This window comes from Crotalus tigris, unplaced genomic scaffold, assembly GCF_016545835.1.
Source record: "Crotalus tigris isolate CLP2741 ecotype Arizona unplaced genomic scaffold, ASM1654583v1 scf7180000018043.2394770, whole genome shotgun sequence".
Taxonomy (NCBI): domain Eukaryota; kingdom Metazoa; phylum Chordata; class Lepidosauria; order Squamata; family Viperidae; genus Crotalus; species Crotalus tigris.
In genome coordinates, this window is record NW_024096792.1 from 1,937,343 (window position 1) to 2,225,700 (window position 288,358).

Sequence of the window (288,358 nt, forward strand, 5' to 3'; positions counted from 1 at the left end):
CTGTACAGTATACCATATCCATACCTGAACAGATGAAAAATCATATTCTATTACAAAACTACTACCAGTAAATTTCTTGTTGAAGAATTCTGTTAAGTCTAGACTCACGTTACCAATTACATTTCAATAATAATAGCAACAACGCTTAGCACTTAGATTTATATACAGCCCTCTCTAAGTGATTTACAGAGTCAGCATATTGCCCCTAATAATCTGGATCCTCATTTTACTGACCTCAGAAGGATGGAAGGCTGAGTCAACCTTGTTACGGTGATTGAAATGTCAAACTGCAGGCAGCTGGCAGGCAGCAGAAGTAGCCTGCAGTACTGCATTCTAACCACTGTGCCACCATGGCTTTTTATATTGATTATTATTATTATAATACTGATAATTGCTTACATAATTATTCTAAACACTATGAGAGAGAGTCAAAAGTGCTGCATAAATACTTATTAGTATTGATTTTAATATAACTGGATCAATTTGTTGTAATTGATAGAAATAGGAATGCAAGCATTGTTCAATTTACTTCTTGTGATCTCTCAATAATGCTATAAATATTTATTGGTTATTTTACAGTGCATTATTGTGAATCAGTAAGCTTTAGAGCTTTATTCATGAACCATTTATTTTCTGTTGACTTCATTACACTTCATTAAAAGAGCTCCATTCCTTTCAATGTACATTGCCTGGAATTCATATTCATTATTTCCACTATTTAATAGGTACAGTATATGGGGAAAGAGAAACAATGAGATGTCAGAGCTGTCAAAACAAGATAAATAATTGTGGCTCATCAGATATTATATGAAATTATATCAGAAGACATGAATTCACTTTAAACAAGCTATCAAGAACAGCATGGTTTCATAGGATGCACAGCAAGAAGCCTATACTTGATCACAGTTCAGCTGCAACCCTGAGCTAATTTATAAAATACTGATTATTCCCCATTTATATACTGAGATGCAGAAAAATTATAAGGAGAAATAGAATATTCCTACCATCACATGTTTAAGATAGTTTAAGCTCCAGTATCTGGAGTGCAAATTTCTGACATGAAGCTCCTAGTTGTATAGAAGATATTTTCCATTAAAGTAGGGGTGTCAAATTCATTTTCATTTAGGGCCACATCCACATTGTGGTCACCCTTGGAGCCTGTGGGGTGTGGTCATGAGGGCATGGCTGGGTGGTCATGGCTGACTGTGTGGGTGTGGCCAGAGTGGGCAAGGCCAACTCAACATTGCTCACATTGGGGGGGCCCTGTGGGGGCCCAGCAGGACTGGGGGGATCCAGGGGTCACTGGTAAAGGGGACAGGACCAGGGTGGGTCCCAGGGCCTGATCCACCAGAAAAGCTTTACTGACTCTCTTGGGCCGCAACCCTGCGGCCTGGTCCTGCTTCTCTGAGGGGATGCCTGGCCATGCTTGCCTCCTCAAGACTGCTGCTGCTATACTCATTCTCTGTGCCTGGGCTAGGCTTCCCTGGCTGGGAGAGGAGCTGAGGAGCGTGGGGCTCCTGCTGGATGGGGCTGCTGCTGCTGGGACTGCTGATATGAAGCAAGGTGAGGCAGATGGCCAGGGCAGAGTGGCCTGGCTGCAGGATCCTGAGGGGTGCAGGTACAGGGTGCATGGGGCAGCTCTGGGGCTGGGCTTGGGCAGAGTGGGAAGGGGAGGGGGATCCCAGCTGCCTCTTGGGTAAGGGGCCTCCCCACCCTTCCTGTTCACCAGGGCAATCCTGGGTGGGGGGATAGGCAGCAGGTTTGCTCGAGGACAACGTTGGATGGCAAGGGCCAAGCACACAGGAGCCATAGCATGGCAGTGACTGTGGTGGCAGGGCTGCCTCACTGCCGTGCCACCATTTGTCTTTGCTTGCCCATGCAGATGGGATGGGGCAGGTGACTGCACAGCTGCCCAGAGCATCTGGCAGGGCAGATCACATGCCTCCCCTCCACCTGCTGCTTGGAGGACCAGCTCAACATTCACAGTTTTCAGACCCACCTGCACTGTGTGAGCTGCAAAATCCCAGCTGTCTCTTGGGGTCAGGGGCTTCCCACCCTTCCTGTTCACAAGGGCTGTTGCAAGTGGGTGGTGGTGGGAAGATTGCTGGAGGAGGAGGTTGGATGGCGGGGGCCAAGCATGCAGGGGCTATGGTGTGGCACCACCCCCGTCACCTCACCCCATCTCACCTCACCCCACGGTGGTAGCCCTGGCAGCAGCCAGAGGCAGAGGCATGGGGGAGGCATGCAATCTGGCCTCCCAGATGTGCCTGTTGGCTGGGTGGCCACTTGCCCTATCCCAGCCGTGGTGGCCGTGGACAAGCAAAGACAGATGGTGGGGCCATGGCAAGGCAGCACAGCCTTTGCTGTCACCGCCATGCTGTATGCCTTGTGTCTGACATGTGTGCATTAAAGGGTAATATTAGATGAGGGCAAAACCAGATGTGAGATACCAGGAAAGATTTAAGTGACATTGTTCCATTTTCCAGTAATTTCTGAAGACCTTACTTCTCGTGAGCAACATACAAATAAATTAACAAGTATAATTCTTGGCATAGTTATATCAAATATCTAGACTACATTATGTATTTATTTTTAAATGCAGAGAGTCTGATCAAAAGGCTATGAAATTCCTTATTTTGAAATTGAGAAAATGGAGATCAGTCCATTCCTCCTTTTTTCTTCCTCTCTTGGTGTCACTCTCTCCTGGTGTTTTTTTCTTCTTCTCCTAACTGAAAATTTTTCTAGATATTAATTTGTGGGGGGCAATCATGTTGAACTTAATAATTTTTTCATTGCTAAAAGAATACATATTATTATCAATTCTTATCTTTACTATATAAAACAGAACATCTGGAAAAAGAGGAAGGAAAAAGGTAACAGGACTATGAAAAATACTTGGAAAAGGTGGTTTGCAACAACAGAAAAATAAATGAATGATTTTTCTACAAGTCCTTAAAGCAGTAATATATTCTCAAGGCTTGCATACTTTCTTTGAAAGACCTTCCTGCTTTTCTCTGGCCATTGCCATTGTCTTTTACCTAAGGCTGAGAGAAAGTGACTGACCTAAAATTATAGAGTTAACATAGAATGTGAGGCAGGACAATCTGGTGTTTTAAACACTAGACCAAACTGACCCTCATATTTTATAAATGATAAATTTGTAAATGTGGTCCCATTTCCTGAAGACCAGGGTTTCATTTCCTAAAATAACATGATTGTCAGAAAAGCTGTGGCTATCTTCATTGTGGTGGTGGATAGACAGATAAATAGACAGGTAGATATTACTTTATATAGCTAATGTTTAACTATGTTGTTGAATAAATGGAACATTAGGATAATATCATATTACTTTTATCTCCAGAATAATAGGATTGTATTCAAACTAGTAACAGTTGAGAAAGATTATAATTCAATAACACTGAAAAACAATAAAAATAAGGACAGACTCCTTATACATATAGGTAATGTATTTCTTGGGTGAAGAGAATATCATCAGATCACTGATGCTACCTGGATTGTTTTTCAGATTCCATCACATCCCTGGATTGTTTTGTTTTGTTTTCAAAATCTCAATTACTGATGACAATTTACTAGGGAAAGTCAAAGTAGAGAAGCTTTCACTGGAAGAGAAAACATATTTTTGTCTGAGAACTGTCCTTAGTTACTAGTTCATCAATCATAGCTAGTAGCAGCACCTAATTTATCAGGCTTTGGTTAGCAGCCTGGACTGGAAAGGGTTAATCCCCCAAACAAGTCTCTGTGGAGTCTGACTTTTTTCAGAGGAGGTTAAGATTAAAATAGAAGAATTTTGTGAATACTTTACTTTCAACTATATGTAGCCAAATTAGGGCAGGGATGTTTGGTTACTCTTTCTTACAGGCTTTCTTTATAAAAGAAATGTAAACTTCCATTTTTATGAAATGGGCAGCCTCTTTCAATTTTTTTGAAGATGGTGACCTGTGATAAAATTTCTTTCATTTGTTAAATAAAAAAAGAGTGATCATTGGGATGATGAGGTTTTCATCTTATGATAGTGAACTGTCAGTTGGATTCAAGCATTATTTCTAAATAATACCCAAACAAAAACAGTAATCTTTTAAAGCTGCCTCTTGATATCATATATAAAAATATTACAGAAATTGCAATGTTCATTGAAAATATTCAGTGAGCATCACCCAATCAAAATTATTTCTTTTTTTGGGGGGGGGAAAACCAGTTTTCTTAAAAAAGTATATTGATGAGATCAGATCACAAAATTATATTGTGAGTTCTTAAATAGTACATTAGAATGAGCTTCTGTGGGGGGTTCATTGTGTGGTAAGAAAAAGACCCTACAATTAGCCAGCATGAAGTTAAGCTGTGTTGAGGAAACTGGCTGCCCCAAGAACCATAAAAACTGTGAAATTATCACAATGAAGTAGTTGCAGCCAGGGAGCCCTCAACATAATTTTATAATTTTGTTCACACAACATAGCTTGCTTGTCAATGTGTGCCATTTATGATATGAGTGTTATTCTCAATTGGTAATATTTGAAATTGTGATGTAAACTGTACTTTAATGTAAACTCAAATCCCCATTTATTTGATTCCTGAGAATTGCACTTCTGTTGCCTTTCTTCCAAGTTCTTGATCATCCATTAAAACTGAAAACAAATTAATATTTCACAGTTTTTAAAAGTACCATCTGTAAGTTGATGGCAATATGTGGCAACTAGCAGCCTCTTCCATCATTTTAAATTCTGTCTTTATAAATAATCTGCAACCAAATGAGTACATTCTATATATGGAAAGAGAAGCATGATGCTCTGCAGTTTTACAATCTTCTATTTCTATAGATTGCTCCAATTGAGCATTTTCATAAAAGACAATAAATATTCATCTCACATTCATAATCCTATATCAAAACAGCCATATTATTTATTAATTGGTTCTGCGGTTTGGGTGGATTGACTCTCTTTTGTTATGTCTTAGTTTCAGACTGGGACATACAGTATTTATGGCAGATTTAGAAGATTTCATTTCTGTTTGTAATATACTAGAATTAATTTCAGAATGCAAAGATGTGCAAGTATAAAAAGATATTATGAATACATTAGGTATTATTTCATAATAATGTAAACTATGATGTGTTCTATTAGCATCTTTTTACTTTTATTATCTGAGCAAATAATGTACTCAGTTTATTTCTTTGCTCCAGGTTTTTGCTAATTAGTTCAGTCACTTATGTATTCAAATACTTGAACCTTTGATATTCAGCAGATGTCAAAATAAAACTACCTGTGGCAACTTTCCATGAAATGTGGGAAGAATCATATGCAATTATCTCTTGTTAATTGTATAATCTCTTTTCTATCTTCTATTTCCTGAATAAATAAGTTGTAAATCTGATGAATGAACTTCAAAGAACTTCATTGGTCATTCCTAAACTGTGTTTTTCTTTGGATAATGAGACACAAACACATTACCCATTACAAAAGGGAGATTTAAATTGACTTTAAGGATTATCCATATGTATTAAACTATATTAGAAAAGCTCCCAAACTATTCCTATTCAGATAAAAATCAATGAAATTATCAATGGTAATTTGTTGAAATGACATAAAAATCATTCAATGATATTATTTTTATAATAAGGTTGTCTTTGAGATATGACTATTTGTTTACCAATCATTCGAAGTTACAACAGTGCTGAAGGAAGATGTAATGGCAATAAGAAAGATCATTGTATTTTGAGGAGTTTAGTGACATATTTTTTTTCTCCTTCATATTAAGAAAATTCTAAAAGCTTACCTACTTAATTTTTTACTCTTGTAAATAAAGGAGAAGGGAGGTGAGGCTTTACATAAAAGCAGGGCTTTTTTTCTCATAGAACGCCCAGAATGGAGTTTCGGTACCTTTTTTGGATGGCTTTTTTATGTTATGCTTTTAAATGTTTGCTTGAGTTAGTAATGGATCTCTGTGTTCACTGGAGTGTACATTGTCTGTAGATCCAAGACAACTTGCTTGGGCATCCGATCAGTGCCCTGACACTTGGCAAAACCGAAAGAATTATAATAAGTTCAAAGTTTGATTAAACTTTCTGATAAGCAGTTTTGAATAATGAAGGAAAAGATTTGGGAAGCTTTGCTTTTAGACCATGTATTTGCATATCTACTAATGGATGTTCCTTAACACTGCAACTATTTTTATCTATAGTGTAGGAATCTAAATTCAGAGAGAACTTTGAACAAGCGTCTGGACAACTCCATGTAATACTTGACTTAATAAATACAGCTGTGTGAAACTCATTTGGGTAATATCTGAATTATAACTAAACTCAAGAAACTGGTTGGCCTGACAGAGCCAAAGGTGGTAATTGTTAGTTTTGTTTATAAAAATATTAAATCACTTTTCTTTATTAAAAACAAAGACAAAATAGTTTTTATGAGCTGCATAGAAGGAAGAACTGTCTTGCTTTACAAGGTTGAAACAGAAAAAAAAATGAAATTTAGAATTTAATTTGAGGATTTAATAATTGTTATTTATAGAACTAGCTTCTAATAATTATAGATAATGTAAAAAGTTGAAATCTTAATTGTATTAGTTTATTAATTTATTTAACACATGGCATACAATGTCAGAGAAATCCACCAATGCTAGATGTAATGCAAGCCTGACAGCCTAAAATTGCTAGTTCATTCTATTCAGCACTGCGTGAACTAGCTTACACCAGCTAACTAGCGATGCTCGGGTTGCAAGCTGTTCCATGCTCCTCCGCTGCTCTTGCCTCCCTCGTGTTGCATTGCCTTACATATGGCAGGTCCAGGCTAGCTTCCGCTCTCCTCATATATAAACACAGCTAGGTTTTTCCCACTAAAGTGGCTCCCATTTATCCACTTGCCAGGTTGCATGCTTTCAAACTGTTGGGTGGGCAGGAGCCTGGGGAACAAGCGGCAGGAACTTGCCTTGTCACGTGGAGCCGGGCTCAATCGCTGGAGTGCAGACTGTTGTGTCCTGGGCCTGATGAGGAAACTCAGCAGGCCCAGAATTATTGCAAATGGTCCCGGACATTCTAAAAGCTGCCTGGGACCAGACGGAGTGGTGCCAGCCTTGTGCGCATGTGCAAGGCACGAAGAAAGGAGAACTCTTATTGGTTCACTCTGTCCGGGTTTCAAGCGCTATAAAAAGGCCTGCGTGCCTTTTGCTTTTTGCTTGGAGTTGGAGTAGGAGAATAAAGCATTGTTAGTTGTCACCATGTGTTTTCATCATTCGCACAGGAATGAAGGATTTAACACAGACGATTTCCGAGAGGCAGTCTAACATCATTAAGCTGCTGCACCACTGCATCCCCATTGTATTAGTATTTTACTGTGTTGGAAAAAATCAGAAGTGAATACTTTTTCTCTCTCCTCTTTTTTTATCTTACATTCCTCCCCCCCTCTTTTAAATCTTTACTTTATGCTATAACAAACCTTAATGAAACTTTTTTTTTAAAAAAAAGGAAGACAGTACTTTGTTCAAAGCACTATATGAATTTTCAATTTTTACTTTCTAAGGCAGTGGTGGCGAACTTATGGCATGCATGCCAGAGTTGGCATCGCCTCCCCCCACAGCCCCCTCCTTATCAGCAGCCCCCTGGAGGAGAGTCGCCCCCAGGCGTGGCCTGCGTGGAGCAGCACAGCCAAGGACATGGCAGCCAGGCAGCAGGGACATGACTCCGCCCTCGCACCCCATCACCTGCAGATGATGCTGTGGGGCATGGGCAGAGGGCGTGGCCACCATGGCATTACTGAGCCATGTGGGCAATCTGCTGCGGTGGGCCATGGAGGCAGCAGGTAGCCCTGAGAGCAGGCAGGGTGGGGCAGCAGGGCAGGGGGGCAGAGCGGTTTTTGGGCATTCTGTCTCTAAAAGGTTCACCATCACTGTTCTAAGGTTATATGCAAACCAGAAATTATTTGGTGACATCTTTCAGATCTTTCAAATGTGATGACATAGATTTTAACTTGGCATAAACTATGGCATAAAAATATATTATATTTGGGGGGGAAGCATATAAAAGTGCATACAAATATTCATAATGATTTCATTTTTCTGAATTTGCAAATGGGATAAAATTAACTCACAGTCAGGAAAACAAGAATTAGTGAAACAAAGGCTGTCATCTATTTCTACCAACTATATAGAATATTTAAATTTATCAGCCATAGTGAGCTGAAATATATCAAGTAGAATTTTTAATAGGTAATCAATGCCTGGGCATTATGATAGAAACCCTGTTGTCAACACTGTGACAATGGATGTCCTCACTCTGACAACAGAGAACCAGCAGCCATTTTTACTTTCACTTTTAATGTGCCTTTCTATTCTTTTAGAGTTCAGAGGTAGAAGGGGGGATGGGGTAAATGTCTGAGGATTTAACTAGCCATAACAATGTAGAAGTGTGGGAACTCAAGAATGTGCTCTGATAAGGTTTTGGTGGGCTGAGGGACCGGAGAGAAAAGCCCGTGTTTTGTGCTAATTGGGGAATATGATTTATGACAGCTTTTATGGGGTGGGAATTGCAATTTGTTACTTTGTATCTGGGAGGAAGGAATCTCATTTTTGGCTTCAACTATGTAAGTGCTACCTAATGAGAAGGAAGGACTCACTGGAGAAGAGCCTAATGCTGGGAAAGATTGAGGGCAATAGAAGAAGGGGACGACAGAGAATGAGGTGGCTGGATGGAGTCACTGAAGCAGTAGGCATGAGCTTAAATGGACTCCAGAAGATGGTAGAGGACAGGAAGGCCTGGAGGAACTGTCCATGGAGTCACGATGGGTCGGACATGACTTTCCAACTAATAACAACAAATGTAAGTGCTGATACTTTATTTCCTAAATAAAAAGTTCTTTAAGGAAGAATTCTTGCCTTGAAGTTCTTTTACTGGTTTCATCTATCGGAACCAGGTCACCTGTGAGCTGTACAATCTATAAGGTTCATTCTTAGGAAAATCAGGACAAAAAATTGGGGAAAAGATGGAAAGAAAAACCTTATGGGTTGGGTATCTTGTATTTAAAAGATCATTTTGTTTCCTTAAGAAACAAACTTGGGAAGGGTTGCTTGATGGTGAGATGTGCAGCATATAAATTTAATTAGTAAATAAATTAAATAAAACTTTCCTAGGCATGCTGTTATTCATTCATTTGGTTCTCATGCATGCTTATAAAATAAATATATTCTCATTATCTTCCCAAGCTGATTTAGTCCTTCTCTTTCACTTTCAAACTCAGTCTTATTTCTCCATGCTAGAATTAATGGCACAAATTCTATGCTTTGGTAATTCTATTTAGACTATAAATGTTTTAATATTATCCAGTGACATATCCTCTTTACTATCTTTCCTTTGAAAGCCACTATTGTAATAAAAATTAGAAATTCTCTATTAATAATTCCTCCATTTACTGACCTATGAGAACTGTTTTTAGTGGATTTTACTGATTTCTATATTAAGGAGATTTTGATCATACATCAAAATAATTTTGCAAATGCTTTCTAAAAACTAATCTTCACCATGATTTATTTACTAAGGAATGTGTTTAGACCAACAGAAACCAGGTGGCAGTTTTCTCACTTAAACACTCATGCATCATGCCTGGAAATTGTCAGTGCCTGTAATGCAGTTTTGATTTGCTGCAATTATTCACTCCTGTAAATTCTGGGTTGTTTAAAGATATTACTAAGTCTTTGGGAGGTAATTAATTTAATTCATTTCAGTGAAACACAGCTAAAATTATCTGAGTTAAGTAAACCTATTTTAAAAAATGTAATTCTTTTCAGAATGAGAGAGAGTGAGAGTGAAAGGAAAGAAAGAAGAGAGAGAGAGAGAGAGAATTCTAACAGAAAATTGTAGAATTTCTTTACACTAGCATTTGTATAAAAATGCCTATTAATAAAATGAGTAAGGAAAGATAGATCTGTCTAAAATGGTTTGGTAGATCTTCAAAATTTATACCACCAAATAAAAAACAGCATAAGAAATTCTACATTCATTGTAGTAAAGCCGAGGTGGCGCAGCAGTTAGAGTGCAGTACTGCAGGCCACTTTAAGCTGACTGTGTTCAGCAGGTCAGCGGTTCAAATCTCACCGGCTCAAGGTTGACTCAGCCTTCCATCCTTCCGGGGTAGGTAAAATGAGGACCCAGATTGTTGGGGGCAATGTAAATATATATATACATTGCTTACTGGTGTACACCGCTTAGAGAGTGCTTGCACTTAAAGCGGTATATAAGTCTCATAAATAAACAAATAAATAAATGTCTCATGATACAGGCTAAAGCAGTGGTTCTCAACCTTCCTAATGTCGCGACCCTTTAATACAGTTCCTCATGTTGTGGTGACCCCACCCCATAAAATTATTTTCGTTGCTACTTCGTAACTGTAATTTTGCTACTGTTATGAATCGTAATGGAAATATCTGATATGCAGGGAACATGGTATTTGTTTCCAAAGTTGAACCATTGTTTTTCCTACACAGATACTCTCTTCAAGTATCATCATATATTTAAATACATACCGTATATTTAATAAGTACATGGACACACTTTTCCAGAATTACTTGAGGACAGTGTCCATACTTTATGGTTCTGGACCAACCACCTCAATGGTGACTCTGGGCCAATCTCTCTCAGAGGGCCTGCCTACCTCACAAGGTTGCTGTGGGAACCAAATAAATACATCGTTTTAATCTCCCAGAGAAAAAAGTGGGATAAAAATGTGATAAACTATACACAATGCCCTTTTTTTCTGCTGTATGCTCTCTCCTCATGCAAGTTATATTACTAATTTACCGCAATGGTTCCAATGATAGCCCCGAGACATCTGTACACACGCTTTTCTTAGTAGCTCCCAAAGATTGCTATCTTGGCCAAAAGTACTACTTCATCCATGAAGAACAATAACAACACAGGGAAGGAACCAAGAAGCTAAACAACAGCACAAAGGAGGCAGTGCCCAGCATTTCACTTTTGAAGAAAATCAACAGTGCATTCAAGAGCACCTGGCAGGAGTCACCAAAAGGCCAATCCGGATTAAGAATCCAGCTTCTTTCTGCACGCAAAGGCTTCACGAACCATTTGGTTTACCAAACACATCGTCCCAGGTCAATACGCTCTGAAAAAAAAACAACAACCCTTCACAGGGAAAGTTTAATGGGCAATTCTTGGAAGATCCCGAATCCCTGGGAGGCAAGGGGGAGAGAGGAGAAGAGAGGGTCTGGAAAGAAGGCTGCAGGTCACCGTGCAGCATCCACCTTTTTTTATATATATAAAACACACACACCCCAATCTTCTAAAACTAAAGTAAGGCTTGAGCCACAAGAACCGCATTTCTTTAGCTCAGCTCCCCACGCTGACTTTTCATCCCAGATGCACGTACCAAGAAAAAGGTAATTTGCTCGGTGAGCAATCAATAATAAAAAATGGAGAAAGGAGGAGGAGAAAGGCTTGGTGCTTCACTTCTGGAGAGACCTGCCATGAGGCCACTTTATAAAACCAGGAGCAAACAAATCCAAAAAGTGCACAAAGCTAAGGCCGGAGAGGGGGCCGGGGGGAAGGGCCACTGAAGCCAAGCCACTGAAGGGCTTTCACTAACAAGGTCTTGGTCAGCAGCAGCAGCAGCAGCGCCTTTTTGGAAGGGTGGCCAGGAATAAAGTAAACTGTTCACTCCTTTTGCTTTCTTCCAAACCTGCGCTTCGGACGCGCTTCCTGGGCAGGTTTACCAGGTAGCAAGCACTTCAGTCTCCGCGGGATTTCCCTCTTAGGAGAGGAGCGCTGAGAAGGGACTGCTCAGGGAGGACAGGAGACACAGCCACGGCCCTGTGGACTCCCCCGTCCCCCCTCCTCCAGCGCCCGGGAATCACTGCTCTTAAGACCATCGGAAATATGTGTCTGCCGATGGTCTTAGGTGCCCCTGTGAAAGGGTCATTCAACCCCAAAGGGGTTGCAACCCACAGGTTGAGAACCGCTGGGCTAAAGAGTAAGTTGTATATTATGTACATAGATATGTACATGGCACATATTGTAATAATAAGCTCTTAGTCTATACATCAGCTAGGGATGTAAGAGAAATCTGTCATAGATTTCTTTTAGAGTGAAATGACATCAATCATAGATGAGCAGACCAAGGTAACATGCCTCATTTAATTCTCCATCTTTTGGTGCATACTTCCTGTCCATTGTATTTTTATTAATGTCCATAAACAATTGACAGATCAGATAAGATGATAGAAGAAGTTCTTCCAGTTTTTTTATATTGGAAAGGTCCCAGGTTCTTTGGGGAAAAAAATCCTTCTTTGAATGACATCATGAAGAAACAGTCCAGGAGGAAAAAATTGTTTGTCTTTACAGAAAAATAGAAGCACCTTGTAGAAGGATGAGAATGTAAACTATGTTTCAGTTTGATTCTGACAAACTCAAGGTTGACTCAACCTTCCATCCTTCTGAGGTCGGTAAAATGAGGACTCAGATTGTTGTGGGCAATCTGAGAGGACCGTGAAGCACTATGAAATGATATATAAGTCTAAGTGCTATGCTATTGCTATTCATCCTATTTATTGGGTAGCAAAACCTCTGAATTTGCTACCAGCTATCAATATATCCATTTGAACAGTATAGTTCTATAGATGCCAAAGCATAAGGGAGATATACTATATAGACCAGTGATGGCAAACCTTTTAGAGACTGAGTTCCCAAACCGCAACCCAAAACCCACTTATGCATCATCGAGTGCCGGCTGGGTGTGGCCCATTGGGTGGGCGTGGCCCATTGGCTGGGTGTGGCTCATTAGCTGGGCATGATTGCAGTGGTAACAGCAGACTGGGTGGGACTAAAATGTTCAATCAATCAATTCCAACTTTGCAAGATTTTTTTTTCCCGCGAGAAGTTGAAATTGACTGATTGAACCTTTTTTTTTTTTTGCACATGGCGGTGGAGGCCTAAAGCGAAAAGGTTTTATAAAACCCAGCTGAAAGCCTAGGACTGGGCGACGGCGCACATGCCCACAGAGAGGGCTCTGAGTGCCACCTCTGGCACTCATGCCAAAGGTTCACCACCACCGATATAGACCAATTTCTCTTATAAAATATCCTGCAATTAAAATACTTACAATATTGGCAACGATAGGAAATAAAAATCAAATAAAACATCCAGTATAAAATGTAATGGTAATTTTTTTATATAAAAGTAAACTATCATTTCACCCATTATAATATAAATAGTAATGATAACAAAATTATCTGAAAAGGAGCATGTAAAATGTGACGTAAAATGCAAAGTAATGTCAAAAAATCTTTACAGATAAAACCAACTTTTTAATCCATTGTAATCTGGTTCTTCAATAAAGCAAACATCATTTTATAATTTTGTCATTTTCTATAATACACCTTTAGTTATAAGTCATATAGCATCACAATCTGGTTTGGAAGCATCACTGCTTCAGACAGGAAGGCGGTGCAGAGAGTGGTGAGAATGGCCGAAAAGATCATTGGCAGTTCCCTCCCTCCCATCCAGGACATAGCACAGAAGTGCTGCTTGAGCAGGGTCTGTAAGATTATCTGGGACACTACACATCCTCTTCACGACCTGTTTTCCTTGTTACCTTCTGGGAGGAGGCTTTATGGTATCTGTAGTAGAACATCCAGATTCAGCCGTAGTTTCATTCCCTACAGCATTAACCTTGCGAACTCTCAAGCTTCCTCCTTCCGTTATATATTCAAGATGGACAATATTTAATATTTATTTGCTACGTATATGTAGGGATGTGGGTCTATACATATGTTGTTCATAGTATGTTTAAGTGTGTGTCATGTGTGTGTTTCACTTTGAGAGCGGGCAACTAAATTTCATTTTTGATGTGTGCCATTGTGCCCACAGTATAAAAATGAAAATAAAGGTAATCTTATCTTATCTTATCTTTAAATAAGAAAAATATATCTACTTCTTAGGATCAAATAAAAATACTATTTACATCTTGCTTTTCATAGGTTAAATTGCCTGTATCATGTTTGTCCTATAGTAAAACTTAAATTTCTTATTCTCAAAGCTCTCATTTATATCCTCCTACCTCTTAACTGATAAATGAAGATACTTTCTTCTTCTTAGCATACTTGACATTTAACACACTGTTTTGACATCTCCAATTCCAGGTTGCAAATCAAAACTGTAAAAAACCTCAACATTTTATATCTTAATACAAGTTTTGAAGATTTAAAAGGACAATGCTGTGTAAATACAGGGAAAGGGGAAATTTTCATTAATATTTCTTCACTGAAGTGATTTAAATCTGCAAATCTCCTTTCTATCAAATGAACTCCAACCTTCTGTGACAAAATTATATTCAAATCAATCATATGAAAATATTGTTGTTTAATTACTTCGACAATATTCATGGGGCTGTTTTCATTGAATAGAATGGGAATAGGACTATCAAAATACATCAGGTGCAGAAATAAAACTTAATTCCTTGGGAGCCAGGGCTATCAATGATTATATTAAAGGCAGTTGAACGTTCTTATTTTTCTGAGATAGGAAAAAAAGGTCCATGGCTCATAGCTGAATCTGAAGGCGGTCCAGACAATCTGTTTCATGCAGAGTCCTCTGAAGCTGCCGTGCAACCCTCTTCTCCACAAACTTCTCTAAAAAGGGAAGGTTTGAAATGGATAAAAATTATGTAGACTGATTGGGTCAAGAGATGAAGGGTATGCACCAATACTCCTTAAGAGACAGCAGGACCATTCTCTTCCTCAAGAAGGAGTGAACTACCACCCAACTTAATTATTCTTCAGACAAAATTAATGCTGTTAGGAAATAGTTGGACTGTGAAAGTGAAGAAAGCCCAGCATTGCTGAAACAAGCAATATTGAGATAATAGTGCTAAGTGCCAAGCCTAATGAAGTACTAGAAAAGAAAATTCAGTACATATTCCAAATGCTTATTGAAAAGCTACTTCAATGAAACAATATCAAACCCATCCCAGATTAATCTCAGAGAACAGGAAGAATGAATATAGAATATAGAATAACAGAGTTAGAAGGATCTTGGAGCTCTTCTAGATCAACTCCCTGCTTGAGCAGAAGACCCTAAACTATTTGGGACAAATGGCTGTCCTGTCTCTTTTTAAAAGCCTCCAGTGATGGGGCACCCACAACCTCTAAAGGCAAGCCATGCCACTGGTTAATTGTTCTCACTGTTAGGAAAATTCTCCTTAGTTCCATCTTGCTTTTATTCTTAATTAGTTTCCATTCATTGTTTCTTGTCTTGCCTTCCGGTGCTTTGGAAAATAGATTAACACACATCCCCTCTTTGTGGTGGCCCCTCAAATATTGCAACATTGCTATAATGTATTCCTAGTCCTTCTTTTCACTAGACTAGACAAATCCAATTCCTGCAACCATTCTTCATAAGTTTTAACCTCCAGCCCCCTAATCATCCCTATTGCTCTTCTCTGCACTCTTTCCAGTATCTTAACATCATTTTCCTATTGTGGTTACCAAAATTTGATGCAGTATTCCAAATGTGGTCTTACTAAAGCTTTGTAAAGTGGTACTAGTACTTCACATGATCTTGATTCTATCCCTCTATTAATGCATCATTGGCTTTTTTGGCTGCTGCTGCATACTGCTAGCTGATATTTAAGTGATTGTTCCCTAGGACTACAAGATACCTCTCACAGTTACTGCTATTGAGCCAGGTTTCACCTAGTCTATATCCATACAACTGTTTTTTCTTGTCTAAGTGTAAAACCTTACTTTTCTCTACACTGAATTTCATTTTGTTAGATAGAACCCAGTGTTCAAGTCTGTTGCAATCCATCCGGATTTTGAGCCTATCATCTAAGGCAGGGGGCTCAAACTTGATTTCATTGAGGGCTACATCAGGGTTGGGGTTGACCTCGGGGGGCTGGGTGGGCGTAGCCTGGGTGGGCATGGCCAGCTCAATGTCATTCATGTCAGGTGGCACCTGTGTGGTCCAGGAGGGACTGGGGGGTCCATTGTCTCCAGTGGAGGAAGGCAAGACCAGGACAAGTGCCAAACCCATCCACCAGAGAAGCCTTGCTGTCCCTCTCAGGCCATGCAGAGGACCCCAGGACAGTGGAGCAGAGCCCTTGGAAGTGGAGGGCAAGTGCTCAGCCTGGTCCTTGAGTTCCCAGGGCACCGGGACGCCACGGCCTAGCCCAGCCCTGCTTTCCCAAGGAGGAAGCCTGCTGCACTTACCTCCTCCTCAAAGCTGCTGTTCCTGTTCTTGCTCTCCTTGGCCAGGTTGCTCTTGGTGTATGTGGGAGGGCAAAGTGTGTGGGTCAGAGTGACACCCACTCTCTCTCCATGCAAGGAGACCTGGCTTTGTAACTAAAGCATCCTCAGCAATAGGATGGGAGATCACCAGGAGAGATTAGGAGGAGGGGACAACGGGATGGCAAAAGGGCAGCAGGACTGCTGGTGGCCAAGTGCTAAAGCAGGACTTCCCTCAGACTCTCCCTCTCTCTCATTATAATATCCTTCCTTCCCTCCTTCCTTCCTTCCTTCCTTCCTTCCTTCCTTCCTTCCTTCCTTCCTTCCTTCCTCCCTTCCTTCCTTTCTTCCTTTTTTTTAAGCTGCCAGAGGCTCCGGGCATAGGTGTCAACAGGCAGGCAATGGTGGGCAAAGGCTTCCCCTCCCCCCTGTCATTGCCTCTGCATGGCTCAACTCATCTTTCCCAGACCCACACGTGTGTGTGTGGGTGTGGGTGGGTGTGTGGGTGGGTGTGGGTGTGCACACATGAGCACATGTGGGTGGGGTGTGTGTCTCTCACTCATTGCATCCCCTATGCCCTCAACAGAGACTTTCTGCAATGGCAGGCTGCAAACTAATGAAAGCTGGTTTTTAGAATACTTGTTTCTTTTTCTCAACATGCTATTGATCGCATTGCTCCCTGCCCCCCCTCAGCTCCTGCCTCCAGCTCCGTGGAAGGCTGCAAGAAGCTCCCATCTCAGTTTCTCTTACCTCTCCCATTCTTTTCTTTCCCAATATCACAGTGTGGGGCTGCAAGAGGTGAGACCCCCCCCATGTGCGAGTGCACACACACACAAACACATGCACAGGTCCCAGGGAGAGATTGGCAGTGTTGTCGGCTATGGCTTTCCTACTTGGGGGCAGGGCAGTCCCAGTGAAAGGGAAGCCTTTCAGGCTGCGAGGCCAGGCCAGGGAGTGGGGCATGGAGGCACTAATGCTGATCTACAACTTTGTGCAGAATGTGGTCAGCTTTAAATCAGTGGCGCTGTCCTGGAGCCAGCGAGGGGAAGGGAAGCGCTCAGAATGCAGTCCCCAGGGATGCACACGCACCAGATGGTGGGGCAGAAGTGGTCCCTCGCTGGTTCCAGGGCAGAATGGTAGATCTAAGGCTGATCGCATTGTAGATCAGCGCCCAGTTGACCTGGGCCGGGCCAGGCTGAGGCACCGTGGGCCAGTCCTTCGCTGTTTCCAGATGGCTCCGGGGGCCAAATCTAATTCCACGGCAGGCTGGATTTGGCCCGCGGGCCTTGTATTTGACATGTCTGATCTAGGGTGTTGGCTACTCCTGCCAGCTTAGTGTCATCTGCAAATTTGACAAGTTCCCCTTCTATTCCCTCATCTAAGTCATTTATGAAGATATTGAAGAATACTGGGCCTAAAACAGAACTTTGGGGTACCCCACTGCTTATTTCCCTCCATGTGTATTTATTTCCATTAAGGACTACACACTGAGTATGATTTGTTAGCCAGTTACAAATCCATCTAGAGGTGGTGAATGAACATACGCAACAACAACAATTTTATATTAAAGTATAATAAATAGCTCTAGATGATTCTAGATGATTCTATATATGCAGTAAGTATAGAATTAATGTCATCTGTTAAAAGGGCTCTGGTAACATTCATGCAATTTTTGATGTGTTACTAATAGATGAGAAATAAATAAATATGTTTCTAGTATATCAAAAAGCAGTATGTCTCTCATTAAGTCCAGGTATCCTACTAAATAATCAAAGAGAAATTATGTCCTAATAAGCTTTTACTTGTGGGTTGACTCATAGTATTTTAAAACACTGAAAATATACCGCATGGATGATAGTTATGAGATACTGAAGCATGTTGATTTATTTGTAACACCTTTTAATATCTTTGCTTATAGTCTGTGGCTGATAGGAAGCCAACAGCATTAAGGGTGGCGATGTCTCAGATTTTGTCTTTAGTAAGTTCAGCTTGTTTCATGGGAAAAGCAGACCTTTCTGCTTGCTGTATTCTCTGCCCATATGATAGAATTAGACCACTAATGATACTCGGCATGCTAACAAATTAGTTATTGATCAGATGTCATTACATATGGCATTAGCCTATTTGACAAACTCCTGAAAAAACAAAAAGAATAAAATGGGTTTTTTTTAAATTTGAAATGGCATAGGGTAGTGATGGCGAACCTTTTAGAGACCGAGTGCCCAAACTGCAACCCAAAACCCACTTATGCATCGTCAGGTGCCTGGTGGGTGTGGCCCATTGGGTGGGTGTGGCCCATTGGGTGGGCATGCTGCGGTGGTAACGGCAGAGTGGGTGGAACTAAAAAGTTCAATCAATCAATTCCAACTTTGCAAGATCTTTTTTTTTCTTCCTGCGAGAAGTTGAAATTGACTGATTGAACCTTTTTTTTTTTTTGCACACGGTGGTGGAGACCTAAAGCAAAAAGGTTTTATAAAACCCAGCTGAAGCCTAGGACTGGGGCGACAGTGCGCGTGCCCACAGAGAGGGCTCTGAGTGCCACCTCTGGCACATGTGCCATAGGCTCGCCACCACTGGCATAGGGAGTTGGACTAGAAGACTTCCAATGTCCCTTCTAATTCTGTTATTCTGTTATTCTTTAGCTTTAATATTTACAGATCCCATTTTGACAATTCAGCCCATTACTGTAGTATGCATTCTTGAACTATAGAACTATAGAAAATGGGTTAAGGGTAGGTGATTCTCTGGAATGCCATAGAAAATGTTTTATGAATTTAGGGTGTCCTGAACAAAAAAAGAGAGGACTGCTGGCATAGAGAGTCATTTTTTAAACAAATATTAAAATCCTATGGCTGAAATGCTAAGGAACTTTTCTTTTATCATGCCTGGTAGACATGTAAAAAAAAAAAGGATACAAATTCAGAGACTAATTCAGGAGATTTTACAGGTTAAAATACAATTGAAATCAGAGACCTTTCTCCTGGAATTAATATCAAATTATTCATAAAAATATTCTGTTCTTGTCAAATAATATGAAAACTATACCAAAAGGAACTCTTTTTTTTTTGATTGGCAGAAAAAAATACCTTTTCAAAAATTTATAAATTATACCTTGAATCCAATCTTTGATTTCCAGTACTCTTCCACTCTCTCAATATCATCATCATAAAGATCAGTTTTAATTTTACTTCTGATTTCCAAGGATTTGGCGTTAGACCTGGCTGCATATCTTATGCAAATTTTAATAAACATTCCTTTGTTCAGCTCACCCAAATACTAAATAAAAGCTTCTGGCCAGGAATGAACTGAGTTACCCCATTTGATACTTGCTATGCCATCCATACACTTAACAAACCTGTTAATTAGAATATAATGTGAAAGACTTTGCTGAAATCAAGAGATATTATTACATCTTCAGCATTTTCACAAACTACCAAAGAAGTTTCACAATGAGACAAAGGAAGTAAGATTAATCTGGCAGGCTTTGATGAAATCAACTTGCCAAATATTAGTGATGGGCAGCTATATAAATCAAAATAATAAATAATTTAAAGCAGAGGTCCCCAACCTTTTGGGCAGCACAGGGACTGGTTTTGTGGAGAGAGGTTTTTTGAAGGACCAGAGGGTGCGTGGTTTTGTGTGCTGCCTGCATCTCGCGGATGGGGCTTTGCTTGTTTGTGCGTATTGGTTGTCAGCATGCTGTGGCCCAGTACTGGTCCATGGATCGGGGGTTGAGGACTCCTGATTTAAAGTAATGAAGCTGAGATACTATTTTTTTATTAAATTTATTTGATATCCAATTTGCAGTTTGAGATAACTCTGAGCAGCTGGGTGACTATTGTTAGACTGAGGGACTCACTATAGTTGCATATCCTATTGCTTGTGGTCAGTATGTGTCACTCCTGTTCTGGAATTCAGGAATGGGTAACATAAATGTCCTCTTACTTGAAATTCACCCATTTTTTCCAGCTACATTCAAAAGTACTATTTTTTCTGTTCAAGCTGCCTTAAGCCCTTCAGAGGAGAACACATTGAATATAGTCCTAGCTGAGCACTATCTCTATTCAAATTGCAAATTTACAGCAATTCAGACTGGTATTTCAGAAGTTGGCTTAAATAAAGCTGTGAGCACCAAAGGAGACAAACAGCTTAGACTGCCATGTGGAAAAGCTTTGGGATCTAAGAAACAGGCTTGTTATCTCTTGCATTTGAAAAACTGTACTGCAAATCCTTGAATATGCTACTGACAGAACTTGTATAAATTTGTATACATGGGTATATATTGAAACAGTTGTGTGTAATATCTTTCACAATTATATTAAAACTTTCTGCTAAGGTAGAAGGATAAATGGGAGCTATCTTCTTTCACTAGATCTCCAATTCCTTTTTTTTTTAAGCACAAGTATAATAGTTATTTCTTTGTGTCAGCCTGAGATTAAAAGATATAGCTTGCCCTAGCAAATCTGTGACTGGAAAAAACTGCACCAGTTTTCTGCTTAGTTTGCTGTTGCTGAACAAACACTCAAAAACTTTGAAAGAAAAAGGTTGGCAGCTTACAAAGCAATCTACTGATGCTGGTCATTAGGGGGTCCATGCCAGAGCATATTTAAACCATATTTAAATACTACATTTATTGGCTCACCAATAATGAAAAAATAATAAAAGCAGTACAGTATACTTGTTTTAATAGATATAATGGACAATTTTTCCAATTAGACTCCATTCTCATTTAAGAGATCAAATCAAAGGTTTAGCTGTTAAGTTGAAATTGTTCTGCAAATTATGTAATTTACATCAATTTTAGGTGATTAGACAAATGAAATAGAATTCTGATTAATTTATGGTAGGATTTAATGGTCACTCCATCCTCCTGTTAAATTTATATATAATATATATATATATAATATATATATATATATATATATATATATATATATATATAGATCTTTGGTTCTTCGGGTTTTCTCCTGCATAAAATTGGAAGTGTCTTGGCGACGTTTCGACGAAGTCCCATTTGTCGAAACGTTGCCAAGACACTTCCAATTTTACGCGGGAGAAAACCCGAACAACCAAAGATCTATATACAAATACCCGCGAAAACCTCAGAAAACATATATATAATATATATATATATATATATATATATAATATATATATATATAATATATATATATATATATATATATATTCTGAGGTTTTCACGGGTGTTTGTATGTAGGTCTTTGGTTATTCGGGTTTTCTCCCGCATAAAATTGGAAGTGTCTTGGCAACGTTTCGACAAATGGGACTTCGTCGAAACATCGCCAAGACACTTCCAATTTTATGCAGGAGAAAACCCGAAGAACCAAAGACCTATATATATATATATATAATAAGAAAAACGAACACCAGGATAAAAATAAACAGGACCATTTAATATAAACAAGCCTTTGAGTAAAAAGGTTACTTACTGAGCTTTCATCAGCCAAACTACTGACATCATCACAGTTACAATGCTAGGTGATTAGGGAGCTTGCCTATATTCAGCTGCCTGTCTCTGTGCCTGGCTCCTCCAGCGTGTCATCGACCCATTAGCTATGTTACTCTGCAATGTGTTAAACTGATTCTATCCAGCAGCCTGTTGGTGGATCTGATGATTGCAGCTCCCTCTCCCTGATCCTACAAAGAACAACTATTCAGATGTTCCTGCTTCATACTCTCCCCTCCTTTTTTGTCTCTCCTTCCAAGCCGTTCGTCATCTCCTCCCATAGCAGCTCTTGCCGCCTCACCTGCAGCCCTGTCACTCCAGTCCTGCCAGTTGCTATCTCATTGTAGTGTCACCTGCCCCCCTCCTCTTTTGCCAGTTCACTTTCTTCCCTAAGGATCGCAGCTTCTCCATTTGTAGAGCCATGGTCTTGCTTTTGCACCGTATGGTATGGCCATCTACTCCATGGATTACCATATTGTTTCTCCCATCTTCTGAGAGTCTGGTATGCTGGTAGGAGGTCTATGTGCCGGTTGATGGAATTTTCATCCAAAAGCCAGGCTTCTTTGAGAAGGCGGCCACTCTTAGTGGTCTCACGAGATATGGTCTGTGCATTTTCCAGATCAAATGTACGGTTCAAATTGGCCAAACTCTCAGCATATGGCTTTCTTCACGGACAGAGTGACATGCACAAACACACATGGACAATACTTTAGTAGGAGAGAGGAATTTAAAATCATAAACAAAATGCATCTGAGGTTTTCTGGGATAGCCCTCACCAAAATTAAGAACTTAATAAAACTCCTAATTTAAAATAGGATAATGAGAGTGATTCCCCTTGTTAGACTGCATCCACACAAAGTTGTTAATAGATGTTAACATTCCTAATCTGGGGCTTTCCAGATCCGCTTTGCTATCAGTTCAATGGCAATGCTTTTGATATGTAGTCTACTATATCTGGAGGGCTCCAGGTAATAAAAGGCTGAAATATACTACACTGGGTATAGACATAGAGGAATAATAATAATAATAATAATAATAATAATAATAATAATAATAATAATAATGATGATGATAAAATTAAACTGCTCTGGGACTTCAGAATTCAAACAGACAAGCACCTGCAACATAACACCCCAGACTTAACAATTGTCAATAAAAAAGACAAAAAAGTCTGGATAGTGGACGTGGCAGTGCCTGGAGACAGCAGAATAGACGAGAAAGAACTGGAGAAGATAACAAAATACAAAGACCACAAATAGAAATAGAAAGACTGTGGCAAAAGCAAGCAAGGGTAGTACCAATAGTGATAGGCTCCTTGGGTGCAATCCCAAAACAACTGGAGCACCACTTGAACACCATTGGCATTGACAAATTCACTATTAGTCAATTGCAAAAGGCGGCTTTACTAGGAACTGCTTCCATCCTGCGACGATATCTGTAATACCATCAAACATCCACATCTGCCTATCCCAGGTCCTGGGTAAGGACTCGATAGGTAGACAAAATGCCAAATCCAGTCTGAACATCTGGCTGACTGTGCGATGATCCATAATAATAATAATAAATGTTTGGAACCAATAAAATAACATACATTTTAGCATGACATAAATGCTTATTAATATTGCAGAATAATGAAACATATTTTTATTAAAACCATTTAAAATAAAAATTGCAGTTCAAAAATTCAAGCAATTGAGTTCATGTAACCCTTCTTTAAGCTGTACGACAAGCATACAGATAAAAAGATGTTTGCTTTTTTAATATATTAATGCTGTGTCTCTGGAAAATCCATAATTAATGTCCGCATGTTAGATCAATATGAACCAAATAAAGAAGCAATTGTAGCCAATCTCCTATGATAGTTGAATATGCATCCTAAATTCAGAGTAAATAATAACTCTTGCTAAGTACTCATCTCCCATATTTAATACTAAAATGTCCCTATTTTCTCAAGCATTAAATCTACATGATTCTAAATCTGTGTTTCTCAACTTTGGCAACTTGAACACGTGTGGGGTTCAGCTCTCAGAATTCCCCATCCAACATTGCTTTGCTCTGTCAGGATAGGAAATGAATTCTGCACTAGACTATTTATCTCAATGAAAGCGACATCTGTCTAATCTGACCATTTACAACTTGTGGTCAAATCAGATGCAGTTTCCCAGCAACATATAACAGTCTACATGCTTGGTACATGCTTGATGAGCGTCTTTCTATTTTACTGATTGAATAAACTACAAAAACAGGGGAAAGACTTCAGAAGCTTCAGAATGTGACAGGTAAGCAGCATTATGTTCATAGACTAGAATTTGTTCAGTTCTAGTTTAGTCTAGTTTAGCATAATAGGTAATTATTATCAAAAGGGTTATGCACAAATGTTTGCATACATATGGAACTGGGATCTAGCTACTGGTCCTTTCTTTTCTTTTTCTTTTTCTTTTTTCTTCACTGTAGGTCTAATCTGCTCAGTAATGCTATTTATTCCTTGTAAGTAATGAAAAAAAAAACAGAATGCATACTTCCTTCAACATATATACATGAAATCAATCATTTGTATTTGGCTTTTCTTTTTACGGCTCTAACATAAAAGTATTTTGTTTTAATTTTGAGATTTCATTTAAGATACCAAGAAGCATAGGTAACATTTTAAATTCTGTATTGTTTTCTTTGTAGTTAGGAATACAAATTCTTCATAAGAAATAATGAAATAATCCAGTATAATGAAATAATCAAAAATACCCCTTTTATAGAGAAGAATATTTTTAAAATAATAGTCAGTGACTGGAGTGGCCAATTGACCTCTTTCTAAAAAATTCTTCATAGCTATTTTCCTTTTACATTATTGGATTATTCCAATATCACTGAAGTTTTATTCCCTGAATATGAAACATCTGCATTTCTCTCTGTTGGGCCCTGCCTTGCTACCTCAAATAAGCAAAACTAGACACATTATACCAGTGGTTCTCAACCTGTGGGTCGGGACCCCATTTGGGGTCGAACAACCATTTCACGGGGGTCGCCAAACAAGGCTGTCTGCCATTTTTCCCCCCTTTTCTTTGGTCACGCCCCTGGCGCCCGGTGATGTATAAGTGGTTGGACGTCACCACAACATGGGGAACTGTATTATGGGGTCGCGGCATTAGAAAGGTTGAGAACCACTGCATTATACCCTCTGCCATTTTTTTATCATCTAAACTGCTTCATTTATATTTTAAAATGAAAACACAATCTCTGGGTTCCAACTACTGGACAGAAAAGATTATGTTGATTGTCAGCAATTAAAAAATTTAGCAGCCATTTTCAATCATTTATACTGCCCCATTTAAAAAAAAAACAGATTACGTTACCAGAGTAATTAGCACCCTGCTAATTCGGTTTATTATATTCAACATGGCATGAGAGAAGGCAGGGTCAATTTTTTTAAAAAAGAAATGGCTGCCTTAATTTATTCTCCATTAATATGCTGACTATTACAATCTAATACCTCAGGACAGTTCACCAAAATATCTATATGGTACTTTATCTGTAGAAATAAACAATAATTCTGGAAAATAGTATATTCATTCTGAAAGGTACGGGTGGTCCTCAACATAATACCATTCATTTAGCAACTTGAAATTATAACAATGCTGAAAAAAATGCGCTGCCATGGCCACTAAGAAATGCCACCTTATGCCTCCACTGTGGTCAGCCATGCCAGCATCCTTCTGCAAAGCTCAAATTGCTCCTGTGCTTCACAGGCCTGCCATCCCCCACTGATCTTCACCTTTTTCTCCTGCTATGGGTGGCCTATGCTAGGCAGCTGCAGACCGCACCAGCAATTCTTCCAAGGTTGCCTTGCTCTATTCTCCAAACTGCTCTTGCTATTCCTTTTCCAAGTCAGTGATGCCTAGGAAGCCTCATTCCTCAAAATGCGTATATGATTTAGGGAATGAGGCTTCTGAAGCATTGCACAATATGGAGAAAGAACGGGGCATGCGATTCGAGGAATGAGTCTTCCAAAATATCATTATTTTTCTCCCGCTACTGACAGGCATGCAAATACTCCTCAAAAGAAAGAGGGGAAAAGAAAAACATTATTTGAAAAAATTAAAACCAGATAGAATTTGGTTACCAAAAAAAATTAGAAAAAAAGATATAACACATTTGACTTAACAAAATTTTGGATGAAGAATTTTTCTCAGCAGCAGCAATAAAAAACATCTATGTAAATTATTTCTGTCAAATACTTCAATTAGACAAGATGTTATATATTATGATTATTATGGTTTTAAGATGTGTTTTCTGATTTAATTCCTTAAGAAAATACTAATACATTAGTATTAATTATTCATATTAGTATTAGTATTAAGGAATACTAATAATAATAAAGTTGGAAGGGACCTTGGAGGTCATCTAGTCCAACCCCCTGCTCAGGCAGAAAACCCTACACCATTTCGGACAAATGGCTGCCAGTCTCTTCTTAAAAACTTCCAGTGTTGGAGCATTCACCGCTTCTGGAGGCAGGTTGTTCCATTGGTTAATTGTTCTAACTGTGAGGAAGTTTCTCCTTAGTTCTACGTTGCTTCTCTCTTTGATTAGTTTCCATCCGTTGCTTCTTGTCCTGCTTTCAGGTGCTTTGGAAAATAGCTTGACTCCCTCTTCTTTGTGACAGCCCCTGAGATATTGGAACATTGCTATCATGTCCCCCTCGTCCTTCTCTTCGTTAAACTAGACATACCCAATTCCAGCAACCATTTCTTATATGTTTTAGCTTCCAGTCCCCTAATTATCTTTGTTGCTCTTCTCTGTACTCTTTCTAGAGTCTCAACATCTTTTTTACATCGTGGTGACCAAAACTGGATGCAGTGTAAAGGCATTGTAAAGTGGTATTATTACTTCACGTGATCTTGATTCTATCCCTCTGTTAATGCAGCTGTGTTGGCTTTTTTGGCAGCTGCAGCACACTACTGGCTCATATTTAAGTGATTGTCCACTAGGACTCCAAGATCCCTCTCACAGTTACTACTATTGAGCAAGGTACCCCCTATACTATTCCCTTACATTTGGTTTTTCTTGCCTAAATGTAGAACCTTACTTTTTTTTACCATTGAATTTCATTTTGTTAGTTAGTGCCCAGTGTTCAAGTCTGTCCAGATCCTTCTGTATCTTAAGCCTGTCTTCTGGAGTGTTGGCTATTCCTGCCAGCTTGGTGTCATCTGCAAATTTGATGAGTTCCCCATCTATCCCCTCGTCCAAATCGTTGATGAAGATGTTGAAGAGCACTGGGCCCAGAACAGAGCTCTGGGCACCCCACTACACACTTCCCTCCATGTAGATGCAGTTCCATTGAGGACCACACGCTGAGTACGGCCAGTCTGCCAGCTATGAATCCATCTGGTGATGATGCTGTCCAACCCACATTTTTCTATCTTATAGAGTAGTAGATTGTGATCTAATTTATCAAATGCCTTACTGAAGTCCAAGGAAATTATATCCACAGCATTTCTCTGCTCCACTAATTTTGTCACTTGGTCAAAGAATGCAATAAGGTTTATCTGGCATGATCTGTTTTTGACAAACCCATGTTAGCTTTTAGTAGTGATTTTGTTTGACTCTAGGTCAGCGGTTCTCAACCTCTGGGTCGGGACCCCATTTGGGGTCAAATGACCATTTCACGGGGGTCGCCAAACAATGCAGTCCACCATTTTTTTCCCCTTTTCCTTAGCTGTGCTACTCCCTTTTATTCTATTGGCTTTTGAAAGCCAATAGAATAGACTCTCTTGAATAGAGTCTAATTCTATTGGCTTTCAAAAGCCAATAGGAATTGTCCAGGCTGTCTCTGCCTTGCGGAGCCCACCAAAAGCCCCAGTCTGCAAACGGTGCTGCAAGTTGTCTGCAGCGAAGGCGAGCTGTCTGGAAGCTTCCACCCCTCCCTGCTGAGCAACTACTAAAAATGTAAGTAAAAAAGGGCCAGGGGTGGGAGGTGGGAGGCCAGCAGGCACAGGGAGGGTTGCTGGAGTGCATGGGGCCCGGTGGGTGCCTTACCTCCCTTGGGCTGGGCCAGCTGGTGGCCCAGCCGGTGGTCGCCCTGCGCCGTCACTGCCCCTTGCCAGCTACGCCTCGGCCGGTGCAGGGGGCGGTACCACACATGCAGGGCGCTCCTGGGCAGGGAAAGTCCTCGACTTACGACCGATTGGGTAGTCCTCGACTTATGACCGGTTGGAGGTCATGGCATTAAAAAGGTTGAGAACCACTGCTCTAGGTGTTTGCTAATTCGTTGTTTGATTATCATTTCCAGAATCTTCCCAGGTGTTGAGGTCAGGCTGATAGGTCTGTAATTTCCTGGATCCATTTTTTTCCCTTTTTTGAAGATGGGAACTACATCAGCTCTTTTCCAGTCCTCTGGTAGTTCCCCAGTGCTCCAGGATCTTTGGAAGATATAGTTCAGTGGTTCTGAGATCACATCTGCCAGTTCCTTGAGAACGTTGGGGTGTAATCCATCTGGTCCTGGTGATTTCAACTCATCTAGGCTGGATAGGTGCTCACTTATTATTTTCTTGCCTATCTTAACTTGTGTTTCTAGTCTGTTTTTTATGGCACTATTTTTGATAGGTTGATCTGTTTTTTCCCTTTGTGTAAAGACAGATGCAAAAAATGAATTAAATAGTTCTGCTTTCTCCCTATTGCTTGTCACCTTCTTGCCATTTTCACCCACTAATGGACCAATCATTTTCTTCACTTTTTTCTTGTTTTTCACATGTTGAAAGAAGCTTTTTTTGGTTATTTTTGACTTTGGTCGCAAGCCTTCGTTCATTATGAGCCTTAGCTTTCCTCACTTCATCTTTGCAGGCTCGAGCTATTTGCTGATATTCTGACTTAGTTGTGCCCTCTTTCCACTTTCTATACATGTCCTTTTTATCTTTCAATTTATCAGCCATGCTGGTTTCTTTTGAGAGTTGTTATTTTTCCCCTTTATTGGTATTGTGCTGGACTGGGCTTTTATTACCTCGCTTTTCAAAATTTCCCAAGCTTCTTGAATTGTTTTCCCCTTGAGGATTCTCATCCATGGAGTCCTTCCCAAGCCCTCTCTAAGTTTATTGAAATTAGCTCTCTTGAAGTCCAAAACTCTAGTATGACTGTGTTCTATTGCTTGTGCTTCCATAACGTTGAATTCCAATATTGCATGATCAGTACCTCCCATGGTAAAAGTAAAAACTGGTAAACTGGTAAAAAAATGATAAAAGTAAAAAACAAAGACAATTTCCTTATTTAATTCAAAAATCTACATGTATGGAGGCAGTGGTGGGATTCAGCCAGTTCACATCACTTTGGCAGAACCGGTAGCTATTTTTTTTTAAACAAATTTTATTAAATGTACATTTTAAAAACAGAAATGGACATGATTCAACTTCCCTGGCTTCAACACTGCTATTAGTATTACCTTATGTTACAGAAAGAAAAACAGAAACTTAAAATACATTCTATAACAGGATAGAGTATAACAAACTGTGCGTATAATATCTGTAAATTTTTGATAAACCATCTTTCAATTGTCAATGTTGTATTTACATATCTTTCAGTTGTGTCCTAATATAGGTACTAACAAGAAGTCCTTATAATATCAACTAATCAATTGATAATCATCTCAGCGATCCTCCTTATCTCTAACCAATCGTACAAATTTTTCCAAATTTCATAATACTCTGTTTCAGTTTTATTTTTAATCTCTAGAGTTAACCTGTCCATTTCGGCGCAGGATAAATTTTATTTATTATTTCTTCTTCAGTGGGGGTTTCCTTCCTTTTCCATTGGGATGTATGCCAATCTTGCTGCGGTTAAAATATTGCAGTAGTACTGTAAATGCCGGCGTATAAGGTGACTTCCGCAAGCGCTGAAATCGGCACCAAAGATGGGGGTCGTCTTATACGCCGAGTCATCTTATACGCTGGAAATACTGGTAGTTTCCGGCGTATAAGACAATGTTCTAGGAATGCGGCTTGGCGATAAAGACGGGGGTTGTCTTATACGCTGGGTCACCTTGTACGCCGGCATATACGGTAAGTAGAAAGATGCTTTGCTGAGTTTATCATTAATAATCCCTAATAAGAAGGTTTCTGGTTTTAAATCAATTTTTTCTAATAGTATTTCTTCCAGCCAATTTTTTATCCGATGCCAAAAGTTTTGCGCTTTTGAACATTCCCACCACATGTGATAGTAAGTCCCTGGAAGCCTTCTACATTTTCAGCATGTTGGTGAGGTTTTTTAATCTATTTTTGCTAGCCTTGTAGGGGGAAGGTGCCATCTATAAAACATCTTGTATAAATTTTCTTTATAGGAGGTGGCCAGTGTTAACCTCCTGTTTCTGTCCCATAATGATTGCCAATTATCTAGGTCAATACTGTAACCAAAATTTTTGCTCCAGATTAACATTGTTTCTTTTACCTGTTCTTCTAACAAATCTTGTTCTAATAAATATCTTCTTTATCATTTGATCTTCTGTTCCTAGAAGGATTTTATCTAATTGTGTGTGCTCTAATTTTATCCTTGGTTCTTTTTTGTCTTTTCTGTATTGCGACTGTATTTGTAAGTATGCCAATATAATTGGCAATTTAATTGGTTTAAGCTTTTTAATATGATTTATATTTGCAGTTTCAATTTGCCATATATGGGCCTCTAGGTGGACTTAATCTTTCACTTGCTGTGAACAATGGTCAGCCATTGTATTTCATCACAGCTGAGCAGAGCATCACTAGTCATTTCTGGGCTTCACATTCGGTTATAAAAAGGGCAGAGTGGCCAGCCTCCAGCCTTAAGCTCTGAAAGACCCATCCAGAACAGGTGGAGCTCCAGCTGCAAAGAGCTTGAAAGTCAAAAGAACCACCTCAAATGGCAAGATTCCTACGCAGCCGGAGCCGGAGCCTCAGTCGCCGCCGTCGGAGGAGGCGACGGGGAGGTAAAGGAGGAAGGAGGAGAAGGGGAAGACGTGGCCGCGGCAGAAGGAGAGGTGCTTTTCTTTCTTTCTTTTTTTACAATTTTAAGAGAAACTTTAAAATGTTTTGAACACTTATTTCATATAACTCATGATTCAGGGATGAGATCTAACTAAATTTCTTTTCTCTACCTGTTAGGTCGCAGACATGGCCGCAGAAGGAGAAGAGGGAGAGGCAAGAAAGATTAAATCCCATCTACTATGATTCCTTCATCTCACACTCCTGGCACTGCCTGCCTCTTTAGAGAACCTGCCAAACAATGAAAACCTCACGAGAACACCCAGATTGACTCCCCCGAGAAACAACGAGGCTAAAACAATTTGAACAATACCACCTGTCAATAAACACTGATGTTTTATTTTTGTGTCTTAGTCATTTATTAGGGCATATGTAAAAAAGAAAGGAATTTAAATAAATAGAAAAAATGCCAATATTGGAAGCAATTTCTAACACAATCCTCTAATCTGTTTGATCAATTATTCTTAAAACCAGCAAAGATTACTTGAGTGTGTAATAATACAATCTCAGGGATAAACTTTTATGAATTAACAATATACAGCACTGATCAGTGAATTCTTTAGAAACATCAGTGTTAATAGTGTCAAACCATATATTTTATCATATTGTAATATTTTATCATGTGGCTTTCCCATTGATTAATTCAGTAAAATTTTATTTTAATTATTAAAATTTTGTTTTAATTTGCCATATATGGGCCTCTAGGTGGACTTAATCTTTCACTTGCTGTGAACAATGGTCAGCCATTGTATTTCATCACAGCTGAGCAGAGCATCACTAGCCATTTTTGGGCTTCACGTATAAAAAGGCCAAATTATTTGTGTGCAGTCCTTTTTTTCTAAAAAAAAAAAAAAAAGAAAAGAAAAAGAAAAGTGCCGGAACTCACACACATCATACAATCTGCCTTGCCTACCCTACAAGGTTCCATCCAAAAAAGGTGCCGGAACTCCGTTCTGGGCATTCTATGAGAAAAAAAGCCCTGCTTGTGTGTAAGAATACAATCTCAGGGATAAACTTTTATGAATTAAAAATATATAGCATTGATCAGTGAATTCTTTGGAAACATCAGTGTCTTGATTGTGTTAATAGTGTCAAACCATATATTTATCATATTGTAAGATTTTATCATGTGGCTTTCCCATTGATTAATTCAGTACCATATTCAGATAGGTGTAAATATTGTTGCTGCCACAGCATTTCATAGATGTAACCCAGATGGGGAATCTAAAAGTTGGGGCTGACTTGAATTGGGCAGCTACAGCAGACCTGGTCACAAGAAATAGGAAAACTCTTGAGAAGGATTGATCTTCTATAGCAAGAAGAAAACATATCAAACTTATTTTGTTAATCTTAAACTACTACAAGGATGTGTTCTGCATCTTTCTGATATTTGCGATATTTTATCGCAAACTGTTGCAGGAGTGTGGTTCAAAAATTAAGCCTTTCAGGAACTTACTCAATACAATTGACAAAATCAGCATCAAGGACATTGATTTGATGAAAATTGGCATTTTGGGTTTTACTGCTATCTTTGTTTTTGGAATCCTTTGTAAAATTTTATTTTACAACAAATGCAATCAGTATCATACTATGTACAATAATTCATGCTAAACACTAAGAATGGAAATGGAATATAGAGTAAAAGCATGTTTGTAATATAATAGAAGTGGAAAAAAGAAAGAATAATGAATAAAAACCCAAAATAATTGAAAATAGAGAAGGCACATAAATTCGTTGTAGTCACAGAATTATTACTTTCAGCAGAGACCACCCTTGCTCAGAAATGTAACTGAGCCTATAATAGTCTCATGTTGACATTTAATTTTCTCTGCAAGGACCACATTCTGCTTCTTAGCATACCAGAGAGTGTTAAACAAACTTGAAGATCTTTTCAACATCTGACCACAGTTTGTCATGCAACCAGCAGCAAAAGAAAAACATGTTTTTATTCTTAATATTTCTACCATATTGCAGTCCATATATACAACGAGTAACCAATGGTGGGATTTAGCCTGTTTGCACCACTTCAGCAGAACCGGTAGCTAATTTTTTGTTGCCCAGGCCCAGAACAGACTTCCGGAAGCAGCATCCACACGGAGAACCAGTTGTTCACATATTTGAATCCCACCACTGTATGGAGGGGACATTTAGGACCTACTACTTAATAGCTTTGATCAAATCATTAATTAGTACAGAGAACTTTCCCTCCCAGAGAGCTAAAAGATAGAGAAAACATAATTATCTCCATCTTGGTCTCTCTTTGCCTTAATCTTCATCCCTATCCCAGACCCCTTTTCAGAAGCAATGATGGAAATTTTCCCACTGTCACTTCCAACCCCCAAATCTGCTACTTTTCTTGCCTTGTAACTATAAATTTTTCAAAACTTCAAAAACCTTTGCTTCAAAGGGAAGCACTTTATTGGGAGGAAAATGTAACTGGAGCATCCCTTATGAAATGTTACTTTGTAATATTCTGATACCTTATCTCTATGTGCCAAATCATTTTTGTTTTCATTTCTCTTCAAGTGGAATTATGGTCCATTTGAAACTTTCTTAAAGTGAAACAAATAGTTCTAGATCAGTGGTTCTCAACCTTTTTAATGCCGCGACCCCCAACCGGTCGTAAGTCGAGGACTACTCAACTGGTGCAGAATGGGACTTTTGGCGGGCTCAGCAGGGCAGAGGCAGCCTGGACAATTCCTATTGGCTTTTGAAAGCCAATAGAATCAGACTCTATTAAAGAGAGTCTATTCTATTGGCTTTCAAAAGCCAATAGAATAAAAGGGAGTAGCACAGCTAAGGAAAAGGGGGGAAAAATGGCGGACTGCGTTGTTTGGCGACCCCCATGAAATGGTCATTCGACCCCAAATGGGGTCCCGACCCACAGGTTGAGAACCACTGTTCTAGAGCAATTTCCATCATTATCTTGCAGATGCAAATGCTGCTTTATAGCCTTCCCATAGAAGTATCTTATTTCTCTACTTTGTCCTTTTAAGTAACAAAAACATCTAGGGACTTATGAGTTTTCCATCTACTTCTCTTACTTCCACAAAATTCAAAAATTAGATGAAAAAGATAGAATTAGGAGGCCTGTGACCTGATGCTAAAAACCACCACATCAATTTAAAAATTTTGTGATATTCAATTCAATTAGCAGTTCCTATGTTTGATATAGTCAGCATTTTATGCCCATCTGTATAGAAACATGCTTATAAAATTCAATGGGTCTTTGAGAATATAGCATATCTGTGGAAGGAATAAAGATATATCTGAGAACTCATACAAAAACTGAAATTTAGCAATTATAACATGTCACAACTAGCATGATCACATGTGTGTAATTTGAATTGGTAATTAAAATTATAGGAACCCCAAAATACAAGAAAAAATGCATTATTAGCTACTTTAACTTTGAGGCAGAATCCTATTTGATAGTATTTTGGGAGATTTCTTTTTAAATTCAATAGAAAAAAATATGTCTAATATGGTAAGTATTTGAAGTCATTAGCTTGTGTTGATAGGAAAAGCCACCTAAGATGTTCCCAGTGAAATAGTGTTGTCACCATTTCTAGATATAATCAAACAGCATGTTTTGGAGTTAGCTTGAAGTACTAACATTTTCCTCTTTTTAATGAGCACTATAATAAGCTTTTGCATAGCTTTTAAGTTTAACTGTAAAGGTTCAGTTAAATTCCCTTATTGCAATCCATCTGACTAATGGGCATTAGATTCTTCTCATTGTTGCCCTGTTGTTATTATTTGTTAAATTTAATATATAATCCAGTGGATTCTGTGTGGGTTACAAAATATAACATATTAAAACAGTTAAAAACATAAATAAAGCAAAACAAAATAAGGCAGGCTAGGCTAAAAGCAACCATTAAAACAAAGTAAATCAACTCCCACAACACATAAACCCCAGGCATGGGACCAAAGCCAGACTTTAAGGGCTTTTCAAAGCCCCAGGAGAGAAGGTGTCATACATATGTCTGGGCAAATATTGTTCCAGAGGCTAGAGGCTGCAGCAGAAAAGGCACACTTTGAAGATTTCATAAAGTGACAAATCCCATTAAGTCCTATAATGGAAGGGACCTGGTGCATATCCACTCTGCTTGAACGTGCTGGGCGGGCAGGAACAATGGGAGAAAGAATACTAAGGTCCTATGCCATTAAGAGCTTTAAAGATAATATTTAGCAATTTGAAATGCATCTGGAAGCCAGCTAGTAAAGTACCCATTGCTGCCTGTGCCACTACATTTTGAACTAGCTGTAGCTCTCAGATAATTTTCAAGGGCAGCTCAATGTATAACATTTACATCAGCAGTCCCATCTATAAAAAGCATAACTGGTTCCTTTTTCACTGGCTTTAATGGGCTATAGATAGCTTATTCTTAAAAATAAATCAAGAAAAGATCCCATCCTCCATATTTGTTTCCATTATACCTAGTCAGTTATATTCATTTCCTTCCATGATATAATTAAAGGCATCCATTCTCTGATTCATCATGCAAGTCTTCCATTCTATATGGTCTCAATTGATTTTTATTAACATTCTAGATTATAGTTTTGTTTATCCTTCTCTTTAAATCTTCACCTGATGACAGCTTGTAGTTCAAGTGTATTGTTCCTTGCTTAGATTTCACTTAGATGAATCTCTGCATTTTATTCAAGTGGCTTCCACTTCGGGAGTTTTGCTATAAAACAGATCTCTGATCATATTTCCTCAGGCGCCCTATATATTTTGAAAGCCAAATGTAGCAAAATAAAACAATTTTATGTTGTTTACAGTGGTATTTGCAGTCATGAGAATTTTGATACTTCACACTGAATGAAAATGTGTGAAGGTTATCTGTTCCCTAGCACTCTGTTTATATAGCTTCCAAATTTATTTTTTCGGCATCATTCTCTAGACAACCTTTCTGATCACAAAGACTTTTAAACAAATGTTGATTTTTCTGTTTAACCAGTTGTGGCAGAGAGAGAAAGAGACTTTTCTTATTTATGTGTTGCTGCTGAAGAAATAATGTCTCTCTATAGATGAAGCTTATTACTGTAGTTTGGTATATGTGAGTCTGTACAAATTAATGCTGTATAAAAACCTGCCTTGTATTTTTTTCAGTTGTTTTGTACCTATGTGAAACATACATTTTTTCCCTAGTATATTCTTAAGATGCTTGAGAATTTCTTTTGTTCTTTACTGGTGATCCTTTTGCAGATAGTGTCGTTTTCGTTTTAAAGAAATGTTTTTATTGATTTTTAAGAATTACAATCTTTAGTGCTTAGTAAACGACATGTTGTCTGAGTTCACATATTCACATTAACTTCTTCAATATAAATCTGTTCAGTACTACACAATCCAGTATTTTTTCCCTGATCCCCCTTTCTTCCCCATATTTTTTACATTTTCCCCTCATTACACAGTTACAATTTTTGGTACTACAAAGTTAGATATAAGCATCTTCATCATATTTTACTAATATTATAAAAATAACCATAATATTAATTCATAAATCAATATCTTGTTTTTGTGCAATTTCCCAGCAGTATTTAAAATATCTTTGTCAGTTATGATTTTACTCAATAATTACATTTGTATAGCTAAAAAAAATATTCATACCAATGCTCCTCTTATTTTTATATTTCCCATATCAAAAAAAGAAAGAAGAAAAAAGTGCTATTTTAATTCTAAATCATATCTTTCATTATATAATTATATCTAAGGGTCATCTTTTCTTTTAATCTTATTCAAACAAGTATTTAAACATATAATGCTCCCTCTAAAAGGTCAAATCTTCTGTTTTTTAAATCTAACTCTCGCTTTCTTTCTTTGCCAAGTAGCTTTCCAAGCCAGAGCAATTAAATTGCCCAGAAATTTTCTTTCTCTCTTTGTGAAAATTACTTGGTATGAGGACCACAATTTAGGTATGGTATTTTTGAGAGGGCATTCCACCCATTTATATTCCTTAAGCAACTCCCAGTTTTCTTCTCCCTCAATTTCTCTTTTCATTCCCTGTCTCCCAAGTTGTGACATTTCCCCTAACAACTCTATAAAATATACATTTTTAAAATCTTCTTCCTTGCCATCAGATGTATTTTGCAGACCTAAGGAATAAAGGACCTTTTGCATTTTCATTGTTATAGCTAAGTCTTGCATTATTTTGTTTGTATATGGTTGTTTATATTTTCCTTCTTTTATGTCTTCCAAAGTCAAATTTTTCTTTCTCTTCTACTAGCTCTTGAGATTAAAAGTCCAAGCTCAGTAGGTATTTATAATCCAAGAAGGTCAAGGTGATAAGTATGCCAAAATATTTTCCTTTATTGCCAGCTGTTCTCCCAAGCTAGCAGTCACGGAGCAGCCAGGAAGCAAATTATAATGCTATACACAAATCCACCACTAGATGTCATTCAAAGTCCATTTTCCACTCTCAAGACAAAGTATTGATTTCTTATATTTTGCCTCAATATTTGTCTTTCTTTTTTTTCCAAAGAGAAAATCTTAACAGTTATCTCATTTCTCACATTTATCAAAACTGTAGCTTTACGTTACTTCCACTTCAGTATTGTATGTTTCTATCTCCCATAAAATTAAAATGCAGTTTCCATTCACATTTGGAGGTTTCTAGCTTCTTGGGAGCCTTTCCCAGGAAATTCAGTTGTAAAATAGTAAAGAAAGGATAAATATTCTCACCCAGTTCCAAACACACTGTTTATGATGTGTTAATTGATGCTTTTTCTTCTTTGGGTGTCAGCAGCTAATGGCCGGCCACAAGAATGTAGCCAGTCTTTCCCCTGCCGGTTTGGATTGAACGGAAAGACTGCCATTTCTCCATGATCAACAAGGCACCCCTCCTATTCATCACCTCTTTAGGGCGACTTTGGGCCCTTTTTAGGCCTCCAGCAGGGTGAAATCGGGTGTGGAAGGCAGAGCCCTGCCTTTCTGCATCCGTTTTGCTACAATACAAAACTGGAAGTCCCCCACAGATGGTATTGTTTTCTGTGGCATATCCTTCTGAAGCTTCTCTAATGATATGCTTCAATGCAATAAAATACAATAAAAAATAAGGAGGTATTTGAATATAACAATATCCTTTTATCTGCAGCTCTAAATAGCTGATGCTATTTTCATGTTAGAAGATACTCAGAAGAGGAAGAGGTAAACCAATGGCAGAGTCAAGGTCAAGATGAATGAATAACTTCACAGCTACAGCAACCAAACTTAGAGTAGGCTAGACCAATGCTACGGGAAACAGTGCAGAGGAGGAAGTGTCAGACACTTCATAACCTTCACAAATTACATGAAAGATTGACAGGATGTAAACTATCCTATGTGTTCTGTTTCCAAGTTAAAGGCATTGAGACGAAGCAGGAGTAACAAAAACAGTCTTTCTGAACAGCAAACAAAATGGCACGGAGTCTTTTTATGCTCCCCTTGAAGGGACAGCATCAGCCAACCAATGCAAGGCTTTTCTCCCGCCTTGCACATGCGTGTAAGGCTGGAGACAGCCTGTCTGGTCCCAGGCAACCACCTGGTCTGCCCGGGGGTCTCTGCAGCTTCCTGAGCCTGCTTAGTCATTCAGCAGGTTCAGAACATAACACCCCTCCCCTCTTGGATTAAACAATAAGTACATGCTTATTATTTGTACATCCATACACAAATACACATGTTCAATTGAGCATGTTGTTATTTCTAAATACAGTATGCCTGCCCACAGGCAGACCCAGTCTTATGTTTCTTGTATTTACAAGAATACATCATATTGTTTAATACTGTAAAATATAACACCCCTTCTTTTGAGTGTGTTCTGATTTCTAGAGAACTATTAGACCTCCCTCATACTTGACAGGAACTTCACATAGTCCTTTAGATGTTTGGGTGGACCCTTGGCCCGCTCTGACCTTCTTGAAGCAAGTGTTTGTGCCTGGCCTGCCAGCTCGCCTGCTAAGCTAGGCAGACCAGGACTATGATGCCCCATAGACCCAGGTGACCCTCCAAGCCGCTGACTGGCTGGATCCTCTAAACCCAAACCAGAGTTCCTTGATGGGTGGAATTCCCCAAGTCCAGTGATGGGGTGGAATTCCCCAAGTCCACAATGGACCCTCTTGGGAGCGCTGTCCCTCGAGCCCAAGACCAGCAGCTGGAGTGGCCTGAGTAGCCGATTGATAGCAATATCCCATTGACCCGGTGCCTGTGCAGAGTCAGGAGCCGCCTCCATGGCAAAACCCCTTTCTGGAACATGTGCTGAAGCGTGTGCAGGTCCGTTTTGGCAGAGAGACTGTAGTCCACAATCATAATTGTGGTCGTCCTCCCTCCCGAGAGCAGAGCCAGGAGCGGAAGTGTGGTTGGGAAGCCTCCAGCGCAGTTGGTCAATGTGATGTAGGATCACACAACCATCATCCAAGGCCACTTTGTATGACAGCAGCCCACAGACCTTGCATACCACTGCTGTCACCCAGAGATGTCCAGATCCATAATTCCTTGCCCAGACCGGATCGCCCACCTGTAGTCTCCTAGTGCCCCGGCTGTGACACCTGTGAAGCCACCCAGTCTGAGTGCAACCTGTCCAGTTTAGTGATGAGGTGGCGACCCCAGTGAAGTTCTGCTGGGCTCTTCCCAGTGGCTGTGCAAGGTGCGGTGCATTGGCAAAGAAGAAAGTCAGCTAACCTGTGATGCCAGCTGCCATGAGTGAGTCTCTTGAGAGCATCTTTGGTAGTACGCACCATCCTCTCAGCCTGGCCATTGGAAGCTAGATGAAATAGTGCTGAAGTAGCGTGCCGGATCAAGCTAGCCTGTAGAAAAGCCTGAAACTCAGAAGAAGTGAATTGGGGTCTGTTGTCAGAGACAAGGACATCCGGAAGCCCATGGGAGGCGAAGATCCCTCTCAGCACCTGGATGGTCCTAGCAGTAGTAGTGGAGGAAACAGGCACACCTTCTAGCCACTTGGAATGGCTGTCCACAAGGAGAAGGAAGAATTGCCCCTGAAAGGGCCCAGCGTAATCGATATGAACCCTTGACCAAGGGGCATGTGTCTCCTCCCTCCTATGTACAGGAGCCTGAGGCGTTTCAGGCCTTGACTGTTGGCACACTTGACACCCATGAACCTAGATCTTGATCTCTTTAACGAGCCCAGGCCACCAGAGATGGCTGTGCACAAGCATTTTCATCTGGACTATTCTCGGATGTCCCTCATGCAAAGAGAGCAAGACTCTAGTCTCAGTGAGGCTGGGATCACTAACCTGCTACTCCATAAAAGGCACCCATTAAAGGTAGACAGTGCATGTCTCCTTTGCCAAAAAACTTTGAAATGTCGCATTTGGACATGTGTCAGGCCATCCTGACAACACCCATGTCAGCATGCATGTGAGCGTGTGATCAGTGGCAGTTTCTGCAGCCACATCCCTAGCACTGAGGGGAGATTCAGGCAATTTCTGAATGGAGAGAATATGAAGAGTAGGAGCAGAATCTGCCTCTATCTGCTGTAGAGGTAATCTGCTGAGGCCACCTACATGGCCCATTTCTTTGCCTGGTTTGTGAACCAGAGTGTAGTCATATGCTGACAGGATAATTGACCATCTCAGCATTCTAGGAGAAATTATGTGTGGGGTTTGTTTGTTAGTAGTAAACAAACCCAGTAGAGGCTTATGGTCTGTGTAGACCATGAAGTGGCGGCCATATAAGAAGTCATGGAACTTCTTTATGCCAGCCACTATGGCCAAGGCTTCTCTGTCAATCTGCGCGTAATTACACTCAGCAGATGAAAGAGTCCTGGAATAGTAGGCCACAGGGACTTGTGTCCCATCAGCCTTTAGGTGACTCAGCACAGCCCCAACCCCATAAGGGGATGCATACAGGCTATAAACACAGGCAATTGCTCATTGAAATGTGCTAAAACCACATTTGAAGAGAGCAAGGCATTGACCTCAATAAAACTCCTTTCATGGACCTTTGTCCACTGCCATGGAGTCTGCTTGTCCAAAAGCCAGTGTAACGGCTCAGCCACTGCAGCCTTGTGGGGAAGGAATGAATGGTAAAAGGTTAACAGTCCCAAGAAGGCCTGGAGTTCGCTCTTCGACTTGGGACTAGGGACCTGCTTAATTGCTTGAAGCTTGGATTCAGCAGGATGGATGCTTTCAGCATCAATACGGAAACCCAGAAACTCAGTGGAAGTGATTCCAATTTTACATTTATCTTGCTTAAGCTTCAGCCCGCTTGGCAGAAACACAGCAAGACAGCCCTCAGCCTTTCAGCCAGATTCACAGATTACTCCCCAGCAATGAGGACGTCATCAAAGTAGGGACAGACCCCAGGAATACCACGGAGCATTCGCTCCATCACGCTTTGGAAAATGCCAGGGGCTACGTTAACCCCAAACTGCAGCCTTTTTACCTTAATGGCTCCCCGGTGCGTCACAATTGTTTGGGCCTCAGCCGTTGCCTCCTCAACTGGTAACTGTTGATAGGCCTATGCCAAATCAAGCTTTGCAAAGATTCGCCCCCTTTGAGGGAGGCCAGAATGTGGCTCACTATGGGCACCGGATACGCATGCTGCTGCAACGCTTTGTTAAGTGTACATTTATAGTCCGCACAAATTCGGACTTCTCCATTGGCCTTCAGTGGCGTGACTATGGGTACTTCCCATGGACTACTGTCCACAGGTTCTAAGATGCCCTGCTGGAGCAGCTTGTCCACCTCCTCTTCTGGATCCTGTTTGGAATCTTCTCGAGTGACCTTTTGATGGACGGAGACCGCCGCTGGAGGGTTCCTGGCAAGGCGCAAGGCCTTCACAGCTCCGCCCACTGCTTCTTCAGCTGCAATTTCTCTTAAAGCATCTTGGAAGGAGACATCTTCTTTTGTGAAGATCTTCTGTGGCAGCTCACGACTTCTCAGCCCACAGACTAGACGATCCCGAAGCCTCTCTTCCAGGTCCTTGAATTCACATGGCCTAGCTACTTGTCGTAATGCAGCAATAAAGTCCACGGCAGACTCATCACACCTCTGGTCCCTCTGCTCGAATGCGTGTCGCCATGCAATCACTGAGAGCTTCGGTTTGAAGTGTTCTCACAGCATCTTCTTCAATTCAGCATAGGCAATTGACTCAAGTGGTGCTGAGGTGACCAGATTCTCCACTATATCAAAAGTCTCTCGCCCATAGACACACAGCAAAGTAGCAGCTTTGAGGCCATCTTCTCGGATCTGATTTACCTGAAAGTAGTTCTCCACCCAGGCCACATAAGAACTCCAGCGTTCTGGATGAGCTGTATCAAACTCAGACAGATGGCCTAGTTTGGACATCGTTACAGCCCTGGAGCTTTGTCAACGCCTCTTGCTGCAAGGTTTGAGAAGGGGTCCCTCTTGCCAAGCTCACATCCAGTGTTCTCTTACTGGCAGGAAGAGTCGCAATCGCCGGACGCCGAACTTCCCAGCGCTTCAGGACATCCGTGGTGAGTCCCTAGCTTCTTTTGTTGTTTTCCTTGAAGCAAATCCCACCTTTGTCACCAATGTTCTGTTTCCAAGTCAAAGGCATTGAGACAAAGCAGGAGTAACAAAAACAGTCTTTCTTTATTGAATTCACCAGCAGAACAGCAAACAAAATGGCACGGAGTCTTTTTATACTCCCTTTGCAGGGACAGCATCAGCCAATCAATGCAAGACTTTTCTCCCACTTTGCGCATGCGCACAAGGCTGGAGACAGCCTGTCTGGTCCCGGGCAACCATGTGGCCTGCCCGGGGCTCTCTGCAGCTTCTTGAGCCTGCTGAGTCATTCAGCAAGCCCAGGACATAATACTATGACTCATATGTTGGCACATAAAGCATCTTGTAAGTGGCAAAGCATTTACTTGGGATACAGTGTTTTAATATGTGGAAATGCTTCAAGATTCCAGAGCAACATTTATCATGAAGTGAGACTAGATTGCTAATACTTTCTAATCAGCATTGTATATGCACTGAGAGTATAACATTGGGTTGGGATCTGGCATTCTGGAAAAAAAAAACAAAAAACAGGACCACAATAGGGGCTACCAAAGTCTAAAATGAAAGGTGTATTGCCAAGGATTTTAGAACAAACAATTTAATGAAACAGGTAAAGACATTGCCTATCCTGGTATATGTAGTAGTCCACAACTTCTTCAGTTTATGGGATCTACATTTGCACATACTTATATTTGGATTCTGTCTTCCATTAGTCACAAATCTGTTCATGTATTGCTTCTGTCCTAGTCCAGTTGCAATCTAGTGACTTTTTCTAAACAAGCAACTGATGACCAACGATGATGCCTTTCTTCTAGAAATTAGAATAAATGGTTTCACTTTCAAGAGATTCCCAAATTACTAAAAAAAAATTAGCTCTACTATACAGTATTTTTTCAAGACTCCAGAGTTAAGTGTGCCTGTTTTAAATAATTCTATGCAATAGCTTCCTATTATTTCTCTACCTCTTCAGTCTTTAAGCCAGATTTGCCTTTCTTAGCAATCCTCTTGAGAAAAGTGACTTTCATTCTGTCATTTTCCTTCCTCCACCAATTCTTCATCTAAAAGTAAATAGCTTATAATAATAGCATCTAAGGCTTTTCACTTTTTGCTGCTACTTTTAAAGTACAGACTAAGCTTGTAAACCACTTTTATTCATAGTTATTGCCAAAGAATAGATTGCTATATTTTATAATGTTTTAGAAACCCACTGTTTTAATGATAGTATTGTAGCACTAAGACAAACTTTCCAAAAGTTGGCCTTGCTGACAAGGCTTGGCAGAATTTTCCAGATCTGCAACATCCTGACTCTCACACTTAACCCTCAAATTGATCCAGAAGGATGCAGTGATTGATAATATTAAAAACTGCTGAAAAATCAAGAAGAACCAGCACAGTTGCGCCACCTCCATCCCAGTTCTGTCAAAAGTAAATGACAAGCACAATTAGTGATACCTTCATAATGTGCCCTCACCCGAAATCCAATTAAAAATAATCCAGACAGCCCGAGTGGGAGAAAAGGCAAGAATTGTCTAGTGGGGGACTAGACTGGAAGAAGTTCTGCAAAGTTTTAGTCCTTCAATAAAAAAAGACTGGATTTACTGAACGTTCCTTAGTTAGCTATTATTACCCGTCTCAGCTAACATAATGGGAACTGCTAAAATGTCAATATCTGGAAGTATCTTGAACATGCTCAGGGACTAGAAGAACTGCAAGGTCACTTCCAACTCTGTTATTCTGTTCTGTTATTTTGTTCAGTGCTTTCACTATTGAAAATCAATCGTACAACCTAAAAAGAATCAGCAGAGATACTTACTTCTCAAATTGTCTTCAAGAAATTTTGACATTACTAGAAAATGCAACTCTTCCTTGTAAGAAGAAAATAGAAGTAATGCTTTGTAACAAGCTCTCCAGAGACAAGAAACTTCAAATAAGAGCAGTGCTAATCTATTAAGCAAAAATAATGTTTTAAGCCATTTAAAGTTTTAACGTTTTTTTAGATGCAATATACTGTATTTTTACCTTTTCATTTCCACTGAAAATAAGTCCTGAATTTTGTTAGTCAGGAACTGTTTAGCAAAACTCCAAGGTTTTTAACTGCAGATTATTTAAAAATTATCCATCTCTGTCCCAATGTGAACCTAAACAATAATTACTCTCTACATGACTCTCAGGGAGACAGAGTCCAGATGTTTGCAGAAGGTGAAGAAAGGCAACTATTCATCTTAGTATGATCCTTGGCATCTAGAATCCAGGCTTCATGGAGGTAGGAACTCCAAGGATTAGTATTAGTATGCCATTCCTTTGTCTGCTCTGAGACAGCTGATTAGGCAAAGCTGCCTGGTTCTTTCAAACTGGAAACACTAATCCAGAAGGTGTGATTTCTGGCCCCTGGAAGGCTGCATTCAAAGTTTGTTGTTGTTGTTAATTGCGAAGTCGTGTCCGACCCATTGCGACCCCATGGACAATGTTCCTCCAGGTCTTCCTGTCCTCTACCATCTTCTGGAGTCCATTTAAGTTCACACCTACTGCTTCAGTGACTCCATCCAGCCATCTCATTCTCTGTCGTCCCCTTCTTCTATTGCCCTCAATCTTTCCCAGCATTAGGCCCTTCTCCAGTGAGTCCTTCCTTCTCATTAGGTGGCCACTGGCCAAATGGACTGCTCAGGGAGGTTGCTAAGTTCTTGTGCAGATACAAGTTCTCAACAGCCTTTTCAGGTCTGATATTCTTACAGGTGTGCTGCTGCTTTTTTGTTCAAAATGATCAGGATTGATGAGATTTATAATACACTTTTAAATCTTTGAATAGGATGCCTATGTGCTTGCTCCATCTCTGCACAATGCACATTTTCCTCCCTATGGCAGCATTGGTATGAAACCTCAACAATTCATTGCACTTGAAAGTGTATGCATGTGCATGTTAAATAACAGAGGATTCCTCATAACGGAGGTCCCACAATCAATTGACATCTGTGTTTATCGTGCCAGAGATTCCAGAATTACAGCATCAGAGGACTAGTATCCCCTTATCTTCTCTAATACCTACCATTTGATGAAGATCTTTTCTCCAGTGTAATCCTGTACTAGGATTTCAGGACAAGCTGAAGGGAAATGAATATCCAGATGAACTTGGAAACCATTACAACACATTCAACCTCTGTTGAATACTGTAGACATGTACAGGATTGTGCTATTGCAAATATTTGTTATTTGAGTACTACAAGTCAACTGTTTGGGTGCACCGTATTATTCATGTTGTAATCCTGCAATCCCTGGCATGATGCCCACAGATGGGTTGTGGCTCCCTTGGTGTATGCCACATTCTTTGGAATATTTGATTTTTTATAGCTTGAATATATATTAGATAGTTCTTTGTACTATTGATGAGGTTGTACTCCTCATCAACAGGATGGCTCTTCCCAGCAACAGTTTTATAAAAGTTTCAACAAAAGAAATGTTGGGAATTCTTCTTGTCAACCAAATCAATGAATAAACTATGGAAGATCGCATTCTTTGCATGACATGATAAAGACATACAGGGGAAATTTTTTTAGACATTCCCATGTTATGCAGATGGAAGGGTTGGGCAAGAGAAAGACAATGTAAGAGTGGGACCAGAGAGCACGTTTCATTATGCATTTAGATTCCTGAGAGGCTGAATAGTTAACTACGAGTAAGAAGATTGCACATTTCTGATTCTTACCCACAAATACAAGTTTTAGAAAACATATTGCATAACAATTATAACTTTCATACTCATGAAATGCCAAATTTCTTTTGTCAAAAGAATCAGATAATATGATAACAACTAAGATAACTACATAGCTTTTGGGCAAACGTAATTAAATGTGTACATTCTCAAAGGATTTATAGTTAGAAATTGTTCTCATTTCATATAATTTTAAAATAGATTCTTTTAACTTTCCTCTCTAAATATTTAAAACAAAGCAAGGGCTAATGAGATGCATAGCTTTTGAAATCCACTTGGTTTCTTCTAATGCTTTAAATGTTTTTGAAATGTTTAAAAGTGGGAAAAAAAAGCCCTTCGTTAGAATTAGAAAACTGTCTCATATATTATTGTTTTATATGTTTTAAGTTTGTTTCTTTAGGAAACAAGTGTATTATTTTATCCCCAAAATATTTGAAGTATTCTGTCATTCTAAGCATTGTTTTTTTCCCTCTCATCTTTGTTACTCTGATTTTGGAAACCATCCTTAAAAAATAATTAGTACCAATATTGTATCACCAAAAGTTCCAATGAAAGTTTCTTCATCCATTAAGAGCAATGGATCTCAAATACCATTGAATGACTAGTATATGATATAATGAATGTTAGAAAATCCTGCTAAATTAGTGTAGAGATTAAGGAAGCCAGTAGAAATTGGGAAACTGGGAGTTTTGGTCCCATCTTAGACACAAAGTCATCTAGGTGGCCTTGGGCCAGTCACACACTTTCAACCCTAGGAAGGAGGCAATGACAAACCACATCTGAAAACTTACCCCCCAAAATTGTAAGAAATAGTCCAGGCAATTGTCAAGATTTAACTTTTATTTGAAGGTACAAAATCACATCTAATCTAATCTAATCTAATCATGTATTTTTATAAATTATGAAAATAATAACTTAATGCTTTCTTACACAATTTAAAATAACCCACATGTCCACTGAAATAATAACTGAAAGTTAGTTATTTTGATCCTCCTTTGTATTGCAAAAAAAAGCCCTAATTGAATGAAGCATCGAAATATCCTGTTTATGCTGTGAGAATATATTTCTCATAAGTAATTGTGAATATAATTTATTTTGTATTTGTTCTTAATATGATATCACTCCAGCCACAAATCAGCATTAAAAAATAACCCCAATGAATTTTAGATCTCCATTCCAATTACTGTAAGTAACAGAATTAAAAAGTAACATTTGCAATCTCTTGAAATACAATCTTGTCAAGCAAATACTAGATAATTTGAATAGGAGAGGACATATCCCTAAGCAAACTGACTATAATTTTCACCAAACTAGATTTTTTTTTCTACTATGTAATTTCATGCAACATCCCACTGGGATGCAATCTCTTATTTTAGAGTTCCCGTGATCAAAAAGTTTCTGTAATTTTGCCCTCTCCTTTCTGTAGATAACAGCATGATAATAATTTGCAAACTGAGACCACTGGATTTAAATCAGAATATATACATTAAAGAAAGAGGGGAAAAAAAATCACTCAACAATCTTCTTATATCAAACAGAGAGGTAGTTACTATGATTGAGGATTCATATTTGTGTGGTAATATGTAGATAATTGGAGCCAGTCTGCTCTAGTGGTTAAGGCACCGGGCTAGAAACTGCAACACTGCTATCATGTGCCCCCTCGTCCTTCTCTTCATTAAACTAGACATACCCAATTCCAGCAACCGTTCCTTATATGGTTTAGCCTCCAGTCCCCTGATCATCTTTGTTGCTCTTCTCTGTACTCACCTTTTAAAATTATTTTTGACATTTGTTGCAAGTCTTACTTCATCCTGAGCCTTAGCTATCCTAACTTCACCTTTGCAAGTTCAGGCTATTTGTTGGTATTTAGTTATGTCTCCTTCTTGCCATTTTTTTAAATACCCATCCTTTTTGTCTTTCAGTTGATCAGAGAGTTCATTCTGTAACTATGTTGGTTTCTTTTTGGATTTGTTTTTTTTCAGTGGCATTGAGCTGGATTCGCCTTCTATAATCATATTTTTTAGAGTTTCAAAGTTTCTTGAGTTGTTTTCCTCTTTAAAATTTCCATTTGTGGAATCTTTTCCAAGCTCTCTCTAAGTTTGTTTGTTAAAATCAACTCTTTTAAGTTTCTGGTTTTATTATATTCTATTGTTTGTATCTGTATTATATTGAATTTCAGTAGGACATGATCATTCTCCCCTAAAGTTCCGGCAATGTCAACCCTCTCTATAATTTTTTTCTCTGTTAGTAAGAATTAGGTCCAGTATAGCTGTCTCTCTAGTTCCCTCCTTTATTAGAGGTTCATTTCTAAAATTCTTTGTTTCCTCATTGGATGTTGACTTATCATTGGAAGTACATATGAAAACACCACTTGTGCTCCCAATTCCTTAACTTTCTTCCCTAGCTACTTGTAATTTCTTGATATTGTTTTCAGGTTCATTGTCGTGCCATTCATCCCAATGGGAAAGAGAAGAAAGGGAAGTAATCTGTGGGCTTGATTTCTGTATAATACTCAGCCACATCTTTGATGTTTTTGTTCCAGGGAGACAATGATCTCATACATCCCTACACTGAGTTTCCGGTCTACAGGTGGCTGGTTCTGTTCTCCTGAGAATTAAATCTCCCATCATTAACACTTGCATTTTTCCCCCCTAGGGAAGTTTGAGCTACTTTTCTTCCTTTCACAGGAGCACTTGATGATACCTCTAGTCTAGGGAAACTTGATGGTGCCTCTTTTCTAGATGTCCACATGCTTTCTTCCAGGAGGAGTAATACTAATAATAATAAAGTTGGAAGGGACCTTAGAGGTCATCTAGTCCAACCCCCTGCTCAGGCAGGAAACTCTACACCATTTCAGACAAATGGCTGTCCAGTCTCTTCTTAAAAACTTCCAGTGTTGGAGCATTCACCACTTCTGGAGGCAGGTTATTCCACTGGTTAATTGTTCTAACTGTCAGGAAGTTTCTCCTTAGTTCTAGGTTGCTTCTCTCCTTGCTTAGCTTCCACCCGTTGCTTCTCGTCCTGCCTTCAGGCACCTTGGAGAATAGCTTGACTCCCTCTTCTTTATGGCAGCCCCTGAGATATTGGAACACTGCTATCATGTCCCCCCTCATCCTTCTTTTCATTAAACTAGACATATCCAATTCCAGCAACCGTTCCTTATATGTTTTAGCCTGCAGTCCCCTAATCATCTTTGTTGCTCTTCTCTGTACTCTTTCTAGAGTCTCAACTTCTTTTTTACATGGTGATGACCAAAACTGGATGCAGTATTCCAAGTGTGGCCTTACCAAGGCATTGTAAGGCCACATTTGGAATACTGCATCCAGTTTTGGTCACCACGATGTATTGCTCAGCTCCAAAGCAGCTGGACTAGATAGCAGGGGCATTGTTTTTGGTTGCTGTTTTCTTCTATGAGTGACATGTTTCCATCGGTCTTCCTGCAAAGGTTCATATACAGGGTCATTTCTTTTAGACGTTATTTGTTTCTTATTATGTTCAATTTGAATATAGCCTTCTTGCTTATGTTGGAGTTTCTCATTTTGCAGGTTGAGTTTCAGAGTGGCTAGTTATGCCTCTAGACCCTTTACTTTTTCTTCCAGTAATTCATTTTGTTTACATTTGGTACATTTTCTAGGGGCATAAATACATATATAGAACATATTTTACAAATCAGAATAGTGTTAGTCTCTTTTTCCATAACTATGTTTCTGAAATGATGCATCTATCTTATACAAAGATGGATTGTAACTGTCTACAGCCAATTGCAACCAGTGGAGATGGCAGCCATCTCCAACCTGTATTTATATGTGCATGATCGATGGCTGGGGGTACTTTACATTTCAAACAATTTCCAGTTTTCTTCCTGTCATAAATGTAAAGAAAACACTCAGAGGGAGTCTTTATTGGAAGAAAGCATTGTTCAAACAGGGGAGAAAGAAGGACATTTGTAGTAACAAATATGAAGTGGGGGGAAATCAGATACAGAGCTTGCCCCAAAATGGTTTGCTATGGCAATCCTGACAGAGTGTTGTGATAAATGGGATAAAACCAGACAAAAGTAGCCCCCCCCCTCTATACTGCTGTGTCTTCATAAAATGTCAAAACATACAAATAATCTCTTGGTTCCAAGACATAGAAATATCTTTAAAAAGTCATAAGCTCTGCTATATTTTTGAAACATATTTCACTGATAAGATATCTCAATGTATAAAAAAATCAGATGTTCTGACATATTTCTGGTTTCTATAAAAATACAGTGTTCTAGCAAATATTTTTGTCTTGTTTTCTGTTTCTTTAAATATTCCATTGTAGACAAGAATAATTCATTTTAAAATAATCACATACTCATAGCGGGAATAGTATGTACAAAAATGCAAGATATACAATTTTAATATATATTTTCATAATAGGTTTTGTATCCATGCATTGTCTTCTCCTGCTCTTTTGTAAGACTTGATAGGAAAATGACCAACATTATTTAGTTAGGTGGATCAGTTATGTTAGAAGAGTTTAGTAATATCACAGCTTGCGTGTGCTATTATTCTTTGAACTTTATCGCAATATATTCGACCTGGTGCTAGCACATGGCATTTGGTTCTACCAATGCCCTGTGCTGATTAACTGTGTAGCCAGAAATGAGATCTGGCTGAAAGTTAAATATCTCACTGCTTCTGGTTTATGATTCTGGTGTATTGCTGGAAATTGGAAAAATGCTGAAAAAATAGTAGCTGTAAGGAAACTAGTGCACATCAATATTCAGATAGGCCTATCCTCAGATAATCCAGCCTCATTAAACTGGATTGGGGCTCCTCTAAACATAGTTTTTTTGAGATTGAAATGCCTTTAGTTTTTGAGCAACATGCTGGAGATCATACTTCAAAGGTGTGTCCAGCACATAATCTAAAAGTGATTAATTGATTGATTAATTATGTGCCATCAAGTTGGGATTGACTTTTAGTAACCATGCAGATAGATGTTCTCCAACAGGATCTATCCTTCTTCAGGTCTTCCAACAGTATACACACTTATGTTGTAATTAAGTTCCTCAATTTTACCCCTGGTCATATTTTTCTTGTCTTTCCCCCCCCCCTCCAACTTTCTCAGCATTATAGACTTCACAAAAGAAGTCTTAGGTCTTTGCATAATGTGTCTGAAGTATGAGCATTGGAACCTGGTCATTTGTGTCTTGAATGAGAACACTGGATTCATTTGTCTGATGTACATTTGTTTGCTTTCTTGACTATCAATGGCATTTTCAAAAGTATTCTTCAACACTGAAGTTTAAAAGCATAAATACTCTGTCTGTTCTTCTTCCAAGTCCAACTTTTGCTTCTATAGAAAGTAAAGTGGGAAACTCATTGTCTGTAAGATTCTGACCTTTGCAAGCATAGACACATCCTGATATCTGAGTATCTTTTCTAAGAGCTTCATGGTTACTCTATCAAGTGGTATTCTGCAGCATTTTTCCTGACTACTGGTTCCTTTATTGTTGATGGTTGATCCTAAAAAGCAGAAGCTATCTACCACTTCAACTCTCTACAGGTAGTCCCTGATTTATTTATACCATAACTGAGCTGGAATTATGGTCATAAATTATGGTAGTTGCCAGTGCATCCCATGAGACTGTACTCGATTTTACAACCTTTTTTTTCCCAGTGGTTGTTAAATGATGGTACTTTTTGCAGGAAACCAGAAGTCAATACCAGAAACCAACAACAACAACAACAACAAAAAAAAAAACACTGAAAATCATGACCCCAGGATGCTGCAGATGGTTGTAAATGCAAGCTGTTTGCCAAGTGCTCAAAATGCAATTACATAACTGTGAGGTATATGTGGGTATATCTATTAGAACTTCAAAAATAGGACATCAATAGCTCTGGGGAGGTTGGAGGTCCATCAGAATTTTAGACGCTAAGTAACTGGTCTTTAAGCAAGGATTACCTGTAGTGAAAGTTTAAATTATCTCAAATTAAATTAATGAGTTAGGATAATTAAAAAAAAAGGAATCACTACTTTTCTCTTTAGTTTATCAAAACATTGAGGCAATTTTTAGATGTCTTTGATAGCTATATCAGGATTTTCAGGAAATATATGAGCCTCAAAACTTCATGTTATGTCAAGGACCTCCCAACAATTTTGTCCAAGAGAGGAATTAGTTTTGCTAAATATACACAAACAGAAACCATACGTATATCTTAGTGCAGGTTGTGCTTTAAAAGACCACCTATTAAAAGTAAGATTAAGTAAGAAATCAGCAACAGAATAATTCAGCAACAAAGCATGATTAAGAAATCCACATTATTAAGTATATGTCTAGTATATCCCATTATTGCCAACAAACCTGGGTTGTGACTACTGGGAAAGAAATTAAGGTTTTTATTCTTGTCCAATATATTGCACAATCCTCTTTGCTTGGAAAGGTATAGTAACTGAAAGTTAAAATGAGATAATTATTCTGCACACAGAGCATTCATAGACTTATTCTTAAACACTACAGGACATCTTGGTAGTGCTTTTAGGCTTGGGAGGTATGAGTCATGCTATAAAATATAAGCTACATTAGGAAGCATTCATGTGAGTAAAGAAATTTGATTTTTTTTATCAGATGCAGCATACAATGAAAACTAAGAAAGTAAAATAAATGAATAAAAACAAACTAACCTATATTTCTTTTACAAAGGTTTGGATGCAAAGTAATTGTACAAAACAGCAACTCTGATGAAAGAAAACAAAAAGTATACTTTTTGAAAATAAGAACTTTGATGTAACGCTTTACAACTGATATTTAAGAAAATCTGCTTTCTTACTGGAATATATGTGTTATATATAACACGTAAAAAAAGTAACTGCAGAACAATACATACATCATGCACATATTTAACAGTGTCATACGTACATAGGTTTATGTATCACACTATTAAATCCTCACTTTTATTGAAGTAGTTACTCTGAATTCTGTGAATCATACATTGAATGTTTCAATTCAGTATATTAAATTTAGATTTGTTTTGCTTCCCTGAGATGAAGCAATCATGGCGCTGCATTGAAGATCTTAGAGTACAATGGATTCTTTGATTAAAATACAAGTATTTCATGATTTCACTTGTTGTTGGCTTGTTCCATTAGTAATGTGGATTTACATTCATGTTATTTGGCAACAAATTATACCTAAGATAAACCTTTTCTTTGCAGAATAGGGATTATTTTTGTAATCAGTGGGCAATAAAAATGTTGGGAAAATTAGTGTACTATACTGAATCTGTTGGGGATAGAGGAGAAAACTTCTTAACCCATCACTTTAGTTGTTACAACTAGTTGCTAAACATATCATGTTAGGCTGGTATTCTAATTTGAATTCTTGGTCTCCCATACAGCCTGCTGAAAAACACTCACCTGACCTGTTTTATCCTGTTATCATATTTAACACAGAGACTTTCACATCACACTTAACTTTTTAAAAAAACTTTTTTCTAGGCTGAATTCCTTCTTGATTAGTTCCAGTCTTCTTTATGGGTTGTTGTTGTTGTTGTTGTTTATCCCAGTTTTCTTCCATATGATGCTTGTGCATCAGGAAAGTTTCATGTTGGGAAGACTTGGCTGTGTAGCAACTGATTTCAGCTAACATTGATCTAAATTCTGATTCTTTATTGTCATATGTTGGCAAATATTATTGTACTGTTTACATGGCTTGCTCTGATATTTGTTCTAATGTTTCTTAATTAGTTTAAACTGTTCACCATTTCCCATAGTTAGTCTGATTTTGTAGCCAAAGAATGACAAAAGAGAGCCATAAAATATTAAGTATATCAAGTGTAGCAAAACAATAATAACACTCACATGAAGAGTTTCCATTGCAACATGTCCTAATTTTATGACTACCTTTATTGTGGAAAACTCTACATGTATTATTCTTATGAAATTTACTAGATCAATAATCTGCAATGGTTATTCTACTGAATGCTACTGTCATGATTCCGACAGATGAAACTCTTCAAAATAACTTCGAGGCATTGTTTACCTTAAAGAATCTTTTATTTGAGAAACAAAGTATCAGCACTACATAGCTGAAACCAGAAACTAAATTCCCCTCCCCTGGATATAAAGTTACAAAGTGCAATTCCCTCCTCCAATATACAGTCATAAATCACATTCCCCAATTAACTTGTCTTTCTCCCCAGCTCTCCAGCCCACCAAAACAATATCAGCTCTGGGCCCAATGTCCTTGGGTTCCCACAATTAAGTTATTAGTGTTATGACTAGCTGGATTCTCATCCCTATTCCCCCTCTCAGCAGCAATTAATTCTAAAAGCAATAGAGAAAATGGCTGCATTTCCATCAGTTGTCAAAGCAAGAACATCCAATGTTAGCAGCATTGACAGCTACAGCATCATTTGAATATATATTAGGAGCTTACATTGCAAAAAAGAGCAAGGTCATGTAAAAGATTTAAAAATGGGTTTGATGGTAAAAATTAAATTCAATTAAATATTTATATTATTAAATAATAATAATCTATATTCACCAAATGAATTATATGAACAACTCCTCCATCTGATTTTAAAAAAAATTCTCCTGTACATATTGGCATAGCAACACAAGGATCTCATATACTGGAGAGATGGCAGATGAGGCAGAGAGAAAGAGAAAGGATAACAGTGTGTGGGGTAAGCTGAACATCTAGGAAGTGGGAGACTTAGGAAATTAATATTAAAATACTTTAAAATTTAGTAATTCAAACTGATAGGCCACCCAATTCCAAGAATCAAATGGATTCTTGTATGTACTGACTGTATTGGAGTCTTGTATGCAAGGCTTTTTTTGTCATAGAACGTTCAGAACGGAGTTCCAGCATCTTTTTTTGGATGGAACCTTGTAGGGTAGGCAAGGCGGGTTATATGACGTGTGTGAGTTCCGGCACCTTTTTTTTTCACAAAAAAAGCATTGCTTGTATGTATTGATTCATACCACAGAAAATCTAAAGTTTATATGCAAGTGTCTGGAGGATCTCTGAACCAACATGGGGCAATTAGAGTGCTACCATTACAAGAAAACAAACATCTGTTGAAATACAAATAAGAAAGAGATATGATTATTTTGGAATATAAAGTCTTTATAATATATAAGGAACATGTTCTGAGGGTAAAGTCCTGAAGACAGCATAGAGTCTGTCTCTAGGACTTACCTATGGAGCCAACTTTTCCACTAAATCATTGGGCATGTTTGTATGAATACCTGAAAGAAAATTGGTGCTGGAATCACACACTTGTCCTTCTGACTAAGACACTAAAGCTGTCCTATAGATGGAAAATGAGGAAGGAAGCTGAAAAAGATGTAACAGTAATGGATGAATTCAGTCACCCTTATCTAGAACAAATATCATAAATCAGATCAGGGCATTTTACATCTGTCCTTCAGCTATCCTTGTGCGGTCTGTGGTCTTGGTGGTAGTGAGGGTAGGAGGCAGAGTGATGGCAATTGGGGGGCATTGAAGGGGAGGCATTGGCGTTGGCAGGGCTACATCTGTGTCACCAGAGGGGCAGGGCAGGAACAGCATGAGTAGGGGACAGGATGGCAGCAGAGATGGTCTAATGGCACTTCTCTACAACAGTTTGCATTTCTTATGTAGCCCACTGAGAAAATTAATTGCCCACCCCGCCATAAATGATTGTGTCCTGGAACATTCAGGGTAACAACAAGGATAGATTAATATTAAATATTATCTTACCTAGTGCTCAAAATCTTGCGATGACCCAAAAGTTATAAATCAGGAATATTCACAGTTAATAAGACATTAGTAAGAAAACTGAAAATGGAACTGCCAGCATAATAATGGCTCTATATAGAAATTTAGCAAGACCACTATCTGACTATCCATTTGACTGTAAGGCAGGGGTCTTCAAACGTGGCCCTTTTATGACTTGTGGACTTCAACTCCCAGAATTCCTCAGCCAGCGTGCTTGGCTGAGGAATTCTGGGAGTTGAAGTCCACAAGTTATAAAAGGGCCAAGTTTGAAGACCCCTGCTGTAGGCTGACCACTAATGCTGGACTAGATAAACCTAAGGTTAAAGCCAGCATGATTTTCTATTTCTTGTGTGGTTTTTATGATTTGTTTGCTTAGGCAACAGAATTTTGTGGAGGGAAATTACAACAGGACATACTTGACCCCTCTAGTTATGCAGTAGAGGTTGTAGGATGAAAATACCTATTTGCCATCCAGTCATCAGCTTCACTCCTTGCCAACTCCACTCCCAAACACCCTAACCCCTGTCCCCTAGAGAAATCACAGATAGTTAAACAAATAACCACTTAAGTTTTTCTACCTATAATGACACATAAATTGAAATTGACAAAGCGCATCTCCCATTAATAAATTGGCAAACTCTGGCAAATTTAATCATGACTAAAGAAAGTCTCCTAAGACTTTTAGCCACACAAAGACAACTCCCCAACACCAGAATCCCCACACAAAATCCAACATTCTAACACAAAAACTAGGATTAACATACCTCACATTTCCTCCCTAGACAGCAAATACATCTACAGGCATGTCCACAAGAATCATAACAAAAAAAAAGATTTTTGTATAAATATTGCTGTCTCTGTCATTGAATCTGTGGCCAAATTCGACAGCTATACTGCATGTAAGGCTGTTGAATAAAACCATCCTCCACCTCAAGCAAATTGTCAAGTGTGTTCATTTGACCAATAATGTTCTTCTAACAAAGTTATTCATCTGAAGCCATGCCCCAGTCAAAAAGCTAAGTAAAACCTGTCCATAAATGAGATGCATAGGAATGCTGTATCTAATTTTGATAATATAAAAAAGTTCGTGTTTGTGTGTGCTTATTTTTTTCTGAATTGTACACAGGAGGTTTTATAAGCATTTTAAAGAGGAAACCAATACTTATAAATAATTAAGAAAATGGGAATGTGTTGATCACATTGAGGAGTAGAGAGCAAATAGAGGATAATTAATCAAATAAACCGTTGACAAAAATATAACAAAAGGGGCTTGTAAGGCTTCCATGCCACATCAACTGCATAAGAAAAATGCCATAATCAAATACCTCAGATGAACTTTGAGAAATCTTTGAATGAAAATGGAAGCTGCTCCTGTTGGAAACATTTATTGCCCTATACTTTTAAGCATTCCAAATATTTTAAGCATTCTATACACAGAGCTCTGTTTTATTAAAGCTGCTGCTCAGAAATGTCTTGAGTTTAAAATGTAAATGACAACATCTAAACTCAGTAGGGAAAAAATGATAGAATTATGTAGTTGGTAGAGAAAGCTTCAATGTAAAATGCAACAGCTGTAAAAAGAGCATATCCCAGTCTGGGGATCAGTAGAAAAGAAATTGATAATAAAACTACCAATGTTTCTACATATATCTATTTGGGAATATTGGTACCATTCTAGTTACCAGTTCTTTCCTACATGCAGAGTTGGAAAAAAATGTAGTAAGTATCTCCAAAAAAAGAGAAAGAAATCAGGTCAAGGATATGACCACTATTATGGATCAAGCACTGGATGATTTGGGATAGGTCCATGGCTCTCATTATGACCATGAATTGCCAAGATGCCTCAGATCCTGTGCTTAGGGAAAGCAAGTTCATATCTCCCAAGATTATAAACCTGGGGAGCTCCATTACCAGCCTGGTGATGGAGCCAAGAAGCTCAATCAGGGAAGTTGCTGCACAGCAGGAAGGCTGTTACAATAGCAACAATCCCAACTGATACCTCCTGGTCTCCAGCTAAACCAGTGGTTCTCAACCTGTGGGTCAGAACCCCATTTGGAGTCGAAAGACCATTTCACAGGGGTTGCCAAACAACGCAGTCCGCCATTTTTTTCCCCTTTTCCTTAGCTGTGCTACTCCCTTTTATTCTATTGGCTTTTGAAAGACAATAGAATAGACTCTCTTGAATAGAGTCTAATTCTATTGGCTTTCAAAAACCAATAGGAATTGTCCAGGCTGTCTCTGCCCTGCTGAGCCCTCCAAAAGTCCCATTCTGCAAACGGTGCTGCACCAGTTGAGTAGTCCTCGACTTACGACCGGTTGAGTAGTCCTCAACTTACAACCAGTTGGGGGTCACGGCATTAAAAAGGTTGAGAACCACTGAGCTAAACAAATAGAATCTTTCATCTAGTGATCAGAGGAGCAGGGCCCCTGTGTTGCTTCCCAAGTATCTCGAATGATGCCACTCCCTATCAAGTCTACATTGGGATCTCAGGTGGTGCCCATCCAGAACCCAGTTGAGCTTATCTCAGAGAGAAGGACTCTTCCCTCTTGTGACCCTCCCACCCATCAATTTTTAAATAAATAATAATGAACAGTGACTTAAAAGGGGTTCATGTAGCAAAATATTAAAGTAAAAAATACTTTTTCTCAGTGTTTCAGTTAGAGCCATACCCAGCTTTATGTTATTCCAAACAATTTCAACTTCTATCTTTTTTGTCCAGATGAGAGTAAATGAATTAAAGATTAAAGGTCAATGGATGTTATTGGTCAAAATTATCTCATGAGTGAAAGTTCACCTAAAAAATGCTCTTAATTCTACCAGTCAAAAGGTATTGGATAGCTACTTTTCCCTGGCTTTCACAGAAAGTTACAAATGCAATAGAAAGAAACCCGGGTCACCTGCAAAGTTACATTTTTTTTTTCATTTTAAAGCCACTTAGCTGATGAAAGTAGCCATGTGCATTTCATGAACATTTGGCTGCACATTTGCCAATTGAAAATGATGAAATGGTCTGTATTTCATAAACATTCATGTCACTGCAAATCTGGTATTCATCAAAATGCCCCAAGCCTCTTCAGTATTTACATAGAAAATATTTCCATATGCTTTTCTGTGGCATTGAATGGACTGGATTACGTGCATATCTCTACTCTATTTAAGGGGATCCAAATTCTGCCTTGAAGTGATGGGCAAAAAAGTCTTGTTCCTTCAGGCCTTGTAACTGTATGGTAACTCTGGTAAATGTGAAATATCTGCACAAAAACAATCTCAGACAAATGTCTGTTCTGTACTGATATAAAGAAATGCAGCATGAGCAACCAACAACCTTTCTAATTAGGAATGACTTTGAACTGCCTGTGATTCAAGGGCTACCAATTTAAGAAAAACTCTCTGCAGATTTAGTCTTTTAGCCCAGGCTATGCAAAAATATCTGTCAAAAGTAGAACAAACTTAATCCCTTGGGGTTCTCCACTCAGTTACATGGATTTAAGAGCTAGAGCTTTTGTAGTAAACAGAATGGGAAATCCAAGTTCCAAGTTTTCTATTCTTTGCTAATATTTGAATAAATAATCATGGGAACATAAATTTTGCAAGAACTTTTTTTTTTGTATAAAATAACTTGTTAGATTTAAGTTCTACTTGTTGTTTTGCTTCTCATTAATATTAATTTTCTTGTATCTTCTAGGACTTGAACAATGGAGACCGTATTTATTTGTGAAAAATATGATTATTTGTGAGTTCAGACTTTTTACATTAGTCGAAGATAACATACTACTGAGATAAGGGACACATTATGTGAAGACGGAAGGCTTGAAAAAAGCTTACGTTGAGAATGGAATACAGCAAGTAGCATTTTACATACTTCTTAACTGCTGGTAGGAATTGTATAAGACTCAAGGGATAATGCATTTATATACAAAATATATTTTTATTTAGTAGTACATGCTTTTGGAGAGTCTGGCCAAGTGTCAAACTTGAGGTCAAAGAAACAATGCTGCTATTTCCTGCCTGTCTTATTAGTCCCATTTACATGGTAATGTGAATTGCTACATTTATTTCAAAATGTGATTAGCCAATTTTGCCTCATTTGTTGTCCTTCTAGTCGCCAATGGGCTCTAGTAAAGGTCATATGGGGGTATGAACAGAAAGCTAAATGACTCTATCTCTTTTCTCAGTGTTTCAGACTATTTAAAGCAGCAGACATGAATAATTCTAAGTTGGGTGCAGAATGTTATAGATGACAGCTATCTTATCTTATCTTGACAGACTGGATTCTTGAAGTTATAGATTTTACAATTTATATTTTTAGCAGTTTATAAAATAAGCAATATTTATATGGTAAAAGCTTTAAAGATCATAGGTAAGGTCAATATGCAGCATGATCGTTTGCATATGTGTGTTCAAATCTACACAGCGACAATAAGGTTGGCAAAGCAGATTTACATAGCTTCCTTTATTGCATTAGCAGCTGCATTTTAGCAGCTTTATTTAGGTGACCTGCTCCTCTTATGAGAGTGAGGTGTGAAAAGATGTTTTCTCAGTACGTTGGTGATAAAATTATTAAAATTCACCCAGGTCTGGATTCTACATGGGTGAGATCAGAGAAAGTAGGTGGGGAAACATCTAGCATCTGAGATTAATCTGAGACTGATACAGTATTCAGCAACAGAACACCATCATCTGCAGGCTTAATGCACACCCCAGCTACCTCTTTCAGGAGTCTAGGAACCTGGGTTTTGATCTAGAAAGTTGTCAATGTCTCTCCAGGGGAGATGATACAGGTTGCCTTGAAAGAGTTGCTGTGGAGTTTCTTCCTGAAAAAGTCCTCCCTAGTTCCAGTTGTTTTAAACAATTATTGTCTGGTTTCCAACCATATGGTTTTAGAGGGAAGTTAGCTGAGAAATTTTTTGAAGGCCAGCTGTTTGCCAAGTATCTCTGGACAGCATATTAGAGGGTTAAAATAATCAAAATAGAACAGCTAAAAGAGCAGAATTGCATGACTTCTGTTAGAAGTAAAGTCTTCATCCTGGTTCATCCAAGCTGGGAATAAATAAACAAACATGGCGACTGCTTTGGGAAGAAGGTTACAGTTTATTGCAGAAAGATGGTTCTTCAGTAAAGTGCAGAGGAGAGAGAAGGAGAAGGGGGCTGAGCACATGGGGCAGTAGGCTTTTATACCCCCTCTAGCCTTGTTTGGAATAGTTTCCTGTTCCTGTGGCATGAACCTTGAGGCTGTTTCTGAGTTTGTCTAGGCCCTGATATCTGTGGTTTAATTCTATTATCCTATCCTGCTTCCCAGGTGATGGGGCTGACTCCTAGAGTTTGGGTGGGGTATGCAGATCTTCTCTTTTGTCTTCTTGATTGCTCTGGCTTCAACTTTCTGATGGTTTTACATCTGCATTTGTATGGGGCTAAAGTCTTGCTTGGGGCAGAGAGATAGATTTGGGGCCAGGTTTGGTTTTAAAAAGTCCTTTTGAGGAAAAATATATTTTTCTGCCCTTTTTAATATTTCTTTCTCTGGGCTAACTTCCATCACTTCTGATTGTATGTTTTCCAAGAAATTTAGATACACAATTTATCATGGTATTCTTTGGGTTGCTTGTGTTTATTAGGGATAGGATGCATTGATAAAAGCATCTCCATTCCTTTCTGTGTGATAACTGTAGTGCAGGGGTCCACAACCCCTAGTCCATGGACCGGTACCGGGCTGCGGCATGCCAACAACCAATCCGCACAAACAAGCAAAGCCCCATCCGTGGGATGCAGACAGCATACAAAACCACGCAGTCTCCGGTCTGTGGAAAAACCTTTCACCATGGAACCGGTCCCTGGTGCCCAAAAGGTTGGGGACCTCTGCTGTAGTGGATAGCAGAGGGCATGAAAGATTAATCTGACAGTTGTATCATTGTAGAATAAGTTGTCTTCTTATCCATAAATCCTTTGGGAAAGGCCATCTGCCAGTTCAGGATAAGATGATCTAACGTGCTGATGATCTAACTCAGGTCAGACTGGAGATGCAGTGGAAGTCCGGACCTGCTATCTGGAAGCTAAGAAAGGCTCATTGGAGAAGAACAAACTGCAGTTTAACTTTTACAAGCTGGAGTCGCTGTTTGCTCAAAAAACTTCTGGCTCTCAATGTTTTGGTTATAACACTGGATCAGATGGTATTTCCTCTAAAGGAGGAAGTGTCTGATTTTGTGGTTCCTCTTGACTTATGGCTACAGTTATATAAGTAGGTGGAGGCCATGGTTAGAAAGGTTTTTGTCCAGTCTCAGCTGGTATACTGGATATGATGGATTATGGTTGAAGGGGCCTGTAAATTAGATTGTCTTTGGAAATTTGAAGTTCTGAAACCTTTTGGAGCATGGTTTAAAAAAGAGCTTTTCCATCGAGCTTTTAACAAGGCAGACATCAGGCCATCATGTATGTGATTAATATTGTGATTAATATTTATATGTTACTTATATTTAAGGGTGTAGATCTATACATATGTTGTATATAGGATGTTTAAATGTGTATTATGTATGTGTACACTTTGAGAGCAAGCAACTAAATTTCATTTTTAATGTGTGTCATTGTGCCCACAGTAAAAAATGACAATAAAGGTTCTCTCTCTCTCTCTCTCTCTCTCTCTCTCTCTCTCTCTCTCTCTCTCTCTCTCTCTCTCTCTCTCTCTCTATCTATCTATCTATCTATCTTATTTTATATTCTGATTTATTTATATGAATTCATATAAAATTCTGGGAATGGAACTGGCAATATAAAATATTACAAACAAACAAGATGAGGACTACATAAGATTGGAAGTACCTCTACAGCTGTGCAATCTCATGGTACCAACTAGTTTTGAAAAGTCGGGTCTTTTTATAGCTGCAGTAAACCACAACAAATCTATTATTTTCTTTGTTGACAACCCATTTTCCTTTTTTTCAAGAACACTTGCTTGTTTTATGTACAATACATTTATATATACTGTCTCGATCCAACCCAGATCCCATTGGACATTAAATGATTGACAATATTTATTGAATTTGAAAGACATAATTTTATCAAATGGTTCAAGTAATATAAAACAAAATAATAGTAATACAATGATATAAAAATATAATCATGTATAAATGAAATAAAACTAAATCTTACTTAATTCACAAAGTTGCTCTGACACAGGCGGGTCGTTATATGCCAATGGGAGGGGACCCTGTGCATTTTCTGGCACTCTGGGTTAGATGGGCAGATTCAATTGGGGATAGGCACTCTCTTGGATAACTAGGACTCAAGTAACTAACGGCTTTAAAAGTAGCAACCAGCATATTGAATTGCATTTAAATTTATGCTGGTAACTAGATTAACTTTTAGCAGTAATGGTATGACAGTATCAAAACATCAGTAAATCATATGACTTGCTGTATTTGGATCAGGTGTGTGTCCAGATGATCTTCTAAGACAGTCCCAAGAAATCTAAATGAGATATGACATCAGTGACTGTCCTTAGTACTGTATATTCTGTTCCAGAGATTATAATTGATACAAAGTCGAACACTTTTGAATTGTAAACCAGGATACAGCTCCCTTACAGGTTGTGATCCTGATCTTTCTAAGGCAGTACACCCCCACTCAGAGTCAAATATAGTATTGTCAAGGAAACAAGCAGTTTCTAAACTAATAGATATTTCATTGCTTAGTTTAATCTGAGACTTCTTCTCTCTATTCAGACCTTAACAGGCTTTAGGCAGCACTTCAGGATATCTGTCACATCTCTCATTTGGCCTGGGATGGAGATGTGCAAATCAATGTCATCTAGAAGTTAATATTTCAGCCCAAATCCATAGATGATCTCTCACTAGTGCTTCATAAAGGAGTGGACCACACTGGAGCATATGACAGTCTGCCTTCTCACCCCTAACTTTATTGGACTGTTCACCCTGCAGAGCTTAATGGTTTCAGCTAATCTCGTTATCATAAGGAAATGATCTGTCCATTACAAGAAACTGATGGAAATGTCTCCAAGAATCAGATCACATTCAACTGAAAAGGTCGGGTATCTGTTTTGGACAAGTGATGACATGGAAAGAGTCCATAGTTGTCATGGCAGCTATAAACCCATGAACTGTCTCTGAATTCAGAGAAGGAAATTCAAAATTGCCCATTTTAAAGAATACACAACCATCCCTGTATGAGGTTAACTACTTCTGGAATGGGTGCTACAATGCACCTGGGAGCATGGTACAATAGCTGCACTGTAAGCTTGTCTCTCTGGTCCAGCTCTGGTACAAAAGCAATAAGCTAGAATTCATATAAATAATATTTTGCAGGGAGAAATAAAATAAATATAGTATTTTTGTTGGATGTGGATTTTTTATGTTATTATTAGGAAAAAATCTTTTTAGAATAGAATGGAATGGAACAGAACAGAATAGAATAATCTTTATTGTCATTGTGTAACTCACAACAAAATTAAGTGCTGTCCACTTGTGCACACAAGTAAAAAACACAAATAAGAATATACAGTAGTGGCCAAAATTATGGCAACCTTTTGGGAAAAGTGTACATTTGAGGTTTGATGGCTAATAACACCACTTTTTTTGGAGTAGGACCATAAAATTATATATCAATGGAAAGATAATTTAATCAAGAATGTAATGCAACAAAGTTTGCTCAATTATCGGTACTGTATTCTACGAAAGGTTATAGCCAAATAACCAGAAAAAGGAAGCACAACTTGCTTAGGTTGATATCAGATAGCTTTCCTTCATCTGATTGTAGCCAATGAGCATGAGTGTTTAGAAAGCCAATCAAGTGTCATCTTGTTTTGGTAATGAGCCAATCAGATCACAGTAGGATTCAATTATTGATGTCATGTATTGAAGCTGAAAGGAGGACATTTGTCAGTGTGTTATGTGATCGCTATCAAGTTGGTAGGGGTTTTTTGTGTTCTTTCATTCAGTGAGTTTGTAAAATGTAATAAAATTAAAGTAATGGTCAAAAGAGTTGACTGGTCGCCCAGAAAGCGATGTAAAATAGTATTATTAAGTGAACAAGGCTACGGTTATAAAGAAATTAGAAGAAAAATTGGTGGAAACTTAACCAAAGGTGGCATTTCTACTGTACACTTTTCTCAAAAGGTTGCCACAGTTTTGGCCACTACTGTACATTATATACACACATCCTTCACATGCTATTCACCACTGCGCTGCCCCTAATATTGCACTTCAATGTTGCACTATACAGTGGTATGTAATATGGTTACAGTTCTGGGATAAAAAACTATTTTTCAGCCTATTTGTCTTTGGTTTTATTAACCTGTACCATCTGCCAGATGGTAACAGTTCAAAAAAGAATGTCTGGGATAAGATGAGTTTTTAGGAATATTTTGAGCTTTCCTAAGACAATGGGAACTGTACAGTTCATCAGGGGGGAGGAGAGGACAGCCAATAATCCTCTGGGTGATGGTAATGACCCTCTGGAGCACTTTCCTATCTGCTACTGTGCAGCAAGCAAATGCAAAATGTTAGAATGCTCTCTATGGACCACCAGCAGTTTTTCATTCAGTCATTGTTTCCTGAGAAGTTTCAAGAAATATAATCTCTGTTGGGCCTTCTTAACCAATGCTATAACATGAGCACTCCAGGTCAGGTCCTCCTTTATGGAACCTAAAGCTTCCCACCTGTTTTAATATGTCTAGGCAGCTCAAATATCTATCAAACAATCTGAGCTTTATTATATACAATCAAAAGCAACACTGTTTTTTCTATGCAATTCCTAACTACCTATGAAAAATCAAATTAACTACAAGTATCTAGCAAGGAACTGTGAAAAGATTTCTATCAATTATAATTTTGAATTTTTTTCTTTTCTTTTTTGCCACAGATATCATAATGTCACATTCTATTCTACTAAAAAAAATCTTGATGAACTAGGTCAGTACCAGAAAAAAATGTTCTTGATCTAGTTTTCTCCACCCTGAGAAAATAAATATCTGGTTTGAAGTAATCAATTTTGGGTTTGACTTAGCAAATTCTATAATAAGCACCCCGATTTTCTATTACTGCAGTGGTCTCCAACTGTTACAGCTTGGCGGCCTGGGGGGAGAAGAGGGGAACTGGTTTTGAACTGGCCATGGCCCAGTGGGGTTGGGGACTCCTGTATTACTACATTTCACGTCTATGAATATTTCCCTTCCTGAATTTCTAGAAGAAAGCAACACTCCCAAATTCCTATGTGTTATTATATTATTCTTAAAGAAACAAATAGGATATTGTGAAAAAAAATCCATTAATAGATTATAGGGTGCCATAAGGCCTAGTATTTTCCCAATCCTGTTGACCATCCAGATAAAACTGCTAGGGAAGATCTCCCACTGGTTTTGGATAAAAAAAATATGAATATGTTTATAATATCCATTCATATACCTCCATCATGGGCCAAAACAATGTTGTAGTAGTCATAATCTAATGCTTGGAGACAGTCAGGTTCTGAGTGAAGAGAAACATGCTTGGATTCAACTCAAGAGCAGCTGTTAATTCAGAACCCTACCACTTTCAATGTAATATCAATTTTGACTCTTAATGGAATTACCGTATATTCCGGCGTATAAGACGACTTTTGAGAGCGTTGAAACAGCCTCTGAATTCGGGGGTCGTCTTATACGCCGAGTCATCTTATACGCCGGAAATAAGGTAGTTTCTGGCATATAAGACGACTTTCTAGGCATGCGGCTCAGCGTCGATCGTCTTGCGACCCGGCATTGAACTAGGGGATTGTCTTATACGCCGGGTCACCCTATACGCCGGAATATACGGTATACTTCACTTAGAGAGAATGATGGTGGAATAAAGTGGAGGGAAGAGAGAAAGGACAAGACTGAATGTTCCTGTTCCTGCTGGAAGTTGTGGGAAAGAAGGCCTTTCTGAACTCTGGATGTTGTGTCATTAGTCACTTACCTGGAAATAGATGTGCTAAAGTTTTTGTTACCATTCAAAAGGTTGTTATAATTTTCTTAACAGGGATCTCTCTCCCCCTCTCTCCCCAATTTTAGGTCAATTAGCAGTATGTTCCCTAGGAGGTAGGTATCCTGCAAGGCTCAAGTCACCAACATCTATATATCACATTGGACCAGTGATGGCAAAACTTTTAGAAACTGAGTGCCCAAACTGCAATTCCAAACCCACTTCTTTATTGCTGGGTGCCAGGTGGGCGTGGCTTTGGTGGTCATGGCAGATTGGGTGGGTATAGCCAAGGTGGGCATGATCACCTCGATGTTGCTTCTGGACGAGGACACCTGTGGGGGCCGGGCAGGGTTGAGGGAGATCCAGGGGGTCTCTGGCAGGTGGAGCAATGGGCAGGAGGCTCGTCCTGCGAGGTGAGGCAAGGCGAGACAGGGTGGGGGTGCCATTGTCACAGGGCAAGGTGAGGCAGGGCCAGGGTGCCTGCTGCCTGACCTATTGGCCCATGAATACAGAGGCCAGTGAGCGCAAGGGTGCTGGGATGCATCCGGCCATGTGGGGCCTTGGCGAGTTAGTGGGCAGCTGGTTGAACATGGATGATTGCCATTTCTGGGGCATGGCTCGCATGCCCACAGAGAGGGCTCTGAGTGCCACCTCTGGCACATGTGCCATAGGTTTGCCACCACTGGATTGGACCAATGGAACCACTGTATCTATATCTCCTCACAATACCCCTGCTGGCAACCAGGCCAGCTCCTTGGCCCATGTGTCAGCACAGCTGTCTTTCAAGGTGAAAACTGATACTTTCTGGATCATTGATATTCATTTCTTTGTTTCAGCTAGATATATTTAGGATTGTGATGTCAATAACAGCTCACCTGTGTCAGTTTTGAGAAAGGCAGAATATATATAGCAATAGCACTTAGACTTACAGTATATACCACTTCACAGTAATTTACAATCCTCTCTAAGTGGTTTACAGAGTCATCCTATTGCCCCCAACAATCTGGGTTCTCCGTTTACCGTTTACCAACCTCAGAAGGATGGAAGGCTGAGTCAACCTTGAGCTGATGAGAACTGAACTGCCAAACTGCTGGCAATCAGTAGAAGTTGCCTATAGTACTGTATTCTAACAACTGCACCCCATAGCTCATGTTAATATATGTTAATTAAATCAGAAAATGAGAGATAAAACTACTACTTTGGTAGCAAAAGTATGTGTTTTATTTATGTTCAGTTTAGTAAAAAGAAGAAAGCACCAAAATTTTAAAGGAACTTATCAAATCTGCCAATTGTGCTAATCAGAAACCAAGTCAATGAAAATACTCAATAGCCACTCACTAATGAATCATACCCCAGCATTATACTTGTTTTTTATATGCAGTCCCATTCATTTTCTTATTCCATTTCATTTTTAGATAAATACTTTGTTCACTGATTAATGGTTATATGAAGTAAAGTAAAATAAAGGTAAAATACAAGATCTATTTCCGGAATAAAACAGGTAAAAGAAAATACAATAATAAAATACATATATGCTAAATAATATAAAATATAAAAAATATGAAATCAACACTATGTTAAATATATCACCTTTGCATAATACTCCAATCTGTTCAACATTATGGATTCTCAGCTGAACTGCCTTGCCTATAAACTTAGCAGTTCTTTTAACAATTTATATGTTATAGTCAAGGAAGAAATAGAACAATGTGCTATTCAGATCAGAGTGGTTTATTTTTCAAGTAGGGATTTTAAATATTTAAGCGTAAAAGGGGCATATGGTTAACAATAAGCAAGATCTTTGATGGCTAGGATACCCCGTATGGAAGCACATGGAATTGAACAACTTAAATCTTGTTCTACAATAGGCCCTTCTTAGAAAATGCATCAAATTAATTGACAGGTATTTTCAGTTTGGAAAGTGAAATATGTAGAAGCTACATTTGGAAAACAGCTTGGATTAAAAATGGATAGGATTTTAGGTAGACTTTTTAGATAAAAAACAGAAAATAGGGATTTTTAGAGAAAGAAGCAAAAAAAAAAAAAAAAAAAAAAAAACCAGGGATTTGGAGATAGAGAGAGGACTGGATAATTTGTTTATGCTGGAACTCAAGGAATTCCAGAAAAGAAATTTTGTTTGTAGTTCAGAGCTATTCTGTAAGATTCCTGCTGAAAAAGGTGGAGGAGGAGCAAATTTTATTGTCAATTGACCATATCAAATATATAATACTGATATAAAAATGCAAATAGATACAAAGAAAACAACATTCACAATAAATTGTCACACCTGAAAATGATATTGTAAAACTTTATCCCTCATTTTTTTCTCAATCTGATCTAGGTATTCTTTCTTCTTTGAGATGGCCTTTGAAATGAAGTCTTACTAATGATATGAAGGTTCATTTCCTGCAATAAGTAAGATTGTTTCTTCTGGCTGCTCCAATTTTTTTTTTATTTTATGTATAAGAATTGAAGTAAGCAGCCCTTTCTGGAAAGTACAATTGAGGGATGTTTTGGTATATTTCTTGAGGAAAAAAAGTGAAGGACAGGTTTTGAATGTCATTTTGAGATAAGAAGGAAGATTGATAATGATGACATAATTGTTTTAAAGGAGGTTCCCATTAGAATCTTCATAAAAGGAAAGACTCCTTCTCCTTAGCAGACATTTTGAAACAGAAAAGGATTCCATTTCACTTGGATAAGCAGGAAGGACTGATTTTAACTTTCAACAACAAAGATATAGATTGAATACTGTTCAAAAAGCTAAATAAGGAATTAGATGAGAAGATAATGTGTTTAAAAATGAAATTTTTTAATAGAGAGCTTTTGCTGATGATTTGGTTTTGATCATACAAGACCCCTGAAAGTTATTGAAGTTTTGATGAAAAAAATGAAACATTTTGGTGTGTTAGCAGATTTTAAGATTAATAAACAGAAAACAAAGATGCTGGTTAAAATATAATTATATAGGATCAAGATGTTTTGATGAAAAAAACTGGTTTTAAAGTTGAGAAAAGGGTTAAATATTGGGGGTTTACCTTGACTGATATGAAGTATATCTTGTTTCGAAATAACAATGCTAAAGTATGGAATGAATTTAAAAAAGATATTGAGATGGGAGAAGTTACAATTTTCATTGTTGGGAAGAATTTCTGTGATTAAAATAAATGTTTTACCTAGAATGTTATTTCTATTTCAGATAGCTATATTGACAACTGATGTTCCATTTAAGTAATTGCAAAAAGATATTTATAAATTTGTTTCATAGGATAAGAAACTGAGAATCAAATTCTTGCAGAATGTTAAAGGAAGGGAGGGGTTTAAGAATACCAAATGTGAAATTGTATTTTGCAGCTTGTTGTTTAGTTTGGATAAAAGAAAATAAAAAATAGGTTATTGGAATAAAGGGACAAGATTTAAGATTGGATGGCATGGTTATTTGTGGTATGACAAAGTTAAGGTGAATATAAGATAGATTTCAAAAATCATTTTATCAGACATGCCATACAGGAAATTTGAAATAGATATAAGGTAAAATTATCACCTAAATCCCCTTATGATTTTTAAAAGGAAAGTGATAGTTAAACAAAAATGGTTAACTTATTGCTGACTTGCTGAATTTTTCCTAAGGAGAGTTTAACTTACAAACAAAAGAAAAATGAATGAAAAGTTTTAAGTTGGATAAAAAGAATTATCAATTTGAAAAGGGTAAAACTGAATTTGATTTAAAGCTCTGTAGAAATGATCATCAAATTACTGTTAACATGTGTGGAAAGAAAAATCTTCATCCGGGTCTAGTCCAAGTCGGGAATAAACAAACATGGCGACTGCTTTAGAAAGAAGGTTGTAGTTTATTGAAGAGGAGAGCCAGACAGAAAGATGGCTCTGGAAAAAAAGAAGCGACTACATGGAGCAGAGTGGTGGGCTTTTATACCTTCTGGGGCTTTTGTTTGGAGTTGTTCCTTTGGCATGAACTTTGACCTGCGTCTGAGTGTGCCTTTCTGTTATTCTGATGAGGGTGGGTAAATCCGATTATGTCCCAAAGGTCATATCCTGCTTCCCTGGGGCTGTGGCTGATGACAGTTGGATTTTTTGGTGAGGGATTGTTGATTCTAGGGATCTTTGTCTTTCTAATCCCATCTTCCTGACTCCAATCTTTCTGTCAAGATTATCACATCTGCATTTCTGCAGACCTGGTTTCTGTCTGGGGCAGACAGACTTGGGAGGGGGGTTGGGTTTCTGCCTTTAAAATCCTTTGGGGAAGTATATTCTGCCTTTTTAATATTTCCCAAAATATTTCTTTCTCTGGATTCTTCTTACACATGTATAATCTTTTATTGAAAATGGAAACATGATGGACAAGGTAAAAACTATATGATAAAATGGGGGGAATGGATATGATATACCAGTGATGGCGAAACCTTTAGAGACCGAGTGTCCAAAAACTGGCCCAACCCCGCTCCACCCCTGCCCCGCCCCCACTCCGTCCCACACACCACCTGCCCGCAGGGCCACTCACTACCTCCAGGGCCCGCCGCAGATCATCCAGGCAGCCCAGCAGCACCATGGCAGCCATACCCTCTGCCCACACCCTGCAGCATCAACTGTGTGGGATGGAGCATGAGGGCAGAGTCTTGTCTATGCTGCCTGGCTACCATGTTCTTGGCTGCGTTGCTCCATGTGGCCCATGCTTGGGGGCGACTCTCCTCCAGGGTGGCTGCTGGTGAGGAGGGGGTCATGGGGGGAGGCGAGGCTGGGGCAACGGCACGTGTGCCCACAGAGAGGACTCCAAGTGCCGCCTCTGGCACCCATGCCATAGGTTCGCCATCATTGTGATATACAGTTGGACCAATGGGAGAATATGTGGAAAAAAAGTTGAAATTTACATTGAATTATAAACTTAAAGAACATTTTAGAAAATGTATCTTTTGTACATGATAGTAGATAAATTGTCAAACATGGGTAAAGGAATTTCAAATTGTAAATATAATCAAAGAGAGGGAACATTTTAAAGAAAAATCTTTGGTGACTATATTACAAAGCTAGAAAATATTGAGACGGAGTATGTATTTTGATGCACAAGATTTTAAAAGTGAATATATAATTGAAACTAAGAGGCCTTTTTTTTGGTCTTAATGGAAATGGAACTTTGTTCTTATACATGATAACTGCATGAGACTTTCATATGGTCAAAGATGGAAGGTCTTACAAATACCTACAATGGAAGAATTTGTGGTAAGCAGATGGAACTGGCCTTGATAGTGAAATTGACAACCTTGATGAAAGAAATGACGTGGGTATATTTTATTTTTTACTTGGAAACAGTTTTAGAAGAACTGAATTACATGAAAAACTGATTTTGGGATTCAATTATTAGCATTACATGGGATTATCAAAATAATGTAGATATATAGTAGCTTCAGAGTTAAGAGTTGAATGTATTCTTATATCTATATCTCTACCAAGAAAGCGGCATGTCATTCTTTGCCGCTTTTTGTTACTTTTGTTCTTTTTTTCTTCTGCACTTATACTTTTATTATTTTCTGAATCGTTTTGATTTTTTTTAAAAAAATCTGTCTGTCTGTCTACCTACCTATCTGCCTATCTACCTATCTATCTAAAAGGCATTGATGAAAAAAATAGGAAGTCACCTATAGTGGGAAGTGGTACCCTTTCTAAGTTGGTCAGTTGGTTGCGTAAAGATCTTGCAGCCACAACATCTTGATGAATGAAGAATGTAATGTATCGGTTGGAAAGTCCCCATATGATTATGTCAAGAAGAAATAAATAACAGGGAGGAAAATTTAGTATTATGACTTCTCTTGTGTAGTTAGTATTAATCACTGGTATAGTGAATTACCAGAAGAGATGTAGGTGATGATATTTTCTGAATGATGGCAAAATGAGGAAATAATTTAAGGCTGAGTCACATAAATGCTTGCTCCAGTTCTAGTTCAGGCAGTTGACCCTTTCCAGAAGACAGGAATGCACATATCCTCTCCTCTCCCCTTCCTTTTCCTGCCCTGCCCTGCCCCTTCTTGGTGAATGCCTGAACTAGTCCCTACACTTTCTTGGCAAGATTTTCAGAAGTATTTTGCCACAACCTTCCTAGATCATCATAGTATTATTATAATTTTCTTTCATCAACAGCCTTCATAGATGCAACGTTCCATAAATGCTGATATAAATTGAAAGTTGCCCCAACCTGAACATTCTGTAAATTGCCTCTCCATTCAGGAATCTTCTGGAACTTCCTCTCCCAGGCCTTCCCCCCCACCCCAATTTTTGCCATTTTCTGGGAACAAACACCAAAGTGTGCAAGCACATTACTTCCTCTCTTTTGCTTACCTTCTTGGACATTGCAGCAGAGAGGGTTAGATCAGGAAGCTTAGAGGCAGAGCCCCAAATGCCTCTGCTTGCTACCTAGTTTATCTTTCAGGACAGTGCAGTACAAAGAGAAAGCAGTCACCTCCTCATCCAGGCACCCAAAGTCTGACTTTGTAGAGCAGACAGGGTCTAAAAATAACCAAGTGCGTTGTGTCATGTGAACACAGCCCGAGGATAAACCTAAACTGGCAATGGTCTATCGAAGAGGATAGGAATGGATGAAGAGCGAGGTGATTAGATGCTGCTTTCATATTACCTGGCTGAGAGAAAAGGCGCTTGCGTTTTCTTCCCAGCTGCCCCAACCTTGGAACCTACAGAATAAGGGGAGTAAGAAAGAAAATTGAGGTAGGGGCCACGTCTGCCTTATTTGGCATACACAGTTCCATATCTCTTCTACCCCCCCCCCCACACATCATCGCCACTAGGAGTGGCAAAGCTCAGAGGCTGATAAATGGAAGGGGATGGGATGAACCTCCGGGCCTCCTGGCAGAAGTTGCCTCTTGCCCTTTTCCAGCCCTGGCTAAAAGAGCAAGAAAAAGGCGGGGAGACGGCTGTTCTCTCTCAGGTTACCCCCCCCCTCCTCCCTCTTCAACCCAGAGCCGATATTCTTTCAAAATAAAAGCGGCCGGCCGAATCTTTCTTTTCTGTTCACCGCCTGTCGCCTCATTCGAGCCTCGCTTGGCAGCCGAACGGCCCAACCGCAGGGGAGCCAGCCAGGGCTTCTGCCTGCCGCTCGCCTAGAGCTGCGCGCCGAGCAGCTCAAGCAGCCGAGCGGGCGGGGCGGAGGGCCTGCGAGGCGGCGGCAGCGGCGGCGGCGGCCGGGAGAGCGCGCGCCGGGCGCAAGCCGCGGCGAGTGCAAATAGCAGCATCTTCAAGAGGAGATACGATTGGCAGCAGCGGCAGCAGCGAGCTGCCTTCTCAGACGCTGGGGTCGGGAATCGGTGGCGGTGGAATTTTCAGCAAGGTGATGGACTGGCTGGTTCTCTGCCTTTTTTTTTTCTTTTATTTCTTTCTTGAAGATAACTATTCTCCCCTTGAGAGAGGGGGAAAAAAAAAACACCCCAACTCTTCTGTCGGAGGAGAGACTCCTCGGAAGGGAATGCTTCGCCGTCTCCCCCGTTTGCTTCGCTTTCTCTAGACTAGCAGCGCGCCTTCCCACCCCCCCCCACCCCACCCCGACCCCCTCGCCTGCCCCCCAACTCGCTTGGCTGGGGAGGGCCTCTGGCGGTGCCTAGGTTTTTGGATAACCACCCTCTTTTCCTTTCTCTCTGCCCCAGATGTTCAAGGTAGCCGCTTTGGCGTGCGTGTGGGCAGCCGCTTGGTGCAATCAAGCCGTGGCGGCGGCGGCGGCGGCGGCGGCGGCAGTACCGATAGCTGCAGCGGCGACGGCAGCCGGAGCCAGGTCAGACAGTGGGAATTTCCTGGACGATAAGCAATGGCTTACCACTATCTCCCAATACGACAAGGAGGTTGGACAGTGGAACAAATTCCGAGACGTAAGTGTGAGCTGAGCTCGCCCTCCCGGTGTTCCTGCGCGCTCTCGCTTTCTGCTTTTGCCCTCCGGCCCCAAGGCTGCTTAACCTGGGTCCGGGCTGCAGGCGTGATCATCTTGCCGCGGGGAAGTTTTCCGGCTTCGCCTCCCTCTCTCCTTTATGAATCTAGCAGGGTTTCCCCCCCACCTTTGTCAATTCGGCGTTGCAGACGGAGTTTCTTTGAGGGCTAAAATTAGTCCTCAGGCGCCCAACCAACTTTTTCCTTTGGGGAGGCAAGCAGGGTTTGGAGTATTAAAAAAAGGGGGGGGGGCAAAAGTTGCTCTTCTTTTATATTTGTTTTAGGTCGCCCTGAGTTCAAAAGTGCATCATTTCCCCCCCCCCCATCTTTCTCTCGGTAATGTATCAAGAAGGCAGGCATCGATCCTATGGCTTAATGGAACCTTTAAAGAAAAAGGGATGAGAAGAGACAATGCTACTTTGGAGGAGTTCGGTGTCCATGAATGAATAAAACCCTTGATTGATGGTGGTGTGTTAAATAGCCCTGAGGAAACGGGTGGGGGGTGGGGGGTGGGGGGTGGAGGAAGGAAAGTAGATTTCCCATGTCTCTTCATGCATGTGAGAAACCGTGCTGTACAATAAAAGCCATATATGCATTTCTGAGGTCCAGGGAATGGAGACGAAGCTGCAAAGCTTAACCTATGCTCTTTGGTAAGATGTCTTTCTGCAAAGTGTGGGGATGGGGTGGGGGTGGGGGATGAAAAAAGAGTATTCAGCATCTCTATGCTAAAAAACATGACAACCAAGCAAAAAATAGGCCATTTGTACAGTTTTCAGGGTGGAAAAAAAGGAGGTTTTTTTTCCCCCTTTATTGGTCTAGGACAGGGGTAGGGAACCTCCAAGCTGACTCAGGAATTCTGGGAGTCGAAATCCACAAATTACAAAAGAGCCAAGGTTCCCTGGTCTAGGAAGAATGGATAGAAGAATACTTTAATCCCTTTTGATGGAAATGAATTAAGGTTTTTGAGACTGCCTGTTTGTCATATTCCATCATGATATATATAATAATTGGTAACTGACAGTTTTCTACTGACACAGGACTACATGTGTTTAAATGTGGGTTGTAGTGCTCAGCCTCATGGAAAAAAATAAGTCAAGTTGAAAGCTGCATCATGCATGCATGCAACAGGGTTACAGCTGATGTTGAGCAGTCACTGTATCTTTTCTTTCCCATATCTTATTTGGCCAAGAAGTTCAGTCAGTGTGTAAAATGCTTCCCAATGAATGACAGAATTCAGATGGGAAAACTGTTGTGAATTGGAAATGAATTGGAAAGCATCGTAAGCATGCATTTTCTATCTGCTTGCTTCATCTTTGTTTTAATCAGGCATATTAAGTACTCTGCATTGTATATTTTTAAAATGTTTAGACCAATGCAGCTACTGAAAAGAAAAAGTGTTTTTCCATTTTTCTTTATACTAGATTAAAACTGGAATTAAATTAATGTTTTTTAAACCATTGAAATTCTTGCTTGAATATTTATATTGAAGCCATAATTTAACTTGTGCTTAATTGGAATTAATTCATTGAAATTTATGCCCATAGATGTTTGCATTGGATGTAGCTTCAGACTGAATACATCCTAGGAAGAAGATAATATTTATTGTAGTAACACTTTATTCTGACTGAAGTAACACTTTATTCTGACTGCATTGTATGCCCTGTGTTGTTTAGAAAATAGTTTTTTGGGAAAGAATTGATGTTTCTATTTTTCTCTTTTAAAACTACCTGCCCAAAGCCCTATAATTTTCTTTATAGTTTTTTTCAAAGATGTACTTGGAGAATGAATTTATTACTTGTATTATTTATATTTAATAGGAATAATAATGATGCATTCATAAAAATATTAATGTACTTTTTCGTTGAATAGCTTGAAGATGTACAGCTTCCATATCCTAGTGCACACTGCTGGTAATTTCTGTCCTTGAGACACTAATATTTTCTTAAGAGAGTTTTATCACATTTCTTGAACATCTCCATACTGGACTCTCTTGGTTTTTCATTTGATGTTTCTGAATCCTCCAACCAGCACTTTGGTTTCTGCTCCATAGGATGTCTAGAGCTCAAGATAGCATCAATCCAGAATCTTTGTTTTGGGGAAAGTTCAACTGAGAGAAGTTTGCGTTGGCTTTTGACAAATCCTGGTAGCTACAAAAATAGTGAAAGATATTATTCGATGAAAGAAAATATGAAAAAGGGAACTGCTTGGTTCATGTGATGAGGATAAACCTAGGCAATAGCATGGCATCTCAAGTTTATAGTCATGGAAAATGATGTGCATTTTGTAGAAATAATTTTTCTAGCCATTTTTTTTTAGTTGTTGCAGAATGTGAAATATTAATTGGAAACCTGATCTGCTACAGAGCATGTCCTTTACTCATTAATTTCTAGGACTGTCACTTTGATTTTCTGCTGGCTACTAGGACACAGTGAATTCATTGGAAAGTGCTTCTGAGGACCAAATTAGTAGATTGGTGTTTATTATCAGTGTTTTCCTTTATCTTTTTTTTTTTTAAAAGATGGTCAAATGGATTTTGTAACTTAGTCTGTCATGTAATTTCCTGTTTGATATTTGAGTGCATTGATTGTTACCTCAGTCATCACAAACTTTGTGATAGTTTGCACTTCTATCCAGACAAAAATATCAAAATGGGATTTTAATCCATCACTCTCTCTTAAAAAAACAATACTGTTGTTCATAAATTACAGATGTTAGAAAACATTGATCTACCATGTTTTTACAGATAACTCAAAAAGAATTGTTTGTACTTTTTAAGATGCTAATACTTGGCACTAAACATTCTTATTCATGAAAAGAAATGATATAGTTAAGATAGCAAATTCCTTCAATAGTTTTATCAATGTCTGGACAACAACCAAAGCTGAACATAGTGAATAAACATAATATGAAAACTCAGTTAAGATATTTTGTATCTTTGAAGTTACATGCTTTCCATGCTGTTTATTTTGAGCTGATGTTATTCTATGGAAGACCAAGACCCATTGGCCAAAGAAAGATTGGTGTGTATATAGACTTTAATAGCATATAAATGGTGAGCTAATCCTATTCAAAAGTTTTAGTTGTGAATGAGGATAAAGTCTGAAATCAAACACTATCTAATTTACAATTGTTGGATGTTATAGTGGACAATTAGAATGAACCTGATGTTTTACCATATATATAATAATTACTTTAGGGTAGGGTTTTTGTTTGCATTATATCATGAGAATTATGTATTCATCCAGGTGCTAGGCTGTTTTGCTTCTAAATATGTGTGAAATCATATTTCTTCCATGATGATTGCTAATATCATCCTTATAAAAGGTAATCTTGGAGATATTTGATTTTTTAAAAATTTTTTAAAAAAAAGCACTGGAGGAAACTTCTCCCAACTTTTGTTAAATAATTCCTTTACCTGCTTAAATTATTTAATTGGAATTAAAACTATTAAAGCTATGGTATTTACTATGCTTTTTACTTAAAATTAAACCCAGCTAATGTCAGTGGGGCATAAATGTGGTTTGGAATGGCTAATATGATACTCTATAAATATTTTTATAACCTTCTGTGACACAGTTGGTCAGTACAGTTAGAATAACTGTCTTGGAAATGCATTAGGTCAATAAATGGGTAAACATTTATTCTAATGATATTAACATCTTCTGATAAAAGCTCCAATCTATCAATTATATAAACAAATGTACCAGAGTATTTTATTATTATATTAACCTATAACAAATTGATAGTTTGATTATGTGCTATCAAGTTGGTGTCAATTCTAAGTGATTAGGTTTCCTCTATGATGATCTGTCCCTTTGTTTTTCAACAGATATAGTTTGAAATTTTCAGATGGATGGAAAATAATCAATTATACTTGTTTAATTTCTCATTATCATGCAGCTGTTAAAGTCATTGAGCGCACATCAGAAAAAAAACCAGAGTCTTATTCTAATCTGGATTTATTGCAAATCTTGTATTTTAAAAAAGGGATTAAGTAGGAAAATATGATTGAGCTCTGGAACAATAAGAAGTGGTGATGTCAGTGTGACTAATTCAGCCTTTCTACCACTTTGTGGCTTGCAGGTGTGTTCTATTCTGTTTCAACACTTGGCCCTTTCTGGTTGTACATAATGACCTTAGCAATGTAAAATTTTTGGGGTGCCTCCAGTGGGGGAGACTGCACTAACTTAAAAGGGTTATTTTGAAATGATTTAAATTCTGCTTCTAATAGCTGTTATTTTTTTCCTGTTGTATCTTGCATATGCAGTTTAACTTTATTCAAGTGCAGTGATTATTTAGGTTTTCTTACATAGTGGTAAACTGCATTTCAAGCATGGTTTTTGTAAAATAAAGGGAAAGCCTTTGAGGAGTACTTCTAATGTGAAAAGCAGTATTTAAAGGCTTAACTCAGGAGTTAACTGACAGGATTGATTTATGTATCACATAATGACCCCGACTTCTGGCTCATTGACTCGGCTTTCCAAAAGTGATTTAGAACACAATAGAAGAGAATTGAGAGCAATTCAGTAATAATTATTCATAACCTTAACTTATTTAAGATGTGTTGTAACTTCTCCTGGTTTACTTATTAGATTGGCATTGGGTTTCCTAGGTGAATAATTAATATTATCTCCACTAAAACCAGTTCATTCCAAAGAATATTGTGTAAAACCCATTTGAATACTTATTTTCACTTGTATGGAAGTAATTTAATGCTCTGTCATAAAACCTGTCTTACAGAGAAATAGAGGAAAATATAGGATTTAAAGAATATATTTTGTAGGGCTGTACAAACTTTTAAGGAGTGTTTCTTTCTTGACAAAAGTTGAAGCAGGGCATCTCTTTAAAGCAGGAGTCTGCAACCTTGACAACTTTACTTGTGGACTTCAGCTCCTATAGCTGGTTGAGGAAGTCTGGGAGCTGAAGTCCACAAGTCTTAAACTTGTCGAGGTTGCAGACTCCTGCTTTAAAAATAAAACATTATGGGATAAATGTTGAGGGACTGTGCAAAGTTGTCCTTTTTCTTCTTCGGTAACAGTGGTTATCAAGATTTTTTGCTTTGTGTCTTCTGCAGTCACGACATAAGCCTAAGACTGGAAATCAGGCTTGTCAGATACTATATTTTTTCTATCCTGCTCTTTGGAGTAGAGAATTGGTCTTTGACAGAAGGCCACATGAAGAGATTAGAAGCATTTGAAATGTGGATTTACAGGCGGCTGTTACGTATAAGCTGGGTTGACAAGATCAGAAATGAGGAGATGGTCATAAAAACAATTAAAAAATGAAAATTAGAATATTTCAGACATGTGATGCGACACCCAGAAAAATATGGCATACTCCATTTAATCCTCCAGGGAAAGATTGAAAGCAAACGAGGTCCAGGCAGAAGAAGAACATCATGGCTTCAAAATCTAAGGGACTGGTTTGTACAAAACTCAGCAGCACTTTTTCGTGCGGCTGCTGATAAAAACAGGATTGCCAACATGGTCACCAATGTCCGATAACAGATACGGCACAAGAAGAAGAAGAAGAAGTACCTGATTGTTCCTCAGGGTGTCCTTTAACTCTTGAAAAGCTTGGAAGACTCCCAACTTTCTCAAGAGCTGAAGAATGTTATGAAAAAGCTGCAACATTCTTTTTTTTCTTAGAGTCCTGCATCTTTCACAAAAGCAAATGAGATTTCTCTTTAAGCACAGCATGTATACAGATATTTCTTTTATCATTTGTAAATATGGACATGATAAGAAACAATATGGAGTTTTTGGGGAATAAAACAGCAAATCTAAGCTTCACACAGGATTAATAATGATTTAGATTAGATTTTAATATTTAACTATGTCAGCTGGCAAACAGCCTCTTTCTTCCCTCCTGGTATCATCACTTAGTATACCATCATTGTTAGCGTACTAAGTGATAGTATGCTAAATCGCTTATTCATGAATAAGTACCGTTGACTGAACTTGTGCCCCATAGTAATCCATAAATCATAGTTTATAAATCCCAATGTTTATTTTCGACTTCACATGTCTGAACCCACCAACCTCCAGCATGACTTAATATAATGTATGCAAACTCATAGAAAGCATATGAAATTATGATCCAATTAACAGTAGAAAAGTAGAACTATGTACTGTAAGTATTTCACTTGATAATAATTTGTTTGCTTAAAATTGTCCTCTCTGAATGCTTCGCTCTTAATCATCATGCATGCCACACATATCTTTGAATAGAAAACCATCAAATGAAATTTCAGAGGGGCAAAAATCTCTAATTGAAAAGGTTAAATGCTTCATCTTCAGATACTTAGGCATATGGCTGCTTTAGAGTAAAAATCCCATGTAATTTCTTTTTTCCCCCTTTCATTCAATTATATTTGATTCTTGGAGACTGCCTGGACAATTAGTTCTGAATTTTTTTTAGTGTCCTGCTCATTGAACCCCATTTTTCTTTCTAACTTAATTTTTTTTAACAATAAGCAATATTCTAATAAAGTCTTTCATATGCTTAAATCATGCTTGAGGAACAATTTACAATCCACTAGCAGACAAAAAAAAATCATTATACAGATCGTCTTTTATGGTTAACACGATTATTACCAGTATCCCCTATCTTAACAATGTCTTCTAACTGCTCGTCTCATGTCCATAGTCTTAATCAGATATTGTTTACTTTTTGATTTATAAACTGAGTGAATTCCTATTTGTTGTTGTTGTTGTAAGTAAGTGATAGAAATTTTGGAAAAGACAGATCATGTAATGTTGACACCAACCATGTTCACATGGGTTTCTTAAAGCCCCCCCCCAACACTTTTTTCACAATTGTTTGGGGAATCCTTCTTTCTTCTACAGGATCATGCTAACTATGAAGTTTAATAGCCTGTGGAAATGTTTATCACTTTTCCCATGACCCTCCACTTCCACAAAACCAATATTTATGTTGGCCAAAAAGCCCAAACTTTGTTTTATATGAAACTTCTATTGCCAATTGTTCAGCAAAACTGAACAAGTATGGCATTATTGTAAGAGTGGTTTTAAGTTTAAAGAAAGCTTCTCTAAGGAGACACTGCTAGAAACACAAAATTTCATTGACTTTATGATTTCCCTTCAAGTACGTTGTCCATGGGGTCGCGATGGGTCAAACACGACTTCGTAACTAACAACAACAACAACAATGTTGATCAGGTCAACAAATAAAACACCATTGCCATGATAAATGAAAGAGAAGTAATACTATGAGATGGCAATAAAATAATCAACAGAAATATGCAACTATAAATGTTTACTTACAATAAAATATAATTAACCCCCAGATCAATGGACATTCCATTCTTTATGCTACTTTAGACTTATGAGGCTTGAACTTTAAAAAAATCTAGAACAGTGTTTCTCAACCTTGGTCACTTGAAGAGGTATGGACTTCAACTCCCAGAATTCCCCAGCCAGCTGTGCTGAGATCAGTGCCGAGATCCAGCTGGAGCCTGGCACTGATCCTGGCGCTTCCACTGAGCCCTGACTGCCCTGCAGCTCCAGCCATCTCTCGCTCAGGCTTGTGCAGTGCTGTCACCGGTTCAGCTCATTCCCCTCCCCCGCTACCACTTTTCTAGGATGGTCACATACCACCTGCCAGGTGCCAATGTACCACAGGTGGTACCTGTACCACTGGTTGAGAAGCCCTGCCCTAAGCAACTCAGAGTGTTACTTTTTTTCACTCTAGAATGGTTTCCAGGCTAATGGAGGTAATTTTTTTTAAAATATCCCTCCATCAGCTGTCTTCTCCAGTGTAGATTCCAAAGCGGTTTCTTTATGATTCCAAATGGCCTCTGATGGAAGAAGATTCTCTGAGTTTTGAGTAGGGATTTTAAAGCATGCACTGCTCCAGTATCTCTTTTATAGCTCCCAGGGCAATATATTGTTTGCTGTTGTTGTAACATGCATATTGTAAAATGCCACAATATTTGACTGCTTTGTGAATGACAGATCCATTTTTAAAATTCTAGTCAAAGTTTATTATATTCTTGTAAAATTCTTTAAAGTAATCATTCTTAGTTTATTTCTTCTCTGAACTACAGTTGTAGCGGCTAACATTCTCAGTTGTGTCACTTTCCTGTAATTGCCTACAGGCTAAAGAAATCATGTATATTCTAAAAGGAACCATAAGATCAAAAATTCTTTTAGCGTTCTTGATGACTCTTTTGATTCTATGATTGGAAATGACAAAATGAACAGCAGTGGTAACCAAGCCTGCTGTTTTCTATAGATTCTTTTCTTCTCTTCAGAAACAAATTGGGGGAGAATGCCCTCTTTCCATCAATGCCTGCCAAGCAGATACAGACTTGTGAAATACTAAAACTCAGCTTTTCTTGGCAGAGTTTTTCAAATGCTTTGACACGTAATATAAAGTTCCCTGTTTATTCATCAGTAGTGCTGTTTCTAAATTGATAAACAGAGAAGAGATTCTGTAAAATGTAAAACAAGTAGTACGTTTGAAAACATTCCCATTCCATGTATTTATCTATAAATGTTATTTTGATAAATAACTGGAGTCTTGTAGAATACTATCAAGAATTCCAAGTTTTAATGATTCTTAAACTAATTTAATTCGGTGTCACAAGACTGAATGATAATTTCTGGGTTGGACTATTTAAAAAGCAAGTTAGAGAATATGTTGCTTAGTGATAATTATCCATGGATAGTGTTTAGCTGAGAGAAGCTGGCTAAACTGCTGGATATTTTAAAGATAGAAAAGTATTAATATGCTATTCTGTAAATTGGCCTTGTAAGCTCAGGTAAAGCAGATAACTGTTTTATTTTACCCTTTACTATCTTTCTGTAAATCCATAATCTTCCTTAAAGTTGCCATAGGTTATTTAGTGGATATGGCTGTACATCATTAGTTTGTCTTATGTCTTTACTCTTATTGGAATTGACTTTTGCCATCTGTGCCTAATAAACAACAGCCACTGTAAATAGCTTTGTAATGGGTGATAGCTGCAGAGTATGTGAGGTTTTTTTGTATGAAATATATTACAACTCCAAATGTAATATGGCTTCAATACTTAGATTCATAAGAATTATCTTTTTTCTTTTCTATTTTAAATTTAATATCTGAATTGAAAGTATATTATTTATTCTTTGTTTGCTTGACTGGTAATATTAGATTTAGAAAACCTGATAATGGTAACTACAGAATGGAAATGTACTCAAACAGATATTGAATTAAGGAAATCAGCTTTGTGCATCAAATATTGTCATGAAAATAATTCAATATTGTCATGAAAATAATTCAGGTTGCCAGAATTATCTTTTAGAATTGAGTAATTTGCATGGAAAAGGTCTTTTTCATGAATAAATGTTCTTGATAGGGTCCATGATAAGGGCTGTGCATGCAACATTTATGTAGGCTATATTCACATTCATCTCAGGTTTTACAGTAAGCCCAGATCTTGATCCATGCAATAAAGCAGAATCGCTACAAAACAGAGGCTGCCATTTATGATGACCGATGGAGCGAGTGAATCCGTCACTCAAATAATGTTAAACTAGAGCACTTTTTTTCAATTGGTTTCCTGTAAAAGTACATATAAAATTCAGAGGTTTTGGTGTCTTAAGGCTTTTAAAAAGAAAAGAAAGAATTGGGAGATTTGAACATGCTAGAGTGAACACCTAGGGCTTTGTCTAGTGGTGGGATTCAAATATGTGAACAACCGGTTTTCTGTGTGGATGCCGCTTCCGGAAGTCCATTCTGGACCTGGGCAACAAAAAATTAGCTACCAGTTCTGCCGAACAGGTGCGAACTGGCTGAATCCCACCACTGGCTTTATCAAGTGATTCAGTTACAGAGGATCCTACAGAAAATGGATTCATTTTTCAGTCAAGTTTCAAGTCCAGTCATGGTATACAAATAGCATTGGTGTCTGGTGTTGACTTTTATCAGTGTCTGTATATCAGTGTACTTCTCTTGGTTCTATTACAGGAAATCCTCGACCATTTAATGGTTCATTTAATGACCATTCAAAGTTACAACAGCATTGAAAAACGTGACTTATGATCGTTTTTCACACTTATGACTGTTGTGAGCATCCTCATGGTCACATGATCAAAATTCAGATGATTCATATGTATGACAGTTGCAGTGACCACCTTTTGTGACATTCTGACAAGTAAAGTCAAAGGGGAAACTAGTTTAGCTTAACAACCATATTACTATCAACTGCAGTACCGTAAATGCCGGCGTATAAGACGACTTCCGCGAGCGCTGAAATCGGCGCCAAAGACGGGGGTCGTCTTATACGCCGAGTCGTCTTATATGCCAGAAATACTGGTAGTTTCTGGTGTATAAGACGACGTTCTAGGAATGCGGCCCGGCTATAAAGACGGGGGTCGTCTTATACGCCGGGTCGCCTAATACGCCGGCATATACGGTAATTCATTTACCAATTGTGGCAAGAAATGGGGCAAAACTTAACAATTGTCTCAGTTAACAAGGGAAATTTTTTGGCTCAATGGTGGTCGAAGACTATCTGTATATCTCTCTGTGTAGGAGAGAACATTTTCATCTTTGATATAATGTTTGACTTAAGCTGTAGATCGTGTACTATTTCCTTCATTTATTTGTTTACAAATTCTTATATTTATAGAAGAGAATATTTTGAATCATGAAGTTGGAACAGGTTTCCATCGTCTGATTTATATGGGAGGCCAGGAATTCAGTTGATGCAGTGTAACAGCCTCTATTAATGAATGTAATTTTACTATTGCACTAATAAACCTTTAGGATGAACAGTTGCTTAATGGTTGGTATATTTTGCAAGCTGAAATTAATGATCTTCATTATCCAGTAGCTAATATAATTTGGTTTCCTCATTGATTCTTAAATATGATGTATTTTGAAAATTAAAGGAACACACTAGGCTCTTTCAGCTTCCTAACTAAAGGGGCCAGCAGTGCTACTTTCCCATAAGACACAATAAATAATGACAAAAGAAGAATTACAGTTTTGTCATTTAGAAGAAGGTGTATCATGCGTCTTAGCTAAGGAAGCTATGCTGTTGATAAATTGATCAGTGGAACATTCTAATTCTATTTAATTCAAAGAATACTAAGACAATCATTGTACAATTTAATCTGTTATATATTTTACTGGTAGATATGTGAGACAGGTTTCGGCTAGATGGATAATATATGTGTGTTAGGAAGAATCAAAACTCTTAATACTTTTCAAATTATGCTTAATTGTGATGAAAAGTTAATCAATATACTGTACCTCTGAATTACAATTTATTCTTTACCAGGTTTTTAAAAACTACTTGTTTGAGAGGCATAGCCAGCTAAATATAGGCTATGGCCACAACGTTTTCTTTTGCTCTCACTCTTGCTGTACAGAAGCATCTTGGAATATATTTATCTGTTGACTATGTACTGCTCTGCAGTTAGTTGAATGACTATAACTTCATGTGAGTTTACCAAAGGGATGTTTTAGAGAGGTACTATACAATCTTTGGAAAAAAAACTTCCTATAGTATGTTTAAAAGGTTTTTTTAACATAGCAGATCTGCGTCATCCGTGTCAGAAAAATTTGAACCTTTGTTGATACTGAACATAGAATAGAGTTGGAAGGGCTCTTGCAGATCTTCTAGCCCAGCCCCCCTGAAGGAGACACTATACCATTTCAGATAAATGATTATTCAGTCCTTTTTGAATGCCTCCAGTGATGGAGCACCCACAATTTCTGAAGACAAGCTATTCCATTGGTGAATTGCTCTCACCATTAGGAAATTACTCCTTAGCTCTAGGTTGCTTCTCTCCTTGGTTAATTTCCATCCATTGCTTTTCATCTTGCCTTTTGGTACTTCGGAAAATAGTTTGACCCCCTCATCTTTGTAGGAGCCCCTCAAATATTGGAACACTGCTATTATGTCTCCCTTAGTCCTTCTTTTCATTTGACTAGACATACCCAATTCTTGTAACCATTGTTCATATGTTTTAGTTTCCAGTCCCCTAATCATTCTTGTTGCTCTTCTCTGTACTCTTTTTCAGAGTCTCAATATCTTTTTAATATTGTGTGACCAGAACTGGACACAGTATTCTAGATGTGGTCTTACTAACGCTTTGTAAAGTGGTACTATAATATTGATTTTGTTCTAATCTCTAATTGATTGTGTGTTCCTTTTCTGTACTTCTTCTTATGTCTCATGTACAATAAAACTCAATGAAATTGTATCCTTGCTGAGATGACAAAAAGGAACATAAGACATTGAGGTTTGAAAAGCAGTTGACACAAGCAATGTAGAGTTAAGGTGCAGGGCAAAGATGGAGGGTTCAAGGAAAAGTTAGTAGTGTATCTTTCATCTGTTAGTAAATATTTTGCACTTACTTTGATCAAACAACAGGGTCTAAAATCCCTAAAGTAAGTTATCATATGATTTTCTTTTTATATCATGTTTGTCTAAAATTTCTTAATTGTGAATAAAGCTGAACCCCACTCTGCCAGTTACTATTATTTTAGGAAGATTAACTAAAACAACAGCATCCTTGTCTGTGTAGATTAGGCCTTTATATAAAGCAGGGGTCCTCAAACTTTTTAAACAGGGGGCCAATTCATTGTCCCTCAGACTGTTGGGGGGCTGGGCTAAAGTTTGAAAAAAATAATGATTATAGACCAATGTAAAATCAAGCATAAAATGAAAAAATGAGCCAAGAAAAATGAATTGGTTAATTATTTGAATGAGTTTTTAAGTGAAGAAAATATACATTTCCAGTGAATCCACACGTTTTGTTTGGGAATGCAACTGCTGGTTTTTCCGCAAATAGTTTTTGCATTGTGGGAAGATGGCAGAAGTTTTCCTCCCTCACTTGTTTAATGAGTATGTCCAATTTTACTTCATATGCTTTCACATGTGAATGCATATCACAGATGAGCTTCCCCTTTCCTTGAAGTGGCACATTGAAACTGTTGAGTAGCTCTGTTACATCTGTCAGAAAGGCAAGGTGCCATTTCCATTCAGCATTTCTTGCAGATGCCTCATGACCCAGACTAGGTAACCTCAGCAATGCCAGAAGATAGGGGGTTTGTGGAATGACGGAAGAGAAGAGGAGAAGGAGGGCAGCTGTGGAGACCTTGGTACTCTCTGAGCTTGGTGGCTTTCTGGAAGACATCTGATGACCCAAACTAGGTAACATCATCAGTTCACTTATTATCCCACTTTGGTTCCTGAAAAAGTCTGAAAGAAAACCACCATCCTCAGAGAACCCCCCCCCCCAAGGACCTTCATTTTAACCCTGAGCCAGAAATATTCTCCTTGATTGGCATTCCGGACCTTTCATCGCCTCAGCTCCACATAACCCCTCGCAATCTCAAAATAACCTTCCAGGAGCAAATTCTCCTTTTTTCTTGCTCACCCCAGCTGCACCTCACAAATACCTCACCTTTCACCCACTCCCCTCAGACCCATAACCGGGGCCCCACTCCAGCAGCCCTACTCTCCTCCCACCAACTCGCCACCATCTACCCATCTCTCCTCACAATTGGACAGCTTGCCCGGGAGGTTGAGGCGGGCCAGATAAAAAGGCAGGCGGGCCACATGTGGCCTGCGGGCCGTAGTTTGAGGACCCCTGATGCAAAGCAAAGGAACATCCAGTAAATTGTCAGGAATAGAATTACAATGGTAACTGAGTATATTTTTCAAGAAGAGTGCAGCAGTTGGGCTTTTCTATGGAAATTTGAAACAATGCAGTTTTGCAAGCTTCCTGCTAGTTATCCTTTTATGGATTTCAGTAGAAATTATAAACAAGCAATAAGGTACAAGACAACAACCTTACTTAAAACACTTTCCTGTAATTCACTGAAGTAGTGATTTAGAGAACCTGTTCATATATTGCATGAGTTTAATCATAACATAGTTTGATTGATTTTGGTGTAGCATATTATACAAATCTTTTGGGATACATCAAACATATTTATGGTTTAGTACGTTGTATGAAATTAGCCAATACTGGATTATACAAAACAAATAGCACAGCAAGTTATGTGAATCCAGTCAGAAGTAGGTCTTGAATTTCAGATCATTGTTTACATTCAATTTGAGTGTGTAGTACTAGTATCAAAAATATTAGATCCATACAGTAATTGTATTACAGGAAAAAGTTTAAATTTAAATTTTAAGGCAAAAAACATAAATAATTTATGTAAAGGAAATAATTTGGCATAGCTGATAAATTAAAGAAAAAAAACCCTTTCCATATAAACTTTCTCATTGCAAAAGGAGAGGTTGTGATTTGCGTCCCCAAGATGGCTGCTGACCAGTTGGAAGATTTTTCTCTTCTGCTGACAATCTTCTGATTTTGCTGCTGTAGACCCACCCAAAGGAGGAATCTTGAAGATTGCAGTTCCCTGTGGGAGCAACGGAATGTCACTGGTCTTTTAGCCATCTTTTCCTCTCAGTAAACAATTCTCATAAACAAGCCTGGGTTTTAACTTCATTTTTTGAAGTCTTTGTTTTGCTTTGTTTTTTTAAAAAAATCTTTAAAAGTTAACTGCTAGTTGAATGCTAGTTGAATTTCTATCCCCCCTGCTGGATTCTATCTGCTCTTTTTGCTTTTTTCCTTTGATTTGTTTCACTGTTTTCATTTGATTTTTCTGTAAGGAAAATCACAGTGTGTTCCTGGATAGTGAAAGTGCTTTTACTTTATTTTCATTTTTCTTAGACATTCACTACAGGGATTTTGTATTTTATCAATCTGAAAAAGTTTGGATCTTATTTTTCTCAACCTTTCTTTTAATTTTGGATTGAAATATCCAGAAAATGTCTTTTCTGTTCCTCTATTTTCTTATTTTGCTTTGAAGAACTCTCGTATCTACTACATAAAGCAACAACATAATCAGATTACAGACAAGAGAATGAAGCTGACTCTTAAAAATAGACTGTTTGGTATCATATAATTCCTAGCTGAAAGCTTTTTTAAAAAGTTTGATGAATTGATAAAGGCTTCAGTGAAAATAATTAGAGACAAGTAACTGTAGATAAACCCACAAATGACATGTGATTTAAAAGCAATAGATTCAATGGACCTTACAGACTTACAACTAACTGAGTTGACTCCATACACATCCCTGGAGTTCAAACCTGCACTCTTATAACACTGCAGACAACTGAATGGATAAGTGATAAATTAATCTTCTTTAGGTTGATTTAAAGTGATTGTGGAATGGATTTATCACAATTAACTAGCAAATAATTTAATCTGGACAATTTTAGGGGAAGATAGATTGACTTTGCAGATTGGACTTGTATGTAATCAGACAACAATTGATAAGAGATGGTATTAAGAAATAAATGTGGATATTTGATCCAGGATGAATTAGTGTTGTAAGAATGAGATAGGAAAGTAGTTATTTCTATTATTTCCCACTGTCCCAGTTTCTACTTTGTCACATGTAAATACAAATTAGTACTTGAATTAGAAACAACTAGAACATTTCAGGACTGTTCTGTAAAATGAGAAATAGAAAATAATATTCCCAAGTAAAGGAGTGCTAGATCATTTCCGTATTCTTGCCAAGAAAATTCTGCATATAGTCATCGGGATTTAAAATTAAGTTGGTCTGACATCAACATTTTACCTGATATCCTGGTAGAATATTGATATATTTGATTTTTAAGTACATAGGGAGATTTAAGAAACTGAGTGAAAACACATCTTAGTGACAGACACAAGCAATCAGAACCACTCCTGAATAGAATTTTATTGTTGTTTACTTATATTACAAAAACCTTGCCAGACTCTCTGCTTTCCCTTGGGAAATGTCAAGTGTAGATATAAGGATTTGACCTCAGATGTTTCTTCCTCCAGAACAAACTCTAAACTGGAATGTCTCTTTACACATCCCTAGAGGGGCTCCCCCCCTTCAACCGGTAGTTCCACTTGCCTTTATTTGAACTCTTTCAATTGATTTGAAAATATTTTAGTAATACAGTAAGAAATAAACATAAGTTTCTAATACTTTGCTACTTGTGGAAACAGGATCAAAAACACAGAATATTGTGCAATGCAATTTTAAACTTTAATAATATTTATTGAAAAGATAGAGCCTCCCTCTATTCTTTCTAAGAATATCACTCTAATCATCCTTTTGCTGTTTATTATCCCTCCAAAAGAATTTTTATAAGTCCTTAAACTTATACATACAACTTCTTTTGTTAAGGATTGAAGGAAACTTACCTAGTGAATGCCATAAAACTTGCTGTTCTAAAGGTTCTTAATATGGCCACTAAAATGGCCATTCCAAAAGTTATTAATAAATGGGCTTGGCCGAGCTTTAAGGCTTACGAGCTTAGTGGGAATCCCTTGACTTTCAGCTGCTTGACTTCCGGTTATCCTCAAAAACTGTGGTTCCTATAGCCCACTTACAAGAAGCACTTGTTCAAACTACATGTGGGCAGTCTCGCTTTTCTCCAAAGATTTTGCCAGTCAGAATCTACCTTTGGCTGCTGATCTCCATCATCCTTGCTCCTTCAGGGATGTCTAGCTCACCACATCCTCACTGGAAATGTCAGATTCAAACACAGATTTTGAAAATAATTATATATCTTGACTGAAATCAGAAACTATAAATGAAATTTTATCTGTGAAAAATCTTTTAGAATTCAGAATAAATAAGAGATTTGGATGTTCTGCAGAGTGACAAAAAATGGAAGATTTTTGTCATCTTTGGAGTATCCATCAGTCCATCAGCTATGGAAGATGAGAAGAGAAATCAATTTATAAAAATCAATTTCAACTTATTTTTGTGCTATTTTTTTTATATACACTTCCTCAGAACTGATAGTTTTCATGAAAACTTTTCCCAAGCTATAGCTATATTCCAAATGATATTTGAATGCTAAAGAAAACCAGTGCCAAAAGGGAGATTAAAATTTCTGAGTCAAGATTGGGAGTAAATTATTTTTGTTTGTGACTCCTTTTTTTTTTGCAAAGGTGTCGTGTTACTTGGCTACCTAATGCCTTTGCACCTATTATTTAGGGTATTTATCTTTAACAAAGTGGACCTACACTACACAGTTTTTCAAACAGAAGACTGCCAGGTAGGGCATATGTCCATTCTAGAATAATATTTATTTATGTGGAAATTTGTGCTTTCTTTTGTAGAATACTGCGCCTGCTCTTGAAAATTCTGCAAACTAAAGTTATATGTTCATTGGGAACAAGAACGGGAGGAATGCTTATACTACAATTACTTTAGCATAGAATAAATGTAATTTCTTTTACTAATTTTATATTATTCTTTGTGGTTAATAACAATTAGAAAACAAAAATAGGAGCTTAGCGCATTCATATTTCACTCAACAGCTGAAGTCTTCAGATTGTCTCCCAATATTTATAAAATACAGAGAAACATATACAAACTAAACTAAAATAACTTTGATCCAATTAAATACTGCAACAACATGAGATTTAATATACTATTGCTATAATGTGTGATTGAAAGTTCATCTGTCTGCAAAAAGGCTGGTTATATATTCAATAGCCACATCTTTTGTAGACATATAATGTTACAGTTATCTATATAGTTAATCTTAGAAATTGAATACAATAAAAAACACTTTATCTCTTTCCGTCCAAATATTAGAACAAACCTCTGTACTTGAATAAAAATGTAACATTTCTGAAGGATATGTTTTTATATCTTTACCAAAAAAAGAGACATGATGTAGACAGTTCATAAGTGTAGATGTGTCAGCAGCAAAAGATTGATGAAACTGGCTACTAGATATTTTACTTTTATAACAAAGTAATATTGAGTTGAATCTTAATGCCAATTATTTACATCAGCTCTTTGTTATTGTTTTCCTACTATTAAAGAGTGACTATTTTTTTAAACTTTAAAAGCTGCATTAACATTTTAGTCAAAAGATAGAAATATTCAGTTTATATTTAGAGAAAAGCATTAAGCAAGGAAGAAGATAGTTCCTATTGAGTGACATCTATTTACCCCTTTACTTAAAACAACTGATTTTAAATGGCAAGATTTTTTTTTCATTTTATACATTTATGGTTTTTCCTTAGTTCTTCAAGAGCAGTAAGATTTTGTATGTAAATGATGTAAATATGGTAGCTAAATAATGATTGCCACAGAATTGTTCTACCAACCTTAATTGGAGCATTGTTTCTTCCAGGAAGTAACCACTACATATAAAATAACCAACATATTACATTCTCTCATGCACTGATGATGTAACCTAGTCTGGTAATGCAATGTCCACAGGAAGAAAAACAAGTTCAGAGAACACCAAGAAGTTGACCTATGTGTCTTTGTACAAATAATTACTTCTTCTCTTTCTCTATAGTTATTACTATATTACAAATACGTTATCTGTGATATATTCTAGGTTTTTGTTTTAAAAGCAGCAGTTTTAAAATCATAGCTGTCATTCTGCAACAATATTATATCATAGGTAATACCTATAATCAAGTAAAAATCTAGTGTTATTTTACTTCTAATACTTAACCTTCCTTTAAATAATATTGTTGAAGCTTGATGTCTTTCATGCAACATGGAAATATAAAGTAACGTATAAAAAGTATACTTTTTTGATAATTAATACAATTGAGTCAGCAGCAGCTCACTCATAAAGTTAGAATATCCATTACATCTTTTCTTTTTAAATATTATTTAAATATTAAAATATTATTTAGCCAGGCAAGACAAATTTGTTGCCACAGATACCTAATTATAACAAAACTACGCCTAGTTTTGTTATAATTAGGTATATAAATACTCTATCTAAGCCTAAAATTGATATTAGAGATATTAATCACTGTACATGAAACAAACATGCCAATATTTCAATTTTGCTCTCTCAGTTTTTGCTTTTTTAAAATTCTAGAAATCCAGTTTCCAGGGAAAATCATCCATTGAGAACAGTGGGTTCACTTAATGATTGTGGCATTTGCTTAATGACCATTTCAAACAATGGTGTAAATTTGGGTTTAGTCACATGATCAACTTAATGACTAGCATGACTTATGATTGTAATTTCTCAATTACTGTCATAAATTAAGGACTACCTGTATTGTAACTCTGTTCTGCATATTTCATATGCTATTTTTGGATGCTGCTGCGGCTGCTTGTTGCCAACATTTTTATGTAATATTTACTCATTTGTAGCAGTTAAGAACTGGGGCTGATTTGACAAGAATTCTAGTATTTTCTCTTTCCAACCCAAGGAAGTTGGAAAGGAAGGATAGTAAATACTTCTGCTCATCTTTTGCAATAGTGTTAAATCTTTTTCCAGCTAATAGGCTGATGGCTTGTAGGACTGCTGAAACATCACCCACACTTCTTTTTCCAACCAGCTGTCAACCAAGGTATTTTTGGACAGAGGTTTGCCAATAGAATAGTAAATGGTTTATCATTCTTCCCCTTTCAAAAAACAAGTAGACCTGTGTATGGAAAAACTCAAAATAACTAGTTACAAGTGCAGACCAAATCTGACCAGAAACCTGTCACTCAAGCAACTTCAAAGATGCCTACAATCTCCATTCAAGTCACCTCAAATATGATAAGAGCCGAGGTGGCACAGCAGTTAGAGTGCAGTACTGCAGGCCACTTTAGCTGACTGTGTTCAGCAGGTCAGCGGTTCAAATCTCACCGGCTCAAGGTTGACTCAGCCTTCCATCCTTCCGGGGTAGGTAAAATGAGGACCCAGATTGTTGGGGGCAATGTAAATATATATATACATTGCTTACTGGTGTACACCGCTTAGAGAGTGCTTGCACTTAAAGCGGTATATAAGTCTCATAAATAAATAAATAAATACACTCACCTAAATAATTTAAATGTATCGATAAGTTCTGATTTGTTTTTCCATAGACCACTGATTCTAGGTAGAAGAGAAACAAACTCAGGTCTTGAAATAGGTGACAGAACAAAGGGTATAATTCACCTGTGTCCTCTTGTCTCTCTTGCCATAGATGTTCAGGAGAATGTCTCTTTTACAGCTACTTCATCAATCCAGTAGACTGATCATTGGATGGAGATCTAATAGTAGAAGAGGGGCAGATCTGCTCTTTCCCAATTTACCTTTGGACTTTGAGCACTTTTTTTCCTACCCTGTCACTTCTTATGTAGACAAAACCTGTTCTTCTTTATGACCAAAGCAGGATAGGATTTGGAAGTGCAGTCAGCAACTCTCCAAACTGACATACTTATGTCACTTGACACACTGGATGGAATAGTTCAGACTAACATGGCATAAGGCTGAATGAGAGAAGGGCAAGAAACTTTCAGAAATCTTCCTGTTTAATCCAACAACACTTGAATAATCAGCTGAAAGCTTGTGAATTTATATTAAATGTACATTTAATAATTTAGATTAAACGTTTTTCCAGCATTTTGCTTTATTTAACTAATTTAACCTCTTGGGGATATTTATACTGTTTCCAAAGGCTTCCTACATAAACAGTAACTGATTAAATCTTGCTTTGTTTTGTGAAGGTTGCTCTGTTAGCCACCTGTTGATAGTTTTGCAGAAATCGATTAAATGGAAAGATACAAATAAATCTTGAAATAACTGAAATAGAAACTGAAATCACCCAATTATTTATTAGAAAAAATATTTTTTTCTAATTATAGATTTATTAGAAAAAAGTTTGAAGTGATAATCGAAGAATTGTGGCAAATAATTTTGCTTTCAAACGGAGAACATATTTGTAGGTAACTCCAGGTCATTAGATTCTGATTTTCTTTCTCTTGCACCTTCTGCACCTTCACTTATTGTGGAAGATGCCAATTTTTATTGAGAAGGTGGAAGAACTATGCCTCTGGGTTTTGTGTAACAATTTTTGTGTAACAATTACTATTCATTGTATTATAAAATTCTGTCTTACATTTTCAGGGATTGTTGTCCTAGAAGTACTGTCTGATGTCTTCCAATTCTAATACTAGACAGAATAAAGCATCAAGAACCATACATTTGCCTAGCAGCTAGATTTGGACCCATTTTGGATGACTCTATATAACCTAATTTTATTTCTGTTCCTTTTACTTAATATTATTTAATGAGGCAATATATTCATTGTGGTTCAGATTCCTGGCAAAATAGGTAATCTACATATTAGCATGACAAATTATACTGGAATATGGCTGTGGTGCATATTTAAGTAAAAGTTACTTGAAACTAAATCGGTGTCTGAAATAGCTCATTATTACAGCCACAGGAAGCAACTAGCATACAGTAGTACTATTTCACAGTTTTTTTATCATCCTGACTGGTTTAACTTCTATTCATTTCAGTGAGCTTAATTGTCCCCAAGATACAAATATATATTTGTTGCACACTATGATGGAAACATTCAGGACCTTTTCCTTAATTCCACTGCATTTTAAATAAGATCATAGTTTATACTGTACCTAAAACACAGAGGTTATTTCATTGAGGTTAACATAGACTTCACTGAATGCAGAATATATTTCACCGAGTACAAAATCTCAAGAGTATAGTAAGCTATTTCTTGTAGCCATGAACATGAATAGTCAGAATGGTATTTTTTGATGGGTCTTTTTACAACAGCAGAGATGTATAAAAATAATCTGAAAATAATTAAGATTATATGCTTCACTATTAATAAAGGAAATAAACAAAATTCCATGAGTAGAAAACATTTTCTCATTGAATATGATGAATAATAGAATAACAGAACAACAGAGTTGGAAGTGACATTAGAGATTTTCTAGTCCAATCCCTTGTTCAAGCACGGGACTACCATTCCAGACAAGTGGCTGTATAATCTCTTCTTAAAAACCTCCAGTGATGGGAGCACTCACAACTTCCTTTAGTTAATTGGTCTCACTTCTTCTTAGTTTTAGGTTGCTTCTCTCTTTGATTAATTTCCAACCATTGTTTCTTGTCCTGCCCTCAGGTGCTTTGGAGAATAGCTTGACCCCTTCTTTGTGGCAGCCCCTCAAATATTGGAACACTACTATCATGTTACCCCAGTTTTCTTTTCACTAGACTAGACATACCCAATTCCTGCAACAATTCTTCATATGTTTTAGCTTCCAGCCCTCTAATCACTTTTGTTGCTCTTTTCTGCACTCTTTCCAGAATGTCAACATCTTTTTTATAATATGGTGACATATTATTATCATGAATCCATGTAGCCCAGGCATGTCAAACTTGCGACGTCGCATGATATCGCACGACGTATTGGGACTTTTTCCTCATTGCCGGCAGTGGGGTAGGTGCGGTTTCGGCGTGACACATCTGGCCCGTGGGCCAGAAGTTTGACATGCCTGGTGTAGCCATAAGATCTACCAAAAAAGAGAGAAGCTTTTATGAAGAAAGCCTCTGTATCAGAGGTTCGTTTATCTAACATATAGGAGATGGCCATCTCCTGTATCACTTCTAAGCAATGGAATGTATTTCTTGTAGTTGGCTTCTATACTTTGTTCCATTAAAATAATAAGTGAGGTGCAGTTTTACTTTTTTGGACAGGCTTTTTATTATAAATATTTGCATTGATTTCAGTTCATGTCTTTCAGTGTTGAGTTTTCATATTCTGCATTTTATCATGCAGAATTAATATTCAGATTAAACATAAAGATAGAATTTAAAATAAATCACCATGCATTTTTGTAGCTGTTTGGTTGGCAAATAAGAATATCAATGTGTTTTAGGAGAATTTGAGTACGCTGTGGTAGATCTTGACTTTATGAACTAGCTGCTAATAAGTGTGTTGTAACACAGAGTTGATAAATATTCAGTTAATCTCCTTAGGTTATAGATCTTACTAATTTCTTTTTTTAAATCTTGAAAGGGTTTGCAAGTTCACAGGAAATGATCTAATATCTTTAATATGTCCAAAGACTTTCTTAAGAGTTTTTTCTTGTGTTTGAATATAATGAGAGAAGCTTCCCCCCCCCCCAGCAATTTAAGTCAAATAGTATTTACCTAAGACATGGGTGTCAAAGTCGATCGCATCACATGACACATTGTGACATATTTTGACTTTTTTGCCTTTGCATAGCTGGGTGGGCGTGGCCTGCGCGTGATGCATCCGACCCACAGGCTGCCAGTTTGACACACCTGACCTAAGACATTTATAACTATTTCAGCTGACTGTCCCACACTCCTGTCTTCCTGCAATTCATTTGGAAATGACGGTAAAACAGTAAAGCTGAGATGTGATTTAAATGTGCCTGATCAAGCAGTATCAGGTTAATTATTGACAAGTAAAACTTTCTGTCTCTTGTAAAGTCTACCCCCAATATAAATATAGGTATTTGTATAATTCTTCCCATGTAGAGTTATGGTAGAGCAATAACTATATTGCCTGGCAATCTCTCTGGGATCGGCAGGATTATTTATTTTTTAAAAAAATCTTTGTTGTATTACATTGGAAAAAGGCATTGTTGTTGCACACTTCCTTTCTTCAGTGGTCTTCAGATATCACTTCATTTCAGGAATCTTGTCCTGGTCTCCTAAAGAATCAATACTGTATGTCTTCAGGAGTCAGTTCTGCAAAATATCGCAGTCAGTGTTCCTATTCTGCTTTAGCATATTCTGAACCATGCATGGAAAGCATGGTGAGTGTTTGATGCCTGTCAGGAGAAATTCAAGCTCCAATGCCAAAGCAACAAGGGGTAAAACAATTAAGTCCAGAATGTCCGATACAATTTGGAACTGGAGTATAAAAATATTCTGTAATTCTCTGAACTATAAGAAAAAGATGAGGTGGTGCGACACAGAGTTGCAAGATTTTATTATTATAATCAATCTCAATAAAAGTAATTATGATTTCTTACAACTTTCTGTGGATTCTGCTCTACCTAGTGGGGCTAATAGCACATTTCAAGGTACTAAGTTCTGTATTTCTCTTGCTTAGATTCTGTATAGAATTGTAAAAGAAAACCTCTCTGTTATTAAGGAGCACAGACAGGAAAGCAAGGATGATTGTTTTTTTAATCTTGCCTGTTACCTAGGTGCTTTAGTAGACTATTATGGTCAAACAAAAATGGTAATGAAGTTTCAATAAAGATACAGTTGGAAAATAAATTCCAATAATAAATAATCTACAGTATGTAGAGTTACAGGAACTGGGCTGTAAACATTTGGATAACCATTTGACAGTAGCAAGGGAATTTTAAAAAATTCTGCTCTTCTGCTAATATTTAGTGCCATGTAAATGTTGCAGAGCCCTTTGTGTATAACACTTAATGGTTCAAATATGGCATGTTGCAATTACATTAGCAACATAACATACAAAATCAATTGCAACCATTATAACCAGTTCTTTGTTGGCCAAAAGGACAACGATTAACAAAAATTCATGAACATCAACTAGCAGTCAAATGGCATGACCAAAAATCCCTGATCTCAAGCCACATTGACAATGAACAACACCAATTTGATTGGGATGGAACGAAAATCATCAGCCACGCCAACACTCACCACACATGTGAATTTATTGAAGCCTGGTATTCTACAAAAGGGGAAATTAATAAGCATATTAATTTAGATCCAGCATATGAACATGTAAGAAACTGGATCACTCAAATAACCAATCAACAATGGGATTGACCAGCACATCATCAGTTAATTACTACCAGTCGTGCGGCCAATTGCCACATCAGCACACAAGACATATATAAGCTAAAGAGGAATAGAAAAAGACCAAAGTCTACCAAACGTTCGCTGCTGATGTTACCTAGCCTGGTAATGAAACGTTCGTAAGCTAAATGAAAACTCAGAGAGCAAACTATTGCCCAAATACATTTGTGTTACTGGGTACTTTATTTTTGAGGATTCTTTGAATTTTAATACTTCTAGATCCTATTTAATTACTCCTTTCTTGCTGGATAATTTTGCAAATCTTTCATGTGCACAATGAAATTTTTTTTCTTTTTTTGTTTTCATTTTTTTCAAGAAAGTCCTGATCAGCACATGATGCAAGTATCCACATTCTGGGACAGGAAGTTTGAAGAAAGCTTCCAGGTATTTTTTGCCTAGGAAAAAACAGCCATTTCTTTAAACAAACACGGAGAATAAAAATTCCCTGCTATGTCACTTTTAAGTTAATTAGAAATCAGTTAGTTAGAAAGGGAGACCTTTTTTTGACTTGCAGTCTACTTTTTCTTTTTGTTGCTCTGAATCATTTTGGGGAATTTTGTAAAGAGAATGGTGAGAAGGGAGGAATGACAGAACAAAAGAAACTTAGATTTACTTTTTCTCTATTACTTTTTGTACATTAACTGCAAATTTATGACTGAGCATTTTTTTGTTTTGTGATTCCTCCCCCCCCCCAATTATTCGTCCTGCTTCTTTGTGGATTTATAAATTGTGTTTTGAGGGAGTAGAAGATGTGACATGATTGGTTAAGAAGAAAACCTGACTTGCCTTCGCTTTGTGTAATTAAGTATTATTTCAACATTAGCCACAAGAGAGCGAGCAAAAGACTTTATCTGCCTTGGATATATTGGGAACAGTGGGACTTGTCCAGTGGCTCAGGCTAAGAATATAAAGAGGGAAGTTACAAGAGAATATCTATTTGTACCTGCACAAGCCTGAAAAGTAACACTTTCATGGAGCAACAGGCTAGCACCATGGCAACCTGCAATATGCATGCTTTGTTTATATTCTTGCACAAGGAAGACTCAAATTTGCAAACTGATTGGATTGCTGGAAGAGAAAGTAGAGAATCTAGAGCAGTGGTTCTCAACCTTTTTAATGTGAAAATGAGAATTTTTTGGAAAAGGCAGCAGTCTGAAGAAGAAGAATAACTTTATTACGGTCATAGACCAGCAATAGACATCACTTTTTACAATATACTAAAAAAATAGTACTGACATTAATAACATCCCTGTTAAGAAAATACATGTTCTCAAAATGTTAGGGTCACTCCCTAGTTTACGTGAATGGAAAGCCGATAAGTGTGTGAGTAAATATAATGTTCCAAAAATTATTAGAGATATCTCCAAAAAATTAGCACAAGTTGACGGCTATAAATCTGTAACCAATTTTTTTTCTTGTGGACATTGCAGCAACACAGTATTTTGCCACTGCATGCGTGATAGAAGGGTTTGAATCCTGGAGGAGAAAGCCTACATAAAAATTGTCTGCCCTCCCTGGCAATCTCTCTAATAAGGGAGAATATATGCTGTCCTATAAACTCAGTATAACTCACAGTACAATAAAACATGTGAGATGTCTTTGACTTCTCCTTTACCACATATACATACCTGTTCTGCTACTGGTGTTCTCTTATACCTGCCCTGGAGGAGTGCTGAGGGAAGAATGTTAAATCTGGCTCTGAAGAAAGCTATTCTTTGTTTTGGGAAGGTCAGATCATTCAGATATCTTGCTGATTCCCATACACCCTGTTTGATTCTATCCCTACTGTGGCAAGGCAACCTATTTAGTTCTTGTTGGAACTCCATGTCCTTCATTCTATTGGATATTACTTGCTTTGCTTGGTCAAAGCCTAGGGACATTAAGAATATGGAAGAGAGCCCATAAGAGCCCAATTTATGATCTATCGCCTGCTTCCAGGGGGAAGGGAAGTTGTCAATCAGCACTAACGGGGACAGTCCCTCTGAAAAGAAATGCATTTTAAATCTGTGAATGATCGTCATCTTCCAGGCTCTTACCTGGATTTGGGGCATGCCTGTCTCAATTCTTAATTGGGCATTTGGGGTTCCTTTGGGTGCAGCTAAGATGGCTCACAGGAATTTGGTTTGTGTGGTTTCTAACAAGTTTTTCTTTGCAAGGATTCCTGTTTGTGCCCCATATAGAATTTGCGCCAATGTTTTGGCCTCAAAAAGTTTTAAGGCAGCAGGTACTAATTGACCTCTGCCTGTGTAAAAGTAATGTTTAATTGCACTTAAGGATCTATTGGCTGCTTGCAATGTATGATCCAGGTGTGCCTTCCATGTCCCTTGTGAGTGGAAAACCACCCGAAGGTATCTAAATGTTCTAACTTGTTCCAAACTATGTCCCTCTATTTTCCAGGAGTATTGGCTGAATCTTTTAGTAAAAACTAAAATTTTTGATTTATCAAAGTTAAGGACCAACTTGTTCTCTCTGCAGTGGCCAAGTGTTGCCCTAATTGCTCTCTTCAGTCCTACAGGAGTTTGTGAAATAATGATGGCATATAGAAGAATTGGGATTTTGTGATGTGCTAGGTTGGGCGGATGCAGATCAGGGTTTTGTAAGAGATCGATCAGGGAGTTGATATATAAGTTAAAAAGGGAGGGAGACAGGATGCAACCCTGCCGTACCCCTTTTTGTATCCTTACTGAGCCGGTTAAAGTCCTTTGAGGATTACACCTCACTTTCAAGGTGGAATTGGCGTACAATTTTTGTATGAGGAAAAGGAAGCGTTTATCGATAGTAGTGCCTTTTAATTTCTCTCATAGGGTGTTCCTAGATATTGAGTCGAAGGCCTGCTTAAAATCAAGGCCACAAAAAGAGAGGAATTTTTTTTATATGTGTATTTTTGTACTAGATCGTGAAGTACCAAAATATGATCCACCGTTGATCTTCCTTCTCTAAAACCGGCTTGTTAATCTTTAATTATCCCCCCCCCCGAAATTAGCCAATCCTGAAGTTTATAGTTTAGGTGTTTGGCATACATTTTACTAATAACACTCAGAAGACTAATGGGTCTATAATTGCCTGGGTCATTTCTACTACCTTTTTTTATAGATTGGTATGATAATTGCTAATCCCCAATCTCTTGGCATATGGCCCGTTCTGTCTATAAATATAAACAGAGATGCTAAAAGTGGAGCCCACCAACTGGGATTATTTTTTATTATTTCTGGCAGGACATTGTCAGCACCAGGTGTCTTATTAGCCTTGAGGGCTCCAATCAATCAGGATATCTCATCTGGTGTAACAGGGGGCCAGTAAGGGGTTTGGTCCAAATTAATTTGGCTCTCATTAGTTACATAGTCGGGGTCTGCATATAGCTCTCTAAAATATTCTTCCCAGGCATGAATCGGTGCCTGATTAGTTGGAGGTAGGGGGGATTTCCCCAATCCTCTGGTGATGTGCCAAAAAAGGGATGTTTTTTTTTTGTCCTGACTGATGCAATTAGTCTATGCCAAGACTCCTTCAGAGCCACTCTTTTCTTTTCTTTTAGAAGAGTCTTATATTGTGCCTTCAACTGCTTTAAGCAGTGAGTGTAATCCTCAAAAGGGCATTGGGCAGCAGTCTGTATTCAAACTGAACACATGAAGGAAGAAACAACTACCAGGAAAAATGCCCCGGAGGAAGAGCGATGGCAGTGTGTTGCTCAGAGGACAAAAAACCTGAGAAGACTGTTCCTGCGGGACTGTCCCTGCCTTCCCTTGGAGCTGAACAATTCAATTTCATATCCTCCCCATGGAAGAAAACATGCAGACATCTGGAGAAGAGTCTTCATCAAATCCTCCAGTGACAGGAAGAAAAGTAGCTCAGTGTCACAAAGAAGACAAGTCTGCTGAGTTCCCACAGAAAAAAGTTTTGTGGTGATGGTTGGTGACTCAATTCTCAGAAAAATAGAATCAGCAATTTATAGACCAGAGGTCCCCAACCTTTTGGGCACCAGGGACCGGTTCCATGGACAGAGGTTTTTCCATGGACCGGAGTGTGCATGGTTTTGTGTGCTGCCTTCATCCCACAGATGGGGCTTTGCTTGTTTGTATGGACCGGTTGTTGGCATGCTGTGGCCCAGTACCAGTCCATGGTACCAGTTGGGGATCCCTGATCTATGTTGTCTCTCAGGTGCAAAGATCAAAGATGTGATGGAGAGGATTATTCAAATAATCAACCCTGATTGTTATCCCTTTCTCCTCTTTCATGTTGGGACAAATGATACAAAAAAGAGCCTAAAAAATATGAAGGGGTTATGAGCAGCTAGCAGGAAGGCAAGACATAGGAGCACAGGTAGTAATGCATAGTTAGGAGCATAGATGGTGGTGTTTTTATCTATATATCTGATGGAAGGTCAACACCCAATGAGGATTTTAGAAGTAAAGTACTGGCTGAAGGAAGAGTTCTGTCGAGAGAACTTTGCATTTTTGGACCATGGTTTATATTACCTATATACCTGAGAGAAAGACCAATTCCATAATAAAAATACAAAAAGTCACAAAGGACTTCACCATCATTCTATCCTAAGACCTGGGAGAACAACCATGTTTTTCATAGTTTGCAAAAAGTCAATAAGGACTGCTGCCAAAGTAGGAGCGATACAGATCTCTGGGGGAGTGGTGGGGAATCTCATTCCAGAAGCTAGGATCCATCACCAAGAAGAAATGCTTTCTGGGTCCTGTAAGATAACATTGTTTGATCAACAGGACTGAGGACATGTCCATTCTATCTGACCTCATCAAACAGGCAGAAATATATAAATTAAACAGTTCTTCAAGAAGATAGAACCAGTGCTACACAGGGGTTTATAAATGATAACTAGAATCATATCCAGAAGCTGCTTGGTATCAGTACAGTTTATGAAACAGTAGAGAGACATGCATGTATATTATATTATAGAATAGAGCTGGAAGGGACCTTGGAGATCTTCTAGTCCAGTCCCCCGCTTAAGCAGGAAAACCTATACCATCTCAGACAAGTGTCTGTCTAGCCTCTTCTTAAAAATCTCCAGTGATGGAGCGCCCACAATTTCTGGAGGCAAGCTGTTCCACTGGTTAATTGTCCTCACTGTCAGGAAATTTCTCCTTAATTCTAGGTTGCTTCTCTCTTTGTTCAGTTTCCAACCATTGTTTCTTGTCCTGCCCTCTGGTGCTTTGGTGAATAACGTGACCCCCTCTTCTTTGTGGCAATCCTCAAATACTGGAATACTGCTATCATGTCTTCCCTATTTCTTCTTTTCTTTAGACTAGCCAAACCCAAGTCCTGCAGTCGTCTCCAGGCCTTTGATCATCTTAGTTGCTCTTCTCCCTCAACATCTTTTTTGTGATATGGTGACCAAAATTGACTGCACTATTCCAGGTGTGGTCTTACTAGGGTGTTATTCATCATTGTCATGCTACTGCATTCTTGACCATCCATAGTTTCTGTATCGTCTTTTAAGGGCATTCCCATGTGGAACACATTCTCATAATTCAATTGTGAGATGATCAAAAGAGGAGTGATTGTGTGAAAGACTTCTACAGTTCATGTATTTTTATTGTGATTACAAAAATAATAATTCAGTAAATTTCCAAAATGCACAGGAAAATTTTATTTTGCCATTCTGCTGTATTTATTTTATGAATCACGGCAGACTGTTTTAATTTAAAAAAAAACCCAATTAATTCTTAAGTTCTATTTCATTTCTGCTATTACAAATTATTGAAATAATTTTTGTTTCTGAAATGATGGAGTTCAAAATAAAGATGTAAGAGATGTAACTAGTTTTTTCCCCTTCACTTAAACATGTAATGATGAATTTAAGGCTGAAAAAATTATTGCTATGTAATTATTGAACTGAAGGTAATAGTTTACATTTTTTACGACCAGTGGGAGATTCTAATTAGGCATGGTTTTAAAACATGTGCTAATTCAATCGTTAGGTTTTTTTTTTTTTTACAAAAATGCACTAGCCAATTAACATGAATGTGATGCAATAAGGACTTGACCACTTCTATGTATTAACAAGTCTTCCTTTATGCTGCAGGATTATTTAAAATCCATTGATTTCCATCCCAGTTCTCAAAATTTATAGTCACTAAACAATCCCAAAATCCATAAGGCAGGAGTGTCCAACATAATTTATTGACCAGATACTTTTGTCCATTGAGTTGTTACACAGAGCTTCACCACAAAAGTGAATAATTCAGTTTAAAATATAAAGGCAGTAAAACAAAACAAGTTAAATGAACTCAGTATAGTTATTATTATTATTTGATGAGGTAATTTACATAAACTTAAATACTTAATAAATCTGCAGATCAATCCATGCTCCCTTCTACTAATTTTTGTATATTTTCTTCTTAGACATAGAATCCCATACAAACACATATTGTGTCATAGTCTCTTTCTGCTTCTGCTCTCTTTGTCTCCTTCTATCCCAGCTTTGGATAGGCTAGAAAATTTCTTTCACCTTTGAAATATTTATCAGCACACTTCTCTAATAATGTGGTCAGTTAAAGTCTAGAGGATATGATAATGGATGTTTCTATCTTTCCTTCTGAGTCCATCTGTTTCTTCATGCATTACCTTTTATTTTTCATACATCCTTTTTTTCTCATCTTTCTTTTTGAAGGTCTCAATTTTATCAGCCATGAACTTTAATTTTCTGTTTCTTCTCAGCTCATTCTTTCTTTCTTTGTGTACATGCCCATGCCCATTGTAAGTTATGATGGTCGTAAAAGGGATCAGTCAAGTGATCAACCGAACTTTATGATTTTTGTAGCAGTTGTATGTGCCAACACTATGGACATTAAGTGAACAGTAGTTGTTAAGTATTCCAGTGTTTTCTATGGCATGGTTTTGTCAAAAACTGGAAGTAATCGCTGGTTTTTGGCAACCCCATCATATGGTCACATGACCATGCTATGCTGCAAACAGTTGTAAATGTAGCCAAGTTGTGGAGAACCGGAAATGTCTGTGGGGGTGGTGCAACTATATGAACTTCAAATCTGGGACATAAGTTCCCTTTTTCAGATAGGTCGCAAGTTTGAATGGTCACTAAGGGATTGCTCATAAGTTGAGAATTATTGTATATAGTTTTAATTTGACGCTCATTCATTCTCTCTGATATGATGAAACTACCTGATCATACTGTTTCATACTGATCACTCACTTTTGTATTCAATCTGCATTGATTCCATACATGTTCATTCTTAGAACACAGAATAACAGAGTTGGAGGTTTTGAGAACCTTGGAGGTCTTCTAGTCCAACCCCCTGCTTGAGCAGGAGACCCTATACCACAAGTCGGCAACCTGTAGCTACGGAGCCGCATGCAGCTCTTTGAGCCTTTCCCTGCAGCTCCCGGTCTCCTCTGCCATTTGCAAAGGGAGACAGAGAGAGGCACTTGTGCTTTTCTTCTCTCTCCCCCCCCCTCTCTCTCTGTGTGTAAAAGAGAGAGTGGCCTCACCCTGTTCCACGAGCTGACAAGTTATTGGGTGGGGCTCCTGCCTTGGCTTCATCTCTGCAGGAAACAGGAACAGCAGGAGAGAGCTAGCTAGCCCAGCTATGCTGACTCAGGAATTCTGGGAGTTGAAGTCCATGAGTCATAAAAGAGCCAAGATTGCCTACCCCTGAGCTAGCCCAATAAGAATGTGTGTCAGCTTGTTGGAGAACAGCTTGAAGCCAGCTTGCCAGGTGAGCAGAAGATCGGAGAGAGGGAGAGGGAGTGGAGAGGGAAATAGAGAGAGGGAGAGAAAGAGAGAGAGAGAGAAGGAGAGGAAAGAGAGAAAGAGAGAGAGAGAGGGAGGGAGGGAGAGGAAAGAGATAGAGGGGGGAAGCGCAAGTGCCCCCCCCTCTCTCTCTCTCACACACACACACACACTCACACACACACACACACACACACACACACACTGAGTGGGGGAAGATGACTGGCAGACCAAGGACAGAAAGAGAGAGAGGGAGAGAGAGAGAGGGACACACACACACACACACACACACACACACACACACACACACACACGTCTATAATAAAGGTAAAAAAGGATATATGCAGTGTTATCTTCATTTTAGATATCAAAAGGGTTTTGCAGCTCCCAATGTTTTGTTTTCGGTGGGAAATGGGTCAGAGTGGCTCTTTGAGTGTTTTGGGTTGCCTATCTCTGCCCTATACCATTTCAGACAAGTGGCTGTCCAGTCTCTTCTTAAAAGCCTCCAGTGATAGGGCATCTACAGGTTGTGAAGGCAAGTCATTCTACTGGTTAATTGTTCTTACCATTAAGATATTTCTCCTTAGTTCTAGGTTGCTTCTCTCCTTGATTAGTTTCTATCCACTGTATCTTGTCTTGCCTTCTAGTGCTTTGGAAAACAGGTTGACCCTCATCTTTGTGGTAGCCCCTCAAATATCATGTCACTATCCAATTCCTGCAATCGTTCTTCATAGATTTTAGCCTCCAACCCCTTACATCCAGATCTTGTTGATCTCTGCCCTAATGCAGTAATCAAAATTTCCCTCTATTAATGCAGTAGGATTGCATTGTCTTTTTTTGCCTGCTACTGCACACGATTGGCTCACATTTAAGTGATTGTCCACTAGGACTCCAAGACCACTCTCAGAGTTATTGCTATTGAGTCACGTTTCATCCAGTCAGTATCTGTACAAATGGTTTTTCTTGCCTAAGTGTAAAATCTTACTTTTAACCACATTGAATTTCATTTTGTTAGATAGGGCTCAGTGTTCAAGTTTGTTGAGATCCATCTGGATCTTAAGCCTTTCTTCTGGGGTGTTGGCTATTCTTGCTATCTTGTGTCATCTGCAAATTTGATAAGTTTCTCTTCTATTACCTCATCTAAATCATTTATGAAGATATGGAAGAGTACTCAGCCTAAAACCACACTGTCCACCTTCCTCCAAGTGAACACAGTTCCAATAGGGACTACACATTGAGTATGGTTTGTCAGCCAGTTGCAAATCCATCTGGTGATGGTGCTATCTATCCCACATTTTTCTAGCTTGCCAAGAAGTAGCTTTTGGTTTACTTTGTCAAATGCCTTGCTGAAATCTAAGTATATTATGTCCACAGCATCTCACTGATCCACTAATTTAATCACTTGGCCCAAGGATGAAATGAGATGAGTTTGGCATGATCCGTTTTTGGTTAATAACTTGGTTATAACTTTGTTTATTTCTATGTGTTTGCAGATTTGTTGCTTGATTAACTTTTCCAAGATCTTCCCAGATATTGATGTCAGCCTGATTGGTCTGTAGTTTCTTGGATCTGTTTCCCCTCCCCCTTTTTTTGAAGATGGGAACCACATATTTTTTTTTCCTGTCCTCAGGTAGTTCCCCAGTGCTCCAAGAATTTTAAAAGGTATGGGTCAATGATTCAGAGATCATGTCTGCTAGTTCCCTCAGAACTCTGGAATGTAATCCATCAGGACCCAGTGATCTCAATTCATCTGGAGTTGATAGTTTGCTAATTTGTGTTCCGAATGTGTCTTTTATGTTTCTGTTTTTGGTAAGTTGATTTTATTTTCTGTTTGAGTGAAGATAGATGTAAAGAATGAATTAATGAAAACTCTGCAAAGAATGAATTAATGAAAGCTCTGCTTTCTCTCTCCTGGTTGTTACTTCCTTGCCATGACCTGCCATTAGTGGACCAATTAGTTTTTTCACTTTTTTCTTGTTTTTTATCTATTGAAAGAAACCTTTTTAAAATTTATTTTTTGACATTTGTTTAAAGTCTTACTTTGTTCTGAGCCTTAGTTTTCCTAACTTCATCTTTGCAGGTTTGGGCTATTTGCTGGTATTATGCCTTAGTTATATGTTATACTGTCTCCCAAAGTTTCTGCAACTTCATTCCATTTTTTTGTAGTTATCCTTTTTTTTTCTTTCAGTTTGTCCAAGAGCTCTTTGTGCAACTATGTTTTCTTTGTTTTCTTGTTTTTCTTTTTCAGTGGTACCTAGCTGGCCTGGGCTTTTATTATCATATTTTTCAAAGTTTCCCAAGCTTCCTGAGTTGATTTCGTCTTTAAAATTTTCACCCATAGGTTCCTTCCCAAACTTTCTCTGAATTTGTCAAAATCAACTCTTTTAAAGTATAAGACATTGGTTTAGTTATGTTCTGTTGCTTGTTTCTATATTATATTGAATTCTAATATGACATGGCTACGCTCCACCAAAGTCCTTGCAACTTCAACCCCCTCTATCTCTCTTCTCTGAACAGCTTCTCTAGTATAGCTCTCCTTCTAGTTCCCTCCTTTACCTTCTGGGTGACAAAGTTGTTAGCTATGTTGGTCAGGAACCTGTTCGACCTACCACTTGTTGCAGAGTTGGTCTCCCAGTTGATGTCAGAATAGTTAAAATCCCCCATTACTATTGTGGTATATTTTCTACATACTTTTGTTAACTGGGTAGCAAACAGTTCATCTGTTTTTTCTACTTGGTTGGGTGTCCTGTAAGCATAGATCTATGGCAATGTCATTCTTTTTTTCCTTTTATATTGACCCATAAGCACTCTAGCAGGCTTTCATCCTTGGTTTTGTGCAGCTCTGTAGAGAGATGATTCTTACATATAATGGTCTCTTAATTCTATCTAAGAATTATTGTATCACCACTTAAGGAGGTGGTCTCTTAATTCTGTCTCTTCTGTATCTCGCATGCATTTTAAAGTAACCTATTTCTGCAGTTTTCAATCTTTCTATTTCTCCTGACATATCCAAGTCTCACTTATATAATAAAATATAAATATGCATGCTGTTACATTTTATTTCTTTTAACAAATTTTCATTTCTCATAATAGAATATATACAGTAGAACATCATCTCTAACATTTACCCATCTGTTCTCCTATCTCTTGTAAATGTTCTATCAAAACACACAAAATTATTTACTTGCTCTATTTTTTTGCCATTTACTACTATCTTGAAGATTTCCTTGGTTTTTCCTTTCAGACACAATACCTTTGGTCATAGATTGGTTTTCAGTTTATTCCCCTTGTTGTATCATATAGCATATCTAATGATCATTACAGATAATTTGTATTCTCAGAGCAACATGGCTTAATCTGAATGCAAATCTAAATGCATATTTTGGTCCTAGCATACTTCTGTCATCACTATTAGCATTTTCTGTACATTTATCTATACATATTGTCATCAAGCAAGGCAATTTAACACGTCCTTTTCTTGCTTAGTGTCAGTACTGAACTATATATTCAGCATTTTGTTTATTCTATTGCATCCATATGTTCATTACATACCACTCTTATCTAATTCAGGAGTCTTAAATATTCATGAAGAGATTCCATTAAATCACCAGAATCAGCCAAGTGTGATAGGCAGTATAGAAATTTGATAATTAATAAATAAATGATTCCAGCCTATTCACTTTTTCCCTATCAATAAATAGGCAGCAAACATTTTTAATTCATTAATTTCTTAATGCTTCTGAACAACAAAAATATTGTCTCATATCTGTTGCCCAACATAAAATCAATATACTGCATTTTACTAATTTTGTTATTGTTACCTCTTTATTTCTCATTATCATAACTTTTGAAACACTATAAAACTATATTTTCACTGTGTTCCATGTCATTTTTACCCTCATTCCTTTTGTTTATTTTCTATTCATTCTATGATATTCTAATAGTCTAATACTTTTTTATACAAGACATATACTTACTTTTTCTTCAGTGTAGTCTATTTTCAGTTTACTTTATTAAACTCCTTTTCTTTTTCCCAGTTCCTTCCCCTCATTCCCCAAGATCCACTTGATTCTTCTGCAAAATCCAGGAAGATCATTTTTTTTTAATTACATGCAAAAAGAAAAGAAAGGAAATAGTAATGGAAAAATGTACATATTCATGTGTTCTTATGTACTCAACCAGAATCTCTTAATCCAATATTTCTCAACCTTAGCAATTTTAGTGGCTTGCTCTGGAATTCTGGGAGTTGAAGTCCACTCATCTTAAAGCTTCTGTTGAGAAATACTTCCTTAACCCATGATAATTTTTTGTAAAGTGAGTGGGCAGCCATATAAATTTTCTAAATAAATAAAATAAATAAACCCATTTAAAATTTTGAAAAAGTTAAGGACAGCCATAAAATGGCAGCTATGGTCAGCATAATGAAAACACTTATAGAAGGTTAACCAATAAGTAAGGTCACCCCAGACCATTCAGTCAAGCATCCTAAAATATTATCTTCCATCCTACCTTTTATTTGGACAGTTAGAAGCAAAACAGTAGACAATTGCCATCCATCAACCATAAGAATATTTTTGAAATCTATGTTAGGTTTAGAGGCATTATTGGAAATACAAATTAAATTAAATAATTAAATTAAATTGTTGTTATTTTCTTTTGCATTTTTAGTGTCCATAGTCCTTCTTCCATAAGCCTTAATTATCTTGAGTATTAACAGTGCGTGGTGATTTCTAGTGCATATAGTTTTGTTTTGGAGAAATAAAATGAAATGTATGGATCTGAATACAGGTAGTCTTTGACTTACAACAGTTCATTTAGTGACCGCTCAAAGTTAGAATGGCACTGAAAAATGTTGACTTATGACCGTTTTTCAGTTACAACCGTTGCAGCATCCCCATGATCATGTGTTCAAAATTTGGATGCTTGGTAATTGGTTAATATTCATAACTGTCGGTGTGTCCTAAGATTATGTGATCAGCTTTTGCAACCTTCTGATCTGATAAGCAAAATAATTGGGAAGCCAGATTGACTTAATAACTGTATTACTAATTTATCAACTGCAGTGATTCACTTAACAAGAAGTGGATGTTGATGGAACCCTCTATCATCACAAATGGTGTAGGGTTTCCTGCCCGAGCAGGACGTTGGACTAGATGACCTCCAAGGTCCCTTCCAACTTTACTACTACTATTATTATTATTAATTGCGTGGATCTGTGTGTGGCTGAGCAGCCTGACTTGCAGCCTAATTCTCCATAACCAGTGGACAGGCCAGATTCACCTGGCATTACTGGGCCACACTTACCCACTGACAATAGGGAACACATCATATTGATGCCACAGACCAATGCTAATGTATACCTGACAGCAGTCAAATGTCCCAGTAAATGGTGAGAAGAGCCCAGCAACCTCACCGAGGTTGGAGAAACTCTTAGTAGAAAGAGGGCCAGTCTTCACCTGTAGTGGCAGATGTTCACAACCACCCAACAGACTTAACCTATAGCAGTGATGGCGAACCTTTTAGAGACCGAGTGCCCAAACTGCAACTCAAAACCACTTATGCATCGTTGGGTGCCGGGTGGGTGTGGCCCATTGGCTGGGTGTGGCCCATTGGCTGGGCATGCCCATTTGGTGGGCGTGGCTGTGGTGGTAATGGCAGACTGGGTGGGACTAAAAAGTGCAATCAATCAGTTCCAACTTTGCAAGATTTTTTTTCCCACGAGAAGTTGAAATTGACTGATTGAACCTTTTTTTTTTTTTTTTGCACACGGTGGCAGAAGCCTAAAGCAAAAAGGTTTTATAAAACCCAGCTGAAGGCCCAGGACTGGGGCGACAGCACGTGTGCCCACAGAGAGGGCCCTGAGTACCGCCTCTGGCACCCGTGCCATAGGTTCCCCACCACTGACCTATAGGAAGTATTGTTGCTAGTTCTCATCCAAAATTTCATAATGTTGTTTGGTTAACATGAAAAGGGGAAGATGTTATGGGTGTTATGTTTACCTTATATGCAGCTCTTATCATTCATCTCTATTGTATTTGTTTCCTGTGTCACATTACTACTCTATGATTCATCTCTATTGTTCCTGTGATGCATTTCCTGTTCCTGTTGTATTCGCGCTCTCTAAAAAAGATGGCTTCTGCACAGTGATGGCTTGTATTGTATTTACTTACTCCACATGAAGCCTGGTAAGAAAGGTTGTAAAATGGGGCAAAACTCACTTTACAAGTATTCCATTTAACAACATCAACAACAACATCTCTATCGCCAGTAAGAATTTGACTTTTGCTCAGTTACCTCAATGGCATGCTTTGGTGTGCGTTAGAAATATGTAGCATTTTTAATTCATATCAGCAAACGTAATTTATGTAAAACTCATGACTACATATTACATTTGACCAAAGTGCTCAGAAGAGTATTTAATAAAGGAGATTCGTGTGAGCAAAGTCTTTTCTGAAGTATTGAGGCAGCTGTATCTGGCAAAGGATTGGACAGCTCTTTGAAAGTTTTTTGAGGACATCTCCATAAATATGTGACTTTTTGTCTTTTTCACTGTACATAACAAATGATTTTAGATGCGAGTGATTAGATAGCAGAAAAATACAATTAATCTGATATATGTCTACATTATCTGCAGCTTTGCATATTGAAATTTTCCTTCTAAAAGAGCAGCGATTTCATATTTCATATTAAATGCAATTTCACTTATATAATTGCTGAATCTAGGCTTTCAGCCAGTATGGTTTTAAAAAGAATTTTGGTATACCTTCACTAATACATAGTTACTTAGCTATTAATTATTTGGAATTATAAAGTCCATTAGAAATATGTGTATGAGGCTTAAGCAATTTATTGCAGTCAAGTTTCTGGCTAGGAGCTGATTTCTGTCTCTAAACTAAAATGACAATAGAAATCCTTGCAGCAGTATGCATCATTTTCTTCAAGCAATTTTCTGCATATTTGTTGGAAATACCTGTATCCTTATTTTATGAGGAATGGATATATTCCAAAATGATTGACCCATTGTTCTCTTCAAAATAGCATCTGTGTGAAGAAAGTAATCTTTTCAGAGTTAATAACAGCAGTTATCAGTATGATTTTAAATGTTAAGTTGTAATGTTCACACATATTTAGCTGAACATTGATTGCTAAATGATTGCTTAAATATGTGTAGAGTGCTTCCAGACTATTTCACGATAGCCTTCAGTTCTGGATGCTTTCCAAAGTCTAGGAATATCAGAATTGTAGTTATTTCTACAATTCTTTAGGCCACCTCATAAATATTTAATAATAATAATAATAATAATAATAATAATAATAATAATAATAATAATAATAATAATAATAATGATGTTGGAAGGGACCTTGGAGGTCATCTAGTCCAACCCTCTGCTCAGGCAGGAAACCCTATACCATTTCAGACAAATGGCTGAATTTGAAATTTGAAATATTAGTTATTGTACCAAAGTTCAGAATAGTGCAAAGGAAAATAATTCAAATTATAAGGAGATTGGGTTGATAGTTGTGGGATCACCTCTCCTATTGTTCCTGCTCTCAGATCTAGTTGAGAAAGCACAGTCTGGGTCTCTTCTATCAAACAGTCTCATCTTTTTGAAACCCAGAATTATTGCTTCTCAGTGGTAGTATCTGCTCTGTGGAACAAGCATCTACCAAGAGATCAGGATGGCCTTGACCCTGTTAGACTTCAGCAAGATGCTGAAGACCTGACTTCAGGTATTTAGGTCAGGAGATTAGGTGAACTCTGCTGCTGTTGATTTGTTTCTCTTATGAATGAGGTTTTCATTTTATCCTTGGGATCCAGGGATTATATGGTTTTTGTGTTTTAATCTCAGTATGCTGCCCAGAGTCACCTTGGGTTAGGATGGCCATATAAATCAATAAATAATAAATTATACAGGTGAAGCCGACTAAAATTAATAGCACTTACATTAACAGTATGTTACTTTGTACTCAGATTAGTTTTTGTTGATCCTGATCAAGTGCTTGTAGATGGATTGTCCCAAAGGTGCTTTTTCAGGAGGCAAATGGACTTCCTTGTTTTTCTTTGAAGATGTTTCGCTTCTCATCCAAGAAGCTTCTTCAGCTCTGACTGGATGAATAAAGATTCTTGGATAAGAAGCAAAACATCTTCAAAGAAAAACAAGAAAGTCCAGTTGCCTCCTGAAAAGCACCTTTGGGACAACCATGACCTGGATGACCGAGAATCTCCATAGATTTGTAGATGGATTGATATTTGACATTGAAATTTCATTTCTGTGAGAAGTTTTCCAGTCATACATTTAATATTTTTACAAGATAATTTGTGTAATTAGAATAGTTGATAATGATATAAAATGAGAAGGCATATTGAAAGGTTTGGAAGCTATTGAAATATAACTGCTGAATTAAAATCTCAGCTATTTTAGTTTTTTTTTTTCTTCTGGTTTTTGGAGTAGCTGTTTATTCTTTCAATTTTTCATTAGAAAAGATGTGTTTCCTGCAATTAGTGTATCCATATGGTAATTGTATCTTTCCTTTGTGTCTTTTGCTGCGCACCATGTGCAGGAAGTTGAGGTTTGTATATATATTTTTTATGCATTTCTGTCTTTCCCCATTCATGTATTTGCACTCTTTTTCCCATTCTAAGCATGTGCTTTCTTTTTCTGCTGCAGGATGATTATTTTCGTACATGGAGTCCGCTTACATCCTTTGATCAAGGTAAGAAATGATCTTTATCATAAAGGGTGATTTTAATGTTCTTTATATTTATAATAACGGACAGAAAAGTGAAAGCTGCTGTTTAAGTTATCTTTCTAGGTATTCACCTTGAACCTACTTTTTACAAAGTGAATTTAAAGCAAGTCTACGTGCATTGCCTTAAGTGTCTTACACTTAATGCAGTAATTAACAAAAAGGCGTAGAAAGTGATAGCATGTTAAATTAGATTAATTTTTCTTCTCAGAAGAATTATTCCTCAATAGATTAATTATATATTTTTTATATTAAATGGCAAATACCCCATATTTAATTTTACTGATAACTGTTATCATTGAAGCTGTCACAGTACTGTAAATGGTTTTTAAGATATAAGATGAAAGCATTTCATCATTCAATTTGTATCACAGTAAAACTTGCTATTTCCCTCCTCCCTCAGGAAGACTTCAGTATCACATGAAATTGTGTAGCCAGTGTTGGATGATTCTTTATACTTCCCGTAACAGTTGTATAAAATTGTGTGTAAGGAGATGGATGAGATTATTTTTAAAATGTGATTTATACAACACTCATTTTTATTTCATTTTCAAATGTGATCCAGATCTTTATTTTATTGTTATCCCCTGAACTGATATCAGAAAGAACAGTTAATAATGGGTTCTTCATATATGGTTAAGGATATTAGTGGCATGCAGTATATAAGTGTGATTTATTAATTGTAACTGTAATTCAGAGGGATAGAGGTTCATTACATCCCAGACCCTGATCAACCTTATTTTTCAACTGCTATTTCACATGAACAGACAAACAGATACAGTTTGGCAATTCATTTCTCTAAACTTCTATTAATATTAAATTGAAGAGTACTATTACAAACCAGCTTATTCCTTATGTCCACAGTATCTACAGATGCCTTCTGTGATTTTTCCCCTCTGTTATTTTTTATTACTACTGTCATATAACATTTCCAATTTATATGGCCTAGGGCAGTGATGGCAAACCTTTTAGAGACCGAATGCCCAAAAACTGGCCCTGCCCCTGCTCCACCTCCCTGCTCCGGCCCTGCTCCGCCTCCCATCCCCCACCCCGCCTGCCCACAGGACCACTCACTGCTTCCAGGGCCCGCCGCAGATCACCCAGGCAGCCCAGCAGTGCTATGACGGCCACACCCTCTGCCCACATCCTGCAGCATCAACTGCATGATGGGGTATGAGGGCAGAGTCTTGTCTACGCTGCCTGGCTACCATGTCCTTGGCTGTGCTGCTCCATGTGGGCCACACTCGAGGGCGACTCTCCTTCAGGGGGGCTGCTGGAGAGGAGGGGGTCATGGGAGGAGGCAAGGCTGGGGCAATGGCACATGTGCCTACGGAGAGGGCTCCGAGTGCCGCCTCTGGCACCCCGCACCCCTGCCATAGGTTCGCCACCACTAGCCTAGGGTGTGGTCCCCAAAAAATCTGGGGGTCTCCAGATTCATGGAGGCTGTTCACCTCCTCCCAGTAATAAACCATTCAAACAAAACAGATTTGGAAATCCAAAAGAGAAGAGATGCAAAGTATAAGTGGAACTATGAAACTAACAAAATTGACAGTAAATGATGGTTGTACTGTTTCTTAAATTTGGTCCTTTACTAAGTGGTTATAGACGAAAGCATAACTATCTTAGTCCTAAAAGTAACTGGATATGAAATATACATTTGAATTCTGATTCTGGTTTTTAATTTTGTTAGATAAATAGCAAAAAATAAAACTGTTTACATTCGGTAACCAATTAAACCAGATTTCACTGGGAAATATTTAACTTTTCAAAGGCAGCTATTATGAATTGAAATACCAATAATTAATATTACAAAAATGTATAATAACTTTCTTTGATGCTAAATGTCACATTATTATAATAAAATGCTATTGAATTTATTTAGTTAAAAATCTCATTAAAAACAGTAGTGGATATACCGTATATGCCGGCGTACAAGGTGACCCGGCGTATAAGATGACCCCCATCTTTGTCGCCGAGTCGCATTCCTAGAACGTCGTCTTATACGCCGGAAACTACCAGTATTTCCGGCGTATAAGACGACTCGGCGTAAAAGACGACCCCAGTCTTTGGTGCCGATTTTAATGCTTGCGGAAGTCGCCTTATACGCTGGCATATACGGTAGTATCTTTCTTTATATTACAGTGTTTTATGATGAATGAACTCATAACCCTGTCAGTTAAAAATGCTACTTATCATGCTTACTCACAATCAGCCTACATTGTATATAGCTTTTAACAAACACATTGTACAGATTTTTCTGGATGATGAAGATAGAAATCTGGATCACGTCTGGATAGTGTATTTTTAGAAAAGAACATCCACCATTGTATGTTTTGATCCTATAGTTTTAAATGCATTCTGAAATTTGCATAGTACTTACTAGACAATTACATTGCATTCTATTATCAGTATTCCATCTTAATAGCCAGACTTAATGCAGTCTCCAGGCTTCAGCATTTTTCCATTTTCCTTTATTTGACACCTAGTTTGATGAAGAGCTTAAGTGAATTTAAAAACCGGCAAACAGTTCTCTTTTGTTTTGATTTTCTTTTTTATCGGCATAGTAAAATAAATTGTCTAATAGGAATTTTGGAATTTTTCTGATTAGAAATAAAACAGCCCTTGGTTTTTCAACTTCTTTAATACTTAAACTGCAGCACATGCATTTATTGCGGACCCATAGATATAGCATACACTTAAATTTTTAAGATGAATTCCAATAAGACAGTCATAATGATTTGGGTATTTTTACTACCATTCCTCCTTATTGTATTTACTGATTTCTCTCTAGAAAGCTCCTGCAATAAATAGAAAATAAAGTCCTCTATTGGGTTTTAACAATTTAACTCTAAATTGTTAGATAAAAATTCAGGGTAGAATTTCTACAGGTATTTTAAGTTTATATGATTTGATACTACACTTTAAAGGACAGTTATTTCAAAATTCATACATCTAAATTACGCTTAACAAATTTGTGTAATATTAACTTAGAGACTATTTATTAGAACAAGTTGAAAGACATTAGATGGATTATATAGAAAATGGATAGAACATTTATTATTTGTTAATATTTATTTGTCTTGTTTGCTGCTCTGTCTGTCTCTGTTCATCAGACTGGTGGCTTGGTTTTTGGGCTGACCTGGTCAACTTGTGTTTGTTAAAAATACACAACTTTCCATTACTATAGAAAGGTTTCTAATAAGAAAGCAAATAGTACTAGGACTTAACTCTTAAATAACTGAATACTTAAACTCTTAAAAAAACCCTAAATACTTAAATAACTTAACACTTAAATATGAGCAGAAGTGTGTTGCAGCTGCCCAAAAAGATGTTGAGACTTTAAGAAGAGTTGAGAGAAGAACCACAAAGGTGAATGGGGGACTGGAGGCTAAAACATACAAAGAACAGTTGCGTGAATTGGGGATGTCTAATTTAATGAAAAAGAAGAAGTAGGGATAATATGAAAGCAGTGTTCCAATATCTAAGAGGCTGCAACAAAGAAGAGGTGAACCTATTTTCCAATCTACCTGAAGGCAGGACAAAGCATGGATAAAAACTAATCAAGGAAAGAAACAACCTAGAACTACAGAGAAATGTCCTTAATCAGTGGAATGATTTGCCTTCAGAAGTTGTGGGTGCTCCAACACTGGAGGTTTTTAAAAAGAGATTGGACAACTATTTGCCTGAAATGATATAGAGTTTCCTGCATGAACAGGAGTTGAAATAGAAGACCTCCAAGTTGCCTTTCAACTCTGTTACTCTGTTAACTCCATGGGCTGTTAATGAAGAGTACTTTTGGTGTAGGATTCAACATGAGTTATTCAGCTGTGAATGTGAGAAACAGAGAAGAGATCCCACAGATTGATCCTGAAACACAAGTCATAATCATGCAAGTTCAGTGCTAGTTGAAAGCAAACATGACTGGCTCCAGTATGATTTTAAAATGGTCAAGGTTTATTGCAGTATTTGCTCTCAGCCAATGTCCCAAATGTGCTTTTTCAAAAGGCAATTGGACTTTGTTTTTTCCTAAAAAAAGAAAAGTTCATTGGATTTCTCCAATTTCTATCTTGGCAAAAGCAGAGGGATATGTACAGAAATTTGCTACTTGCCACACATTGTAATATTACTTTGTTTCACTGATTAGGCTCCCTAAACTCAGATTCAAAGTAAACTAACATACAGGAAATCTTATTTTAGCTTCTACCAAGAAAAGTTCAAAGTAATAGAAGAACAACTTTGAATCATTCTGGACAAAGACTCATGGAACAATTAGAAAGTCCAAGTCTTCTTAGGAACAAATGGTTCCTCGATCCATTATTCTGAATACAAGCCCTACCAATTTGAATCTCCTAAGGAGATCCTCTCTCATCCCATAGAAAACCCCACCTGTGACATTGTTGATAAAACTGAAGTCTTCTGTAAGACTTCCATAAGACAGTAGAGTGGCGTATACAATGCACATTTTTACAGAACTGCTTGTGGAGTAGAGACTTTTTATGCTAATGGCAACTGCCAAGGAACAGAATGTAAAATGTTCAGCTCTTAAAGTAATGGCTGATCTTTGAAATTGTGAAAAAAAAAACAATCTTTGACAGTTATTGCCACAATTAATTAAATTGATAAAATAGCCCTGATCATTTCCATAATATTTTTCTAAACCCATCCCGTTCCAACCTCCTAGAACAGTGATGGTGAAACTTTTAGAGACCGAGTGCCCAAATTGCAACCCAAAACCCACTTATGTATCGTCGGGTGCCGGGTGTGCGTGGCCCATTGGCTGGGTGTGGCCCATTGGGTGGGCGTGGCTGCAGTGGTAACAGCAGACTGGATGGGACTAAAAAGTTCAATCAATCAATTCCAACTTTACAAGATCTTTTTTTTTCCCGCAAAAAGTTGAAATTGACTGAACCTTTTTTTTTTTTGTTTTGTACATGGCGGTGGAGGCCTAAAGCAAAAAGGGTTTATAAAACCCAGCTGAAGGCCTAAGACTGGGGTGACGGCGCGTGTGCCCACAGAAAGGGTGGCACGCGTGCCATAGGTTCGCCACCACTGTCCTAGAAGTTAACAAGTATACAGCTACATGATAAGGTTGGATAGACTGCGGGGCACAGGCAGGCTGGACTGTGCTCAGTTTGAAGCCCACATGCATCGAGATGAATAACTGAACTGAGCTTGATTTACACATTTGCTCTATATTTATAGAAGTAACCACAACATAAATTCTGAGATTTCACTTTAATTTGATTTTAATGTAGTGTTTTAATTAATTCGTAATCAGATGTTAATGTTGTGTATAATGAATATTATGAATGCAATCAACTCTACATATATAACTGATATGTGTGTGTATTCAAATATGCAAGTTTATCTTTATGTATAACTAAATAGGCCAATACTATTGTGAAGCCAGATAAATGTTAGTTTGTGCTGATTAACAAAAAGTAACAAAAACTCCACATTTGACTGATAATAATTGAAGTGGATTTTTTTTTCTTGTAATGTAGACACATACAGAGTACACTGCTTGTTGTTGTTTAAAATTCTACATAACACTACTATGCAATTTAGGAAAATGTCCTTAGATTTAACAAATTACATGTATTATAATTTTGAAGTAAGAACAATTTTAAAATGTAATTGTAAATGTATATAACAAAAACCAAATTAAACTATATTTCTCCAGTCTGGACTGTTTCAAAACCGCCGTATTGCATGTCAATTTTCTAGCATTCAAGGATGAAAGTTACGGCTGTTCGTTTAGCAACCTTTCAAAACTTTTTTCACATTGAAAAAAATAAGTTCTCACGGTCACATGATCAGATCTTGGGGACTTGGCAACTAGCATGTATTTACGATGGTTGCAGCATTCTGGGATCACATTTGATTACCATTTGTGGCCTTCCCAGCCAGCTTCCAGCAAGCCAGGTCAATGGGGGAAGCTGAATTTACGTACTTAACAACTACATGATCTATTTAATGACCACAGTGATTTACTTAATGACTATCACAAAAAGGGTTGTAAACTTGGGTACAACTACTTAAGACTACTTTCTTTAGCTACAAAGGTTCCAGTCTCAATTGCAGTCGTAAGATGAGGACTATTTTAGTGATACAGATTTTAAAGCTGCAAATATAGGTAGAGAGGTAGAGGCTGTAAAATGATTTATAACTCAAGTCTTTACAACTTGGTAAGATCTAGTCAAATTATTACACCAACCTTATATTGTATTACTGGAAATTATAAGAAAACATTAATCTTGCCAATTTTTATTCTTTCCAATTATGAGCACCATAAAATTATAACATGCATTTTGTTAGAAAGAGTACTATTGAATATTTTTATAGGAATAGCTACTTCATGGAAAAGATTTAATATGATTATGGGTATTAAAATGTACACCTGCATAAAACTTCCCATGAATACTAAATAGTTTGTATATAACTTTGTATATATAATTAATTGTTTAAACTCTGAGCTTCATAATATTTATCCAGATAAGCTACAATGCTATTTGTAAATCTTTAGATAGAAGCTTAACTTCTGAAAGCACATGAATATATAAGCTATAGTTATACATTTTCTTTCAAAACAACTACCGCCATACTGCATGGTGGCACAGTGATTAGAAGGCAGTATTGCAAGCTAACACTGCACACAGCCAGGAGTTCAATCCTGACCAGCTCCAATTTGACTCAGCTTTCCATCTTTCTGAGGTCAGTAAATTAAGGACCAGGATTGTTGGGGTCAATATGCTGACATTTGTAAACCGGCCAGAGAGTGCTGTAAAGTTCTATGGAATGGTATATAAGTGCTATTAAATAGATATTTTTTGATCTGTGAAGTAGCTTATTACAGAAAATTTTAAGTTGGATATAAAAAGCTACATTGTGAGTTATTTCTTTTCTCTTTAATTTTGAACAAATGAAACAATTTCGATATAATATTTAAAATGGTTCAGAATTTGCTCTGATGCTAAACTGTAATAATGTACAACATGGGATAACACTTTTTTTGGGGGGTGAGGGGGAGGTAGGATTGTATTCTGTTGGCATTCTGTTGTTTATTTTACTTGTATATAAAGTATGTTTAATGTCTTGCCCAACATAAGTAGACCTAATGATACATTTGCATTTTGGATACTATGTATGTGAATGTTGCTATTTACAGTTATCGGACACTGGGTCCTTAGGCTATATTAAATATTATATACAATATACTAATATCTACCAGATTCAGAAACCATAAAAGTATTCCCAATGAGGAACATTTTTGTCCATTCTATAAGTTGACCCTAATAATTTTAAAACCTTTAATATTTTTGTTAATGCTTGTATTTTCCTTGGTAGAACTCTGGATGAAAAATGATTTATGACAATAATAATTTCATAAAATTTAAACAGAAAGTAGTGTAGTAGCAGCTGTACACTCTGGGTGGTTAATTTATTAAACTGCCAGGAGTGATTGGAGCTATTATATCAGTATCATTTGCACTTTATGTTAACTGTAGAATGCTATCAATATGAATATAAGTACCGTATTTTCCGGTGTATAAGACGACTTTCTAAACTCTGAAAATCTTCTCAGAAGTCAGGGATCGTCTTATACGCAGGAATATACGGGTAGCTGTTCTCTGAATTTAAAACCAATCTGCCCCCTAGTGGCCAGCCCTATTTTTTTTACAGAAATAAGCACTAACAGGACAAAGCTTTCTAGCAGCAAAGGAGCTCCTATTGTGCTCATCTATAAACAGAAATTCAATATTGTACTGTATTTTCTGACGTATAAGATGACTTTCTAAACTCTGAAAATTCTCAAAAGTTGGGGGTCGTCTTATACGCCTAGTCGCCTTATATGCCGGAATATACGGTACATGTATTCTTTGTTTTATGTTCCCACTTTAGTGCTGTTTTAGAAATGCCTCACTTAATTTTATTATTTATTAATTCAAATATCTAGCCATTCTTCTCACTATGGTGATTCAAGAAAACTAACAGCATTTAAAATTTGAATGCAAACAATATAAACAATCAATACATATAACAGCAATCATTGATATCTGGTATCTATCCAAAAACAAACCTTGAGGTCACTGTTGCATATGCAACCTATGAAATTCATTATCACAAGACATAGCGATGACTACTAATTTGGATGGCTTTAAAAGCAGATTGGATAAATTTCATGAACTATTCTATCATGATTCTTAATGAATAAATGTTATTCTGGATTGTAGGTGATATTCTTTCAAATACCAATTGCAAGAAAACAACGGGGAGAGGGAAACAGGATGTCTGTAATGCTAATGAGCATCTCAGAGTCATCTATTGGCCCTATGGCAGGCATGTCAAACTGCCGGCCCACGGGCTGGATGTGTCACGCTGAAACTTCACCCAACCCATTGCCAGCAATGGGGAAAATGTCACGATACATCGCATGATGTCATGTGATGTCCTTAATCAGTTTGACATGCCTGCTATGGAATAGCTACCATGCCACTGGATGTCAAATGAAATACAGAAAGTGTTTCTGTTTTTACAGCTACCTTTTAAAGTCTTATTAGTGAGTACATAAACTATCATTAAATCATTTACCTCTTTGAAGAAAAGATGCACCAAGGCTTTTCAAAAAACTAATCAAAAGATGGTTTGTAAACTAAGGAGTCATCTTGTCAGAAGTTTAGATTTTATTCTTAATTAGACTTTTAGTCTATATCATTCTGCACCTCTTTAATACCCTCCATACATTTTCACCCGGCTTGGCTTAATGGAGTCAGAATACAAAACTGAAAAGGATATTGGGAAATAAATACAAGCTGTTCTCTACAACCATGTAAAGTTGGAATATTTATTTTGCAAGTTACTTACCCGGTCTTTTGAATCCCAGGCAAACAGGAAAAGTATTTGTATTCAGGAGACCTCATGAAATGCAAAACATTTGAAAGAAGCTCTTTGCAATGGTTATACTGCAATTTGCATAAAAAGCAATACATTTTCAAATCATTAAATCACCTGCACTGACTGCTTTGGAAACTACTCCTGGTTGTCTATATATCATTGTGCATGCCCAAGTTTTACTCTTGTTTCCTGAATACAGACTCCAATAAATACAAATATTTCTGAATATATTTAAAGAATATAGTAAATTACTAACCTTGCATTTTAATGAGTATCTAAGAGCTTGCTTACATAGCCTTGTGTTCGTTGAGTTCATGTTCTTTCCTCCTTCATTTTTTGAATTTGTGCTAGGTACAACTTAATACTGTTAAATAGTTTTATGGGATAGTCCTACTTGGAATATATTACAATAATTTAATTTTTGTTATACTGAAGCCAAAATCACGTTAAGCAGTTTTGTAACAACACTTTTCTTTCAGTTTGCAATATTTGTCTTTTGGTTTAGCTTAACACACTCCATGTAGTTATCTCAGAGTAAGATCGAAAAGCATAGAAGTTTGTCCAATTCGGTTCATCACCCTAACAACAAGGATGATCAGAGCACTAAAAATTAAGCCTATGAAGAGAAAGAACTGGTTATGTTTAACCTTGAGAAGATTAAATGGGAAGACACAACATGATTGATTACATGAATGACAGTTTAATTTGTTTATATCTAATTTGTATATTATATTTTACTTGTCTTTCAAAAGATAAAGGTTGTAGGTTATACTTATCTTTCCTGATTTTGTGATAGGTATAGTTATCTTCCCTGATTTTATTTTCAAACATCAGCCCTTTGGGAAATGTTAACCCAAAACATAGCATTATTGTATGATAGTATCAAACTTCAGGTTTAGAATTAAATTTGTACCTTCTCAAGTAGATTGAAATCTGAACCTCCTCAGTCCAAGTTGATTGAATCTTTATCCTTTAACACAGACATGTCAAACACAAGGCCCGGGGGCCGGATGCGGCCCGCAAAGTGGTTTCATGTGCCCTGCAAAGCCATCCTGGAAACAGTGAGGGAATGGCCCCCACTTCCTTAGCCCTGGCCCAGGCCGGCCAGGAGCCAATGAACAATTTTGTGGTGGCCATCTATGCTGAAACGCATTCAGTCTTAGCTCTACAAAGCCATCTGGAAACAGCAAGGAACCAGCCTCTGCTGTGTCTGCCCCGCCCCCTGGATGCATGCTGGGGAGGTGTCATCTTTTGTGAGGAATGAAGAAATAGACTATGCCTTGGCATTTGTCCCAGTCCCACCCCCTCCTGCCAGAGACCCTCAGATCTGTCCCACTCCTGCCCAGGCCCCCATAGGCACCCTTGACGCGAACGATGTAAAGCTGGTCATGCCCACCCAGTAGGCCACACCCACTCCATCCACACTCACCCTGGCAGCACCCCCCCGCCCCCCGAGGGCAACCACAATGCTGATGCGACCCTCAATGAAATTGAGTCTGACACCCCTGCTTTAACAGATAAACCAGGGTTTGGATGCAGTATATATAAGGCAGCTTTTCTATAAATAAATAGTCCTTCCCATATTTTACTATTCTCTGTGTGTCCTACATAGACTTTTGAATTTTAACTAGACGGCTGATGATTTACAGCACTTTAAAGCAGGTTTATTAGATTGTCTCATTCCTAAGTCAATTATGATTTGGTAAGATAGGTTGTATAACAATGTTTTTATATATAATTAGGCAGACTTACATTTGGGTATGAAACATAGGATTTCCGACTACATAAATGATGTCGTAGGCATCCACTAGTGATGGCTGTGGCTCTGGCAGGCGTGGTGAAGCGACATGTATAATGATGCCAGTTGTGTCTTTGGAGGTTTTTTTGCATAAAAATGTTATAATTAAAAAATTTGATTAATTTGCATCATAACACATGCAACATCAGTGTAAAAGTAGTCCTCGACTTACTAATGATTCATTTAGTGACTGTTCAATGTTACAATGGCACTGAAAAATGGGATTTATGACTGTTTTTCAGACTTGTGACCATTGCAGCATCCAATGGTCATGTGATCTCAATTGGATGCTTCGCAACTGAGTCAGTTTTATGACAGTTGCAGTGTCTTGGGTTATGTAATCACCATTTGCAGCCTTCTGACAAGCAAAGCCAATGGGAAGGCCAGATCGACTTAACAACTGTGTTACTAACTTAACAACTGCAGTGATTCATTTAACAACGCTGGCAAGAAAGATCATAAAATGGGGTAAAATTCACTTAACAAATGTTAGCAACTTAGCAACAGAAATGTTAGGCTCAATTGTGGTCATAAGTCAAGGACTGTTGTTGTTGTTAATTGCGAAGTCGTGTCCGACCCATCGTGACCCCATGGACAACGTTCCTCCAGGCCTTCTTGTCCTCTACCATCTTCTGGAGTCCATTTAAGTTCACGCCTACTGCTTCAGGGACTCCATCCAGCCATCTCGTTCTCTGTTGTCAAGGACTACGTGTATACTTATTATGACTTTCATCAGACTTTCAACCAACACTGGCAATAATTTTGTATGGCGTTTATTTGCCGTCCACTCATATTTTTTTTATCATTTGTAATTTTTTGGAATCACGTTTCACTAAGAAAGCAAGAACTTTAGCTTGCTGAAAATGAATTAAGGTAGAGCATTGATTTAAGTGATCTTGATCAATAGAGTTCAATTTTTGTCTAATGGTGTATGCTTTTCTGCATGCATTAAATTACATTCCCATTAGCCATTAATGTCTGAAGAAAGCGCTTAGTGATAAGGCCTTATCTCTATCAGTCTTCAAACTAGTTTTATAAATAATGCTCCGTGGGTCAAGAGGCATTCTTGCAAAATAAAAAAAAAAAAGGTAGATGGCTGCAAGCCAGGTCTTTATTTTAATACATAATCAATAAGCTAGCAGATATCCTGGGGATTTAAGAAGTGGCTTTGGAAACTGAGCAGGTTTTTTTTTAAAAAAAATATTGGATATAGTTGTTTCTTTTGTGTAATCTCTGTGTATACTTTTGGGAATGATATATAATGCAATTTCATTGAATACTAGCCATTTGTCTTCTATGTAATTAGTATTTTGTTTTGCTTTGGAGGAAAAATGGGATTTGGCATGTGGATTTCAGACATACAGTAGTGGCCAAAATTGTGGAAACCTTTTGGGAAAAGTGTATTTTTGAGGTTTGATGGCTAATAACACCACTTTCTTTTTGGAGTAGTACCATAAAATTATATATCAATGGAAAGATAATTTAATCAAGAATGTGAGGCAACATCGTTTGTTCAACTATCTGTACTGTATTCTATGAAAAGTTATAGCCAAATAACCAGAAAAAGGAAGCACAACTTGCTTAGGTTGATATCAGTTAGCTTTCCTTCATCTGATTGTAGCCAATGAATATGAGTGTTTAGAGAGCCAATCAGATGTCATTTTGTTTTGCCAATGAGCCAATCAGATCACAGTAGGATTCAGTTATTGGTGTCATGTATTGAAGCTGAAAGGAGCACATTTGTCAGTGTGCTAAGTGATTGCTATCAAGTTGGTTGGGGTTTTTTGTGTTCTTTCATTTAGTGAGCTTGTAAAATGTAATAAAATTAAAGTAATGGTGCACAGAGTTGACTGGTCGCCCAGAAAGCGATGTAAAATAGTATTATTAAGTGAACAAGGCTACAGTTATAAAGAAATTAGAAGAAAAATTGGTGGAAACTTAACCAAAGGTGGCATTTCTACTGTACACTTTTCCCAAAAGGTTTCCACAATTTTGGCCACTACTGTACACCTCTGCTACAAAGTCTGTTTCTTGCCCAAGTTACTTTTGAGTTTGCTTTCTGTGAAAGAAGAATTTGATTCAGAAAGCAAAGTTTCTCTAAGTTTAAAACAGATTATAAAACAAGTTAGTTAATATAAGCTTGATTATAGGGCAGAGGTGGGAAGTTTCATATTTAGGAGGAGGAGATGAAGGTGAAGAAGATGCAGCTGCTACTACAATCTTAATTTTGTTCTATACTGGCTCTAAAACCTATAGTAAGCTTGCTGGTGTAAATACAATGACAGTTACTGTAGCTGCTTGTTCTCATTTGGTTTTTCAGTGCTGAAGTTGAAATTTTATAAGAAAATGTAAATTTATCAATAATGATCTAAACAGATTCAGATTATTTTATTTCCTATATGTAAGACCATGAAAAATATATTAGAATATTAATTTTGAATACTTATTTTAACATTAAAAAAGGAGTAGTGTGGATGTTTCTTTTTACTTTTGCCAGATGTACAGGTGATGCTTAATTACTAATTTATGAATACTTCCCTTATTAAAATGAATAATTAATACTAACATATCTGTATATCTGTAGAGAAGGTGTTTTTTTAAAAAAATATTCTCTACAATTGTTTTTAGCTCTAGACCCAGCTAAAGATCCATGCTTAAAGATGAAATGTACTCGTCATAAGGTATGCATTGCACAAGATCAACAAACAGCTGTTTGCATTAGCCACCGGAGACTGACACACAGGTAAATATCTCCATGTTATTGATCTATAATCAGGGCTATTAATCTATATTTGTATTCAGTGCTGAATTTTTGCATCATTTCAGACCAAGGTAAACAAAATGTGTGAGAATATATGCACATTGTGAACATTCTGTATATGAAAAGATCCTTCATAGACTCACTGAGTAGGTAACTTATCCTCAATTCAATCCTGTGGGTTGAACTTAATATTATACAGATTTTGCTTATTTTCAATAAGGTTTCTGTGGGAATAGTTTCTGACGAACTGTAGTATTGTGAGTTTTTTTTTAAATGATACTAATTGTATTTCAAGTACTATCAAAGAAACCAAACATTGGCAGACACACTTTTTGGGAATTTCTACAAAGTATTTTATAAATTAAAATTCATTGGAAAATTAATATTTTTTCAGAAGGATGAAATACTGTACTTTCCGGCATATAAGACGACTTTCACAAGCTTTAAAATTGGTGCCGAAGTCAGGGATCGTCTTATACGCCGAGTCGTCTTATAGGCCAGAAATAACGGTAGTTTCCGGCGTATAAGATAACTTTCTAGGCATGCGACTCGGCACTGAAGACGGGGGTCATCTTATACGCCGGAATATACGGTACTGAAAGCAAAACACACTCCCCTTTAACTTGCTGTAGTGGTATGTGGGCATGATCTTGGGAGGCAGGATAAAGGGACCCATCTAAGAAACTAGTCAAATAAAAGGCAGCTGGGCCCTCAGCAGGAAAAGGCTTAGAAATGACCCTCCCTTATTTTTGGAATTTAAAGGGAACATGGAAAGAGAAGTACTTTCACACTTGCAAGATTCTGTTTATAATAAGATTTAGTTTTATAATAAAGAATTAGCCCATCTGGTTTCATTTCCTGTCTCATTTACCTAATAAGACTGACAATTACATGCAGGTGGTCCTTGACTTACAACAGTTCATTTAGTGACCATTCAAAGTTACAACAGCACTGAAAAGATGACCATTTTTCACATTTATGACAGATGCAAAGTTCCCATAGTAATGTATCTCTTAGCTATATGGCAGTGATGGTGAACCTTTTAGAGCAGTGGTTCTCAATCTGTGGGTCGGGACCCCATTTGGGGTCGAACGACCATTTCATAGGGGTCGCCAAACAAGGCTGTCCGCCATTTTTTCCCCCTTTTCTTTGGCCAGGCCCCTGGCACCCAGTGATATATAAGTGGTTGGGGGTCACCACAACATGGGGAACTGTATTATGGGATCGCGGCATTAGAAAGGTTGAGAATCACTGTTTTAGAGACTACAACCCAAAACCTACTTATGCATTGTCGAGTGCCGGGTGGTTGTGCCTCATTGGGTGGGCATAGCCCATTGGGTGGGTGTGGCCAGTTAGGTGGGTGTGGCCAATTGGGTGGGCATGGCCAATTGGGTGGGCATGGCTGTGGTGGTAATGGCAGAATGGGTGGGACTAAAAAGTTCAATCAAGCAATTCCAACTTTGCAAGATCTTTTTTTCCCCGCAAGAAGTTGAAATTGACTGATTGAACCTTTTTTTTTTTTTTTTTTTTTGCAAACAGCGGCAGAGACCTGAAGTGAAAAGGTTTTATAAAACCCAGTTGAAGGCCTAGGACTGGGGTGAGGTTTGCCCACAGAGAGGGCTCTGAGTGCTGCCTCTGGCACCCGTGCCATAGGTTCGCCACCACTGTTATATGGCATAGAGACTTGTGATGTTTCAGACTTTCCTTTATCTGTTGGGATATAAATCACCTTGTGAGAGATAATCAAGATTAAATTTTAACAAAAACATATTAAAGTATCTTTTTTATATTTAATAGTGAATTAGATAAATTGCAACATTTAGAATTGAGGAAAAACAGTAAATTGAAAAAAAGGGATAAAATGGAACAGATAATGTGATTAAGTAGACCGCAAGAGGTCACTGGCCAATTACAAAACTTTCTACAAGGTTTTAGGATAGAGAGTATCAAATTAATATAAAATTCTTTAAAAATTCTAAAGGAAACATATATTCATGCTTCAATTAAAAATGTTAATATTTAATTTTGTAAGGGTAACAGTTTCACACAGAAAAAAAAAAAAACCCATCAGGGTTCCTTGTTAAAACTCATGTAATAAATCCCTTCCAAGTGTTTCCAGTATCACTAGGAACACCAATGTAGTCAGGCATAAAGCTGTGCCAGTGGTGGCTCCCTTGAAATCTGATGTCTCCACCTCCTTTAGAACTTATCAGAAGCAGCACCTATGAAGAACATGGAAATATAAAACTATGGAGCTCCTAAATGAGATCAATGAGATTCCATTTTACCTGTATGTTCTGCAGGTAATTGCTTCTTGAAATCAGAGCAAAAGACAGTCCAGATGTATTTTCCCTGTGCTTATGCCTGTAAAAGAACTATTTTAGTGAATAACAAAGAAAGTATGAAAATTTAACGTAATGATATTGTAACCTTCGAGGAAATACACAGGATTTTTCATGCCTCAAAGTAAAATACTCTCTATAGTGAGCATTTAAAAATTAATTATGTTCTATGATACTAGATACTAGATGAGTAACAACTATGGCATCCTTGGTGTAATCTCTGAGTTTGTTTGGAGACATTTTCACTACCCATCTAGGCAACATCATCAGTGCTAGTGACTGTGTGGGTTGCTTCCTGTTTATATAAGTTAAACTGTTTATAAACAGTTAAATAAGAACTATGTATTTTATACAGTGTAATAGTCTGATTGAGCGGGAGAAAATTCATATCCTATCTACTTTCATGCAATAAATCTTGATACCTCCATAGAAAGTAGGAAAAATATAAACTTGAAACTGAAAATTCTGTATAAAAAAATCTCTGTTTTAGACAGAATCACAAATTATGTCTCAGTCCAAGTAAATTTGTAAGAATGACAATGATGTTATATTCATGCCTGTTCCTATATTTTACATATTTGTGTAATTGATGTATATATAGTACGTGTACATATTTTATAGGGTTTTACTTATTGTTGACAGATTGCTATGAAACATAAAGATGTTTCTTTGCTGATCAGCATGATCTAATTCTAAATGATTGGATATCAAATGTGAAATTTAGACCAGCAGTTAGACACTAGCATTTTACACAAGTAAAATTTCAATGAGGAAGTATGAAAGACAATATACGTACATATTTTGTGCCGTCTATGTATGTCAGTACTTTTACAGTTATTTAAGCATTTAGATAGATTGTATAATCTTTGCTTTCCATTTAATAGATTTTTTTCCTGTAATGCAGCTGCTATCTTAAAAAAACAAGATGAGCCACCCCTTTTCAAGTTGAGGGAACACATTTTATTGCCAAGTTTATGCTTTCACTGGTGGCTGATAAGCACAGCTCTCAAAATAGATAGCTTTAATTGAGTGCACCTGCACTGATGAAGAAGGTGTATCATCTTTTAGAAAAAATATTTTCCTTCACAGAAATTCTAGCTTGTGTTGATAAATTTCAGATTTAATAAGATTTAAATATAAGATTATGAGGAATCATACTTCCTAGTGGATATCTGGGTCTTGATTTATTTAATACACCTCAAATCCCCTTCCTTACAGAGAAATGGATTGAAGCTAGAATAGCTTTTCTGTATGCAATATCTAAAACTGGAGTGCTGATATAATTTACCGTACTTAACTAGTACTTTGTAAAGTATTGCCTTTTCTGTCTGTCTGTCTGTCTGTCTGTCTGCCTATCTACCTACTTATTAAATTTGTATGCTGCCTATATCTCTACCAAGCGACTCTAGGCGGCTTGGTTTACAATATAGTACAATATAGAGCAGTGGTTCTCAACCTGCGGGTCAGGACCCCATTTGGGGTCGAACGACCATTTCACGGGGGTCGCCAAACAATGCAGTCCGCCATTTTTTCCCCCTTTTACTTAGCTGTGCTACTCCCTTTTATTCTATTGGCTTTTGAAAGCCAATAGAATAGACTCTCTTGAATAGAGTCTAATTCTATTGGCTTTCAAAAGCCAATAGGAATTGTCCAGGCTGTCTCTGCCCTGCTGAGCCCGCCAAAAGTCCCATTCTGCAAACGGTGCTGCACCAGGTGAGTAGTCCTCGACTTACGACCGGTTGAGTAGTCCTCGACTTACAACCGGTTGGGGGGTCGCGGCATTAAAAAGGTTGAGAACCACTGATATAGAGTATAGGAGTTCTTTGGTGAAGTAGTACAGAAAAAGAGAATGATGCTATTTTTCCCGTGTTTACTTGTTTGTTCAATTTCTTGGGTCCCCTCTTGGAGTCAAACATTCTGGGGCAGCTTACAATTAAAAAAAAAATAAATTACAGTTAAAAATATTAAAAACATTTTAAAACAGTAAAAGCAGTTAAACCAATAAAAATATCCAAATTACATAGAAGCTAATGCTTAGTAATAGTTGGAAGGGACCTTGGAGGTCATCTAGTCCAACCCTCTGCTCAGGCAAAATACTTCGTCAGTTAGCAATATAGCAAGGAAATGAGGCCCTTGACATATTCAGCCTCCCAGGCTCAGGAATGTAGCTAGCTTTTTTCGGGCCCTATAAAAGGCTAACAGAGTTTCTATATTATCTCATTAAAGGAAAGACTGGAATAGTGATTGAGAAACTGCCCCCATTCTCTCCTGCCTCCTTTTCCCTTACCTAATTTATAACTAGAAACTAATAACAAATATTTTATAGAACTTAGTTCTATTAGCTAGTGAATAGCATGGTGGTCATAAATTTATTATGATTCTATCCTTGGATTGAAACTTAATACTATACAATGAAAGCAAGGAAAGCAATGTTGCTTTATTTTTATTTATTTATTTTTTGACTCTGAACTACTTTCTGTACAGAAACTTATCAGCCTGGATTCACATTTGTATTGGATTCCACTACAGGATTTAACTCTTAAAAAGCTCTGATCTGGGCTTTTTTCTTTTTTAATTTTTGATGGAATTTTTCCTTTGCTTTTTTTTCTTCACACCTTCATTGTGAGAAATAATATTTTAATGTTCTTTGTGGCCATTTTGTTGCAATACATTTATCCGTTTTGTCTTTGAAAGGAATTGTTTTCTTTGGCTATGTAAGTTCCGATACAAGAGAGTCTGCTTTATATTAAACCTTCAAATAATGCACCAAGTTAAAGATAAAGTGTGGTGGGCTACCTTCACAGAAAAAAAAAAATAGTCTACAAGTTCAAATTGAAAACTTTGGTAAAAAGCTTGATAAAATTACCTGAATCTCAAATCAACCTAAAGAGAATACCCAGATGCAAATCAAGCATCTCACAGCCAAGCCAGACTACAACTGGGTGGACTGTAATCTAAATTCATGCTGGAAGATTTGAAGAATGAGCAGTTTGGCTGGAAAGCAGAAGACCTGCTGCAGAAATTTGAAGGAGATCTGGATTTTACAGACTTATAATGGCAGATTCAATGAGTGATGAAGTGGATTCCCTTAAGAAGATGGACTTATCATACCTAATTGATAAACAATTTGGACTGGCCTTTCCTGAGAAAATGGATTGATGTTGGAAAGTGGATTTATTATATCTAACCAGAAAACAATTGGCAAGAGACTTGACACCTTGGTTCACAGTGAGACTGCTTCAACAATAGATTTGGTAGAGAGTTTAGGATATTGGATGACATATTGTTGGCAAACCTTCCACTAAAAATTTTAAGGGAAAGTTTTATTATTATTACCGTAAATGCCGGCGTACAAGGCGACCCGGCGTATAAGACGACCCCCGTCTTTATAGCCGGGCTGCATTCCTAGAACGTCGTCTTATACGCCGGAAACTACCAGTATTTCCGGCGTATAAGACGACTCGGCATATAAGACGACCCCCGTCTTTGGCGCCGATTTCAGCGCTCGCAGAAGTCGCCTTATAAGCCGGCATTTACGGTATTGATCCCACATGAGATGATTGTGGTGACTTGTGGCAGATAAAAAGCCACTTTCTATGAGTTAAATACAATGACAGATTGTTAACAGAGGGCTTTGAAGTTTAATTTTGCTATTGATTAACCTGTTAACTATTTTGTTTTTACATATAACAGGTAGATGGCAAGCTAAGTTGGTTATAAATAGATGTAGAGGTTTATAGATTGTAGGCCTGCTTCTCAAGGAGGAGAAACTAACATTGTTGCAATATATTTATAAGTAATCAACCAGGGGGATAATATCTGTATATGTGGTTTTGGTTTTTGTCCTCTTTAATGCACTTTATAAAAGTGTTCTGTCCATTTTTATTGTTGTTGTTCTTTGTATTTGTATTTTAAATTTTTGAACATTTTTTTAAAAAAGAAACTTAATACTATACAAAGCTCACTTTCAAATTCTTTGTGCTAATGACAATCCATAACACAATCTACATAGTATGATTAATAACTGTGATCATTGTCTGGTTATATCAGTAAAATAAACAAGGCTAAATTATGCAAGGGTTATAAAATAAACAGAACATCAAGAGAAAAGAATAAAGAGAAAAGAGCAACTCAGTAATAACCTAAGAACAATTCTACCAGACATTTTTTTCTGTATGACTTAGATTATTTGGAGGATAATAACCTAATTAATATGGCTTAAATATGCTAAATGGGATGGTAGATGCTAGCTTCTGGTAATGTGGCAAGAGCAGCCAAATAGAAACAATTGCGCCCAATACATTATTGATAAACCAGAAATCTGTTTGTTGTTTTTATTGTATCTAAAGTATATTTTATCCAAGAAACAGGTTAATACTTCTAATAAGATACCTTGTCCCATTGTGTCAGAGGCACTGTTTAAGGCACTTCCAGATTGAAAGGATCAGCCAATGATATCATTGTTGTCAGGAGACACCTGGTGCAGGGCTCTTTACATGTTCCCATTAATGTGTCCACCAATGTGGTGCCTATTTATCTACTCGCATTTATACGCTTTCAATTGGCAAGATGGGCAGGAGCTGGAGCAAATAATAGGAGTTCACCCCATCACACAGCAGCACTTGGGTTTCGAATGCGGACGTTGATTGTTAACCCACAACATGAGCCACTGCTCTTGTAACTAAGAGTTAGTTGAAGAATATGCAATAGCGATCTTAAAAATTTTGATTTGTAGTCTACTTAAAGCCATCTTGAATCTTTGCAGTAGTAAACCTGTGAACTATGAAATAGGAGGCTAAGTGCTATGACTATAGTGGTGGCGCAGCAGTTAGAGTGCAGTACTGCAGGCCATTTTAGCTGACTATGTTCAGCAGGTCAGCGGTTCAAATCTCACCGGCTCAAGATTGACTCAGCCTTCCATCCTTCCGGGGTAGGTAAAATGAGGACCCAGATTGTTGGGGGCAATGTAAATATATATATACATTACTTACTGGTGTACACCGCTTAGAGAGTGCTTGCACTTAAAGCGGTATATAAGTCTCATAAATAAATAAATAAAAAAGGTACTTCCCCCTTGTTTTGCTTCCTTAAGAATGATGGGATTGAAAAATATTTCCCAGATATTTAAAGGTTTCAATTTGTTCTACATATGTGTAATTTATTTTCCAGTGAAAATTATGGGTAGTAAGCTTTTCAGTAAAGACTATTATTTTTGTCTCAGAATGATTGATTTGTCTCTATAGTATAAGGCAGGGCTTTAGAAACTGAACCTTAAGTCTATTTATCTTGCAGAGAGCAGGGCTGCACCATCACGTTAAAGAACTGGGATTGGTTTGTCTGTCAGTTTGTAGGGATGAAATTCCTTGTTTGTGAGTGTTAACGAAATAATGGAAATAATGATGGTGATAGTTTTTTAATTATGCTGCATGACTCTTTTGTGTGGTTGATAACAATAACAATCACAATAAAACATAACAAATAAAGATAAAACAAGGTATGTGGGATGAAGTGAGGGGTGTCTTAGCTCTTTTAAACAACAGAGTGGAGGCCATCCAGATCTTAGGGGGAACTTTGTTCCAGTGGACAGGCACTGCCGCAGAAAAGGTGCAGTTCCGGGACCCTGCAGACTGAGAAGCTTTCTCCCAAAATGGAAGATTGGGGTATGGTTGCTGGTCATTGAAGAGGATGGCCTCTTTAGGTGGTACACCATCACCTTTTTCAAGGTAGGAGGTACCCTCCTTCAGAAAGGTCAGCACCACAGCCAGGATCCAACCAATACACCTAGACATTAGACAGATTAGATTAAGCACATCTTACTTCCAATGAAATATTTTCATGAAGTCTCATGATTAAAAGTTTTTGATCAAGTGAATAAAGTTGAGTTTTTGTTTTATTTTTCTCCTGTAAGTAAAGAACTGAAGATAAAATGTAGTAAAAATCATTCATTTTTATATGGTCTCCACAGTCTCTATCCTAATCATTCCTGATTCTGTCTATATAATAACATGAGCAAAATATCTCCCCTACATTTGTCTGATCAGTTGTGTATTCTGTGCTACTTGGTTACTGTTCATTGAGACTGATGACATAAAAGCTAACAAAAAATCAAAATATTGAACGAGAGACTCAATTTTGCACAATATTCAAAGCAGTATCATTTATTTTGGATCATCTCTGACAGTAGATAGTTTAATCTGAAGTCTCCGATGGAATAATGTGAGTTCCCACTTGAATGCTGACATTTTTTCTTTATATTTTCCTAGAGTTTTCATAAAGCATAGCCCTTTGGAAAATATTTGTAAGTGTTCTAAAATACTTTTTTAAAAAAAATTGAAAGAAGGCATGCTTTAAAATAATTTCTATATGAAACATGATTTTCAGTTGAAGCAGCTTGACAAGCTAATCAAATGGAAGAAAGTATACTGCCATTAATTAATTGGTGTTTTTCAGCTATAGCAAATTTTAAATGTATGGAACAACACAGAGAGTTATTCTCTCAGCTGGGGAATTCTGGGAGTTGTAGTCCCATATTTTAAATAGCTAAGTTGAAAACCACTATTTTAAATGTCTTAGTTTAGCTATAAAGGACATTCAGCAAAACTTCAACCAAATGTATTTATAGTGTACACATATTGTATTTTCAAATAAAAAGAGAAAAAGATACACGCATAAATATTTGGGATTTGCAAAACCCTTTCTATTCAGTATGCTGCATTTCAAGTGCAGAGAACCTATTCGAAGTGCAAGATAGGTTTTTTATTCACCCTGGAAGTACTCTGAGTTTGAAACATTATGTTTTGATCTCAAAACACTTCCAATATGTTTCAGATTCAAAGCACATCCAGGGTGAATGAAAAAAACATTGGTTGTTTTTCCCTCTCAAACTACTGTTCTATGTTTCAGACCTGGTGTTTTATACTGAAAATGAGATACTCTTAGAATAAAGAAGACTACATATTGAGCTTAGAGAGTAAAGAACACTACATATTGCTGAAAAATAGCTAGAACCTTTAACTATAAATATTATTAAAAGAATTTTAGAACTGCAAATGCAGCTTTACCAAGATCACATTTTCTCAACTAAACTATTGACATAATATCACAGGAGGATACATAGTCTGTGACTTTTATAACTTGCTTATATTTAAATAATTATTCTGATAGCTTTTGCATAAACATTTTCTTTTATAAAGAAAAATAAAAGTTTATTATTTTTGGCACCAAAACCTTTCAGGTTGATAGGCTGGGGAAAATGGCTTATCCCTTCTCAATTTGTGAAAATGTTGATAGTTGGTAAAAACAAAAAGAAGGCTAACTTTGAAAAATTGATTTGAGTTCTTTTGCAGCCTAAGGCAGTTTTTGGCAACTCAGAAACTTCTAGATAAACTAATTGAAATCTTAGCATTCTTAGCTATTTCAATGAACAATATTTTCAGCATTAAGAAAAAGAAACAAGTATTTGACCTGTTTCTAAAAACAAATTACTAATTATTTTGTTATTTACTATCTTTCAGACCAAATGAATCTTGCTTTATTACAATATATTTTTAAAAACCTTTTAAAAAGAATTTTAGACAATACTTCAGTAATGAATGTTAAACAAGAAAAATGACATACAGCTAGATCAGACATGTCACACCCGTGATGTCATGTTACGTCGCGCATCATATAGGGATGATTTTGACATTGCCGGCAATGGGGTGGGTGTGGCTTCCAGATGACGTGTCCGGCCTGTGGGCCAACAGTTTGACACCCCTGAGCTAGATAATTCCAAGGGAACATTATCCATGTTTTTCATGGAGAGAAATTAGACTCTAATAAACTGATTATTTGTAAGAGATTTTTGATATAATCATTCTATGCAAAAATGTAGATAGATAGATAGATAGATAGATAGATAGATAGATAGATAGATAGATAGATACTGTATATCTAGATATATACAGTATATAGAATCTTTTACATCATATTCATGCATATACATACATACATAAATATAGACATATACACATGCATATATATTGGCTATTCCTGTATTTAGTAAATGATTGAAAATTTCAACTTAACAGAATATCAGATTGGAAGGCACCTTGGAGATCATTTTAGTCTAACCCATTTCACAAGCAGGAGACACGATATACAATGACTGTCCAGTCTCTTCTTGACAACTTCTGAAGTAAGCCATTCCACTAGTTAATTGTTCTCACCATTAGGAAATTTCTCCTTAATTCTAGGTTGCTTCTCTCCTTGATTAGTTTCCATCCATTGGTTCTTGTTTTGTCTTCTGGTGCTTTGGTAAATAGTTTGCACCCTCATCTTTGCGGCAGCCCCTCAAATATAGAAACATGTTATCATGTCTCCACTAGTTCTTCTTTTCACTAGACATACCCAATTCCTGCAACCGTTTTTCATGTTTTATCCTCCAGCCCCCTAATCATCTCTTCTCTGTACACTTTCTAGAATCTCAACATCTTTTTTATATTGTGATGACCAAAACTGGACACAGTATTCCAAGTGTGGCTGTACTAAGGCTTTGTAAAGCCATAGTAATGCTTCACATGATCTTTATTCTATCCATCTATTAATGGAGCCTAGGACTGCATTGGCTGCTGCTGCACACTGTTGGTTCATATTTAAATGATTTTCCTTTTGGACTCCAGTATCACTCTCACAGTTACTGGCACTAAGCCAAGTTTCACCTAGCCTATACCTATGCAGTGGTTTTTTCTTGCGTAAGTGTCTACATTGAATTTCATTTTGTTAAATAGGGCCCGTTGTTCAAGTAGGTCAAGATCCCTTTGGATTTTGAACCTATATTCTGGGATATTGGCTATTCCTGCCAGCTTAGTGCCATCTGCAAATTTGATGAATTCTCCTTCTATTCTCTCATCTAGATCGTTTATGAAGATATTGAAGAGTACTGGGCCTAAAACGGAACTTTGAGGTACCCCACTATTTACTTCCTTCCATGTGGATGTAGTTCCATTAAGGGACAACACATTGAGTACAGTTTGTCAACCGGTTACAAATCCATGTGGCAGTGATGCTATCTATGCCATGTTTTTCTAGCTTACCAAGAAGTAGGTTGTGGTCTACTTTGTCAAATGCCTTACTGAAACTTAAGTGTACTATATCCACAGTATTTCACTGATCCATTAGTTTATTCACTTTGTCAAAAAGTGAAACAAGATTTGTTTGGCATGATGAACCCAGGTTGGCTTCTGGTTATAACTTTGCTTGCTTCTAGGTCAGTGGTTCTCAACCTTTTTAATGCTGCGACCCCAACCGGTCATAAGTCCAGGACTACCCAACTGGTCGTAAGTTGAGGACTTTCTCTGCCCAGGAGCGCCACGCATGCGTGGTGCCGCCCCCTGTGCCGGCGAGGCATAGCTGGCAAGGGGCAGCAATGGCGCAGGGCGACCACCGGCTGGGCCACCAGCTGGCCCAGCCCAAGGGAGGTAAGGCACCCGCCGGGCCCCACACACGCCAGCAAGCCTTCCTGTGCCCGCCAGCCTCCCATCTCCCACCCCTGGCCCTCTTTTACTTACATTTTTAGTAGTTGCTCAGCAGGGAGGGGTGGAAGCTTCCAGACAGCTCGCCTTCGCTGAAGATAACTTGCAGCACTGTTTGCAGAATGGGATTTTTGGTGGGCTCAGCAGGGCAGAGACAGCCTGGACAATTCCTATTGGCTTTTGAAAGCCAATAGAATTAAACTCTATTCAAGAGAGTCTATTCTATTGGCTTTCAAAAGCCAATAGAATAAAAGGGAGTAGCACAGCTAAGGAAAAGGGGAAAAAAATGGCGGACTGCGTTGTTTGGCGACCCCCGTGAAATGGTCGTTCGACCGCAGATGGGGTCCCGACCCACAGGTTGAGAACCACTGTTCTAGGTGTTCGCAGATTTGTTGCTTGATTATCTTTTCCAAGATCTTCCCAGGTTTCGGTCTGAAATTTCCTGGGAAAAAGCAAGCCAAAATATAAGAACTGCTGAATTGAGTCCACGTTTATTTAAATATAGATTCTTATAATGTATAGTGTTATATATTCTTTAATATTTTTTAAAAAAACATTTTTCCTGTATGACTTAGATTATGGAATGGCTTACTATGCTCTTATATTTTGTAATGGAATGGATGGATGATCTTGGGGAATGAGAGGAAGAGATGCTGCCCAGGGAACAATCACATAAGGGAGTCCCAGTGACTTAATGCTCAGAGAAAGAAACTTAGGAATGACCCATGAATGAAGCAGTTAAAAGTGGTAATGGGAAGTTTAGTACTTTCAGACTTGCAAGATTTTGTTACTGTAGCCTTGGAGTAAAGAAGAATTAGTTCATCTAGTCGTGTTTCCTGCCTAGTTTACCTGGGGGGGAGGGCTGACATTTTTGCATAGGCAATAATTTAGATGGAAACATCTTTCTTTTCTTATTTGCGTTGTAAAATCATTTTCCAGCTGGAATTCCTTTGCTTCTTCCACTAACTCAAGCTTTTTTTTGCTATTGTGTAATACTACGTAGCTTGTAAAATCATTAAGATTATTGTATGTTTAAGTTTCGCTGCCCTCTTGTTAATGTATAAGAAAACATGAGGTAGATGTAACTGGTAATCTTTTATTTAAATATGTCCATTTGGGGATAAGTGATGATGGATGAGTTGGTAGGTTGAACATGGATAGAGGAAAGGTAAAGAAAGAACGAAAGAATTCGATTGCAAAGTACATTTAATTGAAGCAATATTTCTAACTAATGTTTCATTTGGGGATTTATTTCAAATGCCTGCTTGTAAATATGTTAGCACATTATTCAAATTCAACGTACGAAAAATGGGAACCTCCAGCCCATTGAAGCTTTGGATCAAACTCATGAGGGCCTTCTTATTAGGAACAGTCTTATATCTCAATCCCATAGCCACCCTTATCCTTATCTGTTCTTGCTAAACCAGAAGATTGTTCTGGCATTCTACTTCTTTCTGTCCTCTTACTGAGTATTGTTTGTTTGTCTTACTGACTGAAAATGCACTGCTATGCTTTGGTGGAATGTGTTGGCATTCTTCGGAAATTTTTGTTCTGTCATTTTCTAGAGGTCTTTGAAGTTCCTTGGAAAAGCTCAAAGCATCTCAGAACATGGGATTTTTTTTGGGGGGGGGGAAACTTGTCTAAAGTTGTTTTGAAGACCTGAAAATATATATATTTTTTCCCGTTATATTTATTAGTGTGATTTTTTTTTAGCTTCATTCATGTAGCAATGGGTAAAAGTTCTGTTGGAGTGTCCCCTCCACTTCATTTCCACCCTTATCATTTGGGATGCTCTTCAGGGAACTTATATTTTCGGTGTACAGGAGAAAATTGGATTTCATATTTTAACTGAAGAAAGTTTCACATTCTTATGGTACAAACTCTCATGCCCAATGTAAAATAAAGCAATATAGGAAATCTTGATATAATGGCTTGGTTGAATGGAAGTGGGTGTCTTTTACACCAGAATGTCCATTAATATGTACGTTTTGGGATTCAGGGTGATTTGCATAAATTAAGTAATTATTTTATTACACAAATGCTGCATATTACCATAAATGATGTAAAATTTAAATGCCTTACCCTGACTCTGGCTACAATGGCCTTGTCCATTCCTTTAGGGGATGTGTGAATAATAATTTAGATTGTTTTATCAAATCTACACCGATAGGGTCTATTAAATTAATATTTCATGGTCATTTTTGTTAACTTTTATTGTGGAGTAAGGTCTTTGTATATATAGGTTTTAGTTTTACTAGTGCATGAGAAAATAAATGTTTGGCATTTAATGATAATGTAAACCTCAGAAAGTTGTGTTTTCCTCTTTTTTTATTCAGGGATCATAAATCTTTGAATCTAATTTAAACATATGACTTTGCTTGGTAAGCATGCAAGTGTTTCTTCTTATATACATTTAATTGCTTTGTTTTGTTATTCATAGCTACAATCTTAATTTACAGGATAAGACGGTATCATCAATTCAACGACATAACTATGTATATGTCTTAATAAATGGATCACCCCCTTGCTGAGAAATAAGGATGTTAGGATTTCTCCATTTTAGATTAAAAAAAAGAAAAGAAAGAAAACAAAACCTAGGACAGTTTTAATTTCTTCTACTATTTACAGGCATGTGGAACTTGTACTCCTTTTTAATTATGGTCGTCGCATTAGACAGATTGCACAGAAGCTGAAAACAATAAGGCTGTTTAGAAGGTCATCATTTTGTATTATAATGCTGCTGTCTGAAGAAGCCCAGCTGGCACAGTTGAATATCTTGGAAATTTTTAGTCTGATTAATTATTGTGATCTGTACAGTACTTGGTATATAGAAACATTTCATCATTCTTATGTCCTGAGCTCTGTTGAATCTAGAGAAAGCTTTCTGTTTCATTTTGTAATTTGTGCTGCCAATCTGCTAGCTTGGAAAAGTTTCAAACTTGTTTTATTATTTATGTTTATTTGTACAGGAAGTGATGTTACACGAAGGCTGAATTTACAGTCATTCCTTTGTAATGGACTAATGAGTAGGACTTTCTTAGTGACAATGGTAACATTATATAGCTTTAATTAACCCAATTACTCTGAAACTGTGCCATTGTGGTGAGTCTTAAACCACCCCACAAGGCATCATATTTTCCTTTGTCAAACCCTGAAAAGCATAAGAATGCTCAACTGTAATTTTATGCAGTTGGAAGAAGAAAGGGTTAAAAAGATTTGTGCCAGGTACACGAAACTCATGTGTTTTATTTATACAGAAAGATCACAATTAATGATTTGTACTTGCTAATTAATAAACAATGTTTTTGCATAGGTATAACATTCCATACTGATATGTCAAAAACGTGGGATTATACATTGTCATATAGATGATGGAAGTTATGTATCAAGGAAAGAATAGAGCCTCATGGAAAAGTAGATGAAACCCGAGACTTTAATGAAACCTGGGACTTTGGTTATTAGTGGAAAATGGGCAGTGCTATACAGTACAACTACATTGCTTCATCAGAATTTCTTACAAGTATTAAGCAAAGATGAATATAATTTTATGGAAGCTGGCCCAAGCAATCTCTGGCTACACTAGCTAGGAGCAGATGAGAATGTTTTAGATAATGGTTCATCATGTAATCAATATTATTTCTTGTGGCGGCTTACTATGTGCAAATATAGCTTCCATTTCAAACTAACTTTTGAAAAAGGCTCACATGTGAAGTGTCATCTGCTTACTATTAGTAAAATAAGCATACATTTTCATGCACATTATATGAACAGTAGAGTCTGAATGTAAAAAAGATTTCAATAAATAACCCTTCTACTTCTAAATAACCCTTCTTCTTCCAGAAGAAAAAGAAAACTAATCTAAAATAAACAGAGAAACAGCCCAGAACATATACTAGTAGGCAAGGAAATCCAATATTCAAAGAGAGAAGGAAACAAAAGCAACAATAATTAATTTAAGTTTTCCTCCAACTTTTTTTAAAGAGATGGATCTGTTACAGAATTGTAAAATTTGGCGCTTGTGACACTTCCTTGTGGTTACTTTTGGAAGATGTATTTTTTTTATTTTTTTTATTGAATAAAAAAAGGAATTAAAAACATTGAACATGGTAAATCAACATTTGACAGACATCTCAGTCCATATTTACATTAATTACAAATAAATCTCTTTACAGTAACATCATTCTAATCTCAATCTTAACTTATCTCATTACAATGACCTCCATTTTTTTCCCCACCGTCTATAAAATTTATTCCATATTTGATAAAAGTCTGTTTCATGCTGATTTTTTAATCTTTTAGTTATCCTGTCTAATCCTGCGCAATACATGATTTTCTGAATTGGAAGATGTATTTAGAGTGAGTTCTAATAAATAAATAAAAACAAGATTAGTCTTTCTTATTGTCATTATGACTTGGTTGCCTTCAGTATGGATTACTGCAATGTGCTCTACACAGGGCTGCCCTTAAAGATCGCTCAGAAGTTGCAGCTGGTCCAGAATGCAGCAGCATAGCAGTTACAGACATACTATATTACTTCACCCCCTCAAGAGGTACACTTGCTCCCAGTAGGTTTCTGGGTGCAATTTAAGGTGCTGGTTATCATCTATAACAGGGCTTTTCAACCAGTGGTATGGGTACCACTTGTGATACATTGGCACCTGGAAGGTGGTACGCGACCATCCTAGAAAAGTGGTAGTGGGGGAGGGGAATGAGCTGAACTGGTGGCAGCACCGCACAAGCCTAAGCGAGAGATGGCTGGAGCTGCAGGGCTGTCAGTGCTGCTTTCCAGCTGATCGGTGCTTTTGGGGGGCTGTCAGGGCTCGGGAAGCACCAGGATCAGTACCAGGCTCCAGTTGGAGCTCGGCACTGACGCAGGTGCTTCTGCTGGGCCCAGAAGAAGCACCAATCATCTGGAAAGCAGCACTGATCCTGGCGCTTCTGCTGAGCTCAGAAGAAGCGCCGATCAACTGGAATGTTGCAGCATCTCCAGGGTCTTGTGATTTACATTCAGATGCTTGGCAACTGATTCATATTTATGACAGTCACAGTGTCCCAGGATCATGTGAAGTGACCCAAACCTGCTGCAACCACCCAGCAGATGGGGGGAATAAAAACAAAATACCCCCCCACCCCGTCCCCGCTGCCAATCCTCAACAGAGATGCTCACAACAATGAAAACCTAGGACAGGAGGAAGAGCACCGCTGGGTGGGCAGGCAGGTGTCTTGCTCGGCTGTGGCTTGGGGGCACTTTTTTCAGTGCCGTTGTAACTTCGAACAGTCGCTAAGCGAACTGTTGTAAGTCGAGGACTATCTGTACTTTATCACTTTTTTCCTTTTTGGGGGGGGGTCGTCAAGTTTTTGACACCTTGCTAGGCGACTGGTGGTACTCGGATGTTGCCATTTCCTAAAAGTGGTACAATGGGTGAAAAGGTTGAAAAGCCTTGATCTATAAAGCCTTTCATGGCACACAAGTTATCTGTGGGACTGTCTCTTTCCAATTGTTTCTGTTCATCCCAATAGATCTGGCAAGATAAACTTTGTCTAGGTTTATCTTTAATAACAACTTGGAAGCTTTATTTAGTTTAGCATACAACAACTTAAGTAGTTATAAGAATGCCTAAGTTTGCCTATGTAACACTTCCACTGCAAAAGCTCCTGGTGGTTACCTTCTGGGTACAGTTAGGGATTTTGGTCTTTAAGGAGCTATACATAATAATAATAATAGTAGTAGTAGTAGTAGTAGTAAAGTTGAAAGGGACCTTGGAGGTCATCTAGTCCAACCCCCTGCTCGGGCAGAAAACCCTACACCATTTCGGACAAGTGGCTGTCCAGTCTCTTCTTAAAAACTTCCAGTGTTGGAGCATTTACTGCTTCTGGAGGCAAGCTGTTCCACTGATTAATTGTTCTCACTGTCAGGAAGTTTCTCCTTAGTTCTAGGTTGCTTCTCTCCTTGATTAGTTTCCACCCGTTGCTTCTTGTCCTGCCTTCAGGTGCTTTGGAAAATAGCTTAATTCCCTCTTCTTTGTGGCAGCCCGAGATATTGGAATACTGCTATCATGTCCCCCCTTGTCCTTCTCTTCGTTAAACTAGACATACCCAATTCTAGCAGCCGTTCCTTATGTGTTTTAGCCTCCAGTCCCCTAATCATCTTTGTTGCTCTTCTCTGTACTCTTTCTAGAGTCTCAACATCTTTTTTACATCGTGGTGACCAAGACCACTTTCCTATTCAGGTTGGAAAAGGAAAAATGTTAAAGTTTCACCCTGAGGAAACATAATCATCTAGTATAAAGATAAGAGTATAGGGAATTCTCTACTAAATTCCCAAGGAGCCCTGAGGACCTGATTTTTTTTTGGTGGATCTTGCAAACGGAATAGGAGTATGGATTTTCCCAGCAGTGCTATAGGGTGACGGAGGAGGTTGTTTTCTTTTTCTCTTTATATTTGCTCAGTAGGGTTTGGTCTTGGGGATTTTTTGGGTGGGGAAAGTTAACTCTGTTACTATATACTGGATTGTAAGCTGCTCAGAGTCATCTGACTAGAACAACAAATAAATAGAATAGAATAGAATAGAATAGAATAGAATAGAATAGAATAGAATAGAACAGCTCTTTCATATAATAGAAATTATTTCATATGAATTTATTTCTTCATTTTTATCGTGCTTTTATTACTTTACAAATAAATCAGAACAGCGAACATACCTAATACTCCTTCCTCCTGTTTTCCCCACAGCAACCCTGTCAAGTGAGAGATGAATTGAGCTGAGAGAGGGTGACCGAACCAAAGTCACACAGCTAGTTTTCATGCCTAAAGCAGGATTAGCATCACACTCTCTAGGTTTCTACCTGGTGGCTTAACCTTTACACAAAACTGGGTAATGCTTACCCAGTATGTCATAGTACATACAGTGTTTTTTAATAACTTTATTAATGATTGTATTAAATCAAACTAATACAAAAATATGTGTTTATGTATGTGTAATGTGCGTGAATGAATGAATCAATGAATGAATGAATGAAAAAGTGTGGACCTCCCCAAAAAAAGATATTAAGAAAAAGAAACTTCCTCCTATTCACCACATGCATCTTCATTCCATACCTCACTTGGTTTTCTAAATCTTCAGCTCTCCTTTTTAAACAGCAAAGATCCAGTAAAAAAAAATAACAAAAATACAACATAAGCATAATCTTCCTTTCCTTTTACTCTAAACCCCCTCATCCTTCTCTTAACAATTAAACGATTGTAAAACAAACAGGTGCCAAAAAACCTAAACAAAAGCTATAACAGTACCTAGCACATTAATTCCTTATTTAGATGTCTAAAAGTAGTGACATAAATATTAAGAACTAATCCATTACATAGTTAAACATTTCCAAAAGGAAAAAACCCTGTCTGATCCAGATAATCATTAAACATCACCAAAGACAGCAATTTATTACTTAAACATAGTCAAACTTATTTTGTATTTTTTCCCTCCTCCTCCTTAAATCCCATCAATAAAATTCTAATTCTTATTGTCTTCTACTATCTTTGTTTCCTCTCTCAACATTCTTATGTTTATCCATGTATATTTATAATTTCCGTGAAATAATTCTAATAAATTTCTAGGATCCGATCTGGGACCAGAGGTTTAGTCTTCCGAGCTTCCGGACTTATCCTGGAGCCCATCATCAAGGAACTTGTCTCTAGCAGAGCATGTGTTTTGGGTTATTCTGTGTGTGTTATTTATGTGGTGCCTGGTTGTATGTGGCTTTTCAGTTGTTGACTGGGGTGTTGATGGCTGGCTATTAAGTCATTGGCTCTTGTTTCTTTGCACTGGTTTCTTGGTTATAGTTGCTACAATCTGTGAATGACAGTCTTTAAAAGATGTGAGAATTGCTTGGCAAGAGGTCAACATAACAGGGCCAACATATGAATGTCTTTCAGATACAGGAATGTCAGAGAAGAGGCTGGCATCCATATGGGTTTGCTTACTAATATCTAATGTGGAGAGAGTCCAGTCTGTTGGGAGAGTCCTTCTTATGGACATTAGGGCAGTGCTTCTCAAATAGTGGGGCGGGCCCCCCAGGGGGGGTGCGAGGCTCCGTAAAGGGGGGATCGTTTGACCTCGGCAAATACTGTCATATTGGATGCACGTGACACACGCAAAGGACCCGATTGGATAGACAGTCGCGCGGGGGGGCGCGAAATGTTTTTTTCTTCCTAGGGGGGCATGACAGAAAATAATTGAGAAGCACTGCATTAGGGCAACCTGAACAGCTGCAATAGAGGCCTTAAGATCAATCAGTGATCTTTCCAGTTTTTCCTTGGTACGTTTGAATTGCAAATGGTGTTCCCTGCACTGCTTTTCCATTTCTGTATAGCAAACCACAAAAGCAGACCAGTTGCCCAGTTTGAGAGACATGAAGAGCATCCAAGACAACTTCACAAAAATTAAATTTGTTTCTGTCAAAAGTTCCAGCAAAGGAAAACCGACACCTCGGTTCTTGTGAGGTAAACACATGCCATTGCTGCAAGTATTGACAGAATCTACGTCCTTTATGAACATGTGTATACACACACACATACCATGCCAGGGTACCCTTTTTAGGAATCTCCCCCTCTTAGGCTGGGAACATCCCATTATAGAATGAAAAGTTAACGAATTAAATCAAAAGAGCAGGAAAAAAGTTAAAGAAAGGTTATAAAGACGTGAGTGGACAGGAGACACTACCTTGTCCAATTCAGGCTAAAATGCTGGTGGTTACACTTCATTTTCTCTCAACCGTGCATCCATCAATCAATCTCAAGACATACTGCATTTAATCATGGTTGAGGCCCTACAATGTTCTTATGTAGTTGGTTCAGGGTTTTTTTGTCTTGTTTGTTTTTTTCTGTCTTTCTTCCCCCATATTGTTGTTGTTGTTGTTGTTGTTATTATCATTCATCGCACAGTCAGCCAGATGTTCAGACTGGATTTGGCATTTTGTCTACCTATCGAGTCCTTACCCAGGACCTGGGATAGGCAGATGTGGATGTTTGATGGTATTACAGGTATCGTCGCAGGATGGAAGCAGTTCCTAATAAGGCCGCCTTTTGCCATTGACTAATAGCAAATTTGTCAATGCCAATGGTGTTCAAGTGGTGCTCCAGTTGTTTTGGGATTGCGCCCAAGGAGCCTATGACTATTGGTACTACCCTTGCTTGCTTTTGCCACAGTCTTTCTATTTCGATTTGTAGGTCTTTGTATTTTGTTATCTTCTCCAGTTCTTTCTCTTCTATTCTGCTATCTCCAGGCACTGCCACGTCCACTATCCAGACTTTTTTGTCTTTCTTATCGACAATTGTTAAGTCTGGGGTGTTATGTTGCAGGTGCTTGTCTGTTTGATAACACCCCAGACTTAACAATTATTATTATTATTATTATTATTATTATTATTATTATTATTATTATTATTATTATCTCTCACATGGGCAATTGAGAGACAATTGTCCAGGGGCAGTAGAAGGAATTTGAACCCTGCCAACACAGGCAGTCCTTATGGATGGAAGAGGTCCATTCCCTCTTCATCAGTAGAACTGACCGCAGCAAAAGAGGAGTAACATGCTATCTCAGCAAAAAAAAAAAGGCCGACCCTTATCTACAGAAAGGTAGCTGGCACAAAAATTGATGGCAATCAACAATGGAATGCAATACCCCAGGAAAACAAGCTGACCCTTATTTACGGGGAAGGTAGCATTTGACACACAATCAGAAGGCAATCACATATCAGCAATGAAGACATGGATACAGACAAAGGTTCAAATATTACACAGAACAATAAACACATTGAAACAAAATGAGTGATACCACACACATAAGCATGGAAAAAAGCAGACAAAATATATGCATTGGGATAACTGGATGTACAGTAGGTCTAGCCTGGGAGTGTGCCAAAAAGATTCCTTCTGCCACCAGGAACTCTTCCTTCTCCCAATGTAGAAATCACAAAACCCAATGAAATAAAAGATGGACAAAAACAGGACTGTAACTCCACCCTAGGAGTGCCACAAGAGAGACCTTCCTCCATCAAACTAGAGCTCACAGGCCCTGCAACAAAAACAACAAAAACCCTTTAAAAGCAGGCATGTAATAACAACAAAAAAATTATCAAAAGCAACCACACGACAGGGAAAAAAAGCAACTGCAACACAATATTTCACAAACGACACCTTCAAGCCCAGCTGAAGGCTGCCAGCTAGAAATAAAGCCACAGAAGACAAATCAACAGGTTGCTGTTCAGGACCAGAGGAGCCATTAAAATAGGCAATGTTCACTATTAACTAAAGGGAGGACACAATTACAAAAACACAATGCATAAAAGAATGTGCACGTACAGTAAAGAAAAAGAAAAAAAAACATTAAGCAACAGTGGGTTTCACTATGCTCAAAGACAGAGAAATCAGGAAGCAAACACAGTTAATACAGGACAAATTCAATGACAGGTTCAAGATAAGGAAGGTAACCACAAATCACTGGACTATAATTCTAAAGAGCAATTTCATAACTTCCAAAAATACCCATAGTAATGCACCAAGCCAAAACTTTTATTCAAGTGTCCACAACAACACCGATGTCATTTCTAATCTTGAATAAAATAGCACCTGCCAAATCTAACAATTAAAGCAATTTTTCATACACCCAAGGAAACTCCAATGCACAATATCAGTTAGGGGTGAAAATAAGAGGAACATACCTTCATTCCTTCAAATGAAGTGCAGCTAAACTAAAAGTCCAAAATTCAAACATCAAAATGGCAATTTCAGAGCTTAGTCTGCAAATCACTAGCAACTGGAAAAATGACATAATCTTATTTCCTGCCGAGCGTCGTTGATGAGAGAGCAAAAACCCTTATAAATGAGGCTGCAAGATATGAGAGCATGACTCTCTTCCAGAGGCACTACCTCGAATCACTACAAGGGAATGATCAGGTCCCAGGAAGGTCAGCCCCCTTTTGGGTCCCAGCCACAAGAGTTTCCACTGCCACTGGACTTATTGGACTGTTTTGCCTAAGAGTATGACAAGCTTACTCAATTAGCTCATTCAAAGTCCGGGTGTGACCCTTCCCTTGCAGCCAAATCTGGAAATGAGCTACTAACTAGCTAAACCACAACAACTTCCCTAACTAAGCTACTAAAGGGTTTCTTCAAAGATGAGACCCCTTGACTTACCTCTGATCCAAAGTGGAGTGTGGGTACACGGAGAGGGAGCACAAGCTGATTGCCTATGGTCCAAACCTGGAGTTGGTCATATGCTCCTGTGGAACTCAAGGCCTCTTTCAGCTTCCTCCCTTCCCAGCCAACGCACCAAAACTGTCAGGGGAAAAACTTGTTAAAGAGAAACAAGAGACAACACACAACAAAATTCTCACTTTAGGATCCAGAGGTTTATTTCAATTTAACACAGAGATTCAGTTCTTATATTTCAACAACTTATTGCAATAAGGACCAAGTGGACTAGCGGTCATTAAGTATGGCAGATGGGCCAGGAGGCGAGACCCAGATCTTTGAAGCAGGTTTTGTACCTTAGCATTGTGCCCACCTCTAGCATTCTGGTACCACCCAGTAGCCATCCCACTTCCCTTTCTCGGGATTGACCTCTGGATCAGCTCCCTACTTCTGGAACTGACCACTGTGTTAGTTCCTTATTCTTATTCCATTGTCCTAGTTACCGAGCCAGCTTCCTGTTCTTTCCTGTCCTTGCTCTAACCACTACTTTCCTCACTACCATTTCTGCTCGTGTCATTGCACCCATGAACAGGGCTCAGTTCCTCAATCCCTATGCTATCTGCTCCTGTGAAAATGTGTGCCAACCACAATCTTTCACCATCTTCTGCAAAGGTCACAGTTCTTCTTTTTACTAAGTATTTCTCAGCAGAAACCGGTCTTTATTTTAACTGACTATCAAAGAAATATGTTTGATTTATACAGAAATAATTACCGTAAATGCCGGCGTATAAGACGACTTCCGCGAGCGCTGAAATCGGCGCCAAAGACGGGGGTCGTCTTATACACCGAGTCGTCTTATACGCTGGAAATACTGGTAGTTTCCGGCGTATAACACGATGTTCTAGGAATGCGGCCCAGCTATAAAGACGGGGGTCGTCTTATACGCCGGGTCGCCTAATACGCCGGCATATACGGTATTAAGATATTTTTTTCTTTCACACCTTCACTTCCTAAGTACTTGGTAAGCTGGTAGTAAATGAGCACTCCTGTTGACTGACAAGGGACCTGTTTCCCAGGCTTCACTCATCTTAATAGCTGCATAATTGAATGTATATCCTTGTTCATTCCAGTGTGACAGTTACCAATGAGTTTGGGTCTCCTCATCTAACCAGTCTCTTTTGTTTTTGCAGTCTGGTGGTTAGCTTCCTCCCCATCTATCCTACAGGGGCAATCCATGCAGGGGATCTGGTAGATTACAGCGGAAGAATCTCCCACCTCCTACTGATCTTTACAATGCATAATTTATCCTCATATGGTAACCTCTTGGCGGTGCGCAATGCCCACTTGCAAATCTTGGAAGCTGCATTCTATTGCTTCCAAAATGTTTTTGATGTATGGTAGGGCGTGCCATGTGGTTAGTCTTGTACTTTGTTTCTTCCTTTCTCTGCACCGTATTGTAACAAATGCTTATGGGAACCCATTCTGCCTGAATTGTTCACGTAGGTAGCCACTTTCCAGTTGTTAGCTTGCTGGGTACAATAGTGGGTTCTTACCCTGCCATATAGTGTTCTGATGCAACTCTTTTTGTGTGACACTGGATGGTTACTGTTGAAATTCAGAATGTGTGGAGAGTTGATGGCCTTGTGATAAACAGTGGTTTCTAGGCTTACATCTTCTTGTCTGTTGACAAGCACATCTAAAAATGGTAATTATATAGCTGTTTCTTCCTCCATTGTGAACTCTATGTCCGAGAAGATGAAGTTCAGTACGGTATGAAAATCTTTCAGTACATTTCTTTTGATGATGACAAATGTGGCACCAGACTTTACACGTGTAGTTTTGAAGTTGCGGTGTTCCAGTTCATGCAGGACTGTTTCTGCAATGGCTCCTGATATTGGGGATCACTTGGGTGTCTCTTTTATTGCTCATACATTTTCCTGTTGAATGTGAAGAAGGTACATTGACAGTATTGGAGTATTGGAGTAGCTTCATGGTAGAATACTGTCAATATATCTTGTCAGTGCAATCATAGATAATCTTTACAATTAAGCAATTTTAATTCTTCTAGACTTTTTATCCTCTTGCTTTTGTATTTTTGTCATTCTGTCTTCATGATATTCTATCAGTCAAGAATATCTAAATTTTGAATTATGTTGTACTCTATATGTTACGGTTCTAGCAATATAATTTCTACACAGCGGTGGCTCTATGGAGTTCACTGTCATGAAATATTATTGAATAGAATTAGGTTCTTAATGGTTTGGTAAACTGAAACTATGGTTTAGTGATTTTAAGAGAATATTCTAAATGAATTACTACTTTCTTGTATCTTTTATCTCTTCTACCTACCCCTTGGAGTTCTCTATTATCGATAACAGCAGCAAGAACAAAAATAAGTAGCAAAGCCTCCAGAGCTATTTCTCAATCAGTACTTCTATTCTTGTTTCTCCAGAACTAGTGGGTCTAGGAAACAAATAGCTTACTTACTAATTGATATATATCTTGAAATAATCAGTATGTGTACCAGTGTTTTCACTTGTATTCACTCATGAATATAAATGGGCTTTTAATTTTGGATAAAAATAGAAATAACATACCCAAACATTGTTTCATTATTTTCTCTAAAGGGTTTGTGAATTACCGAGAGAGCTCTGATATAGAAATATAATTATTAAAGGAATATAATCCTGACAGCTTTAACCTAACATAGAAGGCATGGAAGAAGTGGGAAAAAGTTTATTTATTAAAAAGATATTTAAATATATGTTTTTAAAATTCATTGTAATATATGTTTTATCTGAAATATTCTGTTTTTTTCCCATGTGCTTAGTTAAAAGAGAAGGAGAAGAATTCTATATACTGAAACAAAAGTTGCCATCATTACTTTAATTATTTATGAAAAGAAGAAATACAGGCATTTAGGCTGGACATAAAATGAATTAATTCTGCTATTACTGCCTACTGGTTTCATAAAACAAATTGGTCATAGAATTAAGAAAGAAGAATCATGAATCATCAGTGCAGATCGGACATAGCATATTTTGTCTTAAGAAGCTCAGATGTATGCAAGCCACAGGAATACGTACTTTGTCCTTCTGTTCTTTCTTTGATTGCTTCTTTATACTTTGAGATTCAATACTTCTTAGATTAATTAACTATTAAATGCATAAGAGAATTTTAAACCATGATTTGAAAATGATTTCATTTTGTAATTTGTTCTTTAAAAAAAGAAAAAGAAGTGGAAAAATATTACCAGTTAAGCTAGGAACTTACATTTAATATAATATTCCAATAGATGGCTTGTTCTTAATTTATTGATTAGAATGCTTACTCTACTACTGATTGACTCTACAGTAATCATTTTATTCTCTATTAAGTTGGTTTATATTGGTAGCTTTCATAATGATTCATATATTTTGCTTTCTAATCTGAATTTGAATAGCCTTTCTCTGAGTATGAACAGTAGATCATTAGTAAAGATCATCTCTTTCTTAGAAGTGTTCCAGCATCCTCAAATGTAAATAGTTTTGCTAGAATATCAAGACATATAGACTTAGTCAACAAACTGGGCCAAGGTCTGTGTTTTTTTAATCAAACTGGAACAACATACTAAGTCATAACATATTTACAAGCCACAATCGCTGTGGTTATTATGCAAGACGTTGAACCTGTTTAATTACTCAGTCCTGACAATGGTTGATCTTTCTTATCCTTTATGGAGTTGTAAATATTTCTCTGCAATAGCCAAAATATTAAGATGTAAATATTAGTTTAAATTAATGAAGAAAATGGTATAGTTCTTAAATAATAGTAAGCTACAGTGCAATTTATTATTTTGAATTTAACGTAGTGGATAAACCCATCATTAGCCTAATTTCATGTAGTTATTAAACTGGTTTCATAAACATTTTTCCAAGATATCAATTCATATCTTTAATATTGTTTGTTTCCTAAAAAACTGTTGTTTAAAAGACAAAAAAGTATGGCATTTCCATCAAAATTTGGATCTGGCTTCATTTACTCTTGCTCCTTGTGACTTATGTTCACTCTTCTGTAATTCTCAGTAGATAACATAAAAATGGCTAATCATTGCATTAATTATAAACAATGACTGTGACCTATCCAGCAAACTGTGGTATTATGTATGAACACAGGTCATGTAAAATTCATTAGACATGATTTAATTACTAATAATATAGATTATACTTCTCTGTTCACCTTTTCATACCTTTCTTACTTGATTTGATTTCTTTCAGTATGAAAGAAGCTGGTTTAAGCCATAAACAATGGAGAATTGGTTCCCTTTCATCAAAATGCAAGCTGTGTCCTATTATTTATACCAATCCAGTTTGTGGATCCGATGGTCACACATATTCTTCTCAGGTAAGTCAATGAATAGACTTGTTGTCTATTCTGTGTGATATATAGCATTTTATTGTCAAACATTGTATGGTTTGTTCAGTTTAAATTACTAAATGAACCTGTTTAAATCTATAAAATTGAACTGACATAATATCACAGCTTTTTTTACATCAGCAGCTCTTTTTTCTTTCATCCTGTAAATCCCACAAAGACATACAGTACAACTATTGTTGACTAGCTATTATTCTCCCTGAGCTGCTCTGGTATTTTGACACAGATAAGAAGACAGGCAAGTTAGTCAGCATCCATTGATTGACTGGCTGGAGCCTCACCTTGGAATCTGAACAGGAAGGGACACTAAGGTAGCCTTCTGGGAGATGTAATCTTCAGCAGAGGCAGTTAGAGCAGAGTACTGGGATGTAGGATTCCAGCAGCTCAGAAGAAGGAAGGAAGGAAGGGGCAGCCTTGGGAGAAGGGGATTGGAGGAAAAAAGTTGTAAAAGGACCCACTGGGGAGAAGAAAAAAAGATGGCTAGCTGAGGGTGCTGGACTCATGGGTGGAGACTTGATCTGAGGAAGAATAGCTGATATATTCTGAGTTGGAAATTGGATTCTGGCTACCATGGAAGGGATGACAATTCTAGCCCAAGGCAGAGACTTGGAGTGACTGAATCCTTGGCCTGGTGGAGTTTCTGGGCCATTGCCCCCCTGGCTGAAGAGGTGGACCCATAGGCCTTTTGCTGGACCTGCAAAGGACACGTCCATAAATCAACAGCATTGGTGAGGGGCCATTTGGCCAAAGGACAGTTTCTGGGAGCTATCTGTGTGTTTTATTTAAGCGCTCCGACAGAAGCAAGATGGATGGCAAACAAATGTAATAAATTAAAATAAAAAAAGTAAATAAGAATCATGATACCAGTTAATTCTGCTATTCATTACTATTTTAAAAGTTTTCTTGGTATTACCGGGAAAAATCAAATCCAACTGAAACAAGTGTAAAGCAAAGTGAAAGAAAGTAATGTCACAGATTTTTCAATATTAATTTTTACACTAAAAATTGTAGTTTATTCATTGTTTATTTGATATCACAAATAATTGAATACACAGGGCAGGATATTAAAGTGTTTCACATTTATATACACTGTGTGTGTGTATGTGTGAGTTTGTGTGTATATAAATGTGTATGTATAGATACTGGTATAATTGCATGCATGTGTATGTATAGATACTGATATAATTAGCTATATTTTCACAACTTTTTTTCTTTCATGATGAAAGATAAATCATATTAGCATGAAAGGGTTATATTTCATAGCCAAAAGACATGTCAAGCACATATTTAGATTATTCACATTTAATCACAAGGAAATTCTCATTTTGATTTTGTATTTATAGCAAACTGTCTCATTTTTCTTGCTTGGGTTGGAATAACAAGTGTTTAGGGCAGGGGTAGGCAACCTTGGCTCTTTTATGACTCGTGGATTTCAACTCCCAGAATTCCTGAGCCAGCATGGCTCAGGAATTCTGGGAGTTGAAGTCCACGAGTCATAAAAGAGCCACAATTGTCTACCCCTGGTTTAGGGTTTTCTTTCCTAAGCAATCCAGCAACATATGAACATTCTGACTCCTCAGTGAAGCAAGCGAACATTTCTTTCCATTAGTGAAAGCTGCACACAGAAAGTTCCTCCATCTTATTTTCAGAGAATTCCGTTTCCTCATGTTGTTAATCTCCTCAATTTAAAGTGTATTTTATTCCACGGTCATGTTTTCACAGAAATAGAGGGCGAACAGGGAGGGAGCAAGGAAGACCCCTTTAACCACTCAGTTCTATAAATAAAACTGGATCCAGCCCTTGAGAGGCAGTTTGGTGTAGTGGTTAAGGTGCTGGCGTAGAAACCAGGAGACTGTGAGTTCTAATTCTGCATTAGGCATGAAAGCCAGCCAGGTAACTTTGGACCAGTCACTCTCTCTCTCTGCCCAACTCACCTCACAAGGTTGATGCTATGGGAAAATAGAGGAGAAAGGAGTATTAGGTATGCTTTCTGCCTTGAGTTATTTACAAAGTAATAAAGCCAGAATAAAAAATGAAATACATTATCCTGAATAATTTCTACCATGTTTATGCAATATTGCTGGCAACCTTTAGCCTAAAACGAGGAATGCTTTATATGGTTCCTCCTACCAACATGCCGTACAAATTCAGAATTGTATGAGCTTATTCTTATTGTTTTATACTATGTCCAGTAATACAGATGACCAATATGGAAATTATAAGCATCATGGAAATGAGTAGAAAATGATTATTCTTAAATTGTGTCTCCTTAGGGTTTTTATTTCATTCTAATGCAAATGGGGTGATTGGGGAGAAAGGGGGTTGTTGTTGTTAATTGCAAAGTCATGTCCGACCCATCGTGACCCCATGAACAACGTTCCTCCAGGTCTTCCTGTCCTCTACCATCTTCTGGAGTCCATTTAAGTTCACACCTACTGCTTCAGTGACTCCATCTAGCCATCTCATTCTCTGTTGTCCCATTCTTCTATTGCCCTCAATCTTTCCCAGCATTAGGCCCTTCTCCAGTGAGTCCTTCCTTCTCATTAGGTGGCCAAAGTATTTGAGTTTCAACTTCAGGATCTGGCCTTCTAAAGAGCAGTCGGGGTTGATCTCTTCTAGGACTGACCGGTTTGAACGCCTTGCAGTCCAAGGGACTCGCAGGAGTCTTCTCCAGCACCATAGTTCAAAGGCCTCAATTCTTTGGCGCTCAGCTTTTCTTATGGTCCAACTTTCACAGCCATACATCGCAACTGGGAAAACCATGGCCTGGACTATATGCACTTTTGTTGGCAGGGTGATGTCTCTGCTTTTTAGTATGCTGTCTAGATTTGCCATAGTTTTCCTCCCCAGGAGCAAGCGTCTTTTAATTTCTTGGCTGCAGTCCCCATCTGAGGTGATCTTTGAGCCCAGAAAAATAAAATCTGTCACTATCTCCATTTCTTCCCCATCTATTTGCCAGGAATTGAGAGGGCCGGATGCCATGATTTTGGTGTTCTTAATGTTGAGTTTCAAGCCAACTTTTGCACTCTTCTTCTTCACCCGCATCAAGAGGCTCTTTAGTTCCTCTTCACTTTCTGCCATTAGAGTGGTATCATCTGCATATCTTAGGTTGTTGATATTTCTCCCGGCAATCTTAATTCCAACTTTTGTTTCATCTAGCCCTGCCTTTCTCATGATGTGCTCTGCATATAAGTTAAATAGGCAGGGCGACAGTATACAGCCTTGCCGGACTCCTTTTCCAATTTTGAACCAATCAGTGGTTCCGTGTCCAGTTCTCATTGTTGCTTCTTGACCCGCATATAGGTTTCTCAAGAGACAAATGAGATGGTCTGGTACTCCCATCTCTTTAAGAACTTGCCACAATTTGTTGTGATCCACACAATCAAAGGCTTTAGCATAGTCAATGAAGCAGAAGTAGATGTTTTTCTGGAACTCCCTAGCTTTCTCCATGATCCAGCGTATGTTGGCAATTTGATCTCTAGTTCCTCTGCCTCTTCAAAATCCTGCCTGTACTTCTGGTAGTTCTCGATCCACATACTGCTGGAGTCTAGCTTGTAGGATTTTAAGCATAACTTTACTAGCATGTGAAATGAGTGCAATGGTGCGATAGTTTGAATATTCTTTGGCATTGCCTTTCTTTGGAATTGGAATGTAAACTGACCTTTTCCAATCCTGTGGCCACTGTTGAGTTTTCCAAATTTGCTGGCAAATTGAGTGTAGCACTTTTACTGCATCGTCTTTTAAGATTTTGAATAGCTCAGCTGGAATACTGTCACCTCCACTAGCTTTGTTGTTGCTCAGATTTTCTAAGGCCCATTTCACTTCACATTCTAGGATGTCTGGTTCGAGGTCAGTGACCATCTCATTGTGGTTATCTGGGACGTTAAGCTCATTCTTGTATAGTTCTCCTGTGTAGTTTTGCCATCTCTTCTTAATCTCTTCTGCCTCTGTTAGGTCCCTGCCGTTTTGGTCCTTTATCATGCCCATCTTTGCATGAAACTTTCCCTTCATATCTCCAATTTTCTTGAAGAGATCTCTGGTCCTCCCTATTCTGTTGTTTTCTTCTATTTCTTTGCACTGTTCATTTAAGAAGGCATTCTTATCTCTTCTAGCTATTCTCTGGAATTCTGCATTCAATTGGGTGTATCTTTCTCTTTCTCCTTTGCCTTTCGCTTCCCTTCTTTCCTCAGCTATTTGCAAAGCTTCCTCAGACAGCCATTTTGCTTTCTTGCATTTCTTTTTCTTTGGGATGGTTTTAGTTGCTACCTCTTGTACAATGTTGCAAACTTCCATCCATAGTTCTTCAGGCACTCTGTCTATCAGATCTAATTCCTTAAATCTATTTGTCACCTCTACTGTATATTCATCAGGAATATGATTTAGTTCATACCTGAGTGGCCTAGTGCTTTTCCCTACTTTTTTCAATTTAAGCCTAAATTTTGCAACGAGAAGCTCATGATCTGAGCCACAGTCAGCTCCTAGTCTTGTTTTTACTGTCTGTATAGAGCTTCTCCATCTTTGGCTGCAGAGCACATAGTCAATCTGATTTCTATGTTGACCGTCTGGTGATGTCCATGTATAGAGCCATCTCTTGGGTTGTTGGAAAAGAGTGTTTGTTATGACCATCCTATTCTCTTGACAAAATTCTATTAGCCTGTGCCCTGCTTCATTTTGTACTCCAAGGCCAAACTTGCCTGTTATTCCGGTTATCTTTTGGCTTCCTACCTTAGCATTCCAATCTCCCATGATGATAAGGACATCATTTTTTGGTGTTAATTCTATAAGGTGCTGCAGGGCTTCATAGAACCGGTCTATTTCATCCTCTTCAGCACCAGTGGTTGGGGCATAGATTTGGATTATTGTGATATTGAATGGTTTGCCTTGGATTCGAACTGAGATCATTCTGTCATTTTGGGGATTGTATCCCAGTATTGCTTTTCCTATTCTTTTATTGACTATGAAGGCTACTCCATTTCTTCTGAGGGATTCTTGCCCACAGTAGTATACCTGATGGTCATCTGAGTTAAATTCACCCATTCCTGTCCATTTTAGTTCGCTGATTCCTAAGATGTCGATGTTCATTCTTGTCATCTCTTTTTTGACTACGTCTAGCTTGCCTTGATTCATGGATCTTACATTCCAGGTTCCTATGGAGAAAAGATCTTTACAGCATCGGACTTTCCTTTCACCACCAGATATATCCACAGCTGAGCGTCCTTTCGGCTTTGGCCCAGTCGCTTCATTCTTTCTGGCGCTACTAGTACTAGCCCTCTGCTCTTCCCCAGTAGCATATTGGACACCTTCCGACCTGAGGGGCTCATCTTCCAGCGTCATATCTTTTTGCCTTTTAGTACTGTCCATGGGGTTTTCATTTCCTTCTCCAGTGGATCACATTTTGTCAGAACTCTCTGCTATGACCTGTCCGTCTTGGGTGGCCCTGCACGGCATAGCTTATAGCTTCATTGAGTTACACAAGCCCCTTCGCCACGACAAGGCAGTAATCCATAAAGGGGAGAAAGGGGGTATGTTAGAGAAAACATAGTGATATGAAATTCTTAGAGTATCCCCAAGTTATTTTTTTGCAGTAACTAAGTATAATAGTACATATTTTTAAAAGTACTTGTTGCTCGTTTCTCTATCCTGTTAAAGATGGGGTCATTTGGAGGAAGTCCTTCAAATTGCACATTGTATTATACAAATGCAGAATTATTTTGAAGGGTAATCAGTGTTCAGATTTCCAGAAAAGGTATATAATAATCTTTGTTTAAAATAAAGGGATTTGTGCTGTGTATGGTTTAGCTACTTTGTTTTATTTGCAGTATGTCAAATGATTTCTGCAAATTGTACAATGCAGTTTTGAGCAGATGTCAAGACCTGCACCACTGCTATAGAAGTAAAATAAATGCTTAATAGTATAATATCATCTTTCTTATAACATTTATTCTAGGATTTTTGTGGTATATTATTATGTAACCTAAAAATAGCAATAGCACTTAGACTTATATACCACTTCATAGTGCTTTATAGCACCTAAGCAGTTTACAGAGTCAGCCTATTGTCCCCAAAAATCTGAGTCCTCATTTTACCAACCTCGGAAGGATGGAAGGTTGAATCAGCCTTAAGCCGATCAGGGTTGAACTGCCGAACTGCTGGCAGTGGTAGTCAGCAGAAGTAACCTGCAGTACTGCATTCTAATCACTGCGCCACAACTGCTCCTCTGATATCTGATCAAAGTACAATAGGAATTATAATTGGGGAACATTGATTTTTTTTTTAATGGTCAGAAATTATATAGACTGCTATCCTTAGTGCAGGAGGAGAACTATCTAATTTCTGCAATTTATGCTTAATTTTCATCAGTCTATCACTAATTTCCCTTCCACTCTGCCATTCAAATCACACTGTTCACACTGTACATGTGAAGGCTGGAAAATATGTTGTATGAAAATTGAATAAATAAAGCAAGAATAGTCTATGTGTTTCTTCAAACAAGTATAATCTCTACGTGGAGTGGGACTGAGGAATACTTTATGCTGATGACTGATTAACAGGTCCTGGGAATCAAAGCAAAGATTTTTTTTTCATAAAGATAGGGCTTTTAAGACCAGAGCCAGAAGAATAAGTATCCAAAGGTTTAGCTATTCTGCTGCTGATTTTTGCCACTCAAAATCGTATATCAACATTATTATATTGCTGTAAGTTATGGATATGATTGTTATGGACTGTAGGAAGCTGTCAGTTCATGGTATGAGAAGGATATTACCCGTCTGTCTATCTGGCTGATGAGATGCTTGCCTTCCTCATTTTTAATGTTGAAATAGTGATTATTTTGTTTATTCTGTTACTTTCAAAAGATTTTACCAGAATTTTTGTAGTTCAGTGGCACTGAGGTAATATTTAAAGGAGCAGGGTTGTTAGACCACCCTTTCCAATAGGGTGCCTCTGTAAAAGATGTTGGGGTGAGATGGCAAAAACATTTCAAGTAGTTGGTCTGCTATCTGATTAATTTGCCAAACTGTATATCTAAAATTACTGTAAGTAGTAGCAGATGAAAGATCATGGCCATAATTAAAATGAGAATATTTTTCTAGGTATGGTCAGTGGTTTTCTTTGCTGCTTGTAGCTGGCTGCTAGGGCAAGCAAGAATTAGATGCATTTTTTTTTTTTTTTTTTGGTTTGATGTTATATTGTATAGTTTGTAGATTTTTTTTCAAACTTTTGAAAGTTATGCATTAAATCTCTGAAGTAGACAGTTTTCTTTTTTCATTCATCTTCCTTCAGATCAGTATTGTTAAGAAAGTAAGTATATGAATGTTGGAGATTATTTGTTAAATACAAATAGCTACATTTTTAAAATAGTATATTCTATTCGAACATTATTATTAACATTTATTTTGTTCATTTTGTATAAAAATGAAACTAATGCTGATAATTAAGCAAAATTTCTGGTCTACATGTTTGTCGTAATTTTTATTGAAATATCAATATCTTAAAAATCATGCTGTTCATATAATTTTACAATGCTATGCAGTTTGTATTAGACATATATTTATTTTTACATCTTTCATTTCAATTTCTGTCCCTTCTTTCATTTTACATTGGGAAATTAAAATGTTGTCTACTTTCCAGAAAAGACATTTTGCATATTGGTATTTATACTATGTTATCTCAGATTTTGAAATTTATTTTTACAAAGTAGCCCAATGCAAACCTGCTTGCCACTGATTTTACTTCTTATACAATCTGGCTTTTGTTTCTAGCCAGATATCAAAGCATAGTTTTGTTTATGTGTTTTCAAGATCACTGATCATAAGAGATTTGACTGAATAAGTGTTTTTGTCTGTTTTTCAAAACGATAAATTTTAAAACAGTAACATTTAATTTCATGTTTAAATAAACATAGATCCCATAAATGTTTGATAAATGAGCTTTTAATAAAAGAGATTGTAAAAGAATATATAAGGAATCATTTGAATAAGCAGCTAATAGAGAAACAGTAAGTTTTGTAATAGATTTTTCAATACTACAGGCTGTTGACAAAATAAAGAAAATGTAGCATCCAATGTTAATGATTTTTTAAGTTTAAAAAGTCTTATTGTTTAATATCCAAGAACAAAAGTAAGAAAACAAAAATATGAGTATTCCCCCCCTCCCCCATATTGTTTATGAAACAATATGTTTCATTTAGGACAGGAGTAGGCAACCTTGGCTCTTTTATGACTCATGGACTTCAACTCCCAAAATTCCTGAGCCAGCCATGCTGAGAGGAAAGGGAGAGTTTCCAAGCTGAGCCATGCTAGTTCAGGAATTCTGGGAGTTGAAGTCCACAAGTCATAAAAGAGCCAAGGTTGCCTACTCCTGATTTAGGAGAACTGAATTGTTCCTCATAATTTAAACAAGATTAAAGGGTTGAATTAATGTAGGAATAACAAATAGAAAAAAGAGAAAGTATTGTAAATATCCTGGATAGAATAGTGTGCCATATTAAAAGAGGCAACTTCTGGTTTGTGTAGCACTTAGTTTAATTCCAGTCTTTAGAAAACAAATTGACAAATATTTTTCCAAAATTTTGAGAACGTTCAGGCTGTTAAAGGTCATATTGAATAAAATGAATGAAGATTGTTCAATTATCAGTTTTTGATATAAGGGCGTTGTCTTACCTGAACGCCTTTTCTCAGCATGATGATATAGAATCCACCGGTGGGTAATCTCAGCCTTCCTGCTCAGTTGAGATTAAGTCAGAAATTTGCCATGCCTCCTTATGGGCTGGGCCTTACCCAGTTTTTGACTAAGGCGAAGCAAAACATGATGAAATCCAACGTGTTGGCTCCTCCTACTCTGACACAGGCTCAGACGGCCTTTAAGGGAGGGTGTGGATTCTACATCATCATGCTGAGAAAAGTCGTTCAGGTAAGACAACGCCCCTTCTCCAGCATGATGAGTGTAGAATCCACCAGTAGGACATACCAAAGCCACTCATGTCCCTACGGGGGGGGGGGACTAGTCTGGGCTTGTGTCTCAACAGACGAAATCACTTGCTGTAACATCCTCCGGCCAAATGAAGCATCCGCAGAGGCAAACTTGTCCAGCTTGTAATGCCTGATGAAGGAGGAAGGTGAGGACCAAGTTGCCGCCTTGCAGATTTCCTCAATGGATGCCTGGGTAGACCAGGCCGCTGATGTAGCCGCGCTGCGAGTGGAGTGGGCAGTGATGTGTCCAGGGACTAGTAGGGATTGAGAAAGATAAGCATGGGCAATGCACGCCCTAATCCACCTCCCAGTGGTTGAAGAGGAAACCTTCTGACCCATGGAAGGAGGTTGGAATGACACGAACAAGGCCTCTGACTTGCGAAAGGCAGAGGTTTGTTTCATATAATAATGCAGGGCCCTACGAACGTCCAGTTTATGCCACTGTCTATCCAGTCTATGAGATGGATTGGGACAAAAGTCTGGAAGTATCAACTCTTGGGTCCTATGGAAGCAGGTATTGACCTTCGGAATGAAGGATGGATCTAAACCAGTGGTTCTCAACCTTTCTAATGCCGTGACCCCATAATACAGTTCCCCATGTTGTGGTGACCCCCAACCACTTATACATCACCGGGTGCCAGGGGCATGGCCAAAGAAAAGGGGGAAAATGGCAGACAGCCTTGTTTGGCGACCCCCGTGAAATGGTCGTTTGACCCCAAATGGGGTCCCGACCCACAGGTTGAGAACCACTAATCTAAACAAAGGACTACTCTGTCCTCATAAAAGGTACCCAGGTCACTCCTAACTGAAAGGGCAGCCAGCTCCGAAATATGCCTGGCTGACGTGACTGCAATCAGGAAGGCCACTTTCGGAGAAAGAAGTCTTAATGAACAAGATCTGATAGGCTCAAACGGTGGTTCAACTAGCACTTGTAGTACCCGTGATAGATCCCAAGAGGGGTAGCAGTGAACCGCCGGTGGTCTGGCGTTAGTCGCCCCCTTGAGAAAGGAGTTTAACACTGGATGCTGGGCTAAAGGGACCAGATTGTCACAAGTAAGCACCGTGGACAAGGCCACTACCTGTCTGCGGATAGTGCTAGGTGTTAACCCTTTATCCATGCCCTCCAACAAATAGTCTAGGATATTGGGAATGGTGACAGAAAGAGGCTGGAGTTGGTGCTTAGTGCATCATAGGCAAAAGTTTCTCCACGTGGCATCATATATCCTATTAGTCGAGGGGCACCTGGAAGCTTGGATCATAGCTTGGATCATAGAGATCACCCTGAATGAATAGGATTGTCTGGCTAAATTTCTCCGCTCAAGTGCCAGGCGGCCAACTGGAGCCACTGGGGATCCGGGTGTTGAAGGGCCCCCTGGCTGAGGGAGATACGGTCTAGAGGGATCCTCCATGGCAGTGAGGTCGGCAAACCACGGTCATCTCAGCCAGTGTAGAACAACCAAGATGACCTCCACCTGCTCCTGAAGCAGCTTGCAGACGGTTGCTGGAATCAGCGGGAGGGGAGGGAATGTGTACAGCAACCCCCTGGGCCACTCGCTGCCAAGAGCATCCATTCCCTCTGCCCCTGGGGATGGGAACCTGGTGAAGTACCTGGGCAGTTGGGAGTTGTTCGGGGAGACAAAGAGGTCCAACTGGGGTTGGCTGAATCTGTCCGAGATCTCCCTGAACAGAACTGGGTCCAGGCGCCACTCTGAGTGGTCCACCGTAGACCTGCTCAGGGAGTCCGCTTGATGGTTCGCCTCCCCCGATATATGCTCTGCTTTGATGGATCCTAGATTGGCCTCTGCCCAAGAGCTCAGACTGTGGGCTTCAAGCGTAAGGGACTTGGATCGGGTCCTTCCCTGCCTGTTCACGTGCGCCTTTGCTGCCAGGTTGTCTGTCAATATCAGTACGTGCTGCCCCGCTACTATGATGGAGAAGTGGCAGAGTGCCAGGTGAATGGCCTGGAGTTCTAGCCAGTTTATGTTGTGGCTCAAGTCCGAACGGGACCATTGACCCTGGGCTAGATGAGTCTAGAGGTAAGTTCCCCAGCCAAACAGGCTGGTGTCTGTGGTCAAGGTGAGCCTGGCAGGCTCCTTGAAGAGGGATCCCTTGGCCATTGCCGATGAGGTCCACCACAAGAGAGACGACAGTGTCTTGCGTGGGACCCTCACCCTCCTGGTGGAAGAGCTCATGTTCCGCTTCTGAAAGGGGAGAAGGAACCACTGGAGTTCTTTGGAATGCAGTCTGGTCCATGGGACGATCCCCATACAGGAGACCATCTTCCCCAGCAGTTGAGACAGTTGGACTAGAGGGACTACCTTCTCTCTCTGAACATGGTGGATAAGGGTCCAGATGCTGTTCCGGCGTTCCTGGGAAAGAAAGACCTCGCACAGATTTGAGTCTATGACCGCCCCCAGGTGGAGGAGGCGAGTTGAAGGGACCGTGTGGCTCTTCTGGAAGTTCACGGAGAATCCGTGAGCTTGAAGAATCCTGATGGTGATTTCCAGGTCTGACTGGGCCGAATGGAAGGAACGGGATTGGATAAGGATATCGTCCAGATAGCATTGAACGCGTACCGGGATCATTCTCAGATGGGCAGCTAATACTGCTAAGATCTTTGTGAACACCCGTGGGGCCGAGGAAAGCCCAAACGGGAGCGCTTTGTACTGAAAATGCCGGTGCGCGTAACAAAACTGGAGGAATTTGCGATGTTCAGGGAGGATCGGGACGTGAAGGTAAGCTTCCGTTAGGTCTATGGAAGACAGGAAATCCCCCCTCCTGAAGCTGGCCAGGATGGACTTGAGAGTCTGCATCTTGAACTGCTTGTAGGCCAAGAAGTAGTTTAGTCCTTTCAAGTCCAATATCGCCCTCCAGCCCCCCGAGGCCTTTGGTACCATGAACAGAATGGAGTAAAACCCCTGTCCCTTCTGTTCCGTGGGCACTGGCTCGATGGCATCTATCTCCAGTAGGTGAGAGATGGCCATGGACATGAGTCCTGCCTTGGTGGTGTTTCTCGTGTTGGGGCACGCTAGGAAGCACCCTGGAGGTATGGATAAAAACTCCAGAGCAAGGCCGTGTCGGATGGTGTCTATCACCCATGAGTCTGTGGTGGTGGCCTCCCAAGTCTCGCTGAATAGGGACAGAAGACCCCCTATGGGAGAGGTCTCCTTGGCGTCACTTGTTCCATCTGTACGGATGGCCTCCAGAGTCCCAAAAGGGCCATTTGGTCTGGTACTGGGCCCTGGCTCTGAGGATCTGGCAGTCCTGCTGGTGATCCTGTCTGGGGGGGGGAAAGGATCTAGAGTTCCGGGACCAATCCCAGGATGGTCCGATCCGAAAGGGCTGTCTCCAGTCCCAGGCAGTCCCAGCTCGAAAGGGCTGCCTACGGAAATCCTGTTGTGGTTTTCTGTCCGCTCTCCCAGAGGGATGTGCAAGTACCTTGTGTTTGTCCTTTCCTTCTATTAGATATGGTTCAAGGACTGGGCCAAAGAGATGCGTGCCGCTATAAGGAGCGGTCGCCAGGCACCACTTGGACTTCAGATCGGCCCACCACTGTTTTAGCCAAAGAAGTCTGCAGGATGAGTCAGTGGCCCCAATAGATCTGGCAGAGTACCTGACAGAGTGAAGCTACAACTAATTTGCCCAATGTCTGGTGTGCTCGCACCTGGTCAGGGGGAATAAGTGCCTGGAGCTCGCGGAGCCACATGGTGGACAACCTGGCAAAAAAAGATGATGTCACCACCTTGACCGCCCACGCCGAGGCTTGGTGAGCTCTACGGAGGGAAAATTTGAATCCCCTTTCCTCCGCTTTCAAGGCCTCTGCTATGTTTCCTGGAATGGTGGAGGAAGAAAACAAGGAGGTTAGGGGAACGTCTACAAGTGGCACCTCCAGGAGGGAAGGAGGAAGAGACATTGAAAAGCTTTTTCTCAGTCCCGCTGGGAGAGGGGAGAGTGCCCAGAGAAGACCATTGCTTTTCCACCGTGCTGGGGAAGAAAGGTGGGCAGGGAATCTGTTTCTCCTCGACCACCGGCTCTGAGAACAGAGGGTTCGAGTCCTGGGTGGTGGTGGCTGCCAGCTTAGGCTCCTGCTCAGGAGTGATGTTGGCTGAAGTACAGGCCTTCAGGAGCAGTGACCTGAATAGAGAAGGGTCAAATAGGCCAGATGCCGGGGACGGATCCAGAGCCACCTCCTCATCCTCTGACATGGATATGTCCGAAGTTTCAAAGTCCACGGAGTCCTCCTCTCCTACTTGGGAAGATGTGTCTGAATTGCCCAAACTGGGAAACAGGGCAGGTCCTGTGTGAGACAGAGATGCCGGGGGAGGAGGGGGCATCTGCAAAGGCCGTTGACCCATGTAGGAGGCCATGTATTGTGCAAAAGCCTGGTGCATAAAGGTCTGTAACTGGTCCAGACACATCCTCTGTTGGTCTGTTGGGTGGATGCCAGCTGCCGTAGGAGTATATGTGGCTTCTGGGGCTTGTTGTGTTGTGGGGGAGGGGAAAATTCCCCGAGTGTTTGCAAGAGAGGGGAGAGAGGGACCAACCTGTCCAGTTTCCCCCTGAGGAGACCATGCCCTAGGGGCATCATGGGGAGGCGCGAATTGAGGCTTAAATGTTGAGCGGTCCAGTGGGACAGGGGAAACCACTTCTGCCCCACTGGAGGTGAGCCTTTGCTCTCTGGAGAACTCCTTCTCCAGCACCTGATGTCTCCTCAAGGCCTCTCTCTCAGCAGCTTTGGAGGGCTTCTTAGTGGACGAGGCATTTGCCTTAGATTTTTTCCTTCCCCCTGCTTCCAAATCAGAAGATCTGCTTTTTTTCTGCGGGGGGGGGGGGGGCAGAAGAGCCCTGCGATGGCTGAGGAGTTGCACTGTCTGCCATTGCCCTCTGGATATTCTGGCCAGGAGATATCCAGGAGGGGGGCTGACACGCAGATCTGGTTGTCAGAGAGGGAAACCTCAGTCTCTGAACAACAGCAATGGGTGACAGCCAGATAGTCTCCCAAAACTATCTGTTAGGCCCTGCGGCACAGCACCACATGGCTAAGTGGGACAGGTGGATTCTAATAAATTCCCCCCCTCGTGAGAGGGTGTTGTCAATGCTCAGAAGTGATGGCCCTTGTTGAAGTAATTTTTGTTTAAAGAAGTTTCCTCTGTGCCATTCCTTAGACCTTGAAGGTCATATGAGGCCTTGGGAGGCATGCTGTTTGATAAGGCCACAAGTCTTGACAATTGTTTGTTAAGATAGGCCAAGGGACTGTTTGGAGATCCCAAAATGGTGGTCGTGCCAAAATTTTCCTGCCTTGGGCAGGTGCACCGGTTCTTGTAGTCTTTCTTTCAGTCAGAAGAGAAGACCCGATGCTATCAAGTTTGCCCCCTGATCTGTGCCTGTCACAGCAGGATAATGAGAGAGAGAAAGAGCCCGGTTTGGCAGAGAAGCCTCGTTTGGACTAAGGGCTTTGCGAGTCTCCCAAAATGGCAGCTGCACCAAAGTAATGGTCGTTGGGGCCAGGTGTTCCTGAACTAAGGGCTTTACGCCACCCTGGATGGTTCTGCCGGCAGACTTATTGCTCCTTATGGTCAAATTTCCACCCTCCAGGGCCGAAAACGAGTCACTTGCAATTTTTTTGTTGCGCAGCCTCCGCTGCAATCCGTTTACTCCAGAACGATCGTCAGAGGCCTTGCTGCGATGGCGCACTGTGGCGAGGCCGTCCGGCCCCCAAAGGAGCCGTGGGGGTTCGTCCAGTTGATGCTGACCCCCGTAGCATCCTGGAAGGGTTAGTATTTTAACTGAGTTCGATGATCCAGGAAGATAAATGGTTTGGTTGGAGCCTGAGAGGCTCGCTGGAGCCGAAGCTGCAATCAGCTCACACTGACTATACTATACTAAGCCTTTTATTAATCAATTTGGAGTCTAATTATACAGTAAACTTTAAGTTGAATTTGGAATCAATCGTTTAACCTAATTTGTATTCAGAGGAGCCAGAAAAAGTGCGTCCTGCTGAGCTAAGACTAAGTCAAAAACTGGGTAAGGTCCAGCCCAGAAGGAGGTGTGGCAAATTTCTGACTTATTCTCAACTGAGCAGGAAGGCTGAGATTACCCACTGGTGGATTCTACACTCATCATGCTGGAGAACAACAAAATCTCTTCCCTTCCCCTGTAATCTATAGCAACTCTGTAGTGCATTAAAAGGTCACAAACTCAGCTTGTGTTTATTTTCTTAATATAATTTTAATGTTTTCTATATTAAATTAAGCATTGCTTTAAAGTTTAAGCATTGTTTTAAAATATGCTGAAGCAAGATAACATTATTTTATTACTAATGGGATTGGCTTTTATGATTTTAAACTAATGGGAGTAAATATGTTGTCATCAAGGTTAGATCTCGTTATTAAATTCGGTTGCTCAGGCTCTAATGTTTTCCTCATCTGCATCTTATCATTAATTACACTGCTGTTAATTATCTGTTCTCCAGGACAATCTGTCTCGATTCTGGTCCTTCATATCTTCCAAAGGTACATCCATTACCACTATAACTGATTTTATCCATGTAATTGCTGGTTCTCTTCTTCTTTTTTCTTCTGTCTTCTGCAAAATTATAGCCTTCTCCAGAGAGCTGGGTCTTACTATTATGCAGAATCTTGAATGTCAAATTGCTTCATTTTTCATTTCTTAGTAATTTAAAGCTGGGATCCCCAACCTCTGAGTCACGGTCCACTACCAGGCCTTGAGCCTTTAGGAACTGGCTGCAGAAGTGGCGGCAGAATGTGTACGTGTGCGCTCCATTTGCATGAACATCAGACGCATGTGCCTGACACTTGTGCAAATGGAGCTACACGCATGGATGCAGAACCATCCCCTCTCCACTCCCCCGCCAGTCTGCAGAGCCAAAAAGGTCGGAGAACTCTGATTTAAAGAGTACATTTGTTTATTTGAAACATTTATACGGTGATCCAATTCAAACAATTCAACTTTGGACAGTGTATAATAAACAAAAGAAGTTTAATAATTCCAGCTAAAAACAGGGAAGAATTATTATCCAGCATCTTTGATTGTAATCAGAAGCATATAGCTAACCAAAGAACAGCAGTGTTACATGATGCTGCCTTATACCCATTATGTTGTGAGCCAATTATAGGATCCAGATTGTTTTCAAAAGGAGCCTCATTTAGAATGGGTTGCAATATTTCAACTGGGAGGTGACTAAAGCATGAATGTATACAAAGTGGCCTCCCAATCTTGAAATCGGTAATAATGCTGCACAAGGTGAAGTTATGCATTGTAATAGCTGATGTATGTACAATTGAAGCATATTTGAAATGACAACTTTCTTAAACATCTCAAAATGATTTTTATCATGTTTCATGAGTTTTGTTGCCACATGTGCTGCTGTATCTTGTATCAGAGGTTGTCATAATAAAAAAGGAAGCCTTACGTTCCTGCCCCAAAGCTCTGTCCTGTTAATTCATATAATGTCCCAAAATGTCTTTTTCACATTTTTTTCTGTTTATTAGCAGGTTCATCTTACATGCATCAGTTGGGAAATCCTATATGTATCAACCGATCTTGGAAACCATTTTTCCCTAACTATGCAATATTCAGGATTTCTCCTATGTTTTTCTCCGCCCTGAAGTCCCAGTATTTCATTTCAAAAACTGAAGATTTGTAAGATTCTTTCAAACACAAAAAAATTGAAGCTTAAAGATAGCTTGCTTAACAATGATGAATTTCACTCCTAATCTGAATTTGTTTTCTAGTCTTCTGCCCCCCCCCCCCCAAAAAAGCGAATAAGAGCTTGGGGTTTGATTTGTAAATGTGGATCCATAGTCATTAATAGTAAAACTGATCCCCATGTATTTGAACTTCTGAAATTTGTTACCTCAGTAATATTAAGCATATTCATTTATAATCTTTGTCATTATTATTGTATTACCCTCATACAATAAACAAATCCACAAAATATGTATTATATACTGCATCTTCTGAAAGCAGGAATATATAACTGCTTACCCAGCCACTCACAGAAAATAATCAAAATGTTTTTCCTGCACAATATGTGGGTCTTTATCAAGTTATTAACATGTTTTGCATATATTTCTGTTTTAAAATGTCTCTTAATATTTTGCTAATGTTTTTTATATAAATAACAGCAGTAACATGTCAGAAATAATAGCTGTGCGGATTTTGTTGTGAGAAAAATAGGAAGAGAAGGTTTGTTGGATATGTTTGCCACCTTGAGTTGTTTGTAAAAATAATAAAGGTGGAATACAAATAAATAAAATAACTAGATTTAAAACATATTTTGTCACCCAATGAATCTGATTGTTGGATCTAAATGCTATGGCAAGCAGAACACCACTGTTGTTGACCATTTCAATTATCACTTCCTTAAATATTTCCCTCGGATATAGATGTGGGCTCATCTACTTTGAGGTTGTATTTCCTTAACTGATCCATGTAGATCAACTGGAGGGATAATTTCCTCTGCACTGAGAGCTTGTAGAGATTTCTAAAAAGTTTGATGGAGCATAGTGTTAATTATCAAGTAGTTCATTTTCCAGGGGTTCTCAACCTGCTGGCTGAGGAATTCTGGGAGTTGAAGTCCACAAGTCTTAAAGTTGCCAAGGTTGAGAACCCCTGAAATACGGATGGATCTTCTTTCTGTCTCATATTCTGTAGACAGCGGTGGTGCTGATTTTTATGCATTAATTAATATTACCAAAATTTACTAATGTCCATAGTGAAATATTCCAGTTAAAAAGCAAAGAAAAAACTTAAAAGTTCACAAAACAGTTTTTTCCCCAAAGCAGCAAGTAATATGCTGATTGTGTATAAATCTTTCAATAATACTAATGAGCATGCCCTTTATGTGATATTTCAGTTCACTTATAACTTTATAAATATTTCAACTTTAGATTATTGAGTAAATTGATCTTGATAAATTAGCAATGCAATCAGGGGGTGTTTTTTAAGAAAAGGTGCAGCATCAAGAAGTCAAATTATAATAACCATTATAGTATGATACATATTTCATAAATGAGTCACTAACAAATATAGTAGAGGAGAAAGAATAACTGAACTTTTTGAATAAAATTCACAATGCTTACTCTAATAAACTATTAATTATATAGCAATGTGTGTATATATATATATATATATATATATATATATATATATATATATATATATATATATATATATATATATATATATATATATATATATATAGTAATAGTAGTAAAGTTGGAAGGGACCTTGGAGGTCATCCAGTCCAACCCCCTGCTCAGGCAGGAAACCCTTCACCATTTCGGACAAATGGCTGTCCAGTCTCTTCTTAAAAACTTCCAGGGTTGGAGTATTTACTGCTTCTGGAGGCAGGCTGTTCCACTGATTAATTGTTCTCACTGTCAGGAAGTTTCTCCTTAGTTCTAGGTTGCTTCTCTCCTTGATTAGTTTCCACCCGTTGCTTCTTGTCCTGCCTTCAGGTGCTTTGGAAAATAGCTTAAGTCCCTCTTCTTTATGGCAGCCCCTGAGATATTGGAATATTGCTATCATGTCCCCCCTTGTCCTTCTCTTCGTTAAACTAGACATACCCAATTCTAGCAACCGTTCCTTATATGTGTGTGTGTGTGTATATATGTGTGTGTGTGTGTGTGTGTGTGTGTGTGTACACACACACACAGAGCAGAGAACCATGGTGGCTCAGTGGTTAGAATGCAGTATATAGCAATGTGTGTAAGTATGTTTGTGTGTATGCACATATGCACATATGCACATATACAGAGAGAGAGAGAGAGAGAGAACCATGGTGGCTCAGTGGTTAGAATGCAGTATTGCAAGTTAATTATACCGATTGCCAGCAGTCCGAGTTTCACCAGTTCAAGATTGACTCAACCTTCCATTCTTCCGAGGTCAAATGAGGACCCAAATTGTTGGGGACAATATGCTAACTCTGTAAAACGCTTAGAAAGGGCTGTAAAGCACTGAGAAGAGGTATATAAGTCTAAGTGCTATTGCTAGAGCAAAGGTTAGAAAAATAATTATATTTGTTGCATATTTTTTCATGTTGCACCAAAATGGATCCAAATTTTAAACACTTATCAAAATAGCCTTCTATATTACAGGTTGATATTAGTCTATAAGAAAACAACTGTCTTAATATTTGAAAAAATACACCCTCAAATCAGGTTTCAATATTTTGTATGTTCTATTAATATTTCAGTGCTTATTCTTATTCCCATTGAAGGACATTATGGCGAGAAATAAGCAGTCCAAATCATTAGCTTCTGTAATAGTTGTAATGACTGTAATAATGTAATTAGTCAAAAACATATTACATATTCTGTGAACACAGAAGTACTATGACCATCTAAAAGGCAATAAAATAGATTATGATACTATCTACTGCATGTTTCATTAATCCAAACCACTTTGCTTTCTTAGCAGGTTTTAGGGTCAGCCCTATTATCTTAAAGCGGGTATAGGATGCTTTTATTCAGTTTAAATAAAAAATATCTAAAAGTATTGTCATTTGCATTCTTATATATTAAGGATTGTTCCACATACTATGAAGAAAAAATTATTAATTTGAATACCATTTTGCTATGAATGTATATATATATATATATATATATATAGGTCTTTGGTTGTTCGGGTTTTCTCCCGCATAAAATTGGAAGTGTCTTGGCGACGTTTCGACGAAGTCTCATTCATCATCTTCAGGCTGGTGTTTTCAGCTTCGTGCTTCTAGGAGCAATGTATGCACGGCCACAAACCAAAAGCCAGACCACAGCTGCATCATTAGCCACTTTAAACCCCTCCAATCCATACATGAAGCAAACTGACACCCTCCATGAAGAGGAGGCACGACCACGAACGCGAAGCCAAAAAATAGCAAGGCAGCCCAAAATCTTAAACCCCTCTGCAACTCAGACTAACCTGAGCACAACCAAACAGAACACTCCCCCAGCCAATCAGAGCACACCCAAGCCCCTAACCATTCAGAACACACCTCCACCCAATCAGAACACAGCCAAGCTCCCACCCAATCAGTTCATACCCCCACTGGCAGTTAAAAGGAAGAAACAGCTAAGACTAGACATTGCTGCTCAAAGCACGAAGCTGAAAACACCAGCCTGAAGATGATGAATGGGACTTCGTCGAAACGTCGCCAAGACACTTCCAATTTTACGCGGGAGAAAACCCGAACAACCAAAGACCTACATACAAATACCCGCGAAAACCTCAAAAAACAAATATATATATATATATATATATATATATAATATATATAATATATATATATATATATATATATATATATATATATATATATTCATTCTGAGGTTTTTGCAGGTGTTTGTATGTAGGTCTTTGGTTATTCGGGTTTTCTCCCACGTCAAATTGGAAGTGTCTTGGCGACGTTTCGACGAAGTCTCATTCATCATCTTCAGGCTGGTGTTTTCAGCTTCGTGCTTCTAGGAGCAATGTGTGATCATAGCTGTTTCTTCCTTTTAACTGCCAGTGGGGGTATGAACTGATTGGATGAGAACTTGGCTGTGTTCTGATTGGATGGAGGTGTGTTCTGATTGATTGGGAGCTTGGCTGTGCTCTGATTGGATGGGGGGTTGGCTGTGCTCTGATTGGTTGGGGGAGTGTTCTGTTTGGGTGGGGGCTTTGTTGTGCTCAGGTTAGTCTGAGTTGCAGGGGAAGGTGAGATGGTGAGCTGCATTGCTATTGTTTGGCTTCGCATTCGTGGTCATGCCTCATCTTCTGGTGGGTGTTAGTTTGCTTCATGTATGGATTGGAGGGGTTTAAAGTGGCTAATGATGCAGCTGTGGTCTGGCTTCTGGTTTGTGGTTTTGCCTCATCATCTGTGTGGGTTTGGGTTTGCTTTTTGCGTGGACGTGTGGTGGTGACATCCTGTGTGGCTTTTGTGAGTGTGGGTCTGGTGTCATTCTTTGTGTTAGGGACTCGTTTGTCAATAAGGAAAGGTTTCCAAATGGCTGGTAGGCGGGAGGTGTCATCTCGTTTGTTCATGCTGTGTGGGTGTTTTTCTATCTTAATGGCTTCTCTGATTATTCTGTTATTAAAGTGTTCAGTTTTGGCGATAGTTCTGGTCTTTTTAAAGTCAATTTCATGTCCTATGATTTTAAGGTGTTGGACCAGGGAAGAAGTTGGTTCCTCTTTTTTGACTGAGTTCTTATGTTCTTCAATGCATGCACTTATTCTTCTGTTGGTTTGTCCGATGTATGTGGTGGGACAAGCGGTGCATGGGATTTCATATACTCCTTGATTTTCTAAAAAGCCAAACAATAGCAATGCAGCTCACCATCTCACACTCCCCTGCAACTCAGACTAACCTGAGCACAACACAGCCCCCACCCAAACAGAACACTCCCCCATCCAATCAGAGCACATCCAAGCTCCCAACCAATCAGAACACACCTCCATCCAATAAGAACATAGCCAAACTCTCATCCAATCAGTTCATACCCCCACTGGCAGTTAAACGGAAGAAACAGCTACGATCACACATTCCTCCTAGAAGCACGAAGCCAAAAACACCAGCCTGAAGATGACGAATGAGACTTCATCGAAACGTCGCCAAGACACTTCCAATGTGATGCGGGAGAAAACCCGAATAACCAAAGACCTATATATATATATATTACGGACATTATCATATATATATGAAGAGTTATATCTTTGTCACCTTAACCCCTCAATTACATCTACCGTTTGAGGCTAATACTGAGTTACTGTTTAACCTGATTGTAAGAATTGAGATAGTGCAAGTGAGATTTTGTAAGTGATTTTTCTACATGTGTCATGTATCCTATTTTACGTACTCCAAAAGAACTCATTTTCAGACCTATGGAGCCATAGTGACCCATGTTAAAACTGATATTTCCAGAGGGAAGAAAATAATAAGCTAGACTTTAAAGTGCTGAAATGTATGGTTTCTTTAAAAAAAAATCAAGAATCAGCAGAACATTCAAACAGAACTCATTATTTGATTAAATCTATATATAATGTAGGAGAAGAAAGAAAATACAGGGAATAGAAAGATTGTGCAGGTTATAGAAGAGAGCTGGTACCAAATAAAAAGAGAAGTCAGGAAGACATACATGCTGCCTAATTGGGGCCATGCAGCATTTTTTAATTTTGGCAATTTTCAGATGTGTGGACTTCAGCTTCCAGAATTTTCAGCATAGCCAAGAATTACAATTTGTCTTTAGATAACAGCACAGTTACCTAGCTAATGATGTGATTTATCTGTACTACAATGTAGTAGAATTAAAGCCTGTTCTTATCACATTTAAATAACATCTGGGTTAATACTGTCACCCCATCATTCGCCTTGGTGTTGGTTTTATGCTTATTTTCTGTAAACCTCTGGGATTTACCAAGTTAATTAGTTGCTAAATAAATAAGTAAACAAATAAACATATGGTTAATTCCAGCTACTTCAAAAATATTTGGTGAAGTGCAATTTACATTACATTTTTTATGATAAGGATCAATATTTTTTTATTACAGTGCAAACTAGATTATCAAGCCTGTGCCTCAGGAAAACATATCTCAGCTAAATGTGAAGGACGCTGTCCTTGCCTTTCAGAAAAGTCCACAAGTGCAGGCAGAAGTGATAAGAGAGGTAAGTTTTGATGTTTATGTTAGATCTCTCAGTTACTTCATCAAATGGTATGTCTTCAAATAAAAAAAATTGAGAAGTAATTAATGAGCTATTTCAACAGCTAAATGACTCTTCACTTTAAAGCCTAGCTTATAAAGATAAATAGAATTGCTTATTTGAAATTCTACTTGTTCTAAGTGTTTAGAGAACACCAAGAGATTTTAGGACTATAGGCTACACTAGGTAGTTAAAAAGGATCTCTGAAGAAGGCAGTAGCCTTCTGTATTTCTGACAAAAAAAAATAACATGAGCGTTGCCATGTTTAACACCCAGACTTGGAAGTAAATCCTAGATCTCTAGGCACTTAACTCAGACTTAGCAGAAAATTCCCATACACCATTAGCTAATTTAAAGTCTTTATTGCAGACAAGCCTTAACAAGTTATTGGATTACTCACTGCAGAATATTTGTGTTCCAGCATATAAAATTCTGGCTTCTTCTTTCTGCCTTTCTAACTGATGGATACTTGGCCAGTTTGCCTGGTACCATTGGTGGCTGAGCTATCCAGATACCAGTTGTCTCTTAGCCTGGTTTGTTCAGTGCTAGTTTAAATCATTACTGATATATCCATAAACCACATTAGATGTAAAATAGTCTTTACTTATATCTATATCTGAAAGCAATATAGAATCAAGGGGTTTGTTGGCATATTTTTAATAATTATATACCATTTTGCTAACTGTTTTGGAAAAAAAGCTGTTATCAATAAATATATTAACATTTGACATTCCTTTTTAATAATAATCTTATTAAAGTTTACAAATACAAATAAAAACTAATTCAGACTAACAAAAATATTAAAAAGTAAAGAAACACAAAAATGCAAAGACTAAATATATATATATATATATATATATTAAAAAGGTACATAAAAAATGACATTCCGCTCCTTCCAGCTTCACACATGCTCGAGTATTTTAATGATAATAATAATAAAAAAAACTGTGGTTCCTCTGATATGTTATGGCTTTTCTGTTGCTTCTTGGCAACAGAATATGTGATGTTGCAAATTCATTTTCATATGGAGAAAGCTTGGGGCTGCATGATGTTAATATAGGCTCACTGACATAAGCATGATAAGTTTTATCATCTCTTCTGTATTTATCATGGCTCTTTTGTGGAGGCAAAATTGTCCCAGAACTGCTTATGGACCTTCATACGTTTTTCTCCTTTCTAAGCTTTGCTGTCTCTTATGATAGCAGAATGGTACATGTCTTTGTTAGTTCTGACAACATGACTTTAATTTAATCCAGCTTTCAGTAGTCACAGTATGGGAATTGGGCCAAATCGATATTTAAAGGTTCCTATGCAAATTTTCATTATTCAAAAAAGGAGATGCAATCAATCAATCAATCAATCAATCAATCAATCAGAACTGAGCTGGAAGGGACCTTGGAGGTCTTCTGATCAAGCAGGAGACTATACCATTTCAGTCAAGTGGCTGTCCAGTCTCTTCTTAAAAACCTCGAGTGATGAAGCACCCACAACGTCTAAAGGCAAGCTGTTCCACTGGTTAATTGTCCTCACTGTTAGGAAGTTTCTCCTTAATTCCAGGTTGCTTCTCTCCTTGATTAGTTTCCATCCATTGTTTCTTATCTTGCCTTCTGGCGCTTTGGAAAATAAATTGACCCCTTCCTCCTTGTGGCAGCCTCTGAAATACTGGAATACTGCTATCATGTCACCTCTAATCTTTCTTTTCTCTAGAACTGGCCAAACCAAATTCATGCAACCGTTCTTCATCTTTTAGTCTCCAGGCCCTTAATCATCTTAGTTGCTCTTCTTTGCACTTTTTCCAATCTACATTTACATCTTTTTTGTAATGTGGTGGCCAAAACTGGATGCAGTATTCCAGATGTGGCCTTACTAAGGTTTTATAAAGCGGTATTAATACTTCACATGATTTTGATTGTATGCCTATTTTCTCTGAGCCATACTCTTTTTGTGTGTGTGGCTTCCTAGCTTTGTGCCGTGTTCTAATTCATTTCACAAGGTATCACAAGTATTAGATCAGTGATGAAATTTCCACGCTCACCTCTCCAGGAAGAAGCAAAGCTTGCTAAACTGCTTTGGCAACTTTCTAGGTATCACAGGAAAACTCAGCAGTTTTAAGATTACAAAGCTGCAGTATTATATAAGGCTAAGTCAGTGTTAATTCCCCTGAATTCTGCACATAATAGCTTAAATTTTGCCAATGGTTTCTACTTAACTTCCCACCTTATCAAAGCTAGTGATAAGGGGAGATACTTCTAAACAGAGCAAACACACTAGTTATTTCCCTGGCACCAAGGAATCAGAGGAAACTCTTCGTAGCAAGTCAGTAGATACTTTTTGGCATGGTATCAAGACTAATTATTCACCCCTGCAAATTAGTAGATACATTTTGGCATCATGCCAAGAGTGATTATGTAGGAGACCCTATGGAAAAATAAGAGCTGACTTTGATAGCTCTTTGGAAATTTTATTCAAAAGGTTGAATAGGTTGCTTCCTCAACTGGTTTAATACAACTAAGGCTCTTTGCTATACAATTTAGAGTTTCTGTACTGTTCTTTGTCCTTGCTATCTTTAAAAAATACGTATTTCAAGAACTGGTTGTGGTAAAACTTGTACCATGATATCAAAGAATCTATTTTGTCTTCTAGTTTCATCCAACCCTGCGATTAAAAACAAATAGAAAAGTTGTAGAAATATTTTGTTTCCCACATAGCTTACAGCAGAATTCTTCAAATTTTGTGCTGCCTCACCTTGCAAAATGATAACTGAATTTGTACAAACCCCACATCAATAAAATAAAACAATAACTAAATAAATGTGTGTTTCCCCGAAAGCAAGACCTACCCCCAAAATAAGCCTTAGCTTGATTTTTGGGGGTGGGCCTAATATAAGACCCCCAAAATAAGCCCTAGTTTTGGGGCAAGGTGCACACCTAAAATCAAGCTAGGGTGGGGGTGGAGCTGCCCCACGTGCCCGCACCCGCTTACCATTGCAGCCAGGCCTCCTGTGATGACCCAGGGTACAGCACAGAGGCAATGCAGTCAGCTGGCAATTCAAACCGCCCTTTAATTGCTCCAAATTTTCCCCAAATGCTCCCATGTTTCTGGCAAGCCCCCAAACAATGGAACACACACACATCTCTGACTGCAAGTAGTTTCATATACAGTCTGATGAGGAGAGGATTTTACTCAAGGCCATGGAGATAAGAAAGAATGACACATACATCATAAACCTAATGAGTCTGTGTGAATACACACTTGCCTGAACAGTTTCAGAAGGGAAACCAAAATACAGGCCAAGTTCTTTAAACATCCAAGTAACGTTGTCAGCCAGTCCAACCGTCAGAGTTTCCGGGTTTCCAAGCAGAAGTCACAGAACAAGAGATCAGCAACAACACACACAAAATTCCAAGGAATCAGCGTTTGTTCCTGACAAATGCCTCTCCCCACAGCATCGCATTCTCCAGGTGTGCCGTGTGGAGAGGGGCGGGATGCTCTCCTCCCAAGTAGTTGAGCCTGCCTGTGTTGTTCCCTCCTTCTCTCCACTCTCTGTGCTCTAGGATCAGGTGGGGGTGGTCCTTACTCATCGCCTGAACTCTGCCTCTCCTGTTCAGCCTGTCCCACTCCTGAAGGACCCTGGCCTGCCTCTGCCTGCTCTTCCCCACCTTCCTCTGAAGCCACAGACACGTCTCCCTTGACCTCCATAGGGTCCTGTTCCAGCTCATTTTCCTCTGCAGATTCAGGTTCCAATAGAGGCATGACACCTCCCACCTGCCTTTTCTTGCCAGCTCACATCTTCTGCGCTGCCCTCCAGCCTGCATTTTGCCATCAGAGGTCTTCCAGAAGGCCTCTGTAGCTGAGAATCAAGCTACGGATTCAATCTTACTAAATAAGTAATGGAGGCAAGGGTAGCCCAGGCAAAATGACTACAAGGCTTCAGACTGTTTCTGCTTTATCTGGACAAGTGTGTGTGTGTGTGTGTGTGTGTGTGTGTGTGTGTGTGTGTATGTGAAAGAGAGAGAGAGAGATCTAAGTTGCAAGTTTTTTTCTTTAATAATAAATCTCAGAATGGTTTTAATCAAATTGACTTCCTCAAAGCTAAGTCTGTCAACTCAGATTGAATCATGTCCTCTGTATATTTCTAATTTCCAGCTCAAATTGAATAAGAACTGATTCTTATAGGCATAGCCATAATTATTAAAGATCCATTTAGCAATGCCTTTCCTTTTATGAATGCTTAAGATTTTTTCTTGTTTTTTTCTTTTTTCTTTTAATTTTCAGAGAGAGAACACGTTTAATAATCATCCCTTGCCTTTGTAATTCTGTTGATTGTTTAATAAATCTAACAACTCTAATTATGGTAAGATGACATATTCTACAACCTAATGTTGTATTAATCTTTGCAATTAACTGCACTATGCTTGTCATTTTAAAAAAGGAAATGGTTATAGTTAGATAGCTAATAATTTGCTGAATATAACGAAGATAAAAGTTTAACCTTAAAATTAGATACATTTTGTCCCATTTATTTTCTGAAATAAGCTGAGTGGCAGCAAAATACATAGATTGCATGGACAATTTATTTTTGACACTTAGAAATTTTAAATGTTCACAGTACCCTTTGTTTTTGTACAAATGTATAATTACACATATAGGGAATTCCTATTATGTCATATTTCTAAACTGTCAGGGAATAATATTTTCACATTGAAACCTATTCTAATCTATTTGTCCTGACCAGAGAGCCCTCAGATATATTTGAGTTCAACTCTTACTAGTTTGATATGGTGGATGCTGCATTTATTTATGTTTATACTAGAAAAGTCCATACAGTGCATTTTAACAAGACAAATCTGAATCTAGCCATAATAACTTAGATAAAAATCTGTTTTTTAATGGCAGAACTATTTTTTCTAGTAATCTAAAGTAGCAACAGAACTTTTGACCTGTTTTCAGTAAAAGCTAAATCACCATTCCCCTGCCCCAATACTTGTCATAAACAAATTTGTAAATGTGATTTAAAAAATAAGCCATTAGAATGCTAATGTGTGTGTTTTAATGCTGGTTTTTCAGATGATAATTTCTGAAAGCCAGAATTTAGGCTCTAAAGCAAAAGAGAGAGTGAGAATGTATCTATCTATACTGATTTTGTGTGTATGAGTTACGAGAGGCACTCTAACAAAGGCTAATTGTGTAATCTTGTGCTAGTGACTTTTTCTCAGCTCTAGGAATCAGGCAATAGCAAATCACTTCTGAAGAATCTTGTCAAAAAACTTCAGATACTAGTCCAAGGAGTCTAACATTGACTGGTAAAAAAAATCTAAAATCTAAGTGCATTTTATTGGATGTGCTTATTAACTTGCTCATAATTGGGAATTCCACCTTTAATCTGCAGATTCAGGCTGTTGTTAACTAGTTCTTCTTGTGCTGAATTCATGAGGGTCTTTGTTAGATAATGTTAGAGAAGCAGTTTTTATTCAGGTTTCAATCTCAAATACAAGCATACACACAGAAGAACACAGGCATACACAGAGAACTCCATAGAAAAATATTCACTCCTCAAATTTTCTTGCATATTTTTGGAAATGAGTATTAGCAGAGCTTCATGTGGATCCAGCTAACATATAAAGGGAATCAGAGTGATAGATATCTGCAGGAGATTAAACAAGGAGGCAATGTGGGCTGGGAATATGTGCTTTGATATTCAGTGCAAATTCCTCTATTATTTCTTACAATGTCACACACACGACATCTTGATTTCACAGTGTACATTTTATTGATTGGCAAAATCCCAGCTTGCTGCACATACTCTGGTCGGAGTGAAGAGGTAGGAGAAAAGTTTAATGCTTGATTCATTTATTCTATAAACAAAGTCATCCAATTTGTGATTTGCCACTAGGAAAAATAATAATCCTCAATCTTCTTCAATCACTCCCGGTCAATCAATCTATTAAAGGAAGAACAACTGACACTTATATTAGTACTTCATTAAACTAACAGGCTAACTAAAAATGTCCTAGGCAAATCTCACAAGTTTTATCCAGAGAAAATCTCACCGCACTGATTCACCATGGGAAAGGAATTTCTGAAGAACTTCAGAACTTCTGAAGTCATATCTAGCAAAAGCTACAAAATGATTTCAAAATTTAGTTGTTTTTCCATATTATATCTTTTTAATGTCATAAGTTTGCATCGATTGTATGTATACTATTATGTAGGTCAGAGGTCCCCAATCTTTTGGGCACCAGGGACCAGTTCCGTGGAGAGAGGTTTTTCCGTGGATGGAGGGTATGTGGTTTTGTGTGCTGCCTGCATCTCGTGGATGGGCATTGCTTGTTTGTGCGAACTGGTTGCTGGCGTGCCACAGCCCAGTACTGGTCCATGGACCGGAAGTTGGGGACCCCAGATGCAGGTTTTCTGGAGTGAAAATTATATATTTTTTGTTTTCTAATAGTTTATGAAATATTGTATTTAATATTCATATTTAAAGTAAGATAATAACTTTTTCTTGAGATTGTGATGCAGAAATAAAGAACAGTTATTTTAATGCATACTGCTTTTAAATTACAGTTTCAACATTTCATATCATCTTTTATGATATTAACGATCACATCCTTGGCCACAGTACCTGTTAACAATTTCTTATTTCTTATTCATAGTAACTGCCATACTTCACTTTCAGCATTTCATATCCATTTTTTATGATATTAATGATCACATCCTTGGCAATAGTAGATGTTAAAAAAAATACTTATTTCTGTTAACATCTAGTAACTGCCTTGTTCTTCACTTGTTCTGTTATTTTAATTAGCACTTTTATTGCCTTTTATTCTTATCTTAAAGTACTTTTATTAAAGGACAGTACTCTATTTGTAATTTTAAATACTATCTGTGAAAAAAGTGTTGTTAACAGAAAATTAAATTGCTTATGCAATAATATTTTTATGTTAATTTTTCATTTGTAAATAATAATATATTATTTCCTTGACGTTTGATGTTATTTCATTTGCTAAAACCAAAAGTAATAATTTTTCCTTCTCAGATCAAGCTAAAAATCATACGACAAAAATACTATCAAGTTCAGATAATATACAAATATAGATTTGGCTTATTAAGTGATTTGCATGTATGAATATATAATTAAGCTAAATGAATGTATAAACTAAATTAGAAAATGCAGTTGGGATTGCATTATGTCCGCTCCCTTCCTCAGCCTGTATTATTCAGAATGCAAATAAAGTAGAATCATGGTTCATGCTGACAGTTACACTTTAACATGAAAGATCACTATTGATCATAAAAGCTGGAACTGATGCTGAAGTTCAGCAACATCTGGAGAGCTAAGGATAACAATCCATTATTTATTCTTCCTGATTGTTTCAAGTAATTTAGGTGCTATGTAAATAATATGATATATTAATGTGATAAGTAGCCAGGTTAAGCAGGCAAACCAAGCTTTATGTACTGTTCATTTTAATGACTTTTAACTACCTAAGAGAGTTTTGGTATCAGGTTTCGCATGAAATATGTCAGCAGGATTGAAGAGGGGACAAACTATGAATTGCCTTTCAAACTCTGGCTTATATAGCCCAGAATCCTATAAAATTCCTAATAGTTGATAATATTATACACATGTATAACGTCTGTGATAAATTAATAAAATAGTACATTTTTCATTTATCTAAATCCAATGCATTGTATAGGAAGGTTAACAAATCCAAAGAGCATTTTAAAAAAGAATGTAATGAATTTGCTACTTTGGTTTCACCTTACTCATCAAAACTAATCAATTGCTTTTATTTATTTATTTATTTATGAGACTTATATACCGCTTTAAGTGCAAGCACTCTGTAAGCGGTGTACACCAATAAGCAATATATATATATATATATTTACATTTACATTTACATATATTTACATGTGGGTCCTCATTTTACCTACCTCGGAAGGATGAAAGGCTGAGTCAACCTTGAGCCGGTGAGATTTGAACCGCTGACCTGCTGAACACAGTCAGCTAAAGTGGCCTGCAGTACTGCACTCTAACTGCTGCGCCACCTCGGCTCTTTTCTATTCCAGTTTAGTATGAGTTCTGACCCTGTTACCTACTTGATTACAAAATTTAAGTTTAAAATTATTAAAATTATTTTGGTTTAATTACAATTAATACTTTTGATTTAATTCTACATATTAGTAATTCTTGTTATATTTTGAACATGTTGTAATGTTCAAAAGTATTAGATATGAAATTAGAACATTAAACAAATATTGGCTCTGTACTTAACGGGTTTCTTAAAAAAATCACTTATTTTAAAGGAGCAAACCAGTTACAACTTTTTATTGCTTGTTCCTAAAATTTTAATCCTACCCTTAGTGTGATTCCTTATGGCAACATCAGTCTAAAAAAGACTTCAGCTTAGCTGGTACAAAATGGTAAGCCTGGATCAGGGGTAGGCAACCTTGGCTCTTTTATGACTCGTGGACTTCAACTCCCAGAATTCCTGAGCCAGCCATGCTGATTCTGGGAGTTGAAGTCCACGAGTCATAAAAGAGCCAAGGTTGCCTACCCCTAGCCTAGATAGTTCAAAATTAATATAATATGTGACGAACTAAATCAACATCCTCTGCATTTTTACTGGGCATGAGCAGAACCCAGGTTTGCAATGTTTAAAGTACAATTTAGTAGAACAGATTTGGGTATTTAAGAATTAGAATGAAGCAAAAAAGAATGGGTCCCTAGCACTTTGAGCACTCAATTTCAAAATAAAATCCAAACTAAGCTTGCAGTAGTTTTCCATCTGGGAGCAATCATTGTTATCCACATTCTTTCTTAATTTCAGCAGCCCAAATGGGAAGAATATAATAGTAGTGTTGATATAACTAAACAATACAATTTACTGAAAATCACCAAAATATCAGCTCAGAAATCTTAGTCTCCGTATTGATATAGGCCATGTTATTGCCTTAAAGTAATCCAGTAGTCCATATGTAACTTGAGAGTCTGTTGAACAACAGGGCACATTATATCCAAACGCGAGAGTTGAAATCCAACTTGTAGAAGTAGATATTCTTTATTTGTTTTAGTTTATTGAGCTTTCCCCCACTACAAGAAGGAGGAAGGAGAGAAATAAGACAAAAATGATTCTTTAAAAAAAGCATGTCAAATGCAAAGTCCTAGCTTTGTGCCTTATTAAAGTTATTTTTGAAAAACAATACTTCCCTATATATATGAAAGTTAGAATTATACCATCCAATGTAAAGATGTTGAAAAGTTGCCTGTTATTTCTACCTTTTGTAAAATCCTGATGGTAAGGATGGGATTGAGTAAATATGTTTCTTCTTCATGGATCTGTTGTTATATAACAGAGGTCCCACTAAAATTAGATTAGCTTGTTGAACTTCCAGAAACATTATGATGGAAGTTTATTCAATTGCATTTTTATTTAAATTAGAATTCTTTATTGGCCAAGTATGATTGGACATGCAAGTAATTTGTCTCCAGTGCATAAGTGGATAAATCATGATCATATTCATAATACAATCATGATAAATCATAAGATACAACACTCAGTGATAGTCATAAGATGCTAAAAGAATAGGTAATAGGAAAGATGATGATGATGATAACAACAACACAGCTCTACTACATGGTTTGATATCCTAGGACAGTGATGGCGAACCTTTTAGAGACCGAGTGCCCAAATTGCAACCCAAAACCCACTTATGTATTGTCGGGTGCTGGGTGGGCGTGGCCCATTGGGTGGGTGTGGCCCATTGGGTGGGCATGGCCCATTGGGTGAGCGTGGCTGTGGTGGTAACAGCAGACTGGGTGGGACTAAAACATTCAATCAATCAATTCCAACTTTGTGAGATCTTTTTTTCCCACGAGAAGTTGAAATTGATTGATTGAACCTTTTTTTTGCACCTTTTTTTGCATCTTTTTTGGGAGGCCTAAAGCAAAAAGGTTTTATAAAACCCAGCTGAAGGCCTAGGACTGGAGCTACAGTGTGCGTGCCCACAGAGAGGGCTCTGCGTGCCACCTGCGGCACGCGTGCCATAGGTTCGCTACCATGGTCCTAGGACATACTGTAAGTAAAACAATATTTTGGGAATTAGTTGTTTAGCAAAGTGATGACATGAGGAGAAATGCTTTCTGTGTCTAGTTGTTTTGGCATGCAATGCTCTATAGCAGACATGTCAAACTCGACGTATTGGAACGTTTTCCCCATTGCTGGCAATGGGGTGGGCGTGGTTTCCTCGTGACACGTCCAGCCCACAGGCCGGCAGTTTGACACCCATGCTCTATAGCATCATCTTGAGGGAAGAAGTTGAAACAGTTTAGAATAGAGTAGAGTAAAGCAGAGTAGAGTAGAACAGAACAGAACAGAACCTTGGAAATCTTCTAGTCCAGCCCCCTGCTCAAGCAGTTTATGTCCAGGATGTGAGGTATTTAGGTATTTTCACAGCCCTCTTTCTGGCTTGTGCAGTATACAGATCCTTAATGGATTGCGATTGTTTTTTCTGCAGTCCTAATTACCTGTGCCAAACCAGACAGTTATAGAGGTACAAATGACAGATTCAATAATTACCACCAAAATTAAATTAGCTTGTTGGATATCCAGAAACATTATGATGAAAGTTAATATATAAATGATATAATGTCTTTATTTCAGTTCAAATTAATTTATTTTGTACATTACTCTGGTTTTATCTTTCTTTACTAAACTGTCCCTTGTCCCATGAGAGTTTGTATGTATGTGTTAATGAAATATGGAAGAAATAGTTCAAGATATTATAGGAATTGTATTAGGGGCTGTTGATACTCCTTGCCTGTCCACAAGAGTGATGACCTATTTAATTTTAAAAGAAAATGGAAAAATATTGGATTTTTATATCTACTTTCTTTGCCAAGAAATAAAATAGTTACCTCCCCACAAATTAAAAATGCTATCATTCCTAGTAAAATTTATCCTTACAGAATTTAGAAAGACATCTCCCATGACCCATAGTTCATTTTACCGTCTGCCACTCTGTCACTTTATATCTTTTGAGGTAGTTGAAACACACAGCTTGAGAGACCTTTGAAGGATTTGATCTGAGAACATATTTTTCAATATCATTTTTACTTTTTTTAAAATGAGAAACAGCTGTATTTGAAAGAATGTATATGCTAATTTAACAAGGACACTGTTAGCCCGCATTGCCATTTCTTTGAAAGAAAGGAGATAGAAAAAGTGCTTTAATTTTAATTGAAAATTGTTATATTTATCAGAATTTATTGAATCCCAATAATATTCTTTTTTGCACTTTAAATCTTTCTAATTCCACTTGATGGGTTTTAATTTTTTTTCCTTCCAACAGAGGCCAAATTCTGTATGTAGTGAAAACATGATGAGCAGGACTTGTGCACTTTTATTAACAAAAAGGTATCAGAGGTCTATGTGAGTGCTCTGTGTTTCATTGGTCTATATATCTGTAATAATAATAATAATAATAATAATAATAATAATAATAATAATAATAGTAGGAGGAGTAGGAGTAGGAGTAGTAGTAGTAGTAGTAATAATAATAATAATAAGGCAAATAGGTGGGCATGGAATGCTACAAGTACATCAGATGGTTGAAGAAGAAAAAATGGCTTTGGAAGAATATCTGAAGAACAATGACGAAGATGCCAAATCCAGTCTGAACATCTGGCTGACTGTGCGATGATCGATAATAATAATAATAATAATAATAATAATAATAATAATAATAATAATAATAATAATAATGTTGGAAGGGACCTTGGAGGTCATCGAGTCCAACCCCCTGCTCAGGCAGGAAACCCTACACCATTTCTGAGAAATGGCTGTCCAGTCTCTTCTTAAAATCCTCCAGTGTTGGAGCATTCACCACTTCTGGAGACAGGTTGTTCCACTGGTTAATTGTTCTAACTGTCAGGAAATTTCTCCTTAGTTCTAGATTGCTTCTCTCCTTGATCAGTTTCCATCCGTTGCTTCTTGTCCTGCCTTCAGCTGGCTTTCTATGTTTTAATCTAGTCAACGAAAAGTATCATAACTATTTTATTTATTATAGTATTTATATGCCGCCCAATCCCAAAGGACTCAGGGCGGCGTACAAAGTTAAAACAATGATAAAACAATAAAATAAAGCAGTCATACCGCGAGTCCGATCATATCCTGGCTCCCCGGGGACATCAGCCCCAGGCCTGCTGGAACAGGAGGGTTTTAACGGCCTTCTTTTTTTTTTTTTATTTCTTTTTTTTTTTTTTTTTTTTGAGAATTTTTAACATTTTACAAAATAAATCCCCTCCCCAAACCCGCCCACCTACCCATACCCTCCCCCAACTCCCCAAACCTCCCTAACCCTCCCCTGAACCTCCCAGAGTTGATTACAGGCTTATCCAAAATGTTTCAAAAGAAAAAAAAGAAAAAGAAAACACATATAAAACTTAAGACACCTATAAATCCTAAACAATCCTAAGAACCTTAAATTAAATGAATTATTTCTAGAAAATAATAATAAACACATTATAATATACTCTAAAAATCTTCTAATCTTACTTATAATATTATCCATCCTTCTACATAAGTTTCTTCCAAGACACAATTTTAAGCACTGCTTTCTTTAAACATCTATAACTACAATATAAAGTCAGCATAAATCATAAGCAAATCTAAATACATTTAGTTAAACGAGTTATAGTCCCTCCAAAACACAAATTTAAACAATCAAAACTTGAAACATTAGAACAAACAAATTATAGTCAATCAAAAACACAAATCTAAACATTACTTAAAACTTTAAACATTAAAAATCCCGCCCAAAACACTAAACACATTGTAATATACTCCAATCCTTCTAATATCATAAATATTATTATCATTTTCATAAACTCCCCCAAAACACAAATTTATACATTACTTAAAACTTAAAAAAGGAAAAAAAAAAACAAGACACCTTTATACTCATTTAAATCTTATCAGATTCCATCCAAAGTAGACAGTTTATAGCAAATTCCACCCTCAAAAAACACTATAGGAAATTCCATCCACCATAAACACAATAGATATTCAAATCTTCATCAGTAACAAGTTGCAACCACAAAAACCCCAGTCCTTATCAATCTCAATTGTCCATTTTCATTCTCCATTCATTATCATACTGATATTATTATTGTCAGCCTCGATTGTCCATTTTTGTCATAAAGCTTAAAACAAATGCTTTAGGATCTGTCCTCAAAAGCTGCTCCAAATTTTCTGAGTCTCCCAACGACTCAGAAGCCAGTACATGTGGGGATTCCTTAAGCTCCTTATTCTGTTGGTCTTTTTCTTTACAATTATACGTTGCACAGATTTTCCTCTGCCCCTTCCTCTCAACTTGTTGACGCCCCTCAGGCTGGAATTTCCCCCTTTTCATCTCAGATGACCCTTCCATCCTTGAAGATTGCTCCAAAGGATTTATGGGTCTTGCTTCTCCCACAGATTCAGCAATCACTAGGTGTGAAATTTCATTACTCTTCTTCAGTTGCTGCTTTTCTTTACAGTTTTGTGCTACACAAGTTGTCTCCTGCTCCTCAATCTGAACATGTTGAGATCTCTTAAACAGGGGTTGCCCAATTTTAGAGTCTTCAAACTGTAATTCTACATCCATTTCTTCCAAAGTCTTGAACTTAATAGATGGAGATGAACATACCCCCAATACTGAAGTATAAAAATCTTTTGCTTGAGAAACAGTATTAAGTCTGTAACATATTCCCAGGTAATTCACCACCATTCCAATCGGAACATCCCATCTAAACGAAATTCGTCTCATTTTAAGTTCATTTGCTAAAAAGGCAAACTCCTTTCTTCTTCTTAAAATTTTAGATGGGATCTCCTTTAAAATTATAACATCTTGTGAAGCAATTTGAAATCTCTTCTTATAAAAAGCTTGTATAATTTCATTGCGTAAAGATTTCTTCCCAAAGTAAATTACCACATCTCTTGGCAAATTCTTTTGTACTGCCACCGCAGAGTTAACTCTAAATAGTTTTTCAATTTCACTAAGTATTCCTTCTTTTTCTTTATTCAAAATTACAGCAAAGTCCTTTGCAACCATCTCTTTCAGATCTTCTTGCAAGGACTCTTCCAAGCCCCTAATTCTTAAGGCGTATTCCATTTGACCATATTGAAGCATAAGAATCTCGTTTTCCATTTCTTTTTCCATACTTTCAATTTTCCCCTCCATTAATTCCACTTTTTCAGCTACTTCTTCCACATGGGAATTCAACTTTTCAAGAACAGAAGCAACTCCTTTTAGAGCCAAAACTATGTCTTGCCTCAAAATCTTATTATTTTCTTCCAAAATCTTTTTCATTTCTGCCCTAATTTGAATTGTAAAATTTCCCATCATTTGTTGCATATCCTTCACAGTTGTTGGCTGGGCCACAGAAGATTTAGGAACTGTGAAATTCAGTGGACGCTTTGGAGCCATCTTAAAAAAAAAACTTTACTCCTTCTTAAAAATTACAAAAATTCCTTCAAAAGAAAATCATAACTCCCTCAAAGGAAAATCTTTAAAATAATGAGAAAAATAAAAAAATAAAAAAAGGGAGTTAGAAAAGAAGAAAAAAAAATAAAAAAAATTAAGATATACACTCCAATCATTAAAATGAAAAAAAAGAAGGAAAAGAGGAGGGAAAAAACCAGAATGCCTGCCCTTTAAAAATACAAGAGACAAAACCACAAATCAAACCAAAACAAAAAGTTAAAATATACACTCCAATCGTTAAAGTGAGAAAAAAAGGGAAGAAAAACCAAAATGCCTGCCTTTTAAAAATACAAAAAGCAAAACAAAAAATCAGACCAAAACCAGAATGCCTGCCCTTTAAAAATACAAGAGACAAAGCAACAAATCAAACCAAAACAATAATAATACTTCTAAAATCCATCCAATTCATTAAAAAGAAAAAAAAAGGAGAAAGTAAAAAAAGCCGATCGCCACTCTAGCTTCCCCCCCAAAAAAAAGAGAAAAACGCTAGAAGGTCTCCCGATCGCCATTTACTTTCTCTTTCAACAAAAAAGCAAATAGTAGAAAAAAAAGACTGTAAACAAAACAATAAACCTTTGGATTTAAAATAAAATCGAAAAAGGCGAAAAATAAATCAATAAAAGAAATTAGAATATACACTCCAATCGTTAAAGTGAAAAAAAGAAGGGGGGGGGGAAACAAAATGCCTGCCTTTTAAAAATACAAAAAGCAAAACAAAAAATCAAACCAAAACAATAATGTTTAGAAAATTAAACAACAAAAATTAATAATACTCTAAAATCCATCCAGTCCTTAAAAAGAAGAAAGAAAAAAAAGAGAAGGTAAAAAAGCCGATCGCCATTCTAGCTTCCCGAAAAAAAAAACACTAGAAAGTCTGCCGATCGCCATTTTACTTTCCCTTTCAGCAAAAAGCAAAAAATAAAAAGAAAGACTATAACAAAAGAATAAACCTTTAAATTTAAAATACATGTAAAGTCAAGGAAAGCAAAAAAATAAATCCTCTAAACAACTCTGTCCGCTTCTTAAAAAAAACTCACTAGATCACTTTAAACGCGGAGGTGGTTGCGAGGGCTTGTTTTGTCCCAAGGACAAAAGCAGCTGGGAAGCGGAGACAGTCTGAACTCCGTGGGAGCACTCTGTCACCCCCAAAAAGAAAAATTGGGGGTACATAAGAGGCTCTACCACTATTCAGACTACCCTCTGCCCCCCCCCTTTGCCCGGGAGGGGGATTTTGAACCGCTGAACAGCTGAGGTCTGCTGTTCATAGCGGTTCATTACACTTACCCAGGAGGACGGCTAGAAAGTAGCCGCCATCGCCCAACGCAGATCCACCGGAAGTCGGTTTTAACGGCCTTCTTAAAGGCCGGCAGGGTGGGAGTAGTTCGAACCTCGGGGGGAAGTTGATTCCACCAGGTCGGAGCCACCACAGAAAAGGCCCTTCCCCGAGGGCCCACCAGCTGACATTGTCTGGCCGACGGGACCTGAAGGAGGCCCAATCTATGGGACCTCACCGGTCTCTGGGAACTGTGCGGCAGAATGCGGTCCTGTAAGTAACCTGGCCCTATGCCATGAAGGGCTTTAAAGGTGATAACCAACACCTTGAATTGCGTCCGGAGACCCACAGGTAGCCAGTGCAGCTCGCAGAGGATAGGTGACACGTGGGCGTACCTTGGCGCGCCCACAATCGCTCTCGCGGCCGCGTTCTGAACCAACTGCAGCCTCCAAACGCTCTTCAAGGGTAGCCCCATGTAGAGCGCGTTACAGTAATCCAGTCTTGAGGTGACAAGGGCATGAGTGACTGTGAGTAAAGCCTTCCGGTCCAAATAAGGCCGCAACTGGTGCACTAGGCGAACCTGTGCAAAGGTCCCCCTGGCCACAGCTGATAGATGTTGTTCCAGATTTAGCTGTGAGTCCAGGAGGACACCCAAGTTGCGTGCCTGCACTGAGGGAGTTAAATTTGCCCCCCCCCAGGACTAAAGATGGACCATCCAGTTGGCCTTTGGGAGGCAAGACCCAGAGCCACTCGGTCTTGTCAGGGTTGAGTCTAAGCCTGTTCACCCCCATTCAGACCCTCACATCTTCCAGGCACCGGCACATCACGTCGACTGCTTCACTGAAAGGACATGGGGTGGAGATATACAATTGGGTATCATCCGCGTACTGATGATACCTCACCCCGTGTCGCCGAATGATCTCACCCAGAGGTTTCATGTAGATGTTAAAAAGAAGGGGGGACAGGACCGAGCCCATGATCGAGGCGCCTAGGGGTCGATCTCTGTCCACCTGCCAACACCGACTGCGACCTGTCAGAGAGGTAGGAGGAGAACCACCGCAATACGGTGCCGCCCACCCCCACCTCTCCGAGACGACGCAGAAGGATACCATGGTCGATGGTATCGAAAGCCGCTGAGAGGTCAAGAAGCACCAGCATAGAGGAATAACCCATATCCCGGGCTCGCCAGAGGTCATCGGTCAGTGCGACCAAAGCAGTCTCAGTGCTGTAGCCGGGCCTGAAACCAGATTGAAAAGGGTCCAGATAATTGGTTTCATCCAAGGATCGCAAGAGTTGAAATGCCACCACCTTCTCTACAACCTTCCCCACAAAGGGGTGTTTGGAGACGGGACGAAAGTTCTTCAAAACAGCTGGGTCCAGGGAAGGCTTCTTGAGGAGGGGCCTTACCACCGCTTCCTTTAAAGGTTGCGGGAAAGACCCCTCCATCAGAGAAGCATTAATTATCGCCTGGAGCCAGCCTCGTGTCACCTCCCTACTGGCCGAAACCAGCCAGGAGGGGCACGGGTCCAATAAACAGGTGGCGGCATTCATTGCCCTCACAGCCTTGTCCACTTCATCAGGGGTCACAGGCTCAAACTCGCTCCAGATAATATGACTAAGACCAGCCCCTGGCAACTCGGCTGGCACTGCCCAGTCAGAGTCCAGGTCCCTCTGAATCTGAGCGATTTTGTCCGAAAGAATCTGAACAAACTCCTCAGCTCTCCCCTGCAAGGGTTCCTCCACCTCCTCCACTTTAAGAAGGGAGCGGGTCACCCTAAACAAGGCGGCCGGGTGAGATTCTGCGGACGCAATAAGTGCGGAAAAGTGAACACGCTTTGCCGCTCTTATCGCCACTAAATAAGTCCTAAGATAGGCTCTTAATAGTGATCGGTCAGATTCAGAGTTACTGGCCCTCCAACGTCGCTCTAGACGTCTCTTGTGGCGCTTCATCTCCCGGAGCTCCTCAGTAAACCAAGGCGCCCTCCGGGGACCACCACCACAGAGAGGTCGCAAAGGCGCAATTCGATCCAGGGCCCCGGACGCCGCCTCATTCCAGGCCGCCACCAGGGACCCGGACGAGTTGTGGACAAGGGAGTCAGGTATTTCCCCAAGCTCCTCCTGGAACCGATCTGGGTCCATTAGGCGCCTGGGGCGGAACCACCTAGTCGGTTCCCTCTCCCTGCGATGGGGGGGTGATGCTCTGAAATCCAGCCTCAATAGGAAATGATCTGTCCATGACAAGGGCGAGATCTCTATTCCCCTTAATTCCAGATCATGTCTCCATTGCCCCGAGAGAAACACAAGGTCGAGTGTGTGACCACCCCTATGGGTCGGATCCTGAATTACCTGGGTCAGGTCCATGGTTGCCATGGAAGCCATGAACTCCTGCGCCACCTCTGAGTGATCGCCGAGTGATGGTAGGTTAAAGTCCCCCAGTACTATAAGTCTGGGGAACTCCACCGCCAACCCGGCTACTGATTCCAGCAACACAGGCAGGGCTGTTGCAACGCAGCTGGGAGGTAGGTACGTCAGCAGCAAGCCCAACTGAACCCGTGAACCCAACTTCAATAGGAGGGACTCACACCCAACAACCTCCGGGGCAGGAATCCCACGAGGACTCAAGGACTTCCGAGCGATGACAGCCACTCCCCTTTTTCATACCAGGCAGTTTGCAATCAGAGTAGCTACAGAGTAAGAAATACATATAACCCAAAACCTACAGTGGGATTGTGGATTAGAAATACTCCTAGTAACTCATTAAATATCTAAAAAAAATATATAATCACAATTCTAACCAGGACCAAAATAGCTTATAATTGCTATGATTTTTGCATGGCATCAAAGGCATGAAGTTTAATAAATCTGACAGCTTTCTTCTGGCTTTAAATCATACCCTTTAGATAATCTAGATCAGTGGTTCTCAACCTGTGGGTCAGGACCCCATTTGGGGTCGAACGACCATTTCACGGGGGTCACCAAACAAGACTGTCCACCATTTCCCCCCCTTTTCTTTGGCCATGCCCCTGGCACCCAGTGATGTATAAGTGGTTGGGGGTCACCACAACATGGGGAACTGTATTATGGGGTCGCGGCATTAGAAAGGTTGAGAACCACTGATCTAGATAATACAATCATTGATAGTTTATATCTCCTGAATAAGCCACATTTTTCATTGTGGTCCCTCAATTTTTTTCTCATGTTTGCACAGGCATTTTTGGTACATCACAGAACTAAAGTCCTTTTGGTGGGCTCAAGAAGCCACCTTTTCACTATACATATTTGTCTATGTGACCTGCTGTTACTTACTTCAGTTCCTTTAAACATCATAGTATCGAATATCTTGGATGCATTCACTGTCCCATCATTTAATTTTTCTTTTAGCTATGCTTTTTTCTTTTAATGACCCTATAATCCTTTGCCTCAGGATGGAGTCAGGGCTATTGAATGGAGCTGAACATTTACTGGTCGGATGCCCTTCCTGATGCCTATGCGAAGTTGACAGTAGATAATTAATGGTTGTGCCCAAAGAGAGAAATATCTGCTGCTACCTAGGATTGAACTCACAGCCTCCTGATTGTGAGACAAAAGCTCTACCTCTAGACCACCATGTCATTCTTTGTTTTAGCTATATTACCCATTTATCTTTATCTTTTAAAAAAGTATAATATATTGTTTGTCATTATTATTTGTTGTAATACTATTCATGACTTGGCACATCTTAGTGTCTTATGCTCCTGAAAGGCCTTTCCCGTTAATATGGGAAATGTGGGAGGAAACTTTGTCAGATGGATATTCCCTGTACATCCTGCATTCTGAAAAATGGCTTTCAATGGATTATTTCCCATTGCCAGGAATTTGCAAAATTATCTGCCAAAGTCAGTAAACTAGTCTTAGACTCTTTTATGGGATCAAATTATCTAAGCATCAACTGGTATCAACTAAGCAAACTTAGTCAGTCTAATTGGGCTTAGACAGTCTTGTTTTCAGCCCACCTGTGTTGTTGATGATGCCTTTGATGCTGTTGGCAGCCACAATGCCATTTGCTATCTAGCATAACACTTAGGCTGTTGGTAAAAAATCAGTGAAGAAGTGTCACAGGGACATGGAACCAACCATCACTTTGAAATAAAAGGTCAAATATTGACAATTGCAAGGTCTTATTGACTGTTGCAATTATATTGAAATACTAGAGCTATCTGTTTTTTATCCTGGACGCTTTTAAAACTAAAAACAGTACTTACACCTGTGTTTCAATTTTCCCCTCTAGACAAGACCTGCCAATGAGTTTTGACTTAGGGAATTAAGAGTTCTCCAGTTACTGAGCCTTTGCAGCATACAGATGTTTAAAAGGACACTCTCAATATCAAGTCCTTAACCTCCAGCTTCACTCAGGAGTCCCTCAAGCTTATTTCTGTCTGTTACAGAAGCAGATTTTCCTCACTAGCAGCTATACTTCCTGTTAATCATTAATCTCCCTCAGCATTATTAAAGCCTTGGCCTAAGAGCCAGGCAGATAATGGTAAATCAGACTTAGTATTTACCACTTTGGTAGCATCTCTTTCCTCTTCTGACCAAGTTACAGCAGAGATATTTTGGTGGTTATCCATCATGATAAAGAACAGTTTTAGAAATCAATGTTGCTTTGGGCAATATGGTTTATTATTCCAATAAGTGATGATCAAATATTTCATTTGGTGCAGTCAGCCACATACCATATTGTATTGTGATTTTACTATGACAAAAGTCTCAGCCAATCACATATCCTAAATGTGTGTTCTAGTCTGTCCTGCTTTGAAGTATGACACCAAAGAATCTTGCCAGATTCTGACATCGGTACCACCTATTTTGAACATTCTGGATAATTTAAAACTATATTTTCCACATAATCTGCACGTCATTTTACTAATAGTTTGCAACACAGGCTGAAAAGAGTGTTCCGTACCAGTGAACCAGGAAGGCTGGAGGCTCAATAATTTCAGAAGATTTTACTCCTTTTATTGCACATTGCAAATTATCATATTTGAATATCATCAGCTGTTTTTCAAGGAGAAAATTGCTTTGGTCTTGTTTCATTTGCTTAAGGGTAGACATATGAAACAACTTTTTTTCAACATGCTCTCCAGCTTATGAAGCAGCAGATAAATGGGATCTACTGCTTAGCATAATAAAGATACGTCATAAAGGATAATCTTTTCCGATAAATCATATTTATGCTGCTGTTTCTTTTGAAGTAATCCTATGTTAATCTTTGAATATAATGCAGGATTCAGTGACCTGTGTGATTAATAAAAAGTTTTTCTATAAATGGTGGCAGTATATTGCATAATGAAATTCATATATAGGATCAATGCTAATACAGGGTATTTTTACTGTTTATTATTCAACCAATGCATAGGTCAGACCAGTTCCGACAGATGAAACTCTTCAAAAGAGATTTGGGAAATGATGTTGGGAGATGTAATGTTTATTATAATTATGTCATAATTATAATATCTATTATAATAAACTTCTGAAATTATTAAATTTCATAAGTGTCACATGTTCCCTGTGCTTTCTCTGTAATATATACATCATTTTGAGGGATCCAAGTTAGAAATGTTATGTATCCATTTCTGTAATCAAGTTGTTTAACTTGTCAAGGTAAAGTAAAAATATACAGCATGATTAGCATACCATATTGATGGTCAAAAAGTGCAGAGAAATCACTACAATACTGCTTTAGAGTTGGGTTTACAGAGGTTTCTGCATGCTATAAGTAGGAATTATGAAAAAGCAACAATGTATAAAACTGATATTGCCACCACAATATATCTAAAAAAACATGAACTATTTGCACCACAGCTATTGAATTACTAACAACCGAGTTTGACAGAAAACAAGAAATGAATTTCACCATATAATATATAACATTCCACGGTGAATTTTCTTTGCTGTTCTTCGGGGATATCTTCAGCAATAATGCACTTCTCATGAACACTTGAAACACTTTTCTTCAAGCATCAGTTATTGACAGATTATTTTCTAACTTTCTTCAGCAAAGTCCCAATGTTGACACTGACAGTTTACAATAAATACAGTACAATACAATACAATACAATACAATACAATACAATACAATACAATACCAGAGTTGGAAGGCACCTTTGAGGTCTTCTAGTCCAACCCCCTGCTCAGGCAGGAAACCCTATACCATTTCAGACAAATGGCTGGCCAATCTCTTCTTAAAGACTTCCAGTGTTGGAGCATTCACAACTTCTGGAGGCAGGTTGTTCCACTGATTAATTGTTCTAACTGTCAGGAAATATCTTCTTCATTCTAGGTTGCTTCTCTCTTTGATTAGTTTCCATCCATTGCTTCTTGTCCTGCCCTCTTCTTTGTGGCAACCCCTGAGATGTTGGAACACTGCTATCATATCACCCCTTATCCTTCTCTTCATTAAACTAGACAATTCCAGCAAATGTTCTTTATATATTTTAGCCTCTAGTCCCCTGATCATCTTTGTTGCTCTTCTCTGCACTCTTTCTAGAGTCTTAACATCTTTTTTATATCATGGTGACCAAAACTGGATGCAGTATTCCAAGTGTGGCCTATTCTAGTTTAATCAGTCTTGGTTTTGTGAATTTTGTAAACGGTATAGATTAGCAATGAAGGTATTAGGGAAAAAAGATGAAGTTAGTTTAAGATGCAATTGATAAAAGAAACTCAGGGGTGATAATTTCACAGTTCTTTTCAGCTAAAAACAGTGGAGCTGATAACCATCACACTCACTTCAATCAAATAACTTTAGCAATTATTATTATTATTCCAATTATTATTATAATAATTATTATAATTATTATTATTACAAAGTTATATAGATTGTTGCTTAGCATTTCATTGTTCATCTTAAAAAATCCTTGTAGATGTGACACTAAAATAGTTTGCAAAAAATATCTTAATGGGCAAGTTTATAAGTTCTTGCAAAATATGTTTGCAGTATAATAGCTTTACTGACAAAAAGTTTATTTGAAGGTGAAGCTAGAATTTACTACATAATATAGAGTACATAGTCTTCATGATAAGACATTCAATAATATGATAAGAACTGGTTTAAGAATTGATATCTTCATATTCACTGTTATAAAATTTTGATTAATCAGCATGATAAAAATTAATTTAAGCATTTCTCCCCTACTGATTGCCTATCAGTTGTGGTACCAGATAGAAATGCTGGCTTATGAAATTGGAATATATATATATATATATATATATATATATATATATATATATATATATATTTGTTGAATATTAATAGAAGATATAAAAGAAAAAAAATACTTATCATTTTATTAAAATTATAAAACTATATTCTTCATTTTCCTAATGCAAATAATTATAGTTAAAGGACACATAGATTAAGTGCACTGGAATGATTTTGAGTCTTCTAGAAGTGTTTTATAAGCAATTTTTTTTCCTGCAAGTCAGTCTTGACTTCTGGGGGGTTGCCTAGAGTAGTCCTTCTATTTTGTTGGCAAAATTTTCAGAATTGTCCATTGCTTCCTTCCTGTGGCTGAGAGATAGTGACTGGTCCAAAGTCACCTGACTGGCTTTATGCCTAAAGCTAGTTTCTAGCCTGGTGCTCTAGCCCAGAGGTCCCCAACCTTTTGACCACCAGGGACTGGAGTGTGCGTGGTTTTGTGTGCTGCCTGCAACCCATGGATGGGGCTTTGCTTGTTTGTGCAGACCGGTTGCTGGCATGCCGTGGACTGGTACTGGTCCATGGGCCGGGGGTGGGGGACCCCTGCCCTAGCCATTTCACCAAATTGGCTCTCTTGCATTGTAGTCTTCCAAACTTGTCTATACAATATATACTGATAAGAGCATATATAAATTTGAACACTCCACCCTCTGTGACAATGTAGATAATCAGACCAAAAATAATATTATGATTAACACAGACACATACATCACAGAGATACCAGACAATTCCCCCTCCATAAAAACAATTATGACCAAGGATGTTATTGAAATGTTTTGCTTTTCCACTTAAGTGACTGCCAGCATTTTACAAGAAACAGAGAAGAATCCTAGGTACGTGAAAAGGTACAAATTAGTAAAATAAATTGATAAAAGAAAAAAATATCAAACAATTCAAAATAATCCAGCCTTCATCACAAAACACGTAAACAGTTTTCTTGAGGGCATAACTATAAAGTATATGAACTGTTAACCACAAAGGATAAAGGAATACAAAAGGAAATTTTCTCAAATTTAAATATTTCAAGTGAAATATTTAATGTAAAACAGCCATAAATAAACTCACAAAAAACAAAATGCCACAATATTTAATATGAGAACAAAGGGCAGAAAACAAAAACTAATAACTATTAAGGAAAGAATGAAGAGCCACAGAGGCACCTGAGAGAAATGGCAGACATTAATCTAGAAATATATAAATAAATAATGTATAAAACAGGATCTTAGAGCTGCACCAGTTTCTTCCTAATCATGCCTTCTTCTCTCAGTTGCCACCATTGGTATCAATTCAAGCCACTGAAAGAAGTACAAAATTTAAGATAAACATCTCTCCCTGCCACCCCTGTGTACTTAGTAAATAAATAGCTCAAATTTGTCTTAAACCTGTCTGTTCTCCATGCTGTAAATCTTGATATAATCCTGTAGTTCTTGATCACAGAATGAGACATGCTTGATAACAGTGTGGAGACAATTTGATCAAATTCCTGTACTGCGTATCTAATTTAACTGAAAACATTTTAAATTTTCTGCTACATTAATCATGGACAGAATGCCTCTATGTAACATTAATTTAAAGTGGTAAAAAGGCTGTACTTCCCTGGTATTTCAGCCATATTTATGTTAGTTATCTTATAACACAGAATAAGTAGAGTATAAAACTCAAATAGGTAAGTAGCAAATCATATGGTTTTTATTTGCAATTTCTATTCTGTTCTAATAAAACACAAAGCATTTATTTGCTTTCTATTTTAAAAAAATAAAGAAATACCGTAAATGCCGGCGTATAAGACGACTTCCGCGAGCGCTGAAATCAGCGCCAAAGACGGGGGTCGTCTTATACACCGAGTCGTCTTATACGCCGGAAATACTGGTAGTTTCCGGCGTATAAGACGATGTTCCAGGAATGCGGCCCGGCTATAAAGACGGGAGTCGTCTTATACGTCGGGTCGCCTAATACGCCGGCATATACGGTAGATCTGTCATGCAGAATAGTAGCATCCAAGTAGCATTGGGTTGGGGTTCTTTCCTTCTACAAACTGTAATGCTTCTATTTTCTTTCTAGTTTGACATGATTAACGAGTATATAGGCTCTGAACATGTAGAGCTTCATGTCAGCTGATAAAATAATATTCTGATTGGAGTGAATTAAAGGTTATTTTAACCTTGTTTCAGAGCTATGTATGTAGGGCCTTTACTTGGCGTTCCCAAAAGTTTTTTTCTACTTACCGCTTACGTCTGAACAAGAAGGAGGTTTTACATTAGCTGGCCTACCTGATTATGTGTTTCTATCTTGCAATGGCCCATCATTTAATTCGCAAAATGACAAGGCTGCAAATTAGGTAATTTGATTATGTAATTACCGTATATTCTGGCGTATAGGGCAACCCGGCATATAAGATGACCCCCGAGTTCGACGCTGAGTTGCAAAACGATCGACACCGAGTCGCAAGATGATCAAAGCCAAGTCACATGCCTAGAAAATCGTCTTATACGCCGGAAACTACCTTATTTCCGGCGTATAAGACCACTCGGCGTATAAGACGACCCCTGAGTTCGGTGCCTGTTTCAACGCTCTCAAAAGTCGTCTTATACACCAGAATATACGGTAGCTGCAATTATTACCTAAGGCAACCAAGATATCAGGTAGCAATCTATCAAGCTTCCAATGAGTCTATCTCAATAGTTGAAGAATGAAGGCAGAATAAAACCATATCACAGGTAGCAACTAATTATCTAGTTTTCTCCCTAGTTTTGGAACTCCTAGAATTGTTTTCATAGAAAGTTGAAATAAAACTGTCTGATAAACTGAAAGACAAAAAGGATAAGTATAAAAAATGGAAAGAAAACTAAGGCACAATACCAACAAATAGCCTGAACTTGCAAAAGTGAAGTCTGGAAAGTTAAGGCTCAGAATGAAGACTTGCAACAAATGTCAAAAATAATTTGTAAAAGTTTTTCAACATATTAAAAAAAGAAAAAAGTCAAGGAAACTGTCGGTCCACTAATGAGAGAAGATGGCAAGGAAGTAAGAGGCGGTGGACAGAAATCAGAGCTACTTAATTTATTCTTTACATCTATCTTCATGCAAAAAATAATATAGTCCAACCTACCAAAACAGAATCATAAAAGATAGACTAGGAATACAAATTAATTAAGCAAGAAAATGGTAAGAGAACACCTGCCCATTTTGCATTTATACATTATGAAAATAATTTATAGGACATGTATGAAAGATTTCCCCCATACTGGTTATATATGTTGATTTTTATATACCCAGTCTAGACTTTTAAGATGGTCAACTAAAATAGCATTTGACCTGGGAACCTTATTTATCCATACTTATTATTTTAGTGGTTGCTGGAATTGATTGCAAGAGCACAACTCAATATTATACCAAAAGAAAAGCACTTCTTGGCAGGTTCCTGAGTGGATTCATCTGATTTAATATGCATTTTTGATTACCGTATAACCTTCTAGAACCTTTACAGTCTGTCTTTGTCATTAATGATTCATCTGCCAAACTGTTGGTTGAAATATCAGTCTGAATTACCTCATCTTGACCTATTTTAAATCAATAGAGATTTGTACTATATAATTTAAGGAGCGTGCCTTCATAAAAAAAAGAAGATTTTTCATTTGAAGGAGAAAACTAAACTCTGCAATTTGGAGTAATTACAAGTAATCCTTAGTATGCTGCAAGCTCAATCTGGCATTCTGGCAGTAGCAGAGCCCATTTACTTATTTTATTTTATTTTTAAAATTTATAAGCCGCCCCACTCCCGAAGGACTCTGGGCGGCTAACAATAAAAAACACATAAAACATAACAAAACAACAGTACAAAGACAATCATCCAGGGGTTAGGTTTTATAAACCCCAGGCCTGCCGGAAAAGCCAGGTCTTAAGTAGCTTACGGAAGACCAACAGGGTGGGAGCGGTCCTAATCTCCGGGGGGAGCTGATTCCAAAGCATGGGTGCCATCACAGAGAAGGCCCTCCTCCGCGGCCCCGCCAAATGGCACTGCTTGGCTGATGGGGCCTGAAGGAGGCCCAGCCTGTGGGATCTAACCGGACGTATGAACTTAATTGCATTATTTACTGTTACATATTTAGCCATATTAGGCAATGTAGAGCCAGTAGCGTCAGTATGTTTTTTCTCTTAAGGACTGCTACTCTTAACTAGTTTTGTCAACTGTCCAGTTGGTGAATCCTGAAAAAGAAACTCCTGAGATATTATTTTACCAAGAATATAAAGTTTACTGAGTGTACCATATTGGCACAGACAAAGCAAACCCAGCTCTGGGTTTCCCATGCAAAAGCTAGCATAGTTAATTCCCCACTTTCCATATGGGCCATCCACAGTCCATTATGTCCACCAATCACTTCTGTTCATTTTGTTATGGGAACTAGCCAGCCACGCTAACCCATCTGCTCGATGTATCCTTGGATTGGAGCACTGTCCCACGGGAACAGATGATGGTCAGATGCAGTTCCCCCCATCCTTGAATTCCATCCCCCATCCTTGAATTGCATCCCACATCCTCCTTTTTTTTGTGAAGTTGCGAGCAAAGAGGAATATAGATGAAAGTACAAATCAGTCTTGACAAGTTTAAATAGTCATCTAATCTATTCCTAATATTATTCCTAACTTTCAGGTTTGTTTTGTCAGCTGTACAGGTACCAGCCATAGTCAGTTGCTTTGTACATTCAATATAATTTAATGTTTTTCTTTTTATCTTCTTCCTGTGTTCATCACATCTAAAACAAACATTAGGATGTTACAGAACTGGAGGACAAGAGTATTGCCATACTCTCTTCTTCCAGATTAAACTATTCCAAGCTGCTCCTAATTGTTGTAGTGTGTGCATTTTTTGTTTGTTTGGGGGAACAGATTAAAAAATATTCTTTGAAGTGTTAGGAGATTTGTGTTATCTGGAATCTGAAATATATTTTCACCAATTTAGCTCAGTACTCTTTAGCAACTGGACATGGTTAACTACTAAATACTTGGATAGCAGCAGAAGCTTAACTAGAGCTGGTAGAAAGAAAGCACAGGTCTGTAATGGTCAGTGGTTTCTTGATCGATCGGTTAATTTATTTTTATAATTATACTTTATAATTTATTATAATAAATTTCTTGTTTATGGTAAAAAATATTGAAACTCTTTATTATATATTATTCTAGCTTTCAGTTTATAAAAATGTAACGTGGTTAATACACCAATATCATATCTTCATTTATTCATAATGTTTCAAACACACAAGGGGTCACCAAGATGGAAACCTATTATGATACTTATTAGACCTCCTTTGCTTTATTGTGATTTTAGCAGTACCTGCATGTAGAACTGTTAACTTATATCTGTTATGGTTCTGGCTAATGAAACACTTCAAAGAACTTCCAGGCATTGATTTTCCTAAAAGTCATTTATTGTTACAAAATGTTGGCACAGGCATAACGGAGGCTTTATGCTAAGATCTAAGTTCTCTTCCTCTGAGCAGTTAAATTATCAGCATGTTCCCTCCCTAAATTAGCTGTCATATATCACATTATCCAATTAGTGTGAAGGTCAAAGGTTTCCTTCCTCTTTCTTTCCCCGGGCTTTGCCCCCACCCCCTTCTGCTCTGTATTAGCCCCCAAAATACCAGACAGTTCTGCATATTGTCAAAGCAAGAATATACAGTATTTGCAGCGTTGACATTCGGCCCCTCTTACAAGAAGGACAGATCCTGTAAAGTAAACAAAAGCGTATGTTAAGGGTTATCTTTTGGTTTGTTGGGGTGCTTCACATGAAATCTTTTGACCAATCTGTCAGCTTTCACTTCACTCAATTTCACCCAGGTGGCTTCAGACAACGGGTATCTCTTCCATTGTATTAGGTACTGCAATTTCCCTTTAAAAATTCTAGAGTCAAGAATATGTTTTACTTCATAATGGGTCTGTCCCATGACTACGAGGGGCCCAGGCTCCTTCTCCAGAGGAGGTCTTAAAGTGGAGCCCTGATAAGGCTTCAACAAGCTACAATGGAAAACTGGGTGAATTTCCCCTAAAAGTCTAGGGAGTTTTAGTTCTACTGTGACTGGGTTGATGATCCTTACTATGGGGAAAGGCCCCAAGAATTTAGGTCCCAATTTCTTGCTGGCTTCCAGGCATATATTTCTCTCTTCATAATGAGATCTTCCCCAAATCTTTACCAGCTCCTCTCAAGCCTAGAGGAAGTGGATGGGGTTCGGGACCCCGGGTCGTTTGAAAAGGATTGAGATCTTAGCATGTTGTTATGGTTCCGGCTAATGAAACACTTCAAAGAACTTCCAGGCATTGATTTTCCTAAAAGTCATTTATTGTTACAAAATGTCAGCACAGGCATAACGGAGGCTTTATGCTAAGATCTAAGTTCTCTTCCTCTGAGCAGTTAAATTATCAGCATGTTCCCTCCCTAAATTAGCTGCCATATATCACATTATCCAATTAGTGTGAAGGTCAAAAGTTTCCTTCCTCTTTCTTTCCCGGGATTTGCCCCCACCCCCTTCTGCTCTATATTAACCCCCAAAATACCAGACAGTTCTGCATATTGTCAAAGCAAGAATATACAATATTTGCAGTGTTGACAATATCATTTGTATCCTTATATCATTGAGAAGCAACTATAATCAGAAACACATAATAACTTTGCTGTGAGATTTTGAAAGTTCTGTAACTATGGTTCTTGGAACAAAAAATTTGGGAAATATGATATATATCTAAAAAATCATGTTTAGTTTAAATAGCATATTTTTATCTCTTTTTCATAAAACCTGAGATTCATTGAAGCCAAATAGAGAGTTTGATAGACAAAAGAGTTTTCTATCGTGTAGCACATTTGATGAATTCACAGCCAGTGATTATAATCAATGGCTACATGCTTTCCAAATATATCCAGTTGGCCACTGTGTGACACGGAAAGTTGAATGATATAGAAACCTAGGCAGATTCAATAAGACCCTTTTTATGGTTTTATTTTGTAATTTTAAAGGGTTATAAATAATTTATAAAGGAATAATTGCAAATAAAACTTTTCAAAGACTTTATGTAAATTACATTTTATAAAATTTTTATAGAAAAAGAAAGAGGGAATTGAAGTCGTAACAAAATGATTGCCTATGGCTACTTTCCATTTATTTACAATATGAAAGATTTAATTTTTAGGCAGCCTGTGGAGATTAAAGGGCGTTCTATTTTGCTTTTCAGCATGTGGTGACTTGGAGTTCAGAGAAGTTGCAAGTCGATTGCGAGACTGGTTCAAGGCCCTTCACGAGAGTGGAGTTCAGAAGAGAGCTAGACTTTTGCAAAGGCCTGAAAGAAGCAGTAAGCACTTAACAATTTTTAATATGTCTCTGGAAGAATCTCTGATTTAGAAGGAATTTTATTTCTCATTAAACTTCAAACTTTATTTCCTAAACCCTTTCTAGGATGCTTTCGATAAATTCATGTTCTTAAAATGTTGCCCTGCAGATAATAGAAACATGTATATGTATTAGCATGGAACAATATACACTAGTTTTATCAACAGGTTCTGCACCCTTATAAATGTGATGAATGAATTAATGAATGGATGGATTGCTAGGCCATTTCATTCAACTGCTAGGATATAGCACTCTGTATACAGTACTATTAATTAATGTCTTTCTGTTAAAGAAGCATGCCCATTAAACCTGAATGGGGTTTCATGGATGCATATATATTTTATGCACATTGCACATGTGCATAAAATAGGAATTGGATTTAACGTACGATAAGTTTATGGGAAGTCAGCCCCTCGGAGAAAGAAATATTAAAAGGGCAGAAAAATATATTTCCTCCAAGGATCTTAAAGAGGCAGGAAAGCATGCCCAGTTTTCTTAATAGCTCCAGGTCTCCCTTCCCCAAGCAGAAACCAGCTCTATAGAGATGCAGATGTAAATCCAGGGAGCTAGGAGATTAAGAAGACAAAGACCTAAATCTACATATCCCATCCAAACTCTAAGAGTCATTAGCACCAGCACCAGGGAAGCAGGATATGACCTTTGTGACATTATAAGATTAGCCTATCACCATAGAATACCAGAAAAGCACACTCAGACTCAGGCAAAATTCATGCTACAGGAAAAGGAAGCAACTCCAAACAAAAGACTCCAGAGCAGTGGTTCTCAAGAACATAAGTACTAGCTGGATCGGGGCGTAGGTAGGGTGGAGGACTATCACAAGGCAGGTATGGGGAGGGGGACAGGTGGATTCCAGATGACCAATTAACCGTCAATTGGGGTGTGTACTCTGGGTGTGGTGGAGGAATGTATTTAGGGCAATGAATGGAGCTTCGTTCCAGTGCTAACTTACTAACAGAACGTCCTAACCGCGCTTCGCAAAAGCCATTTGGGGTCGAACGACCATTTCATGGGGGTCGCCAAACAAGGCTGTCCGCCATTTCCCCCCCCCTTTTCTTTGGCCACGCCCCTGGCACCCAGTGATGTGTAAGTGGTTGGGGGTCACCACAACATGGGGAACTGTATTATGGGGTCGTGGCATTAGAAAGGTTGAGAACCACTGCTCCAGAGGGTATAAAAACCCACTCCCCACATGTGCTCAGCCCTTTTCTCTCCTCTTTCCTGCCAGAACTATCTTTCTGTCTGACCCTTTAATAAACTGCAACCTTCTCGTTAAAGCAGCCACCATGTTGTTTATCCCCAGCTTGGACTGGACCATGATGAAGACTTTTCTTCCAACAAGCTTATACATTTTATACATACATAAAATGGAAATGGGATTTTAAACAAGCATAATTATTTGTATTTTACAAATATCAACTCTCAGGGCACAACTCCAATTTTTGGAGTATGGAATTATATTAGGTAGAATTGATTTCACTGATGAATGTTACTTTGCTGTCAGACAGCACTGGACAGAACTGGACTGAACTGGCAGATAGTATTCAATAGCATATGGTAACATACAATTGCTAATAAATGGTACTATCATAGCAGAGAAATAAAATAAAAATTAGCAGAATTTGTAATTATTTCTAGGCTATGTTTATAAGGTTAATGAACAGTGACATGCTTGACAATGGATTTACTACTAAAGAATGTTGGGAAGCCTACAGAGAAAATCTACTTAGCAAATTTTGCAAGCATTAAAACTGGATTCTTCAGTAATACAACAAGCCAATTCCTGTCTGTTGTTTAATATGCATTTTCTGCTGATAACTGCTTTCCTTGTTAGTTTCATTATTTACACTTTTAGATATTCTGAATATTTGTTAATTTCAGGTACTTATTTGTACAGATTTGCATAAGTTATAAAATCTATTATTTTAATTGTATTTTATTTCTTTGTGTGATTACAACAGTGCATATATAATTTATGCATCATTGCATTATAATTCAGTAGTAGTGAGACCGGTACACACAGGATCCAGGTTTACATTATTCATTGTCAGGAAAGGGAATATTTGAACATGATATCAAGTGGTAAAACTGAACAGACTATTTCTTTAATTCCTGTTCCAAAATTATTTATTTATTTTTATTAAGAAAATATATCTGGCTGCCCAACTCACACTGACCCTGTGCTGCTTACAAGGATAGAACAAAATGAAAGAACTAAGCTGTCTTCATATCTCTCACTATTTAAAAATACCTATCACCTTTTTTTAAACAAACCATATTTTATAGAATAGATTTCAAAGCAATGTTTTCATTCAGCCCCTTTCATGGATTGCTGCATTGTAATGGTGAAGAAGATTGTTCAATGATGCTATGATTTCTATTGTTGAGAATGTAGACTCCCCTCCCCCCAAGAATTCATCCACAATTGTGATGAATCATGGATGAGGAACTAAACTCTCCACAAGGAAACAACAACCCGATCCAATATTCTTCCAAGAAAACCAAGTGGATATTTATAACCATGACAGTATCGATATCATACTGGAAAATGAGCTTCCATTTTGGAAGGCATTTAGTTTAAAAAGCTTTCAGAAAGAGCGGAAGGAAGTTCCAAATGGCACTGGATATAATAGGAACTAAAACTGCTTGCATTTCTACTGGTTATCTGCATTTAAAATTGAAATTATGCTCAGTGAGGAAAAACTCAAATACAATGAAAACCATTTTCATCAAAAATAAGTTTTATCAACATTGATGATTGCAAATATCGATTATATAAAATGTGTTATTATTTGGGGAATTTTAGAAATAAATATACAACGACCCAAATGCTTGGTAGGTGGAAAGTCTCCACATTAGTTGAGTTTTCACAAACTATCAATTTGTCTGATTTTAGGAAGACAACCAAATGTTATTCATATATTTTGTATTTTTCTTATATGCAATTGCCAAGCACTTTTTGAGGTTGTGTATATGATGAAATTCCCTTTTATTCTCTTGTTGGGACTAGCTTTGTCTGAATTAGAAAAGCCTTTGTAAAGTTTGATGATAGTTTACATAATGTAGATATATCTGTGTTTTTTTCCTGGTAAGTTTCTGCAGTATGTTGCGTTTTATATGTATGGTTTTATAATATATTGTGAGCTTCTGAGAATCTATTTATTGCAACAGAAAAATCTCAATCTAAAGTGTATCATATATTCATGAAAGCATCCCTTTGAAAGATGACAAATTGATCCCAGCCTGATTAAAGCAGCTATTATATACCTGGTTACAATTCTTTTTTCACTCAAATTTCAAATACATTTTGGTTTGAATTTAAACATTTTCTCCTGATAAGAACAAGAGCTTCCCACGTGCATGCAATAATAATAGTAGTAGTAGTAGTAGTAGTAGTAGTAGTAGTAGTAGTAGTAGTAATAGTAAGGCAAAAGGTGGCCTTACTAGGAACTGCTTCCATCCTGCGACGATATCTGTAATACCATCAAACATCCACATCTGCCTATCCCAGGTCCTGGGTAAGGACTCGATAGGTAGACAAAATGCCAAATCCAGTCTGAACATCTGGCTGACTGTGCGATGATCAATTAATAATAATAAAGTTGGAAGGCACCTTGGAGGTCATCTTGTCCAACTCCCTGCTCAGGCAGGAAACCCTATGCCATTTTAAACAAATGGTTGTCCAGTCTCTTCTTAAAAACTTTCAGTGTTAGAGCATTCATGACTTCTGGAAGAAGGCTTTTCCAGTGATTAGTTGTTCTAACTGTCAGGAAATTTCTCCTTAGTCCTAGGTTGCTTCTCTGTTTGGTTAGTTTCCATCCATTGTTTCTTATCTTGCCTTCAGATGCTTTGGAGAAGAGCTTGACTCTCTCTTCTTTGTGGCAACCCCTGAGATGTTGGAACACTGCTATTATGTCACCTCTCATCCTTCTCTTCATTAAACTAGACATACCCAATTCCAGCAATGGTTCCTTATATGTTTTAGCCTCCAGTCCCCTGATCATCTTCTCTGTACTCTTTCTAGTGGTGACCAAAACTGGATGCAGTATTCCAAGTATGGCCTTACCAAGGCATTGTAAAGTGGTATTAACACTTCACATGATCTCGATTCTATCCCTCTATTAATGCAGCCTAGCACGGTGTTGCCTTTTTTGGCAGTTGCAGCACACTGCTGGCTCATATTTAAGTGATTGTCCACTAGGACTCCAAGATCCCTCTCACAGTTACTATTGTTGAGCAAAGTACCACCTATATTATACCTGTGCATTTGGTTTTTCTTGCCTAAATGTAGAACTTTACTTTTTTCATCATTGAATTTCATTTTGTAAGATAGCTCCCAATGTTCAAGCCTGTCAAGTTCCTTCTGTATCTTATGCCTATCTTCTAGAGCAGGGGTAGGCAACCTTAGCTCTTTTATGACTCGTGGACTTCAACTCCCAGAATTCCTGAGCCAGCATGGCTCAGCTTGGAAACCTCTCCCTTTCCTCTCAGCGTGGCTGGCTCAGGAATTCTGGGAGTTGAAGTCCACGAGTCATAAAAGACCCAGGGTTGCCTACCTGTGTTCTAGAGTGTTGACTATTCCTACCAGCTTGGTGTCATCTGCAAATTTGATGAGTTCCCCATCTATCCCCTCATCCAAATCATTGATGAAGATGAACCCTGGGGCACCACTAATTTTGTCACCTGGTCAGAAATGCAATAAGATTTGTCTGGCATGATCTGTTTTTGACAAACCCATGTTGGCTTTTGGTAATGACTTTGTTTGCTTCTAGGTATTAGCTGATTCGTTGCTTGATTAACTTTTCCAGAATCTTCCCAGGTATTGAGCTCAGGCTGATAGAGCTGTAGTTTCCTGGATCCATTTTTTCCCTTTTTTGAAGATGGGAACTACATCAGCTCTTTTCCAGTCCTCTGGTAATTTCCCAGTGCTCCAGGATCTTTGAAAGATATAGTTCAGTGGTTCTGAGATCACATCTGCCAGTTCCTTCAGAATGTTGGGGTATAATCCATTTGGTCCTGGTGATTTGGTGGACATGTGCTCATTTTCCATTTTCTTGCCTATCTTAATTTGTGTTTCTAATCCAGTGGTTCTCAACCTGTGGGTCGGGACCCCATTTGGGGTCGAATGACCATTTCACGGGGGTCGCCAAACAAGGCTGTCTGCCATTTTTTTCCCCTTTTCTTTGGCCACGCCCCTGGCACCCGGTGACGTATAAGTGGTTGGGGGTCACCACAACATGGGGAACTGTATTATGGGGTCGTGGCATTAGAAAGGTTGAGAACCACTGTTCTAATCTGTTTTTTACAGTACTGTTTTTGATAGGTTGGACTGTTTTTTTCCTTTGTGTAAAGACGGATGCAAAAAATGAGTTAAATAGTTCTGCTTTCTCCCTATTGCTTGTCACCTTCTGGCCAGTTTCTCCCATTAATGGACCAATCATTTCCTTACCTTTTTTCTTGTTTTAATTATTGTCTTAATTATTGTTCTTTAATGTTTATTTTTACTCCTTAATCACAGGCTAAACAGTGCTGGGTAACTAATCATTTTGTCTCTCTGACAGAAATAGGAAGTGGTTTGCGTAAAGTTGTCTAATATTTTGTTACTATTCTGAGAACTGAATCAAGTCCTTCCTGGTTCATGTGCTTATCCCTTGTGGCACATGCTAAGGCAGTGATCAGGGTATCAGACTTTTATTCATAGATTTAATTTGCTTCAGTTCATTAGCTACTATATCTTCTGCTGCTTTCTCTGCTTATCAGTGTTTAATGCCAGCTTCTTTTTCCACTATCCCATAAGAATTTAATCATTCCTGTATCAATATCTGGAAAAGATATATCAAGGACAAAGAAATAGTCACCTGTTTATTATGCATGCAACTTTGGGGTTTACTATTATCCTTATAGATAAAAAAAAGAATCCTCAGTTTACAATAGTTTATTTAGTGACCGTTCAAAGTTACAACGGCACTGAAAAAAGTGACTTATGACCATTTTTCACACTTATCCCCAGGTTCATGTGATTTACATTCAGATGTTTGACAACTGGTTCATATGAGCCACAGAAATTTTGGGCTCAATTGTGGTCATAAATCGAGGACTACCTGTATCTGTGGGCATATTTTAGCTTTCTTTTAATGCATCATAATTGCTAATACTGTAGTGGGAATACCAAGGCTTAAAAAATGGAAAGGTATTCATAGTAATCTTTGGAATGTTGCATTTTCTGTGAAAGGAAGGAAGTAGAACAAAATGAAATCAATGGGCTGCTGTATATACAAAATTGGTAAAAGGCCCATTTTATGACCAGCCCACTGTTGTCCCTGTCCCCCCCCCCCACAATGAGCACTTTCAAAAACAACACAAAGAGAAGAATAGTTTAAATCTGACTCATCAAGGCTTTTTTCCAAAGAGACATACCAGTATGTGTATTTTAACTTGCATTAAAATGAAATATATGAAGAACCTTTCTTTTTTTTAAGTTTCTAATGGCCTACTTTCCTTTTCATATGGTTAGTTCAATAATGTTTTTCATCCTGAAGAAAATCTCTGTCCTAACATAATCCAGAGCAAATATAATATAAACTGAACATGAGAAAAAAATTGAAGGAAATACAGTATAAAACTCGTATACATTCTTTTGTGAAATTCTGCTGCATTTCTTACTAAAATTATATTTCTTTTTTATTGTATTTTTCCTGTTTGTTAACATTGTTTTAAAGTTCATATAGGGATATGGGCGATTTTCAAAGAACACGCGAGTTCAGAAGTGTGCTCCTGTTCTGTTCTTTTTCTGTTCAATACAGAGGAGAACAAAGAAGGAATATAGACATGCAATAATAACTTTGCTAACGCCTTTTATTTCTTAAAATAGTCTATAAATATGTGATCCATGGTAAATACTATATGGATCGGTATAATTTCCAGAAAACACTTGGGATATTTCTTTAGCAGAATGGCAGGCAGTTCTGCCATGAATCTTAGCAAACTCTGAAATATGAAAATGATGGAAATACTGGAGGTAATCTTCGGCAGATTTAATTTACTAAAGAAATATGTGAGATGAAATACAGGAGCCATATCTAGAGGGAAGGATGGGCTGCATGATTGCTTTCAGTTTTCTGTGACAAAGTGGCAAGACATCTAATTATTTGTGTTCTTAATGCAATTGGAGTAGTACAACATGCTCCACATGAAACTGCCCTTGAAAATAAACCAGATATTATACTGGTGCAGAATGTGGTGATCTGTATTCCATCAATAGAAGAAAATATTTGTAGTTCAAGTTATACTGTGAGGTCCTTGATGCTCTCTAACAACCAAGTTTAGAGACCATCAAGGACCTCACATCTATATTTGGCAGCTGCAAAATATTTTAGCAATATAACATACTATATATGTGTTGCAGGTGTTACTTACATTAGTTGTCAGTGTTTTTCCAGGTTCAGTTCAATCAGTTAACAATTTATTGTTGTTAATAACCCATAAAGCCTACTGTATAAGATCTGTGTTACCTACAGGATCATCTTCTCCAGAGGGAATCTGTCCATCTGCTCCAATTCAGCCATGCAGTATCACTTTATAGAGCAGTGTTTCTCAACCTTGACAATTTTAAGGCATGTGGACTTCAACTCCCAGAATTCCACAGCCAGCAATGCTGGCTGTGGAATTCTGGGAGTTGAAGTCCACATGCCTTAAAATTGTCAAGGTTGAGAAACACTGTTATAGAGGGTCTATAATCTGGAAGCAGCCTTTCTTAAAGGTGGCTCAATTCCTCTGGAATTTCTTACACAGACATACTAAGCCATGATGATTCATATATTTATTTTATTTATTTATTTATTTATTTTATGAGACTTATATACCGCTTTAAGTGCAAGCACTCTCTAAGCGGTGTACACCAGTAAGCAATGTATATATATATTTACATTTCCCCCAACAATCTGGGTCCTCATTTTACCTACCCCAAAAGGATGGAAGGCTGAGTCAACCTTGAGCCGGTGAGATTTGAACCGCTGACCTGCTGAACACAGTCAGCTAAAGTGGCCTGCAGTACTGCACTCTAATTGCTGCGCCACCTCGGCTCAATTAATAATATTTTATAGAATTCTAGGAACTTGCAGAACTTTTGGTAGTTGAAGATCATGCTATATAAAGCCATTTAGCAGGATTTTTAATGAATTAATTTTAATTGCAATTCATGTTATTAATTTTTGAAGTTGCCAATTAGTAGATTTCTTTTAAATAATGTCTAAAATATTTACTTGTTAGATAACTTAGAGTGTTTGAACTAGATACATGATAAATTGGAGAAACAAACAAATAATAAAATACTAAGTAACAATAAGGCTACCAGATTCACTTTGCAAAATTCCAGGTGGATAACAGAAAACATTAGAGCAAAGAACTAGTGTTGCTGGTATTTAGTAGTCCTTTCAAATTTTGCATCATCTAATAGCCTTGCTAAACGCTGTTAGCACAGACCTGATCTAGTTTTATGCTATAAAACAGTTTCCATGAGAAAGGACACCATTGATTCTGTTGATATTTGTGTCAGCTATGCCTGTATTAGTGAATTAATTGCTTGGTCTCTTTGTCTCTTAGGATTTGATACCAGCATTTTACCAATTTGCAAGGACTCTCTTGGCTGGATGTTTAACAGACTTGACACAAACTATGACCTACTTTTGGACCAATCAGAACTTGGAAGTATATATCTTGACAAGAATGAGCAGTGCACCAAGGCATTCTTCAATTCTTGTGACACTTACAAGGACAGTTTAATATCAAACAATGAATGGTGCTACTGTTTCCAAAGGCAGCAAGGTGAGGAATTAAAATAATATTCAAACAGTTGAAAGCTATAGAAAAAAGGGAAAAAGGTTGCCTTATGGCAGTTTAATCTGGTTCTTGAAAATACAGTGGTGCAACAACAACAAAAGAGTCAGTATACATGCATTGTCTTATCCTAGATTCATTACAAAGTGTTAAGAAAATATCCCAAGTGTTACTTGTTTGATGTCTGATTCAACCCACCAATATCACCATCTGCATGGTGCAGTAGTGATTTTTAAGCAGAAGATCAAGGATTAGGGAATGGTTCTGTCTTGGTCTAGGACAGAGGTAGGCAACCTTGGCTCTTTTATGACTCGTGGAGTTCAACTCCCAGAATTTCAAGAGCCAAGATTGCCTACCCCTGGTCTAGGACAACTCGCCATAGCCCATTCACTGCAGGACAAGAAATATCAAAGAAATTATGGAATAAAATAATTAAATAAATGTTGCAAAAGGGGGGATAAAATGCATTGTGAATGACAAAATTAAAGTCATTTTTTTAAGTATTTTAAATAAATTGAATTGTTGAATTGTTCCACGGTGAGTTGTCCTGTGGCAAGTTGGCCACAGCGAGTTGTCTCTTGGTGAGTTGGCCATGGCAATTTGTCCGATGGTGAGTTGGCCACAGCAAGTAGGCAGCAGCGAGTTGTCCCATTCCATTCTGTCTTTTACTGGACAGCTTGATAGACGTCCCTATCCTATTTCTGGGGGTTTATTTTCAAAAAATACAATGGCAAATCATGTACAAAAAGGCATAATCTAGTCAAACGCTGGTTTCAATGAGTAATTCTCTCAATGGAAGTCAGAAGTTTTTGTATTTTTGTATTTTCTCCTTGGGACGCAGATATGTGACTAATGTTTTGCTTCTGCAGATAGTTACTGGCAGTTTCAGCTACTGTAAATAAATCTGCTCTTTTTCAATATTGCTTCTGTAATACTTTAAAATGTCAGTTATTATATAATATCTATTTCTGACAGATTAAATATCGGTATGTTTTAAAACTCTCCTGGTTGTCAAATTTAGTATAGTTTGGTTAAGCAAATGTATGTACACATTATCACACAGATATACTGTACATACATGAAACAATAGAAATAAAATTTACAAGAGTAAACAGAATGGGGTTTTTTAGAATCTAAAATATACTCTATATACATTAATTATTTTAATAGAATTCATTAGTGGAAAATATAATGATATAATGACATTCCTGAATGTACCTTTGTAAAAACTAAACAAATTCAAAGAAATTAGGCCTACTGGATGATATCTACTATTAATAATAATTACATATATATTTAGTTACCAGAAGTGATATGTAAATAGCTGAGCAAACCTGTAATTGTCATACTTGGTTTAAAAGAACCTTCTTCAGTCCAGTGGTTCCAAATGTATCAATATGTATGGAAAGGTTTTTCTATGACATTTCAGTGCAAATCTGGATAAGCAGAATCAGAATCAGAATATATCCTCAGTCCAGTCTAGAAAAATGGTTTGCAAACCAAGTTTAGTGACTGTCTTCTGGATAAGACGTGTATAATGGAAATCAAATATTTTTAAATATTTGAAAGAAACTTATAAATTGAGCAAAACTTTCTTCAGTTGTCATACTTGGCTAAATTTTAATGTGCCTAATGTTATTCCAGATCCACCTTGTCAGTCATTGCTTAGCAACATTCACAAACAGCAAGGGAGAAAGAAATTTCTAGGTAAGTTATATGTTACTTTTTGAAGCTTTTATTAATTACATAATAATTCTAGTGAAACTGCAATACAAAATTAACAAGAATCCTAAATTAAGCACCCCAAATTCTAGTAACCGAATGTATAAACACTTTGAAAGCTATTAAAATTCTTTCATTATCAGTTTGAAGATAGTAAAAAATAAAGGTGTCTCTGCACGTCTTAATCCACGAGTCGTAGCAGTGCTCATCTCCATTTCTTTAAGCCAGGGGTTCTCAACCTTGGCAACTTTAAGACTTGTGGACTTCAAGTCCCAGAATTCCTCAGCCAGCTTTGCTGGCTGAGGAATTCTGGAACTTGAAGTCCACAAGTCTTAAAGTTGCCAAGGTTGAGAACCCCTGCTTTAAGCCATTCAGCCAAGGCTGTTCAAAGACGTTTCTGTAGTCATGTGGCAAGCATGACATCATGCCCTAGCGCAAAGCATATGGCAAAATACTAAATGCTGTTACCTTCCCACCGAAGTACTCCCTATTTATCTACTTGCATTTATATGTTTTTAGACTGCTAGGTTGGCAGGAGTTGAGGCAAGGGATGGGAGCTCACTGTCACTTGTGGCAGGACTCAAAACTGCCGGAGCACAGACCTTCTCCCAAATCTTTTAAGCCACTGACCCACCGTGCCTCCTCTTGAAGATAGTGCTGCTATTTTAAACTATTGCTACAATGACCATTTTACTTTTAAAACACAATAGAATAGAATAGAATAGAATAGAATAGAATAGAATAGAATAGAATAGAATAGAATAGAATAGAATAGAATAGAATAGAGCTGGAAGGGACCTTGGTGGTCTTCCAGTCCAGCCCCCTGCTCGAGCAGGAGAACCTATACTATCTCAGACAAGTGACTGTCTAGTCTCTTCTTAAAAATCTCTAGTGATGGAGCGCCCATGATTTCTGAAGGCAAGCCATTCCTCTGGTTAATTGTTAGGAAGTTTCTCCTTAATTCCAGGTTGCTTCTCTCTTTGGTCAGTTTCCAACCATTGTTTTTTGTCCTACCCTTTGGTCCTTTGGAGAATAGTTTGATGCCCTTTTCTTTGTGGCAGCCCCTCAAGTACTAGAATATTGCTATCATGTCACCCCTATTTCTTCTTTTCTTTAGACTAGCCAAACCCAAGTCCTACAACTGTTCTTCATATGTTTTAGTCTCCATTTTGATCATTTTAGTTGCTCTTTTCTGAACTTTTTCCAAGGTCCCAATATCTTTTTTGTAGTATGGTGACCAAAATTATTTGCAGTATTCCAGGTGTGGTCTTACTAGGGTTTTATAAAGTGGTACTAATACTTTGTGTGATCTTGATTCTATGCCTCTGTTTATACAACCCAGGATTTATTAGCTTTTCATTCATTCAGTGAATCATGCAATATGATAAGAAAAATAAAATTCAATATTAAGGCAATATTTTTATTATAGTAGCTTACAGATTTAAAAAAAAAATCATGGAACCTTTAACAACAGTCACACAGACCTACACACACATACGTTCCTTCATTACTGTGTACACAGAGAGAGAGATCCTATATTTATCAATAGAGGATAGAAGAAAAATACATTTTTATTTTTTTTTCAGAAAAAATGTTACTATAATTAATAATTTTCAAAGTTCATGTGTCAAATTAGTAGGGAAGTGTTTAGAAGAAAAGATCAACCAATTAAAACATTTAATATAATTTATGTATTGAATTATCTGCAGGGTGTGACTTTGTCTATGAAATGACATTTGGTACCTATAAAGCATGCATATATATATATATGTGTGTGTGTGTGTGTCTGTGTGTGTGTGTTTTCTGAGGTTTTTGAGGGTGTTTGTATGTAGGTCTTTGGTTGTTCGGGATTTTCTCCCACGTAAAATTGGAAGTGTCTTGGCGACGTTTCGACGAAGTCCCATTCATCATCTTCAGGCTGGTGTTTTCAACTTCGTGCTTCGAAGCACAAAGCTGAAAACACCAGCCTGAAGATGACGAATGGGACTTCGTCAAAACGTCGCCGACACTTCCAATTTTACGCGGGAGAAAACCTGAACGACCAAAGAGACCTACATATATATATATATATATATATATATATATATATATATATATATATATATATATATATATATATATATATGTTTTCTGAGGTTTTCGCGGGTATTTGTATGTAGGTCTTTGGTTGTTCGGGTTTTCTCCCGCGTAAAACAACCAAAGACCTATACACACACACACACACACACACACACACACACACACACACACACAAAGAATACAGCTGAAATCTATAGGACCATTCAGTCACTCCTTAATTTGATTATTCCAGTTTATGGTCTTGCATTATCTTTCCAATTGTCATGATGACTGCTTACTCTTAAATAATCAACTTTACATATTCTGGAATGGTTTGTAGTCTGTTTCATTTTTCTTTTTTCCTTTTTTTTCTTTTGTATAGCAACCACTCTCTTTTATGACATGTTGACTTGATATTTAAAAGAAATTCAGGAGAAAAGGTGCTTATACTGAAGTAAATATCCATTAAGTGTTGTAAGCTTCTTTACAAAATGCTTCACTGGAGTCATAATATAAAAGCCGCGAATGTTGCAAGATATTTGTGTTTTTGGGTCTTGTTCAGGGCAGTATATTCCTTTATGTGATGAAGATGGCTACTATAAACCAACTCAGTGTCATGGAACTGCGGGCCAATGCTGGTGTGTTGACAGATATGGCAATGAGGTAACAGGATCCCGAACACATGGTGCTGCAGATTGTGGTAAGTCTCCAAAATCTCCCTTTTTCCCATTAAAACTGTGTGCTAATTCTAGCATTACAATAGCTAATCTTGAAGATTTTTAATCTAAATTAATTTGTTCAGGGTCTCCTCATACAGTATATTAAGTCACAACTTCTAGCTCTAGCACTTTATGTTACATTGAGAAAGGCTGATTTGTAGATTAATTTGGAAAAGATTTGACGGCTGAGAATTGAACATGTGCCTCAGGTAATATACTGTACATGTCACATTCAAAGAAGACATCGGACTGACACTTTCTCATTTATCTTAATCTTCATCTTGAAGAGCAAGTGGCAGCTTTGGGAGGAAGACCTTTGCATGGATTAATCTGGTGTACCAGTTGTGCCCTTTTATAGATTTGAGAGATGGGTCAGAACGTCAATCATGCCCTAGTCTCAAGACTAGATTAATTCAACATGCTGTAGATGGGATTGCCCTTGAAAATTATTTGGAAGCTACAAATGGTTAAAAATATGGCAACACAGGATGGTATTTGTATATCAGAGTGCATCTGTATGCCATTGCCACTTTTTGAGTTGCATTGGTTGCCAGCCAACTTCTGTGTGCAATTTAAATTGAGGATTATCACTTAGAACAGTATCTCTCAACCTTGACAATTTTAAGGCATGTGGACTTCAACTCCCAGAATTCCACAGCCAGCAATGCTGGCTGTGGAATTCTGGGAGTTGAAGTCCACATGCCTTAAAATTGTCAAGGTTGAGAAACACTGACTTAGAAAGTCTCTTGTAGTCCTGGGCCTGGTTATCTGAAAAACCACCTAACTCCAGTTGTTTTTGCCTTCTGGAACCCCAAATCTCACCCTGAGGTTGTTCTATAAATGTTTGAAAACTTGATTTTGCTTTCAGGCCTGGAGACAGGATGCTTGCTGAGTTCCTTGTTGATTTTAATATTTTTTTGTTATTGTTCTATTTTGAAATGCATTGTGTTGTGTTTTTCTGGACATTCATGATCATTTTCTTTTGCTTTTGGTTTAATTGTTTTTGATTTTTAATAAGTAGCCCACCTTGAGTTTTCATTTATTTTTTTATTTATTTCCCCCAAATAACTCATAACTCAAGGCAATGAACATACCCAACACACCTTTTTCTCCTATTTTCCTCACAACAACAATCTTATGAGGTGGGTTGGGCTGAGAAAGAATGACTAGCCCAAAGTCTCCAAAACACTCTTGTCAAGGCAGGATTAGAACTCATGTTTCCTGCTTTCTAGCTTAGTTCTCTAACTACTAGACCAAACTGGCTCTCTAAGGTTGAGTTTAAATCCAAGAAAATGAATAAAATAACAGTCCTGTAGGAACACTTAACACAAAGAAACATAACTATATATGTATTAGATATTGATATATATTTCCTCTTCACTGTGTAGATTTAGAGACATCAGGGGATTTTGCCAGTGGTGACTTCCATGAATGGACCGATGATGAGGATGATGATATCATGAATGATGAAGATGAAATAGAAGATGATGATGAAGATGAGGGTGATGATGATGATGATGACCATGAGGGATATATTTGATTTTCTTAGTTGTGACTAATTTGTCTCTAAAATTTACAAGATGCTACCCCAGAAAATTCTTCTATCTTCAAAGGTCAAATGGAATCAAATCTACATGTATATTTTGTATGATTATTTGAAACACTGCAGCTGGACATTCTTCGTTTAAATGAAAATCATTATATTATGTGTTGTTTTTATATACCACTCAGCAGAAGAAAATGCACTGGAGTGTAGCCTCAAGGAAAAAAACAACAGATGCTTGAGATTTGTGAGGTAGTAAACAACAAGCAAACAGTCCTAGATAACTTTAAGGACAACTGCTGTTTGAGAATCCATACGTAAAGGCACACTTCCAGCAGACCCGTGCTCCATTATAAAGCAGCTTAATCATGATGTAGATCACAGGGACATTTTTCAGAATGTGCATGAGCAAGAGAAGGAAATTTTAGTCAAGACTATATAATGTCATCAGCTTACTATATATTAGAGCAGCAGAGAAACTATAAGAGGACATAAAGTGCCAGATACTCTTTTTCTGTTTTGAACTGTTACGTTTTCAACTTCCAAATTACTAGGATCTTGAAATGATACACATTCATGCTCTAAAGCAGAGGTGGGGAACTATGGCCCCTTTATGACTTGTGGACTTCAATTCCCAGAATTCCTGAGCCAGCATGGCTGGCTCAGGAATTCTGGGAGTTGAAATCCACAAGTCATAAAAGGACTATGGTTGCCAACTCCTGCTCTAAAGTCTGACTCCTAGTGACTATATGGACAGACCCATGTTGTTTGGGGGAAACAAAATGGAAATGGTCTGCCACAGACTTCCAGGAACTTTTTGATTTTCGAATCTAATACTGCTATAGTATTCCCCCATTCAACAATTAACCAAAAATAACCTCCTTTCAAAAATTAATCTGTTTAGCCTTTCTGCGCTATAAATTCCGTTGATTCCCAACAAGCAGACCGAGGAATTTTATTTTGTACTTTTCTCCTGTCCATATCAAAATCATATAAAGCTTGTTAAGCATGAACTTAGCTTGACAATTTTATATTTATTTCTGAAACTTTCCTATCATAAAATCAATTTCAGATGATTTGTGAGTAAAACCTTCCATAAAGTTTGTGTTTCTGTGATACTGTAACTGATAATGATGACCACATGTCTGGATAATTGTTTTTTGAACAATGTTTTTTTTTCATTTTTAAATGATCCTAAACATTTCCATTTTATCCCTTTTTGCTACTAGTTCAAAACCTTAGAGGAGCTATTGTAAGGTGCCTTGAAAAATAGTAATAGAAAGATTTATAGCATGCATACTGAAATAAAATTATGAGGCAGTAGCCAAGCACTTCCGAATTCCAAATTTTATATCACTGTTAAGTGCTGCTGCTGTTACGGAAAATCTTTTTCTCCTCTGCCCCAATTTTTACATAATTACCATATAGAATGCATATAATTCTTAAGTAGAGTTGCATTCACAAATTGACTATAGACAAAATTATTTTAATCACTTTATTTATGTTAGCATGTTAATTGTGTAAACGTTTTGAGATTCCACTACCTGCATTCATATCAAATTGTGGCTTCATGCCATAATGAAATTGAAAAACTCTGTGTAATTATGCAAGCAGTTGTTTAATTTCAACTCTGCATTATCGCTTTTCCTAATTTTTAATCTGCAATTAATTGAAATAAAGTTTCTTTGCATTTGATTAAATAGATTTAATATTAAATTTAATGATTATCTTATGTAACATTAAAATACTGTTTTTCTTTTTATGTTCATGTATAGTTTACAAAATAAAGACTCTTATAACCAACTTTTATTCAAAGTGCTATAATGTTTCTTATAGAGTTAAGGCAACAGATACTCTCAGCATTTTTGTATTAAGCAATATTGAAATAGTTGAATTAGAATAGATGAAAAAGCAGCACACCAAGCAATAACATTTGCATCTCCATATACTTTAATGTGATTTTCAATAAAGGCTTTATTTTATTAAATGCATATAACTATTGGAAAATCTCCCTGTGCTCAGCTGTTGTTAGGTAAGATTGTAACTGATGGTGAGGCTAATTAAAATATTCAATTTGCAGTCTTAAACCTCCAATCTAATTGCTTACTAAAGTCAAATTTTTTCTAAAGTCAATCTGCTTTACCACATCATTGGCCTAATACTATTCATTTTGTAAAAAGAACATTTTCAATCCAGTTTTATTGTGCTGAAACCTATTATTGTTTAAGTATGGAAGAATTTTCAGTTGTTAATTAGGGTTGCATAAGGCAAGGCGTGGAATCAACTCTTTTTCACCATCCAGCAGAAATGCAACTGACTAGTTAGTTACTAACCTACATCAAAATGGAAAACAGAGAATATGCTGGTATAGAATTGCTTTAGTATATTTGCACTTATAGTTTAAACCAGTGGTTCTTAACCTGGGCGATATTTCCCCCCAGGGGGTGATTTCAGTTTTCAGGGGGGCGATGGAACGAAAAGGGACGACGGGGGGCGAAGGAACAAAAAAGGGGCAATATGGGGGCAATGGAGCAAGATGTTTTGGGGACACTTTTGAGACTTTTTCATACAGTGAATCGCTGTATATCTGTCGTACAAAAACATCAGATCGCTCGCTATTAGTGGATTGAATTGTGTTTTCAAATGTTCTTCCAGCTAGCTTCATTACAGAACGCCGTACATATGTGAATACACATCGCTTATCTTCATGCACGTTGCGCAGCAGCCTCTACCCATACAGTGACACTCCATTGGCCAGAATATGGGAGATATGGGGAAAAGACTGGAAATAAATGATTTGCATCGATATGTCCTGATGACAATTTTAAAGAAAACAAAAAAAGTGTTTGCATAAATTGAAGAATTATTTCCTATGATTGAGAGGTTATGTTGGGGGAGGGGGGCGATGACAGCTTCATCATTGGCTCAAGGGGGCGATTCGTTCAAAAAGGTTAAGAACCAATGGTTTAAACAAATGATAATTATCGTTACAATTTCTTACAAACTGTCACTGTTCTGTCACAGGATCCAAACTGGGTTGGTCACTGGGACCAGAAGAGGTTTTGTCTTCCAAGTTTTCGGACTTATGCTGAAGCCTATCCTCAGGGAAGTTCTCTCTAGTAGAGAGTGTGCACGAGTCTGAAAGCTCGGAAGACGAAACCACTTCTGGTCCTGGTGACTGACCCAAATTGGATCCTGCAACATTATCCTGAGACACGTATCTTCGCTTTCATTCGTGTCACTTTTCTGTGACATTTGAACTAGTTCACTTCATGATTCATACCCAAGAATGCCTTATTTATCAGTAAGACTGAAAAATTGGAAAAGATCAAGTCTGCCCATCCTATATTTGTGCCTTGTATTTTTCCTAGCCAAATGCATTATATCATATCCATACCTGATATAGTCCGTCCATCCATTCATCCATCCCTTTGCTTGAGACTCTATTTTTTGAATCTTGTACTTTTTAAATCTAATTAGCCCCTGTTCCAAGCTTTGCCTTACCTGCCAATTGTATAAGTGTTCTCTCAACTTTCATACAAATTGTAAGACAAAAGGCTGAACAACATCAGGATCGGGGGGAAAAAACCATTGGCATATGACTCAAAGTTTCCCTCCAAAAGGAAGAGAAAATATTAATTACCATTCTTGATGTTGCTTTTTAGCCAACTGTGACTACATAGGATTGTTATATCATTTATCATCTTACATTTTTCCATTTTACTGAGAATACCATGAGACATTTTATGAAGGTTTTGCTGAAGTCCTGGTGTTCTGTATCTATGAATTTTCTTGATCACTAAGTAAATGATTTTATTTAAGGGATAAGGTTAATTGGACATGATTTGTTTGTGATTTGCTTGATTGTTCATTTAATGACCATTCAAAGTTATGATAGCTTGGAAAGCTAGAAAATGTCACAGTTCTGAATGCCATAAATCTTTATATCTTGATCTTTATAATCTGATATATGATATGTGATGTGTATATAATAACGATAGGGCAAGCCTTAATAACAAATGGATACAAAGCCAGAATTGAAAAGGCAGCAACAGACAGCTGCGTCCGCAAAGAAACTGAAGAAACAGCAGACTACTAGTTAGCTGCTGCAAGAATATTGCAAGACTGATACAAATGACGACATGACAAAGTAGCAACAATGGTGCATTGGAATAGCTGCAGGAAATACCAGTTGACTAATGATTAATGAATAACGTCAAGGCAACTGAATCAAGGCAACTATACTCCCAGTATACAAAAACCTCACATCCACTTCACATCCTGACCCAGTGCTTTGGGGAAGAGCCAGGACTCTCCAGCCTTGTGAAAGGTCAAGAATCTTCTGGATTTCTGATAGAAGACTATTTCATATGGTAGGCATCACCAAAGAGAAGATATGCTTCTAAGGCCTACCAGATAACATTGTTTGTTAGAGGAGACCTGGTGTACATCTACTCTCTCGGACCTACTGAAATGGATAAATATCCTCAGGATGGAAAGTCCTGCAAATAATTTGTTAGGGTTTAAAAGTAATGACCAGAATCTTGATTTGCACTTGGAATGTAACAGAATTTTATTGCAAAAAAATCTAATTACAATAATTTTCATATCCTTCTATATGCCATTTACAATCCTCAGAAAACTGAGTGCTATTCCTTAAACTGCTACATACTAGTCTCTGTAAAATTATCTCTCACATGGTTAAAATGACCATTTTAACTGAGCTTTTGGAGTTTTTTTTTTTAAAGAATTTTTTAAAAAACACCCCAGAACAGTACTGGAAAGATGTTACAGGATCTCCAAGGATCTTATATACCATGTAAGAGCATGAAACAAGGATGATCCTGCATAGCAAGCCATGATTGATTGCTTCCATTTGTATATATTTTGTCAGCAAAATACACAAACCACAAGCACATGTATGATATATCAACTCAAAGAGAAGGGAGAAAGTAAGAAAAACACATAGGTGGCAGCATAGGTGGCACCATGCTCAATAGTAGTAACTGTGAGAGGGACCTCGGAGTCCTAGTGGACAATCACCTAAATATGAGCCAGCAGTGTGCTGCAGCTGCCAAAAAGGCCAACACAGTGCTAGGCTGCATTAACAGAGGGATAGAATCAAGATCACGTGAAGTATTAATACCACTCTTCAATGCCTTGGTAAGGCCACACTTGGAATACTGCATCCAGTTTTGGCCACCACGATGTAAAAAAGATGTTGAGACACTAGAAAGAGTACAGAGAAGAGCAACAAAGATGATTAGGGGACTGGAGGCTAAAACATATAAGGAACGGTTGCTAGAATTGGGTATGTCTAGTTCAGTGGTTCTCAACCTTTCTAATGCCGCGACCCCATAATACAGTTCCCCGTGTTGTGGTGACCCCCAACCACTTATACATCACCGGGTGCCAGGGGCGTGGCCAAAGAATAGGGGGAAAAATGGTGGACAGCCTTGTTTGGCGACCCCCGTGAAATGGTCGTTTGACCCCAAATGGGGTCCCGACCCACAGGTTGAGAACCACTGGTCTAGTTTAATGAAGAGAAGGACAAGGGGGGACATGATAGCAGTATTCCAATATCTCAGGGGCTGCCATAAAGAAGAGGGAATTAAGCTATTTTCCAAAGCACCTGAAGGCAGGACAAGAAGCAACGGGTGGAAACTAATCAAGGAGAGAAGCAACCTAGAACTAAGGAGAAACTTCCTGACAGTGAGAACAATTAATCAGTGGAACAGCTTGCCTCCAGAAGCAGTAAATGCTCCAACACTGGAAGTTTTTAAGAAGAGACTGGACAGCCATTTGTCCGAAATGGTGTAGGGTTTCCTGCCCGAGCAGGGGGTTGGACTAGATGACCTCCAAGGTCCCTTCCAACTTTACTACTATTATTATTATTATTACTTTTTTATCACTGGTTAGGGAGTCAAAAGGGATTTTGGAGATTACAATGAGCTTTTTGTCATTATGAAATCTGATAATATGTTTTTATTTTTGTTTGCACCTATAATTCTTCTGATAGGCAGGCAGTCATGTACAATAATGAATGCCCTAAAGAAAGAATTAAAATCTCAACCTTCCAACATCATACAACCATCTTTTATACTTTTCTCAGTGACTGGTATGACATGGTACCTATGCTTGTTCTCACAAATGTGTTTCATTCCAGCTTTTGTACATTGTGTTCTGTTTGATATATGAGACAGACCAACAGACAGATGGAAATAGAGAAACATGCAAAAATAAAGAGTAAAGTACTATGTATAGAGTACAAAACCATGCATTACTTACTAAGTGTTAATAAAAACTCCCTCTGAGATCTTCAACTTCACAGTTTTTAGGGAATGAATCCAGTCATAGTTTAAATTTTATAAAATGTTGAATACTGTTAGAAAAAACATTAACCTACATTTACTTCGTATTAACAGGTACAAAATCTGAGTCAGATAAGTTTAGTGTATTTTAGTATGCAACCGACTCACTCTCTTTTTTTATTTTAACATCTGTGGGTATAATATAACATGGATATTTTCATATGATTAGTATATGCTGCATCTATTTATATGCAGCACTTAAGAAGCTTTATGACTCTAGATCTTTGTCTGAAAATATCATGCAATATTTCTGAAAAAAATGGCATGTTTTAGATTTCAAAAAAATGAAAGAAATAAGGTAGCTCATTAGGTTTTGTAAGGAAGTTTTCTGCTTTACAGGTTTGTGAGTAACAAGCCCATCAGTAATGATTTTAATTGTCCATTATGATGGTTTTTATTGTCCTTTTCTGCAATTTATTATAGCTATAGAGATTTGCGAAAGATAATTGAAAAAGATACCCTTTTATTTACTTTTTGCAAATAAAATTCAATTAATTGCTATGAGGTATTGATTATGAGTGCACAATTTAAGATTATACACTTTAATTTTCTCCAACATATGGAGAAAAACTATTAATTTTTTGGAATTAATTCTTTTAATTGTATTTGATTTTAATTTTTAAAAAATGTTTTTTCTGGTGATTCTTCTAACTTAATTGTGTTTTGAGTCCCTGGACCAAATATTTTAACTCTCTCGACCCAAATATGTATCTTATTGTGTAATTCTCCTCAAATCTGCAGCATGAATCTCAGAGCTCACATAAAAGTTGTGGTTGAAGAGAATGTTTTAATGCAACAGAAGGATATATTGTTGAGTATGGAAATAATTATCTTAAATATATATAAGTAAATTAATTCAAATCAAATTTAAACTTGTCCTGTCTCTACCATCTTTTTTGTTCCACTTAGAATGCAAATCTAGCAAAGCCAAAAATGGTTCTCAGTCTGGAAAAATTATATATCATTTGCTATAGAAATTAAATTTTATCTTGGATGCTAATACTGATTTTAGCTAATAGATTAAAGCCATTATACACAAAAGTACTTTGGCATTGTTGTTAGTTGCGAAGTCCTGCTTGACCCATCGCGACCCCATGGACAACATTCCTCCAGGCCTTCCTGTCCTCTACCATCTTAAATTCAGTCCATTTAAGCTCATGCCTATTGCTTCAGTGACTCCATCCAGCCACTTCATTCTCTGTCGTCTCATTCTTCTATTGCCCTCAATCTTTCCTAGCATTAGGCTCTTCTCCAGTGAGTCCTTCCTTCTCATTAGTTGGCCAAAGTACTTGAGTTTCAACTTCAGGATCTGGCCTTCTAAAGAGCAGTCAGTGTTGATCTCCTCTAGGACTGACCGGTTGTTCGCCTTGCATTCCAGGGGACTCGCAGGAGTCTTCTCCAGCACCATAGTTCAAAGGCCTCAATTCTTTTGCACTCAGCCTTTCTTATGGTCCAACTTTCACAGCCATACATTGCAACTGGGAAAACCATGGCCTTGACTATACGTACTTTTGCTGGCAGGGTGATGTCTCTGCTTTTTAGTAGACTTTGGCATACAGAAATAAAAACTTAAAGTGTCAATTCTGACCTGGTGAATCACGGCTCATAAATCATGTAGATCTATAAACCTTTAATTAGGAAATGGTGCAGATGAGCGGATGCAAGAATATTAAAATAATACAAATAAAGATAAACTATTTATTTATTGTTCATACACCGCTGTAGTCCCAGCAGTTTATAATCATAAAATAAATATATAATGTACAATAAAACCATCATTGTAATATCTTAATATTACAGCTTAAAAGAAATAAAGCCCAAAATATGGAGGCATAAAAATAATTGAAAAAGCATTGTCTATGAGATCCCAATCTAATGAATAATGAATGATATAAAATACTTAAATTCTGAAGCAATTATTTCAGATTTATGGTGTGTCCCTATCTCCATTTTCTGGTTGGAGGCTGGATTACTCAAAGTGACGACTCCTGCTGATAACCATGTTGGTTTAAGTTTAACCTGTGTTCAAAGGACTTGTTGTACGCAACAGTCTAGAAGACAGATTATAACAAAAACATCACCTCCTCCTGGAAAAACATAGGGAATAAGAAATATATTCATATTGGACTGTCTTGATGCTGTTGGCCATAAGAGGAAGGGAAAGAGAAACTCATTAAGTTTTCAGGATTCTGGTATTGTGCATTAATACAGATACAGAGTTATAGTGTTTCTCCTTGCCTACCTCACCAGCTGCCACAGCTCCTGTAATGATCTTTATTAAATTTTAATAAACCTGAAAGATGACACTATTGCATAATCTATTGACTTAATTATAAAGTTTCAGTTGACCAAACTAAGATTTCCCTTAAATATTTCTGATTATTTCTTATTCATGTGTCTATTCTTCTTAGGCTCTGGCTGAGTGTTGAACTGGCCTACTAATTACAAGTTTTCTTTATAATTGTTTAGAAAAACAAAAAAATTTCACAGCTCACAGTACTGTTCAGATTTGTAGAGTTGTTTCCATATTTTGTTTCCATATGGGGACTGAAATTAACATAAAAATACAGTAAATATGGAGTGCTGGAACATTAAAAATTGGCAGCATCCTTTTTATATATAAATTGCATATTGCCTGTGAAAAGTTCTTAGGAGTCAATATATGTCATGAGCATGGAGAATCTGTTTCTCTGTTTATTATTCAAAACGTAAATATTCCACATTCTCCACAGCAAGCATAGGCAACCTTTTTGTGCCTAAGAGATACATTCTTATTATTTTTTTCAACTTTCTATATCTCAAAGGATAGGAAAGAACGTGATTGTGATAAGATTAGAGATTATTGGGCTGAATATTTCTACCTAAGTTTTTACATTTTGCAAAATGGATGCATTAGACCTATGAAGATTTAAGAAGAATATATAACATTTATATTACTTCTAGCCTCTTTTAAAAATATGGAAAATATGCTGATGACAATTGGAGTTTCACATCTAAATTTCAGTCATCCTTTCTTAAGGTATGCCAATCATGAAACATGGAACAGGACTGGGATTACTGGGATCTCTTACAGTACAAATTGCTTTCCCCTGCTCTGCAGAATGCCTTTCTAAGTAGTTTGCAGCAATATCTATCAAACATTACTGATAATATGAAAATATAACTACAAAGCATCTATATAGAACTATGGTGGAGTGTAGTCCAGATTCCCAAGAGGGAAGGAGCGTATTCCATCACAAGAACACAACTATGAGAAACATTCACACTTGCCCTGCACAAGAGGTTGCTGTGCATATCAATAAACTAGTTGAGATAGAGAAATACTCCTGGAGGAAGCAGCATTGTAAAGAGCAAATTAATGTACAGTTCCAGGTAATGATGCAATTTAAAGTCATCACTGGAAGTGAGTCAGAGAAAATAAGGCAGCTGCCCAAAAGGCAGATAAAAAATAACCTAAGGATTATTTTAAATGTTTTGGAATATTATGAAAACCAACCTAGGAAACAGATGGCACTTATATTTCTTGATGCACAAAAAGCCTTTGATAATCTAAATTGGCAATTTATGTTTCAACAGCTGAAGGAAATGGATTTTGGTGAAAACTTTATAAATGCAATTCAAGCAATTTATAAGAAACAAACAGCAAGGATACTTTTAAATGGAGACTACACAGATGGTTTTGATATTTAAAAAAGGCACAAGACAGGGATGCCCATTGTCGCCTTTGTTATTTATTCTTATATTGGAAGTGTTGGCAAGGAATATTAGGCAGGATATGGAAATCAAAGGATTGGAGATAAAAGATCAGAAATACAAATTACAGGCCTTTGCAGATGATCTGGTTTTTATTTTGGAAGAGCCATTGGAAACAGCCACCAAACTCTTGCAGATAATAGAGAAATTTGGATAAGTGGCTGGACTGAAAATAAATAGGGAAAAGACTAAAGTTTTAACAAAAAAACCTAACAGATAAACAGAAAAACCAACTTGCTAAAAAACAAATCTTCAAATAGTTAAAAAAGTTAAATACTTATGTATTCATTTAACAGCAAAATATACAACATTAAAAGAAGATAATTACAAGAGACTAGTGAAACAAATAAAAGCAGACTTGGAAAAGTGGAAAAATCTTCAACTATCACTGTTAGGAAGAATAGCAACTGTTAAGATGAATATTTTACCAAAGCTACTCTTTCTATTCCAAAGAGTTCCCATCAAATTGACTAAGAATTTTTTTGATGATTTAAATACAACAATACTGAGATTTATATGGCAAGGAAAGAAAGCAAGAATTAAAATTAAATTACTACAGGAATCTAAAGATAGAAGGGGCTTTGGACTCCGAGACTGGAGACTTTATTATCAAGCAGTTATTCTGCTTTGGCTTAAAGAATGGATTACATTGAGAAACAAACGACTTCTGTACTTAGAGGGACATGATTTGCAATTAGGTTGGCATGTGTTTATGTGGTATGAGAAAAATAAAGTACATAAATACTTTCAAAATCATGCCATAAGGAATGTACTGCTTTCAGAGTGGGAGAGAATTAAACATCAAATCTACATGAAAATACCAGAGTGGCTGTCTACAATAGAAGCGTTTGCTTACCCAAACTTAATTATTTATGATAAACTTGTTACTTATAAAGATATTTTAGATAAGGATGGAAAACTTAAAGACAGACAAGTTCTTCAACAACAAGGCATCAACTTAACATGGTGATCTTATCTGCAAATTCAGACAAGATATGAAAAAGATGTAAAATCAATGGGATTTTATAAAGAACAGATACCAATTGACAAAATATTCTTAACAACAGATGAAAATCTGATTAAAAAACTTTATAAATTTTTGTTAAGTTGGAAGATGGAAGAAGAACAAGTAAAAGAAACAATGATAGTATGGGCAAAGAATTTTGGACATTCTATAGATTTAGAAGACTGGCAAAAACTTTGGGATAGAAATATTAAACTTACTAAAGCAGCCTCATATAAAGAAAATGTATATAAAATGTTTTATAGTTGGCATATGACACCAGTTAGATTAGCAAAAATGTTTAAAAATGTATCAAATAATTGCTGGAAATGTAAACACAAACTAGGCACTTACTATCATGTCTGGTGGACATGCCCTAAGGCAAAGGAATTTTGGTTTAAGATCCACTTATGGCTGGAAAAAAATGACTAAAATACAAATAGAATTTAAGCCAGAACTGTTTTTGTTAGGAATATTAGGAATCAATTATGGGAAAGAGAATGAATATTTAATACTGCACATATTAACAGCAGCGAGAATAGTATTTGCCCAATTTTGGAAAATGAAGATTTACCACCTGACCAGACTATAATTACTAAAATCCTAGAATGTGCAGAAATGGATAGATTAACTTTAGAGATCAAAGAGAAAGAAGATTCTATCTATTTTAAAACATGGGAAAAATTTTACCAATGGTTAGCAATACGGTAGAATGAGAAAAGACTCTGAAATTAAATTGGATGAATGTGATTTTAAGCATTAGTGATTATAATTAATTAGTATTTTATTAATTATCCTTATTTAGCAAGATGAATAATATTTATTTACTATCCTTTTTTGTATGATTATTGTTAACCCAGTTTATTATAATTGTTTAGTATTATATAAGTGATCTTTATTCAACATTTATACCCAGACAGTAATTTGCTTGCTAAGCATGGAATTTTTGTTGGGGGTAACCCCATCATTGTACCTATCCTTAATCCATTCCAATCCCCTATTCCTACCCTTTCCTATACCCATACTGACCCTATCCTTTTCCTATCCTTATAAAACCCAATAAAATATTTATAAAAAAAAGACAGTTACCCCAAGCAAAAAACGTGGTATGCAATGGGAGCGAAGCACTAAGACTTCCAGCCAGTTTGTCTTTTTTATTTTGCAAAGCCTTCAGTTTGACTGGTGGATCCATTTTTATACAATATTAATTTGATTGCTGCCTTCCAGGCTGCAATTACGGTAATTGACAGCAGAGAGGGATACTAGTGTAAGGACTGAACTTAATGTGCAGAAGACATGAGCACATAGCTGATATTCGCATTTTTTTTTTTTAAAAAAACTATAAAAGTAAGGTGACCAACCGTCCTCCTTTTGGGAGGACAGTCCTCCTTTTTTGAGTTCTGTCCTCCCTCAAAAAGTGTCCTCCTAAATGTCCTCCTTTTCCATATACCGTCCTCCTTTTGGGAGGACAGTCCTCCTTTTGGGAGTTCCGTCCTCCCTCGAAAATATCCTCCTAAATGTCCTCTTTTTCTATATTTGAAGACTAATCTGCAGGGCTTTTTTTCCCTCATAGAATGCCCAGAAGGTATTCGGGGACCTTTTATTGATGGTTTTTTCCAACTTTTGCCTAAGCTGTGCTACTCCCCCTATTGGCTTTCGAAAGCCAATAGGAATTGCTGCTGAGCGCACCAAAACACCCAGGCGGCAAACTTTGCATGTGCAAGTTGCAGGAACTTTGCACCCCTCACTGCTACCCAACTACACCATCTCTTACTTAGTTCCGCAGATAGCTGGAGGAGACTGGAGCAGTAAGTTTCTCTTGATCTTCCCTGTTCAGTTCTACACGGGGATGCACAGGGTAGGCGGTGGTGCTGGGGGGACAGCTGCAGGGCCGGAGCCGGAGCAGCTGGTGCTTTGCCTTTGCGAGCCGTGGGGCTGGCTCTACGGGGATGCGCAGGGTGGGCGGTGGTGCTGGGGGGCGGCTCAGGGCTGGAGCTGGCTCGGCTGGTGCTTTGCGAGCCGCAGGGCTGGCTCTCCACGGCAGGGCAGCGGTGCTGGCGGGGCAGCTGTGGGTGGGGGCGCAGCGGGCAGTTGACCTTCCATGGACCGTGCCAGCTGGTGGTCTACGCAGTGCTGACCTGCACTTCCACCACCTCATCCTGCGCATCTACATGGCCATCCTGGAGCGCCTGGCTCACAACACCTGCCTCCGCCGCCCACCCCCACGCAGTCCAGCCGTGTAGATTTTTGGACAAGTGAAAAATCGAGATTGAATGTTGATACTCTAGCTGCAGCACTTGCCGTAAAATTCAATATGAAGGATATTTTTTGTTCAGATATTTCCAATATATTGTTAGAAGATGATACATTGACAAAAAATATTCATTCAATGGAAAAGTACTCATTTAAATAATTAATAGGCAAGTAAGCATAATTACAATATAAAATGTTATTATTACAAATGTTTTTATTATGCATTGATCATATTATAGTGTATTCTGTATTATTGTTGCAATAAATACAATGTTTCTTTTATTTACGATATTTTTTCTTCAATTTATTCGTGTCCTCCTTTTTGTTGTAAAAAAGTTGGTCACCTTAATAAAAGGGGGATGATGATTACCTGTGTACCAAAGAAGGATATTTTGTTGTTTTTCAAGTGCCCATTAGGGTCCTTTACTAAGTAAACAAACAAAAATATCCCTTCCTCCAATAGAATGTTTAGGGCAATCCACTAAAACAAAGAAAAATACTAATAAAATGTGCACAACACATCTCACAATGAAGGCTTTTTGCTTTTAGACATGTTCTTATTCTTAAAACAGCCTTGTTACAGGTTCAAAGGCATGCTTCATGCAAACTTTCATAAAAAATAAAATCTTGAAACTTTGTATCACCCTAGTATTTAAAATGTTTGTGAATATATGAAAATAGATTTATATTGCAGGAAAATCACATATTTTTCGGTACCCAAAATTGTCAATATTAGAATAGGGTTTTTGGCAAGAGGAAGGAATAAATTCTTCATATGAGGGGCTATTACTGAGAAGGATTTTGTTTCTGTTTTATATGGTTACCTGCTGTCCGCCCTTATTTTGCAGGGCAACTTGAGAAGTTCTTGGCAAGATTTTCTTAATATCATCTCAAAATATAGCAAAAATGTAGGAAACAGGAGGCCTTTCAGGTAATGAGTTCCCAAGCTCTCTTAGAATATGAGTGGTTCTTTTTATTCTTCAAAAAAGAGATGCATTTTTTCCAACTGAGAATTTGAATATGGCTCCTTCATTCAAACAAACCGTTTAGAAGTTGTTTAAATTTTCCATTCAGTATGATACAAGTTAGGAAATCTCTTTGACACACAACAGAATCTAATGAAACCTGCTAAACTCATTTCGGAATGAATTGTGGCTTCATAGACTGCCTTGTTTCTCTCCAAAAGGTTTAGGCTTTTCCCACTGATTGGAAGGGCAAAGGTGACATCTGGGTTTCTAAACAAGCCTCATGGGACTTATAATATTTACCTCAATACAAATTATTCTCTAGCCCACAGAGCTGGAAATTGCTTTCTAAATGACTGCAATTTGAAATTACGCCTCATTGTGTATGGTGTCCAATGCAGTTAATCACCTGCCTGGTGGACCAGTCCCAAAGCTAATGAAAGAAACAAAGTTTATACCTTATTTACTGGAAAATAAATTTTAGGTCTGTATTTTAAGCTAAACAAGAAACATTTCTTTACTTGAAATAAATAGCAGGTAGACTTTTTTGGCCTCACAAACCTGGCAATAAAATTCCAGTCAAGAATCCAATGGCAGAAAATCAAGGTATTATCTATAACTTCTTAGGCTTTTTCAATAAGTGACATTCTGAGGCAAACTATATCTGATATTAGATAGAGCATAAAGATATCATGGCTACTAGTTAAGAAGTTTAATTACAATAGTAAAAACTAGGGAAAAGAATTGGTAATATCTCCCAGTGGTGCACTGCAGGTCCCAAACAACATGTCATCTTATCTATGTATCTCTGGGAGCTCAGCTGGATATTTTACCTGCTTTGTTAGTTGCAAATTCATCATTAAACCAATTGCAATTTGCTGCAGTGTGCTTGCTTAGTATAGAACAGGACAGCAATTCCAAAAATTTTCTCTTTTTCATTCTTCTGAGATCACTCCAATCATTCTGTCAATTTGGTGTCCTGATGGCTGAAAGCTGAAGCCCTGCTTTCCTGCCATTTTGAGGAATGAAACATATGAACAGTGATTGTCAGCAACCCTTTTAGAAAGCAATTTAAGAAGAAAAAAATCTTTAGGAAAAAAAACTGGATAGTCTTTTAGTATCTTAAAATCTATTCTGGGAGTGTTTAATTTCTACATAACCATATAAAACAGCAATGCAAAAATAGACCAATTCTGCAAGAGAAAAAAAGTATGTAATTTGTTTAACTATGGAACTCTTGTGCCTCAGAAAGTAGTGTCCTTCATGATAACTTAATTGTCATAAAAGTCAGTCAGGAACCTGATACATCTGTTGCATCACAAAAAATATTATATGAGTTATGTACATAAACATGGCAAACTAAGCAGTTTGATCTGCTTGGTAAAGGAAAATAAAAAGGAAACAAGTTGATCTTCTAGACCGGGATAGGCAACCTCGGCTCTTTTATGACTCATGGACTTCAACTCCCAGAATTCCTGAGTCAGTTGACGTTCATGAGTCATAAAAGAGCCGAGGTTGACTACCTCTGTTCTAGACATATTAGAAGAGAAGATTCACAGTTTCACCCTTCTATAATTTTTAAGGCAACTGATAATAAATGCTAATACAAAGAAGGCTGACAAAGAAAGATGAAACAAAATCACAAAGTTTACACATCAACCTGCAGTAATAAAAGCATACATACTTTAAAAATATCATTGAACTATAGAAATAAATATGAGTTAATCTTTGCCACAGCAGCACAGTGGGTAACACCGGTCTCTGAAGCATACACACTGCTTTCTTCAGAGGACTGACAAGTAAGACATTTAGGCCTCATAATTTGGGGAGTTGTTTTGTCTATTTAACAACCACATGGACTTATTTGCACAGCTTTCTAAGATTGGTCCATGAGGCAGAAGCTTGTGTCCACCAATGGTGTTCTTACTTTGAGATTAAAAGAAAAAAAAATATTTTAATATCTCACTTTCTTCTATATAACTGCTCAAGTATCTTCACACTTTTTTATTCTGGTCTTACTGAGAATATCTATGCTAATACTGAGCCTGTTCATCAATATTGGGGGACTATTTGAGGGGCCCATATGGCAGAACTTAAAAAAAGAATGAAAAGGAGTTCTCTGAATTATTTTCCAACTACTTTATACAAAGTTATGTAATACAATCTGATATCTTATTATGAATTCACACACAATAAGTACCATATGTTATTTACTGACAGGATCATTTCAATGTCTCAGTATCAGTGGTAGCGTCTTTCCTTGAGAGAATGGCAGCTTTTGGCAAGCTTAACTTTTCATGGAAGTTGGTATATATAATGCAATTTCCTTTCTTTATCTTGCAAGTGGAATGGCTTTTTTTAAAAAAAGAAAAAGAAAAGAAAAGCTTTTTTTTTCTTTGTCGCCATAATACTCTAATCTTCTTGTTTAATTTTAAACATAACAGTCAAATTGGCATTATGCAAACAAAATATCAGCCTCCATATTTATATTTATTTTCATGAAGGTCTTGGATTCTAAAAAGATCTCATAGGTCTGTCATGGCAAACCTATGGCACGCGTGCCACAGGTAGCACACAGAGCTCTCTTTGTGGGCACGTGCACCATTGCCCCAGTCCTAGGCCTTCAGCTGGGTTTTATAAAACCTTTTCACTTTAGGCCTTTGCCGCCATGTGCAAAAAAAAAAAACGGTTCAATCAATCAATCAATTTCAACTTCTCGCAGGGAAAAAAATGATCTCGCAAGTTGGAATTGATTGATTGAACTTTGTAGTCCCACCCAGTCTGCCATTACCATTGCAGCCACGCCCACCCAATGGGCCACACCCACCCAATGGGCCATGCCCACCTGGCACCTGAAGATACATAAGTGGGTTTTGGATTGCAGTTTGGGCACTCGGTCTCTAAAAGGTTCGCCATCACTATCATAGGTTATAGAGGAAAAATGAATGGATGAAACCCTATGTTTTATTAGCAAATCACTAATTGCTCAGATAAGCTAGGAAACGAGAGCATCAAGGGGATGGGATGTCAGTTAGGATAGGTTGGCATCCTGTGATTGGCTCCACTCACTGTTGCAGCCATTCTGTCAAAGATAAATTTGTCATTTGATCACTATGGAAAGTTCCTTATGGAACATAAATTTCTTTTAAATGCCTATAATGTGTTCAAAATACCAAATGTGACAATTGGTCTAAAAATTTAGTGATACATACATTGCAAAATATATATGCTTTATGTATTACTTATGATATCATTTATCATCTATTATATTTCATTATGTTTTTTGTATAGGTTTTTTCTTTCTGTTCAATGGTGTCTGATTTCCGAGATAGTTTGGATAAGTCCTGCAACTTTCTTAGCAAGATTTTTCAGAAGTGGTCACCCAGTTGGCTTCATGCCAAGGCCAAACTAGAACTCATGGTCCTCCAATTTTTAGCCTGAAGCTCAAATCACTACACCAAACTGGTTCCCATAGGATTTTAAAGCTGTATATATATGCATTCCCCATTTAATCTTTGGATACTTTGTAAGGTAAATTCATCAATTTGCCTTAAAGAAATGGCATTTCTAAAAGTATCTATGGAATTTTAGCATACTTTTTATTAGTAATCTGTTTGATCAAGACTGTAGAAAGTACTCAGAGCCAAAATATGATAACAACAAGGTTGTACCTAATAAAGCTCAGGAAAAATATTTGTAGAAAATCTACTTGACTGTCAGCTTCCTTCTACGAGCTATGTCAGGAGAAGATTTGTTGTCTTTATTCTCTTTACAATTTTTCCCTACTGATGCTTTGTATCATTTGTAGTTATCCAATGCTGCTATTTTTTTAATTTTTATTTTCAATAAACACTAATGAGTTATCTAAGCTTCAGGCTGAAGAGCTCTCAGTGGTGATATAAAAAAATTATTGGCAAGTTGTACTTTAAAATTGGTTTGGCCAAAATTATTTCTATCAACATTTCTGGATTTTCTGGCACTTAAATAAATTTTGTTTCATTTATGTTATGTTTTTTTTGACAATTTTGTCCATGATGCTTTTAAGTTGAATTGAAATATATCAGTTATATATTGTATGGGTTTCATATATCATATATATGGAACAAATAGAACACACAGCTAGAGGGATTTAAATTATTTAAAAGAAACAGACCAAATGAAAGAGAAGGTGGAGTTGCTCTAGATATAAGAAATAACTACATGTCTACAGAAATAGAGCACAACAATGATGAAAACTGTCTTGAATGCATTTGAGTCAATATAAAAGAGGGGGTGACATTGCCATAGATGTATACTATAGGCCACCCAACCAAACAGAGGAAATAGATGAACTTTTTGCTAGTCAGTTAACTAAAGTATGTAGGAAGCACATCACAATAGTAATGGGGGACTTTGATTACCGTGACATCAACTGGAAGACAAACTCTGCCCCAAGTGGAAGATCAAACAGATTCCTGACAAACCTAGCAGACAACTTTGTCTCCCAAGAAGTAGAGAAGGGAACTAGGGGATCAGTTATATTGGACCTAATACTCACTAACAGACATGAAATGATAGAAGGTATTGAAGCCACAGAAGCCTTGGGGAGGAATGATCATGCAATATTGGAATTCAACATTATGGAAGCATAAGCAATAGAACACAGTCAAACTAGAGTCTTGGACTTTAAGAGAGCTAATTTCAATAAATTTAGAAAGAGCTTGGGAAGGATTACATGGATGAGAATCCTGAAGGGGAAAACAATTCAAGAAGCTTGGGAAATTTTGAAAAGTGAGATTATAAAAGCCCAGTCTAGCACAATACCATCGAAGAAGAAAAATAACAGCTCTCAAAAGAAACCAGCTTGGCTGCATAAAGAACTTTCTGATAAATTGAAAGACAAAAAGGACAAGTATAAAAAGTGGAAAGAGGGGCACATAACTAAGGCAGAATATCAGCAAATAGTCCAAGCCTGCAAAGATGAAGTGAGGAAAGCTAAGGTTCAAAATGAATTAAGGCTTGCGACAAAAGTAAAAAATAACCAAAAAAGAGCTTCTTTCAACATGTAAAAAACAAGAAAAAAGTTAAGGAAATGATTGGTCCATTAATGGGAGAAAGTGGTAAGAAGGTGACAAGCAATAGGGAGAAAGCAGAACTACTTAACTCATTTTTTGCATCTGTCTTTACACAAAGGGAAAAAACAGTCCAACCTATCAAAAACAGTACCGTAAAAAACATACATAAACTATAGTATTTGCATGCAGATGTCATCACTCATGTTTCATCCTTTGCCCGCTTCCCCCTGAAGCTGCATGACTGCAATATTACATAGTATATATGTGAATTACTCATTATAGATAGAACTGCCATGATGTGTCACAATGTTTTCTCAATGGTTGGTTCCCATATTTCACTGCCAGCTGTCATGCTGATACATTAAATGATGGACATTCATGTCTAAACCTATCCTTCATGAGAACAGTTTCTTATGAATAATGTGACAGAAATGCATTTTTGTATTTTAAAATTCCCATCTCATTCATTGATTCATTGATAGATTACATGCAACATTGCTCAATAAAGTTATCAGTAAGCATCTTTCCTCCTTAACAGCTGCAAAAAGTCAATGAAAAGTAGATGGTGGAGATAATAGAAGCAGTAATTTTTCTATGTCACGACATAAAGGTATTGCATGTTAAGAAGAAAAGTCAAAAGAGAATTGGTTTACTTCAAACCAATAATTAAGAAATAATTTCCTTAAATTATAAACAGGGCATTCTGTTGAATTTCACTGCTTTTATAAAATATTTACTATTCCCTGTTTACCAAGCAATTCATATTCAGCTCATGCTTTCCATTGAGGATTGACTATGGTAATAAAGAGGAGGATATCAAAATTAGGAAAAAGAAAATAAAAAATTGTTAGAGAGTAAGAAATGGGAAAAATACTATTTAGTGAAGGGAAATTAAAGCTTAGACATGATATATGCTGTAATGTCTTCCAGAACTGGAATAGTTAAAGAGATGGTTAATGTATAAAATGGTTGGACTGTAACAAAAAAATGCAAACAGAGCAAATATATTCTTCCAGGCAGCCTTTTGCTACTATGTTACACAATGTTTGTTTCCTTCTAAGATGTCTGAAAGTACATTGCCATTAACAAACACAAGAGAAAATATTTGAAAAATCATTGCTCTTTCTTCTTCTTTTCTTGTATTCAACATCAAATCATTTACATGGGCTATAAACCCGCTGCTGAAATTTCTATTGAAGCTCCCTCTCTCCTTTAATGCTGAAGCTATATGAGGCATACAATTATTATGGATTTTTATCCTTGACTTAAAACTAAACTGAGGATTTTGCCTGAAGTGCAAATAAAAAAAGTATTTGAGGCTGCATTTCTGCATAGCTTTGTAGGAATAAGTCCCATGCTGTTTAATAAAAGTTAATTCTCAAGAGACATATATAGAAGGCTAATGTGAATCTTCTATTTGTTCTGAGTATTAGCAACACTATCACCGTGGTGTCTGCCACACTTCTAAATAATATACTTCCTCTTGATTCTATACACAGATAGACATGCACACAAAACATTTATGTTGTAAGTCCAGATTGCTTAGGATGGGTCTCTCTCTCCCTCCCTCCCTCCCCCTCCTCCCTCCCTCCCTCCCTCCCTCTTTCTCTCTCTCTCTCTCTCTCTCTCTCTCTCTCTCTCTCTCTCTCTCACATACACACACACACACACACACACACACACACATATATATATATATACACACACACATATGTATTCATGGTTTTCAGAGGAAGTAGTCTAAATCTCATATCATTTCAGGCATTTGTTAGTTTTATTTTTTGTCACCTTATGTAATGTGGGGCTTTTCTTTACTGCCTTTATAGGTAGTCCTCAATTTACAACCGCAGTTTGGACCAGAATTTCTGAGATTGTTAAATGAGTCATGCCTGATTTTATGACTGCTTTTTTGCCATGATTGTTCAATGAATCCCTGCAGTTGTTAAGTGAATCATACAGTTGTTAAGTGAATCCAGCTTTCCACACTGACTTTGCTTGTCAGAAGCTGACTGAGAAGGTTGCAAATGGAGATCAAGTGACTCTCAGGATGCTGAAACCATTGTAAATACATGTTGGTTGCCAAGTGCTTGAATTTTGATCACATGACCATGGGGAGGCTACAATTGTGACCCGTGGTGGCTCAGTGATTAGAATGCAGTACTGCAAGCTGCCAGGAGTTCGGCAGTTCAATTCTCACTGGCTCAAGGGTGACTCAGCTTTCCTTCCTTCCAAGGTCAACAAAACGAGGGCCCAAATTATTGGGGGCAATTTGCTAACTATGTAAACCACTTAGAGAAGGCTGTAAAGCACTGTGAAGTGGTATATAAGTCTAAGTGCTATTGCCATTGCTATTGCCGTAAATGCAGGGAATGGTCATAAATTACTTTTTTCAGGGACATTATAACTTTGAGAAGTCACTAAATGAATAGTTGTAAGTGGAGGACTACTGTGTTGCCTTGTCTCCTGAGTGTAAAGCAGCTGAAGTGAAACTGCCTTAAGAAGTCTAGATTTCAACCTCTTCTGCCACTTTCATCATAGTGATGACAAGTTGCTCTGTCCAAATAGCAGTTAATTTGGCCCCTGGTTTCCTGCTTCGGTGCAGATCAGCTTGTCAATGAAGAATAGAAATTGGAGTTTTGAAAAATTTGTAATGGATAATGAACTCTAAAAGTAAACCGATCACAATATTGATATATCAAATCCATCACAAGTGATGAGCAAAAGTAGCACTTTCACAGAATACAGCCTTGTCCGTTAATATATATATAATATTAATATACAGGATTGGCCACAGGTCTACAGGACATGTACTAATGCATTGCATCTTTAAGTAGCCATCCAACACATCTTATTAAAGTGAAAAGCATCCTTTGGTATCTTCCTTAGATACCCTGATTTTAAAATCTTCTACATCTTTCTGTATCAGATGTACAAGTATCCCTGAGAATAAAATCACTTATCTTCATGCCAACCTGCCCTCTCTGGATTCTGTCATACGATGAAGGGGTTTTATGGCCCTCACTACCTTCAGTACAACTTCAAAGGGATTGAATGTGGATAACACCAAAAGGACTAAAGCATAACAATGGGGCCATCAGCTTTCATCTACTCCTCTCTGAAGTCTCCCTTCTACCGGCAGTGAGGAAAAAGGGGGTGGAAATGTAACGCCTGGGATTGCTGCTGGAAAGATGGTGGGGTGGGATGGGGCTGCTGGGGACCCCTTAAAAACTTGAACCGTAGGGCTTGGGCCCCAGGTCCTGTCTAGAACGCCTGCAACCATTTTCTCTTGATAAAGGATGCCTGTTGGAAGAAATATTTCAAGAGTTCTGTCTTCTTAAGATGCAAAGTGGGTTGGGTCCTTACATTAGACAGGACCATTTGCTGAGTATCCAGTGTACCAATCAATTTAATATTATATGAGTAATTTCATACTTGAGGTTTGAGTTTGTCAAAAAACACATGTAGATATCTGACTCTCTCTATATTGAACATAGAATAGAATTGGAAGGGACTTTGGTGGTCTTCTACTCCAAACCTCTGCTTGAGCAGGGGACCCTATACCAGGGTAGGCAACCTTGGCTCTTTTATGACTCGTGGACTTCAACTCCCAGAATTCCTGAGCCAGCTTGGCTGGCTCAGGAATTCTGGGAGTTGAAGTCCACGGGTCATAAAAGAGCCAAGGTTGCCTACTCCTGCCCTATACCATTTCACACAAATGGTTGTTCAGTCTCTTTTGAAAACCTCCAGTTGTAGAGCACCTACAACTTCCAAAGACAAGCTATTGCATTGGTTGATTGCTCTCACCATTAGAAAATTTCTCCTTAGTTCTAGGTTGCTTCTCTCCTTAGTTAGTTTCCAACCATTGTTTCTTATCTTGCCTTTTGGTGCTTTGGAAAATAGTTTGATCCCTTCATCAAACTATTTTCCAAACTATTTTCTTGACCCCTTACCATTTACATTGAGTAGACTTGATTCAGTATGCCACATTGTATTATTTTATTATTAGTCCTATTTAACAGTGATAGGAAACTTCTGCTGGTGTTCATCAGTGATATTCAGCCCTAGTTCTCCATAACACCTGAATAAGCATAGCTATGCTTGTTCCGAGTCAGTGATGACAGTAATCAGCTGATCATCTATGATCAATCACGGACTTTTGGTCAGAATAATGGTTAACCTTCTCAAAACTATAGCAATGGTTCTAGCAATAATACTTTAATAATAGGAACAACAGGTTAAGGATATCAGAAATAGTAATGGCCCACAAAATCTGTTTTTGAAAATCCTTCTACCCACTCTTAAAGTACATAAAATAAATGGTCTGTATTATCTGAGAAATAGAATGGTGTTATTCTTTGCAGTAAACTAAATTTTACATGCATGAAAAAATGTTAAGCCGTGTGTTTATTCATTGTGGTACATGTGAAAATATCTTTTTATATTTTGTCCCATTAATTTATCTGAACTGATTTTTTGTAGTTACAAGTATCCCGAATTCTTGCAAAAGAAGCAACCAGAGATAGAAGCAGGATACCCAGTATACTTCAGTCCACATTTGTGTTATATTCAGCTTGCTGAAAGCTTGTTTCCTTTCAGAATAGCACTCAGCATTGAATGTAGCAGATATATTTTGATGCCAAATGGAGCTTTGTCTCAAGAGATAGGAACTCACTGACACAATCACAGAAAAACATTGTCCTTAATAACTAGCACTTATGGAGCTCACTGTAATTGTGGTTTCTCGGCCTGCTCTGCTGGGATAGCAGATAGTTTAAAGCTATTGAGCCAAGTAGAGTTGCTAAATTTAAGACTCCTTTGGCTACTTTTCTGTACTTCAGCTTGTTTAAATAATCAATATCTTGGTAGTTTTCCTGAAAAAAATAGAAACTAATTAATTTAACCTTTTTTTTTTAAAAAAAAAAGCATTCATTCTCGATAAAACCATTGTATAAATCAGTGTTTCCCAAACTTGACAATTTTAAGGCATGTGGACTTCAACTCCCAAAATTCCACAGCCAGCAGTGCTGGCTGTGGAATTCTGGGAGTTGAAGTGCACATGCCTTAAAATTGTCAAGTTTGGGAAACACTGATATAAATTCATCCCATTTTTTTTGTGTTCTTCTTTAGTGCCTCCTAACTCAATTCTCTATCTAGGGGGATTTCATTTTTCAACTATCTATAGACTGTCTTTCCCCGATTATTTTACAAAGCTATATAGGTAGTCCTCGATTGCACCTGTTCATTTAGTGACCATTCAATGGACTGAATAAAGTAATTTATGACCATTTCCCACACTTATGAGCATTGCAGCACTTGCATGGTGGATGGTTGCAGTGTTCCGGGGTCATGGGATCCCCTTCTGCAAGCTTCTGACAAGCAAAGTCAATGGGGAAGTCAGATTCATTTAACAACAATGTGACTAACTAAACACCTGCAGTGATCCATTTAACAGTTGTGGCAAGAAAGGTCATAAAGGGGGTCAAAATTAGCAACAGAAAGTTTGGGGTTAATTATGGTTGTAAGTCGGGACTACCTGTACTTGGTTTCTTCTACATGCTCTTTCCAAAATATTCCCTTTGATGAGTATTAGTACCGTATCTATTGCAGTCTTCAAGCCTTATCTGCTTTCCTAACATTTTTTTCAACTTAGACCAATACCCTCAATAAGCAATGCAGTTTCCCTCAAGTATTTTCAAATCCGGTTTTTATCCTAAATAGTTTTTTTTAATGACTCTGAAAATATAGGCTCTTTAAAAAGTTAGGAAGAGCCCATTTGGTGCCTTAACGAAAAGGCAACAAACTTAAAGCCTATGGTTAATTACTTTTCTTATTTGCAAAGGACTGTGGAAAACTTACAGAAACATTGATCAAATTGGAAGCATACTAGAATGTCACAGTAAGTGAACATTTCAGACTTATATTTATTACTATGGAGTTAACAAGCTATTAAACTTTGTTTTGCCAGCGTCACTTTTTTCGGAAAGAATATTTGCAATTGGAAATGACTGAGTAGTTTCAATTGCAGCATCTTCTACGAGACAGTATATATTGGAAAGCTACTTTCTCAGTTAAACTTATTTCTTCCAGGTCTGCAGATGCAAAATAATACAGCAAGTGTCCGATTCTTATAGGCTTATTGACCGCAACTCCAAGCACTAACAATGGCACATGCATCTTTAGAATTCACTACATTTTTATAACTTTGGCTCAGGTGATTAGACATTTAGCTGAAGAGTTCCACCAGACAGGCAAAAATAACAGAACATCATCAGACTTGGAAGGGACCTTGGAGGTCATCTAGTCCAACCCCCCTTGCTCAAGTAAGAGACCTGTACCATTTCAGACAAGTGGCTGTCCAGTCTCTTCTTAAAAACTTCCAGTGTTGGAGCATTCACAACTTCTGAAGGCAATACTTCCTTCCACATTTTCTTCCATAAGTAGATATGTGGGGAAACTTAAACATTCACTGTAATTATAAAAATATTTCTATATAATGCAACAAACATATGTAATAATTAAAAGTGTAAAAGTTTTAAATAGGATTATTAATAAAAACAAAACCCATATTGAAACAAAAACTGTTCACTTCCTAGTGGGAATAGATTGTGGGGAAAAGATGAAATTAAAGTCTGTTGTATCTTCTAAAATGGAAGCTATTTCTCTGTGGTAGCTTTTGGAAAATTGCTTGCTGTTTCTTTGTCCTCTTTGCTGTGTACAGTACAGTATGATTCTGTATTTCTCTTTATTATTTCTCTTTATGGCACACCTGACATACTAGTAACTCATTCACATTAAATAGGTCTTTTCCAACTTTAATTGCCATTAAATTGTTGTAAAATAATTTTTCTTCTGAGTGGAGCTTTTTATGGTAACTTGGCATCAGTATAAACACTGGTTTGCCATAGCTTTCTTCTGGGACTTTCTACTATAGCTAGCAGCCCAGAATCTTCAAGTACTCCTGGCATATTGAACTATTTCATCTATACAGAGAATTGTAGAATTTTAATAGCTCTATGTTTACTTGGTGATGCTGGAATGATTAAGACAAATTACAGATTAACATGAAGTGTGGATGTCATGGAAAAGTGAAGTGTTACTTCTTCTTAACAAAATACTTGCACAAAAATCACTTTTCAATATCTAAAACTGGTTGGGAGGAATTGCAAATATGGTCTCTCTTGTGCCCAATCTGTGGCTGGAGTGAATCTGTTTATATTTTTTTCCTTTATGGGAAACTGATGATTTTTCTTATCTCTACTGGGAGTCATCAGTTGTTTGCCCTCTAAGAAGTCTTTGGTTACAGAGGAACTGATAATGTTCCTACTGACTGGAGATCATCTTTTGTCTGCTCTCTGAATTTTTCACTGGAGAACTAGCAACTATTTTCTACTGAATGCCTCACCCTCAGATACTGTTTCTCACTCAGAAATATGCATTCCGTTCTTTCAGACAACCCATATCAGAAATATCCAGATCACCATCTTCTCTGAGTAAATTGTATGTATAAGGACTAAAACTTTTTTTTAATATTTTTTTATTTTTCCAAGCTCTCCCCCATACATATACCGTGATATTTATCAGAGGTTAACATACATTCTTTTTACATTCATATATAAGATACTTTTAATAAAATGAAATAAATACATACACATGACTTTTGGTGTTGCTCGCCCATTTCCCCTTTCACTGTTTCCACACTCCTTCTTCTCTACCTTCTTTCTCCCTTTCTTCTCTTCCCTACTTCCCTCTTCTTCCTCTCCTCTTCTCTTTCCTTCACCACTCTCCTCCCCTTTTTCCCAACTTCTCCTCTTCTCCTCCAACCTTCCTACTTCCTTCCCCCCTCCTTTACTCTTTTCTCTCTCCTCTCCTTTCTTCCCTCTCATCCCTCTTCAGATACAATTCAGGGGTAATGTCCGAGCAACTCCTCTCTCCAAATTTCCCTATCTGTATTATATACAGTAAGATTAATTTTCTCTTACATTAATACTTCTATTTATCTAATATAAGGATTAAAACTTGAGATTAGGTTTTGCTTGTTTATTCTTCACTTACTGATAACTTGCTAAGTGGTTAAAAATTGAGCTTCTCAAGTTTGGAAAGTAATAAGAATCGTTCAGCATCCTAATCTAAGCGAAGGGGAAAGAGAAAAGAAAAATGGATGGAGAATGTGATTTTTTAAGGTAACCTGGTGTATTCAAATTGTAGGCTGTTCCTATGATTTCACCAACCATTGCAAAATCTCTTAATATTTGGCTAATTGAATTTACTTTTATAATTTGATTTTCTTTTTCTGCACAAGTCCTATTGGAAAGATACATACATACATACATACATACACACACACACACACACACACACACACACACACACACACACACACATATATATATATATATATATATATATATATATATATATATATAGGTCTTTGGTTACTCGGGTTTTCTCCCGCGTAAAATTGGAAGTGTCTTGGCGATGTTTTGACGAAGTCCCATTCGTCATCTTCAGAATGGGACTTCATCGAAACGTCGCCAAGAAACTTCCAATTTTACGCGGGAGAAAACCCGAATAACCAAAGACCTACATACAAACACACTGGAGAAGGCCTAATGCTGGGAAAGATTGAGGGCAATAGAAGAAGGTGACGACAGAGAATGAGATGGCTGGATGGAGTCACTGAAGCAGTAGGTGTGAACTTAAATGGACTCCAGAAGATGGTAGAGGACAGGAAGACCTGGAGGAACATTGTCCATGGGGTCGCGATGGGTCGGACACGACTTTGCAATTAACAACAACAACATACAAACACCCGCGAAAACCTCAGAAAACATATATATATATATATATATATATATATATACACCAAATCAGTTCAAAATATTATTGCAACATTCTTTATAATGAATGTAATTAATTATTTCTGCTTCCAAGTAATGATAAATACTGTCAAACCTACTCTACTAAATTCTTTGCTTGTTATGAATTATTTCTGCAAAGGGAAAAATGGACTTAAAATATTGAATATATTGTACAACTCTGTTTCAAACCTACATCATACTAGAGTATTCTTGATTTTACTGATATCTTCAGTAAATACATTTATGTAAGGTTCTACATTTAGGCAAGAAAAACCAAATGCACAGGTATAGTATAGGTGGTACCTTGCTAATAGTAGTAACTGTGAGAGGGATCTTGGAGTCCTAGTGGACATTCACTTAAATACAAGCCAGCATTGTGCTGCACATGCCAAAAAAGCCAACATAGTGCTAGGCTGCATTAAAAGAGGAATAGAATCAAGATCACGTGAAGTATTAATACCACTTTACAATGCCTTGGTAAGGCCACACTTGGAATACTGCATCCAGTTTTGGTCATCACGATGTAAAAAAGATTCTGAGACTCTAGAAAGAGTACAGAGAAGAGCAACAAAGACGATCAGGGGACTGGAGGCTAAAACATATAAGCAATGGTTGCTGGAATTGGGTATGTCTAGTTTAATGAAAAGAAGGACTAGGGTTGAAATGATAGCAGTATTCCAATATTTCAGGGGTTGCCACAAAGAAGAGGGAGTCAAGCTATTCTCCAAAGTGCCTGAAGGCAGGACAAGAAGCAATGGATAGAAACTAGTCAAGGAGAGAAGCAACCTAGAACTAAGGAGAAAACACGTATTTTCAGTTTCTGTATTTTATTTATGCTGCACCCAGAAAACCTTGAAGTTATTCAAGTCACGTAAAGTGCAAATTTATTTATCTCTTTTATTTACTTTTTTTTGCAAATGTTTGTTGCTATTTTTTTTTACCAAATTTTAATACATTAAACAAAACTATTAAAAGATATATATAATAATGACATTTCTGATCTTCCAACAAGGCAAATTTTACAAATCAGAAAATGTGTTTGATCAAGAGGTTTTGTGGAAAATAAAAATGAGAAAATGAGCAACTGCCTCAGCATTTGAACTTCCATTACTTTTGGGATGCAGTGGTTAAATTTTGTAAAAACATTTTGTTTCAGGTTTATTTCATCCTGTGTTACTTGAATGTTTTCTTGCCAAATGTCTTGCTTCCTTTTCTTTAAACTTGACAGAAGCAAGAGAACATGTCCGAAGTATATTTTGAAATCTGGTCTTGCTAAGATCCCTAAGGATTGGTTGCATGTACTGTATGTAATGGTGAAATTGAGATCCCTGGTGAATGCCTCTCACTCTTTGAATCATATGAATGTGGTTTTGCTCTTCTGGGTACTGAAAATAAATGCTAAAATGTCACAGCCCACAACTTCCAGGCATATTGAAGTGTTGACCTCTGATGAACATTTCAAACACATTACGCTTGAATTAGCAAGACTTATTTACAAATGTTGCTTTGCAAAATCTGTTGAAGCTAGACTGGATGCAAATAATATTTTAATAGCATTTTTAGACATAGCTTCGCTTTTAATATTAAAGTCATTTTTACTTAAACTGGATTCATAGGATGTTATTCTTTTTTTAAAAAATAGATGGCATATGTGTTTTTCCTGGCTTATAATGCAAACTCAGCCTAACTATATTATAACCCCCATTATAAGGAGTATGCTTTATTTAATTTGACATGCTCCAAACAATTGAACCAGTAGATACCTTATTGTTGTTTAGCAACTAAAGGAATAAATATAAGCAAAGCAAAAAACCCCACCACTCCTCACCTACTGTATATCTCAAAATAATATTTGCTGTGAATTCACTTAAACATGTCTATATGCATTTTCTCACCAGGGTATGTACATTACATTAAATAGTAGTAATTTAAATAAGAATTTATTTCTAGATTAGATTGGATTATAATTGATGAAACCATATAACTACATGAGTATAATTCAGTCCTTTCTTGATTCACCCCATCTATATTCTCAACATATTAATTTGAATGTGTGGATCAGTTTTAACATAAACAATGCATACTTCTCAGGGACAAATTCAGCAGCAAACAAAATTATATCTCTTGACATTTAGATATATCTCTGCATATTCTAGCATTAACACATACTGAAGTGTCTATCATCTACAGTATAGCTAGGGATATTCAACATGGACAGCTTTAAGATTTGTGGACTTCAACTCCCAGAATTCTCCAATCAGCAAGGGTGGCTGAAGAATTCTGGAATTTGAAGTCCAAGAGTCTTAAAGTTGGCAAGGTTGGACACTCCTGCTGTAAGCCCACACTGCTGGGTACTGACTAGTCTCATAAACTATACTTTTTTCCTGTTGAGAAGATGAATTTGAATGTTATGAAAGAGACCTCATCCATACAAATGAGACAGAGAGAGAGAGAGAGATGTGGGGGGGGATGTTTAAGAGATAAAACCTGTTCCGAATGTATAATAGGTATGTTGGTGTAGGAGAGTAGAATGATTGATTTGTTGTCATGCAGTTAGTCTTGGACTTACTACTACAACTGAGCCAAAAATTTCTGTTGCTAAGTGTTGAGTCCGTCGCGAAATGGTAAGACACGAGAAGCAGTTGTAGTTCTCAGGAAACCTTTATTCTTCAGTTCAGCTTACATTGGAATATGGCGGCAAAAGCCCACAACTTGCAGCCTCCTTTTATAGGACTTTCCCGGGTCAATGTGTTACTTTTCGCGCGGCAGCACTTGCGCATGCGCACAAGCACTGGAGACAACCTGTCTGGTCCCGGGCAGCTTGCACCTGCCCGAGACCGCCTGCAACGCCTCGAGCCCCTTGCAAGGCTCAGGACATAACACCCCTTTCCCCCGGGCTAAAACTATGACCAATGCCAAATAATACACAACCCACTCTTAGTACAATGCTCTGCTCCCCTCCATGTCGGAGTTCCCCCGTTTCCATTGCCTCAGTGTTTCTACCCCTCTACTGGCTCTGTTTAGCCAATAGTGTTATGTAATCCTCTAAGTACTTAGGAGATTTCCTTGCGTTCTGTGACCTCCTAAGCTCTGGGTGTCTGACAGGTACCCCCTGACTGAGGGGTGATGTGTGTCTGTTCCCCTTGTTATGCCTTGGTGACTCCCAAGGACTGTGCTCCAATGCCTGGCCTGCTTGCTTGCCCACCGGGCTCCTCAGGCCAGGGCTTCTTCCAGTGTATGACCTGGTTGTCCCGCCTAGCTGTAGGCTCTCTGGCCCTTCTAAGTGACTGTCACTGTTGGGCGTTTCTGTAGAACCTCCTAGGCCCGTCCAAGACCTGTCAGGAGGCTGTCTATCCCCTGAATCCCGTTCTGTGTCCGGGCTTGTGTGGGTTTCAGTACTGTCCCAAAACTCAGTTGTCCCCTGAGTGTAGTCAGAGGTGTTATAGTCGGGATTTGGTTCCTCGACCACCTCCTTGTGTGTTTGCCCCCTTCTAGGGACAGGGTTTAAGTCAGGCCAACTAGGAGGAGTGTGTGCCAGCTCTCTTGCAGGGAATGGATTGTTGGGATGCTCCCGGGTATTCTCTCTGACTGGAGTACTGAGTGATACGGGTGAGAAGTGATCATGCCCCCGGGGTGACACCCTGGCTGGAGTAGGCATGAATGCCTGATAACTGGTTAAGCTCCTAGAATTCCTGTTTGGAGCACTCGCGGAATTTTGGGATGGGCCGTTTGTGGCTCCCTCATTGGTAAAGGGCAGCATTCCATGCCCCTCCCTTTGCCCAAAGGGCTCCCCCTCCCCCCCTGGAAAAGACCCAGGAGTCTCAGCGGGAAGGTCCCGTCTAGGGCGAAGTTGGTCAATGTGCCGACGTAGGACACGACCGTTTTCCAGGGATACCTCGTAGGATAGAGGACCTGTGACCCTGGATATAGATGCGGGGACCCATGTATGACCAGGCCCGTAATTACGAGTCCAACCCGGGGCACCCACAAGAAGTTGCCTAGGTGCCCTGGGGTGTGAGACAGAAGGAGGCAGTCTGTCCGGATGCAACCGGTCAAGCTTGGTAGTCAGTTTGTGCCCCCAACGAAGTTCAGCTGGGCTTCTCCCTGTAGAAGTGGATGGTGTGGTGCGATAAGAAAGGAGGAAGTCAGCCAACCTGTGATGCCAGTCTCCGTAGGTGAGTTTCTTCAAGGTGTCCTTGGTGATGCGCACCATGCGTTCAGTCATACCGTTGGTGGACGGGTGGAAGGGTGCAGAGGTGGCATGATGAATCAAATTAGCCTGTAAGAAAGCTTGGAATTTGGAAGAAGTGAATTGAGGGCCGTTGTCAGACACAATGACGTCTGGGAGCCCATGTGCAGCAAAAATCCCCCTCAGTACCTGAATAGTCTTTGCAGCGGTGGTGGATGAGACAGGTACAACCTCAAGCCATTTTGAATGGCTGTCAACGAGGACCAAGAAGAATTGACCCTGAAAGGGCCCAGCGTAGTCAATGTGCGCCCTAGACCATGGAGATTGTGTTTCCTCCCATCTATGCACAGGAGCTTGGGGCATTTCAGGGCGCGAGCATTGACAAAGGTGGCATGCATGCACCTTAGCTTCAATGTCTTTGTCTAGGCCAGGCCACCACAAGTGGCTGCGCGCAAGAGCCTTCATTCGTACAATGCCAGGATGACCCTCGTGGAGGGAACCTAAGACTCTAGTCCTCATTGAGGTGGGAATGACAACTCTGCTTCCCCAAAGCAGACAACCCTGAGAGGTGGACAACTCGTTCCTTTTTTACCAGAAACTCTGAAACTCAGGACTAGGACAGTGCTCAGGCCATCCAGACAAAACCCAAGAAAGGACACGTGAAAGTGTGTGATCTGTGCCCGATTCAGCGGTACATCCCTGGCATTCAGGGGAGACTCGGGCAAGGCTTGGATAGAGAGAATATTGATAGCTGGTGCAGGGTCAGCTTCTATTACCGGCAGGGGTAATCTACTGAGGCCATCAGCATGGCCCATTTCCTTCCCAGGCTTGTGAAGCAGGGAAAAATCATATGCAGATAAAAAGATAGACCACCTGAGCATCCTGGGGGAGATGATTTGGGGGGTTTGTTTACGTGTGGTAAACATTCCCAGCAAAGGCTTATGGTCAGTAAAGACCGTGAATTGCCTACCATATAAAAAATCATTGAATTTTTTAATTCCAGCAACAACAGCTAAAGCCTCCCTGTCTATTTGAGCATAGTTGCGCTCAGCTGAAGACAATGCCCTGGAGTAATATGCAACAGGAACCTGAGTTCCATCAGACCTGAGGTGGCTCAGTACATCTCCTACCCCATAAAGGGAAGCATCACAAGCGATGCACACAGGAAGGGACTCATTGAAGTGTGCAAGTACACTGTTAGAAGTGAGTAAGGCCTTGACCTCATTGAAACTAGCCTCATGTGTTTGTGACCAGACTTAGGCCTGGAGGCTTGCATAATGGCTTTTAGTTTGGATTCAGCAGGGTGAATCCCAGCAGCATCAATTTTGAACCCCAGAAACTCTGTGGAAGGCACCCCAATTTTACATTTGTCCTTCTTGAGTTTGAATCCCGTTTTCCTGAACCTTAACAGGACAGCCCTTAGCCTTTCAGCTAGAATGTGCGTGGAGTCTCCTGCAATTAAGACATCATCAAAATAGGGGCAAACCCCTGGTATACGCCGTAGTGTGTTTTCCATTACGCTTTGGAAAATCCCAGGAGCGACATTTACTCCAAATTGAAGTCTCTTTACCTTGAAAGTCCCTCTGTGGGTCACAATAGTCTGAGCTATAGCAGCGTCATCATCAGCAGGCAGCTATTGATATGCTTTAGCTAAGTCAAGCTTTTCAAAAACACGCCCCCCCCTTGAGGGAGGCCAGAATATGACTGACCACAGGAACAGGATAGGCATGTTGCTGCAATGCCTTATTCAGAGTGCATTTGTAATCAGCACAGATGCGAATGTCCCCATTTGCCTTGAGAGGCGTGACAATGGGGGTCTCCCAGCGACTGGAGTCAACAGGTTCCAGAATTCCTTGTTGGATCAGTTTATCCAACTCAGTGTCAATTTTACTCTTTAAAGCAAAAGGGACCCTTCTTGCTTTAATTCTAATGGGAGTGACAGTGGGGTCTAGCTTTAAGGACACAGGAGGTCCTTTGAATGTGCGCAGCTGGGGGCTGAAAACATCTGCAAATTCTTTGCAGACTTCCTGTAGGTCGAGTGTTTGTAGGCTGTTGAGCCCTGTGACGTGTATTCCCAAGGCCTCAAACCAATCAAGTCCTATGAGACTCGTTCGTTCACCCCCTACTACTAATATGTCTAGTGGACCTTCAAAATCCTTATACTGTACGTTAAGGGTGGCCTCCCCCTTAACACACACTCTGGAGTTTTGAAAGTCTGTTAACACAATGTCAAGGCCTCAGCTTGGCCTGAGTTCCACTACTGGAACAAATCTTCCTAAACGTTTTCATGGAAATGATTGAAAGGGCAGACCCCGTATCCAGTTCCATAGCTAATGGAACCCCTTGTAGCTTCACCTTAAGTGACAGTTTTTTCTTAATTGGCTTGTGTGTGCCTGTCCTATAGATGCTTCTTCGCAAAGCGCAAAACCCCACCCTATTCTGGCTGGGGACCCTGGTACCTTTCAGGTGCAATTCTTCCTGAGGTTGTACCTTCTGATGGCCCAGGCACACAGCTGCAATGTGTCCTTGTTTTCTGCACGCCCGGCAGATAGCGGAGCGGAACTTGCAGTCGGCTCTCTTGTGGCGACCTCCACAACTGATGCACTTGGGGAGAGCTGAAGAGCTTCCTCTTGGTTTTCCTTCCTTTGTGGGGTGGAGACGGTCCACTTCCTCGTCCGGATCCTCCTCGGAGTTCCTTTGGACTTCTTCCTGGTGCACGGATGCGGCATCTGGACTGATTCTGATCAGCCGCATGTTTTTGATGGCGCCACCCGCTGCTTCTTCTGCGGTGACCTCTCTCAAGGCATCTTGGAAAGACAAGTCCTCCTTGGCGAAAAATCTCTGTTGCAACTCTCGATGCCTTAGCCCGCACACAAATCGGTCCCTCAGTCGTTTTTCGAGGTCCTTGAACTCGCAATGTTTGGCGGCTTTCCTCAGTGTGGCGATGTACTCCTTGGCCGATTCTCTGGGTCGTTGATCCCTCTGCTCGAAGGTGTGGCGCCACGCGATGACGGACATCTTGGGTTGGAAGTGCTCCTTCAGTAACTTCTTTAGATCTGCGTAGCTGACAGACTCTAAAGGAACAGGTGCTGCGAGGTTCTCGGCGATTTCGAATGCGTCTTGACCGCAAACGCACAACAGGGTGGCAGCCTTCAAGCTCTCTTCCCTCACCTGGTTCACCTTGAGGTAGTTTTCCACCCTAGCTACGTAGGACTCCCACCTCTCTGGATGTGAGACGTCAAATTCCGAAAGCCTTCCAATCTTTGCCATTTCGTATCAGGAAGGGTTTATCAGCCAGCCTACCCCTGAATGCACGCTGGATTGGCGGGTAGCTGCCGAGTCAACGCCGTTCCTGCCGCTCCAGACTCACTCGGGTAAGCTTACACCTTCTCTTCTTCGATGTAAGGCATCCCACCTTTGTCGCCAGTGTTGAGTCCATCGCGAAATGGTAAGACACGAGAAGCAGTTGTAGTTCTCAGGAAACCTTTATTCTTCAGTTCAGCTTACATTGGAATATGGCGGCAAATGCCCACAACTCGCAGCCTCCTTTTATAGGACTTTCCTGGGTCAATGTGTTACTTTTCACGCGCCAGCACTTGCGCATGCGCACAAGCACTGGCGACAGCCTGTCTGGTCCCGGGCAGCTTGCACCTGCCCTGGACCACCTGCAACACCCCGAGCCCGCTTGCAAGGCTCAGGACATAACACCAAGTGAAACATTTGTTGAGTTTGTCCCATTTTACGGTCTTTCTTGCCACAGTTTTTAAGTGAATCACCGTAGTTGTTAAACTAGTCAAACTGTTGCTAAGTGAATCTGGTCTCCCCATTGACTTTGCTTCTCAGAAGGTCGCAAAAGGTGATCATGTGACCCCAGGACACTACAGCCATCATAAATATTGCCCAGGGTCTGAATTTTGATCACCTGACCATGGGGATGCTACCAGGGTTGTAAGTGTGAACATTTGTCATAAGTTACTTTTTTCAGTGCCATTATAACTTTGAACGGTCACTAAACAAACTGTTGCAAGTCAAGGACTAGCTATATTATATCTAGTCTTATGCCCCAGTGTAATGCCCTCTAGGTATGTGCACTAAAATTCCCAAAATTTTCAGCTATCGAAGACATTTATTATAAAACAGAAAAAAGCCTCCAGAGAGCACCAGGATGAGAAGGACTGGTTTATTTAGTTATGGCAGCTGGCTTTTATCACAGTTATGACTTACATGTGATTGTATTGTGAAAGGCACGTATTAAAACCGTTACAAAGGAATTTTATAACAAAGCTTAATGACCTACTTTTTCTTCCAAGTAGTGCTTTAAGAGGAAAATGTATATTTTGTGGAACAATGAATGGAAAGTTTTACTAGCTTCTGTGAGTTTTGATGATTAAACATTTGTTACTAAACCTGATGATTTAGTTTAGGAGAAATGTGAAAGCTTCTTAATCAACAACATGGGTTGATTATTCACAGTGATATTGTTAGCACAAACAGCTATTAAGCAAATCGTCTGCCATCTCAAATTATTCTACAGCAATCTATTTAAAAAGAAAATTATAACCATATACATACACAGTAAATAAAATTGTAAGTTGCTGTAAATCTTGAAGATACTACCAGTCTAAAAATAGATCTTTATTCCTTCTTTATACTACTTTTAAAGTAGAATTATATGGTTCATCATTTGACAAGTGTTATATGATTGGAGAAAACTACAATATCAGCAACAAACAGGTAAGAGTTACTGGCATTTTTTAACTGATCAAACAAAATGTATTATAGCTAGAAATAGTTTTTTTCTGAGGTCCCTAAGGATCCTAAAAATATTCAATGTGTTGTGGAAGCTTAGGCAATCAAGCAACAATGCAAGATTGCAGGCATGATTAAAAATCAGCAACAATAATCTAGTAATTACAATTATACAGTACATAATATGCCGGAGAACTTAAATTATGTTTTCTGGGCATTCTGTTGATCTAAGTAGATGTCGACAAGTTTCTCAAAATGTTTTCCACAATTATTCTTCTGTATTGGATCTAAGGATTAATGAGATTACATCCTGGTTCTAAATTGTGCAATGAGATCTTTCTCTGATTCTTATAATAGCCCTTCTTAGTCATTTTCTCTGTGCAGCTGGTATTCTCCAAGCCTAGAGATTTCATTTTAGCTATTATAGCTGAATGCTACTGATAAACATACCTGCTATGAAAACATTGTCACAGGAAAATAACTCATTAAGAAATGCCAACAATTGGAGAGAGTTTAAATAATTGTTATATTAGTCCAAAGCTAGCAGACTACAGGGAGTCACTGGTCTCTTGTATTCTTCTATTCCTGAACAAGAGTCACAAGGTGATATAGATCTTATAAAGAATATTGAACATACACTAACAAAGAATTATTATTTTACAATAAGAAAAACAGATAAGTGCAAAGGGAGAAAGGGAGGCACACCTTTGATGATGTGAAAACATTGCTAGAGAGGAACAAGTGCAGCTTTAGAATTCTTCTTAGGCAAAGAGTGACTGTTATTCTACAAATAGTGCTTGGACTTCACTGCAGAAGGAGAGAGAATCTACTGTCTCCCCATCCTCCTCTAAAGGTATGAATTCTGTATTATTAGCAGGCACAGATTGGCATCATAAAAATTCCATTCCTAACAGATTACAAGGGAAATGTAACAAAGTATATTGTGAAGCTGAATCCTTATCAGATGAGATGCTGGTAAGAGATAATTCTTGTGTTTGGGAACTAGAGATTTTGGTTTAGGACAGTTAGTTTAGGACACATTTAGGACAGTTAAACAATGGAGAAAGTCTTCTGATTCAAACAAATCACTAAAGAAATTGGCGGTTGTCAGTTTAGTTGGAGCATGACCATTGACAGCTCCCATACTATATTATTTGACTTCAGTTAATCATATTCCAACAACTTTACATCTACTCTATTGCAATGCACTTATTGTAAGCCAGGGTTTGAAGATGATCTAGATGTTACAGTATTTGCCCCCCAACCCATACATGTACCCTACACATTCTCATATCAAAGCATGGTCATACAATTGATTCAACCTGTTTTTATTCCAGCTCACCATAATTTCTGGGAAATGGGATGATAGTTTGGCACTACATGCCTTCTGTAAAAAACATAGTGCTTTGGCTCAGAAAGGGAAATGTTGGTTTTGATCTTATTTTAAATCTGGTTTCTGCTTTAACAGAGTTAAGCTTTAATTGTCTACATGTTTTAAGTTGCATAAAATTTATTTTAATTCTGTTTTCTACCTAAACATGTATAATGGGAGCTTCAAATATTATAGCAATAGCGGCTAAACAATTTTGGTTCTGAGTACAGACAGTTATTTGGATTCATTAACAAAAATCTGTATTTCATCATTAATTCATTATCATGAATTATCCCAAAGCAAAGGCACCTTGCATAACAAAATCCATAGAATCCATAGGCTCTAATAAGGTTGCTTGAATATTTAGAGAATTTTGAATGTAATTGTAAACATGAAATGCACATCAGAAACACATTTACATTATAGCCTGATTATTTTTTAAAAAATAATCCTGTGTGAAGAAAACTGCAGTTCTTTGTCAAGTCCCATATGACTTTTTTTCATAATTATGAAGGCAATATTGAACTAAATGAAAGTCAATAAAGTGAAGCTGAATCCTGATGAGCTGAGATGCTGTTAAGAAATAGTTCTTGTGTGAGGTTTAGGGGCAGATAAATAATGGAGAAAATATTGTGATTCAAACAAATCACTAGAGAAATTGGCTGTTCCCAATTTGATTGATACACTCCATTTGTCAATGCTGTGACAATAGATGTTCCTGCTCTGACAACTAAGAGAAATTGCAGCCATTTTTACTCTGCTTACAGCTTTCTTTTTCTTCTGTTTAGAAATAAGATGTAGAAGAGGGGATGGGGTAAATGCTTGAGCTCAACTAGCCATAATAATAATGCAGCTTCATGGGAACTCAAGGATGCAAACTAATAAAATTTTGGCGGGCTGCAGAAGGAGCCCGCGCTTCAGGCTGATTGGAGAATGTGATTTATGACTGCTTCATGGGAATTGCAACTTGTTACTTGTATCTGGGGGAAGGAAATTTAGTTTTGAGTTCAACTATGTAGTGCCGATACCTTGTTTCCTGAATAAAATGTTCTTTACGGAAGAATTCTGACCTTAAAGTTCTTTTGATGGCTTTTTATTTTATTCAGGAAACATGACATTAACCAAAACTACTTTCTACTTTAACCACTTTGGGGTCCTGAGCTCCAGTCACCTTCCCAAAGTCAAGGGATAGGCTGACCAAGACTCAGGGAAGATCTCAGCATGGAGAAGGAAGAAGCACCTGTAACTAGCACCCCGGCCATGACTGCTGCCTCAGCAGAAGGAGCGCAAGCCATAGCACTGGCAGAGAAAGAAAGTTTGGAAGCCTTGCAGATGGGAGCAAGACCAAAGACACAGGAGCTGATCTGGTCCTTGGAGTGGACCTTGCCCAGCGGAGATTCCAAACATCTTGAGGCAACCTTGCCAAAGACAAGCTCTTCAAAAGCGTCTGAGGCCAAGTTGCAGGCAGGGGCCTCTTGAGAATCACGCTCCCCGGACCACCGGGGAGCCAAGAGATTGGCAACCACTGAGGACTCTGTGGAATGGAAGTACCTGTCTGCAGTCCATAGCCAATCGGTGGAAAAAATAGTGGAGAGGTTTGAGGGGCTGGAAGTAAGAAGCAGGAAACAACTCTCCCATTCCTCGCATGCAAGTGAACATGATGACTGGTGGGATCAATGCAAATCAGTGCCCAAGAGAAGCCCTAACCCCACTGATGGAGTGCGAACAGCTTCCTCACATCCAAAACCACTGGCATTAACTTCCAGCCTGGTGCAAAAGAGGAGTCCTGACTGCCATTCAGGATGCAGCAGCCTGGGACATTGCCACTTTTCAAGGACCCTGGAGCACCGCTTGCAGCCCAAGAGCCCCAGCCACCAGAGAAGCCCTGATTGATGTCACTTGTAGCGATCTCCTGACAAGCGCCACCTTCGTGATGGTGAGACTATGATGACAGCCCCAAGAGACACCCTTGCTACTGAAGCCTGAGCCCCCACTGATACCATCAAAACCCAGATCGTTACCGGCATCATGAGAGCCCTGACCGTTACTACTAGTTGGTCACACAGCCCTGAGCATCGCTATCAGCGAAGCTGAGCCCAAGGCTGGTGCAGTGAGAAAACCCGAATATGGGCATTCAACATGATTTGATTCAGCAGCTGCATGACCTGTTGGACAGACAGTGACAGGTTGGAGCACAGCAGCTGCCGGGGGGCCTGCAGCAGTTGGTGATGCCACAGCCAACACTGGAAGGTCAACAGGCATTGGGGGTGCAGCAGCCACCACTGGGAGGTCAACAACTGCTAGGAGTGCAGCAGCAAGGGGGGGGGGCAGCAGCCCATAATGGCACCACCCCTTAAGGCAACTTTCAATGGCAACCCAGAGAAGCAGATTTTCTTCCTTAATCAAGTATGTTCCCACATGAATCAAAATGCCAATATTTACCCAGCTCCAGCTTCTATGGTCAATGTTATTGCAGCTAATCTAGAAGGGGAAGCATCTGAGTGGCTAAACAATTTATACAATGAGCAGGCGCCTGAACTGACAGATCTCCATCTCTTCTTCCTGGGGTTGAGGGCCAGGTTTGAGGACCAATCCATAGCCCTCAAAGTTGAAAAACAAATTCACAAGATAAAGCAAGGCGTCAGACCTGCAATGGAATATGTGCGAGAATTTTGCAAGGTGGCAGGCCGCATTGAAAGGTGGCCTGAGAAATCTCTAGTACATTACTTCAAGGATGATCACCTCTCCCAGGCCTGCATCTACCGGGCTGTCTCTGATCAACTACAAGAGTGGTATCAGGCGGCAGTGAGATTAGACATCGAGCTTGCTCGTTACAAGAAACCGATGTCTAGTCTCACTGCCACCTGATACCACTCTTGCAGTTGATCAGAGACAGCCCGCTCTCCTATGACAGCGACAATGAAGGGGAGAATGACCCAATGGTGAGTCGACCCATTCTGCCTTTTTCACTAGCTGCTAAGCTCATAGTCCCTAAGACAGGGGTACGAATGGACCTGAAAGTGCTAGTGGACTCAGGATGTTCTCAGTGCATTATCAGTTTGCCAATTGCCCTTAAGATGGGTATACAAGCAAGATTGCTCTCCAAGCCCATGAGGTTTGAACAGGCAGATGGCTCTTTAATGGGAGGAACTTTAGTCACCCATCTAACTGAACCTATATGCTTAGAAATAGGTGAACATTGGGAGTTCATCTGTTTCATGGTGGCTCCGAAGATGATTGAGGCTATGATTTTAGGTCTAGTCTGGTTAGACAAGTGGAAACCTTTTATCTGGTGGGAAAAGGGGATGATGACTGTGAGATTGCCTGTAGGGCCCAACCCCCCTCTTGATTCTGCTAACATTACTGGAGGGCCTAAGCCATTTGCAGAATTAGCAAAGAAAAAAAATCAGAGAAGAGCAACTAAGATGATCAAAGGCCTGGAGACTAAAACATACAAAGAACGGCTGCAGGACTTGGGTCTTGCTAGTCTAAAGAAAAGAAGAAATAGGGGGAGACATGATAGCAGTATTCCAGTATTTGAGGGGCTGCCACAAAGAAGAGGGGGTCACATTATTCACCAAAGCACCAGAGGGCAGGATAGGAAACAATGGCTGGAAACTGAGCAAAGAGAGAAGCAACCTAGAATTAAGGAGAAACTTCCTGACAGTGAGGACAATTAACCAGTGGAACAGCTTGCCTCCAGAAATTGTGGGCGCTCCATCACTGGAGATTTTTAAGAAGAGGCTAGACAGACACTTGTCTGAGATGGTATAGGGTATCCTGCTTAAGGGGGGGGGGGCTGGACTAAAAGACCTCCAAGGTCCCTTCCAGTTCTATTCTATTCTAAGAAATCCTAAACTGCCACTGGGGAATTTTTGGTATGTGATGAAGGCAGTTCAGTGAGGCTATCAATTGACATAGTAGTCTTGGCCTAATTCTTACTACATATCTTTATCATTCCAATCTTGGATCATATGGATGACACAGTTTTTTCACATACAGATTGATATTTTATGGTGAAATAGAGTTTGTTATATACTGATATGAAAAGAGGGAACTCTCAAGCTTTGAAAACACTCTAGTGGAAATTGTATTTCTTCTAATGCAGTCATAACAATCTCTCCCAACAGTTCTTCTAATTTAATGACTTAATGGGTGTGTTACATCAAATAAATCTTGACTCCTGGTGATTGCTTGGGCAAATCCTTGCCATTTTCTTTGATTTGCCATAGCCTCTCTCGCAGTTGAGAGAGAGTGACTGGCCCAAGGTCACCCAATTGGCTTTGTGCCTAAGGTGGGAATGCAACTTTTGGTCTCCTGGTTTCTAGCTTGATAATAATAACCTAATAACATGTATATATATTAAATGTTTAATTTGTATTTTTATGTTTTAATATTGCTTGTGCATTTTATATTGCTTATGTTGTTTGTCACATTAAACATTCCACAACCTTCAGAGTTGTTTAAAACTTATACGTATAAATATTTATATAGTAGAGATGGAGCTATTGACATTCTAGTATGTAAAAAAAATTAACAACTTTCAGAGATATAGTCATATTAAAATATCGTAGCAAGAACAACGAAAACTTTTTTTAGTTTGTATTCTACAAGGTGCCAGTTTTCTCTTTTTAATAAACTTTAAATAATTTTCACATACACTGTATATATTTACCATGTTATCCATAAATTATTCAGCTACTATTAGATTATTAGCATTTTATTATTTTTATTTTATTTTTGCCCAGTAGAAGCAAAGGTAATTTAAATTATGTGTATATTATTTTTCATGCTAAAAAATTGAGACAGTTTTTATTTTTCTCCACTTAGCACTGAATAAACAGAATGATTTCTTAACAACAATAATATCCTGTGGGACACATATATCCTTTTCAGGTAAACATTTTTATGCAGAATCTAGAAAATAGGTAAAAAACAGAAAGATAAAGAAACCATCAATCAGCATCAATGAAGCTACCTCTTCATTTCTTTCTATCTGTCAGAATCCAATTATATTTCATTTCTAGTTATCACTATGGAAAAACCCAATTCTGCTCTCTCTGGATTCTGTCATACTACGAAGGGGAAGGGGGATGAGCAAAAGGGTTTTATGGCTCTCACTTCCTTCATTAAACTTCAAAGGGACTGAATGTGGATTCTCACCAAGAGGACTAACCATAACAATATGGCCATAACCTTTCATCTACTCCTCTCTGAAGTCTCCCTTTTGCCGGCAGTAAGAGAAAGGGGGTGGGGAACAATGCAGTGCCTGAAGTCTGGGAAAAGAGAGGATGAGGTTCATTGCCCGGAAGAACTGTGGGGTGGGGGGCTGCTTGAAAACACTTAAAACATTGAAGGGTGGGAGAGAATTCCTCAGATCCTGTCTAGCACGCCTACAATCATTTTCTCTTAATAAATATGCCTCTTGGAAAAGATATTCCAAGAGTTCTGTATTCTTAAGATGTAAAGTGAGGTGGGTCCTTACATTATCATTGTAAAGCATGCTTCCTTAAACCAGGACACTACATATATTATATTTTGTTATTTAGTTTCTCATTTTTTTTTCCTTTCAGGATCTCATCAGTTCCATCCAACCATGCCTTTCTCAATCTTCCTTTTCTTCTTAACAATTCACACATTCTTCAAATGTGTACATTCTGTGTCATAGTGGCACAGTGGTTAGCATGCAGTATTGTAAGCTAATTCTGCCACTACCAGCAGTTCGATTCTCACCAGCTCAGCCTTCCCTCTTTCTGAGGTTGGTAAAATGAAGACCCAGATTGTTGGGGACAATTTGCTCACTCTGTAAACCCCTTAGAGAGGGCTGTGAAGGGGTATATAAGTCGAAGTGCTACTCCTATTTGTTTCATCCTTATTCATTACCACACTTACTTATTCATGTTTGATCCTTATTCATTCATCACAGTTGGAATACTGCATCCAGTTTTGGTCGCACAATGTAAAAAAGATGTTGAGACTCTAGAAAGAGTGCAGAGAAGAACAACAAAGATGATTAGGGGCTAGAGGCTAAAACACATAAACTAGATATACCCAATTGCAGCAACTGCATATGTCTAGTTTAATGAAAAGAAGGACTAGGAGTAACCTGATAGTAGTTTTCCAATATCTAAGGGGTTGCTACAAAGAAGAGGGAGTCAACCTACTTTGCAAAGCACCTGAAGTCAAGACAAGAAGCAATGGATGGAAACTAATCAAGGAAAGAAGCAATCTCCAACTGAGGAAAAATTTCCTGACAGAACAATTAATCAATGGAACGACTTGCCTCCAGAAATTGTGAATGCTCCAACACTGAAGACACCAGAAGACAATACAAGAAACAATAGATGGAATCTAAGGAGAGAAGTAATCTAGAACAAAGGAGAAATTTCCTAACAGTGAAAACAATAAACCAGTGGTTTGCCTTCAGAGGTTGTGGGTTCTCCATCACTGGAGGCTTTTAAAAAGAGACTGGATAGACAGCCATTTGTTTGAAATGGTATAGGGTTTCCTGCCATAGCACGGGGTTGGACTAGAAGACCTCCAAGTTCCATTATTCTGTTATTAGTGTTATTTCTTCTTTTTCAATTTCTTTCTCTTGATGACCAATATTTTTTGCTACAGCTAACATATAATTATCATTCTACCAGGATTTGTTATTTCATAAAATTTCTCCAACCATATTCCTTTTTTAAAAACAACAGTCTACTAAAGTAGATATATAGATTAGTCATTCCTCTGCTTCTTGCCTTTCCAATCCCTTTAGCAAAAGCAAGTTTTACTAGAGAGTTCCTATGTGAATTGGTCTACCAGCACCTGCTTTTTCTTTTAGAAATATTTTCCTCCTCACTAGTATCCTTGTCTTTCCTTCACTTTCCAAGGCATTCGCACATGTGAATGTCTTGACTGCCATGCACTTTTCACATTATATTCTTTGACGCTAACACAGTGGTTCTCAACCTGTGGGTCGGGACCCCATTTGGGGTCGAACGACCATTTCACGGGGTCGCCAAACAACGCAGTCCGCCATTTTTTCCCCCTTTCCTTAGCTGTGCTACTTCCTTTTATTCTATTGGCTTTTGAAAGCCAATAGAATAAACTCTCTTGAGTAGAGTCTAATTCTATTGGCTTTCAAAAGCCAATAGGAATTGTCCAGGCTGTCTCTGCCCTGCTGAGCCCGCCAAAAGTCCCATTCTGCAAATGGTGATGCACCAGTTGAGTAGTCCTCGATTTACGACCGGTTGAGTAGTCCTCGACTTACGACCGGTTGGGGGGTCACGGCATTAAAAAGGTTGAGAACCACTGCGCTAACAGATGCTGCTCTTGAGTTGAAGAGTCTGTAGTGATGACATATCCTTGGCAAAAGGTCACATGGGACATCTTTGTACCACAGTAAACAAGCTCTGTGGTATAATGTATAATAAAGTAAGAAGACACACAAATGTTAAATACAGCTAAATACCATTGCTGGTCCATTGCATTGTTTTCATATAAAATTATGTGCTTTTCTAGCAGCCAAGTAAAAATTAACCTTTCAAGCAATTATATTTTGCTCTTATTAGCACGAAAAAAAATATGCAACTATTCTTCCAATCCAACAGAAACTTTATATGGGTTAAATTTAAAACAGGACAATAAAACATCATATAAAAAAGATCTTCCAAGTGGATAATGCCATATGAATATTTTAAAAATTAAATGTGTTTTCTTGAAAATTTGCTCAAGAACTGCAGCTTACACTTGCAGTTTACAATTTTAGATCATATTCTTCTAAGAGAGAAAGTGAAATGGGGTGAAGATCACATCTCAGACTTAGGTGTAAATTTATTACTTGCAATTGCATTTAAACCTGGATGGATAAAGATGCTAAAATGAGTTATTTGAAATTTTATTTAGCTACAGAAAACAGTACTGGACTTGGAATATTAATGGGGATTCTTTTTTTTTTTTTTGAGTCTGCCTTTTGAAAAAGAAAGAACCTTAAGCCAATAATAAAACTTCTAACAATTATAGAGTATGTAGGTTACCTACTACTGTCACCCTTAAGAAAGAAGAATAAGTCTTTTGTAGATATCTGGCATTATTTAATATTCTCAGTCAACCATTTCCATATTAAGTCAGTTCCATATCTTAATCTAGAAAATGAGAAAAGGGTAAGTTTTGATTTTAAAACTTACAAAATTGGTTATCTTGTTTGCCATCAATAAAAAACAAAATTCTTAATTCTTATATTATGCTTCATATCAAAAGAAACCCAAATAGTGATAAAATGACACTGTGATGATGGTCTAGAGCAGTGGTGGTGAACCTATGGCATGGGTGCCAGAGGCAGCACTCAGAGCCCTCTCTGTGGGCACATGTGCCGTTGCCCCAGCCTTGCCTCCCCCTGCAACCCCCTCCTCTCCAGCAGTCCCCCTGAAGGAGAGTCTCCCTTGAGCGTGGCCCACATGGAGCAATGCAGCCAGGGACATGTCAGCCAGGCAGCATAGACACACTGCCCTCACACCCCATCATGCAGTTGATGCTGTAGGGTGTGGGCAGAGGATTTGGCCCCCATAGCGCTGCTGGGCTGCCTGGGTAATCTGCGGCGGGCCCTGGAGGCAGTGAGTGGTCCTGTGGGCAGGTGGGGCAGGGGATGGGAGGGCAGAGCCGGGGTGGGGCAGGGGTTGGAGCGGGGGCAGGGCCAGTTTTGGGGCACTCAGTTTCTAAAAGGTTCATCATCACTGGTCTAGAGACTGAATTTATGCTTCAGGATTTTTGCCCCGATATTGTGATTTTAATTTTTTTAATAGTAATGTTATTAAAAATAGACATATAAAAGATGAAAAATGATAAAATCTAAAAATATTAAAGGAATAAAAATAAAAAAATAGAAAGTGCAGGAAAGAAAAAATACAAATGAAAATAGAAAAGAAAGAAGAATAAGAATATAGTAAAGGAGAAAAAGGAATATATAAAAATGATTTCCATTTCATCATAACAATATAAACAATTTTAGTAAATTATTACCTTCATTTAAAACAGAACAAATGACCTCTTTCTATATCCCATCTCTTATCTATAAAAAAAATCCTTAAAACCTTGACATTTTATTTTGATCAGCAAAAATCCATCAAGGGTTACCAGAGATGACAATATATCTATTTTAACCTTGATCAAATAAATCAACTTTATATTTCTTCCTTTTACTTTTAACAATCTTGATATTTATTTTTTCAAATAATGTTCTAAAACTTTTATTTCTTTTCATTACATTTTGCTCCCATTCACAAAATTCTCTAAAGCTTTAACAAGCTTCTTTTGTTAATCCAATATAGGAAAATTATCCAGAGCCCATCCTATCTAGTCCTCTTGTTCTATAATTTCCCACTGAAAATTCTATTCAGCATTTGCAAACAAATTTCACGTTAAAATTCTGATTATGGAATTGGAAACCTAACAGTTGATGGTCACTGAATCTATAGGGATGGTCCCAACATAACTTCCTAATACATTCAAAAGGCTAGGTGGAAGCTTTTTTTTTTTTTTTACTTACAACTTTTTTTGTCTTCTCGGATCATTTGACTGATATGGTCATCTATGGGCTGTCTACTACTCCTTCTGGAATACACTGGGATACACTTGTGGTATTTAACTCTGACCACTCTTTATCTCTGTCTGAAATAAATTAAGTCAGAAATTGGGGGCTCAGTGACTACATCTGTTTTAGATATAATTTTAATTTACCTAGCAATTGTTACTCTTTTTTTATAATACTTCTTTAAAATGCTAAAATTCCCTTTCAGGATCTCATCAATTTCATCCAACCATGCCTTTCTCAATCTTCCTTTTCTTCTTAACAATTCACTTGTTCTTGATATATTTGTTTCATCTTTATTCATTAGTGCCATCTCTTCTTTTTTTAAAACACATCACTTCCTGCTGGGATGGAACTTAATGCAACTTTTGTTTCTTCTGCTATATTTTGCTTTCGCTTCAAACTGAAAAGTAGGCAGAAACATGCTTATACACAGCCATTTCAACAGCAAGGTTGATTAGTGATTAGATATAAACTTTTAAATAAGATATGGAAGGTGATCTGCATGTTCTTGAATTTTAAATCCTTCTTACCTCCTCATTTCAACTTGAACTTCCTTACTCTTCTCTTTTTTCTGTTTTGTTCTCCAGTTGTTTAATTCCTATTCAACAGTCTGTATTCAATATTAAAGGATTATTTGAGTCTCTCTTATGGTTGCAAATTTTCTTGTTTTCTTTCTCTTTTCTTTAGCTCTCTTAGGCTTTATTTGAGATATTTTTCTAATAAAGAGCCACATTTTTTGCTGATGTTCTGTTTCTTTAGAGTTATTCCACTAGAGCTCTATAATCTCTATAATCTATATATAACCTTTACTCAGTGGTGGGATTCAAATATATGAACAACTGGTTCTCTATATGGATGCCACTTTCGGAAGTCCATTCTGGGCCTGGGCAACAAAAAAATTAGGTACCAGTTCTGCCAAACTGGTGCAAACCGGCTGAATCCCAGCACTGCCTTTACTTGAGTTAGATTCTCTGAAGCAAATCATATCCTTTCCCTAATGCAGTGGTTCTCAACCCTTTTAATGCCACGACCCCAACCAGTCGTAAGTCGAGGACTACCCAACCGGTCGTAAGTCGAGGACTACCCAACCAGTCGTAAGTCGAGGACTACCCAACTGGTCGTAAGTCGAGGACTACCCAACCGGTCGTAAGTCGAGGACTTTCCCTGCCTGGGAGCACCACGCATGTGTGGTGCCGTTCCCTGCGCTGGCCGAGGCGTAGCTGGCAAGGGGCAGCGACAGCGCAGGGCGACCACCAGCTGGGCCACCAGCTGGCCCAGCCCAAGGGAGGTAAGGCACCCGCCGGGCCCCACACGCACCAGCAACCCTCCCTGCGCCCACCGGCCTCCCACCTCCCACCCCTGGCCCTCTTTTACTTACATTTTTAGTAGTTGCTCAGCAGGGAGGGGTGGAAGCTTCCAGACAGCTCACCTTCGCTGCAGACAACTTGCAGCACAGTTTGCAGAATGGGACTTTTGGCGGGCTCAGCAGGGCAGAGACAGCCTGGACAATTCCTATTGGCTTTTGAAAGCCAATAGAATTAGACTCTATTCAAGAGAGTCTATTTATTGGCTTTCAAAAGCCAATAGAATAAAAGGGAGTAGCACAGCTAAGGAAAAGGGGAAAAAATGGCGGACTGTGTTGTTTGGCGACCCCCGTGAAATGGTCATTTGACCCCAAATGGGGTTGCGACCCACAGGTTGAGAACCGCTGCCCTAATGTATCATTTGGCGAGGTGGCGCAGCAGTTAGAGTGCAGTATTGCAGGCCACTTTAGCTGACTGTGTTCAGCAGGTCAGCGGTTCAAATCTCACCGGCTCAGCCTTCCATCCTTCCGGGGTAGGTAAAATGAGGACCCAGATTGTTGGGGGCAATGTAAATATATATATACATTGCTTACTGGTGTACACTGCTTAGAGAGTGCTTGCACTTAAAGCGGTATATAAGTCTCATAAATAAATAAATAAATAAATAAATAAATAAATAAATAAATTTGTTACAGGAAAGAAAGCACTTTCATTTACTGCTACTGATAAAAGCAGCTTATGTAAGATCATATCTAGAAATTTATTACATTTTGTCAAGCACAAATGCCTAACAAATGGGGAATAAAAATTTTCAGCTTTTCGTTTTTAATTTAAACATTTAGTTTGATTAATACTACATAAAGTAAATTACTAAATGATACTAAATAAATACTAAATAAATAAAATAAAGGTCTAGATGAAACAGAATTGGAAACTAAACGTCCTTTCTGTCCATCTTTCCTTCCATATCCTCCCAATTGCATTCAAGCTCTGAACAGCCATCTAATTCTGTATTTCCTGGTACTCAATTATGTTCTGCTAAATTAACTTCCAGCTTTAAACTTTTAACATGGTGTTTATGTATAAAAATTTGTAATGCATGGCTCGGGAATGAATTTTCAGCAGCATTGGTGAATTCTCACCATTCATAAAGAATTCCAATATGAATATTTGTTGCTATTATTTATACTGTTCCCAATAACATTGAATCTTGTTTCAGTCCAATTTCTTGTTCCTGGAGTTCTTAGCTACAGGCACCATCATTGCATCAGCAGCGATGATTTGTTCTCTTTAATTCTCACTTTTCATTCCTCGCCCTGTAAAATTTCTATCGAGTTGTTCACAGCTAGATATCTTACTTTATGCTCTAAAAATCGAAAGTAGATTTCTCCATCCTGCAACTAAGGAGAGAGTAGATTTCTCCATCCTGCGACTAAGGAGAGAGTAGATTTTTGTCCTCCTGTGACTAAGGAAAGAGAGAGAGAGCTCTCCAAGCGTGCCTCCAAGCATGTCACTGGATGTGCATTAAGCAACAAGGTATTTGTTGGGGAAGCCTTCTCAGTCTTGGAAGATACTCTAACCAACCTTGTTCTAAAGTACCAGACAGATCATAATAATTCAGTCGATATGACAAGAGAAGATGAGGCAGTTCCAGGCAGAGCAAATGTTTACTTCAGTCAAGTAATAAAAAGAAAGAACTTTATTATCTCTTTATATAACGTTTACCTCTTTCTTTCCATTGCTATATATTTGTTTTGCATTCAGAATTACAAATTGACTCTGTAGATTTATTTTATACAAAACAAAAACAAAACCAGAAACAGAACAAGCTGCAGAGGTTGCTCTATGGGAAGCTCAGTATGAACAACATTAATTTTCAGCAAATCAAGCTTTTCCCACTATGTCTGTAAATACTTTTCTCTCTTTTGGTCTTGAATACAGTTTAGGATTTTTTTCAGTGATTTTCTCTTCCTCCCACCCCAAAACTGTTATATCATGTCTTGCTGACTTTGGGAGAATTATAGGAAAAGGCCAATAAAAATACAAGAGATAGCATTCAGTATGGGAATTAGCATGCAAGAAGTGTTATTTTATCTTTCTATTTTCAGATTTCTCATAGTCTCCTCAACTGAAAAACAGATTCTCTGATTTTTCTTAAGTGTGGAAATCAGTAAAAAAGGAGGATTTGAAGATGATTATATCTATAAAAGTTTAATGCAGTAATCATTAAGATCTTAGGACTACTTGTCTTTGTTTATAATTATACCAATGGCTGTTAGCCCAAGGATATTAATTCTATTTTAAGGCTATCTACAAACATTCATCGTGGTCTGCTACTGGTGATAATAGACTAGGGCTGCTTTTATAGCTTAATTGTTCCTGGCATAAACTTTGCCTGTTATCACTTCTTTTAATAGGTACATTCTGGATGCTGTATTAATACTGGGAAACAAACAAGGATATCAATTCATTCTGTACCGTTTCTTCAGTACCAGCAGGTGTATCTCAATCAGGGATAAATGTTCTGCAGATGAAGGACTGCATGCAGCCTTCAAACACTGATTTTACGTTCCCTGGCAGCCTCAAATCATACCATTGCAACTTAGCTGCACATTTTTTATCTATCGAGGTGTGATTTCCTGCCAGCATTAAGTGGTGAGTAGAATATCAATAGCTTATTGGCAGTGGAGAAAGGGTTCCATAAAGTAGGGATACCACACCTAAATACAAAACAAAATAAAAACATTTGTGTAGAAGGAGTAACCAAATCTGGGGACAGAGTGAAAAAAGGAAAGAATTTAGAATCCCTATGTAGCCATAAGTGAATAAAGTCCGACAAGGCACTGCAACCCCTAGACCATTTATTGCGGGCCCAGATGGATTATTGTATCTCCATTTTTGGTGGAGGAAAGGGCTTTGAAGTAGAACGACTAAACTGTGGTTCCTTCCCCTTTGATGAAGAGGTTTTGCAGCTTTCCACAATAACCAGACAACTGGGCACAGGGAAATGTTCGAGATGTTGCATAGGATGTTAAAAGATTTTGGAGGCCTAAAATGGCAGCAGACATCAAAGGCTATGTATCATCTTGCCACATTTGCAGCAGGCTAAATCCTACCAACAAAAGCCAGCAGGGCTATTACATCTACTACTTACAGCCCTTCTTCCCAATACCTGGCATTCAGTATCTCTGGATTTAAATTACTGATTTATCTCCAGGACATGATTACACATCTATACTAGTCATAATGTACCTTTTAACCAAGATGGCTCATTTCATTCCTTTTAAGGGATTGTCCACTGTCAAAGAAATAGCTCAACTTTTTTTTTGGACCATCTTCTTTCTCTATAGGTCTTGGTTTGTCATTTGTACCTGCTCTTTAATTTTTAAAATTTCAGTCAGTTTCCTGTATATGTCCAATAAAGTGTCCTTTTTCAAATTATTCTCCTGGCCTGCTATTTATAGTTCCACTTTTAGTACTTACTTTGCTTGTCAGAAAAAAAAAATGTTCCACAACTTTCAGGGAAAAAAAGGGGGGACTTATGCAGTGGTGGGATTCATCCAGTTCGCACCACTTTGGCAGAACTGGCAGCTAATTTTTGGTTGCCCAGGCCCAGAATGGACTTCCAGAAGCAGCATCTAGACAGAGAACTGATTGTTCACATATCTGAATCCCACTACTGCACTTATCTGGTGGAATGTACTCTGGGTTTCTAGGAGGAAGGGGCTGCATTCCAGAGAGCAAAGAGGCAGCAAAGCTTAAAAAGTTTGGCTGGCAGGAAGAGGGTTAAAATAGCTCTTTCCTAGCAATTCCCAGAATACATCCAGCAGGACTCTGTCTATAGGTGAAGAACAATAAAAGAACCTACTCAGAAATAACTGTTGCTGTTGTTGTTCTTGGTGCTTGGGGCCTGACAACTGAAGATGGCTCCATGGAAAGCAGAGCTATCAGCTGCCACAGAGAGAGGAGCAGTGAATGGATCAGCTCCTGGGAGTTCCTTTTCAGATCAACAAGAGGACCAGGATTGCCCACAAGAGCTGATTGATTATGATTTTGTTGATTATGATTTTGTTTACACTTCCACTTTTATGAAACTGGAAACCACCCAGAATTACTTTGGGCAGAGAAACGGGTGGCATATAAATTTAATAAATACATTTAATAAACAAACAAACAAACAAACAAACAATGTCTGAAGAACACTTTTGACCTCCACTTAACTTAGGAATTGGCTTTATTAGTATTCCTAGTGTCTCTATGTTCTTCTCATGTTTAGTAAAGGTGAGAAGCCTCCTCCTCTAGGCCTGCAAGATCACGAACAGAAATGGTTGGTTCTACCATGAAGTTGAAATTGGAAGTCATATGTATAAAACTTACCTCCACCATGTTTTCAGTTTTTAAGTTTAAAAAGTGCATATGTATGTACAATAGATTGAAGTCAAAGAAATATTAAATTAATTACATTGCCAGATTCAAATAAATTGTGCTTGAAAATATACACTGGCACTTAGGGTGAATATTCATGCAAACTGGATGTCACATGGGAAGTATGAATACTATAGCCCAGTGGTGGCGAACCTATGGCACGTGTGCCAGAGGCGGCACTCAGAGCCCTCTCTGTGGGCACACGTGCCATTGTCCCAGCAGAGTTTGCCAGAATAGCGAGCACGTGGCGTTTGGAAGCAACAGGGCAGGAAATGAGCAAGCAAGCAGCATTGGCCCCCTGGGGATGCCCCAGAGATGGTAAGGGACTGGCCCCTGCCGCCCTGGCCCCAGCCTTGCTCATCCAGTCTGCCATGACCATTGCAGCCACGCCCACCCAGTGGGCCATGCCCCCCACCCCCCCTGAGGGCACCACAATGCTGATGCAGCCCTGGCACTTTGCGATAAATAAGTGGGTTTGGGGTTGCAATTTGGGCACTCGGTCTCTAAACGGTTCGCCATCACTGCTATAGCCATATGACAATGTATAATGCCCAGCAAATATGATACTCATGCATACTCTAGTGCCACAAAAGTATTTCTATGAATTTTATTAGAGACCAGTCACCATTTTGGAAATTAAAGCATAAATGAAAGTTTAAAATAATACCTCAAGGATTAAGAGTTATTTATTTATTATTTATTATTAGGAATAGAAGAGTCTTTAAAAGATGAGAAAATAAAAGAACATTAAACAAAATATATCATTGACCTTACATATTTCATCCTTTGACACCTGTCATGATAGCCATTTATTTCATTTTCCAGGTCTACAACAATGACCTTGATGTGAAAAAATCAAGAGAGAGCATCAGTTTTCTCCAGTCAACATATCACAGGCTTAATACAATTTATGAAAAGCTAAATGAAAAAACAAAAATGTTCTGCAGATTTTCTAATTCCTGACATGCTTATTCATAAATAGTACAAGAAATAAAAAATATGGCAGTTAAACTATTTAAATAACAGACTCTGAGATGTAACTCTTTTATATGAACTTTCCTCTTCAATCAGAATGAGTAGTTGATTCAGACCTTAATGGTATTTTAATGAGGAAACACTTATAGTTAAACTAACTCCTGCATTTTCTCTCTGGAGGATGTTTTTAAAATCTGCACTGAAAATGGAATGGTCAAAATTACTGGCTTTTTCTGCAAAGGCAGAATTACTGTGGAAGCTTGAAATCAAACCAGCATGAACCTGGAAAGTTCAGTACAATGAAAAATGACATAAATCAACAGCAAAGTTGACAGATATCAGTAAATTAAAATTACTGGAATTACACATTTTAAGTAGAAGACCATACTATTTACTACTAGGGTTATGAAAAACAAAAAAAGGGAATGTTGATTTCAAAGACAGATAAATATATAATAAGGATAAAATTTTGGTATACTGTACTCAATTGCCAAATAATATTAATTAGAATTTATAGATAATTGTTTAAAATGACAATTATCCAAATTTATACTTCAACCACTGATGCAGAAGAAGGTGTTAATAAATGTTATGGTCAAGTTCAGTTGGAAATTGACAGAATGCGCAAGCAATATACGCTTATTGTGGTTGGAGCTTGGAGTGGCAAAGTTGTGAATATTAAGGAGGCAAATCTAGTTGGGCTCTATGACCTACAAAACCAAAATTAAGCACTAGAGTGACTTATCAGTTTCTGCCAATCAAACGAATTCTTCATTGCTAACAGCTATATTGGTCACTGGGAGGCACTAGTAACTGAAAAATTCTGCACAGGATATACGCTATATGAAAAAGAGAATCCTCTTCCTCCTTCCAACAGAGAAATTGTGTAAAATCCTGTATGTGGAAGCATGACACAATATAATATTTGTATCTCTGTGCTATGAGAAGTTAAAGTAAGATGGAGACTGCATGTACCGTTCTGAGAGCTTCATTGCCAACATAATGTTCAAAGACCAACAGCTCTATGGATAGACTCAATTACAGAGGCAACGGGTAGATGTTGGTTGACCTGAGGGAACCAGCTTGGAACAGAGTATTCTGGAGAAAATCTATGTGGCCAAGACTCATTGCCAACTTTATGGCATATCATCCAATCTCTCAATCAACCTTTAATGGAAAAATCATAAACTATACACAGACCTACACAAAACCCAAGACAGCTGTATAAATAATTAAGGTAAATTTGAATCATTTCAATCAATGTATTTTCACTTATTTATATCATGCTGATGAAATTACAGTATAAATTCCTTCAGCCAATCTGATCACTTCAAACCACTATACAGATTAAAGAAAATAAAACAAATCTCTTTTTGTATGTAATATTCGGGCTACCTGTGGTTTCAGATTATCATAACAGTATAGAAACAGGATATTCTGTTGTTTATATTTTGAACAGTAAGAGGAGAGGATCCAAAAAGTAAGACTGCAATCTTGTATTAAACTGGGAAAAAAAATAGCTTACTAAAGATGTCTTCTCTTAGTATATCCTGTTTCTTTACATTTCTCTGGGGCTATAAATAAATTTGCATATTTAATGCCTAAGAGAGATTGAATTCAATATTGACTTTTCAATTGAACCATAGTTTGGATGATTTACTGCTAAGCTTCATTTAAAAAAAAATAAATGGATGAAATAATTTTGGGAAAAGAAGTTGGTCAAGTATTACTATCACACATTAAATGCATATAGTATGTACCCAGTTATACTGAGGATAAACATTGAATAACTGTATTGCAAGTGTTAGACACATAATTTATTTCTTTTGTAAGCAGTATGATAATGTGATAGCAACTCAAGAGACTTTTTCAGTAAGCATCACAAAATAGTCATTTGAAAGAGAGAAGTGTGGTTTCCAATCCCATTATTGAAGATACTGTTTAGATTAACCATTTAATCTCATCTTTTTTATTGGCCTAATTCTTTAGTATCACATAAAGCATTGATGCATAATCTTTTTCAGGCCAAGTGTTGGCCTTGTCTTCTGAGCAAGAAAGGATACCGTTTGTACAAGGTGGGAAAAATAACTTCAAAGAAGCGATAGGATCATGGCAAGAACTAAATCTGATTTAAATTAAAGGCATATATAATAAGATATTAAATTTATGTAATATAATCGAACCATATCAGTTTATTTGACATATTTGGGGATATCAAGAATCTCCAGGAAATCAGAATTTTGAACCATTGTCTCAATAGTTGTACCATGTATATTGAGACTTTAAGCTTCAAGGCTGAATTTGCACAATACATTAGAACAGGAAAATAATGGGAATTGGTAGATTCAGTAACATATTATGGAAAACCCAGCCAGTGGCCTAGAGTTGCATAAGCCAGGCCATCATTTTGAGTCATAATAGCCTCATTTGTTTGCTTATTTGTTTCAATATAGTGCAAAAGTGTTTTGTTAACACAAGGTTGTATTTAGCATGTTATGTGAACCCAAGTACTGTGTATGAATATGGTATCTAAGTGGGATGAGAGAGTTATAATGAAGCTGAACATTTTTAATTATTTATTTATTTGATGTACTGCACAGATTGATTGTGTACATAGCTCTGTGCTTATTTTTCTGTCCAAGAATGAAGGTGAGGTATTTTGAGTGGCCCCCAAACCATAGCTTCTATGAATACAAACCTGGGTACGCAACTCCCAGTTCTATACCTTAACCACTGTATCAGCTGTTGATCTTTCTACTGAAATCAATGGGAAAAATATGATAGGTGATTTCCTTGTGTTCTCATTGACATCAGTTGATTGCTAGAAATTTTGTACAAACTATTCATCATTTTTCCAAAGAGTAATATAAATACAAAATGTAAACTGATTTGAAGTAGATACGGGAATGTTTTGAAATGCTGACTTAATAGAATAGATATTTTCAGAAAAATATACAACTAGGTGTGTGAAAATAATTTTTAACTTTATTTGCTTACCAGTTTAAGGCTGTGTCCTAAGGCTTTTGGTTTAAAATGAAGCAAAATGTTTTTGTATTGTAGTTTACACTTAAAACTAATCCAAATTTTCTGGTTAGTTAATTTCATTCTCACACCCATCCATTGGTATTTGAATATAGGTTTGTAGCTTAAGTGGTTTACAATAGCTAACTTTACATAGTTTTACATTCTTTAAAAGGAAGACATGGGGAAAATAAAACAAGCCATGATTTCCCAAAGTAGACCATATATTTTCTAGAAAAAAAGAATCTGAGGATTGTCTTACTTGAGTCTCCATCTAGACTATTTAGCAAAATGGCACTCTTTCTCTGCATATGAACAAAGTAGAGCGTTTTGGCTTCAGTTGAAGCCATATGATTCATAATTCCATTTAACAAAGGATCTCACATGAGAACATTAAATTTGCAATATTCCACGTAGGCATAATAAACTTTACTGAGATTTTGTAATTCAACAATATTTTGTAAAAAAAAAATTAATTTAGGTTCTTTTTGGTGATTATGTGGGGATGGAAGTCCAGCTGCAATAACCATAAGTCCTCCATTGCTCACCTCTAGCTTTGGTGGTAGTGAATATTTTTTTCAGTGAAAATATAGAAGCCCATGTGAAATTAAAAAAAAAAAAAAGAACTGCCATATTAAGTATTCAACTTTCTTGAAGCATTGAGCCACTCAGAATTCTGCTGGATTCAAATAGCATATATTATAAGCCCCAGAAATAGATAGATAATTAAATAAACGTTAAAATTCTCTTCATTCAGTTTTGCAACCATATAGACCATATAACAATTTGCAAGTATGCTATTAAAAATTCTTACATTTACTACAAGTATAAATTGTTTTAATTGTAGTTTAAAAACTGAACTTTATTTTTCCAAATTGCATTTAGTTTCTTTCTTGATTTATTGAGTCACTTTTTCATTTATGATTCAAGTTTTTTTTTAATTCGCTATCCATCTTCCTTTAAAACTTTATTGGTATTATATCTAACTGCCAACAATAGGAGCTCTGTTAACCTTATGCTTGTCATGAACTTAACATTGGATTTTAAGCATTGCAAAAAGAAACTAAGGAACTTCCAAAAAAGGCAATTTGTGTCTGGAATCCTTGGAGAGCAACCAAATATTTTCAACAGCAGTAAATATCATTTCAGGAAAATCGAGCTGTTAGAAGTAATAGAATTGTGCTATATTGTTTCCTCAATAAACCTTCAGTTTTATACCCAGTGCACCAAATATATATGCTGATATTTATGCCTATGATAAATGCACTGGGAAATAGGTAGGAGGTAATTCTCAATATGATTACTTAGAACATTGTATTGCTCAATATGGCACATTTCTAGGATAAATATATTAACGTATCTGCATTTCCAGATATCTTGATTATGATGCAGTAGATTGCTATATGTCAAACAATGTCACATTTGTCTTATATCATTTTAAAATTGAATTAATATAATGCTTAACAATTTACCTCTAGACAAAGTTAATTATGCAAATTGAACTATTAGATTTATGTCTACAGATTGAACAGTGGATTGTTTAATATTACATTTGCTTTTACACATGTTATATGTTGTATATCCATAAATTTCCCATGTCCTGGAACAATGTGAATCCTTGTACTAAATTTGATTTTCTCACTTAAAAGCCAAAACAAACCAATATAAAATATTCCATTAATCCAGCTTTCAAAGTTTGACATGCACATTTCATTTCAATTCAGGTTTATACTGATATCTGCCAATGAATACGAAGGTCAGACATAAGTTACTCAAATGTAGCAAGGCTTATAAGTAGTGTTAAGTAGAATTAGTGTGCCCAGAATATTGGATATAAGATTGGTATTTATCTCTAAAGCCTCCCCATTTTAAGCCCACTTACATTCCCCTATATTTTTATTACCATCTTAAAAATTACCATTTGTCAGCCAAAAATGTGACAGCCACACACCCCATGATAGGATTATTCTAGGTATCTCTGCACAGGATATGTTGCCATGAGAAATTTGGATATTATATCAAGTATAGCAGATGATATTATTGCATTGTAGTTTCAAAATTTGCCATGGTGATCGTAACCTAGTTTTGTTTGACTGATGAGACCAAATGTTATTTCAAAATAGATTGGATGATTAATATGTCCTATTAAAAATTATTTTTGTTATGTCTTTATTGAGACATAATGGAAATGTCTTTCTAAAACAGGACTGGATATGTGCCATGATTAAGAGTCAGTTACCTCCAAGATAATAAATGATGTCTGTAGAAGAGTCCTTCTCTCTTTACCTTGCTAAAGATATGTTTTTTTCCAGTCCATTATATGACAATAAAGAAAAGACACAGGGACATCAGACCTAGAAAGCCAAAGCTTCAGCGAGAGACAGCAATCACATTTGAGATCTTTCCATGAAGACATGATTTTCTTTAACTCATATGCAACCTCTTTCAATACTATCATACCAAATACAAAAACGTTTTTTTAAAAAAATCAGGTTTTCTAAAAGAAATATGATTCTTAATAATATTTCAAAGCCAATCATTAATTGTAATGATTTAGCTGGAAGAGCACATGAAATTTAGTTTCAAAAATAGTTCCCAATGAATTATATTTTCAGTGAATTAACATTGCTTCTCATCATACATGCCTTATTATTCATTCAGATGTATAATCTTGAGCCCACCCAGATAAATAACCTGAAAGAACTACATTGGTTGCAAAATGGTTTTCTTCAAGTAAGATTTTTCTCTCCCATTTTGTATCTATTTTCATATTGGCTCAGTAGCAATACTGACAAGACCAAATCTATAGTTATCTTTCCACTTAATTCAGTGATTCTTATCAATATTTAAGACTATTTATGAAGATATGTGTCATTTTGATTTCCTTCAAAATAAGTAACACCTGGTAGTAAGGAGTAGACTTAGGCTGAAAAACTGAACATTGTATCAGAAGCTCACCATTAAGTCAAATGTGCCTTGCCACAAACAAGAGATTAATATGAAAGCCATATCACAATTAATCAATTAATCAAATAGATGGGACATCACATAATTTCTAGGAACTGGGGACACATTCCTTCATTCAGACATATGAAAAAATATCCAGGATTCCATATACAGAGACGGAGGCACAACTCGTTTCTAGAGATGTTGAATACATAGGCCAGTTTCCCAAAAATCTAATCCCAAATGTGATATCAAATTGTATAAGACAATAACAGAAATCCAAAAGTAGCATCATCAAATATTTAAGAGTGTAGAAAGTATAGAGACAAAAAGTTTATTCACTGTGGTCCTTTTATTTTAGCAGAGTTTATATGTAAAGACACATCCTTCAGGAAAATAAAGTGACTTAGAGATTCTTAATAAATTTGTACATCCTTTAGGTAAAAAACCCCAACCCCCTCCTCCCCCCAAAAAAACCCCATAAAGAAAGCTTTCTAAGCTGCCAAGGCAAGAAAAGAAGAAATAATGAATTACCTTATTCTTCTTGTAAAGAGCCATCTATATATGTATATATAAAACTCAACCAGTGTGGGAAAATCAGAGTCAAAACCTGTCACTGTCATTTTTGTTTTCAGGTAATTCCTATGTTTAATAGGTTTTTTTGCCTCATAGAAATAAGCTATATAGTGTAAATTAAGAATATTTATTGAACCCCAAGAAAAAATTTACAAGGAAACACATTTTATTTACTAAATTGTTGCGAAAAGGACTGCTGTATCTCCTTATTACTCTCCATATTATTTATCTTACATTTGTGAATCTCTTAACTGTTTTTTCCTCCTAATTTGGCTTTATTTTTTCTTCATTAGGTCACATTATTTTCCCTTGATATAATAATAAAATGCTAAATATTATATTGTTATTATATGCCTTTCATGCCTAATCCTGATTCTTATTTCATTTCTTTCAGTGCTTGACAACCCTATTTTTTTTTTTGCAACTTTGCACAAGTTTCTTTTAACATCATATTCTTTGAAGTTATATCTGGAGGGTTTTTTGTGGGCTATACTTAAAATAAATTCCATAAAAGTAACAGAAAATATCCAATTTAGACGTAATAATTGATGATACATCAGTCTTCTGAAATGGTTGTTATCTTTATTAATAATGAATAAAGTATTGTTTTCCCTTTACTCAATAATGCAGAAACACTTGTTATGTGTAATTTTAACATTAAGATGTAATAACTATTTCTGTTAAGAGGCTTTTTTGTTTTTTCTAAAGGAAAAAAACTATCTGTAATCTTTTCAGGAAAAAGAAATTTTACAGGATCTTTGAAGTGTAGAAAAATCCTTCTCAGAAAGGTGCATTAAATTACATTTATTGGAAATTGCTCAAATACATTATTTCTCCCACTCCTAGTTGCTTTAATACAAACTGAATTGGCTAAGTGCATTGTTATAATGGATGGCATCTCATATTAAAGATGTTTAGGATCTTTAACCTCCTCCATTGTCTCAAATCTCTTACTGTACAATTTCTTTAATATATTTTTGTTTTAATGTTTCTTTTATTTGTCTTGGCTCTATTGTCTTTATTTATACTGTTATTATTCACATTTTCCATTTTCAGTATAGCATCCTAACATTAAATCTCTCTTCCATAATGAATGCCAAATCTCTGTATAGTCTTGAAGCATTTTGTTTTAAAGAGAAAAAAAATGAAGGCATTATATTTTTTCAAATCACTTGCATAAAAAAAATGTTTGGATGCATGTGACTGCATCAATCATACTTTCTCAAATTTCCACTTATGAAATTTAAGTTATTTAAAGTGACAATTATACTGCTGATCACCATATTTTTAAAAAATATTGAATAGCTTTAATTTAAAAGAACAGATTCTTAATATTCTTTAATTTGATAAAAAAGGTAGAACTTATACTTGTCTTGCCAAAATCTGTGTAGAAAGAATTCAAGCTCACTAGAAATAGGTTGGTATCTGTGGTTTTAAGCATTAAGGCCCTCCCTTGATCTTTATTGGTTAGATTTATATTCTGCCTTTTGTACTGAAGCTCCAACTGACACATATATCTTCTTCCCCCAGAAAAACAGAAAAAAAGTACTTAACATCACTGACTGGGTTTCTGTAGCTGAGAGTGGATTATAACCTGGATTTCCCCTCTCCCAGTCCAACATGTTAAACACTATCCAGCATAGGATCACAAATACAAAAGGAGAATACAGGTAGTCCTCAACTTATGACTACAATTGAGCCCAAAATTTATGTTCTTAAGTGAGAAATTTGTTAAGTGAATTTGCTCCACTTTATGACTTTTCTCGCCACATTTGTTAAGTGAATCAGTGCAGTTGTTAAATTAGTAACACGATTGTTAAGTGAATTTGGTTCCTCCATTGACTTTGCTTGTCAGAAGGTCACAAAAGAGGATCACATGACTCCAGGACACTGCATCCGTCATAAATGTGAATCAGTTGTTAAGCATCCAAATGTAAATCATGTGACCATGGGGATGCTACAATGGTTATAACTCACTTTTTTCAGTGATGTTGTAACTTTGAACGGTCACTAAATGAACTGTTGTAAGTCGAGGACTACTTGTGATGCAAAATAATATGCTAGAACATACATCCTGAAGGGAAAAAGTGGTATTAAATTAATTAAAGGTAGTTAAGCCTGTAATTCTAAGACACAACTATTTAAATATGAGCCAGCTACAGCCACCCAAAATTCCAAGTCAGTCCTAGGATGCATTAACAGAGGGGTAGAATCAAGATATCAAGTGTATGACATGGAATCTCAACTTTTGTGATATCCCAAAGGTCACAGTGGGCTTCTACAATCATTCTCAAAACATGTCCCTATTTTGTTTGGGTCAGGGGTAGGCAACCTTGACTCTTTTATGACTTGTGGACTTCAATTCCCAGAATTCCTGACTCAGCATGGCTGACTCAGGAATTCTGGGAGTTGAAGTCCACAAGTCATAAAAGAGCCAAGGTTGCCTACCCCTGGTCTGGGCAATCCCATAGAGGGCCATGTTCATGCTTGCCTGCATACCCACCCCTTAATTTTTTGTGG

General features: G+C 37.9%; 1 protein-coding gene and 1 long non-coding RNA gene across 3 annotated transcripts; both read left to right on the forward strand.

Moving 5' to 3' along the window:
* Window positions 1-30,490: 30,490 nt before the first annotated feature.
* Window positions 30,491-31,036, forward strand: LOC120309590. Its single transcript, XR_005557125.1, has 2 exons — window positions 30,491-30,692; window positions 30,817-31,036. It is a non-coding gene; the product is annotated as an uncharacterized LOC120309590 (long non-coding RNA).
* Window positions 31,037-73,559: 42,523 nt separating this feature from the next.
* Window positions 73,560-226,241, forward strand: SPOCK3 (SPARC (osteonectin), cwcv and kazal like domains proteoglycan 3). 2 transcript variants are annotated; one of them, XM_039347003.1, is made up of 12 exons: window positions 73,560-73,914; window positions 74,228-74,446; window positions 115,385-115,393; window positions 115,492-115,537; window positions 128,892-129,006; window positions 156,322-156,448; window positions 178,987-179,101; window positions 209,398-209,514; window positions 218,172-218,393; window positions 220,050-220,112; window positions 222,748-222,885; window positions 224,293-226,241. In XM_039347003.1, the coding sequence occupies exons 2-12, from the start codon at window positions 74,228-74,230 to the stop codon at window positions 224,442-224,444; spliced, it is 1,323 nt and encodes a 440-aa protein (XP_039202937.1). In that variant the 5' UTR covers window positions 73,560-73,914; the 3' UTR covers window positions 224,445-226,241. The 2 variants fall into 2 exon arrangements, with proteins under 2 accessions (XP_039202937.1, XP_039202938.1); XM_039347004.1 differs by lacking the exon at window positions 115,385-115,393.
* Window positions 226,242-288,358: the final 62,117 nt, after the last annotated feature.

What these genes read in the sequence shown, in the direction of transcription:
- SPOCK3 (XM_039347003.1), top strand. Translation starts at nt 74,228, where the DNA reads ATGTTCAAGGTAGCCGCTTTGGCGTGCGTGTGGGCAGCCGCTTGGTGC. An exon ending in CACCGGAGACTGACACACAG is followed by an intron (nt 129,007 to 156,321) that starts GTAAATATCTCC and finishes GATTTCTTTCAG; the next exon opens with TATGAAAGAAGCTGGTTTAA. An exon ending in GCAAAGGCCTGAAAGAAGCA is followed by an intron (nt 209,515 to 218,171) that starts GTAAGCACTTAA and finishes TTTGTCTCTTAG; the next exon opens with GATTTGATACCAGCATTTTA.